The sequence below is a fragment of the Haliotis rubra genome, unplaced genomic scaffold (genome assembly GCF_003918875.1).
Source record: "Haliotis rubra isolate DU_JTF1 unplaced genomic scaffold, ASM391887v1 Scf10, whole genome shotgun sequence".
Lineage (NCBI taxonomy): Eukaryota > Metazoa > Mollusca > Gastropoda > Lepetellida > Haliotidae > Haliotis > Haliotis rubra.
Window position 1 is genome coordinate 897,568 of NW_025764892.1, and position 257,472 is coordinate 1,155,039.

Genomic DNA, 257,472 nt, shown 5'->3' on the forward strand with positions numbered 1-257,472 from the left:
ATTATGCAGATGTAACTGTTAATGGAACTGTGCAAATACAGGCCACTGGAACATCATTTTGCACATGTAATACTGCTTGTACGGGTCTTTAGGCAGCCAGGCCTTGTGATTCAGCAAATATGCCATCTGACTCCATTTCGTTGCATCTAATGATATGTTTCCATTTACAAGAATGATGAACTATATGTAAACATGCTCTGTATGTGTATGAGTGTACATTTACTGTGTACTGTTAACCCTCTTGTATAGTGCTGTCAGGTACGTTCAGAGAACAAAGCTTCCCTATGCGAATGTACGTGTGATGCTTTGTATGCGTTTTTGTAATGTGTATATGTGTTGATTTGAACATCTTTTTTATAGTTGTATGGCTATCTTGATTGTGTTAGCCACGGTTCGGTTTACAAATAAATACTTGGCCTCGTATCCACAGCATAGCTTACTTCTAACAGAACTATTACACACAGGTCACGGCGACACGGAATAGTACCGACTAGGTGTTTGTTTTGGTTTTGGTTGTATCCAAGAAGACATATGCTATCATAAGACTGTCCTGTGTTGATGGGTTTTTTATTTACCATTTTGTTAACGCAGTTTTAGGTACAGTACATGTTGATAGGTACAATGGTGCTGATATACAAGGTATACAAAACAATCAATGATATTTCTACAGAAAACGTCTGCAAATGCCATTAGATGGCACCATAATTTCACTTATGTATAGGTACAGTACATACCTTAGTAGTTAATGTGACGTTGATAGGTACGGTTGTGCTGATATACAAGTATATCTCAACTGTGTTGAGTTTTCTTTTACTTGACTTTCTGTAGACGTCTCTGTGCTTAACAAAGCGTCTCTGTGCTATACAATCAAACATCAATGCATTTATTAATTGCAATATGTGTGTAAACTTGTCAAGCTTTGATTAATGGATGTTGATAACAACGCATATCGCGTGTTTCATTGTTCATTGCGAGTATATGGGCTTGTCAAGCTTGGATTTGCTCAGATGATGTACAGGGGTAGGTTTGCTAGCTTGCTTAGATTTTGTTTAGACTCGTAGTTCCTTTCATCAGTAATTTTTTCACAGTTATTTGTATTCAATTGTGTAGATTTAGACACATAGTTGCTGGATTGTCTCGTCAGGACTCAACTGTAATCTGTGCTACAAATAATCAAGACCGTCGCGGCATTATATAATTGAAACACAGCTACGTTAGTTTACCTTCTGTCAGTGAAGTAGCGTGGTGTTTCATGATTCTGAATTATAACCAGAAACAATATGAATCAAGATCAACGTGTCATTGTAAAGGAGCATTATGGTGGAGCGTTAGTAGGTGATGATGTATTAGGTATATGGAATGCATCCTATATATGGTTGATGTGGTGGTGTGTGGTCCTGTGCATAGAGCTCAGGTCACATATCAGTTGAGCGGAGAGTCTTTGGATGGTGAGCCTGTTTGGCAGCTTGACTCCTGAGAGTTTCTAGGACTTAAGTACTGCCCCCACAACAAAGCACACGTGATGCATGTGGTCTCACCTTAGACAAGTGAGTTTGTTCAGAATTGATTCTGTTCATCCAGCAGAAAATGGGTAACCGGTGGGATAAGTTATTAAACAATTAATGTTTTAGCGCGTCACAGGCCGCTTGGGCTATACGGGCTAATAATGACCAGATTGTTAGCGCTTTGAACGTGCCTCTTCATGGTGCGAAATTCAGCGCATTATTGCATGTAACCTTTTATAAATTGAAGATGTAAAAGTTTGTATATTCCATGATGCTATTAAGAACTTGTGAGACTGATGACAGTACACGTCAAGGTGACATAATCGACGAGTGGCATCCCTTGAGACAGATGCTGCCTCATGAAACAATGCCATAACTCTTTGCATATATTTTTTTGATATGATATACACTGGTGAGAACATTGATTTTAGGAGGCTACTAGTTCAGACAAAGATATGACAAACATACGTATAACAGAAATAACCTAAAAAGTTGTTATATTTAAATGTTGTATCATATCTGTATATCCCATTTTAATTGTAGATGGAAACAACATTAGCCCTGATTTATTTGAAAAAATGAGGTGTGAGCGATGTATTGTGAACTGGTTACACTCACAGTTGTCAGATTATCTCTGACTGATGAACATTGTATAGTAGTTAGAAACAGTATATTATCCTGCATTGTCACATTTCACCTCAGAAAATTACAAATCTTGGTATTTCCTGAACACCACACTTTACAAACGCTATAAGTGCGACCATGCCCTATTAATGCCCTCCCAATTTGTTGGAGGTAAATATAAAAATATAAACCTGGTTTGTCCACCTTTATGACGTTATTGAGATAACGAGATGCTGATTGATCTATATAAATATACCTTGTATAATTTGAAATGTATGGCTAAAATGGTTTTGGAAGTTGTATGTTTCGCACATAAAATACGCTATTACACCATCGAATAACTATAGCATATACAATATCATGTCAGATTCTCAGTCTGTGATTCTGTACACATTGTTTCTAACTGAGGTGGGGTGTGTTATTCACGTGCTTTCTTCAAATAAACCATTGACTTGATTATGACGGATGCCACTGGTTGGGCAGGATACTCTCACCTTTTCGTGAACGCCTGAGAGGGATTTATACTCGTGCTCGCCCACGCTCTGGGGAAATATTTCTGTAGAAGTAGAACGAGTCCTATCTCCTTTTGTGTATATTGCTGTTACAAATAAAACTCATGCAAGCAGACACCCTTGAAAAGAAACGCTTTTTTCAAATATCCGAATATATATGCTACCAAGCGGAAAGACCTGTTACCCCTTTGCTTTGTGTATATTCATATTCAATTTGTATATGAATATGTATTACTAAGGAAATGGAATCCCAAACACACATTAAAAACGTTAATAAAATCAGTGTATGTTATCGTTTTATGCCATGCGTCAATGCATGACGCTGTCTGGCGTGTCAACTAAACTAGTCGTAAACTTTGAATAGCATACTGTGAAATTCCACAAACTTATGACGATTAACAAGGAATCGCCAATAGATATGCTTTCTTTAATGGTTATAGTCGATTAAATGCACATGTCTTTGTTCCAGCTTACAACTGTTGACATGTCAGTATATCAGCTGCTTTCATTAGCCCTATGCCTACAAGGTGAGTGTGTTTGTAAGCGTGCATTTGGACAAAATAAAATAATAATAACACTTCAGCTTTCCTGAATATTTACATAATTTGAACGAAAAATAGGGAAGAATATATGTTAGTCCGTAACGTTTTGACTTCAAAGTCACTGCTCCATAGAAGCAATTGACTGGCTTATATTCTGTCGATAAGCATTCATTCACACAGACGACATTTCGATTTGCAGAGTGATGACAAAATCGTAAGAGGGGACGTAAAAGTACATGATGTTTAACGTATCAGGTCATAACATGGTATCAAGACTGATCGGACTTGCGAGGTGAGTTCAAAGGTGATTCGTGAATTTATTGTCATATATGATGTACATCACTAGAAGAATATCAGTGTAGAATACATTGTTATTCGTAAGATATCTAATACGACTTTTCCATTACATCTCTTAAGCAACTTCATCGTTGATTGTGTGGGGAATCATTGTCTGCTGATATCGCCGTCCGGGTATTGTGAGGAATGTCATCTTGGCTGGTATGGAGCCTACTGTGACAAGGTGTGACAAAACTGTGACCCGGGAGGATGTAACAGAGTGACAGGTGTTTGTCTCCAATGTCCAGCTGGATATTACTCCACAAACTGTTCACTGACATGTCCACCTCAGTGCAGAGAGAGCTACGGTGACAGTGTCTTCTGTGAACGTACAACAGGAAACTGTCTGGAAGGCTGTAAACGGACATGGATTGGGGGATAAGTGTGAACATAAATGTGGAGAACAGTGTAGAGATTCAATTTGTTTCTTCTATGATGGTTCTTGTGCCTCTGGTTGCAAGGATGGTCTCTCCGGAACCTATTGTAACAAATCCTGTTCCATTGGATGTTTGGGCGGCAGCTGCGGTGAGCTGAGTGGCGTTTGCCTTCGTGGATGTAAAACTGGCTTCTATGGGCGCTCCTGTGACAGACAATGCTCTGGTAAATGCTTTGGCAGTGATTGCAGTACATTGGTTGACGGAGACAAACCAACCTGTACTCGTGGCTGTGTACCTGGTTGGAAGCCTCCTTTCTGTGATACCCCGTGTCTACCTAGCTGTTTATCCTGCACTGAAGCTGCGGTGTGTACATCATGCAAAAAAAGGCTTCACAGGAACCAGATGTGAGAAGAGATGCAACTGTCGTTCCGGTTGTGGCAATAGCAAACTGTGTGATGGCTGTAATGATGGGTGGCGGGGACAAAACTGTGAATTGCAATGCTCTGAAAACTGTCTCAGATGTCAACAGGAACGTGGAAACTGCACAGCATGTCGCCAAGGGTTCGAGTATGATGGACGAAGTCAATGCACGCCTATGATCCATGGTAAATGAATTTATTAATGTTACATGCTCGTTATCAATAGTTATATTTTCGTAGTAATGATAGGAAATGCTGGCCAAAACATTTTTCTAGGTTACACCAGAACTGTTCCATTATTAAAGGCCTGCTGATAACCGTTTGCATGTATTTACTAGACTCAAGTTACTAAATTTGATTATTGTGTTGGGATCTAGTATGGGTTTTTTTCAATATAGGTGTTTGTTTTTTACTAGGTGTTTTCAAAATGAGCCAGGCATGAGTACCATGAAAGAATTGTTTGATTAATGTTTGAAAGATCAAATATATTCCTAATTCAACTAGGAATGTCTCATACATTTTACATTTTTGCACACATAAATGCGTTTTACTTTCTCTGAAACTGCCTCGAGAATACAACACCCACGACGTGTATCTGGTCGGGAAAGAAAAGCATTATGTGTTTGGGATTGTATAACTATGAACTAATGTATTTGTAGAATAGAAGACTATCCTCTTTCGCAGACACTCAATTGAGACATATTTCCTGGAATGTTGCTTTTTGGCATACAGTCACTACCAGCGAGTTCCCGATTCCAGAGCAAGGTTCCAAAGTTCCTGGTGTGATTATTCCCATCATAGTTGCTCTCATCATAGTTGCAGCAGTCTTTATTGGGATCTATATCAGGTACGTTTATGATCATTTTGACTCTATATATTTCAGTAATCTCTAATGCCATAACGATGAAGTGTTTCAACATACTAAGCGTGTGTTAGATGCCTGAAAATGTCCTTTGAAAACAACAGGTGAGACAAGAAATAAGTTCATATCATATATGACTGTCCCCCCTTCAAAAACACAGATGAATAGTGTGTATATTCCAGGGGGGTATCTGAAAGATGCGCATAATAATACCTAATAAATCATCCTGACAGTTAAGGGACTGCTTCTTTCAGTTTTTGACCCCATGAAGATCCGGGTTAGAATTGAACGTCAGCAACCCATGCTTGTCGTAAAAGATGGTCAGGCTCGCTGACATTGTTGACACTGGCCATCGTATCCCAAATGCGTAGATCGATGCTCACAGTCATCACTGGATTGTCTTCTCCAACGAACGAAAAACCATGAGAGTAGCCATAATCAATCACTCTTCTTTTTTTCTTTATTAGAAGCAGAGGAAAGCGTGGTCAGGCGACTTGCTGGGACAAGTGGATGCATAGATGGGTAAAGTGCTAAATACTTTCAGCAGCACACGCAAAAATATGTCTAGTAAGGCTATACATAGTTTAGGGTTTAGGTTAACCATATGTGGTTGACTATTGCAATAGCCTCCACGCTGGATTGAACTCTATGCAAGTACAGAAACTCAAAACAATTCAAAACACGGCTGCCCGTATTGTATGTCTGAAATCTAAGCGAGATCACATCACTCCATCACTCATTTTCCTACATTGGCTCCCTGTTAAGTATCGTGTCAACTTCAAAATCCTGTGCCTTGTATATAAATGTCTCCACAGTCAAGCTCCAGAGTATCTATCTGAACTTCTTACACTGTACATCCCTGCAAAATGTCTAAGATCTCAGAATCAGCACTTACTCACAGTCCCTAAAGTCAGACTTGTCTTCCTATGGTCAGAGGACCTTTGCCTACACTGCAGCATTGCTTTGGAATTCACTGCCAGCTGACATCAAATGTGCGGAATCACTGAACTCTTTCAAGTCCCTTCTAAAAACCTATTACTTCTCCAGAGCCTTCTCTTAGATCTTTTCTTCCTTTTTAACTTCAACTATTTGTACTCTCCTGTCTACATTGTTCATAGATTTACCCTTTTTTTGTAGCGCCTTGAGCGAGCATTGAGAATGCACTGATATAGGTGCAGTTACACATACACACTATTATTATTTTATTATTTATTAACTTACTCGAAACACAAGTTATATTTGCAATGCAAACCATAGGTTTAGCTATACACCATCCCCAAAACGTTCTAATTTTATTAGATATATTTATGCTATAATTAGTCAGACTCCTTATTCATTGGTAGAAGCTATATATTTTCATGAGGATACTCATAATCATACCTGATATTAATCATCCTGACAGTAAAGAACTTGCGAATTTTGAACCACAAGCGTTTAGTCTATGAGTCATGACGACAGGCTATTGGCGTTATAAATCAGATATAAATCACTCACTGAAGACAGTCAGTTGCGCTGTGGACGAAAAACATGCCAGAAACCAACTGACAATATCCCTTTTTTCCCTCTTATTTGTAGGAGGCGAATCAGACTTGTTGGGTAAATTGCTAAATAGTTTCAGCAATAATATGTCTAGTGTATATGTGTTGTATTAAATGTAGGCATGTTGAAGAGGTTCCTGTTGAGTAGCCTAGGACAGTCCCTTTTGATAAATGTATTCTAGTCATCAACACATATTTGCTGTAAAGTTGTAGGTTAACCACTTGTAGTTATTAACTTTCTCGAAACACAAGTTATATATTAGGCTATATAGACTGATTTATTAATAGTCTGTTTTGCTTAAAACCAGTATGGCTTGTTAACTCCAAATTCTATATTTGTTCATGCCAAATCTATGTATTTCATATTTCCCATCGTTCCGTTATATATTGTTTGTTTTAAACTTTTTAGAAACAGCAAAATGATGTCCAAAAATGCATGTTGGGGGACCAGTAAGAATTACGGATGCACAGATCTTGCAGTACAGAAGAATGATTCCAAATCCGCCATCTCTGAGCAAACATCCAAGTCCATACAGACCACAACAAGTTTTGCATCCAAACAATTTCGACCAGAAAGCATACCAGCCAAGGAAACTCCTCAAAGCCATCAACATCAAAAGACTCCAACCTGCCACCAACAGAATCGTGGTTATTACCTTCCAATGTACCCACCTTCATACCTTCCACTATAGTACATAAATACATTATATGTACTCTCCAAATATGTAGGGGAACTTCATTTATAATTGAGTCAATCAATGTTGATATGATAATAATGAATGTTTTGAGAGTGCATCACCACTTGCACTTCCTTATGACCATTGTTGTGTGTACAGTGATCGCTCTTGAAAGATGACTGGTGTATGATGTGAAATTTGCATGTGTACGATTTTCATCTTCAAACAAGAAACGGCTGGAAACAAACACTAACAATTGTGAGATGCAAGATGACTGTCAAAATTAATGTGTGCGCGTGCGTGCGTGCGTGTGTGTGTGTGTTTGTCTTTAAATTCCCTCTTCACATTTCTGTACATCACATGCTTCATAATCACGTTTGTATCAACACACAGACATCTCATGTCATGTAAGTTGCATAATCTCAGGATTATCTCCCTTTTTCGTCACATCATCATGGCCTCAGTTGTGTGTGTGTTGCATGCACTCTTACTGTCTAGATTGGTGCGAAGACAACTTCTTAATCCTCGATACAAAGACAACCAAAGGATGGTGATAGAGTTAAAAACTTATCGATAGTAAACTGTAATTTATTAGCTTTGCTCGCTAGTTCTATATTCATATCTGTGATTCTCTAGTATTTTTATTGTCCATCGTCGACATGTTTTACTCTTTAAAATGTTTTCACTTTTTATTGTATAAATTGTTTTTGTCACGATATGGCTGAAGTATTGCCGATGTGACGTTAAATATTAACTCACTCACCCAAACTGAAATTTACAGCAAACGCCAATAGAATTTACAATACATTCTAACAAACACTGTACCATTTGCGTAAAATAAGGTCAATTAATGTTAGCAGGTTTACTGCTGTTTTGTTTTATTCAAAACATCCCGTGTTTCTGACTCAGTATACATTGTTATTGCATATGCATCTTTAAATCTTCATGTTTAATTGCTAAATGTGCTTTTCCAATGTACAACAATCTTGTGCTACATTATCTTATCACAGCATCTGATGTACAGTTTTCCCAGAAATTATTGAGAAGGTTTTTGTTTCCTAATACTCATAATAGAATGTTAAAATAGGTGTTACATTATGTAATAAGGTACTCAATATGGGAGGCAACTCTTGTAGGCTTCAAAACTGACCCTACTACATCAAGAGTTTTCTTCCAGACGGTAGCAGACGGCTTCCTTTAAATTGTTGACATGGCAGATTTCACAGCAGAAGAGCATAGAAAGCTGGTTCTAGATGATTTCGAGAGGGTTGTGACTAATGTAAAAGTGGAAATTTGAAAAGCGTTGAGAATATCAGAAATGAGATGTTTAAAATAGAGGAAGTCCTCAGGTATGTAATGAAACCCTAAGACAATAATTACAAATACTTAACTGAGTGAAAAAGCGTGGACTTCCTTCACCATTGATGAAATATAACACATAAAGGAAGACGTTCAAACAGATGAAAAAAAAGAATGGGAATGCTTTCTTTTCTGATGAAAGTTCTGTCTGGCTTTTTACGAACTGTGTGAAAATTGGAACAAAAGATGCCGTGAAACCTATCTACCAACACCCAAAACATAGCCCAAATTTCACATGTGGGGTGGGATATCATTACGTGGAGTGATGTCGTTTTACTTTTCACTGGAGTGAGGGAGTGAGTGTGGTTTTACGCCGCTTTTTTGCAATATTCCAGCAATATCACGGCGAGGGAAACCACAAATGGGCATCACACATAGTGCCCATGTGGGGAATCGAAAACGGGTCTTCTTTAACCACTAGGCTACCCCACCGCCCCTATTTTCAATGGAAATTTGACAAAGGAACGATATATTGACATCTTAAATGATCACGTCCTTCCAACGGTCTGAACACTGTATGAAGATAATTGCATTTTCCAGCATGATAACGACCCAAAAACACGCTGCGGGCTACACAAAACAATGGTTGTAGGACGAAATGTTCAAATTATCGGTAGTGTACTTAGGCGCATTCAGTCGTGTATTGCAGGGCAAGGAGGTCTCACAAAGTATTGAAAATACTCTAAAGCAGAGAGAGAATCATCATTACGTAAAACTTCTATAATAGTATACATACATTTATTAGATATTTTCCGAAACTTTCTCAATCATTTCTGGGAATACTATAAAACAAATTCCCTCTCGGACGATTTAGTTTTATTATTTTATCATTTTATTATAAGAATCCTTTTTTATGCTGTTTTCGTTCTGTTTTATTGATATAGCCTTAAAAGAGGGAGAATCTTAATACTTATGTTTTCGATGAAAAGTAACATATGAGCTCTGGGCAAATAAACACTAAAGCTGTTCTGTCCAGTTTTGTTCATGAATATGGTCAAGCTGGTCATCAGCAATCGCTTGTGCCATTCAAGTAGCACTTGTTTGATTTGTTCAAATAAACAGTTGGTACCCTCCAGAAATAATAACTGACACATCTGGTAGACTTTGTTATGTGATTTAGGTGTTTTTTCGTTGTTTTTGTTTGTTTGTAGTTTATTTTCTTTTTCTTTTTTTCCTTTTGGATATATAGATATACAAACGTTCACACATAACTTATGCTATATCATGTATATGTTATATCATCTATTCAACAGTCCCACCTGTGTGTCGAAGATTGTACTTCACTTTGCAAATAAGTTAAAGTGGATGGGTATGTAAAATAAACATTCAGAGACGAATGCAGTTACACAAATATGTAAGTCGTTATAATTATTAACACAGTCTATTTTTCACATGAATTAACAATGTGGGTTGTCTATGCTGTGCAGGATCGATTTTCGAAGGAAACATCCGGAATATTCTTCTGAAACCAGTTGCAAAACAGTACAATACGAATATCATAGTTCCAAAATACGTCCTATTTTCCTCTATCTTATGTAAGTAAATGTGACTTTATGAAATAGGACTACACAACACCTTGTGTGGATATTACCAAATGTTGCAGTACTAAATGTCTATCTCAGCGTTATGTCCAATAGTCGGCACTGTAGATTAGCAGCATTGTGATATTTAAATAAATGACAATTGAACGTGCGACCATATCATAACCCCTGGGAGCATAGGTGGTAAAAATGACGGCCTATATTCGGGGTATGTTCACTGATGAGAAACGCCGAATAAAGCCTGGTCATTAATAAATGCTTCTCTTGGTTATTTAATGAAAGTCATGTTAATTTCATTCATTGTATGTTTTTGAATTATGTGCCTATGTTCCTGTTTTCTTTCTTATCAAACGTACTCAACAGTTTACATTTGCAGTACTGATTAAGTACAGTAGTGAATTTGTAATTATATAATATATTATAGTGTAAAAAAGCGTATACAATAGAATATACATGTATTTACGGCACCCGTGAAGAGCCACCTCCTCGTGGTGGGTGCTGGGTAACGCTAAGCGCTCTTCGACCCCCCGTTGTGGACCCGGGGGTATATTTGGTCCACAGCACCCCATTGCTGGTCCTAGGACCGAATTGGGCAACCTGTTTGCCGTGGGTTGCGCCCCCTGTGTCGGTGGAGGACGGGATTCTGGTGGTTGAGGGCACAGGAGCCGGGAACAGTGTTCCTTTTGCCCAACACACCACTTCGACCCTTACTTAACCTAGACGGGTGGTAGAACGGGCCCGGTTCTACCAATCGGCTGGTCATGTCATGCCCTGTGCATGGTCAACTTCACATTATGTATATCTCTGTATCTTCTCCTCGAAATAATGTTGTGATACTCTCACGTTGAAAAATCGTTACTCTGCCTAGAGTCCTATGCCAGAAGGCGGTGGCTCATGGGCCAATCTGGCATTACTGACCTCCAGGTTCTATGTGTCTTCAGATAATAACCATGGGCGGAACCAGCCTGACCTTTATTCTGTTTGACAATTTTAGCTACCTGTGTCTGTATTGCTCGAGTATGACAACCCTGTAGCCCTGGTGTTTCGGAGTCGGTTTCCACTTCGACACCGTTCTTGTTGACACTCCATGGTGGGTGGGGAGCAGGGTTGTCGAATATCCGTTTTTCATTATGGCTACCTAAATTCTAACTGGTTCTCGATCAAAAACTAAAAGACGACATGTTGAAACAGATGCTTTATCATCTTCTGATGATGATTCTACCGCAGTCAGTATTGATTCCTGGCCACGCTTTCTGGTTGTGGAGGGAATTGATGGACAACCTTTGAAGCTTAACCCCTTTGCCATATCAAAAGCCATTGCTGGAATATGTGGTGAAGTGAAAAATGTCACACGTCTCAGGACAGGTTCTCTGTTAGTTGAATGTGCAAAGAGACAGCAATCTGTCAATTTGCTCGAAGCTCGTCAATTTGCGAATACTGGGATTACTGTCTCAATACATAAAACACTAAATTCCTGCAGAGGCATAATCAGTGATCGAGCTAAATGTCTCGCTGACATGTCAGAGGAAGAAATTGCTTCTGAACTGAAGGCCCAAGGTGTCACCTCTGTAAATAGATTCACTAGGAAAAACGGTGATGATATCATTCAGACCAATACCTACCTGTTTACCTTCTGTCTCACGTCACTACCAAAATCAATAAAAGCTGGGTATTTTAACATCGATGTGGAAGTGTATATCCCGAATCCGCTTCGATGTTTCAAATGTCAAGAGTGTGGACACGGAGCTAAGTCATGTCGCAGCTCCCCAGTTTGTTCCCGTTGTGGTTGGACACATGAAAACGTCAACTGCACAAATGAAATCAAATGTGCAAACTGCAACTGTGACCATATGTCATTTTCCAAATTATGTCCAGCATATGAAAGGCAAACACAAATTTTGAAACTGAAGCACACCAACAATATATCCTTCAATGAAGCAAAAAATTACGTACCAGTTAATAGTCGCATGTCTTCTACAAAACGTACGCAGCAGCCGTTTCTACTCCTTGCACAAAGGTTGATCAGGCTGTCAAACTGCAATCACCTGGGTCTCAGACGACCCAACTGTTTTGTACAGTGTTTCTGGTACCAGAAATGGTGCTGCCACTCAGACAGATACTGATATTGAAGCTGACCATCCGCTTCCAGCATTGTCTGACACTCCATCAGACTCCAAGAATTTGCCAGCACCTCAAATTCTTTCAGACCCTGAAACCCAGACAGCACCGGTAACCAAACCGAAACGTCTCACGAACAAAGAACGGAAACAACTCAAAAAAAAGAAATTAGGGCACTTAAACACTTAGAAGTGGCTCCTCCTTTTTCCGTCCCTATAGAGGTTCACAACACCTTTGAACCTCTGGACATGGAGGTCACTCCATCGCTGCCAGATCAGCGAAGAGGACCTTCTCCCCGTGCTCGATCTCCCATTGAACCACCATGACTTCCTCCCTTAATGTAATTCAATGGAATTGTAGAGGACTTCGCAATAACTTTAATGATTTTCAGCTATTAATACAAGATCTAAAACCATCAGCCTTTTTTTCTTACAGGAAACTTTCCTTAAAGTTACAGATAATTTTGACTTGAGATATTATAACTCATACCATCACTTCTCTCCTCCAGGTGATAAAGCTTCTGGTGGATCTTCTGTTATGGTGAGGCAGGGCGTCATTCCTCTAAATACCCCTCTCCAAGCTGTCGCTGTACGAGTAACCCTAAATATCGTTTTTACCCTGTGTTCTTTATATATTCCACCTTCGTTTTGCCTCCGACAGGTTGATCTTCAAACATTATATGACCAGCTACCAAAGCCATGTGTCATCATGGGAGATTTAAATGGCCATAACCCGCTTTGGGGTAGTAATAACATCAATACAAAGGGTAAAATCTTAGAGGAGTTTTTCTCAAACAACGATTTATGCATATTTAATGATGGTTCTCATACATATCTACATCCAGGAACTGGAACTTACTCTTGTCTGGATTTATTCATTGTTGACTCTAGTTTACTGAGTGAATTTGAATGGTCAGTTCGATGACCTCTGTGGAAGTGACCATTTTCCGACCATATTGAAATCTGTGACACCTTCTGATGTTCCTCCATCATCACGATGGAACTTTGCTAAAGCTAACTGGGATTTGTATGAAATTCGTTGTTCTACTAAACTAACACCTGGTGCTTTTCTTGATGTTCCCGACCCTGTAACACTCTTCTCTAACGAACTTCTTAAAATAGCTGATGAATGTGTTCCGAAGTCCTCTTCCAATCCACACATACGTAAACCATGGTTTACCGCTGACTGCAAACAAGCTAGGAAGGCCCGGAAGAAAGCTGAACTGTATTTCCGTCGCCATCCTATGGTCCACAATTTAAATAGGTTCAAAATTTTAAATGCTAAAGCAAGGCGTACTTTTAAACAAAACAAACGCCATTCTTGCCAAAATTATGTTTCAAAAATATATTCACGTACGCCAATGTCGAAGGTATGGAACATGATCCAGAAAATCAAAGGTAAGGGTTCTAAATCTAGCATTCACCATCTGAAAGATGGGAATCAATTATTGACTAATAAATCGGATATTGCTAACAAACTTGGTGCGACTTTGGCCAAACATTCTTCCTCATCTAATTATGTGTTTGCATTCCAAAAATATCAAAAAACAGCAAGAAAAGAAATCTATTAATTTTACTTCAGATAATGGGGAAGATTATAACGAAACCTTTTCGATACATGAACTTCACACTGCTCTTGACCAGGCTCACGATACTGCTTCAGGAGCTGATGGTATACATTATCAACTACTGAAGCACTTACCAGATTCATGTTTAGAGACACTTTTACATATTTTGGATGACATTTGGACATCTGGAAATTTTCCTTCCTCGTGGCGCGATGCCATAATTGTGCCCATCCCTAAACCTGGACGTGATCATACTGATCCCTCGAATTATAGACCAATTTCACTAACTAGCTGTGTTTGCAAGACCATGGAACGCATGATAAATAATCGACTTGTTTGGTACTTGGAAACCAATAACCTCATAACAGATATACAATGTGGTTTCCGTAAAAACAGAAGTACAATCGATCATTTAGTGCGTTTAGAATCTTTTGTGAAGGATGCCATAATTAATAGACAACATGCAGTGTCTATCTTTTTCGATTTGGAAAAGGCATACGACACAACATGGAAACATGGGATTTTAAAAGATTTACATGACTTTGGATTACGAGGCCGTTTGCCTCAATTTATATCCAACTTTTTAAATGACAGACAATTTCAAGTCCGAGTGGGTTCTACCCTGTCTGAGCATTACAATCAGGATCAGGGTGTTCCACAAGGCAGTATTTTGTCTGTCAAACTGTTTAGTATTAAGATTAACAGTTTATCAAAGGTTTTAAATGATTCAATTGATGGATCACTTTTTGTAGATGATTTTAATATTTCTTGTCGTGGTAAAAATATGCATACTATTGAACGGAAATTGCAGTTGTGTTTAAATAAAATAAATAAATGGTGTCTTGAAAACGGCTTTAAATTTTCCAAGTCCAAAACTAATTGTCTACACTTTTGTAGAAAATATAAGACGCATAAAAACCCAGAACTATCTTTAAATGGCACCCCGATCAAAGTTGTCAAGGAGGCCAAGTTCTTGGGTCAAATTTTCGACTCCCATTTAACTTTTTTGCCGCATATTAAAACCCTTAAAACTAAATGCCTGAAGGCGCTCGATTTGTTGAAAGTCGTTTCCAACTCGAAGTGGGGAGGGCATCAAGCTACCCTCCTCCACCTATATCGATCATTGGTCCGCTCGAAACTTGATTATGGCTCCATCGTATATGGTGGAGCCTGCAAAAGCAACCTAAAACTACTTGATTCTGCCCACCACCAAGGCCTAAGACTTTGTCTTGGGTCCTTTAGAACCTCTCCTATTGATAGTCTCTATGTTGAAGCAGATGATCCTTCTCTTACACAGCGCCGTATAAAATTATCTTTACAATACATTACTAAACTATATTCTCTAGCGAGTCTAACCCTGCATTTAACTGTGTCTTTAATCCCCTCTATGAGGATTTATACAACAAAAGTCTTCTCTTGTTCCGCCTCTTGGGCACAGAATTAAGCCATTTTATTTCTGCTGCCGGCATTGAGCTGGAAAATACAGCTCCTTCCCGTCTTCTTTCTTCTCCTCCTTGGCAACTGGTGAGGCCTGAAGTTGACCTAACTCTGACAAAGTTTAAGAAATCTGTAACTAATGAATTACAATATAAACAAGAATATAATCAATTAAAAAATAAATATAATACATACAAATCCTTATTTACAGATGGGTCCAAGGATGGTGGCGCGGTGGCATGTGCCACTGTCATTGGATCCCGAACAATATCTTCTCGACTACCAAATAACAGCTCTATTTTCACAGCAGAAGCTAACGCCATATTAACAGCTCTTCAATATATTAATAAACACCGTAAATATAAACAATACATAATATTTTCCGATTCTCTTTCGTGTCTTCAGGCTATTAAAAATCTTTCTTGTAAACATCCACTTTTATTAGAAATTATTGAATTGTATAATGAGCTTGCTACTGGCCAATGCGACATCGTCTTTTGTTGGTTACCCAGCCACGTTGGCATTTCTGGTAACACAATGGCTGATCTTGCTGCTAAGGCAGCACTCAACAAATCTGTGACACCACTTCTGATCCCATACTCTGATTACAAAGCTGCTATAAGATCTTATATCCGTGATCTGATGCAAAAGAAGTGGGACACCCAAGTAGGTATCAATAAATTACATGCAATAAAACCAACTATTGGCTACACTTACTTGGGTTGTCAGTCCAGATTTGAAGAGGTCATCATACGACGATGTCGTATTGGCCATACAAGATACACTCACAAATATTTGTTAAAAGGTGAAGATCCTCCGTTTTGTATCCCTTGTGATGAAAGAATCACGGTCAAGCAATCCTGCTTGACTGTGTTGAATATTCCATCATAAGGGATAAATATTTCAATGTTAAAACTATGAAGGATCTTTTTTAGTAATATTCATTCTCATTTAATAATTGCCTTTTTAAAAGAAATTTCATTAATGAATTTTGATAAATATTTTAAATAGATAGATATTTTATTATTGGTAGTTTAGATTAGTAACTTAGATTGTTAGTGGCTGTACCCTCAAGGGGTTGAAGTAGTGTAAAATTATTGTCCTCCTGAGAGGGTACGTGTCCCAAAACTTTCAAAGTGAAAGTTTCACGCCTGGATTTTTCAACGTAGTATTCTTGTCATTTTAATTTTGGCTAACATTTCTTACAATCGCCAGCAGCTGAAGGGATGGTGTAAATCCAACTAGGGTCCATGCAGGTAGCCAAGGTACTGTAAGTCCCCATGGTCCCTGGTATGGTGATCTACCTTCTGGTGTTGGCGATCTATAGCTTGTTTTTATATTGTATTGTCCAAATAGTGCTATCAATTTTAACTCTCCATACTAGTTTTAGTTGTAATTGTGATATTCTAGTTGTTTTACTGTCCTTCGTCGACAGGTTTTTACAGTTTACCATTACTTACTATGTATAAAATTAATTGTTCTCGTCACGATATGGCTGAAATATTGCCGATGTGACGTTAAAATTTAACTCACTCACTCACATTAAATAACATGCCGTTCTGTATATAGCCTTTGGCAAGTTACTGTAGTCTACATATAAAAGAAATTGTCATTATTATTCAACCTGCAATGTAATTTTTTTAATTAAGATTTGAAAGCGTATTATTATTATGTCATGTTGGCTTTACTGAAGCAAAGCCTATCAGTTACATTTTTTCATAAATATCAAAGATCATATGAAATTGTTTTAATAATTGGTAACATATATGCTAATACATGTGTACTCCTATTATTCGGTTTTAAGATGTATCCTGCTTGGTTGTAAAGCTTATATCCTTACGTTCTTCATAAATATACAACATTATGTAAGATTATGTTAGTAATTGGTTGCACAGATAGTGCGTTTCTTACTGAAGATAAATTTGCTTTCAATGCATTGTCCTCTGTTGCTCTGTATCAAAAGTATTTTATTTTCAGCATAGTGTAAGGTGCTATCCAAGGTTGTAATTTTGCTGATATTTTATCATGACATGTTAAGACCGATGAGATTCATCGAATATAGACTGGCCATCAATAGATGCTTCTCTTGGTTATGTTAACGTGTGCGGTCCCAAGCTAACTGCCCGACTCACTATAATTAGCCTTAGCCAAACATAGACCTTGAAAATGAATGCATAGGTTGATATGTGACATTTCAAATAATTATTCAAAATTAATGTTTGATTGTTATATTTTTTTCCATTATAATGCTGGTGTGTGTTCATGGAAGAAATGCACAGAGTAAATACGCATCTTAATGCGAAGCTTTAATGCACGTTTACGTTGGAAAGTGTCAACTTGCATGAAAATGTCATGGAGAGAAAGTGGTTCTCAATATGCACTTACAGTTCTGAGGAATCGGGAGCAGGAACATTGCTTGTATAAGGCCGTTTTGCTTTTATACAGTTATATAGTCAGCTAAATGAAAGAATATCGTTAAGCCGCGACTCACTGCTGTAAATCGAAACATTGCCATTGGACGTATGGAGGCTGGGGAGTCTCGATCTGCCGTTGCATGTCACCTCAATGTTCACCAGAGTACCACCAGCCGTTAATGGGACTAATATCAGCAAATAAATTGAACGCAAGGTCGGCCTGGAAGTGGTAGACATCTGATTACCCCTGCAGCGCAAGATAGGTAAATCTATGTACTTTATTTGCGGAATCGAACTATGACAGCAACTGCAAATGCAGTGCCTGGTTTGAGGAAAGTGCCGGTGCAAACCATTTTAGAAGCTGGACCTCGACCTTTGACCCTGTGCTGCGACGACTACACCGACGTCAAGGAGTCCAGGGTGCAAAAACGTTCGATTCTGGAATCTACAAGACTGGAGACGGGTATGGTTCAGTGACGAGTCACTTATTTTTAATCCTGTACACTGACAGAAGAGTACGTGTCTGGTCCCAGTGGTGGCCCAAGTGAGAACGGAGGCCATCACTTATTGAACTTTTCATAAGCTATACATGTTAACAGATATTTTATCTTTTATACCGTGAAATGTGGCTGCAACTGATCAGGAATAACATGTGTTATCTCATAGATTGAATTCATGAAAATACACTATGGCGATTCTTATTGGGGGAGAGTACATGTCAAAGATGTATATAAACAAAAGCGAAAAATATGCCAAACAAATGCTAAATGATGTCGTGTCTTCAGTATGGCCATCATATTCAGTAATATCTACAGCGAGTCCAATAATCAATGACCTCTAACATTCCACCGATCTGAATTAGGAGATAAACCTAGTGTGTTTGAAAATCAGAGACATGCTTTACTGAATTGATGGCGACTAAATTTCAATTGGAACCGAACGCGTAACACACTAGGGTTATCTCCATTCTACCATGAACCATTTAAAATCGAACTTCCTCGCTCTGCGGAAGACACTGCGTAATCCAGCATGGGACGAGAGGCGAATTGAACTCGTCTGTGAAGGGAGCGGTAGGTGCCGTTCGTATTTTTTAAACATTACAACATAACAATATTCTGTCCAAAGAAATCAAACTACTGTTTATTCAATGCAATTATGTAATACCCGAGATCTTGGGGTTTTTCATCCCAACTCCACACGACTAAAACCAGCCTATTGTTTTGTGTGCCGTGAAACTGTACCCCCCTGGCCACACTATAATGGAATCGTCTGACCTACTTATTTTCTTCGAAGTAGACAGTTACGCAACAGTTTGAAATGGCGGACGAGCCAGTGTTTACATTTTGCGAAAGGTTGAAATTTGAAGTGACAGTGGGCAATACTTGTCTGACTGTCGAATCTGAACCCTGCAGAATCGAAGAATAGATCCTTTCCTGATCAACCTACGACCTGTAACTCATCAAAGACTGTTGATTTTTATGACCGGCCGATCATGATTTCACGTACTGCCTCCACCCCGGCATGCGACAAAAGGGTGACAGTGCTGCTGCTTAGTGTACATGCGACTAACTTGTGATTCCTTGGAACTTTTCTTCGTTTGGGACTGGACTGTGTCCAAGTGTTTTTCAAAGTACATGAACATAACAATGACAACCTTGAGGGGAAGCTGGCAGAGAGCAGAATTATTTTGTGAACGATGCAACGGGGTATGATGGAGTATGACTATGAGTGGCATAAATGTGGTGTTTCGCCAGACCGTTAGATCTATCTTGCAAATTTCCCATTCTAAACGGAATTAAATATACCATTTACCAGGTAGGTAAATGTTTACTAATGTTTTGCTGCATATTTTGTATAGATAGGGATGTATTTTTACAAGGCTTTCTGATTTATATGTTAGATATTGTTTTGTTTTCGAGTTTAAATAAATGTTTTATCAACATTTCCATCACGTCTGTTGTGTTGATATTAGTCATGTTGGTGGTCAAGCTGAAGTAGTGCGGCAGTGTTCTATACGTGCGCAGTGAAGCGCAATGAAATCAAACGCATTTTTTAATCCAAAAATTTCCAATTGCCTATGTGGAATATTCGAAAGTCAGCGTCAAAATGCATGGAGTTGTTGTTATGATCCGCCATCATTGTGGTCAAACGGAAGTAGTTCTCACAATAAGATTTGTCAATGCGCGGTGAAGCGGCCTTACAATCAGATGAGCGTCAATCCACAATTGATGCCGTCTGATTTTTCTGAACAACCAATCAGAATCTAGTATTTTCTTGATTCATGGTAGAATCACACATAAAAGTACATGGATATAAATCGTGAATAATGTAGATCACGTAACCTGTGATACATATGTGATCACTCTAACCGCATTTTCAAAAAAACACACATTGTAGTTTTAATATGCACGCGAAATAGAAACATAATTAAATAGAGGTTTTCTCGAAAGCATTCCATTTGATCATCCAGAATATGGTCAGTCGGGAGATTTTTCATAATAAACCAGTGCGTTTTGAGAAGACCCAACATACCATTACTATTTAAGTTAGTGATAAATGAATATTAAGGTTTCCCGCGCGATATCTAACCTCCATAGGCGCATAAATATATACCCTAACGGTATATCATAACTTCTTTGAGTGGCATTTGAGAAGCTGGGAAGTACAATATAGACAAGCTTTATGGACAACAGCTTCTCCATTTCGTGAGTGCGACCTTCGATTCCTGCTTGACAAACTCGAAAACTCGCACTCACAAAATAAAGAAGACTGAAGTTTGTCTATATTGTACTTTCCAACTTCTAAAATGCCACTCAAAGAGTTGAAACGGCATTAATTTTTCTTTTGACCTAGTTTCAAGGCTGGAATTGAAAATACAAAACAAGAAACATGTCAATTTCAGACTGATTATGGCTCTTTTATGCGATCCCTGAATCAGGAAAATTCTACTCAGACGTATCGGGGTAGTTGAGTAGCCCAGTGATTCAAGTGTTCGCTCGTCAAGCAAAAATAGCGGAGTTCGATTCCTCAAATGGGTGCCACGTGTGGATCCCATTTCTGGTGTTCCCCGTGATATTGATGGAATATTGCTAAAACCGGTGTAAAACTAAACTCCGACCTTAGAACACTATTCAGAACGCGCACTATTATCCGTGAACACGTTGCCCTGCTTGTGAGGGAAGGTTACGGGAAGTGATGTAAAACTCGTCAATATCCTACATGTTTGGTTGTTGTTAAATGCGGCTGAATAAGTACACAACAGTTCAGTTTCATTCTTGAATTGTAATTTCAATCTCCACTCATTAACTGTCACTACTTCAATACAGGTAATTCAGCTTGTTACACATTTGTGTATTATAGTTGGATGTGAAAGCCTGGGTATAAAACAACACTATCTGTGTGGTAAACATATGGGCTACACATAACAATATGCAATACTTTGCTGTATAATTATTATACAGTGGCAAGATGTCACCGCGAATACGGGGCAGCAAGCGCTTACATTTAAGCGTCAAGGAGTTATCCCCCTTTGCCACGTACACGTACAGTGATATTTCCACTGCGATGTTACCGTGTGTTTTTGACAAGATCGAGGTTGCTGTTGGCATAATGATAACGTACTGTTCCTTACAGGCTATGATTTGTTAGTATAATTGTTTTGTAATAATCATTTGTCACTGTTTTACTTTACTCGAAAAGTCGGGGACTCTTCACGTCATGTATAACATTGAAATACAGCCAAGTGCCATTTACATATAATCAGTCAACAATTAAAATATTTACAATCAGTTCTTAGATGATGTTTACAATCAGTAGTAGAGAAACGTATATGAGAAGAACGTGATATAGATTCGTCAGACAAGATACATACAGCATTAATTACGATACATATAGTAAAGTGCACAACAGACAAGAATGTAATTCAACAATCTGCATATGGTTGAATAAAGCATATCCGACACAGCCTTACTAATACACTACCCGGGCTGTGGTGTAGCCTAGTGGTTAAAACGTTCACTAGTCACACAGAAGACCCGGTTTCAATTCCAAACATGGGTATAATGTGTGATTTCCGTTGTCCCCCCGTCGTGATATGGCTGGAATATTGATAAACGTGACGTAAAGCTAACCCAAATAACTCACTCACTCACTCACACTATATTACCTGAGTGGGTATTCACACAAGATATATTCTAGTTCAGACACAACACATTCTCCAAACATAATCAAGTTTACAGAATTGGCATACGGTATTTGCAGCAGTGGAACAGTGGGGATGTCACAAGAATGATATTTTCATTTACCAAATGAACTTGAAGGTATGTAAAAGCATATAGTACACGTGTAAACGGTGTTTTAAAACTAAGCTAAATATTTTATCGAAAATGTATTTCTTTTAGTGGTAACTGCATGCCAGCAGTTATGTCCTTCAGATATGCAGCACGTGTTGACAGGTACGCATGAGCACTTGAATTCGTTCCATGCAACCTGCGTTAAAACTATGCTTTTCTTGTATATTCAGGCATGGCAGAGCATCCAACCTCAAAAACCATCAGTAACCCTGATGTAGCTGGGAAGGAATGACCACACTAAATAAAACAGACAAGAATTAATCAATATGTTTAAAGCTGTTACATACGATAGTACGGAAGCGCTGAAGGGACATGATGAAAAATATTTTATCCTGTTCTATGTACTGTCTATTGCTGATTACTGCAGTCGTTATCTCTAGTTTTACTTGTCAGGCTTTTGCATGCGTTTTTTTATAAGTGTTAAATATAAAAAAAACCTGAGGCACATTAACTCTTGGTCTGGCGCCCGCTGCGTGTCTCAATTCAAACAGAACCCTTCCAAAATGCACCATGGCGGTAGGGCCGACGGAAACATGTACCCGTCGTTCTTGAGTGTTGTGTTGCGTTACGTTTACTTCCTGTATTATGACATGTTTGACAACGATACAAGAATCTGTATCTGAACGTTGCACTCTAAAAAGTAGTGATTGAGTGAGTTAATATTTAACGTCACATCGGCAATATCTCAGCCATGTCGTGACGAGAACATATTTGACATTGAACTCTAAAAAGGAGGGTTTTATCCATAAATATGTCAGTATTGTAATATACAACTTCTAAAGTGCCAGTAAAAGGCGTTTATGCGCACACCAGTTGTTGACAAGACACAGAAAACCCGAGCGCCACCTGGACTGTCGATTAATTTTATGACACGGGGGCAGGGGTCTTTAGAACATTCTTCATGCTTTGGAACATAAGTGACTGACAGTGTGTACATTCGGTGTACGAAGTCAGTCTGGTTTCTACAACTTTGGAAACGTTTGGACATTTGAGCACATGGGTAGGTTTACTAATTACTCGCATGAATTTTGTTTAAACTCGTAGGTTCTGATATCGATAAGATTTCTCACAATGTTTTGTAATCGATTGCGTACGTTTAAACATTAAGTTACTCCATTGTCTGGACTTGACTGTTTACAGGCTGCTGTTGTATGGCAAGACATAGGCATAACGGAAATTTGGATAATTTAAATGTTTTTCTCTGAAATATGATTATTTTATCTAAGATCTACCTTTTGTCCTCTCTACCTCGTTATAAAGATATATTAGAGTAAAACGTGTAATCATTTATCATTGTTGAGTTTTAGTTTGCAGCATTTATATAATCCTGCATGATCACATTTCCAAATTATAGTTCTCGGTATTTTGCGAACACCACTTCAATGTAAAAAAGACTCTAAACGCTGTAAGTATAATTGTTACCGCGTTGCCGTTTTAGATTTACGAAGGGCGTTCAAACAGTAGTCAGCCTCACAAAGAAATCATACAAATGCAGCTGTTTTTATGTTTTATTTTTCTACATATTATCTGTCCGCCCCAAGCAAGTTGGTTTTGCTATGTTCCAGCCTCATGATCCCCATTTTGTTTGCATTTTTATCTTGGTAACACACACACACACACACACACACACACACACACACACACACACACACACACACACACACACACACACACACACACACACACACACACACACACACACACCTAGGGTTTATATTGTTTATTTACTATTATTATGGAAACAACCTCTCAGCAGTAGACATCCTTGAATTGAAAGTAAACGATGTTTACAAATATCGGAATCCATATGCAACCAATCGGGAATACCTATATAACAGATAATAACAGATTTCTGGTGTGAAAGGATATCCTTATCAAAAAAGGCATGTATTATTCCTTGAGACATATTTATCCTGTGTTAATGTTAAAAAGTTTAGAATAGCACTGGCACGATTTTGGTTTTCTTTTCATGATTTGTTGATTGAAAGAGGCAGATGTATGAATGTAAAAAGAGACAATAGATTATGTACACTTTGTAATGTAAACGAAATAGAAGATGAATTACCTTTCCTCCTAATAAGTCCAATTTCATGGCCGGTTGCGAACCAAATATATTAAAAGATATTACTATGTCCATCCAAATGTGATAAAATTCTCCTCACTGTTAAGTAGTAAAAATCCAGTTCTTCTACAAAATATTTCAATGTTCATTCACTATGCTATGATTACCCGATCTAAATTCCTCTCTAATGTAACATAAAGGTGAGGACCCTCCGTTTTGTATCCCTTGTGAGGAGGGAATCACGGTCAAGCATGTCTAGCTTGACTGTTGATTTTTAAAATCACAAGGGATAAATATTTCAGCGTGAAAACACTAAAGGACCTATTTAATAATGTTAATTATCATTTAATTATTGAGTTTTTAAAAGAAATTGAACTGATTGGAACATTTTGAATAATTTGTGATGTAAATAAATAAATGTCATTTTAGACTTGGTAGATTAAATTAGCATCCAAGATTGTTAGTGGCTGTACCCTCAAAGGGGGTTTAAGTCTTGTAAAAATATTGTCCTCCCGAGAGTATGGTGGCTGATGAGGGTGCTTAAGTCCCAAACCTTTGGAAGTAAATTCCAGTCAGCCAAACCTTTAACCTCAGTATCTTTGTTGTTTTATGCAATGGCTAAATCTCAGTACAATCGTCAGTAGCCGAAGGGATGGTATAAATCCAGTTAGGGTCCATGCAGGTAGCAGAAGTCCCCATGGTCTCTGGCATGATGATCTACCTTCAGTTGCTGTCGATCTCTAGCCCATTTTTACGATGTGTTGTTGTTTATTATCTGTTCTTTTAAATACTATCAACTAGTTGTAACCTATAACTGTGATAATCTAGTTTTTCTACTGTCCATCGATGGTAGTTTTTTATTCCTTAGGTATTTAGTCTTAAGATTCAAATTCTCGTCACGATATGGCTGAACTATTGCCGATGTGACGTTCAATTTTAACTCACTAACTCACTATGGGTGACTATATTTTCAATACGATAAAACTCGGAATAAATTCCGATGATCGAGGCATGGGTGCATGATAGCGAATGCCAACAATGAATGTTTTCCCCACAACTGCATTCTCAGTTACATAGTATCATTAATATTGTATCATAGTTACAATGTTACACAATACTAACACATGGCAGTCGTAGTTTCACCTTGAGAGCCGAAGAAGGAAAGGACAGGAAATAATCCCCGTGTCAATTACGAATGTCACTACAGTTTTTATTCATTTCCTTATCTCAAGTCTCCCCCGTACAAACATCTGGTAGTGTAATATACAACCACTTTATGGTCACCCGAAGTGGGGTGCTGGTGTGAGCTGATCATACATTCCAATTTATCTGCTCTATAGTGTAACATCCTTACAACATCTACATAGAAGATACCTATAGTTAAGCATATTCTATAATTATAAAGTATTTAGGAGAAGGTTTAATCTGGTATCGACGTTTCGACATGGTAATCACATTTTTTCTGTCTGAATAAATATAATGATTTCTTTCATTTTCAACCTTGATGAGTCCTTATTTACGTATTATCAGAACTTTAAAAAGGTAACACTAAAAAATGGCAAAGGTCTAACAGACCAACATGCTCCCAGACATGGAGTGTGTAGCATATACCGAACCGACACAGTCATATACCGACACAGTAAAGAGCCGTTGGGGGCTTCGTATGCGACTAGTAGGAGGGTCGCCGAGAAAAGCGTTTGTTTAAACCATATCCAGCTAGGGTCGTAAATTCACAGCACACTCTCACGTTCTCAGTGACAATACGCACGATTACGATCTTAGTTGATACGATTTCTGTCAGTTGATCTGATTATCATTTCTTATTATTGATCTATCAGTTATATGTAACTGATTCAAGTGTGGGTATATACCTGTTGTATTGCCGCAATATTGTTACCTGCTGTATTTCCGCAATAATGTAGTTTCACATGTTTCTAACAACCTTACAGGCATACACAGTGGAAAAAAAGGTCTTTTTTACTCATGATCAGCAAGTCATTATGAGACATACACCCATATGTTAGGCAACTTGAGTGTTGAAGTATCAGCTACTTGTAAATTTGTGTACACATGTAGGTGGATGTTGTGAACAATTTCGTTATTCAGTCAGGCATTGTATTGTGCTTGACTAACGGATACATGTTTTGTTTTGGAAACAGGACATAACCTTTGACATTTCGGGTAATTGAATCTTCACACATCACGTGCAACTGAGAACAGGAAACCTGGACGAAAACCGTATACGTCTGAAATCGCAAAAGATGTTTCATTAAAGGTCAAGCAACCATATCATGCCTTAATCTTGAATAAATATTTTGATAGTCCGTCAGGCAACAAGCTGCTAACATATGGAAATTATCAAGACTTGATTAGTTGTTTACGTGACGAATGGGTTTGGGCAAATTATTGCTCAACAGTTAATATATAGTGAGTTTAGTTTTACGCCGCACTCAGCAATATTCCAGTTATATGGCGGTGGTCTGTAAATAGTCGAGTCTGGACCAGACAGTCCAGTGATCAGTTGCATGAGCATCGATCTGTGCATTTCGGAACCGATGACATGTGTCAACCAAGTCAGCGAGCCTGACCACCCGATCCCGTTAGTCGCCTCTTAAGACAAGAATGGGTTACTGAAGATCAATTCTAACCAGGACCTTCATGGATCAACAGTGCATAAAGGAGTAAGTCGCAGGGCACAATTAAGCAGTAGGAAGGTATTGAAGCAATACTTCCTGGTGTAGTGAGATCTCGCGAGATACCACACCTGTACAATCCTAACCAACATATCCAACAAGTTGTTTGCTCTCTCGAGTTGGGATCTAAATCAAACATATATAAGTCACTGCAGTTTATATTTATTGCCTCTGAAATCAATCGTTAACAGGCACCCATGAAGGGCCACCTCCTCGTGGTGGGTGCTGGGTAACGCTAAGCGCCCTTCAAACCCCCGTTGTGGACCCGGGGGGATATTTGGTCCACCAACCCGTTTGCCGTGGGTTGCGCCCCTGTGTCGGTGGAGGAAGGGATTCTGGTGGTTGAGGGCACTGGTTCCAGGAACAGTGTTCCTTTGCCCAACACACCACTTCGGCCCTGACTTCACCTAGACGGGTGGTTGAATTGGCCCGGTTCAACCAATCGGCTGGTCATGCCGAGCCCTGAGCACTAAATTTCATTGCTCTAATATTATTTGGCTTGGTCTTATTTGGTAACAAAATTGACATGTTTTGTTTTTGTATATCTACTATGTGTGTATGGATTTTCATATTTGTGAAAATTTGCCTAGATGCTGGTGCCAGAAGGCGGTGGCTCATGGGCCAATCTGGTGGAAAAATTACTTTTTGGTTTTTCTGCTTGAGTATATCATCCGAGTATCCTTGGTGCTGCAAGTCGGAGACCCGCTTGTTTTTAGCATTGTCCTTTGTGATACTCCGTGGTGGGTGGGGAGCTCGGATGATGAATTCTAAACACTTACCATGGCTTATGAAACCCCAACCAAAAAAAGCAAACGTCCTCTTGAAACTGATCCTGATGACAACGACCTCAGACTATCCAAACAAATTGATTACTGGCCCCGTTTTGTTGTCATTGACACCAAAGATAGCACACCCTTAAAGTTAAACCCTTTTGCTGTGTCTAAGGGTATTCAAGGCATTGCTGGCGAGGTAAAGCACATTAAACGATTACGTTCTGGTGCACTGTTGATAGAGTGCAGCAAAAAAGCACAGTCTACCAACCTGTTGAACACTGACACTTTTGTTGGCCTTCCACAGCCCACAAAACACTTAACACGAGCAAGGGAATCGTGTGAGACCGCGATAGATTGCTGGCTGACATGTCAGAACTTGATATCGTCTCCGAGATGAAGGATCAGGGTGTACTGTATGTCAAACGTTTCTCAACACGTAAAAATGATACAACCATTAAAACCAACACTTATCTGTTTTCCTTTTCTCTACTAAATGCTCCAAAATCACTGAAGGCAGGTTATTGTAACCTCAATGTTGAGACATATGTTCCAAACCCTCTTAGGTGCTTCAAGTGTCAAAAGTTTGGCCACGGCGTGAATATTTCAGACATTGTCTGTTGTGTGTGCTCACTGTAGTGAAAAGACACACACAACTGAAGATTGTGTCAGTAATATCAAAAAGTGCACCAACTGCGCAGGGAATCACCCATCTTACTCTAAGGACTGCCCCGTATGGAAAGAACAAATGGCAATTAATAGAATAAAATTCACACAAAACATTAGTTTTGCGGATGCCAAGAAGCTAGTCCACAGCTCAGAACAAACAGAAAGTTATGCTTCTATTGCCAGACCAACGGCTGAGGTACCATCAAGGGTAACTAAAGTGTCTACAAGTTGTCAGACAAACTTAACTTGGGTAAATACAGAATCTCCTAAACCTTTCTCGACTGCTACAACTACACAAACTGGAAACTCACCTCCTGGTCCATCTCGAATCCAGTCAGAGATGTGCTCCCGTGATCATGAACCATCTTCTCAGTCGTCAACAAAGTCTCAACAAGATATCACTAAACCCAAAAGTAACAAGCCAGATTTATCTAAAAGGCTAAGTGGCAGAGCCCCAAAAGGGTCGCAAAACAAAATCAAATATACAACAAATATGGATCTCTTGAGGCCATGGACGTATCTGAAAACGTCCATTCTAGGGCACATAGCTTGTCGCCCTCCAAACAAGTGCGGGGTAGATCCCCAATAAATCCCCCCAAAAGATAATGTCTTTTAATAATCTTGTACAGTGGAACTGCAGAGGGCTAAGGCATAATTTCAATGATTTGCAGCTATTAGTCCAGGACTTCACACCATCAGCCATTTGTCTCCAGGAGACATATTTAAAACAGACGGATACATTTGACCTACGCTATTTCAATGCATACCATTGTTTTTCACCTCCGGGTGATCGGGCAACTGGAGGATCTTCGATCCTTATCAAACAGAATATTATCCATAGCCCTGTTATACTTAATACTGGTCTCCAGGCGGTTGCAGTACGACTGACGTTACATGTTGCTTTCACATTATGCTCATTGTACACCTCACCGTCTTCAACTCTTCGGAAGACTGACCTTCAAAATTTATATGACCAACTCCCAAAACCTTGTATCATTATGGGAGATTTAAATGGCCACAACCCGCTCTGGGGTGGTACAACAACTAATGCTAAAGGTAAACTATTAGAAGACTTTTGTTCAGATAATGATGTATGCATATATAATGACGGTTCTAGCATATATTTACATCCTGGCACAGGAACTTATTCAGCTCTTGATTTATCGATTACTACCTCAGACTTATTGAGTGAATTCGAGTGGTCAGTCCACGACGACCTGTGTGGAAGTGACCATTTCCCAACAATTCTCAAACCCGTGAATCCATCTGATGTTCCTCCATCATCAAGATGGAACTTTAGGAAGGCTAACTGGCTTTTATATGAAACTTTCTGTGCTGACATACTCAAACCAGAACTTTTTCATGATCTTCCTGATGCCATCAACTGTTTTTCAGATGAGCTCAGACACATAGCTGACAAGTGTATCCCCAAATCCTCTGCAGTTCCTCATGTACGTAAACCATGGTTTAACGCTGAATGCAAACAAGCTCGCAAGGCACGAAAGAAAGCTGAACATTATTTCCGTCGCCATCCTATGGTCCACAATTTAAACAAATTTAGAATTTTAAACGCCAAAGCACGGCGTACTTTTAAACATAATAAACGCCAATCTTGGCGAAACTATGTCTCAAACACATACGCAAGAATTGTGACCATTTCAAGGGCGGTAATTTGTGGTAATTAATGAAGCATGGATAAAATAATTAGAGCATTTTCAAGGGAGGTAAATCCGTATGGTCTATTAAAGAAATTGGGTCAGTTCACTCATGCATGTGATTAACCACAATAAGTAAGAAGAACATCTGCACCTCTGTTCTTACAGTATGTATGTGTATATGTCAGTGTGCGTGTACCTGTGTATAATACATAGATAACAAAGAACAAAACTGGCACTTTAAATTTTAATATGTAACATAGGTAAATTGGTGTTTTGGGATGTAACAAAAATATCTTTCAACCAGAGCTGAGATTCAACAAACACGTACATACACATAAACGTCCAATGCCTTTTCTAAACATGAAAATACAATGTATGACAAAAAGCGCATATGTGTGCACCACATTTAACTTATCTAATAAAAATCTACAATACGTTTTTGACTTTTTCCAACAAAACCTTTCTATTCTTTGATTTGGAATGAATTCCATGCGACTTTAACATGTCCCGTAACTCAGCTAGAGGCATTAGCTCAGGATCAACCTGTGTTGACGGTTGATCGTGTATCTCTGTCACGATCTTAGCCCTTTTGGCCTGTCTTGCCTCTGCAAGTTCCTCCGTCCAATACTCAAGGCGCCTTTTGCAGTAAGGTCGCTTTTCTCTAGCTAAATGGCTGTTGTCTTCCATTCTCTTCCGAATGGTTAGGGCGTCAACTGTGGCATCCCATTTCTGAGATTTTCTCTGGTGAATCTTTTTTATTTCATCATTAGTTTTCTCCACAACTTGGCAGCTGAATGGCCTAAGGGATCCAAATCTGTCAATCATGTTGGGAACGTGGTAGGCCATACAGTGTATGTAGGGAGTAATATTCCTCCTCTGATAGCCGCCAGATTGAGGAGCCAAGGAGAGAAAAGTCTCGATCCAAGACTTGGCAGTTTCAAACACTACATGGCCAGATATTGATGTATCGTCACAAGTGATGAGGTCATGGTACTCGCTAAACAGTGTCCACAGAGTACATACTGTAGATTCAGTCTCGGGGCTAAGGATCCCATCAAGTCGTTCTGGTAGTTTAACGAGAAGTTTTTTCTTGTCACGACCTGACAGGGTTGTCCATTTTAGCAGTTTGGAGTCTTTGTCCTCCCACACCTTGAATGGTACCCCACAACTACAGATACAACGTATTAGGTCGTCTAGGTGTCTCTTGGGTTTCTTTTGAAAGGACATAGACTCGTCCAGCCTGATTGCCTCATTGATGAGATTTCTCTCAAGGACATCTGTTACTCTGAGAAGAAGATGGAGCTCATCAATGACATAATTCTCGACTGGAATGTCCAACAGTGGGTAATGGTGGGCGCCATACATCATTTTGTCGGCATGTTCCTGGATCGTTTGAAGAGTCCTTTTCATTTCTTCTTGAGAATAATATTCCATCGCAAAAGATGTGTCGTGCCTGTTATCCTTGTGCACGAGACATAAAGGACATGCATAATTCCCTGTTGCGCTTCCTAAGCCCAATATGGTCAGTATCATTTTCATATCGGAACAAAACACAACATCTGTTGCAATGGAATGTTCACCAATAGAAATACATCCAGCGTTAATTACATCGTTTATCTCTTCTATCAGTGGCTGAAGACTTGCTTTCAGAGCACCATAATCCTCTTTACAATTCACAATCGCTAATGTGCTCAGAGTTAACGAGGCTATTGTCTCTTCACTGCCCACCAGCTGAAACGACACAACAACAAAGTTTGTTACCCTGCTCACTTGGGTGCCGTCGCCTGTCAGCTGGACCGTGACGCGCTTCAGATCAGGATCGCCTTTTAGCTTCTGTGCCACTTTCTTCTGCAGCTCATGCTTGAAGCTTAGCATGGCCCCTGGCACATTCCCTGGAACTCGCTTCACTTCTGTCGTTGATGTCATGTCATTCTTCATGTTGATGACTGAATGAGATCGTGGAAGTGTTGGAAACAGTTGGGCAATTTCGTGATAGGCCGATGAACTCACTCCAAACCTGTCCAGCACAACAACTAAGGAGCGAAGGGTCTCCTTCTCAGCCTCTGGTAGCTTGGAGTAGCTACTTTTGCTATATGAAATGTTGATGTCCGCAGCATGACCATTCGACAATGTTAGCCGTTTGGGTGTTAACCCATATTCTTTTAAAAAAATCAGTGTTTTCTCAGACTTATCTCGAATATGCGTGAGTCGTCGTCTAGACTGTCGCTGGGTGAGATCATCACTATCTCCTGGGATGTTTACGGCGTCTTCAGCTAAAGAACACCATATTTCCTCACACTGAGCTTCCACTTCCACTCTCTTTGAGTCAAATTGTGACACACGTTCATCATTATTCATTTCCGAGGATTTCACCAACTCCCTTTCAAATACGGCCATAGTGTATATGTCTTTCTCACATTTGATTTTCTGTTTCCCTCCTTTCATTTTCTTCAATTTGCGACACACGTTTCCACATTGTGTAGCTAGCCTGTTTTCGATTCTATCATTCTGGTGAATCTTGATGTATGCAAGCTGAGAGTTGAGGATGTCAACCATTGTCAAATTGCCATACTCTTCTTTTGCTTTGTTTAAATTTTTAAGGAAGAGATTTGTCATTTGCAAAGACACTGCGAATTTATCATCTTTCCTTAGGTATTTTGAGTTGATACATGGGCTTGGTTCCCCTTTCAGAGAAACAGTGTCCTTGAACTTACTCAGTTGTAAGTTACTCAGGTTGTCTGACATTGTGTATGTTTCAAGAGCTTAAAAATAGTATGAAAATGACAAAGAAACAAACAACTCAACAAGGTGAATGTTCAAAACATTGTACATATATCAGAATGATTATTGTTTAATGATGGATCATGTCCAAGGTGCAAGCTCGTGTGCGAGCCTGAAACACAACTGTCTCCACAGGGATGCTTATCTTGGCGATTCGGCCGTCATGCACGGTGTACTTGGTCCTTTGTCTCAGGCAGGGTTTGGCCCTGACCGGAAACTCAACACATGTGCCTTCGCCGTGTTTGTCAATGTTATACCACCAGTAGGGTGGGAGACACAGATGTTCTAGCTCTTCTCTACCAAGAAGAGTTTCTCTGTCAGCCCTAAATAAGGCCCTAAACACGTTTAAATGACAGGGGACTGAAAACTTTAGGCCCCGAGTCTTCAGTCTTGACTGAAACGACTGCCCAACGTCACGGGAAAAGGTCTCTCGTTGACTATCTGATATCTCGGGTTGGTCGTACGAGCGTCGGATGCTGGCTGGAATGTGCTGATCCGGTTCCCAGGTCGACTGCTCAATAGGATACCCCTGCCACTTGACAAGATATTCTGTACCCTAAACAGAGGAGGAAAAACATGTATTAACACACGCTCCTTATACATTTACGACATGACGTTTTCAAATCGACGAGTGGGTTCACTTTGTTCAACGTAAAAACAACACTACACGGTGCTAATTGATTCCAAATTATATTAGATAGATCTGTAATTGTTATTCTATCTATTTGATAATTAACCACCTGACACACAATGAACTAAACGAACCTCAATCAACGATGTTAAGGCAAATACCGGAGTTAATCCTGCTTTTGTAAGGGAACCGTATTAACGTAATTAAGTATTAACTGTTTTGTTGCGGTAATGAAAACAGTTGCTACAATGACCGTATGTTCTGTCTTCATTTCCGCCCATTTCGATGTATTGTTCACTCACATTCTGACTATATCACACTTGACTGACAAAACACAAGGACAGAATTAACATGCTCTCACGTGTGGCAACATGCAAATGCAGTCAGCCGAATAAGACATTGATTTACCGAATTCATTTTGTTCTTGGTCTTAATTTTGTGTGTCTTGTTTTATTGACACCTGTGTGTCTGCCTGCCTGTCTGCTAGTGACAATATTCAATACACAACTGCGATCACTGACCACATGCAATTTGAACTTAACACCAATCAGGCTATACACCATAAACAAAACGCATTGATTTATGGCCCGAGTTCAGTCTCTGTCACATTATGTAATTACACAGACAGGCAGGTGTGATACTTGAACACATGACATGTTATGATGTCTGTTGATTGCAAAATGTTATACACAAAAAATGAGCATGTATTTACAAAACCCAACATCTCTATATAAACACACACAATTAGCCGTGAAGGCGGCATCTGCAAATGAACCAGCCGTTACACTTGAGTGCACACCCACCCGCTCTGACTGGGTTCGGTATCCCGGCTGCTTCGTTTCGAGGGAGGTAAACCGAAGTACAAAATATTGCACTTTTGATTTCCTATTATACGCTAATAATTTTGTTCATTTGTTTTTTCATAATCAGCAATGCATATTATATGTCATGAAGAAGTGATAATTGTGTTTTAATTATGTTTGATTTTTTGGTTGCATGTGACCTTTAAAGAACAGGCAATTCCAAGTCCGAGTGGGTTCAACCCTGTCTGAGCATTATAATCAGGATCAGGGAGTCCCGCAAGGCAGTATTTTGTCTGTAGCAGTCTTTAGCATCAATATTAACAGTTTATCAAAGGTTTTAAATGATTCAATTGATGGATCACTTTTTGTGGATGATTTTAATATATCTTGTCGCGGTAAGAATATGCATACTATTGAACGGCAAATGCAGCTGTGTTTAAATAAAATACATAAATGGTGTCTTGAAAACGGCTTTAAATTTTCTAAATCCAAAACTAACTGTATACATTTTTGTAGAAAATATAAGCCGCATAAAGACCCGGAACTGTTTCTCAATGGCACTCCCATCAAAGTTGTAAAGGAGGCCAAGTTCTTGGGTTTAATTTTTGACTCGCATCTAACTTTTCTTCCCCATATCAAGTCCCTAAAGACTAAATGCTTGAAAGCACTTGACTTGTTGAAAGTCGTTTCCAATTCTAAATGGGGAGGGGATCATGCTACCCTCCTACACCTATATCGATCATTGGTACGTTCCAAACTTGATTATGGCTCCATCGCTTATGGTGGAGCCTGCAACAGTAATCTAAAACTTTTAGATTCTGTCCACCACCAAGGTCTAAGACTATGTCTTGGTTCCTTTAGAACTTCACCTGTTGACAGCCTTTACGTCGAGGCTGATGAGCCATCTCTTACACAACGCCGTATAAAATTAACTTTACAGTATATAACAAAACTTTATTCCAATGAGTCAAACCCTGCATATAACTGTGTCTTTAATCCACTATATGAAGATCTGTATAACAAGAAGCCTTCTCTTGTTCCGCCTCTTGGTATAAGAGTGAAACCTTTCCTTTCTGCTGCTGGCATTGAGCTAGAACATATAGCTCCTTCCCGTTTTCTTTCTTCTCCTCCTTGGCAATTGGTACGGCCACAAGTTGATCTAACATTAACTACATTTAAAAAATCAGAAACAAACGAATTACAGTATAAACAAGAATTAGTCAATTAAGAAATAAATATAATACATACAAATCCTTATTTACAGATGGGTCCAAGGATGGTGGCGCAGTGGCATGTGCACCACTGTCATTGGATCCCGAACAATATCTTCTAGAATACCGGATAACACCTCTATATTTACAGCAGAAGCAAACGCCATCTTAACAGCTCTTAAATATATTAATAAACACCGTAAATATAAACAATATATCATCTTTTCAGATTCTCTTTCGTGTCTTCAGGCTATTAAAAATCTTTCTTGCAAACATCCACTTTTATTAGAAATTATTGAATTGTACAATGAACTTGCTACTGGCCAATGCGACATCGTCTTTTGTTGGTTACCCAGCCACGTTGGCATTTCTGGGAACACAATGGCTGATATTGCTGCTAAGGCAGCACTCAACAAATCTGTGACACCACTTCTGATCCCATACTCTGATTACAAAGCTGCTATAAGATCTTATATCCGTGATCTGATGCAAAAGAAGTGGGACACCCAAGTAGGTATCAATAAATTATATGCAATAAACCCCTATATCGGTTACACTTACTTGGGTTGTCAGTCCAGATTTGAAGAGGTCATTATGCGACGATGTCGTATTGGCCACACTAGATATACGCATGAGTACCTATTAATAGGTGAGGATCCTCCGTTTTGTATCCCTTGTGATGAACGAATCACGGTCAAGCATGTCTTGCTTGACTGTGTTGAGTACTCCATCACAAAGGATATCTATTTCAAATCCCGAACTATGAAGGATCTTTTTTACTAATGTAAGTCCTCATTTAATTATTGCTTTTTTAAAAGAATTAAATTTGTTAACAGATTTGTAAATAGCTAAATATTTTATGATTGGAAGTTTGAATTAGTAACATAGATTGTTAGTGGCTGTATCCTCGAGGGGGGGTAAAGCACTGTAAAATTATTGTCCTCCTGAGAGGGTACGTAAGTTCCAAAACATTCAAAGTAAATTTCAACTTTCCGTTTTTTAATCGTAGAATATTTGTAATTTTAATGTATGGCTAGATATGTCTTAATTGCTAACGGCTGAGGGGATGATATAAATCCAGCTAGGGCCCATGCAGGAAGCAAATGTACTGTAAGTCCCCATGGTCCCTAGTATGGTGATCTACCTTCAGTTGTTAGCGATCTATAGCCCATTTTTTAGATTGTGTTGTCCCCTATGGTTAAAATGTTTTAGATTCAATTACTAGTTTTACATATATATATCTGTGATATTCTAGTTGCTTTACTGTCCTTCGCTGACAGGTTTTATAATATATACATATTCCATTACAATGTAAAATGTTCTCGTCACGATATGGCTGAAATATTGCCGATGTGACGTTAAATATTAACTCACTCACTCACTCATCAATCGTTAACACAATCGGCAGATATATAACCTACATTTCACATGCTTGTAAATTATCTCGATTATCACTAGTCGTCTAAAGCGCCGCATGCCAGAAAATATTGGTCGCAATTTAGATCCCAAGTTAGCCCACATAGCATTTTTTTGTCCACGGGTTTCACCAACGTTGTAAACTTCTCTACTATGGGCTTTCCTCCAACTTTAAGCCTCAGACAGCACTGTTAACGCACTCACTTTCTGACTTTTATACACAAACAAGGCTAATGCAGTTTTCATTTGGTCTTTCTGTGTTAAATTTCATATCAAAGCATGGGATAGTTGATACATAAAGCTGTAAAATAATATGTAGGCTAAATAGACCAGTTAGAATGTTGATGAATGCAGCTTTAAACAACACGTTTTATTTTTACATTTGTCTAAAACATATGTCGATTTGACCTTCGTTTAATCTGAAATGAGCCCATAAAAGTTGACATTACTAAATAATGTCTATTAGAAACAACTAAGTCGATTCTACGATTCTGACTACAGCATTAGTTTCTGTGTATGAACCACAATGAAATAGTGATGATACTAGATGTGTTATTATATACCATTGGCACGCAAAGCTAGTCAATAGTTCACTTGGAAATATAAACACACACAAAAAAACACGGGAACATATAGTTCAAGTCAGAACAGGGCAATGCATCCGACATTTCTGGCCATGTTTTAACCTTGATCGAACAACTAAGCTTGAGTCGTTGAGCTATGTCGTTCTTTGAAACGTTGGGTAAAAGAACATTCTCGACTGTAACTCAAACGGTGCGAAATGTAAACACCAAGTCATTATGATTCTCGACACAAATGGGAGGTTGACATTGGAGAGTTGAACAGTCTTGCTGAGATGTATTTATTCTGAATCTTTCTGCCCAGGTTTAAATATGAGACAGACACGTTATCTCCCTGGCATTGGCTAGCTGATGGTTATCGAACGATGGTTACCATCGATTTACTGGACATTAAATGGGAACGTCTTTTCCTTATCATCTTGAATTGCCATTGCCAATACGAGCAGAAATTCCGATTCATATCAATATCAGAAAGAGATAAGCAAGAAGGGACCACACTTTGTGCCATTTGGATTCCATAGATGTTGGCAATAATGTTATCCAGCATTTCGCATACAGTTTCCTCAGAAAACTGCAGATAACACATGCTTTCGATTTGGATAAATTGTATTTAGCCCCTGACAATATATTTGTGACTGCATGTAACCACAGCAAGTAGTAACTAAATAACACGGATCAAAACACGAAGGTAAACTGCACAAATAAAAACACCATAACTGTAATAGAGTAAACATTTGACCTTGACTACATCACAACACGGTATTGTACATGCACCCCCGCTCACCTCCAAATATAGCATGACACACAAAACAGCGATAACCGTCCAAGGTAAAGAGTGCCTCGGTAATGATTCACACTTGCCGATCATCTGCCATTGAGTACAATATAGAGATTGTTGTGATACCAACCTGACATGTGTGATGGTATGATGTTTGTGCGATTCTGTGTGCAGATGTTTTCCTCTTTGAGATGTAGATCATGGCTCATATGACTGTTCAAAGTTTGATCCATTGCTGCCTTCAGTCTGGCTTATAGCAAAGTATACGGTGTTTGTTTGTGCATATTATATCTTTAGAATGACAACACTCTTGTTTGGTGGTGGAGTACATTTCCAAATTTGACACTTCAGTGACAGAAAGATAGGTGCGCAAACATCCATGACCTATTCTTACAAGACCTAAGTTACCTGCCGCTAATCCAGTGAGAGTAATGTATTTCTGTGTGGCGTGTGCTTGAAATTCTAAATATATGTTACTGTTGAAGCATCGCTTCATCCTTTGAACATCATATCTCAAGGGGAGGTGATATATCGACCAGCTTTGTTGGGTAGGAGCATTGTGACGCACATATTTACTCACTGTATAGATTGAGTTACACATTTTGAGTTGGGCCGAGACATACACCCAAGCCATTGTGACTCCACCTTGTTTCAGGTATGAGTACATTTAGGATCTGTTCTGGTTGCCATTTTATGGGTGCTAAATATCACAAAAACTATGGCTCGTGACTTAATTCTGCATACATGCTCGTATGTTTCCCCCACTGAGTGTGCATCTGAGTGTGTAGCTTATTTTGTGGTATGAATCCGAATGTTACGTGAAACAAATTTGTTTGAAGCTGATGACTGCTACACTTGTGTCGTTTCGGTCATTTGAACGTGTGTATTTTACTTTCATAAACGACAAACAATCGTTTCTGATATAACCTGTAATATAACAAATTACACAAGGACGTCTCGTTTTGGGTGCCTAATAGTACATGGACATTGTCACTTAAGTCGTTTCGGTCATTTTAACGTGTGTATTTTACTTTCATAAACGACAAAAATTCAAATATAAACGCCGCTTTAATAAAACAAATTACACAAGGACGTCTCGTTTTTTGGTACCTGATAGTAGCAGGACATTGTCGCATACAGATGATAAAGGTAGACTTAAGCAATAAGCTTTATTGAGTGTTGCAAGACATTTACATATCACGATTGCACTTTAATCACAAACGTTCAATTTCAATTTATTTCTCGAAATACCATCAACCGTGGTACATGAGAATACAAACTTAGAATATTCATATAAACTAGCATGTCAAGATGGCAAAAAAAAAAAAAAACAACAGAAGAAGAAGTTTATGTATCTTTGTGGACTTAAATATTACATTAATATGCTTAGATAGGGGTTTTAGACAGTTTGTTGACTTTCCATATAATGTAATTGAATTCAGGTAAGAAGACAAATATGCTTGTCTGTATGGTATTAAAGCTTCGCATTTGAACAGATAATGGAGTTCATCTCCCACTGCATAAATCACACACGCGATATTCTCTGGGAACATTTGCCCAAAGACAAACCTCTACAGGTAGGTGTTGATTACCTTTTCGGAATCTTAAAATAGGGAAATAGATATGTTTTAGCAGAAAGAGATATCTCTCAAATTCTATATAGGTTTTTAAGATACGGTAAAAAGAGGATTTGGTGCTTTGTATCATTGAGGTATGCCATTTCCGTAGAAATTGGTCTTTGAGGATCTGTTCGATCTTTAAAGAGAGAAACTTAGTTGCACAGAGAAATGGATTGTAAAATATTTCAGTTAAACTGCAGTCATACAATGTCTTTCTTACATATTCAATCAACGGAAATACATTATTTTCAGCACTAACTTGCAACATGATAGAATAAATATTATGTGATAGTTTGGTTTGGCAGGGGTTTGTTATCACAAACTAAAGTTGTCATGAATTGGTTGCAATGACAAAATCACCATTGGCGGAAGGTAGAGGATGCTTTCACCTGAGCAGAGTGTATGCTTTGTTATTTTAACAGGAAAATCTTGCTAAGTTGATCACAGATTTATTCACGACCAAGCCCTATTCTTTTCTGTGACCTCGCCGACCAGTAGAACAGAAATGCGTTCCGCATAAGCCATTGTCATTGCCTATAGATGGTTGTGTTCGTGAGCATTGCAGAAGCAAACCGACAAACTTATTCTCTATTCTCGGATGTGTATATTTTATTTGGAATTCAATACTGCAACACTCAAATTTATGTTTTAAACGCTACGAACTGGAATTCATGATTATGTCATAATATTGTAAATGTTTGATTGGAATTAACATGATTGTACCAATTGCTTCTAATCACAAACTGATTTTCAGAGAAATGTAAAATGTTTATATGTACTTGTATATGAGAAATTGCAATAATCATGTCAAAAATATTAATCCTTTTTACATGAACATTTAGCATATGAAATGTCTCATTCTGTATTCAAAAATAGCTGAAACATTTGCACTTTAGGTAAAACAACAGTTATACGTACACATTAAAAAGTACTCAAACATAAGCATTAGTTTGTATATCATAGATTAGATGGCTTTAGTATACAGATTAAATATCAAATACTGAATCCGTGAAACCCACGTCAGATGGCAAGTTGAAGCAAATAAGCATAAGTGAAAATACAAGTAAGCCTATTCCTATATCAAATAGGACTCTTCGCATAGGCCGAACACAACTTTCCGTTCAGAAGATGATAAACAATCATGGACCTGCTGGGTGTCACTGACACAAGTGGTACATGGAACACTATTACGCGCCAGCTTAACTAAGTATGTCAAACTGACGGATATTTGGAGGTCTTTAGGCTTGGGGGCATTAACGCATGTGAGTGAATCTGGTAGTAGTTCAACAATGAATGTTAGTTTTTATGTGGGCAAATTCTGACTTTCAAAATACGCTACTGCATCTCGCACGAGAAGCTTTGTCTACCTATTAACATGACCAAGTATGTGTCTGTTTTATATGATCTGGATTGAAATATTCCAAGTGCTAAGAGTGGCTGTCTATTTGAAAGGCCATTTTGTGGTGTTTTTCTTATAATTATTTCAGTTCTGAAAATATCCCGATGTTAACACCTCCAAACATTACCCACGGAATTAGAACTCGACATTGTGCTTTCATGAAAATGTCTATTAAGTCACGCACTGAAATAACCCCGTCAGCAGTATCGGTCACAACTGACAGATAATTGTTGGTTTCTTGAATGTTTTTCTATTCCTGTGATGACTCAGAGGTGTTGTCGTGAACCACACGTCCAAACCATGTTGGTATGATCAGGGAGTCATTGTCAGACGAAGATATGCTGCTTAATGTAGAGTCATTTACAGTTAAGTCGCTCTCCCGTCGTACAAGTGGACTGTAAAAACGCTGACCCGCAGAGGGATCCAACTGTTCCTCGTAGATTTCATTGTAAGTGTTCCTACTGTACAGAGGTTGAACAGTGTCCACCGATCGCTGTGGATTTTCCCTCGCTCTCGTCGACAGTTTCTGCAGTCTAAAGTAAAATCATGCAATTACTTACAACTTACAAGGCCAGTGGAAGGAGCTGTAAATTGTAAGCTGTTTCCAATGAAAGGTTTTGTTGTATAAAGACATCTACAAAACAATAACAAAGGTTTATAAGTACTACAATTACACGGTATTTATACATATACATCTTACGTACCCTCAAACAAAAATATTTTTTCCTATAGTTGTGTGTCCTCAGTCATAATATTAGCCATGAGGACATATGAGGACATATCATTAATCCTCAGTCGTGCCATTTTACCAGGTTTCCTAATTATAGTTAGACGTGTATATCACGTCTCAATCTTGCCACTCTTACTCACGATCTTACTATCTTTCGATAGTGAAACTAAAACTCTGCTCAATTAGAGGAAATCACACTTGAAACTAACTTTCTTTTCCGTGATAAGACAGATTAAACCTTTTGACCTGAATTTTGAACTTTAAAAGGTATTATCACTTTCAAATGTAATGACAGATTAATTCTGGTTAGAGTATGAACTATTGCGCATTCGACTTGTGAAGATCCGGGCTAGAATTGATCTTCAGTAACCCATGCTTGTCGTAAGAGGCGACTAACGGGATCGGGTGGTCAGGCTTGCTGGCTTGGTTGACACATGTCATCGGTTCCCAATTGCGTAGATCGATGCTCATGCTTTTGATCACTGGATTGTCTGGTCCAGACACGATTATTAACAGACCGCCGCCATATAGCTGGAATATTGCTGAGTACGGCGTAAAACTACTCTCACTCACTCATCATTGCGCATTCCCTTCGATTGTCGTAAAAAAACTGAGATCGGGTACCGACTCAGTTCTGAAGTTGTGATATGCCTGAAACGTAGCTCTGTCTACTCCAGTAACCAAACACACACACAGACACATACACGCACACACGTACGCACACACACACGCACGCACACACACACACACATATACACACTCATGTTGTTTGCTAAAAACTATTTATGGAGACTCATTTGCTCTAAAAAAAGGCTACACTTAATTATATACAGTATATTATTGAAACAATTCCATGATAAGATTTAATTACGTGGTGTAAACTGACAAATAGTAAACAATACTGTATTGTTCTGCAAATATTTTATCACGGAACACAGTAATGAATATACTCCTTGAGTTACGTGTATGAAGATTATGATGATCCTGACATAATTGAACAATGTGTTAAAAAAATACATGGCTGCAAAGACGATATGCATGGCATGTTCTGCCTGATATTGCAAGTACCGTTTGTTGACAAAAATAGCACAATGCTTCTCGTTTGATAGTAAATTATAGCGAACAGCTATTGACATTAGAAGATGAAAACGACTTGTCATACAAATGATTTTTCCGCTAAGTACATAACTCACCTGACAACATATCTGATGGAAAATGACAACATTTTATGAATGTATCTTGATATTACATATATTGCACGGAAGTACATTTTGTATATCGCCTCCACTAAAGACCTATAGCAAAGTGAAATAGCTAATACCATATCCTCCTTTTCAGTATATATACTCAAGAATGACCTTCCCCTCAACATAACACATCGTCATTACTAGCACATTCAATACTATAAATATGTCCACTTTATACTATCGGTAACTTTGGTCAAAATTAGACAAAGCCTTCCAACATATCCATTTGTAGTGGGCTGCTTTAAAATGGTCTGTGAACAAAGGTACATATTACTTGCCTTTCAAATGTTAAAACACTACAAATCATGAGCATATTAGTGTCTCCATTACTAAGAAAACCCAGTTGTGACTTCAACTTACCTATGGCTAAGTATGCAGATCAGAATAGCAGCAGTGGCCCCGAAGATGATTAATCCGATTACAAGTGGGTTCGTGGCGGACTGGGCAGATGGAACCTTGGAAGATGTTGCATCTGAAACATTACCATAGTGGTGCAAATGACAATGAACTGCGGCCTTTTAAAAAGAAATAAGAAGTTTACTGATACCATGTTTTAATTTCTATTTCCTTAACTTTTCAAACCGAGTCTCTGTCTTACATGTACAGTGATTCATGTATGTATCCATCTGATCTGTTCTGTGGAGGATAACATCACATCATGCAGTTAATATACACAACCGATCAGTATGCATTGAACGATACGTACCAAAGGTTGTCATTTGTATAATATCAATACAGTGTCCATCGTTGCGTTCACAAAGGCCTGACTGGCAGTTAGTGCAGGTCTGTTTGCAGTCCACTCCATAGTACCCGTCCTTACATTCAAAGCAGAAACCAGTTTTCATCTCACAAACATCATCTTTACAATTGTAGCATCGCAGATGACACGTTTCCTTATAGTAACCATTAACACACTTCATGCAATGGCCTGTGGTTTGATTACATCTCATGTCTTGGCATCTGGAACTACAGCCGTCTGTGCATTGTTGACCTCTGAAGCCATCCTTACACCCATTCATACATCTGCCTGTGTGTTGATCGCATACAGGTGAACATTCTCCGGTTGCACTTGATTTAGACTGACAAAATGGAATACAATTTTCAGAACATGGAGTGTCACATTTGTCCCCATGAAACCCATTGATGCATCCTTCAGGGCAGCCTGAACTTGAACACTTTCCCAAACAGTTGGTACAGTCAGTTTCACAGTTGTCTCCAGTGTAATGGGTGTCACATTTCTGACATACCCCAGAAGTGAAGTTACACTGTTTACATCTAGGCAGACATTTGTCACCACACACGTGGCTATCCGAGCAGTGTTTCCTGCAGACACCATTCCTGTAACATCCTTCAGCACAGGAAATCGGACATTCATTCTCACAAAATTCACCTACATGACGTTTTTTACATTTCATACAATCATTTGCTCTTCGTTGGCTACATTTTAAACAGTTTGGTAAACATGGAATGTTGCATAGTTTCCCCGAAAATCCATCTTTGCAGCCATGTTCACAGACAATGATTCCACCAGTAGTCACTCTGCATGTTCCCATGAGGCAGTTATTACCTGGTGAACAAGCATGAGTTGAACTCGTCGAAGTCGTTGCACAAGCTGGTTCCCTACACGTTTCACTCATGTTTAAGACTGAAACAGGACAAATGGGACAATCAGTATGTTGTATTGCCCATGGTAATAAGTGTTTCACATAACAACAAATATATTTAGGCCTAAACTCGCATATTCATTTATAATGATATCGCCACTCAACACAAGCAATACATGCTTGTGGTTGAGTTCCAAAACAATACGCCCTATGGTCTTATCTCTCTTTAGATACGCAAAATATTTCAAAGATTGTTGTAAAACATTGATGACTATCTCTGTTGGTCTAGGCACTGATCAAGAAGATAGGTTAGGTGTGCATGTTCTCACCATGACAGGTAAATTCGCATGCTTAATTTGTCATGGATTCTGATAAATCAATATAGAATTTGGACGGATGCTAGTACGTATTGGGTCGAGATCATTCCCTTAACCAGTTTAGTGATTGATGTGTCACCATGTTAGCAAAAAGACTTACAGTTATTTTCAGAGTGCCAAACATTATTGTTTCCTGTGTATCCGTATTCATTATAATGCATTTGTAAAATTATACACATGATGTAGTTTCACATTCTCATTTATAAGAAGATACATACCCGTGTTGCAGATAACTGCGAGGGCAATACATCTCCATATCCCTGAAGAATACCTGAAATAGTAATATTGTGTATATATTATAACAACTCGTGATCAGATTGCTCTATATTCATACCCAGTTACACACCTGAAGCAGGGTATGAGTGCTTCTGTACAATATCAAAATAGTTGCACGGCTACTTTCCAGTGAGAAGTGAAATAACTGCTGAATATAACATTATTTCCACAATAACGGGACTAATTGAAAACACTTACATTCTATACATCTGCTCCTTGTTTTAGACGAAAACGATCTGATGTTAAACAGGAAATATTCTCTCAACCGTCAATTTCCTTACAAATCAAAACGGAAAGTGGATCCGTGTGTTTGTTCTTTGCTTGTTCTTCCCCTTCGACGCCGCCATATAGCTGGAATATTGCTGAGTGCGGCGTAACTCACTCATTCATTCATTCTTCCCCTTTGACGGTTTTGTGTTTGTTTCTAAAACGTATTGAAATTACTCAAGACAGGAGGCAAACAGGAGCAAACAGTTTTATATAAATGTTCACTGACCTAACAATTATTTTCACACAACAACTTATAAGAATACAAACTACTGACTATGTCAAATAAATATCCAGTTTCGAAACTCTCTAAACGACCTACTGTTCTAACTATCACCATGCTGATTGACTCTAAAATATGAGACATGTACATTTCTTGCCTTGCAAGATCTACTGTGCAAAGTGCCAACATGTGTATTGACGACAAGATATGAAGCGCACATTTCTTGCTCACAGATGCTGACATGGCACTTTCGAATCTACTGAATCGAAGAATGATAATCATTGGACTCTGTAAGTATTGTATCCTTTGGAAAAAGAGGCAACTAAGCTGACGCGTTAGCTCACCTGACAAAATGTTTTGTGAATTTATAACATAGACGGCTTCAGCGCCTTACAATAGTCACTTTCCACCCATCCTCATACTTAATTCAGAGTGATGTTACATAGGTTATGGGTATTTTAATGTTTTGGGTGCAGGTGAGGAAAAGCCAGGCTTGCTTTTTTGAAGGCTTCAACATTACAGTTAGGGCTGGATGGAAGGGAAAATAGCATGGCTGAGGGTCTGTGAGGCATTCTAGTTAACACGCTACTAATCACTCATTGCATGCACAGTTTTGCATTCAAAGAATATTCAATAGTATTTTACTCTTTTCTGACAATCTTATATGGCCCAAACGTGCACATATGCGAAAATATCTATACGTCCGTGTTCAATAATTGTTCGTTTTTGGATAAATACGAAAACATTTCATCAAGACATGTCACAAAATGGGACATAATTCTGTTGATTTAATAACTTGCATAAAATGCTGTATCTGTGACATTGTGACATATAATCGGAAGAAGGAATTATATGATATCGACACAGTATTCTACTGGATGAAGGAATAAACTGCCTAATGTTACTAAATCATATATAACAGCACAAACCTTTAAGAATAAATGACACTGCCCATATTAAATGGCTACTTGCCAGTGGTAAATTAACTGCATATGAACTGTTCTGGTTATGACTTTGAATGCCACACTTGTACAAGTAAAATACCAGAGTGTAGTAGAATGGTTTATTCTTGCTTTATCATGTACTTCTTTCATATTTCATGCTTAGGTGTCTTCATTGTTGGTGGTTCCGAGTACAATTGCCTGTCGTTGTCGCCGTCCTTGACGTGTGGGGAATGTTATATTGGCTGGTATGGTGATTACTGTGACAAGGCATGTGACTGAAACCCTGGTGGATGTAACAAAGTAACAGGTGTTTGTATCCAGTGTCAAGCTGGCTATTACTCCACAAACTGTTCACTGACATGTCCACCTCAGTGCGGAGAGAGCTACGGTGACAATGTCTTCTGTGACCGTACAACAGGAAACTGTCTAGAAGGCTGTAAACAGACATGGTGGGGGGATAAATGCGAACACAGGTGTGGAACACAGTGTAGTGATTCAATTTGTTTCTTCCATGATGGTTCTTGTGCCTTTGGTTGCGAACACGGGCTTACAGGGACCCACTGTAACAAATCCTGTTCAGTTGGATGTTTGGGCGGCAACTGTCGTCAGTGCAATGGATGTTCCGATGGGTGGCGGGGACAGGCCTGTGAGTTGCACTGCTCTGAAAACTGTCTAAGATGTCAACAGAAAAGTGGAAACTGCACAGCATGTCGCCAAGGGTTCGAGTATGATGGACGAAGTCAATGTACCGCTATGATCCATGGTAAATGAATTTATCAATGTAACATATCACATGCTCGTTATTAATAGTTCGACTGTCCATGAATACACAATGCCCTAAATAGTTAATGCTGTTTAAATAGTGGTCAAGTGTAACAATTGTTGTATTTGAATATATACTCTCCCAAAAAAGAAACGCATCATGAAAATAGCAATTTCATGTAGCAATGAATTAAAACGTGATTCATTTTACAAAAGGTTTTGCTCTGTTTATGAGTCCTATGGTGTTTATGTTTTGAAACATCACAACAAAACGCACTATCTGTAAAATACCCGTATTTAACAGCATGATTTTCAATTTCGGCGGGTAGTGTCACAGAATACACAAATTCACATGCAATGCACGTGAAAGTTGGGGATCAGATAATCTCAATGATGGGTATAAAAGGTTGATTGCTGTCTGTCGATTATTCAATGTATTTGGAATATTGTTGACGAACGCAAAATGCCACGTCTAAGTGAAGCCAACCGTCATGTCGCCATTGGTTTGCTTGAAGCTGGCCAGTCTCAACGTGCCTTTAGTTGCCCGACGCATGAATGTTCACCAAAGCACCATTTCACGGCTCTGGGAGACTTATCGCCGTCAGAATGCGGGGTAGCAGATGCCCCTCGTAGTGGGCGACCTCGAGCGACCACTGCGGCGCCGGATCGCTACATCCGGGCACATCACCTGCGTCATCGAACAGCTGAGGCGACCAGTACCACTCGACAAATACCCAGATTGAGGAGGCTTTCTGCACAGACCGTCAGGAACAGGTTGAGAGAGGCTGGTTTACGTGCCAGAAGACCTTATTTTGGCCCTGTGCTTCGACAACAACATCGTCGACATCGAGTTCAATGGTGCACCAACGTTCAGGCCTGGAACCTAACGAATTGGCGTAGAATGTGGTTCAGTGATGAATCACGATTTCTATTGGAACGACGCGATGGAAGAATGCGGGTGTACAGACGTCGACGTGAACGTTTCGCCGACGCTTGCGTTTCCCAGGTGGACAGATTCGGCCGGGACAGTGTTATGATGTGGGGAGCGATCACCTGCCGTAGGAGAAGTGATTTGGTGATGATCCAGGGCACCCTGACAGCTCAACGATACTGTGACGAAACCCTACGCCCACACCTCCTTCCACTCATTGATCGCCAGAGGGAGTTGTTTCAACAGGACAATACCAGGCCGCACACAGCACGTCACACTAGAGACTTCCTCCAGAACCACAACATCAATGTGCTCCCCTGGCCCTCAAGATCACCGGCCTTAAACCCGATTAAATATCTGTGGGATGCCCTGGTAAGACGGGTGCGACGCCGTAACCCTCACCCCTAGACACTTCAGCAACTCGCACAGGCACTACAGGCAGAGTGGGCTGCGATTGGGCAACACGAGATTCTGAGACTTATTCGTTCGATACCGAGGCGATGCCGTGCAGTTCTCGATGCCCACGGTGGTCACACGAGGTATTGACTTCAGCGCTACCACACGTCTCCATGTGACACTCAAACTGACTTTCCTCGAGTTGGTGCCAAAGACGGATAAGTCTGCATTCCCAGTGTGCAATTTCGCTATATTTCATTGACTCATAAAGCCTACAAGATGTTTCAAAATAAACTTAAAATACAGTTGAAATTCCTATATGCGTTTCTTTTTTTGGGAGAGTATATATTACACTTTCCCAGTAAAGTACAGTTTCCAAGTACCTTGAGAGTTGACTGTTCATGTGTTTAATTACTAAACACGAGTCACTAAATTTGATTATTGTGTTGGGATCTAGTATGTTTTTGTTTTGTTTTTTATTTCCTAGGTGTTTGAAAAATGAGACAAGGCATGAGTACCATGAAAGAATTATTTGATTAATGTTTGAAGGGTCAAACATATTCCTAATTGAATTAGGAATGACTCATACATTTTACATTTCTGCAGCGTGGGCTGCGTTTTACTTTCACTGAAAGTGCCTCAAGAATACATCACCCACGACGTGTATCTGGTCGTGAAAGAGAAGCATCATGTGTTTGGGGTTGTAGAACTATAAACTAATGTACTTGTAGAATAGAAGACAATCCTTTTTCGCAGACACTCAATTGAAATATATTCCCTAGAATGTTGCTCTTTCATGCAGTCACTACCAGCGAGGTCCCGATTCCAGAGCAAGATTCCAAAGTTGCTATTGTGGTTATTTCCATCATAGTTGCTCTCACCATAGTTGCAGCAGTCTTTATTGGGATCTATATCAGGTACGCTCATGATTATTTTGACCATGTATATTTCAGTAATCTCTAATGCCATAACGATAAAGTGTTTCAACATATTAAGCGTTAGATGCCTGGAAATATGCTTTGAAAGCAACAGGTGAGACAAGAAAGTATGTACATCGAATAAATAACTGTCTCTGCATTTAAAATAAAATCTACGATTGAATACTATGTATGTTCAGTGGGGGTATCTGAAGGATGCTCATAATTATACCTAATCAATCATCCTGACAGTTAAGAAATCGCTTCTTTCAGTTTTGAACCAGATGAGTACCCGTGAAGATCTGGGTTAGAATTGGTCTTCGGCAACCTATGCTTGCCGTGAAGGGTGGCCAGGCTCGTTTATATCGTTGACATCAGTCAATCAATTGTGTAGATCGATGCTCATGATGATCACTGGATCAACGAAAAAACCATGTCAGTAGCCATAATCAATAATCCATTTTTTCATTAGTTGTAGGAGACGAATGCATCCTCAGGAGACTTGCAGGGACAAGTGGTGCATAAATTGGTAAATTGCTAAATACTATCAGCCGCACACGCAAGAATATGTCTACTAGGGCTATACACAGTTTAGGGTTTAGGTTAACCATTTGTGCTCATTAACATAATCTATTCTAAACACAAGTTACTCATATTTAGACATTAGTCATCCTGACAGTTAATATATTGCTTCATTTAGTTTTGGTGACTAAAAAACGTATTTTAGTCTATGAGTATTGACGACAGGCCTAACTGTATTGATTTTTCCATCACAAGGGATAAATATTTCAGTGTTAAAACTGTTGGAGATCTTTTTACATAATGTTAATTATCATTTTATTATCGAACTTTTATAAGAAATTGAATTGATTGATAAATTTGAGTCCTGTGTTTTGTAGATGGATTTGTTTTTTAGAACTGCAAGTTTCAATCAGTTACTGAGATTGTTAGTGGCTGTATCCTCAAAAGGGGTTGATGTAGCGTAAACTTATTGTCCTGCTGAGAGAATACAGTCCCAAAACATTAAGAGTCAATTTAATCTCCCCACTCTTTTTAATCGTAGAATATGTGACATTTTAATGTATGGCTTGATTGCTCCGAATTGCTAACAGCTGAAGGGATGGTGTAAATCCAGCTAGGGTCCATGCAGGAAGCAAATGTACTGTAAGTCCCCATGGTCCCTAGTATGGTGATCTACCTTCAGTTGTTGGCAATCTATAGCCTGATTTTATATTGTATTGTTCTCTTTAAAATATCGTTTTATGATAGCATGCTAGTTTTACTTTAATAATATCTGTGATACACTGGTAGTTTTACTGTTCTTCGTCAACAGGCTTTTAATTTGATTTTTATTGTTCTACAATACAATAATTATTGTTCTCGTCACGATATGGCTGAAATATTGCCGATGTGACCATAAATATTAACTCACTCACTCTTGACGACAGGGCTATTGGCGTTATGTTTATTTCAGATATAGATCGCTCATTACAGTCAGTTGCTTAGTGAATGAAAAACCATGCCAGAAGCCAACTGTCAATAATCCTTTTACCGCCCTTATTTGTAGGAGAGGAATGGCTTGCTGGGGTAAGAGGATACATGGGTGAGTAAATTGCTAAATAGTTTCAGCAATAATATTCTAGTGATGTTGTATTAAATGTAGGTTTTTTATGATATACAAATATTCCATTTCAATGTCAAATTTGTTCTCATCACGATATGGCTGAAATATTGTCGATGTGACGTTAAATATTAACTCACTCACTCACTCACTCACTCACTATTAAATGTAGGCAAGTTGAAGAGCTCCCTGTAGAATAGGGTAATCCTTTTGTTAAATGTATTCCATTCATCAGCACATAGTGGGTATTTTGTAGGTTAACCACGTGTGGCTATTAACTTACTCGAAACAAGTTCTAACTGCAATGCAAACCATACGTTTAGTTAATATGCATCATCCCAGAAACATTTTAAATTTTATGCATACATTTATATTTTATGTAGCCAGACTCTTTATCATTGGCACGCACTAATTTCATGAGAACTGTGATTGAAGCGTTAGAGCAGGAAATGTTTAGATAGCATTACGTTTATGGCATCTGTTGTAATCACTAATTTCCCGTGATGTATTCATATAACGTTAGTCACTAGTTTCCCTTTTAGGCTATATAAAATTTCGAAATATTTCAGACTGATTTATTACTTACTTTGTAAGAAGCGATTTTATTGGATAAAGATTGGTTTCAAACGACGCTTTTTCACTACGCTCTGCTTATAAGGGTCGTGATTGGTCAAAATCAGACACGTGACTTAAGCAGCCAATCATATTATGGAAATGGATACCGTCCTCGTAAACGAACACCTTTAGATTAAGACGAAAGGTTTTGGGTAAAATAATGCTATTCTGAACATATTAAGAAAGACATCGCTACCTATACGTAAATTATGGAACGTATTGGACATATCGTGCTAGGTTATGGCCCATGACAAAAATGCTTCATGCATATATTTTCACATTAAGCATCGTGTCCAGGCGTCAAGACGGAGGCGGTGAAAGCAGAGATGTAACTTATCAGTGACTTGACTTACATTGCATGATCGCACAAAAGTATGGAAATAGTAATTTTATATGTACGTTTGACAACTTTCATGAATGTTATTGTTGATTTCAATTTATTTAATGAATTCCTCGATGTTTGAAACATCGTTACTTTGCTATTTGACAATGCTATTGTAGACCCGCTGCCGAAGCATAAACACGAATCGTTGTTTTCAATAACATTGCGAAAAATAGTTTATAATTTTAATTCTGCCAAAATATATATTCAGTTGAAATTTAATAAGAGATTTCAGACATTTTTATTTGATTTAAACAACATGAATGTGCATTCAGACACTGCCTTGTTTCTTATTCAAACATCTTGTTAATGCTAAAGTGACAGTACGACAGCGAACTTCCGTGTGCGCAGGCGTCATAAGCGAACCTAGCTAAACCGGCACTCTGTCAAAACCGGCATTTTTATTTGGTCCCGACTGATGCCGGTATTGACAGAGTACACTGTAGTCTGTTTTGCTTAAACCCGGCATAGCTTGTTAACTCCGGTTGTTTTCATTTTTTAGATCCCGTCACAATGCCTCGCAAGTTGGAGGAACAGCAAGACTTACAGATGTCCCTTGCAGTACAGAAGAATGATTCCAAATCCGCCATCTCTGTGCAAACATCCAAGTCCATACAGACCACAACATGTATTGCATCCAAACAATTTCGACCAGAAAGCATACCAGCCAAGGAAACTTCTAAAAGCCATCCACGTCAAAAGACTCCAACCTGTCATGAACAGAGATCGTGGTTATTACCTTCCAACACCTTCCAACACCTTTCACTACATACATGCATTATATATACTCTTCAAAAAAGTAGGGGAACTCCATTTTTAATTCACCATTGATAATAATGAATGTTTTGAGAGTGCATCACCACTTGCACTTCCTTATAACCATAGGGAAACTAGTTGGTTGTACACAAATCGCTCTTGAAAGATGATTGGTGTATGACGTCAAATTTGTATGTGTACGATTTACATTTTCAAACCATAAAAACGGTTAGAACAATCACTAACAACTGTGCGATGCAAGATGATTGTCGAAAGTTAATGGTCTACGGTCATTTATCGACCTTCTTGAAAACCGTCAAAATCAAGAATGACACCCCATGCACGTGTATGGGGCTACTGCGCTGTGCACGTGCATCCCATGCGTTCTGTTTAGGGGTGGTGATAAAGAAAAGTGAAGGTGCGTTCATAAGATGTCTGTCTTTGAAAAGTTTGTTAACGCTTATAATTCCTATTCAAATTGAAATCTCAGATATCCTACTTTTTTAAGAATATATATATTTTTAATCTTCCCACTTCTGTACATCACATGCTTCATAATCGCGTTAGTATCTACACGCATATTTCTCATTCGTTTACATGTAAGTTGCACAATCTGAGAACAATCCCCCTTCTTCATCACACCATCATGGCTTCAGTTGTGTGTAGCGTGAACTGTTCCTAGATTGGCGCCAAAACAACTTTTATTCCTCGATACGAAGAAAACCAAACAGATGGTGATAGTCAAAAAAGAATATACAGCAAATACCAATAACTGTTACAAAATAATACCAACAAATACTGCACCGTTTACGTAAACTGAGGTCCTTTATTGTTAGCAGTTTTATTCTTGTTTTGTTTTATTCAAAAACATCCGAGTCAGCATACATTGTCAATGCCTATAACTCTTTAAATCAATAGGCTTAAATGCTAAATGTGTTTGCCCCATGTACAACAATCTCATGCTATGGTATCTCATCACAGCATCTGATGTCATATTTATTGCCATAGACTTAAATCAGGAATAATCTGTATAGTTATGTTTTCGTTGAAAAAGTAATATATGAGTTCTAACTAACTAAACACTAAAGCTGTCCTGTCATGTTTGGTTCATGGATATCGTCAAAATGATCTTCAGCAATCACGTGTGCCATTCAATAAACACTTGCTCGTTCACATACACAGTCAGTGCCCTCCAGAAATTATCACTTACACATCTGATTGACTTTGTTTTGTGATATATGTGACTTCGTTGTATTTCTTGTTGTTATTTCTTTGGTTTTTTATTGTTTCCCTTATGTTATATCATGTATGATATATAATCTATTTGGCAGTCCCATCTATTTGGTGTGTCGAAGATTATACATATACTTCACTTTCCAAATAAGTTAAAGTGATGGGTCATGTAAAATGCAATTTCAATGCGCTGTAATTATACAAAATATGTTAATCAGCATTTACACAGTCCATTTTTCACATATGCTGTGAAGGATCGAGTTTCGGAGGATACATCCAGAATATTTTTCTGAAACAGGTTGCAAAACAGTATCATATCATAGTTCCAAAATACGTCCTATTTTCCTCTATCTTATATAAGTAAATGTGACTTTATAAAATAGGACTACACAACACATTGTGTGGGTATTACCAAATGATGTGAGTACTAAAAGCCTATCTCAACGTTATGTCCAATAGGGGGCGGTGGGGTAGTCTAGTGGTTAAAGCGTTGGCTTGTCACGCCGACGACCCGGGTTCGAATCCCCACATGGGTACAATGTGTGAAACCCATTTCTGGTGTCCCCCCGCTATGTCCAATAGTCAGCACTGTAGATTAGCAGTATCGTAGGTATTATTTAAATAAATGGCAGTTGAACGAGAGACCGTATCATAACTTCTGTGAGCATCGGTGTTATAAATGACAGCCTTTATTCAGGGTATATTCACTGATGAGAAAGACCTAGGCTTTATTCGGCGTTTCTCATCAGTGAATATACAAATAAGTTTAGGGTTTTGTGAAAAATAGACTGTGAAAATATTTACATTAGGACGTCATTAGATAATGATACGCTAAAAAGGGTTTGATACAACCGTTTTTAATGATGCCATTAACTAATGATGCATTAAGATTTAATTACGGTTTAATGTTGACATTAGCTAATGAAGCAATAAAACAACCGGATCCAGGGTTCGATTCTCCACATGGGTACAATCTGTGAAGACCATTTACCCGACCGTGATATTGCTGGAATATTGCTAAAAGCAATGTAAACTAAACTCACTCACTCATTCACTCTAGATATTGGAGAGCATGATTTGAGCACTGTCTGTGAACAAATGAACCCGTCATATCAGAGCAGTGGGAACAGGCTGGAGATAAGCTTCAAATCCAACCGTATCAAGCAAACCAAAGGGTTTATGATTAAATACATACGGTTGGATTTGAAGCTTATCTACAGCCTGTTCAAACTGAAATATACAGCCCTAATTATCTTTTCTCACATTTGGTCGGTGGTGTTTTCATTCGGCGAGTTTTCCCCTGTCGGTATATAGGCAGTGAGTTGCATTGCATTTATCCTCAGTCTTTGGATTGTGAGACGTAATACCGTTTGAATAACATTCAAAAACTACTCGATGTTGTGTACATTCTAAGCCATATCCTTTTTACCTGATAGAACTTATATTTAACTGTCGTTTCGTCAGAGCTATTGCTTCGACAATGTTATCCATGGAGGCGGCCATATTTAAGAATTGAATGTCACTTTGTGTGTTTGCACTGAAAAATGAACGATGTCAAAGCGTTGTTCAAACTCGTGTGAACGAGCGAGTTTACGATGATAATAAAATTATCAAACAGAAACAAATATCAATAACAATATCATTTAACAAACTGTCATTGTACCTATAAAAATATGACGATTCGTTTGACCGCGTAATAATACACTGACCGACTTCGAAGTTGTGCGGTGTGGCGAATAGGAAGCAGATTCCGTTGGTGTATTCTTTTTATTTGTGATTGTTTATTGTGAAACTTAATGAGCAGTTTTTAAACAGATCACGGGGCAAAACCCCCAAACCGCGAGAGATTAAACTCTTGTGAAAAGGAACAATGCTCGGCAATTGGAAATCCGTTTGGTCGTGAAGAAGTGACATTGCCAAAATTGGGGTGACTTGAAACAGGATCGCTCGCTAAACTGGCATCACCAAATGCAACAAGATCATTGGGGGGTACACAGTTCGTTGACAAAATTACTTTTGCAAATTCTGTATTTTAAGCGTCAAAAGACATTTCCACATTCATAATGAGTCCAGTGACGCTCTACATGTAATAATTTTGCACCAATATAATAAATTAATATGTTTTGCTTGTTGATTGTAAACAAATTACGTCATGAGTATTGTGACGTAGTTCTTGGTCAGTTGACAGTTGACAGTTCTAGACTGATTGTGGTGGATGCGAGTCGCTGTTTTTCCGTATATATTTTCACCGGTGTCTACCGAGAACACCACAATATTATGTAAGTATACTATATCCAAGCTTTGCTTGAGACAGAACTTACTTAACCAGAAGTTTGTTCTGGTTTGTATAATATTTGACATTACTGACTTTGATAAATTTATATGTAATAACTCTGGTTCATTGTTTCAACTTCATGTTGTCAAGTTATTTTCTAATTGGTAAAAACTGTAATTAACAGGGTAAAAGTGAGAGTGGTCCACAGAACCGACATGCTCCCTAAATGAAATTTATTTTTCTCATGACATTTTTATCGTCATTGACGTCATAGAAGAAAATCCATTTTTAACACATATTTTTTAGTCACTTTTAAGATTGAGTGTATAAAGTTATGTATATGCACACAAACTAATTTAATATATACTTATATCGTTCAGATATCAGACAGGGCTGGATATTGCCCTGATTCTCATATCGCGATATATTGCAATAATTTAAGAGATATTGCAATGCATATTGTGATATATTGCCTGGAATGTTTCTGTCCAAGTGTGTACATCATAAATTCATAATAGCTCTCTGTGTGCGACATCATCTTCTTAGTTACACCATACTTTCAGGCCCCCATCCCCATTGTGTATGGCTTTACGTCAATGGTTTACAGATAAATAAAGTAATATAGAGCCTTAGTGTAGCATGTTTAACTGAAGTACTGTATTGCAACAAAGTTTTGCGAACATAATGATCAAGGTAAGATGATTTTCATTGTCAGTGTGTGCACTTCCATGCAGTATGTAATTATTGTTACTGTATGTCAGTGATTCATTCAGATTCAACTCCAACATAAACATGTGTTAACATGAACTATTGAAAAATGAAACAAAAACATGATTTAGGTGAACTACTTGAGCTTAAAATCTCATGTGACCTTCAGTAACTAAGATCCTTGACTAGAATGTCATTATACAGTCCTACAAAATGTATAAGACTTTGGCCTGATGACATATGTCCCATTATGAATCAAACGAAAATAACAAAATAAAGTGAAATGGTTTCTCAGATCCAGAGGCTCTACTAATAGGTCCAAATAAAGATTTGTCAAATCTTAGAAGGGCATTTAAAAGTGGAATGCATAGTTGTCAACTTCTTTATTGCGAATAACACAACGTTTCGGAGTGTATGCTTGATCCTTCACAACAAGAAGTTGCAATTCATAACTCGTGCTTCTCTCAATAGATTGGTGCATTTGAGGTCACTTAATTCCTCCAAAATGTCTCATATTAAATCATTCAAACCCACAAAACTTAAAGCATTTGGTAGAAAATAAGGCACTTTTGGAGCAACTTATAAAGACACTTCCACTTGGAAAATGTTACATGAAACCAACTGAAATAAAAGTATATTTGGCACTTTTAGAGCACATTTTGTTGCCGTTGAGGGCAAGGGCAGATAATTCAAAGGGAGCTAACTCAGGATGACCCAATATATTGCAGAATCTGAACTATATCTAGCTAAGATACATAGCGTTCACTGACATGTCTTAGCTAAACTATATCGCGATAATCATATCGCGAGATACTGTACCGGTATATACCGGTTTACCGGTAATATTGCACAGCCCTATCAGACAGTATTTCCGTAAAAATGCCAAATTATAAATATAGTAGCACAGTACTTTTATCAGTGCACGATAAAATGCGGAAAGATTTATTGATTTTAACGCATAACAAAATTCGGGATAACATATAGCAGTGTCTATTTTTCAAACAGCCTAAATATTTGCACTTGAGTTTACACTATGGGACAGGCGATTTATTATTCTAAATTTCTGTTTAATGTTTTAGCTGTAGGTAGATCCAATGCTGCGCAAACGAAATTCTGACGCAACGTTCACTTTTCAAGGAAGTTGTAACGACGCTCTAATGATACCCCAAAACCTTCATAAAGTTAATGACGCGCTAATGACAACACGACGTCATTAAAACCTTAGCACAACAGAATTTAATGACAGATCACTTAATGAACGTTTAATGGCACGTTAATGCTTCATTAAAGTTTCATACAACCGGGTCCTGATCATTAATAAATTATTCTCTTTGTATTTTAAGAAAATTCATATTCACTTCATTCATTGTATGTTCTCAAATTATGTTCCTATGTTTCTGTTTTCCTTTTTTATCTATATTAGTGTGGAAATCAAACGTACGCAACAGTTTAAATTAGTAGTACTGATGAAGTACAGCAGTGAATTTGTAATTATATAATATATTATAGTGTACAAAAGGGTAATATACGTAATTACGTTTATACATTTATACGTTCAGCAAATCACAATTACATAAAATTGGTCTCGATTCTTGCGTTGTATATGTTATTGCATGTTTGCAATCAAAGTGAATGTCGAAGAATGTGGTTCTTTTCAAATATATACTGTTGGTGTTTAATTCAATAGATCCAAACTACCCTTGACGAAATTAGTGTTCAAACAGTGTACACATTTATTTGGCGAGGTAACTATACTATACACGCAAAACCGTTAGCGCACATAGCACTTGTTTTATTCAGCTGCTCATATATTGCTACGTTCACAGTATTCTCATCAATAATAAGCTTTATTTGTATATACGTTGCACTCATTAAATAACATGCCGCTTGGTATATGGTGTTTGGCAATTTACCGTAGTCTACATCTAAAAGAAATTGTCATATAATTCAACCTGCAGTTTAAATTTTATATTAATATTGGAAAGTGCATTCTTATTTTTCTGATTAAGTCATGTTGGTTAAACTAAAAAAATGTCTATCAGTTACATTCTTCATAAATATCAAAGATCATATAAGATTGGAGAGAATCACAGTCAAGCATGTCCTGCTTGGCTGTATTCATTTTTTCCATCCTGTTTCAAAGTTTCATCAATGAAGGATCTTTTTAATGTAAGTTTGCTTTTAATTATTGGGGTTTATTTAAAAGAAATTGATTTACTAACCTTACACAAATTTTGATTGATATGTTTCGTATAGAATGTTTATATGGTTTTGTGCTGTTGACATATTGTTTTATGGTTACATGGTAGTTTTAAGTTTACATATGTGATACTCTAGGCATTTAATTGTCCTTCGTTGACAGATATTTATATTGCCTGAGTTTATTTTTGATATTCAACATTCATAGTCACGATATGGCTGAAATACTGCCGATGTGACTTTAAATTGTAACTCACTCACTCACTCATATAAGATTGCTTTAATAACTGGTAACATATATGTTAATATAAGTGTGGTCTTATTATTCGTATTAAGTTGTATCCTTCTTAGTCGTAAATCCTATATCATTACGTTCTTCATAAATATACAAAATTATGTAAGATTATGTAGGTAATTTGTAGCACAGGTAGTAGGTTTCTTATTGAAGATTAAACATGTTTTCAATCCATTGTCCTCAGTTGCTCTGTATCAAAAGTATTTTTATTTTCAGCATAGTGTAAGGTGCTATCCAAGGTTGTAATTTTGCTGATGTTTTATTATGAAATGTAAAGACATGAGATCCATCGAATAAAGACTGGCCATTAATAGATGCTTCTCTTGGTTATTTTAACGCGTGAGTTCCCATGCTAATTCCCCGAAACACCATGGCCATTACATTCAGTGATATCTACAGCGTGTCTAATAGTCAATGACCTCTCACATTCTACTGATCTGAATCACACATAAATCGTGAATACTGTAGATCATGCAATCTGTGATATGCGATCACTCTAACCGCATTTTCAAAAGACACACATCGTAGTGTTAATATGCATGCGAAATAGAAACAGAAATACATTATAGAGGTTTGCTCGAAACCATTCAATTTGATCATTCAGAAAATGGTCACTCGGGAATTTTTCCATAATTAACCAGTGCTTCTTGGGAATCCTTTTTTGAAGAACCCACATTCGATAGCTACTTAACTTAGCGATAAATGAATGAGGTTTCTCGAGAGATATCTAATCTCCAAAGTCACATAAATGCCATAGATGTTATAGAAATAAGTTCTTGCCCGTAAAGTTAATTACCGGAAATAAAGTACAAACTAAACCACATTAACAAAATGATGTCACATAAAATTATCATATTAAAAAAATGATAAAACTTTCATGATTGGTTTGTAAACAGAACTATGGACACATGAATGATCGGATTCTTTACAGCATAATATGCATGATACTCAGAAAAGTTCCATCTCATGTCAGTAGACGTCCTGGTCGATCGTCATGGAAAATGTACAGTAGCATTTTGTAGCAGGCGTGGAGTCATCCCTATCAGTTTGCTGACGGGGTTAACCTCTTTGGTCATGAGGGGGCGGTGGGGTAGCCTAGTGGTTAAAGCGTTGGCTCGTCACGCCGAAGACCCGGGTTCGAATCCCCACATGGGTACAATGTGTGAAGCCCATTTCTGGTGTCCCCTCCCTTGATGTTGCTGGAATATTGCTAAAAGTGGCGTAAAACCAAATCAGTCAGTCAGTCAGTCTTTGGTCATGAGCATAAGGCGGATTGTTCGAATTCCAGTACGAGACTCGGGTATTTTATGGCCGCTACAAGTTGAAAGGGAGACTACTCGGTGATGAATTATAGTGTACACGTATGACCACAAGATCTATCAGACAAAATATACGAATAGAGAGGACATTGAATCCATTTTCAATTACATGTACATATTTGGAGATTAATTGATAAAATATATTTTACGGGGAAAACGGGTTGATCGAATATTGAACAAAAGTTATGGATAACAACTTTTTATTCCATGAGTGCGACGTATCGATACAGAATCTTGTACCATAGTCATTCCTGTTCGACAACGGTACAAGAATATGTATCGAAACGTCGCACCCACGGAATGAAGAACTTTTTGTTATCCATAAAGTTTGTTCAGCATGATACGTCCCAACTTCTAAAATGCCACTCAGACAAAGATTGATAGAAAAATTGTTCTAAACTCCCTCCACTGACATGTATCCGTGAAATGCTAATTAATGGATTATTGCAGTATTTAGCCTATGGATAGGCCACGACTTCTTTGTTGATATGTAATAACTGCCATTATATCCCCTGTTGTCCACACACCTGCCGCGGCTAGCTTTGATATTTCTCTCTTGAGTGAATGCTCTGTGTTGATATACCAAATTGTACGGATGCAGCCAATCAAAATCCACATCAAAATTTGCACTTACATTGGTAAGCCAAAATGACGACTCCTACTCACGTCGGTAACTTCAACCTTTCGGTATCCAATCTGTCAATAATAACCATGGAACATTGCTACATAGAATAATCCTGTAATTGTGCGTTTTGACATTTCCATCGGTGTACGTCTCCACGTTAACGTTTTTCCGGTGATATTTGAAACGGTAGGTGACAGATGAATTTAGATGAGCTTACGTCCATTACTTACCTAAGAACACCATGCACACAAATACACTTCACAAGTTTGGATTCTGCGGGAAAGTATTTATGATGTAATGTCATGAACAGTTATTGTAAGCAAATCAAAAGTTAACGGAAAAAGAAACGGAAATCAACAAAATACACGCACTTGATAAAGGGTATTAATATGGAGTATTACATTTTAAGAATCTAGGAGTTATTCCTTTTCCGCGTGCAAATAAAGTGATATTACTGGATGTTATTTGACAAATCAAACAGCCGTAAAATGTATGAGACCCGTGCTGGGTGGGCGAACCTTCTATTCGAAGTCGGACGCCTTGTCCACATGACCAAAGAGGGCGTCTGCCGTCAAGCTGACAAGGTAAGGATGTCGATGGAATTAAACCCACCAAATGACGTCAATTTCTAACTGATTATGTCTCATGTGGGCGAATTTTCAGAATTGTCGGTGCGGTTTAGTAGCCTAGTGGTTAAGTCGTTGACTCGTCACGCCGAAAACCCGGGTTGGATTTCCCACATGGGTACAATGTGTGAAGCCCATTTCTGGTGTTTCCTGCCGTGATATTGCTGGAATATTGCTAAAAGCGGCGTAAAACTAAACTCAGAACTCAGAACACTTTTCAACACGCACACTGTTATCTGTGAACATGTTGTATTGCTTGACTTTAGGTTAGATGTAGTGGTTTCAAATTCGTCACTATCGTACATGTTTGATATATTGCTAAATGCGGCTGAGTAAATAAACAACAGTTCAGTTTCATCCTTCAGTTGTAATTTCAATCTCTGTTTTTATCCATTTAATGTCACTACATTTTGTTTATGATCGTTTGATGTGAAAGCCTGGGTATAAAAAGACAATAGCTTGTGTGGGAACATTTGGGCTACACATCAACAAAGTACAATACAGAATGTATTGTTATAAGCCATGGTACATGTTCAGCGGGAATATGGAGTAGCAAGCTCTTACATTTAGGAATCAAGGAGTTATCCCGCTTTTCCACGTGCAAGTGCTGTCATATTTCCACTGCGAGGTTACCGCCGGGTGTTATTTGGCAAGATTGAGGTTGCTGTTGCTGTAGTTATAGCGCAATGTTCCTCACAGGCGATGGTTTGTTAGTGTAATTGTTTTGTAATAACCATAGATCAGTGTTTTACTTCACTCGGAAAGCCGGGGCCCCTTCACATCATGTATAGTATTGAAATATATCGATATGTATTGAGTTTACCCGCGTACACAAAGCCACCTATTCAGACTGCCGTCATTGATGTGTAAGAATATACGCGGACGTCAGAGGAAACAGCTGTTAACGAAAGTATGGATAAACGATCTCCCTGAAGTACACCTTCCCGCAAGATTGCACACACCACGATGAGGTGGCTTTTCTTGTTGGTTTGTGTGTTAACATTAACTGTCCTTGCTTACGGAAACACGTCAACAGACACAGGTAAGCATTCTACAAACTACACCTGGGATCTAAGCTATTGGGTGGATCAGTTTTATCAATGCTATTGTAATTAAGTGATAACAAAAATCTACGATGTGTGCGCCCATTATTCACCTCACACCATCCCGTAGTTGTTGTTATTTATCAAATGTCTAATATTTCTTAGTTAATGTCTGATATTCTTTTGTATCTTGATAGTATTACCTGGACATTTTCATTTCGTAAAAGATCGCGTACGGCTTCTATTATTGTGTGATTTCGTCTGTCTGTGTAGCTGTAGCTGTTAAATAACAGGGGCGGTGGGGTAGCCTAGTGGTGAAAGCGTTGGCTCGTCACGCCAAAGACCCTGGTTCGAATCCCCACATGGGTACAATGTGTGAAGACCATTTCAGGTGTCCCCCCGCCGTGATGTTGCTGAAGTATTGCTAAAAGCGGCGTAAAACTAAACTCAGTCAGTCAGTCAGTTAAATAACAATGCTATTAAAACAAAAACTGTTCGTTGAAAATTATATTGTTCACGGTTAACGCTTTCAGTCACATTAATCTTGAAATAATGAAATTCCAATCCCTCACATATTCGCATAATATATACAGAACTACTTCACCTGTATTGATTGATCATAATCAAATTTCAATGTTCACTTCAGTACGGTGTTATATTTCTTAGCCCAGGACGTCTCTATTCGAAGTACGTAAACAACAGCTGGATTGAATGACTTATTAAGCTCTCGCGAAAACAAACAAGCTTATAAAGATTCCAATTCATTTATTTGGCTATAAATTCCCATTTAAAATCTAATCTGAAATTTGTTTTGATAATTGCTGTAACTGTTTACAGCCGTTCTCAAATGATCAGTTCTGTTTGATAGTCTATAGGGTGTTTATAACAACCTACTTATATGGACTAAGTTAAAGGCCACATTATAATGGGACGATCTTAGACCTTGTATTTACATAAAGTCGCAAGTAAATCTTACCTTTTATCGCCATGTGTGGTAACTTTGGGGCAGCTGAAGTATATGTCTTTAAATATTTTCTCCTGTTACAGCATTAAAATATGGTCTAAACGGGTACTGTATTAAGACTTAACAAATTAATTTGCCAGTTTGTGCAGTGCCTATTCGTGAGGATGTTTGCGTTCTAATGAAGTAAAGCTAACAGCTAAGCTAAGAGATGTTAAGATGTGTTCAAGCAATAAAATACCGTATTATTCCTTGCCCTGCAGTGTCTGCAGTATGTGGACAAGTTCTCTTGAGGAATAGTATATTATCATGCGTTAAATGTGAATACATAATATGCGACAACACCATTATACATTTGATTGTAACATTTATTCTGTTCACATCAGGTTGTCCTGAAGGCAAAAAAGAAGGCGATATATGGACAACCCATGGCGAAACGGAATGTGAGACATGCAGGTGTGAAGAAGCCCTCACGGTCTGCAAAGAGTAAGGTCATACATGTATATCAATGATCATCATTAAGATCCCAGCGATGGCTATAAGCTGGTTTTCCTATTACGTCAACGACGCGATCTCGTTTAGTCTTCACAGTAACAAACGAACCATCCCGTTTAGTCTTCACAGGAACAAACGAACCATCCCGTCTAGTCTTCACAGTAACAAATGGACCACCCCGTTTAGTCTTCACAGTAACAAACGAACCACCCCGTTAGTCTTCACAGTAACAAACGAACCACCCCGTTAGTCTTCACAGTAACAAACGAACCACCCCGTTTAGTCTTCACAGTAACAAACGAACCACCCCGTTTAGTCTTCACAGTAACAAACGAACGATCCCGCTTAGTCTTCATGGATACATTCGAACTGACATAGACGCGATCATGTTAAGTGTCCAAAGTAACAAACGACCTGACATAGACGCAATCATGTTAAGTATCCAAAGTAACAAACGACCTGACATAGACGCGATCATGTTAAGTGTCCAAAGTAACAAACGACCTGACATAGACGCGATCATGTCAAGTATCCAAAGTAACAAACGACCTGACATAGACGCGATCATGTTAAGTATCCAAAGTAACAAACGACCTGACATAGACGCGATCCACGAGAGGAACCACGGAAAGGAATACTGTGTACGGGGATAAGGAGTGAACCATGGACGGGTACACTGTGTACAGGGATAAGGAGTGAACCATGGACGGGTATACTGTGTACGGGGATAAGGAGTGAACCATGGACGGGTGTACTGTGTACGGGGGTAGGCAGTGAACCATGGACGGGTATACTGTGTACGGGGATAAGGAGTGAACCATGGACGGGTATACTGTGTACGGGGATAAGGAGTGAACCATGGTCGAGTATACTGTGTACGGGGATAGGGAGTGAACAATGGACGGGTGTACTGTGAACGGGGATAAGGAGTGAACCATGGACGGGTGTACTGTGTACGGGGATAAGGAGTGAACCATGGACGGGTATACTGTGTACGGGGATAAGGAGTGAACCATGGACGGGTGTACTGTGTACGGGGATAAGGTAGTGAACCATGGACGGGTATACTGTGTACGGGGTAGGTAGTGAACCATGGACGGGTATACTGTGTACGGGGGTAGGTAGTGAACCATGGACGGGTATACTGTGTACGGGGATAGGGAGTGAACCATGGACGGGTGTACTGTGTACGGGGATAAGAGTGAAGTGAACCATGGACGGGTGTACTGTGTACGGGGATAAGGAGTGAACCATGGACGGGTGTACATGGAAGGATATGTGTGACTATGGAGGGTAGAACCATGGAGGGAGGGTAGGAAGTGAACCATGGAAGGGGGTGTACTGTGTTAACCATGGAAAGGGTATGCTGTGTACAGGGGTAAGGAGTGAACCATGGACGGGTGTACTGTGTACGGGGATAGGGAGGTGAACCATGGAAGGGTATACTGTGTACGGGGATAGGGGAGTGAACCATGGAAGGGTGTACTGTGTACAGGGATAAGGAGTGAACCATGGAGGGTGTACTGTGTACGGGGTTAAGGAGTGAACCATGGACGGGTGTACTGTGTACAGGGGTAGGAGTGAACCATGGAGGGTGTACTGTGTGCGGGTGTAGGGAGTGAACCATGGACGGGTATACTGTGTACAGGGGTAGGGAGTGAACCATGGAAGGGTGTACTGTGTGCGGTAGTAGGGAATACTCCATGGAAGGGTGTACTGTGTACGGGGGTAGGGAGTGAACCTCTGAAGGGTGTGTTGTGTACGATGGTGTACTGTGTACAGGGGGTAGGGAGTGAACCATGGAAGGGTGTACTGTGTACGGGGGTAGGGAGTGAACCTCTGAAGGGTGTACTGTCTGCGGGGGTAGGGAGTTCTCCATGGAAGGGTGTACTGTGTACGGGGGTAGGGAGTGAACCTCTGAAGGGTGTACTGTGTACGATGGGGGAGGGGAACCATTTACAGGGGTATACTCCATGGAAGGGTGTGTGTGTGTACGGGGTAGGAGTGAACCGCTGAAGGGTGTACTGTGGACGGGAGTAGGGAGTTCTCCATGGAAGGGTGTACTGTGTAGGGGGGAGGGAGTGAAGGGAGTTCTCCATGGAAGGGTGTACTGTGTACGGGGTAGGGAGTGAACCTCGGAAGGGTGTACTGTCTGCGGGGGTAGGGAGTTCTCCATGGAAGGGTGTACTGTGTGCGGGGGTAGGGAGTGAACCTCTGAAGGGTGTACTGTCTGCGGGGGTAGGGAGTTCTCCATGGAAGGGTGTACTGTGTACGGGGGTAGGGAGTGAACCTCTGAAGGGTGTACTGTCTCCATACAGGGTGGTGGTAGGGAGTGAACCTCTGAAGGGTGTACTGTGTGCGGGGATAGGGGAGTTCTCCATGGGAAGGGTGTACTGTGTACAGGGGTAGGGTGTGAACCATGGCAGGGGTAGTATACTGGGCACAGGGGTAGGGAGTGAACCATGGAAGGGTGTACTGTGTACAGGGGTAGGAAGTGAACCTCTGAAGGGTGTACTGTGTACGGGGGTAGGGAGTTGAACCATGGAAGGGTGTACTGTGTACGGGGGTAGGAAGTGAACCTCTGAAGGGTGAACTGTGTACAGGGGTAGGGAGTTCTCCATGGAAGGGTGTGAACCTCTGAAGGGTGTGTTGTGTACGATGGGGGAGGGGTGTTTACAGGGGAGGGAGTTCTCCATGGAAGGGGGTGTGTTGTGTACAGGGTAGGGGGTGAAGGGTGTACTGGTAGGGAGTTCTCCATGGAAGGGTGTGTTGTGTACAGGGGTAGGGAGTGAACCTCTGAAGGGTGTACTGTCTGCGGGAGTAGGGAATTCTCCATGGAAGGGTGTACTGTGTACGGGGATAGGGAGTTCTCCATGGAAGGGTGTACTATCTGAAGGGTGTCTGCGGGGGTAGGGAGTTCTCCACAGAAAGGTGTGCTGTGTACGGGGGATAGGAGGTGAACCACAAAAGGGTGTACTGTAGTGTAGTGTGTACAATGGCTGGGAGTGAACCACCTAAGGTTGTTCTTTGTTCGGAGGCTGGGACTGCTCCGCTTTGTCGTCATCAAGACTATGACACTGGATCAGGTAAACCAGCGATCGATAGCACGATCATCACCGGGCCTAATAAACGGCAATCACTGGGTACCGGAAACATGTTCGTTCCAGTTCGCTATATGTAGGTTTACATCCATCTTAATCTGTTACATTTTAACAAAGCCGCATTGTTGTTGTATAAAAATCTGCAGACATTATGAAACCTAAATGGGTATTAAAGGTTCAAGAATACAACACGTATGCTTTCAATGATGAGGAACAAATAGACTCTTATCCAATGTATTATTTGTTCTTCGGATTATTTTATTATACTTCAGTTTGAGAACTGCAAAGATGGTCCTGCTTACCAACAAATTCAAATGACTTAAAGGGAGAGGTTGTCCCATCTGTTCCACGGTTATGAAAACAAACGAGTCAAACTGCATAAACCCTGAAAATACTTGCCTTTCATTGTCTGCATTATAGATCACGACCTGGATCTGTCAGATGTATTGTTTCACTTGCATGTGTATATGACGGATGCCCCCGGTGGAGCAGGATACGCTCACCTTTTCGCGAAGACCTGTTATCATTACTTGTATATAATGAATCATAAACACTTGTCCATGATGTAGTCGGAAAAGAAAATCGACCCTGCTTTTGACAGAGATTTCTTGTGGATCTGGGAATGTTTTGTATTTATAATTGTTTTTAATTTCTGTTTTGTCACGGCCGAAACCTCTCAAACAAATCAAACCGAATGTCTTTCTATTCCTGTATTTCTCAACAGTTGTCTGGAAATGCTAGACCCCTACAGTTTGATCCCAGGGTGCTACCTCAAGGAGACCCAAGTCAAAGATGGCGAATACCCCTCGTGCTGTAAGATGGACCGAAACATCTGTCCCGACGACAAGGACTTCAAGCAGTCTGAACTGGAGGCGTTTCAGAGCCAGCAGATGGTAGACATTGCCCAACAGGAGGAAGAAGAAGTAGACGGTGACTTGCTGGGGACAATGCAGCGTGACTTGTAATTGAAACCTTCAAGAAAAGTTAACTTGATTGAATTCATGTATTGATTTTTATAGAAGTGAATATTAAAACGCAGTGGCAATGTACTCTTGTTATTTGATCTTGATCTTGATCATGTGCATCCACTAATATTACTACAAACAAGATCCTTTATAGGATTTGTTCTCCGCTTTCTCCGATCTTACTCTGACAATACGAGTAAGTGAATCAGATAGTCAGATTCGATGACAAGGTTGATGAATGTCATATCTCGGACGCTGTTGAGAAACTTATATCATAACATTTTAGGTTTGAAATTTCGAAGATATTTAAATATCTTAATTTCCCATTTACAATGCGTGTCACTGATATTTGTATACGTATAATTAACATCAACATTTCCCCCGCAAGCACATTACCTAAACATCAACAAACCACTGTGGTGTATGGTCCTCTTTGGTTTTCATCGGAACAATAACATCTTCATCTATTGCTGGTCTGGAAAGGATTAGACACATTGAAATGGATGACAACTAGGCAACCAAAGCGACTCCTCATAGATTCATGCTCTACTGGGAGACGGCCTTTTCTGTAGACAAACTGAAGTCCGGACAGATCTCTAAATGAATGTGTATAGAGTTTGGACAAACAATCGTACTGGAGTTTACAGCTAATATCACATTTATACGATTTCGTACAAAGTAAGAAGGCACAATTTTCAAATGTCTTCCGCTTTAATGCCATACCCTGTCCCCGGCCTGGTACACTTTGCTGCTAGAAGGATGATGTAAGTCCCCATGGCCCCTAGTACAGTGATCTCCATTTATAAGTTTGAAATTATGAATAATGATCTATTTACTAATTGACACACTGATAAGTTATCAATCATAAAAATACCAATATCCCTAACTTATTTTGTCCAGCATAGTTGCTGGCGATCTATAGCCCGGTGTTATATTGTATTGTTCAATATGACGGTATATTTGTTTCTGGTTACATGCTAGTTTTAAATAACATCTGTGACATTATAGTTATTTCACAATCCTTTGATGACTGGATTTATAAAAATTGAATTCATTATGTATGCAGAATATTTCTGGTCACTGAAATATCACCGATGTGACACTAAATTTAACCTCACTCACTCACTGGAATACTTTGAGGTCCTTCTGGAAGAGAGTTTGAATAGCTTGTATACAGTTAAAGCAAGCACTCACTCACAGAAAGCTGGTGTGCGTTTTTCGACATGCTTCTCTTTCGATTTTGTCAACGTTAAGTTGACAAGGGCCGGTAAGGTAGCCTAGTGGTTCAAGTGTTCGCTCGTCAAACCGATTTCCAAAAAATGGGTAAAATGTGTCAATCCCAGTTCTGGTATCTCCCCGCCTTGATATTGCTCGAATATTGCTAAAAGCGGCGGAAACATATACTCATTCACCCACTATGTGTAAATCTCACAACTAAATATAAAGTGTGGCAGAAGGTATATCACACATGCATCATGTCATTCAGAATTCAGAATCATTGTACCGATATCGTGAAGTCAGCATGACACACTCCGAGTGACGAGCTCTATATATGTACATTAATGCATGTCAATCTACCATCCGATATACATTCATTGTCAGGTAGGAATTATGTGCATAGAACGGCGAGTCGGCGATGAACAGCGGTGAAACATTGTAAGGCATGCACTACATAGCACACTGTACAAGCAACATGGCCTTGAAGCGTACAGCAAAGTTTTAGTGTTAACGTTCATTGGATCATTGATGTATCCGAGACTCCCCTCCGAGAAGATGAATTAATATTTCCATATGGACATACACCCTCACTTCTACCAGTTACAGTTACAGCTCACTTCACCGTGTCCTAAATGTTGTGCATAAACAAGCTCGACTATGGCTACTTGGGAAAATTGGTAGGTCAAGGGTCACGTGTTCTCCACGATTTCACCTAACAGACGAGGTGAAGGATACCGAGACTGACACTTGTGCCTCCTAACAGCTGATCATATCATCTCAAGTTTCACCATCGTTGCAGTGGGAGATATACTATAGGTAGGTGTTGTAAGGTGACATTCTGCAAAACGTTGAAACTGCACAGTGTTCGACGTTTGATTGGCATTTTAGAAGATGATATTTGATGAACATAGGGATTTTTTTTCTGGGTTACATCTTCTATGGTAGAGTTGCTGTTCAATATTCTTACTGCTTCATCTCCCATGTAGATGGCGAATTAGATGCTTGATTGGCATTTTAGAAGATGATATTTGATGAAGATGTAACCCAGAAAAAATCTCTATGTTCATGTACAGTGTTCGTTGTATATAATTGTTGACGATTTCGTTAGGTTAAGGGTTGTGTCTACTGGGGGAGAAAGTATATTATATTTTAGGAAAATGTATATTTAATCATATATCTAAATTTCCTTGCTATTACAAATTAGTTCATGCCTGGAGCTTGTAGATTCACGATTTTCTAGCACACATTGTCAGGAACTCAATAGGGTCAGTACTATAGATGTCGCAGTAAATGTTCATCAAATATTCCACAACTGTTGATCAGCGCATCGATCGGTACATTCCCTGAAGTGACACAATACTGAAACCTATTTCTGTTTACAACATTATAACTGCTATTATGTGTACCTATATATTCAGGGAGTCTATATATTGGGGATGGACCCCCCATGTGTGTCCCTTGCGATGAGGTTTTCACCATCAAGCATATTCTGCTTGAATGCGTGGACTTATCGTCTGCAAGGGACTAACATTATGATGCAACAAGTCTGAAAGATCTGTTCTCCTGCGTGAGCGCTCATCTCATAGTGAACTACCTTAGGGAAGTTGATCTGTATCATAAACTGTAATTGTGAAATGTGACTATCATAAATTGTAACTGTGAAATGTCACTAACAAATTGCCTACCTTTAAATTTGGTGCTATGACTTTTTCTGCTTTTAAATGACAACGTAATGAATATATGTTTTGGAAATAAAACTCATTCCGAGTATGTACTTACAATGTTTATTTATGCAAACTTGTTCTCGTCACTATATGGCTGGAATAATGCCGATGTGACGCAAAACCCATCTCAACAACTCAACACGGAGTCTATACGTGGTTACATCTTGTGCAGAAAAGAATGTCATTTGAATAATATTTTCATTATTTTAACATAAACGGTATTTGTTTTTAAATTTAATACAGTAGTATTACATGGTTTTAGATGATCGTGTTTAGACATAGCAAGTTTTCATTTTTCAGGTAAAATACCTTTATAACGAACTCCAAGGAACCACTGAAATTAGTTCGTTATATCCGTAGTTCGCTATTCACTTTTTTAAATGATAATACTACTATAAGGTTTAATCGGGACTTTTAAAACAGTTCGCTATAGCCGTCAGTTCGTTATATGTAATTGTTTGAATACATTGGCTAGTACACGTCAATATAGAACAAACTTTGTGGATAAAAACTTCTTTTTATTCGTGAGTGCGACGTTTCGATACAGATTCTTGTGAACATGAAGAAGGGGGAAGTATATATATACTGGATGCAACAATGTAACAAAGAAAACAACATAATTAACATAATTGGCTAGGCAGAAAGCTGATGAAGCCAGAGAGTAGACAAAGGACAGGCGTGGAAGCCAATGCTGTACAAATAATAATTAGATGTTTATACAGCAGAGTTTATACAGTAGATTGGGCTTGGTGAATGAGTGCATCTTCATGTTCCATTATGCTTGACAACGGTACAAGAATCTGTATCGAAACGTCGCACTCACGAATAAAAAGAAGTTGTTATCCATAAAGTTTGTTCTATATTGTACTTCCCAACTTCTGAAATGCCACTCAAAGAAGTTAGTACACGTCAAACATGTATGGAATGCACGAAATGCATGACTGGTGTATAAACTCGATAACATTGTCATTGATAACGTTTTACAATACACAGAACGCTGTAACATGTTACACCGGCAACAGCCCAGCCATACTGCAAAGACATTACTAAATACATATATGACACGGCAAAACAATTATATCTTCAGTGCAACGAACGTCAATGACAAACTGTCAATTTGACTCTAAAGAATGTTAATTACACCGTGACGATTGTCTATTTCAAGTTATTAAAGGCCACGATGTATCATGCTGACTCAGCAAGTGTTCCACCTAAACACAGGATCAGTGTCGCTATCAGAGCGGGGATAATCTATTGCCTGTAACTTATGTTTAGTCCCCAATCAACTGTGTTCCTCTCTGATCGAGAATGTACAATCAAGGACATTGGAAGTCAATTTTCGTATGTCAGCATTTATGATCCTCTGAGTCATACGATACAATCATGCTTGACTGCATCAAACAATGCAAGTCGGTTTCACACGCTCTGTATCAGATATCTTTTGTGCAATCGAATGAAGAAATATCGTTTATGAGCATGTAATTGCTTTCTATTTCCGTCATATATATACATCCGTGCCTGAAATATGTACACCATTTACTCAGATACCTTTTATATACGCATATTGTATTGAGTATTGAAGTGTTTGTCAAGGCATGTGATACTGACAATTAAACGTATCTTAAACAATCTCTATCGTCTATGCTCAAAGCATCTCTTTGATAATAGTGTCTGCACTTTAATGCCACCAGTTACTGGTAAACACAGGTTCGACTTCAGTTAAAGTTTTTATATATATATTTCGTCGTATCTTATAGAATCTTTTACAATAGTATAGCATCTTAGTATAGTATCTCATTAATGTGTGCATCTTTCCATGAGGTACCATACAAGCGAAGGCAGCCGTTTTTCTAAGCTTGCCGGAAGTTTATTCTTTCGTTTGTTCGTTACAAGCATCGATTCATGTAATTCGGGTTCCATGGACACAATCAGGGACTGAGCAAATGGGTTTAGTTTTACGCCGCACTCTGGAAGATGTAAGCTATGTGGCAGAGGTCTGTAAATAATAGAGTCTGGACCAGACAATCCAGTCATCCACAGCATGAGCATCGATCTACGCAATTGGTAACGGATGACAATCAACTAAGTCATTCAGCTTGACCACATTGGTTACCTCTCATGACCAGCCTATGATGCAATGGTCCCGTATTCTGAATCAAAATCCTTACCGATGAGCGCGGGATGAAGTGTAATTTTTGCGTTCATATCATGGCATTATTGCCATCACGCTTGCGGGGGTCAGCACTTCTGATTATGACTGCATACAACAGACTTTACTCGCCAATGATATATATTGATTTGAAATAAAGCAATAGTGGCCACAACTATTATCTGTACTCCTTCTTACATATCGTGCTTAAGTGGATACATGTAGAGTGAGTGAGCACGGTTTTACGCTACTTTTAGAAATATTCAGCAACGTTACGGCGAGGGACACCAGAAACGGGCTTCGCACATTGTACCCATGTGGGGAATCGAACCAAGAACCGGTCTTGAGCGTGTCGAGCGAACGCTTTAACCACTAGGCTACTCCACCGCCCAGGGTAAATGTGAAGATATTTTGAAACATAATGAAACATGAGTATAATTCTGTGTTGCTTGAGAAATAGCAATATACCATCATACAATGGCGATTTTCTCCTCAACTGTTCTTTACGCCTTGCCACCTTATGGGTTATCCACTGCAGGCATTCAGCGTGACATATTTTAATGACTAAGCTGCCTCAGCCCCCTCTGTGATACTAACCAGTTACATATATTCATTTTTTTTCGTTGCAGCTTTATCTATGGAGGTGCTTGTGCTCGGTATACTCCTCGGTGTGGTAGCTCTGGCTCTCATTGTATTGTTAAGGAGGAAATCAAGCGCACAGAGAGAGGACCAGGTAAACAGGCCCTACAGTGTTGTTCCGGTTCACTGAAGGCCAAGAATGCCAATACATTAATCGACTTAGTCAAGAGTATATCTGGTAACAGAGTTTGGTAACAGCCTTACTGGTAACATTTGTTGAAGAGGATTCAGTATACAATCTAAACCCAAGCAATATTCTGACCATGTGTTGACACTAATAGCTCACTGCATGTATAAGGATTTTGTGATCAACCGTAGTCTGTCTCACAGTCCCTGAACCGCATTATTGTCTCTTGTGCCCAGCCAATTCTACAGTGCTAAAGCAGTAAATGGAGCAAGTCTATATTTCCCCAGGATAAGGAATCTTCCATCTCACTGGGGCTCCTTTTCAATTTAAAAGGAATTGTTTGTTTAAGAGACTAAGCGCCAGCCTAGATCAACTGCTATGTGGGTACTGGATGCTGACAATGATTTGAGGGATGATTATTTGTCTTGGTCTATTTCAAATTTGATTTGGTTACATTTTTCACGACGACGTGTCCTCTTGAGTTCCTCAAATTGAAATGATACCCCGTTCGTCTTGTCTTTTAATAAATATTCCTAAATTATTCGTCCATCTTCAGGGAATGTTCAGGACATTCTTTGAAGCATGTACTGTATGCATAAGGGCCGTGTCATAAAAATAGCTCAAGGTTTACTCAAGAAGTCTTTGGACTTTGAACATGAATGACAATCTTGTTAGTTCAATGATTGGATATTATTGAACGAGACTTATTAGTTCACAGGGTTACTAGTCCTTGTCATTTGTGTTACCATTAACTTGTGGTTAAGGTTATATTTTATATAATAGTGGTCATATTTCAGATATAGACAAATACATTCTTGCAGTAAGATATGTTTCAGTCCATCTACTTTCATATGATTACTTGCAGTGTAAGCAGATGCGTTTAAACTTTTGTTCTAGGATGTACAATCACCCAAGAGACAAGGTTCCGTCGAGGTAAAGAAAGGATCAGTTTCGGAGATGGCCAAAGCGTTTGACCGAGCCAGTGGGGGCAGCTCTCCGATCATTACTGGCCGACAACAGGTCAAGCAGCGGATCAGGGACGAGGTCTTTGAATGAACATCCTGCATTTAGCTCAGTTAGTGTAAGCGTATGAATTCCAATTCCATCGTGTATGACTGCCGCAGCTTGAATAAATGTATATTTTGTATTTATTCCTTTTCAGTTTATCTTTAGAGAGTTCAGGAAATGGATATTTATATACAGACCCAATGATCGGACACCGCACATGAAATGCAAACACAAAGCTATGAGCCTCCGTGTCTTAACGTGTCTTTAAGCAGAGTCAAGCCTGGTTTGAGTGAGTGAGTGTGTGAGTTTAGTTCTACGCCACCTTTAGCCATATAACAGCAAAATCACGGTTGAGAACACCACAAATGGGCTTTATATACTCGGCAGCAAAAAAATCCGTCAGTACGAATTCAAAATTAGATAAGCACTGTAATCAAATCATTACAGAAATGGACACAATAAGCGGATCAAAAAAATTTTTGTGTACAATATCCTGACACATCAATGAATAACTCAGCAATTTCAAGACATTACGTGAACGTTTGCAGTCCATTCCGACCCTTGACTTCAGTATCTAGTGTGACCACCACGAGCGGCAATAACTGCAACACAGCGTCTATGCATGGAGTGCACCAATCGATTGATGAAAGCCATTGGCACATGGAACCACACTCTGAGAAAGGCCTGGGGCAATAAATCGGCTGTGTTCGGCCTTGGTATGACATTATTCAGTCTCCTCTGAATTTCATCCCAAAGATATTCAATTGGGTTTAAATCAGGACTAAGGGCTGACCACTGCATAATGTTGACACCGTTCTGCTGTAGGAAGTCCCGTGTAGCTCTGGCAGTATGGGCCCGGGCGTTATCATGCTGGAAAATGTTATTCCGGTGACGTGCGAAATGTGGTATGACATGGGGTCTGAGAGCTTGGTCGATTTAGCCCACCGCTGTGATACAGCCTCCTCTCCCTGGACCAAGGTTCTGGAACACCACAGGACCCACTCTCTGGTTCAGGCCTATTCAACCCAATGATGCTTGCACCTCCCCATGAGTCTTTTTCCATAACACTTTGGTCTGAGTAACGCTGGCCACGTCGTCGCTTTATTCTTGTTCTGCCATCTGCAGTTGATACGCAGTACCGACTCTCATCTGTGAACAGAACAGTTCTCCATTGCCTGTATCGCCAGTTTTGGTGTTGTAGGGCAAACTGTAGACGTTCACGCCGATGACGAGGAGCGAGGATATGTCCACGGTCAGGTCTACGGCAAGGGAGGTTCCCGCTGTTAAGACGTCGGCGTACTGTATCAGTACTGATTGGTCTTCCGTGCGTTCCCACTGTCTGGCGTGCTGTTTCGGATGCCTGCATGAAGGGATTCTGTACATGCTGTCGCACAACATGGCGGTCTTGTCGTCTTGTGGTCCCCCTTGGTCTGCCAGTACGGGTGCGATCATTTGTGGTGTTAGTGGCCCGGAAACGTTGCTGCAGCCTGTAGATGGTCTGAACGTTGACCTTGAAGTTATTGGCAATGGCTTGTGCAGTGTGGCCAGCTTCAAGTCTTCCTAGCGCCTGGTTCCTCTGAGCTGTCGTGAGAAGGGGCATCCTGCTGACGTTGTAATGTGAATTTTTCAACCAGGTTTGGGGGTGCATTTTATAGGGCTGGTCCTTGTGAACAGCACGTGCAGCATGAGTTGCATGAAAAACATGGAGAACACCGTACCATCTCCGAGATCAGGTTGCGTTTTTGAGACCATTTCCTGGGTTCCATTCTGAGTTTGGGAAGGAATGTCTTTGCGCAGGTAAAGTTGGAGATGTTGTCAAAATTATACAATCAAGACATGAAATGAGTTTACAGTTATCCGTTTCTGCGAAGGAAAATTCCAAACAGACGTTTCTTTTGCGGCTCAGTATATATTGTACTCATGTGTAAAATCGAACGCTTCAACCACCAGGCTACCCAACCGTCCCAAACCAGATTTATTTTGGGTTCGAAGTCATTCGCCGCTTTCCACCTTGTAGGGTGAATAGGTCAATGAATGCTTATTTGTTACCTCTAAGAACCGATTGACCTGCAGAAAGAAAGGTTCGGGTTAAACGACTAATTGAAAAGTGCTAGTAAACTGATGTACTAAAGAAACTACACACTCGGTGCTTTAAGGTTATTTCCCCCAAATCGGCGTAAATATTTTGACAGGTGTTTTGATTGTGACTTACAATCACAAACACTGTGTACGACCACAGATATCGTACCCAAATACAATGTTGCCAGGGTCTTAAGTTCACGCCAAACGTAGACGATTCATCGCATACCCCGAAATGGACGATATGCCCGGATGCAGCCAAAACACACAATCTGTCACAATCTGTGTTCCTGCTGAAACTCAACGCTATTGATGCTGATGACGTCACTGTGAAGCATCCGGTTGTGCAAATGGAGAAAGCTCAAATGATGGTCATCTTGTTGGGTGGTCACTCTCGGTCCTCCAGCTCAGAGACTGTCAGGGGCGGTGGAGTAGCCTAGTGGTTTAAGCGTTCGCTCGTCACGCCGAAGACCCGGGTTCTAATGCCCACATGGGTACAATGTGTGAAGCCCATTTCTGGTGTCCCCCGCCGTGATGTTGCTGGAATATTGCTAAAAGCGGCGTAAAACCAAACTCAGTCAGTCAGTCAGGGACTGTCAGTTGTTTGGCCCGTCTGGTTGACCTGTCTCATTAGTCGGCCCTGTACAGCCATACGTTCTGGCAATATGACTGTTCAAAGCCCCATCCTGCGACACTCCAGTGGCTCGTCCTGGCTCCGCTGCTGATAATCTTGGCGTATATATATGTACCTTTAACAAGTTTGTCACTAACTAATTTATCTTAATCGACTGTGTTTTACACTGATGGCGCGTAACATGAACATGCAATTCAACAAAATCATGATTTTCATGATATCCCATGCGAAACACTTTTGTAAAAGATATATAAAACAATAATGTTTGTGACTTGTCAGTCATACTTTCAAAATATATTCGTCGTTTACAGAAAAATAATCTTAAACCACCAGGTGTATATTTTATCTGGTACGTCAGATTAACAGCTTGCCGACCATCTACCAGCCCCACCCACACAAGGCAGCCATTCACAACACAAGTATATATATACTCCAAAGTATACCCGTACCCTTGTCTATGAATACATTGCAAACAGATGGGTGTACGCAAAACACCAGGCGTGAACTGTCCTTGTTATGTCAGTTTGTTTCATCAGTAACAGAAAGTTTGGATTCCACTCGATGACTATCGGATCCTGCCACGTGTACGGACAAGAAATCTATTCCCTATTTGCTATTCACTAGGAAAATATTTTAGAAAAACTGAATGGACTGGAATGGGAAATGAGCATGTTGGAGATATTATATTCCACACATACTGTCGAAGGTTCGACGAAAGAAGAAACACCCTGTCGGTTTTCCAATGTACAAAATCAACTGGCCTTAATTATTTCATCGTTTATGTAAGTTAAACTAAATCAAGCAAAAACTCCATATCCTACTTTTACGAGATCATAATCCAAGCTGTGGATCCAATCCTCCTTTATCTTTCCTTCACAAAACATTCTACAGTATTGTCCATGTTATATAAAAACATGGGATAGTGCTAACATACGTTTGTCTTTCTTCATGATGATATACTTTTGGGGGGATTACAAATGAATGAATTCATCACTTGCAGAATTACTTTGGAGGTATCTATCAAAACATAAAGTATGGGTTTGTATCCTAAATTGAACATATGATTTAGACGTTTATTATTGAGTGGGATATCGATGATTTATTTAGCATTCCTGTAATTGTCCGTGAGACAAGCGTTCCATGATTATAGGTGTTTGTTTGTTGTTTAACGCTGCATTCAGCAATATTCCAGCTATATGACGGCGGCCTGTAAATAATCGAGTCTGGACCAGACAATCCAGTGATTGACATCATGAGCATCGATCCACGCACTTGGGATACGATGACATGCTTTTACAGGAGCCTGACTACCGTATCCCGTTAATTGACTCTTACGACAAGCATGGGTTGCTGAAGACAATTCGAACCAGGATATTTACGGGTATGTTTCACCTTTAAGAGGTAAAAAATATATATGAACAATTTGAACCAGTACAGTTAAATATTATCACCTGGTAGTCAATATCGTAAAAGTTATATGATGGAGTTACGTGGGATAATATGCGATGTTACTTTTGAATCTGTTCGCACATAGGGTTAGCGTTAGGTTAGGAGCTAATATATATATATATATATATATGGGTTCCAAATATACCACAGCGACAAAGGTAGCGTTTCGTTGATCAGACCAGGAAACCCTGAATATCGAGCTGCTACGGAAAGTAAACAGCTCTATATCGTGGCAAACCGAAGGAAAATATGAACGTGTTTACAACAATGTACTAGAGTTAAATCTGAATGTTTGAAATAACTTGACATTTCACATACTCTGAATATCGATCGTCACTTAAGTTATTCATTAAATACTATGCGTAAGGCAGTTCCGGATCACTAACGAAACAACGACTGCATGCGCCTTCGCGAAAAGATGTCTTAAGCGCCTAAGGACAATTTCTGTATTAGCAATGTTTCATGTTACTCACGTCAAAATATGAAATCGATACGATCCTGACTTATTCGAGAAAACTAGCTAAAGAAACACTGCGCCAAACTACGGCAGTTGCGAATCATTTCAGGGTATTCCAGATCACGTGACAAAACGAGGCAGTGTTTGGTTATTGATGCACGTTTGGGGCATCAAGGGGCTGTGTCAAAAAGTAACGCGTGTTTAATTGAACAGATGCATGAACAATATTTATAATGGTGTCTCATTTACGAATAACAAACATTTCAGTAGATAACATCATCTGCTAGGTAGATATAGCTGTAACACTTGGTGCTCATAACAACACACACCTATTCCAGTATCAGGATTCCAGGTACCATCGTGAGCTGAAAAATATTCTCTTGTGGTTTATACATACGTGGTTTAAGGTACTCATCTCTTCTATATCGAAATTTAGTCATATTCATACTACGGGGTCTTGCTGTTTGTGGCTGATGAATTAGGTGAAATTCACTAGACGCTGATCTGTTGTGAACCTAATGTACTATTTTAATATTTTGACGTGACTTTGACATGCGACTTTGACTTGTAAATTAGAACTGTCAACACAAAATAATCCATTTTTCACGAACTTTAACGCTTTTATTCAGTCAATATAAGACATTTATCATCATCAGTCACTGAAAGTAAAGCTAACGAAAATAATAAATTAATACTAACATATTTGAACTCTGTATGTGTGTGTATCTTCATATGTCCAAAAGAGAAACAAACTAGTGTCTATTCCAGCCTCATTGATTCCACCTCTGGCATAAGTAACAGGGCATTCTTAATTGTCACAAAAGCCATGTCTCTGTTGCCGTGGTTAATCACGCAATGACAAGGTATGACCACGCCTCCTCCTTTCTCTGCTGGTGCAGGCCAAGGGGGGAAACTTGGAACAGGTTCTCCAGCTGCTCAGCGAACACACTGCCACCCACATCAAGAATTCGCCTGAATGACCCTCAAGACCTCTTGTCACATGACCAATGGGTAGACCAGCTACATCCTTAAGTACAAGATTACGCTTCACATCTGTAACCAAATTATGCAAAATTATATCAAAGGATGTAGCGGCACTAGCAGAGAGTTCCAGTCCAGATATGTCCGCAGTGGTTGAGGTTGCATCACGGATACTGGTAGTCTTCATGCATGACTTATCATAAAGTTTCTCGTAAGTGTCAAAACATGGAGACAGCCCAACTACATCATATCCCTTGTGGATACGTTTCTGGTACTTCTCTCTTACTGGTGTTGACAAAGCATCTTCCAGAGATGTTAAGGTCATAGCAGCACCTGTGTTCTCACCCGAGATGCTGTGTGTTTGGGTAAAACTAGGTACTGCCGTTCCCTGTAATAGATCTCCAAACTCCAAACGTTAGCCCATCTCAGTATTTACTCATGGAGACTTAAAAAGGTTTGGTTGCTGATTTACCTTTCAGCCATTAAAAATTAGAGGTAAGCCCTTTACCCACAACGAACATTATATTTATGAACGTAAATTACGACTTCACCAATACGTATCATATAGATAAATACATCATGTTTAAAATGTGACTATTCTAAAATCAAATACTGGTCAATATGTCACTGACTATTCAAGTAAACAATTGCGAAAGTTTTCATTCTTTCCTGTTGAACGCTCAAATAATTATTTTTTGAATTGTAAAAATGATGCTAGTTTAGTGGCTGTTGCACATTGAACTATACTGTATCTGTACTGTATATGTATCTGTACCTCTGTTTGTACGATACAAGTTTACATGAAGTTATTAAAACAAAAGAATTATATGAGTTGGAAAGAACAATCTTTTCAACCTCTAAGCTTGTCAAGTTAGTTATTTCCAGTATTGATAACCCTTTACCTGGCATACTCTTCTGTACAGCAAATTACAAAACAGATTAAATGAAGATGAACAAGTTTTACGTATCTACTTTGTGCAAATCACGTCCTCCACAGACCCAAAAGTAAGTATATGTTTTAAATAAAGGGAACCGACGTAACATCGTAAAATATTTACTTTATTTCAACAGTTATTAATAGTTTTCGGCAGTTGAAAGTTTTGAGATGATCCCTATATTCTGGCTATCCGGAACTGACTTAACCACGTGGTCCCATAAATTGCTTATTTCTCCAAAAATATGGCAGATGTAAAAAAAAAAAGGTGAAATGTATATGCATGCAATGGATTGCTAACATTTAGCAAGTTGATTCTATTGTTGTTTCACACGGGCCGTCCCGAATGAGTTTTCCTGATGTGCCAACGACAGATGACGCGATGATTGGTGTCCTCGTTACAGGGCGCGCAAGTACACTTCTGGTTCAGATCAAGTGAAACAAAATATATCATCTTAAAATAACACATTGAGTGTAGAAATCCATCGAGGTTTACAGTTTCTAGGTGTTAATGTGTGTGGAAGTGATCCGGATTACCCGTGATCCGGAATACCCTTACCCACTGTACATGTAGATGGCTTGATGATGTTACCCACTTACTCAAGAAATCGCTCACGAGATGATCAAAGGGAGATCACTCTCATTTGCATTATTAAGGTCAAGACCATTGCAGGTTTGGACGGCCATGTTGTTTCTACATTGTATGTTTAATATGGTAATAACTCGATTGTTGTATGTTGGCCTTTGCAAAACGAAACCTCAACAAAACAAAATGTACCGTAGATAATGCATGTCGATGTCACAATATGGCAAATGAGTTTAAATCACTAAATCTAATCGTACTCGTTGTTTTGGTCTATTCTTCTATTTAATTCCAATATACCATAGAAATTATCATTAGAAAGCTAAGCGTGTATTTTCCACGGTTCTATCACGTATCAAAAGCGTGATCTAAGGAGACTTTACTGTTTTCAATGTAGCGGTTTCGAAAGAAGATTCGATACCTGCAAATTAACATTCGAAACCAGATGGAAATCTGGAATTTTACTCTATTTTGACCAATCCATGACAAGCGTACTTGTCTGTCTTATGATGTAGCTTATACGAAGCGGATCCTAACCATTATGTCGTGTACAACAGATCATGCCTCAACACATTAAATACTTTATACTACCAGATTGTACTGGTTTGAAAAGGTATCATGAATATTTCAGCTTCACCTATGGAGAAGATTATTCAACAGTACGCTGTGCCTGTTGGTGTATTCACCCTATTGATGGTTATCACTTTACTTGTGGCTGTAATCAGGAAAACATGCTCATGGGTAAGAATAGAATCCAATCTGTACACAGGCATAAGTTGGCTGTTATGTTTGATGATGAAAACAGGGACTTAAAATTGATTCACACCTATTTCTCACCAACATAAAAAACATGCAAACATGCTATCTGTCATAATTGCATAAATTGGCCTCTGTTAATGCCATTAACTCAACTGCATACCACAATGAGAGGATTATCCTCCTATGGCCAGACAGGTAGCATATGGGTACATTGCCCAGGGAGCTGAGTGAGTGAGTTCTGTTTTACACTGCTTTAAGCATTATTCCAGCAATATCATGGAGGGGGCTTCAAACAGTTTTCCCATGTGGTGAGGAAGCCGGTGACCACAAACACTTTAACTACTAGGCTATCCCCTGGGAACTGAGAAAGAAATCGAGTACACACTGATCTACTGACCCAGTGTATAATATGGTGCTTTAAACATGCCAACTGGTGTGCCTGTGAAGATACAGGTTAGAATTCATCTTCAGTAACCCATGCTTGTTGTAAGAGGCGACTAACCGGATTGAGTGGTCAGACTGGCTGACGTGGTTGACACATGTCATCGTCTCACAATTTAGATCGATGCTAATGCAGTCGATCACAAGATTTTGTGGTCCAGACTCCATTATTTACAGACTGCCGCCATATAGCTGAAATATTACGTAGTGCCTCATTAAACAACAACCAAACAACCAATGGGTGTGGATTGTGCGCATTATGCAAGTATGCTGATTATGTCAATATTTCATTCTAACAGTACTGTTAAAACAAATAATCCGTGAATTATTATGACAGTTCTCTTATTGCTAAAGATGTAATTTGTAAAGGGTTTCCTTTTGTTGTGTCTAAAGACATGTGACCAAATATGGTTCTTTTCTTTGTATTTTGCATCTATTAATGTGATTTGTATCTGTTTTTCGGCTTTTCTGAAAATGCAATATTTCCAAAATATTTGTTCACAGTATGTGACGAAATGTAGTTTTACAGAATGTTGTCATTTTAGATTTCAAAGAAAAGGGAGAAGAAACCCCTACTAGTGAAGATAGGACCAGTTTTAGAGATGGCTAAAGCGTTTGACAGGGCAAGCAAGGACAAATCACCAGTCATCACAGGAAGACTACAGGGGATGAAGCAGCGCATACCGACAAGAACCTGATGTAAAATCTAGTGAATCATGAAATATTATATTCACTGGAAATGTCCATGTGTGTTGGATACAGACAGGAAATCATTGGTAAAAATGTGGCTCAAATGTTAAAAAGGCCTAGTTGCCTTTCAAGTCATGATCTCTGCTGCTTAGTTATTAACTTATCCAAATTGCAGAATTTAAGAATTTTCTATCAGAAAAGGCTCTCCTCACTTGCTAAGGAGCTTAATACACATTTGAATGATCTGAGATAACAATTTGACACAATATTAAGAGCAGTTTCTAAACAAACAATTTGTAAATTGATAAGGCAGCATCATTGGTAAGAATCAGTCAAAAAAAAGTCGCTTGACAATGACATGAAATTACCTAGAACCTTTCTGCAGACAACAAAAACTGATTGGGGTTAAAGGACACTCATCAGAGGCCTTACAACTAGTAGCTCAGAAACATCCCTTACTCAATACTCCATTTAGTATTGATTTCAGTTTGAGATACAGTGTACAGTCAAATATGTGTTCAAGGCACATATTCTATTTGGAAAAATGTTGACAAGAAAAGAGTGCCAATCAAAGAAGAAAAGAGTGTTGGTATATAAAAAAGTCATCTTTAAACATTCGAAAGACATCAAAACTGAATTCATGACATGTCTTTACTTATGAATTCACAAATATAACATACATGTCTGTAAAAAATAACAACAATTTGCTCCAAAACAATAAGATTTTCAAGCAAGTTGAAAATGGACTCTCATTTTGCAGCACTGTACAAACTGTCATATTATCACTATACATGTACATTTCACCCTACTGATTGCCTTACATTCAAGTGCAAAATTTGACTGACTGAGTTTGGTTTTACTCCGCTTTTAGCAATATTCCAGCAACATCACGGCGGGGACACCAGAAATGGGCTTCACACATTGTACCCATGTGGGGATTCGAACCCGGATCTTCGGCATGACGAGCCAACGCTTTAACCACTAGGCTACCCCACCGCCTCTGCAAAATTTAAGAAATTATGATGATGGTATTGTTTGATTACCTGATTTTCACTGATAACTATTGAAATAGAGAGACAGTAAACAGTCTTCAAAAACATATAAATATATATTGTATTATGAGCATTCTAGAAGTTGGCGAGTCAATAACAAGGAATATGACTCTATAGATAACAACTTCTTTATTGCACAGAGAGATGCTTTGATGTACATTCTTACTCCCTTATCAAGTTCTTTACATTTTCAACTTGATAACTGTGCTAGAATCTACTCTATGCAATTAAACAAGAAGTTGTTATTCATAAACAAACCTGTCATATCATGAACAAAAATAAATATGTATTAAAGAGAGGCTACGATACAGAGTGTTCTCTGTCTAGATACAATTCCTGAGGATTGCACTCCTCGTAAAACCGTAATGCCTTAACTCGGTCATCATGTAAACAGACAGCCATTGACAGTAAACTTTTCATGTATAACACAGTATGAATTAACAAAGAATTGTCTTGTACGCACTTTGCTTGGACAAACATTTTGCCTTAGCCTCGTCTCCCTTTAAAGGTTCGTCCAGAATTGTACGTACATGCTATTCAGCTCATTAAAATTTGGCACAGGAGCTATGCCTCCATTTTCCCCTGATTAAGCATTTAATGATGAAATATGACCATGCGCTGCTGTTTTAGGCTCTCTGTCGACGTTGTAGGCAAAGAAGAAAAATAACAAAGAGGCCATTTTTTCGTGAACTTTAGGCCAATGAGTGAACCACTTGACTGTGTTAACGTCATATGTTTACATTAATTTCCCGCTGCATTTACTATTGCATGAGGGCCAAAGTCATGACCCTTATTAGGGACTTGAAGGTAGTCGGAACGTGGGCAATGAACAGTGATATTAGACAGTGGTATGCATTCCGATGGCACTTTTTCATAAAATGTGACAACTTCCTGGTTGTATGTTAATGATATCACAATGATCATGTTATGAATAGGCAATTTCATTTACCATAACAGGATTCCGGTTTAATTTGTAAATTATACTTACTGATTCTCCCAAACCAGATATTGGATAACATTTAGGGACGAAATACAGTCTGTCAAATAACTGTGTAACAATGAATGTTACAAAATATAATAACTGAATTAATATTACCATTTATGTTAAAACAAATCCTCTGATATGGTTTTATGCTATTATCTCATTCATAAAATATACATATGCCCTGAAAGATCCAGGTTAGAACTGGTCTTCATCAACCTATACTTGATATAAGAGGTGACTAACAGCATCAAATGCCCAGCTTTTCTGATTTGGTTGATGTATGTCGTTGTCACCCAACTGCATGAATCAATGGATCAATGCCTTAAGGTCAAGCAGGGGATTGTCTGGTCAGGATTCAATTATTTACAGACTGTCACATGTATGGAGGACTGAATGCAGCAACAAAGACACTATCAAACATAACATACAGTCTATTTTTAGTTTAAACATATTTTATTCACAATGTGAAAATGATCGGGGACAAGTTCTTTCAACTTATTAAACCCCTCTCCACAGTCTATGTGGAAGAAGGTCCAGGTTAGAATGAGCCATCAGTAACCCATGCTTGTCGTAAGAGGCGACTAATGGGATCGGGTGGTTAGGCTCGCTGGCCAGAGTCTGGTCCATTATTTACAGACCGCCGCCATATAGCTGGAATATTGCTGAGTGTGGCGTAAAACTAAACTCACTCACTCACTATGTGGAAGATTACAGTATTAATGTACATATTAGATTTCCTGAGCCTAACACAACATTATATTACCAAGGCCATACACCCAAATAAAGCCAACAAGTCCTCTGCTAAAGCATCGTACAATTCACAACATATCATGAGCCTGTATGTACCAATCATCATGCCAGGTGTTCTAGAAATGTTGAGGGCGGTGAGGTAGCCTAGTGGTTAAAGCGTCCACTCGTCACGCTGAAGACCCGGGCTCGATTCCCCACATGGGTACAATGTATGAAGCCCGTTTCTGGTGTCCCCCGCTGTGATATTCCTGGAATATTGCTAAAAGTGGCGTAAAACTTAACTCACTTACTCATTCGAAAAGCTGAGCTTATTCTACCAATTACAAACACATGCAAATGCAAGTCAATTGATCACATTAAGATACAGTTTTTCAAGTCTAAGGGACCATTCATAATTTTTGGCTTAGGGGGTGATGACAGTGTATGAAATAAGCCAAAAATCAAGCCAGACATCAGGGATGGTAACTTCAAAATGTTACCAGCCCAAAATAGATTTAACCAGCAAATATGGTGAATTTACTCAGCTGTATGGAACATCTAAAAAATTTGCCAGACCATCAGGCTGGCAAGCTGTAAATTTAGACTGTCCATCAGAAATCTAGACCGTTTCGGGCGGTCGGACGGGCCTTTTTCATACAATAGCGATCACGGGTGTCTTCCACATAGACTGTATGTTATGTTTGATAGGGTCTTTCCCATAATTTTTAAGCATAAATTTTTTATGTTAATCTGAACAAAATTGCTGACCCTACTCCACGCCAAACACCCCACTCCACCACTACAAGTACACGTGTACAAAATTGATGGCCCCCTAGCTATCCAGAACCAAATGGATGACTGCCCCCTCCCCTTTAAAATCATCATTCCCAATTCATCCCCCTTCCCCTCACACACACAAAGACACACACGCACCATTATAAATTAGTATGAATGGTCACTAACAGTAACATGCATTTTGTCCATCGGATCTACATTTTGTTCAGCTCTCATGTGCAGAAGTACAGTTAAGTCCAGTTGATACTTCAAATCATATCACAAACTGCTCATCGCTGATGGTCTCAGATTCACCAAATTTCTGTTTCCTATTATTCAGGGATTGTTCTGTTGTGGCTGAAACATAAAAATAAATGCAAGGATAGATACAGATAGAGACCAGGGACTAGTTGTTTTACATAAATTACATACAACATAAAAACATCACTTCACTGACATTTCTGTGACCTCTTTTAAATTATTTACCAAACATATTCATTACAAAAACATAGGGTTTGTTAGAGGTAAAAGAATTTAGAGGTAGATGAAAGAAGCATGATGCTCAGAGTGTTTCACTGAATTATAAACGACTGAGATTTTCTCTATATTACTGAAATTTGTTGACAGACTTAACAAAAGGAAAAAGTGAATTTAAGTTTTATTCTTTTGCACTTTAGTCAAATTTGGCAAAAATAAAGTTTCCAAATGGCATGCCTATGTATTGACATAATCTCCATGAAGTGGATGTGCCTGCCATGATGAATGATAATAATTATTCCTGCTTGAAATGATTTGTGGAAGCGCAAAGAAAGGATCCATTCTGTTATGATTAGCTTAGGGATTCAGAGCTTGATTCCTTTATCTGAACCCCTTGAAAATCCTGGTTAGAATTGGTCTTCAGCAACCCATGCTTGTCGTAAGAGGTGACTTACGGGATCGGGTGGTCAGGCTCGCTGACTTGGTTGACATGTCATCATATCTCAACTGTGCAGATCAATACTCATGCTGGCGATCACTGTATTGTCTGGTCCAGACTCGATTATTTACAGACGCCGCCATATAATTGGAATAGTGAGGAGCACGATGTTAAACAACAAACCAACCAAAAACCATTTATCTGATGACAATCTGAAATTTCAGTTGAACACACTGGATTTTGATTCAACTAAATTCAATGATATCACAGCTCAAAATTATCTAAAAGCATTGTGACTTGCATACATGCATTTAACAAAATACATCACATTTACCTTCATCCTCCATCAGTTCTAGCTGTACTTGTTGTTCTGTAGCCTCTTTTGCTAAAACAAATTCAATCATATTAGCAATTATATGAGTCAAAATTTACATTTGTAAACTGTTAAGAGATATGCCTTCAAGTTAAGAAATGCTTTCGTAATCATTACCTGCTCAAACCTTTAACTACCTGCATTTACTTTATGGTATCTGGATTAAAAAATATATGTGGTGATCATTTAATACTTGATAAATGGTAATTTTCACTTTGTATCAGTTGTTCACCATTTGGTCGGGATGATTGTTGTGGTTGCTGCTCCTGTTGTTGCTGCTGTTGTCCCTGCTGTGATAGTTGCTGGTTGCTGCTGTGTCCCTTGACCTGCTTGTGGTTGCTGCTGTTGTCCCTGCTGTGATAGTTGCTGTCCTTCCTGCTGTGGTTGCTGCTGTTGTCCCTGCTGTGAATTCGCTGACAAAGAAAAACCAAGTATTTCAAGACCCAATAAAGAATCTGTATTTTTTGTATTTAGGCCAAAAATGTGCATGTATGTTGTTGATCAAATTAATGTCAATTTTATCAAAGTCATCATGTTCATAAGCTTTATTTATGCCTTTTCACACTGACTGGCCATAACCTTCAATCTCATCATATTGCATGCATGTAAATGTCTAGTAGCAAACATAGATGTAGACAAGATGAAATAATGAAATATGAACCAAATATGAAGACTCCACACTAAAACAGGCCAAAACTTCCATGTACTAAACTGTCTACATGCTGCTACCCAAGTGAAAGATCATGAAAGCCACTTTTACTTTCATCACAACTGAGTTGTCATTCTCACTGATAGAACAATTTTATTTTTCTTAAAAAAGATATCACATCACACTTCTGTAGCAATAAATAATCTCTCAATAATACTATCAGCCCTCAGGGAAGCTACCATATAATTTCTTCCCGAAAAATTACATATTTAGATTACAATATTAAAATAAAAAAGTTCGAATGAATTAATGCAACATTGCATTAAATGGACTCTCACACCCTCTACTGATTGAGCGACCCCTATAGAGTTATGTCCCTTGGAGCACTCTTTATGAATATTCTACGCACAACTTGTGATTGAAACCAGTTTGGCAAACACGGACAACACCACGTGTGACAGTTTTCGATGTACGGAGCAATTGTTTATATTCCATATATGGAAGTGTTCTCTGTTTGGAAGTTCTTCGGCTCCAAGTTTCAGTTATTTATTTCAGGAAAGTTGTAAGGGATAATAAGTCTTTTAATGCATCAATAGGAAGCTAAAGTGAGTGCATATGCCCGAACATGTATAATATAGGCCAAAATATTGTTGAAAATGTGTGACATTGTGCCTTTAAACATGAATTTCTTCAGTCAGGTTTCATGTGACCTATAATAACCTTGACCTTGGACTGATGCATGCATCCCACAGATCATGCATGTAATACTAACCAGTGGCATTTGGAAGTTGTACATAGATGTCCAAGACATTTTTATGGATTAAACTTCATTTTTATTTCCCTCATGACGTTTCGGGACCATTCCAGGTCCCTTCATCGGGTGACCTGACAGTTGAGACTATGATGTCGTCACTATTGTTCATGTCAATAACAAAAGTGAATATTAAATTCTTCAGTCAATAAATGTTTTAAACACCTATCAGTGATATTAAAACTACCCAATAGCCTATAAATATCTGAAATATGCCAAGTCAGCAGTATTCCAGCTGTATGAGGCAGCAACTCCAGGTAAGCAATACTGAAGCTATGTCTTATTTGTTTTTAATGCTGCACTCAGCATTTTCCAGCTATGTGTGGCATCTTCAAGGGTCCTCACAGTATGCAGTCATATGGAGACAAAAACATAACATACTTACCATCTGTAATGCTCAGGTTTCCAAAATGAACAGGAGGTCTTTTATACAGCTTATCCTGTAAAGGTTTACAAGAGTGTTTCACAAGTTTTGCAGCACAGTAAAAAGGAAATGATTGAAGCATAAAGATATGACCAATAGCAATGACACAAGCAGTTCCAAGGATGAGGACTCAGTGAAGACATGAACTTGTCAGATTGTGAATAGAATTATCATGAGACGGCTAGAGAGGCCTCTTAAGATGCCTATGTAGCATGTGCATGTTTGCACTGTTCCTCTAACAGTTGTACCCCTATCCCTTGTCAAAGATGTGAACTTGGATGCTTAACTTCATAACAGATTCTTCAACAACTTCTTCTGTTTGTTTTTAAACAACAACCAGGGATTTACAGGACGCGAATTCCTGCGTCCTATATGCATAAAAATTGACAATGGACATAACAAAATTTATTAGCTCATCCACAGGGACGCAGAAAAAGTCCTAATACTTTTTGTAAAAATTCCAATCAAGTGACAATAAGCTATCACTGAGTTTGCTACTAGCTGGGTGATGGTATTATTTGCAATTTAATTACTGTAACAATGTGATGATCATGATGCACAATACAATAACAGTATTAATAATAATATTCAAGTGTCTGGGACCCCCATTTTGTTGTCCAGGACCCCTGAAAATTAAGAGTATGAGTCCAAGGCACCCACAAATACTGACTTCACAAATCCCTGCAACAACTATTGTTGTAAGTTTGTTAAACAACAAAATTTAAAATTTTGAATCTTTAATGTTTTTAAGTTTCCAAATTGACATCTTAAACAAGGGGTGGGAGATGTCTAGAGATAGGTATGTAAATAAAATGAGTTGTTCCACAATTCATAATTCTCGTTTGATGACAAACAGACTGTAACTTGACAAATACACACCTGTTTTGCTGCCACGGCAATACGTTTCCGTATATCCCCATCCCTCAGCATTGCTTTTGTTGCATCTTCATTCAAAGCTGTCAATATCTGAAACAACATCAACAAGATGTTTACAAGAGTTTATCATATAGATCTAAGGATGATGATTTTTTTTAAAACTAAGAATATGTCAGTGAGAATCCTTGTAACTCTGGATTTATACTAATCTTTTAAAGCAACATTAGTACAAAGACTCCTGCCATGACATGTGTATTTCGCAGATGGACCTGCCTGGCTACTGCATGTTTGATCAAAAGGTTATGATTGTAATTATGACCAAAAGATATATAATCTGAAAGGGATGTTAGGGTTGTTTTTCTACTGTTTTGAAATTTGGTGGAAAGATAATTTTGTGTTACCTGTTTGAAATTATTTTTAGCACCCTGTCAATATTTTTAGAATTATGATATGTTTTCAATTTCTTGAGTGATTTTTGGAGTAAATTTTATAGTTTAGAATTTGAATTTTGGTAGTTACTTTGCCACTTTTGGATGTATTCCTGTTTTTATAGGCTTTTGTTTTCATTCTTAGATAATGGTAGTGCAGTTTTGGCAACTTGGTTAGCATGTTTGGCAGGGATCTATATGAACTCTACTACTTTGCCGAAGGATTCAAGATCCTGAGTGCTTTGAAGTATTGGAACTATTAGATTAGGTTGGTTTTTGGTGTTTTGAGTTTTTATTGCTTGGAGCCTGCCGGGTGAGTCTGTTAGAATTAAGATTTTATTGTGTTCTTTTACAATGGGTCATTGAGTGCTGTTACTATGCCTATTAGTTTCATAACAATTCTATCTCTTTGACTAAAGTTTAAACAATAAAGAGATGGTGATTGGCTTTGGTACATAATGGAGCATGTCTGTTATAAATGAAATCAGCAGAAGATTATGATATTACAATAAACGTACTTGCATATATGAGGCTAAATCTTAAAGGAGAATACGAGTGAATTGCAATAATTTGATGGGTGAAAGATAAAGTCATCAGAAACATTCCCATATTTTCTATTAAAAATTATGTATAATTATGTTTTAATCGCGAAAACAGTTTCTGTAAATCTCAGCTTCAGCCATTATGCATATTTCGCTGGAACCCATGTGACCTTTCCGCTCGTGACGTCAAATGTGTCTGGAGTCCGCCATATTGCCAAAGACCAAGCGCTACAGTAGTACAAATCGTGTTGTTTCTGTCGTTTTTTTAAATGGTACGATGGTGTATTGCGTAGCCTGGGATGCACGGCATCATCGAACATGGGAATGAACCACCATTTCTTCCGTTTTCAAAGTGAAATGACAGATTTCGGCAGGAGAAGTGCGCCGATCATTCCGAGTCGGACGCATATGAAAGAGACATGCACGCATGGGGTATGGAAATCCCCAAGCTAGGCTGAAGAAGGAAAAAGTACCCACTAGATTCATTAATTATACTCCATCATTCCCTGTAACAACTTACTGTCAGTGGTATTTTTAACATAAATTAAATCAAGTCCAATTGCCAGTCGAATTGCCCCCGCTACAAAATGACCCAGAAAATTTGGTCAAATTACCCCAGTGGGATAGTCAAAATGCCCCAATTTATTTAAAATGAATAAACATAGGCCATAAATGCATAGTTTTGTCAACGTTGATATTATGTTCTTCAAATATAAGTATATACATAGTAATGAGTTTACTGATGAAACATTCATCAGAAATATTACTTCCTAATAACTTTTATATAAAGAACATAATATCATAATAAGTTGACAAAAACTATGCATTTACGGCATATATTCAATCATTATAAATAAATTTGAACAAATTAGAATGAATGACCAAATTTGCTGGGGCATTTTGTAGCTGGGGCAGTTCGACTGGTACACATGAGATATATATTATCAAAATCAGTAAGAGATTTCACATGAGCTTGAAAATGTTTCGCTATAACGTTCTTTTCGGTTTGGAGCCCTAAATGATGCAGTCAACTTGAAACATTGCCGAATACAATGGCAAATCATGAAGTACTTGTTGCTTTCATTGTTTTCCATTTTGTCCAATTACGCACGTCGGCATCAGACTCGCTGTTTGTCAGTAGTGTGTGCCGTGAAAGTTGTTCTGTATTCGCATTGGCTGACAGGATGTCATTCTAAGGCTATGACCGAGTACCATAACTATTTCCGTAACAAAACAATGGGGAAACATGTCCTGACTAGTATTTTATAATTCACCAGTTTTCGGGGAATAACTTATCTGCGTCGCGAATATTATCTCTGCTCGACCAGGCTGGGATCTTGTATCGAGACTTGATACGTTATTAATGAGAACTAGGATCCTAAATTTTTTCAACAAAATAATTCCAGTGTAATTTTTGAAGCAGATAATTTTTATTTTCCTCGTCTGAAGCATAATTATTTTGTTTTTAAATCCCAGACACCCTACAGTCACCCATTGGACACAAAATGAATTGTAATCACATTTTTTTTTAAATAATTCTTAGTGACTGGTCATATATTTATAGGGGTGAGTTTGCTGGCTGGAACTGTATGACATTTTGCTGACAAATAGTAATCTTGTTAAATGATATGGTCTATTTTAAAATTTATTTTGACCTCAAGCGGTGCCTCCGTTTTGCTTGATTCTTCTTCTTCATCTTCAGTGGAAGATTGTGTTGCAAGATGTAAAATCGGATCGTATTGATACGGCAAGTTCTTGAAAGGCATTGATTTAGATGTTGGACGAACATGAATACATGACACATTTTATGGAAAACAACTCTTTTGTTCTTTATCATGACGCACTAGCTAATTCTTGCACCTCCTTGCAGGCAATTTCTTAAACTTTGTAGACAGAACTTATATCTTATTGAAAGTGTGTCCAGGAGATGAATCCTTGTCACCTTAGGCTAAGATTTATCTAATAAACTATGTAACTTATACTTTTTATAATATATTTTCTATGAGATGGGTTTTTATTAACATTGACTTGTGTCTTTCTCTAAGCTGTTACATATCCTGAAGACACTAATACTTTACATTCATATTTTCCTAATACCTGACTCCTAAAATATCAATTGTTGTGGTAATCAAAACTAAAATCTTGTATAAGTCTGTTATTCCATGATAATAGTTTTGGGGTGAGAGCACATGAATAATATCATTTGCCATATGAACAAACTGAACTTTCACTGTTTGACATTGAATCAAAGGCAATAGATTAAACAGTTGATTGACCTAGACTGTACTTTACCGTAAATCCAAAAGGACAAACTGAACGCAAATGAAAGGGTGACCATGGGTTTTCGCCCTCAATGAAATGGTCACATTGTAGGTGATTCAATATTCGTAAGTCAATAGATTATCTGACAAGTTATAAGGAGTGTTGGTTACACTTGATGTGGAACTTGCTGAGGAGAACTCTGAAGTTTGAAGCCAGAACTCGACTGCAATCTTTGTCATGTATGTCATTGTTTCTGCCATGTTCAGTGAAATTGGCACGACTATTTCACCACCAATAAATTAGGAATTTCCACATAAAAATGCCTCATTTTATTATTGTGAGCAGAGGACACTCATTTTTGTATATTAAATTCCACTCACATTAATTTCATGATTTACAGTATGTCACATCAGATCAATTGCTACAGCAACTGAGTGAATGACATTGACATGATCTTCATATATGGCAGGTATTCTTCATATTGGCATATAAAAATAAATTCTCGGAAAAATAATATCATGTTATCTTACCTTCAAAAAGGGAAAGTTGGAAGGAAAATCTGAAAATAAGTAATTCAGTAAGTAACTTAACCATGTCAACTGAATGTAAAAGATGATATAGAGTGAGAGTGCTTCTTTGAACTGTATATATCACTCAGCAGAAAATCCCTAAGTGATTAAGTTTATGGTTGTTTAACGCTGCACTCAGCAATAATCCAGCTATATAGTCTGTAAATAATCGAGTCCAAACAATCACCAAACAATCCAGTGATCAACAGCATGAGCATCAATCTAAGGAATTGAGTGAATGAGTGAGTATGGTTTAACACCGCTTTAAGACAAATTCTAACATGGATCTTTATGGCTATTAAGTTTATGTGTTTCAGACCTAATAGGGAGACTTTGTCATTCGAACCCATAATCATGAGTTTCTGGGGTGGCTAAAGCTGGAACTCTTGACAGTGCCCCCTAACAACTTATTTCTGGATTGGAGTGAGTGAGTATAGTTTTACGCTGCACTCTGCAATATTCCAGCTATATGGCGGCGGTCTGTAAATAATTGAGTCTAAACCAGGCAATCCAGTGATCAACAGCATGAGCATTGATCTAAGCAATTGAGAACCGATGACATGTGTCAACCAAGTCAGCAAGCCTGACCACCCAATTCCGGTAGTCTCTTGATTGGACAGTGGGCTGTGATTAATGGATAAAGAACAGTGTTGTAACATGGTCATCTATTCTGAAACTTGTCCTAGCTCAGCCCTCTGGCATACACAGTCAACAGTTGAACATGTCAACAATGACAGAAAACGTTTATGTCCGTATGTTTATTTGCAGCATACATAATCTGAGGAGTCATATCACACAGAGCTCCAGATAAGATTTAGCTCATGTGGGTACTGTACCCACTGTATTTTTTTGGAGTGGGTATTATGAATGTTGAGTGGGTATTTCATTTTCCGTTACCCACTGCTTTCAAATATGTGCATATTTCAGTCATTTTACTCACCTAAGTATATGTCATTGAGTAAGTTTACTAAGCAGGTATGTTCTGCCTTATGTCATACCTAATCAAAACCAACTTTAATATAATGGAAATGATTTCATAAAAAATCACTCATCCTATACTGACAGTACAACACTTGTCCTATACTAACAGTACAACTTGATAGCAATCGATGTCTTTTTCATTACGCAAGTGATTATTATAAATATATTCTGTATGCATTTGTTTTAACTTTTTGCGTATCTAACATTTTAAATGCGTAATTGGTACGCAACAATTATTTTTTCAATGCGTAATTGGAAATTTTCTATCCATATTTTACCCGGATACGCAGCTTATCTGGGCCTCTGTCACACATAAACCAGTGAAATAATTGAAGATATTACCTGTTATTGCTGGCTTGTGTCCTCGTCCATAGATAAAGAATATAATGTTATAAACTGTTGATTGTATTTTTGTTTCCACTCAATTGAATCTGTGAAAAGAATAGATCATAATTTTTCTCTGGAAACAGAAATGCAATATATCTACAAAATAAATAAACATTAGTTTTTTTCCCTACTTACAAACACTGCAAATCTGCGGACGTAACATTCAGCAATTTTAACTCACTTCTACATAGAAAAACCTCAAGGCTACAAGTACTGAGACATTTGTAAATTTTATAATAAATTGTATACTACTCAAAACAAGTTAAGGGTCAAAACTATTAATGGCCATAACTACAAATATAAATAACAGTAAAATGTAGCGATCATATTACAACTCAAGCCAACATTTCATGATAACCATAACGGGAGACAAAAACAGCAGGAATGTCAGTGATTGCTGATCAATAAGGTCAAAGTGACCTACTGTCAGAAGTGAAAATTCAAACGCCAACATTGGACTAATAACGTATGTAACCACCTCGAGCATTAAGACAAGCAGTACACCTCTGTCTCATACTGTTCACCAGATCGTTGGAAGAAGGCTTGGGGTATTGTCTGCCATTCTGCAATGAGATACTGGGCCAGTTCTGCACGGTTGTTTGGAGGCGTGGTTGTTCACCGGCCGACGCCCTTACTCGCCCCAAGCATGTTCCATAGGGGCTAAATCTGCTGAATATGCCGGGCATTCCATGTGCTGAACATTGTTCTGTCTACAGAAGTCCGTCACAACACAGACGCGGTGTGGTTCTGGCATTGCCACCGCCGAATATGGATCCGGACGCCGTATGCGCTACAAACATTGCAAAACAAGGGGTCTGATAATCTCCCGTAGATAGCGATTTCTCGTCAGGGTACCATTAATGACATAGAGAGGTGTCCTTTGATGAACGGAAAACGCACCCAAACCATGACACCCCGCCCAAATGGCAAACGTTGGTTGACGTTAACGCCAGCAAACCTCCCTCCTGACGCCAATACACCATGAAGTTCTACCATCATTGAACTGTAGAGTAAACCTAGACTCGCCGGAGAAAAGAACTGATGCCAACTGAGCACGCTGCTTAGCTAACATGGCGCCTACACTATATTTATATACTTAGCCTATCTCACATGGTATGCACTTGTTTTGAGTAGTATATATTTCTATTCTTCTTCTATGACCATGTGTGGAAATGTGCTGTAGGCTAAGTTGAATCAAATCTTACTGGCCTCTGACCCGCCCTGACCTCTTCCCCACTCAGACATCAGCACCTGTCAATCATCTCCGTAAGCGTGCAGCTCGCTCAGATGATCATGTGACTACCTGTGCCTGTCATTCTCGTCTTGGAGCTTCCAGTAATCTGTGATGTGGGGCAGGTCGGGTGGGTATCCATCGCGTGAGATAGGATAAGTATATAAATATACAATTTATTATAAAATTTACAAATTTTTAAACTTATCCTATCTCACGGTATGCACAATCCCACAGTTGGTAGGAGGGCCACAGATTACCCCGTCAATACGTACAACCGGGAAGACGCATAACCCCAAGGAGGCCAGGAGAAAGCACCAACTCCCGATATGCAGACTCCAAACTTGAGATGGGTTTCTTGTAACCCCTTGGCTTACACAACACAAAAACTCTAGGGAGTGGGCGCTCCCGAATTAATGTGGTTTTCAGGCGCAACTTTTGACAAGCACAATGACGCAGTTTGGCAAGTAGGCCCCGCCGCCCTGCGATTTATCAGGTGACCCCAGTGAATTAAAGTTGAAGACCTTAATCTGGCCAGTCCCTGCTTCGAAACTACCCCCCACAGAGACACGCTGGAAGGCGGTGAAAGAGGGAATAGCTCGGTTGCTCAACTAGTTTAACGTTCAGTTAATCGGAAATCAACACTTTACTGACGCAATTGCTCGGAGAGTAGAGGTCAGTAAGCGGAGTGTCGATCATCTCTATGGCCTCACAGTCTATTAAGTCATAACTTATGACAGTGCAGACACGCCCTATTCCCATAGGTGAGAATAATCTAATCCCAATAGAAAAAAGTGCCAAGACATGGATAACATCGATATATTTTATTATGTACAGAGCAACACCGACCAAGAAGGATAGCTTTATCTGCGAACACGGGCCGATGACAATTGCTGCGCCAGGTCCAAGGGGCCGAATTGATGTAGACCTTCCACGTCTGTAACCGATAGGTCCCTCAGGTAGTGTGAAGCAAACACCGTATCGGATCTCCAAAAACAGCCCTCCATGATGGACTGCAAGGAACAATTTCTATGAAGAGCCATGGTGGAGGCAAGAGTTCGAGTCTCATGAGGCTTCGCCGTCGACGGTGGAGGTAGGTCAGCAAAGGCATAAGCACGCAGGATCGTAGTTCGCATCCAAAATGCCAAGGTAGTACGGGAGACTTCCGAGGTGGAGGCAGTAGACAATGGAATGAACAATCTCTTACGCAGTCTGCGGCGATCCTGTGAGGCAGCTAGGTAAATCCTTAATGCACGCACCAGGCATAAGGACAGATCCTCTGTGTCATCTGGGCCCAAGATAGTGGACAACGGCGGAATCGTGAATGTGCGATCCGGCTGTCCTGGTAACTGATTCTTGGCGAGAAAATCCCATCGCAAACCAAGGAAAACTTTCGCATGTCTAGACCTTTCAAACCGCACCCGAGAAACATCAAGAGCATGCAACATCCGAAAGAGCATGCCAAGGCCAAGAGAAAGAAGGTCTTAAAGGAGACATGTTCAAAATCTTTCTCCTCCAAAGGTTCGTAATCAGCTGACGTGAGATGAGCAAGTACAATGGAAAGATCCCAAGCTGGAGGCCGGAACTTCCGAGATTGGTCAGCCAGTTTGTAAGACCAAATGAGAGACTGGAGTTCAGGGACAGTGGACATCTTCACACCCGAGGCCGCTGCAATAACGGTGTTAAGAGCAGCCAGGTAGGTAGATAGTGTAGAACCTCTGAGTTTTCTGGAGGTTCGTAGATGTTGAAGGTACTCTGCCACCATCTGCGGGGAGGCCATAGTTGGGGATGAGACGCCCTTCTTCCTGCAATACGCTTCAAAATTCTTCCATTTGTCATCGTAGAGTGACCTCGTAGAAGTACGATGCGCTGTAGAAATGGCAGTAGCAACCCGTTTAGAATAGCCCTTCGCCGTTAACGACCGATGTAGATGCGCCAAGCGTGCAGATGGAGCGTCAACGGGGACCAATGTAGCTGGTCGGAGTGCGGATGTATCAGGAGATCGGGTCGAACGGGAAGTGGTACGGGATCTGGTTCGGCTAGGTCTTGAAGGTTTACAACCAACTTCTGGCCGGCCAATAGGGCGCGACCAAAAGCAGAGTCATCCTCTGAGTTGCGCGCAGTTTCACTAATATGCGAGGAAGAAGGGCCACTGGCAAAACGCTTAAGCGTTCAGGTCCTCCCACGGAATGGCTAGAGCATCGAGGTCCCAAGCCAGAGGGTCCGGAATCGGTGACACAAACCGAGGCAGCTGATGGTTGAATCGGATGGCAAAGAGATGTCAATGGAAGACAAGGGGTCTGGAACACCTGAGGATGTAATCTCCATTCTGTTGGAGAGGGACGACTCGGCCGGGACAGAGAATCTGCAATGACATTCTTCACCCCCGGAATGTGGTTGGCTCGGACTAAGATGTTGAGAGAGTCCACCAGATCGAAGAACTGTTGGGTCCACTGCAGCAGTTGAGTAGACCCCGTAGACCCCATCCTGTTGATATGCCAAACCACCGCTGCGTTGTCCGATCGGATCATGAGGGAAGTTGCTCTGAGGACATCCTGCCAGTGACTGATTGCAAGAATCACCGCCCTGAACTCCAGAACGTTGATGTGACAGGCGCGATCGACGAGAGACCACAGCCCTGCCACTTGTTGATTGAGAAGATGAGCTCCCCACCCGTGTTGAGATGCATCCACATACAGGTGGTGAGACGGAACAAACGGCCCTAAACAAACTCCGTCGCAAACATTCAATTCTTCCATCCACCACAGGAGATGGGGATGGAGCTCCAGAGGTAGAGTGATCAAGGCAACGGGATCTCCCACTCTGATGTAAGGCGCTAGAAAGAACTGCAAGGGACGAAGTTGTAGTTGACCCCTGAGGGTCAACGCCTGAGCCGACGTCAAGAGGCCCAGGAGCTCCTGCCACTGATGAAGCGTCCTGGGGTGCGCCAGTGCCAGAGAGACCAATCGCTGTATCTTGCAGAAACGATCCCTCGGGACAAAGAGTTTGTTGACCCTGTGTCGAACACTGCTCCAATGAATTGAAGACGGCGCATAGGGACTAGTTCTGATTTCTGCAGATTGATTAACCAGCCTAATTGGCGAAGAAGCTGTATCGCAAACTGCATGTGATGAAGCAGAAGGGCATGATTGGTCTGTGCCTGAATGCAGTCGTCGATGTAAGCCTCGAACACTATTCCCTTGCGGTGAAGGAAACTGGTGATAGGCTTCATTACCCGTGTAAACAGCCACGGGGCCGAAGAAATTCCAAACGGGAGGACATGCCACTGATAGTGGGTGCCCTCGAAGACAAACCGAAGGAACTTGCGATGAGCCGGGAAGATCGGGATGTGCAGGTAAGCATCCTGGAGATCCAAACTGACCATGTAGTCTCCTGGCTTGATAATGGTCTTGAGGAGTGCCACCGATACCATGCGAAAATGGGGCAGAGGCTGCAGAAACCTCTCGTTGAATATCTTCATGTTGAAGATTAACCTCAGTTTGTCCGAATCCTTCTTGGGGACCAGAAAGATTGGAGAATAGAACCCCGGGACGGTCGGAGCCTGACCCAGGGATTCGATCGCAAGTTTCTTGAGTAAGGTGTCTATTGTGGATCGAAGAACAGCCGTCTGTTGAGCAGGATACGTTCTGCGATCCGGAAGTAAAGTGAGAGGAGGATCCCGATGATTGGCAGCTGAAACCCCATGGATAACATGGAGAGGACGTAAGGGTCTCCCAAGATGATCCAGTTGGGAGCATAGGTCCCAAGCCGGCCGCCTACTGGGGAAGTCAGAAAGGGCACGACTGGAGATGGAAGAACCCAGTCGCGTTCTAATGTCATCAAGTCACTGTTTGTCAGGCCTTTGCGAAGTGGACTGGTCGGCAGTGGAAGCTGGTCGTGAAGCAGAGAACGCCCAGAGAACTGTCTTCTGCCAAAGGATCCCTTTCCACGAAAGGAAGCAGTAGAACCCGCACGCAGGTCCGGATTGACAGGAACATAACGGGCTGGTCGTCGCCGACGCAACGATTCCTCCACCTGCAAACATTGGAATTTCAACAATTCCACTGACACTTGTAAATGAGCATCTTGACCAACTCTGTTGGCGACATCTCTAAATCGCCCGTTGAAAAGAGACCTGCCAGACCACGTCTGCCAAAAGAGATCAGTACGGAACCTATCCTCCCATGAGGATAAGTGCAAAGGCCCCCTGCGACGCACAGCTGTGATATACGAAAAGAAGTGAGCCAACTGATCCAGAATGGTCTGAAATTGCTCTTGCAATAAGACCATAGCCTCTCTAATATACGCTTGTTGATGGGACGTAGCATGTGCAACCGACATAGCCACCGCTCCGGTAGTTGTCAACACCATGTTGAGTGGCGCCATAATCTTCCTTATGACACCATCCAGATGCAAAAGCTCACGATCCTCCACCAGGAACGGCGAGTAGGCTTTCTGTTAGTTCCCAGCAACGTAATATCATCATCCACCGGACGGGGAGACGATCAGTGTAGAGAAACAAGGCACATGAGCAGATGCCAAATTCAAGCGAGGAGCCGTGAACCCATCCTTAACCTTTCTCAGGTTACCACAAGCCTCATCCAGAGATGCTGCCAATTGAGTAATACACAGTCGAGGCGGGAACGTGATGGAACCGAAATCAGCTGGCTTCATATCAAAACAGGATAATAAATCCGCCAACGAACTACTACGCTGTAAATGGAGGCTATCGGCAATCCAGATGAGTAGTTGAGGTGTGTCAACAGCATCCACGCTACCATCCGACAGTGCCGTACCATCAGAAGAAGGAGATGGCGTCGTCGAACAACGAACCTCTAAAAGTGGAACTGGATTGGTCGAAGGACCCGATGACTGAACAGTAGTGGAAGTTGCTGGTGCCTGATGCCGTAATGCTGACGCTACCACTAGCACAATGGCATCAAAATCCACGGGTTGAGAAGTCGAAACCTGTAACATATGCTATATTTGGGATTACACTTTCTTAGTAAAGTACAGATTCTAGTACTCCATCCGGGATTCGAACCCACACCCTCAGGGTCAGGCACCAAATCGCCAGCACACAAAGTCAGATGCCTAGACCGCTCAGCCACTGTGGCTTCCACAAAAATGGAAGTCGGACAACTGGTAGTCTAGACTGTGGACTTTGTGTAACCCTTTGTGTTGAGATGTCACTTGAGATGTAATGCTAGTAATCAAGCACCACACAAGAAAACCCCCACCTCAGGAACAGAAGTACACTGAGGAATAGGTATCACCGAAAAGGGATGGGTTTGAAGAGGAGACGTAGACAACACGACAACCCTAGGTGTTGAAGAGCCTTCTAAAGTGATGGGGCTAGACGCATGCGGCCGGAAAAGTTGACGTAAATTTTCACTGAGGTAAGAATCCAACGCCTCCCCTAGGAAATCTTCAGCAGTCTACAAGCTACCCGGCGATATTCAGAAAAAGCATCATCATTGAGGTCTGCACAAAAAGTGCAAATTTGAGACCACTCACAACGTCCTAAACAATCAACACATAAAGCATGTGGGTCTGCCGCCGAGAAGTTGCTGTTGCATTTATCGTACATACACATAGCCACATACTTCAGACAACTGTTCTAAACTAAATTTTGCAAAATATTCCTTACTGTTTTAATGTACTGTTTACACATGAACTGATGTATTGTAAAACAAATTCGTAACATTGAAAAGATTATTGTCATGAGTTCACTAAATTATTAAAATCAGTGAAAATTGGTGAATTCTTAACAAAACTTACATTAAAACGCAGCACGACATTTGCACATGCTTTTCAGCAATTTGATGCATGATCCTGGTGCAATTCATCTGCATAAGGTTTACAGTTGGTTCCCCCATGTTGGTGGAGAAACCAACATATAGTGAATGTTTTAAGTGAGTCTGAACTTTTGATGGGAAGTATATATACAATGGTCCAGATGGGTACATTGACACATCCACACAATGACACACATGGTACACTGACAGATTCACAGAACGAAACACATGGTACACTGACACATCCACACAATGATACACATGGTACACTGACACATCCACACAATGATACACATGGTACACTGACACATCCACACAATGGTACACTGACACATCCACACAATGACACACATGGTACATTGACACATCCACACATTATGACACATGGTACAATGATAAACTGACACACATACATACAATGGTACAGATGGGTACACTGACACACATATAATGCTGCAGGAGGTCCTTTAAATCTTTCCTTGGATATGGAATGATTTTACCCAAGATTTTCATCAGCACTGAGTAGCCTCATCAAGGCAATGTGCCCAGCCATCAATGCCACCATTGTGTAACATTGTTTCAAGGTGTGTCACCATTGTGTAACATTGTTTCAAGGTGTGTCACCATTGTGTAACATTGTTTCAAGGTGTGTCACCATAGTGTGGCATTGTTTCATGGTATATGACTAAATAGAGAATCTCACCCAAGTGTCTACTGATATCAATTATATCAACGAGAGTTGATAAAGTTACAAATATCCGAGGCTTGTCGAGGATATTTTTACCTTTATCAACGAGTATTGATATAATTGATATCAGTATACACGAGGGTGAGATTCTATTTATCATCAAAAATCATTCGTTGTGTAGTTTTCAATGAAAAATGCACATCTTTCCACATTGTACTTCCATTAGACTTGCAGTTCAGCGATGTCATAGCATTGTGATGTCACCAAGTTCATGACGTCATAGCATTGTCTGGGCATTGTACAAAACCTGCTGTCAAAACGATATCTCCTAGGAGATATCATATGATCTCAAACAAGCGATATCTCCTGTGGAATACAGTTTTGGATGATAAAGTTGTATATCACTACTGTAAACAAATGGCCATAAAACTGCAACATTGATCTAAGAAGAAGCATTTACATATCTACAATTTTCGGGATCCAGATTTCACATGACATTCAACATGACATAATTGCATTTACCCTTAATATCACCAAAGAGCACCAAGACAAATCTTTTATTTGTTGCATCATATATGAGTGCCAGAACTTTATCGTGCCCTTGAACTGATGCAGCAAAACTTCCATCTTCTGGAGAACATTCAACAAGTATCTGAAATAAAAAACAAACTGTAAATGTCACATTCATCAAGGTTAAAACATTTCTACAAGGACATGGGAGGTGACATGAGTTCAACATCACATTTAAGTTTATATAAATCATATCATAGAGTGCACTTACATGTATGGATGGCTTTTTGTACCATTCCGGGTAAACAGACTTGGAGGACCCCACTTCTTGTTGCATCCCCTTAATATCGAGTGCTAGGTATCATAACAACAAATACCTCCTCTGAGCAGTTACCCTATCCTCTGAACCATAGATGTCTTTGACATTTTGATTGTAGGACAAAAAAAAATCCTGTGGACAAAAACTCACAAGGACAAAAACCCCTTGGACAAAAAACCCTTAGGTCAAAAACCCATAAGGAAAAAAAAAACAAATGAGGACCTCTGGACAAAACCCCCAAACATGTTTTACCTACTCAGTGATTGACTTAAGTGACATGTTTTGATTGAATCAGTAATAGAGATTTTCAGTGATAGGCATTAACAGGCTTCATTAATTAACTTCGTATTTCGTTTGCAAACATTAGTAAGGATGAAGCTGACTTCAAGAGTATTAAAAGTTTAATTAGTCAACTTAGTATTTAGATATGTACACATTATTAAGTATTTCAACTCACTGTCATATTACAACTGGCATAAATATATGCTCCACAAACTAAGCAGACAGTAGCATTCCAGCATGGAGGTATTGAAGAATAACATTGACTTTCTGATCGGTGTGGGACATAACATCAGGTTGTGTTGATGGTTGGTGCTCAAGTTGTGATGTACCCAGTTTGTGCTAGTGCTCATTATGTATGTGATGTCGGCTAAACAAAATAGTTGAATGATAAACAATCTTCATTATTCATTTGGAGCTTCTTCTTTTTTTTGTCCTACATGGTGGGGGAGTTTGTCCCAAGGGTTTTTTGTCCTGGAGGGCTTTTGTCCACAGGGGGTTTTGTCTGCACACCGGGATTTTGATGGATAATAATGGAAGCTTGTTCCAAGTGAGTGCACAGCTTTCTTAACCCATTCATCATGACAATAACAACATGTCAGCCATCTTGTTCAGATTTGAGTTTACAAGTTGAGATTACAACAGCATTGCAGATATTTAGCAATATATAAGGTACCATCTTTTTTAAGATTAGATCCCAGTTGAGATTACAATACCATTGCAAATCATATTTTATCAAAATATAAGGTGATGAAGGCTGGAATTTCTGGGGTATAGGTAATCAACAGTCAGGTAGTAAAACTGGGAGTGAGTGTTTAATGACCGAAGAGCACAGTCAACAATATTTAAGCTACCAAGCCAATCAGGCACCATGGAAATAATGGATCCACAGCAAGTCCGGTTTTGATGCGACACACTTTGACAGAACTCACAATTAGTGAAACAATACAGCAAGTCATGATACAATGCATATCAAGATCTGACATGCATCATAGTATGCATTGTTAGTTCCAAAGCAAAAACTAGCTGCAGACATATGGTTGTAGAGGCTGCTTTCAAAGGCCATATTGCAAACTTTAACAATCTTTATACTGTATCTTAATACCATCATGACCCAGTATGTCAATTTGGTGATATTTCATGGAATATACTTGAATAATGCTTTGCTTTGCATCGAAAGAGAGCTTTGACAAGGCAACGTAGACACGCACAATTTGTGTATAGGTTTGAAGCCCGACTTGAAATGATAATTGCTACTCATTTTGCAACTTCTGATTAACAAAAATACTGGGGGTAGAGAGTCTCAGAAAACAAGTAGTAAGTATTTAAACAAGTGTATAATCTTGTCCTGATACAAACAAAAAAAATTTTGGAAAACTCACAATGCACTAGTACACAAGTGTATCATTTCTCCCCAACAGTTAACCAAGGGCAATTTATGCAACAAGAATCGGGATCAGGGAACCTACTCCATCCTAGAACACCCAAGGTTCAGGAGGAGGAACAATGTTAAAGAAACAAACTGTACTAGCGGTTATGCTGAGATCATCCTTTAAATTTCACAAAAAAACAGGAACATAAACTGGTCATTAATAATTATTATAAGCATTATATTGTTTTTCAGAAAGATGAGTGGAATGGGCCAAAATGTGTACTAGATGAGCTAAATGTCAGACGCTGGGTGTCAATACTTACAAACACATATGTCACACTGTTGACATGGAAAACAGAGCAAACACTTTCAGGATGAGTAACAATTTTCTGGAAAATCCTGAGCGTTTCTTCCTTTGCAGGAGGTGAACTTTTCTCATTCTGAAAATGATAAAAAACAATATATTGAAATATGAAATACAGATACATATCTTCTTCTCACCAGAATATTTTTGACAACACATTTGAGTTGATAGACACCCACCCAACCCAGTTACCGATGTAATAGGCTTCTCTGCCCAGTGACAGTTGAAGTTGGCTATAATAGGGTTTAGGACCGTGTGTTGTGTACTGTTTTATGTGGTGATGGTAAAGTAGCCAACTTCCAAATAGGCTCTATGAATCAGGCCTCATTGCTGGTAAAACATAACAAATAGAAAAGAGAAACTCAATAATTTATTTACAAAGACCTAAACCTATCCTAACCCAACAACCTAACCTAATCTACACCTAACAATCTAACCTAACCCCAAACCCTAACGAGACATGGCTCTGATTTCAGAGCCTATGTCCAAAACAAATAAATATCTTAAGTTCTTATGTAACCAAAAACACCTATATACATGTACTTGGTCTGCATAACCAGGACTCAAGCAACTGAAATACATGTCCTCACCTCTGGTGAACCAGCAGACTAAAGACCAGGAGTGTTGTGAAGCTACTCCCTTTATAGGGCTAGAGGCAGGCAGTGCATGTGCTGAACATGCCAAGCAGACCACACCAACCTGTGGCTATGCATATGAGCATAGCCGAGAACACACTAATAACCCATGTTATTTTAACCCAACCCCAAATAGAACTCAAACCTTATATAACCAGGATATATATCTGACACCCTCAGGTAACATTTACCCCAAATATCCTAAACTACCACACTGATAACAACATATTTGATAACCCCCTGGTTATAGATAATGACATATTTCATAGCCATGGGCCCAAAATGTCAAAAAACAACCAAATAAGAGTCATGAAATAAGTTCACTTAAGTGTTTGTCATGGTTCCTTAGAGGAGATGTAGTTTTAGTGAGAAGAAAGGCATTTGATTAAATTTGTGAGCATGGTTAATATGGCAGTGTCAGCTTGCAGTTTCCTAACTGAACATCAGATTTTGAACTTCTTGTACAATGGGAGTGGCATCTCTGATGGGAACAAGTCATAGGCAGGATCCAGTGTGTGTGTGGGGGTGGGGTTTGTAGGTGTTTGCAGAGGTGCGCACCCTCCTTTTGTCCTGAAATTTTATTAAATGACCATTGAAACTTTCGTGAAAATGAAGTGTTATGGTGATGTCTCAGGAGAAAATACTTTAAAATGGCAGTGCACAGTGAAAAACATGCCATGATGCTAGCTCACTAGATCTTTGTGTCTTCTTAGGTATGACTTCTTTAACAATTAGTACAACAATCCCTGAAATATAATATTTAAATACTTGCCTCTATTTCTTCAAGAAACTGCTTCACACTAGGATAAATCTCTTTTCTGGGCACAAGCTCATACTGGCGTCTGTCAGATGTGTCATCTATGTTAATGCCAATTAAAACAGGTTTGAACCGAGGATGGAAACTGTTTGTATTCTGAATGTCCTTCTCTCCAACGACCACATCCCCTTCATATGCAGTATGTGTTTCACCTTCTTCTTGTACTAAACAACAAGGCATACTATGCAGCAAAATTGTACCGATGAAAAGGCAAATAAATATACAATCGAAAGCATGAAGTCATCTTAAATGGCATGGCAGTTAGTCATTTGTACATACCCAATTATCACTATAATTTCAGACATAAAGAAGGGGAACAGTTGTTTACAAATGATCGAAGACAAACACACTTTTTTAGACCATTTTAAATTACAGTGCCCATTTTCTGTGTTAAATATGTTTTTGTCAGTTTCAAATAAACATAAAGCAGTTCTTTGTATACATACCTTGTCTGGCCTGTCTTTTCTGGTTGGACAGAGTGCCATCCTCTCCAGGAAGAGCATACTCTTTCTTTGTTCTTGAGTGCCCTGCTCTTAATTCTTCCTCTGTAGGCATCTATAGGATTTAGCAAAAATAAATGTGATGAATTATGAACAAATGGCTTTGTTAGTACATTGCAAAAACTTAAAGTTACATTTTCATAAGTAGACTAGGCTCTTTTATTTTGGAATATTACACTTTACAATGACATCAGGGACCAAGCTAATAATTGGGCCTCTTGTACAATGAAAAGCAGGTCAAGAATGAATGACGTATATGTTGAGTTTTTAAAGTATTCCTTGATCTGGAGTCACAAACTGATTAAAGGTGATGTATAATGGACAAAACCACTTATAGAAGCCGTCACTCATACGCTTTACAGCATACAGCATACGCTTTAAGTCACAATTATAGAATATTCATTCCCTGTGGATGATGATTTTGTTTGGATCTAGTAGGTACGTTGTAGTATTTAAGAATTTACAAACCTCGATTTTGGTGTGACCGCACTAAAAATATAATGTTGATAAGACTGTTATGTATGAACAACTCCTTGTGCAATATCGGTTTTGGGAAGTGTTTGTGGATAAGCTGGGCCCCGTCTCGCATATCGCAATACATATTACCGTGCGCAAAGGGAGCCGGGAACTAGTTTGTGATGGGGGAATTCCCCTGAAGATGCAAACTCCGTTCAGTATCATTGTCGGTATCGCTAGCAACGTGTCGAGAGTAAACTAGTTTCCGGACGTTCTTTCTGAATTGTTTGTAAGGAAACAAACAGTGTAGCGCAGCAGATCCCGGAAACCAGGCCGGGCAGTAAACCAGTCGAAGAAACCCGAGCGTTCTCGGCATCGCTGTAGGGAGCTTACGTGACTTTCCTAAAATTCTTTATTCTCTGCTGAATCACTCCAGGAACGGTAACCAACCAATGTTAGATTTCGCTATTATTTCTAAAACTCGTGCCCATATGAGCATGATTCGACAACTTAACCTTTGAACTGCCTGTGGTATACAAGGACGGGTTGTTCACAATCACATATCGACACAATTATTCATAGGCACCCGACTCTGATATATTTGGAATATCGGGCGCCTATAGAGAATACTACACGAGGTCTCATTACATACGAATTATACGAAACGAGTGTCCTTCCTTTGGTATCTGACCGAGCGAAAGCGAGGTCAGATAACATAGGAAGGTCACGAGTTTCGTATAATTCGTATGTAATGAGACCGAGTGTGGAATTTTATTTATTACCCACGTCTTACATGCATTAAATTGACAAAATAGCGTATTTTTGTTAATATCTTGGTTTCAAACCGAAACCGGTTTCATAAAGAGGTTGCGGAAGAGTTTTGCACTGTAGTACAATATTTGCATGACGTCACTGTAATGACGTCACTGTAACCGACGTCACGATGCATGTCTGTTGTCATCGCCTCGTACAGCCTCCTTTCTTGGTTTGCAGTTGCTTCATTCGGCTAACATTACTGGTGGAAACATTGCGTTTACGTTTTTCTACGGGTATAATGTCTCAGTTCGGCTCACAATTAAACAGCGACAAGACAACGTTCGCGATGTTTACATTCCCACAATGCATTTAAGTTGTAGAATGAATGGATTCACATGTTTGTTATGAATGAAAAAATAGTTACGTCAGAATGTGACCTAATTGAGAGGTCATCGGTTATCCAATCAAATCGTTAGAATCTCAGGTCAAGTCGTTACGACACAGGTCAACGCGATACGACACTCGTGTGACGTACGAGATTAGTATGCAACTACCCATACGTTGACCACGTGGGTAATAAATGCAATTATTCTATGCCCTGTTTTTACAACACTGAGTTGGACTATGTTTTTATGATTAAATCGTCCAAAGTATTTTCAAACCTCAGAGCATGCTAAACATTGACTATGTAAGATTTTCACAGGCGCAAACGTTGTCCTTGTCAGACCACAAGATGAAATCCATGTAAGTTATTAGTTACTAGAAGCAGCTAGGGTCTGCATTCATGACATTTAATAATATACATTTTGTGAAATGACCATCTGTTTACAGCTGGAAACTGTGCCTTGTATTTTATTGTGACAAAGGAATGCTGTTAGTGGTTGTACTTGCTTATGTCGTTGTTCTCTACTCACAGATTAAGGAGTGAGTCTCTGTGATGGCTGCCCAACAGGAAAAGCAGATACGTCATCGGGTGGCAAGTGAAGAGAAGGCATTCCATGTTGTGTTGCGCCTCCTAGAAAACCCCATATCAGAGGACTACCTCAAGGATGCTGTATGTATTTAGTGATGTTTGTCTATCACTAAAAGAGACACGTTATCACCTCAGTCATCAGACATGTAGATCCGGGTTAGAATTGATCTTGTTGTAATGGGAGCTGATCCCAATGATGGATGCTGATCACTGGATTGTGGTCAGACTCAATTATTTACAGACCGCTGCCATATAGCTTGATATTGCTGAGGAGGGTGTTGAACAATGCCCAGAGAGGAGCCTGCTGTAACCAACTGTAATTTTCTGGTCCAGACATCAAGGAAAGACATTTAAAATTTTACTGAAACAAAAATGTAATATTGAAATATCTGCCTGATATTGCTCGTATGTCAATAGTGCTTGCGAAATGTTAAACATTACTCAGACAAGATTTTGCAAATGTGAATATTCTCATTCCTGTACCAGACTCTTATTGAATTGCCTGAATACACTGTTTCTTTGATATATACTGGATATTTTACATAAATACACACCTCGTATACAGTAAATTCACATTAAATCCAAAAATATAATTAAACAACTTGACTATGCATGTATTTACCCATAATGCCATAGTGCAAAGTGATCAATGTGAAAAACACTAGTCACTCACCTCGGGCAGCTGGAGAACTGGAATGGTATTTTATGGATAGACAACTTCTTTATTGAAATGGATGCGACACCGAAACGTTTCATCCATTGCAATAAAGAAGTTGTCTATCCCTAAAAAAAATTTATTCATGTTCATTATACCATCTTCTTAATGCCACTCAAAGAAGCAGGAGAATTATACTTGACCTGTGTCCCCTCAAATTTGAGAACATCTTAACCTGTTTGTATAAGGATATATACTATACTGTCATTAAGTCATTTCCTGTTGTGTCAGTCGATGGTGAAGTAGTGGGCATGAGTTTGTTCAGTTGTCTTTGTATATAAAGCATACATTAGCTAAAAGATATCTTCTTATAAAGCGGATTGTATACCCTTAAATATATATGTAAATATCCAAAATATTATTTTATCACTGTAACTCTCATGTATATGGGCCGGAGGCCTTTCATACAATAAACATCTTTTGACTTTGAGCCTTGAATTTCTTGTGATATTCACATTTATTATTATACTGTGTATTGCTGTATATAGACTCCCAACAGAAGCCTTTTCCATATCACTGCTATCTATGATATACCTTCTCTATATAACATTATGGTCGGTGGGCCAGCCCAGAGGCTAACGCATTCAGTCGTCATGCCAAAGACCCAGGTTCCATTTCCCACATAGGTACATTGTGTTAAGTCCATTTCTGGTGTTTCCTGCCATGATATATGCTGAAATATTGCTAAAACGGTGAAAGCGGAGTAAAAGCAAACTCACTCTCTCACCATAACATTATGACTGTGACGTTTCAGGGTCAGCTGATCTCTCCCAGTCACTATGCCGATGTGGTTGAGGAACGGTCCATTGCCAAGGACTGTGGCTACCCTGTCTGTAGCAACAAGCTGTCCAAAGTAGGTAGATCTATTATACACATAGTTTAATTTACTGTTATTGCCCATGTAGAATTCTATGTAGATGGAGCTTTTTTTATTGAATTTGTTGGAATTTTACCTCCATGTTTTGTGTTTGAAAATGCAAAGAGCTAAGACCTCTGACATGGTGTAAGATCATGTATCTCTCTTTATTGTGCTGTGGATTGATAAAGTGTTTCACAGGGGAAATTAAACTAAACTACCCATGGTTCACAGTGGAAACTAAACTAACTTACATAAATTTTGACTTTAATCCTTTAATCAACTAAACATGAAATCCCCTTTTAATCAATTTAAACATGAAATCCCCTTTTAATCAACTAAATGTGAAATCCCCTTTTCTTATCAACTAAACATGAAATCCTCTGTTAATCAACTAAACATGAAATCCCCTTTTAACGTAATGAGAAATGTGAAATATACTAATAAATAATGAAGGCTAAACTTAATTTGAAGAAGCTGTTTATCTAGCAAATGTTCAGTGTTCATGGATAATTCTCTAACTATTTCTATTTGATCTGTACTATTCTGGTTGAATATCTATCACATGGACAGAGCTATCCATTAACTGTCACTGGCACCTAAAACTGAAAACTCTAAATTACTGTTAATCATGTGCAGCACAGAGTCTCGTGCAGCATGAAACTTTTTTCCTTTCCACAAAGCAGTGGTATTTGTGCTATCAAACACTGTCTGCGAACATAACATAAAGTATGCTTGTCTTTTCAGTCTTTTATACTTTCTTCCTGCAGATATTTTGAAATCATTCATGTCAGTCTCAATAAAGTAAGATCCTTTACTCCAATAGTAAACAGTCAGACTTCGTTGATACGAACACTTTGGTTTTTTAAAAAAAACGTTCGGATAGTGAAACGTTCGTACTGCTGAAACCACAGTATATGCACCGAGTTACTTCCCCTTGATATCTTTCCTTACTATCGATACGTGAAGAAATCAAAACAAAACATCAAAGACAATCACTGGCTTTATTACACATTGTTTCACTCACACATTTTACTTACAAAAGTAGTCTTTAATGGTGGGCTGCTGCAAAGGTTGTTTTAAAGAATTGAGCATGTCCATTGCTTTATCTGCATTTTCGATGTCACCCTGGCACTCGTAGTACGTAATGGACCAGTCAGCAGCACGGTCAAGTTCAATCGTTCGGATTAACGCAGCTGTTTACAACTTAATTAGTCCAATCCGTTCCGACTGACCAGCGTTCGGAGGCGGAAACTGAATCATCGGACTCACGAGGTGTCAATTATATACAATATATAGGGAGATGATTTGGTGCCCAGTGAGTAACATTCGGAAGTCGGTGGATTCGGATTAATGAGGACCGGATTACCGCGGCCTGACTGTAGTTCTCTGTGTCAAGATCTAAGAACACCTCCATAGAAGTTTATGTCAGTTAAGGGATGGTGGGTAGTCTTGTGGTTAAAGCGTTCATCCGTCACGCCAAATACCCAAATTCGATTCCAAACATGGGTACAATGTGTGAAGCCCATTTCTGGTGTCCCTTACCATGATATTGGTGGAATATTGCTGAAACTGACATAAACCATACTCACTCATTCATGTCAGTTGAACTCTGAAGGAACGAAAATTAGTGATGCATCCAACTTTATTGATTCTAAATTCTTGTCATATGTAATATAAGACTCCCTGATCAAAAAGAAGGATGTGTTAAGCAATCAGATGCTTGTTCTGTCAAATATGCTTCTTTACTACCTCTGGAAATTTCAATCTTAGTCTCTGAAAACTGCAGTGAAACAAATGATTTGATTGTACACCATTTTGGGCGTCAATACCACGAAAAAGTTTTGTCACTGATAATTACCCATTTAGATTCATTTTTGAGCTGCAATAATTAGATATTTCTGTGAGTGATATTAGATGTTTTTGTGAGTAGTTTGTTTGCTGGATGCAGATTGGATGGATGGAAAGTTCACATACTGTTATCTTCAGGCAACAGGTATTGTATAGAACAGAATAGAACATCATGTTTTATTGAGATTAATTTTTTTGATGTAAATGGATGCATAACTTACCAATGACAAGGAATGCTGAATTCTACTGGTGTTGTTTCAGGTTCCTAAACAGCAGTACAAAATATGCACCAAGTCCAACATGGTGTATGATATCACAGAGAGAAAGGTAGGTATTAGCAGGTAGTGGTTACCTCCCTTTGTAGCTTGTTGACCAGTCACTTGTGTGCATGATGGTACCAGTCGTTTCAAGGAATGTAAACCTATTAAAGTGTGGTGGGAAACAGGTGATCATTGGTGTGATGCTGAATAGCATATACCAGTACACTACAGTGAATTAGCTTTTAAATGGTAGTAATTTAAAGTTTCTGAAAGATGTGCACATGGGAGAAATTCACTGTCAAAAGCAGAATGGTAATTTCCAACCCTGTACAATTTAGCCCACTGAAGAGTACATGGCCTAGATTTTCAAAGCTCTCTTAGAGCTAAGATAGTCATAAGTTAATGTTAATGTATGGCACTTACAGCTATCTTACCGCAGAGAGAGCCTCGAAAATCTAGGCCCTGATTGATATTATTCATTAAAGTTCTTCAAAACCTGGACCATACTCAGTGTTTTCAAGTTCTCACTGTCCTTGACAAGTCCTATTTTCATCATGTGTACAATGTGTGAAACCATTTCTGGTAATCCCTGGTAAAGCTATTTCTGAAATATTGCTTAAAGTAGCATGAGAACGTTATAAATACCCCTGATATTGACTGGTCATTTTTAATCCAATCATCCAATAATACAGCAGCCATTGCCCAGAGTTTGTGTTAGACAAACATCGTGACAATATAAGTTGTATGCTTTTCTCAAGGGTAATACAGTCTGATGTACGCCTCTTTGTAGCAGTGTTACCCAAGTCGGTAGGCGAGGGATGACACTGCTACAAACAGGCGTACATCAGGCCGTATTACCCGAGGGAGAAGCATACAACGTATTTATCTTACCGCCATGTTCAATGTACAAAATATCATTTTATTTTATTTTAAGGATCGCTACCGACTATATGACATGTAAACAAAATGGCGTCTGCCCCTCGACAGGATTTTTTAAATCAGTGAAACATATGCTGACAAGGTTAACACTGCTATAAAAATGGTTAATTATGTTTTAAGTTGAGTGTGCAAACGATTCAATGTATAAAATAGTTTAAATAAAGCAGTGAAAGTCAGTAAAATAAATCTGTACATAGTGAACTCAAAAACAGCTGATCGAACGGTTTTCGAACTCCGGGCACGGCATGCGTCATATTATGATGTCATACAATTGTTAGTGCTTCAGCTTCTCTGCGGAGAGCTTGGCGGTTACCGTGGCAGCGGGTAATATTTTTTCCAGTTGTCACCCTCCTGGGAGGGGTGACATGGAAACTTGTTAAAGCATCATTGACCAATGAAATTAAAGTATTGTACATGAAGGTATGATAAGACTCTGTGCCAGTGATATCACATCTGTATTAGCTACAGCAGGATCCATAGTAATATTGTAGGTGTTCCTTCCTTCTGATGCCATTTCTGATAGAGTATCTAAGGTAGCAAATTCTTCAAATTTGTTTTCAGAAATTTTGCAGTAACTTCTGCTTTAAGGCCTCGCAGTTCTTTGAGAAGCAAATATCAACATCTCCAGTATGGTCGAGGGAACTTGAACCCAAGGTTGACTTTGAGTTCCTGGCTGTACAAGCCAAGAGGTTCGTAATCTTCTGTATATCTTGTGCCTCAAAGTTGACTAGACTCTTTGACTGTGGGCACCAATACCATTAAGGCAAGAAATGAGTATGTCATACTGTCTGTTCCTTGTGTTTGTGGAACACATAACTGGAAACACTGAAAGGCAAGTGGTCAATTCTGTTACAAATGTATGAAACCTGTAGATATCAGTACAAGTGAGTGACTTTAGTTTTACGCTGCACTCAGCAATATTGCAGCTATATGGCAGCAGTCTGTATATAATCAAGTCTGGACCAGACAATCCAGTGATCAACAGCATGAGCATCGATCTACACAATTGGGAAACGGTGACATATGTCAACCAAGTCAGCGAGCCTGACCACCCGATCCCATTAATCGCCTCTTACAACAAGTATGGGTTACTGAAGATCAAATCTAACCCGGATCTTCATGGGTCTATCAGTACACGTGTCATGGCTGTGTCAGAATGGTGGTCAAAGCTAACACAAGTTGCTACATTGTGTCTATTATCTATGCCAGGATCATTGTTTATCAGTAACATATATCCTAAGCAACATGATAAACTGAATTACTGTTTCTAGTGTCATTAAAGCCCATGTTGCTCATTCCTCTTGCTACTGGGGTGGTAGCCTAATGGTTTAAGTATCCGCTTGTCGTGCTGAAGACCCAGGTTTGATTCCCCACATGGGTACAATGTGTGAAGCCCATTCCTTATATGCCCTGCTGTGATATTGCTGGAAAATTGCTAAAAGCGGTGTTAAACCATACTCACTCATTCCGCTCTTGGTACAGGTTGTCTCCTAGGTTGCAGGCACCTTTCACCTGTAATCAGGTTGTAAGTTGTTTGTTCAGAGCAGTAACAACTGTTCAATTGCTTATAAAGGAGGTGTTATTTGGCCTTGTCAAGTCCTGGCTGCTCTGGAATTATCATGCTGATTCTATAATAAACATCCTGTTTGTCCTTTGGGACTGTTCATATGATTGGTTGATTTCTTGTTCTCACCTAAATATTTTCACAACATATTTGAGTTGATAGACACTCACCCAACCCGGTTACTGATAGCAACACATTTTATAGTTAGTGAGTTAAGTTTTACGCCATACTCAGCAATATTCCAGCTATATGGTGGTTGTCTGTAAATAATTGAGTCTGAGTTTATCCATCATATCCAGGTGTACTATTGGGGATGAGGTATTGCTCAGCCTGCCTCAGACAGACTTGAAGAAGGAGGTAATGAAACTTGAAAAACAGGATCAGATCAGCTCTTCTAAACAGCAGCAACCTGACAGAGCTGAAAGTCCTGTGTCAGACACAGTAACTACCCAGTCCCAAACAGATGAAGATTCAAATATAATCTCCAACATTGTAGAACACATGGCTGGCATGACTGTGGCTGACCTCCATCAGGTTCATGGAATTGATGTGGACTTCTCAGAGCCTCAAGGGGAGGCAACTCTTGTGAAAGATATTGTAGAACAAAAAGAGAGGGCTAGTAATGTTGAAGGTGCTGTGGAAACAAATACGATTGAAGATAAAAGTTTAAAACCTGAAGGTGAAAAAGGTCAAGGTGAGTCAGAAGGTGATGCAAGGTCAGAGATTAAAGGTCAGCGTAATGGAGAGTCAAAAGAAGACTACTTGATGAGGCTGCTGAGTAGGAAGAAGCATCTGCTGGGTCAGCTGGCTGATATTCAGGAAGCAGGAAGGAGGCAAGAAAAATGATGAGGTTGAATTCAGTTCCACGGTCAAAGAGAGTGGTTGTGAAGTGATTGACTCTGATGAAGAGGATGATGCATGTACTAACGATGCTGATAAAGGACAGAAAAGCATTATTACAGATCAATCAGAGAAAATATCTTTTGAGAAGGAAACAAAAGTTGTTCGTCAAGCCACTGGACTGATTACAGACCTGTCAGCCTGCTCACTGATTACCACTACAGACCTGTCAGCCTCTGCTACAGCATCACCATCGTCAACCTCTGCTAACGCATCACCATCACGAGTACACACACCAACTAAAAGAACAAGGGCAGCTTCAAAATCGCCAGTTTCCATATTACGGCCTCTTGATGCAGTTTCCAAGGTGATGGAAGAGTGGGTTACGAGAGACTCTCTGAAGTTTCTGGGCATTGGTGAGAAAGATTCCACAGCTGTGAACCAGCCTGAGTTTGACAAGAAATATGGTGAACTGTGCAAAATGGTTGCAGATCAGGAAAAAGATTTTGACCGCCTGCTTGGGGAAGTGCAAGTGGAGGATGATAAGCAGGCGTCAAGTCCATTACCGGACTTCAAGCAGATACAAGCTGAGACTAGAGACTATGAGCTGAGAGTGAGGGAGTTCTACAGAGGGTCTATCGGGGGACGGAAGAAAGGGATGAAGGACACAGATGATACCATACAGGTGGGTTCTCTATCAGCTCCTGGGGTTGCGGGTGGTGGGGAAGTGTAGTGGTTAAAGCGTTTGCTCGTCACACAGAAGACCCGTGTTCGATTCCCCTCATGGGTACAATATGTGAAGCCAATTTGTGGTGTCCCCTGTCATGATGTTGCAGTAGTATTGCTAAAAGAGGCGTAAAACTAAACTCACTCACTCCTGGGGTTGGTGTTTGGATTGTTACACCTTCAGCAATATTCCAGCTGTATGGCAGCGGTCTGTAAATAATCAAGTCTGGATCAAACAATCCGGTGATCAATATCATCAATCTATGCATTTGGGATACAATGACATGCGTCAACCAGGTAGATATAGAGAGTAAATATATGTCCTGGGGTCTTTGAAGTCTGCTGGAGTGTAATATATGGTTTCCCCTTAACTTTTAACTCTTGACAAAGGCCTTTGACTTTCTTGTTCAAACACTCAATTTTTGTTTTTTCTTTGATTTACTCCTTTGTATGTATTTTGGTCCTAGTGTTGAGTTCCTGACTTTCTGTGTACAGCAGTCTGCCGAGAAGTCCCGCCAGAAGGTGCAGCTTCCCACTGTGGACTCCCACGACCAGATGGTGATACGGAGGAAGATAGTGCTGGATAGACTGGACAAAGTGTAGGTTTCCTTTGCTAGGGGTGACTGTTGAGGGGGAAACAACTATTGCAATACTATTGCAACAGTTTTTTCTCCTTGAATTGTCTCGTTTGAAGTCATTTTCCAAATGAATGTATAGTTTATATGAAATAAAAACAAGTTGAAATAGTTTCAGTCTCTTTCAAGAACTGACAAGAAACCCAGTCATCCTGTATTTTGTGCTGTGCATTTATCAACAGAAATCAGTTACTAAATTGTCGATAGTCACACATACTATCGATGCATCGACAGTTTTTTGTTTCTACCATTGCTATAGTATAAGAGACTCAACAATTGCAATCCATTGATAGTTCAGTGCATCGTTACAGCCCTACCTGTTACATTCACCTGTCACTTTAGGTCTGTAGGTTACATGTGTAGGACAGATTTGATGTGTACGTAACCCTAATACTTCTGATTCACAATGTAGTTGCCTGACGACATGTTAATTCCTGGGGGTCACATTTGACAAAGAGTTTGAAAGCCTCCCATCTGTTTCAGAATTCCTGATCTCCTGCCTCCCCTGCATCTCTCCCTTGAAGATGTGGCGCAGCACCTCCGAGAACTTGTCTACACATTCAGGTAGAACAAAGGCGAATCCAGAGGATGGGTGCACACGCATACACACACACACACACACACCTTTTGTCCTGAAAGTTTATTAAATGTTTAATACTCACAAAATTCCAAGCCATACAGCCGGACTGGTTACTTTAAAAAATCACCAGTCCGGATACAAACTGACCTGTCCGGTTTTCAACAGTGAAAAAAATCAGGTTTCTGAATACTTAACTGTTTGTAGGCATCGCAATGAACAACATGGTTCTAACAGGCAATGCACCGAGTTTAGGTAAACTGAAAGTACATGTATTGTGATTGGTTATTGTAAAATGAACTGTCCAATCGTATATAGTTTAACATAATTATCATAATACCTTAAACACTTCAAACTGACGACCAGAGAACCTGTCTGATATTATGAAATATTTACTGTTAAGGGTAAAAACATCTATCAGACCACCAGACAGGCTACTTTTGAAATTTGACCGGCCGAGATGAAAATAGAACGTTCCGGACGGTCGGGCTGGCGGGAATTTTAAATACTGTGTTAATACATTATGCCCAGTAAGTTGCAGTATTTCAAATAATGTCACAAAACACAAAATAACTTAAAATTAAATAAATCAATACCAAGGTATGAAACATGTGTTTTTGCGAGAAATGACAGCTGACAACTATGTAAGTCGACTGTGTTACAGTATTTTGAAAGTCCAAGTTCAGTTAGATCCTAGAATTTGTGTTTGAAATTGTTAATGTGATCAACACCAACATGTATCGATATCTGTCAAGTTAGTACCTGTCAATATGCCATATTGCATGAATTGTTGTAGCAATCATGGCAATAATTTGCCATTGTAACATTCAAAGTGTAAGTTCAAATTGAGAAATACTTCCTGTGTAAACAATAATCGTAATAATGTTGTTGATTATGAACTTCCTCAGAAGGATCAGGATCATTTAATTTAGTGATCCAGAAAAGTGGGTTTGATTAAAACAATAAAACTTGATGGTTGAATGCATCAAATATGGGTTCTTTTCAGCTTCACAAGTCACAACATTCTCTTCAAGCCTGGACAGTGGAGTCTGGTAGCATTCATCCTGATGAAAATGTAAGTCCAGTGTACATCTTCTGGTGTTTTGCTTACTGCAATGATTTATGTAGATTCTTTCTTGTCAGCTGAATGGCAAGTGAACCTGTGAAGATCCATGTTAGATTTTGTCATCAGCAACCCATGCTTGTCGTAAGAGGCGACTAACATGATCGGGTGGTCAGGCTCGCTGACTTGGTTGCCATGTCATCGTATTCCAATTGCGTAGATCAGCGCTCATGCTGTTGATCACTGGATAGTCTAGTCCAGATTCAAATATTTACAGACCAGCGCATACAGCTGGAATGTTGTTTAGTGTGGCATTATGTAACAAACAAACAAGCAAGTGATGAGAGGTGTATATTCATTGTATTATTATCATTATGATATGTTGTGATAAAGAGCATAAGAAGCATTGCAGGGGCGGTGGGGTAGCCTAGTGGTTAAAGCGTTGGCTCGTCACGCCGAAGACCGGGGTTCGAATCCCCACATGGGTACAATGTGTGAAGCCCATTTCTGGTGTCCCCCGCCGTGATGTTGCTGGAATATTGCTCAAAGCAGCGTAAAACTAAACTCAGTCAGTAAGAAGCATTGCCACAAGGTGTCATCTGTCACTGGGTGGTAGTCCCTCCAGCTTGATCACTGTAAGAAGCTACAACGTCTCATCACTATAGGCAATAAACCAGATGTTATTGTTCTGAAAAGAGAAAATGCAAAATACCCTGTTATTATAAACTGTGTCTTTTTATTCATGGATTATGTGTATTATAATTTATGACCCTCTCCAAGAAACTCGTATTTTTGTGACCCCCCTGATTCCCTATGTTATGGGTTATTTTTATATGACATAACATGACAACGGCACAATCACACATTGACATGCACTGATGCAATGCCATATATATAGTTATCCCCATTCTCTCTGTAGACTGGCGTTGAAGTCGAAGAAGATCCAGACATCCTTCAAGGAACAGTCTGCCATGAAGTACTTCAGCAATATTCTGGCTGGCATCGGCCACACACTCTCTGATCTGGATGAAGTTGTGGAATGGTTGGCATGCCTGAAGATGGACACTTGACGACTCAGCTTGTAGTACATAGTCCTCACTTCACAGATTACATACAAAATCAGGAACTGATTATTGAAGTACCGCTTGACTTGCAATAAGCATATAAAGAAACTGATAGAAATATATTCATTATGTCCAGTGTATAATATGATGTTTTGTCCAGATCTTGGTTGAGGTGACACATGAATTTAGGTAATGACTGTACAGGGTTATGTCCCTTTGGTGCCAGGATCTGCTGATCAATGGTTTGAATCCAGCCTTTGCCCAGATTATGAACACTGGATACTGTACCCACATTATTAGCTGCACCAGTGTTGTTTATAACCAACCTTTGTCATTAGTAGACTTTCCACGCATGTAATGAACCGTGAGAACCGTGAAGTAACTTATATACTGTTTCATACAGTGTCAATTCTGACTCACTTATTCCATATTAGGACAGTGGGTGGCCTAGTCATAAATATGTTGGTTCATACGTGCAGGATCAGTAATGTTACTAGGAGAATAAAATGCAGGTTTGGTACATGATCATATGGCTATGACAACAACTGATTCAACTCATGCCAAGGGACCCATGAAGGTCCGGGTTAGAATGAACCTACAGTAACCCATGCTTGTCGTAAGAGGCGACTAACAGGATCTGGTGGTCAGGTTCGCTGGCTTGGTTGACACATGTCATCGGTTCCCAATTGCGCAGATAGATGCTCATGCTGTTGATCACTGGATTGTCTGGTCAGACTAAATTATTTACAGACCGCCGCCATAAAGCTGGAATATTGCTGAGTGCTGCGTAAAACTAAACTCACTCACTCACTCATGCCAAAGGTTCCTCTCGGTGTAGTTGATGAAAGAAAGTAAATACCATGTACCATCATTGTGCACTCAGGTAATAATTTTTCATACTCTTGCCTTGGTAAAAAAACACAAATGTGGACTGAACGTGAGTTAGTGTCAGCTCCCAGCTGACTCCATTGTTCACCTGTAGTGGTCTCAGCAGTGATCTGACTCCTATATAAATCATTATTCCATATCACATCATATGATATAAGTCCCTGTTCCCTCCTGGCGGTGTCCAGGTTTCACCTGTTTACTTGCCCCTGTTATGCTTGCTGATTTTCCAACCCGTCTTGATATCTTGTAGGAACAACAACCATAAAGTTGTATACACTACAGTGTACCATAACCCATGTGCTTGAAACCTTGTTACAGTGTCGAGTTTGTGGAATTCTTGTTATAATGGGTCCAAGAGTTGCCTCCCTTTGAGTGTTGGAACCTGAAGAGAGCTGCTACTTTACAAACGCATGAAGGTGATGAATGCGAAGATTTCACTGTTTTAGTCTGATGTCGGATTCCTGTTGTGAGAGGAAATAAATGTACATACTTGTATGTAATTATGAAACGATGTTGAAATTGTACAGCTTTTTGTAAAATGATTAAAAATTGTAACATATTAATGTTGTTTTTTCATATTGACCTTCACAGCCACACACACCCATCCTCTGGATACAGGGGACATAGAGAATTGTGCCACCGGACAGCTAGTGGGTGTGTCAAGGGAAACTGCCAACCGGCCAACAAACACCATGCTTACTAGCATCCGCATTTGTCATCAGTCTTTTGCATCATGATAGTCTGTCTTATCCTGATATACATGTATATAACATGTAGTGCCTCATATCAACTAACGATTGTAGTAGTCAGAAGTTTTTATACACCAACCTTCAGTTTGTTAAGCCACTTGAGCGTGTGTGTGGAGGTGCGTATATTTGTTAACACTGCTCTCGCAGGGGCGGATACAGCTTTTTGAGAAAGGGGGGGTCCACAATATTGAGAAAAGGAGGGGTGCACACTTCATTTTCACCCGAGTTTCAATGGTCATTTAACAAACTTTCACCACAAAAGGGGGGTGCGCACCCCTGCACACACACCCCACCCCCACCCCTGGATCCGCCTATGTCTCGGCTATATGACGGAGTGTAAATAATCGAATTTGGATCATACAATACAGGTACATAAAGTGTGGGTAGTTATCGTTCCAACCGGCTATAGTAGGGTACGTTTGTTTATCGCCGCTCAAAGCAATGTTCTATCTATATGGCTAAATAATCGAGTCTGGACCAGACAATTCCTGCCGTGGCCAACAGCATGAGCTTCGAACTGCAGTTGGGATACGATGACATGTGTCCACCCGATCCCGATAGTGCCCTCTTAAGACAAGCAGAGGACATGCATACGTTTTGTACCTACTCGTGGAAACCCCAACAATGGTGGGGGATATGAACTACATGCCCTGCAACCAAATTTGACAAAAGGATCTCTATTAGAAAATGTCAGTCATGTTGATTTACCTCCCTTTGACTGTTGCCGGATGTTATGTCATAGCGTCGTTTTCGATGCCTGTTATTATTATTTAAGTTATGATACAGATGCATGAACATGACCAGTGATCGACATTTTGGCAGCTATGTATATAGTCAACGCTGTGTTAAGTGAAAAACAATCACTTCACGATCAACTCTCCCACCATGCGCAGTAATAATAATAGTGTCGGTTGATAGCCTTACATCTTGATGTAGTATCAATATCTGGAAGAAAGGCACGAGAAAAACAAGGATATATTTTTCAACGATTTAATCACAATATATTCAACATCAGACATTATACATACTCAAAAAATTAAATAACAAATCGAATGCAACACAGTTCATACATTTAGCTCACCTGACCAATGCCTTCCGTTTAGACTTAGTTCAATTAGTCGGACGGACTCTTTATCATAGTGCTAATCCCTGATCAACTGTGGCAGTTTGACATGATTTCCTTAGCTAACACAACGCTATGTACGTTCGAAGACAAAGACGTAAGTGCGCTTTCGAATTTCAAAAAAGCTTTCTTCATATTTTACAGTATGTAAAGTCACGTTGATATTTCGTGTGTATTTCACATAATGTATGGCCATGTTTTACCATTGTTACACGTTTTATCATTTTTAGCATTTCAATAATAATGACGTCAGGTGAGCTACAGAGCTATTTCACTGCCTTCTCTAACACAAAGGTAATATCTCTGGCGCGGATGGTTCACACACGGATGTCACACAGATATGTGAAAGTCTAATGATGGTACTGTAAGTCACTTTCAACTTCACCCAACCTTTGATATATTATTTCATATATTATCGAGCAATAGACGATTACAATTTGATTCTTGAGGGCAATGTTTAGGCTTATGTACGTTGAAAGGATTCAGCACTAATTCGGATAAACCGAACTAAACGAACCGTGCTGTATGTTTAGTCATTCGAAACAAGGGTACCGTTCGCATGGGTTTGTACCTGGAAAAGGCGTCCCTGTTACATTATGAGGTGGGGGTACCGTCACTTATTGTATGTACTTGAGAGAAGGATGGCTGTCACGTAATATGTACTTCCAGACAAGTGTACCCGTCACGTAGTGAATCTACTTCAAAATAAGGATACCCGTCACGTATTGAATCTACTTCAAGATAAGGGTATCCGTCACGTATTGAATCTACTTCAAGATAAGGGTATCCATCACGTATTGAATCTACTTCAAGATAAGGGTACCCGTCACGTAGTGAATCTACTTCAAGATAAGGATACCCGTCACGTAGTGAATCTACTTCAAGATAAGGATACCCGTCACGTATTGAATCTATTTCAAGATAAGGATACCCGTCACGTAGTGAATCTACTTCAAGATAAGGGTACCCGTCACATATTGACTTTACGAACAGATAAGTCTACCCGTCACGTATTGAATCTACTTCAAGATAAGGGTATCCATCACGTAGTGAATCTACTTCAAGATAAGGGTATCCATCACGTATTGAATCTACTTCAAGATAAGGGTATCCGTCACGTATTGATCTACTTCAAGATAAGGGTACCCGTCATGTATTGAATCTACTTCAAGATAAGGGTATCCGTCACGTATTGAATCTACTTCAAGATAAGGATATCCATCACGTATTGAATCTACTTCAAGATAAGGGTATCCGTCACGTATTGAATCTACTTCAAGATAAGGGTACCCGTCACGTATTGAATCTACTTCAAGATAAGGATATCCATCACGTATTGAATCTACTTCAAGATAAGGGTATCCATCACGTATTGAATCTACTTCAAGATAAGGGTACCCGTCACGTATTTAATCTACTTCAAGATAAGGGTACCCGTCACGTAGTGAATCTACTTCAAGATAAGGGTACCCGTCACGTATTGAATCTATTTCAAGATAAGGATACCCGTCACATATTGAATCTACTTCAAGATAAGGGTATCCATCACGTATTGAATGTACTTCAAGATAAGGGTATCCATCACGTATTGAATCTACTTCAAGATAAGGTTAACCGTCACGTATTGAATCTACTTCAAGCTAAGGATAACCGTCACGTATTGAATCTACTTCAAGATAAGGTTAACCGTCACGTATTGAATCTACTTCAAGATAAGGGTACCCGTCACGTATTGATTGTACTTTGAGTAAGGTTAGGAATGTACTTCCTAAAAAGTAAATTGTATCTCAGCTCAATTAACACGTCCCGAGCATCCACTAGATTTCTGTTCATACCGGGCACCTAACCCCTATACCATGAGTCGCTAATGCTATATATCTTCAGCTGACCAATGGTTCTTTATGTATTTTAGCGAAACATCCAGTACCCACTGGTGTCGTCTCTGTAGTAGAACAATCAACGGTTTAGCACAGTATTTCAGTTACACTGAGTTATGCAAGCTTAATGTGGGAGAAAAGCTCGAAATGACGCAGATCTCATGCGTTTAGGGGCGGTGGGTCAGCCCGGTGGTTAAAGCGTCCGCTCGTCACGCCGAAGATCCGAGTTTGAATACCCACATGGGTAGTTCTGATGCCCATTTGTGGTTTCCCCCGCCGTGGTGCTGCTGGAATATTGCTAAAAGCGGCGTTAAACCATACTCACTCTTAGACGTTTACCATGAGCAGGTTGCTAACAAGTATAGACGAATTGTCCGAGCAAACCGGGATTCCAACCTATGTTTCTGGGATACATCTCTCAAGCGATCATCGTATAACCCCGAATACAGATTGGAAAAGATACAAATATTTCCTTCGAAGTTATATAGAACCGCAGGTAATTTGGGTTTTTTTATGCCCCGTGCCCTGACTGGTCCCAGAATCGATCGGTTACCGTTATTATTTATGTGATCATCGATTAAACATGATTTTCACATGAATAGATACTACAAATGTCTCTATTTTATTTCCTCTACGGCTTTGCTTTCACTAAACTTTACGTAATGCCGTTTTATCAACCCAACGTCCACTTTTAAACTGACCGTTATAATTAAGAGCACAAAAATTGTTATAACACAAACTGTCACATCTTAACGAAATGGATCCATATGATATGCAATATATAAAAGTATAAATATTTAACTTACAAAACCTTGGATTACAGCTGTACACATACATCTAGAAGAAATATAGACACTCTGAAATTTACAACACCTACCATATACAATAACATTATGTATCCTGCATGGGCCTTCAGGCCAATTGTTCGTTACCGCTCATTTCCAACATATCTTTGTTCTTTTCAATCATAATCATTATAGGCTACTGAAAAAAAATGTTTCGCTAACAACGACTGTTTATTGTTTGCCGAGCTTTTATATATAATGTGAATGTATTGCTTTTGTGTTTGAATGTTTCATTTTATTGAACGTAAATGCCATGGATGCCATTTAAAATATTGACCTTTACCAAAAAGATATATATCTGTACGCGTTGTTTCTCTACAGTTGATAGCTGATGTGTAAAAGATAAAAAACATGTCCCTTATTTCTTTCTACCTTGATTCGACTACCCAAAACACATTTTGTAATCACTGGGGCCCATATTTATATTCAAATATACAACCCAGTTCTTTCAAGAACACCTTCCATGCAATCTTTCTTCAATGAAAATAAATACATGTATATTTTACTTCATTATATCGAACCGAATTTCACAAACAATGCACATAAAATGTATCTGAAATATACTTGATATTGACAAGGTAATGATATGTACATTCCTTAACAACAATCAACAAACAATGTGCTATGTACATATGTCCATATCCAATCTGTATCATCTTTCGCACCCACATACCGCTCGTCGATGAACACATCGGAAATATCACCCTGGAATGAACCATGTGCGAACACACGTGTGGATATGTATGTGTAAAAAATTGGGAATGGATACAGAGATCCGAAATTAACATCACAGACTCCAGAATATTAGGCTCCGGGGGTAATTAGGTCCGAATAAAAAGCTTCATCACACAGGTCAAACGTGAACAAAGGCGTTGACAACTTCTTATGATAATAGGCGTTGCACGGCAAATCCTGTCAATAGCGTTGTATATTTCATGTCAATATCAAGGAGGTGTATATAGATACCTATATCCCTGTTCAGATGTTAACACAGTTTGCTACGACCAAGATACATTTGACTATATCATGCGTTTGACAGCTTTTTTGTCACCGAAGTAAAAATATAATCATCTTCATGGGTGACGGTAGCCGGTATTATGTATCTGTGGACATAGAGCAACTACAGCTTTCTCGCCAAACATATTTTCATGGACATTTCTCCTTCTCAGACGCTTGACATTACATCTTGGGATGAGGATTACACCAGTCTCTATGACATATATGGTTTTGGGCATTGCCCTGAATTGCAATCCTGCAGCCATGCGGCAGTCTGCAATGAAAGAACATGTTGAATTTAAACTCTGTTCTCGACTAATGTTCCTTCTTCCTCTTTGTTCACGTCCCCCGGTGTCCTTCATCATAGTATTGTCCTACTACAGCATCCTCTTTCCGCTGGAGACACTGTTCTGCCTTATGAGGATGCTGACTTGTCGTCTCATCTGGCAGTAACACACAGACAGCAGGACGGTAAGAACAGACAGTCCAATACATGCGGCTATCAGAATCCAGTTATTGGAGGTATGGGTAATGATGTAGTCTCCGGGGCGGACGAGGTTCTCGCCGTCCACGTGGTAGTTTCTGTACTGCTGTCTGTACAGCTCTTGCACGCCATTGTTCCAGAAGGACAGCTTCTCGGTCTTGAAGTGGTGGTCGACGATGACTGTCGGACCATCGTCGTAGGACACGAAGCGGGTGAAGAGTGGTTGGTCTTCAGTGAAGCGGGCCATGTGAAACTCCTTCAGTGGGACCAGGGATGGTAGTCTATGACACAAGAAAAAAGGAGGGTTAGCTTACTACAAACTGGTTGTTTGTTAATGGACTTTAAGGCAAAATGTCTGGTGGATGTCACCTTGTTGTCATTGTATTGAACACTGTACTTCTCATTAAGTCGAATGTATACTCAATCACGTTTTCTTACGGCATTTGAAAGGAAAGTTATGTTTATCCGACTGTATTTCTTAATCAGCTAAAACAGTCAGTGATTTCATCGACATCGCTGTTTACAACGGACTACAAACGGGCACCGCTGATGCAATTTCAGCAGCATTTCCATTCACACGATGCCCACCTAGAGTAGCCTACTTTAAATTAAGCGCAAAATATTTCATCTGCTCGATGTCATGTGTGCATGGAATTTTCTCCGAATAAAGGTACCAGTTAACTTGCAGAAACACCTAGAGGACGAGTCATGCTCCAAAGCCATAAGAACCAGAACATATATCGGTGAGAAGAGCAGTTGTACTGTTTTCGTCCTAAGCCGGGATTAGAGCAGACGATCATCTAATCTTGGTAAGGGAGGCAAAGATGAGTGGCAAAAGGTCCTCTAAGACAGGGTAATCGTATAAATCTAACGATAACGTGTTGCCACTTAGAGTTGGTTTAAAGTTCTCACCCATTTTTGACAAAGTTGGCCCAAAACATCAGAAGCATCCTTGCCATTGTCTTGTCGGACTCGTCATACCGGAAGTTCGGGTGCTTTACGAGGGGGTATCCTGACAGGTAGAACAGCTCAGCGCCATGGATCACACCTGTTGAATATGCAGCTATGACAATATTGGAGATTAAGAAAACGTGAAACTCAAAGGTCATAAAATGGCAACGAAACAAAGTACAATCACAAAACAAAAGATTACAAAATAAATATGCATCTTAAAAGAACCATATTAATAAGAAAAAACATAACAAAGGGTGTATGTTAATATCATAAACTGATTATATGTTACAAGAAAAATTATTAATCATTACGTAATAAGATATCACCATAATCAATAATTATTAGCAAAGGCATATACAACGAGTAGATCTGCGTTAATTGCTATACACAGAAGATATCGTTATACGCTTATAACCACGACTAAGTGGATCTATATGCTACATGCTTATACCAGGTGTGCATCTACCCTCCACCACATACGAGTAGGTCTATGCTGTGTCTTCAACAACCCATGCTTGCCACAAAAGGCGACTATGCTTGTGGTAAGAGGCGACTAACGGGATCGGGTGGTCAGGCTCACTGACTTGGTTGACACATGTCATCGGTTCCCAATTGCGCAGATCGATGCTCATGCTGTTGATCACTGGATTGTCTGGTCCAGACTCGATTATTTACAGACCGCCGCCATATAGCTGGAATATTGCTGAGTGCGGCGTAAAACTAAAGTCACTCACTCACTATGCTGTGGGCTTATACCAGGTGTTAATCTACGCTTATACCACGAGGTGTAAATCTACGTTATACCACAAGGTGTAAAATCTACGCCACGTAAATTAGGTGTAAATCTACGCTTATTACCGCATGGTGTAAATCTACGCTTATACTATACGGTGTAAATCTACGTTTATACTACAAGGTGTAAATCTACGCTTATACCACGCTGGGTGTAAATCTACGCTTATACTACAGGGTATTTAAATCTACGCTTATACTACACGGTGTAAATCTACGCTTATACCACACGGTGTAAATCTACGCTTATACCACAAGGTGTAAATCTACGCTTATACTACACGGTGTAAATCTACGCTTATACCACAAGGTGTAAATCTACGCTTATACCACATGGTGTAAATCTACGCTTATACCACATGGTGTAAATCTACGCTTATACCACAGGGTGGAAATCTTTGCTTATACAAGAACGTGTGGATTTACGAAAATAACACAATGTTGATGTCTGCCTCTACCAGAAAGTGAGTGGAAACTGATTGTTTCACAGTGCTCCTTACATAGAACGTGGAATCATGGACAATGCCTGACGCCCTGCTCTTTGTCCTGACTAGATGCTGAAAGCAGCACATGACCCACCCATAAACTCCTCCACGTAACTGTTTCAACATCACTTCAAATGAGACTATACCTACAAGAACGTTCTGGCTTACCCTCAGGTAATCCCAACAAAAGACGGGTCTTTACCCTCCGGCTTATTTGTGTTACGATTCTCAAAGCAGTTCCCATATGTTCCTGGTTTCGTATTGGTGTAAACATATATAGAGTGGTTTTAACGTATCCCTATTCAGTTTTACACAGGGAAATGCCCGGCCGATGTACTTGCTGCATATAGAACGGGTTAAGTCCCCTTATGTACACAGTTCGGGTGACTACGTGACACTGGGTAGTAATACATTTCTAACATGCAAGAGAGACAGGAACAACGGCTGTTGTTCTGTATGGGTCTGTACCTTGCCATTTGTCGAAGACGGATTTGTACTCGTAGTTGTAGACGAAGACGGTGAGGTTGTGTCGAGAGAGGACGCTAGCTGCTTTGTGTATCGGCGCCACGATGAAATAGTCGCCAACAATCTGAAGAGAAAAAAACAACTAAATTAGAAGCTTAAAAAAAATCAATGGTTTTGTTTCGAAATTACTAACTTGGCGTACCATATCGTCATCAGTCGAAGAGTATGTCAACACGAGAATGACTGGAATATCTCCTATGGTTAGCACTTAAAGAATTTATATATCTTGATTGAGCCGTACGCAAGGAGTCAGTTTACCAATGTCCCATCCGTGTCTTGGCGAGGGACACCAGAACTGGTCTTCACACATTCTACTCTATTCTCTGAGGAATCCAACCACGTCCAAAACTCGCTTTATTCTGTAGTATTATTATAAATGTTTTTAAGAATCGTCGGTAAGAATACTCCATGTAAATACTCCTACATGTAGATATATGAATTATACATTCACTTCTTTCGTAATGCAATGTATTTGCATATATGTATATGTGTGTGTATGTATGTATGTGTATGTATATGTATGTGTATGTGTATATGTGTGTGTGTGTGTGTGTATATATATATATATATATATATATATATATATATATATATATATACATACATACATATATATATATAATGTATTGTCTATTACTTTTGTATATGTATGTATGTATGTATGTATGTATGTATGTATGTATGTATGTATGTATGTATGTATGTATGTATGTATGTATTTGTAACACAGATGTAACTTCATATGCCGCTGTCTGCGGCCTGAGTTGAAATAAATATTCAGTTCAGTTCAGTTCAGTTCAGTTCGGAGTCTGCTGTGATATTTGTGGAGAAAGTGACATAAAAAATATTCATTCACTCACGTCTTGGGAGTAATGGGGAATATTTAACACCTTCTCTACATACCACACCAAGATTCAACGAGAGCAACCAAACTACATGAATACAATGGCGTATACACGATCTACGTATCCTCATCCCTATAATTATGAATCTCCCAATAGAAATCCCCTTGGGGAATATGCTCCAGATATGACACTATACATCATTCCATCGTTAAGGCTAATTGAAATCGGCTTTGTGTATTTCTTGGGTGGGTGACCTCTTCATCAGAGGCTGTATTGAAGGAAACACTAAAACTAAACTCGCTCACTCACTCATTCAATTCATAGTGTTGGCCGTTGCTCACATTATCAATCATTAGTTTGTTAGGAGCAGGCAGGTGTCGAAACAGCTGTAAACTTGTTGTAACATCTACCACCTGAGGTCCATTCACGTACTCCATTATTACTTACTTACACTTTAATCGATGCAATAACACGGTGATGTTGGGAGGTATAGCCTTACCCACCACACACGTGGGCTTTATCAATGGACGTCTTAGGTGTTTGATAACACACAGACTGAGCCCAGATGGAGCGACAACTCAGCTCATTCCCATGCATTAACCAAATCATTAATTAAACAGCTCCGGAGGTAGATGTCTGCCAAAGCAAATTTAGATAGAACACCCCTGTAATGCACAGATACCCTAAACATTTGGTATTTTAGTTCCATGTTTTCCTGCTATTTCCAGACGAAAGGAATTGTGCAAAAACCGTTTAAAAGATCGTAAATGATGCTACGTAAATGATATATGGGTCACCTGAGATGTTTAGGGTATCGGTACAAACTCTTACATAGATATATATGGGGCGGTGGGGTAGCCTAATGGTTAATTAAAGCGTTCGCTCGTCACGCTGAAGACCCGGGTTCGAGTCCCAGCATAGGCACAATGTGTGAAACCCATGTGTCCCCCGCCTTTATATTGCTGGAATATTGCTAAAAGCGGCGTTAAACCATACTACTAACTCATTCACATAGATATATGCCAATAACTACAAATGGAGGACCATGTCTTGGTCCTTCATTAAACAACTTCAAATTTAATGCCGCAATTACGTTCAACAGGGTCAAAAACATAATAAGATCCTTCACGATTTAACCCACATTACCCGAGCGTAATGCTTTTTTTTCATTTCCACATTCGAATGCTCAATTTTCAGGAGTTTATTAAGATTATCATCGCGAGAAAATCAGAAAAAACGAAAGACACGTGAAAGTGGAAAAGCCAAAATCCGGAGATCATGCTCCAGCCTGAGTGAGGAGACTCGCACGTGATGCTGACTGACTTATAATCAATATTCACGTGCAAGACATATGATAACTGCTTCATCGTTGACGGCAAATGCTGGTTCACCCATGAGGAAGAGATCGATAGAGTGATTTGTGACAGGTGTTTTCGAGACGGTGATTGGCATGCATGACAACGTAAGTCATGTGGTCATAGAGATATTGCACGAGTGTTGGTGAGATACCATTTATCTTACAGCGAGTTCTTTCAAAACGTATCTAACGAGCGAAAAGATAAGTTTCAAGGTAAATAGTATCCGATGGCCCCCGTGCAATAGTACTGATTCTCACACATCCTAAGAGCGCATCGTTTTAGCATCGAAGCGACATATATTTCGTCTATTCTAATGATTACAATAGCGCATTAATACATAACACAACAGTCATTTATGAAGTCATCTAACGTACTGCTTACTACTCATTGCTGGTGTGACCCTCCAGACAAAATGAATCCGTCAAACCCGTGGAATATCCAAATGATAATGAAAACTGAATATGACCAACGAGCATGTATTCACACTCTAAAATAAAAAAATGTCGACACAGACGTAACGAGTTGGACCCATTCGTCACCATTCGCCCCTTTCCGTAACCTCGGCTTGTCCCGGAATAGCACGAGTTGGTCACGAATGAGTTGGACCGAAGCAAGGAGAAAAGTAGTCCGCCAAAATCTGGCCTTGATCTTCATGTAGGAACTATTATACATACCTCTGCAAATCGTTGTCTGATGTATTCTTCTCCCCTGTCAAACGGCCACCGGGTGTAGTGCTCCATTACGGAATCTAGCAAATAACAGTCAAAAATATACTTTCCAGGTAATAGGACCGTTGTGTCGAACACACGGTTATCTCGATGCAAAAGCTTGGTGTCTACGTATTTCTTTTTTAGTCATTTTACGGTTGTGTAGAACCTCGGATAACTATTTACGTAGGTCCCTTTAACTTCGAGATAATGGTTGTATTAATTTTATTTGAAATACAACTTATTCAAACTGCAAGATCAGGTATGTAAAGAAAAGCTACAAAACAATTTCCACAAAAACTAGCAATATTCTGGACATGTGATTAGTATTGTACCACAATAAATACAAACTGAGATTTTCAGATCACGTTTGTGTGAAAAAATGGACAAAGACACTCTTTACAATAATAAGAAATCCTCGAGTCCATGGTACGATTCATACTATATCATGTTTGGTGCTTAACGCCGTACGGGGCGGTGGGGTAGCCTAGTGGTTAAAGCGTTCGCTCGTCACGCCGAAGATCCGAGTTTGAATACCCACATGGGTGGTTCTGTGATGCCCATTTGTGGTGTCCCCCGCAAATATTTCCTTCGAAGTTATATAGAACCGAAGGGAATTTCGAAGACACAGGCTCGATCCCTCACATGGGTACAATGTGTGAAGCCTATTTATGGTGTTTACGCCTTGATATTGCTGGATTATTGCTAAATGCGGCGTAAAACCATACTCACTCACTCACGTTAACGCCGTACGACAACTCTATATGACGGCTGTGTGTAGATAATCAAGTCTAAATCCGACAATCGAGTGATTGGTATCATCGGCATCGATCAACGTTATTGGGACACGATGACACGCTTTAACCGAGTCAGCGAGTCGTTACTCGCCTTTTACGACACGCATTGTTTGCTGAAGACCAATTCTAACCCGGATAATGAGCATTTGTTATTAATCACTATATCAGATAACGCTGATGCCTGATAGTGGTCATTTCTACCAAACATCTGTTGCGATATGTGTTGTAGCGATGCAATTGCTATATCGATATATAGGCGCGACGTGGGAGACTACAGCGGTAAAATCAAATTTGCTCTTCGTAGCATCCATGGTATAGTGGACTATTGATAATCAAACTGATGAAGACATGACAAACCTCATCACACCTTCCTTAACATCATTACATACCGGGGCGGTGGGGTAGCTCAGTGGTTAAAGCGTTCACTCGTCACGCCGAAGACCCGCGTTCGATTACCCACATGGGTACAATGTGTGAAGTCCATTTCTGGTGTTCCCTGCCGTGATATTGCTGGAATATTGCTGTGATCGGCGTAAAACTAAATCCACTCACTCATTATATACCATATAACATGTCCCAATCGTATCATTTCATATCAATACATGATATCACTACGCGATATTGTATCAGGAGCGGAGTCGTATCGGGGCACAACAATTGTAACAACCCAATCTATAAAGAGATAAATAAAGTGTACTTCGAGAAACTGAAATGTAAACTTGAAATACGTGCACGTGGTGAAAGAGAAATGAGGACAATTGCCATTACCGAGAAACACTAAGTTAACAATCATGTAACCTATATTTTAGCAAGTCATTCACATGCGCGTACAAACCTATTTTCTTCCATAATCACACTTCAACCTACACCTGGTGAACTGTAGTCGCTTAATCATAACATAACCAAAATCAATATCCAATAAAACCAACATTTTTCCATTACTTTTGACATTTAACAGATCAGATATAATTATTTCTCGTTGAAAATGGGAAAATAAAGACCCCACGCCAAGTCTCTTAAAGAAAACATAATTCAGAATTTACGCTTCAATGGAACTTGACTTCGCCTATTGGCCCAAACCGTAATATAATGCACATTCACACTTTTCGAAAACCCAGGACCCCCCGTGGTCTTCCTCTTTGCGTAATCTTTCTACAATAACTACTGTTGACGTCGTCTTTGTTGACGACATGGACTTCCGGCTTTGTCACTTCCATGACCTTTACCAGAGAGACAATCTTAAGCTCCTGGTAGATCAAGACCCATTTAGGATTGAATCTTGGTTGATTTCTATATAGTAATCGATGTCACTGAAGAGATATCGATCTGTGAGATCAATGGTGCTGAGAGGAAGGGGTCTGAAGGTTAGAGGCCTCGGGTGACAAGGCAAAGACAGGGTTATACTCTTACGCCGCATTTATTAACGCCGACCGTTTTGAACTTCATACTAATGACTTTAAAGTTTGGATATGTCTCCGCTACAGACGAAATGTATATACTTGTACGTTTCAATATCTTCCATTAGGTTAAAAACAAATCTATTTAGTCTGGATTAAGTACGGTTACTTTCGTTTGACGAGGTCATCCGCATTGTGTCAAGGCTTGAACTGTTTAATAGTGAATTGGATTACCTTTGGACATAAGCTTCGGATATAAGCTCGTCAATCCCATCAAAGCTGCCGCTGTCTATTATAGAGAGACATACTTAGGAAAACCTTGCCCTATATAATCTCAGTGTGTGAATTCTCTCGCGGTTCCTTTAGTGTATTACTTATATTTAAGGAATACATATATATCATACTCATACATATATATACTCATGCCAGTAATGGTTGTCGACCCCCTCCCCACCCAAACCCCACACACACCTCACACCCCCACCTCACACACACTCTCCAATAAAAAAAAAATGAAAGGGGTGACAACCATTATTGGCATGAGTATATTACGGTGTCTCTCTCTTTCAAACATTAGTGCTCGACGAAAATGACTTTGAATACATGCTTTAAAAACTGTTCTACATACCCACAATTCCTTCTACTTCCGGTAGATCACCCCGGAAGCAGTTCATGACTGCCAATAACTTTTGGGAGCCATGTTTGCCTGTTCCGTGTTCCTCTACGAACGGTATTGCTGTAACAAAGTCAGTTTGTTTCTTAAAGATTATCAAAGAGAACAAAGGTAAAAAAACATTAAAGACGCGATAATCAGTACTGATCTTCTTGCAGAGAAATACCTGCATATAACGTAGTTTCCTTTTTATTCCTTTGCATATTCCTTTCTACGAGATATCACAGTATTGGCATGATTCTATATATTCAAAATAAGTCGATTTACAAATTACCCGCATACTTTTATCCTCTTTTAGAATGTGATGGCAAAGCTATACATAACGTCCAAGTTGAAAAGAAACATTTCTTTAAATTACGTCTGGATGAAATACAAATATTTACATAAACTGGATGAAGATGCTATTTAAATCAAACCAATTTCGTAACATTTTCAAATTCATGTTGCATAAAAGCATGAAATTATTTAACATGATTTCCTTGATGATTGGTTTTTTTTATTAACATACCTAAACATCAGTTTCATGTTTTACAGTTAAAACAGATGCTACCTTTCATGAAATGAAAATGTCACTGTACGAGGATAATCAATCTTCTGACTGATTCCATTTGGCGTAAAGGGCAAAATAGACAAATTATTTGAATGAACCATTGGAACTTTGTGATGACACTTGGTATAAGCATGTCCTGCCCAAATTGTCAAATTAAGGTGTTCCTACTACTGAAATATAATATTTTATATTCACTGTATGGGTTAAAGCTGTTGTAAACCTACCCGCAATGACACCCTCATCTTGTGTGGCGCCCGTCAGGAAGTACTTAGCGTTCACTGGACCTTTGACCGCTAGTCTTTCTGGCGTGTCTGGCAGGAAGTAACCATCGACAACCGGTCGGAACTGGGGGGACAAGAGACAAAGGCATCTACAACACAAGAAAATATATTGATTATTGATCACTGTAAAGCATAGTTAGTCGGGATAGGAAGAAATTACAGATAAATGAATTTCAAATATGGCAGGTTATATAGAATGTAACGATCGGACATGGTGATGTGATTGTCGCCAGCAATAATTACAGGGAGTGCATGAACCACTCGCCTCTGACCACAGATGGGGTACAGTCGTATCTACGTTTGCACTGATCACATAAGCCATGTACCGTTTTGTTCTTCAGTCCAACGTTTAAGGGTAGTGGATTCCTACAGTATTAGGAATCTATGAGGAAACCATCGAGAAAGAAATATGGCTTCAATGGATAAAACAGGCTTCCTAAAAGATATCCATGTTTGTTTATATTATGTGGCGTTGCGAAGTGATTTTTAAGAATCTAATAAATGGATATTCCCCAAAACACTATTTTGTGTTCCTTAAAATCACCTATTAATTACTGGGTCATTTATTTGACATCTTAATAGTGGAGGAAAATCCACTTTCAGTTAGTAAACTAGACTAACATTTAGTCTCTGAAATGAACATATTTTACAGAAACAACTGTTTTACAAATATTAATCAGAAAATATAAAGAAAAGGAGCCTAGTGGACTCTCTTCATTTTCATTTTCTGAAACTGTGGTAATCTAGACTTGCCACATATTCTAGACTTGCTTGGGCTTTCTTGGATATATTTGTTTCCGGGTCTGTATGACAGACTATTTGTAAACCAACGAGCACTTGTATGGTGCTGACAAAGTATGGCTCATATTCCCGTCAAATATGTGATTCATATCCATCTGCGTGGATTACTTGGATACTTGGGTACGCAACTTGGCGTGGCGAGATTCATCGCCTCAGACAAATGGCCCACGCTTACAATCCACATAATGGATATTACCGATTCCATATAATTGCACACTGGTAACACTATGGTTTCTGTGTTTCTTTAATGTTGGTGAGGTATAAAACTCACAGCTTGTCTCACAAATGATTATAGTAGTGCAAAAAAGTCAGAATTTATATTACAACCGACCATAGCGCCGACTATTATAACAGTAGGTTTTTATTCAAGAAAATTTAACTACTGGCAGAAGGACCACATTTCCCAATGGGTGCGGATATACGACTGTAGTTCTTACGTAGAGGAGAAGTGATATCAAACTAAATCATATGAACGATAACTTATAACAATACCGCTGTAATCAAGATTGCAAGGTAACCGGCTACGTATGAATACGGTTGGTTAAGATTATATCACGCAGTGCTTTACATCGGCACCAACTGTTTTGTTGCCTCGGCCGGGAATGTCAGGATCTTTCTTTGATATTTGATAAAACGTCTCAGTTTAGAACCATCCACGCCTGTCATTGTTCATCAGACGCCCAGGTAATGTATCCGTGCAAATATCAATGCAGCTTTTTTCATCTCTGTATGCGGTCGTGCCGTGGATGGAGGAACTAGACCCAATCTGATGAGGAAGCTCGCCGGGTGTAAGTGTAAATCAAGGGAGATAACTCTCACACCGAACCCCCTTCCTCACCCTTTATCACGGTTGATCTAGCAAATAAATCCAAGCTATCTTGTTGGTTGTCTTGACAACGCATCATAATAGCCGCAGGCGTAGACGTATATTTCTGCATGCATATGATAAATCTTTATACGAATGAAACACAAGTTAACTCCCCTGCAGAGGAGAGTCGCTCGATGAGAGAGGCCCGCAGTGAATTTGATCATATATCACAATGGCGGAGGAAAATGGTTGGTCGTGAAAGGTCTAAAGAGAGTTATAGAAGCATTTGATATAGCAATGCTGACGTAAACGTGGGAGATAACAAACAGCGTCAAACCGTAACCCATACAGAGATAATAGCGATAACTGATATGAAGCATATGATTTATTACTTTGTGTCAAAAAGTAATATCAGTTATGTTACGTAAGTTGCATAAAGTTATGTTTTCGCCTCTTGTGTTTTGCCAAAACACAACGTGTCAGAACGTAAATTTGACACTTCACGGTAACGCCATGCTTAAGTATAAGGATATAAATCCATAGCCTTAATGGAACATAGACTCGGCAATAAAAGAAATAGAAAACTTTTCAAAGAGCTTTGATCACAAACTATACATTTACTTCAACAACCGTCACTACAAAGTCCTTTCCGTCCCGAAACCCGAAAATCGACATTCAAGGTTCAAGAAAAATTAGAACGCTAGTACACCTAATCTAAAATCTATCGAAGCCTATCGTGTTTTATCGTATCCCCATCTTGAAAATATCCGCCGGACTACGATGAGCTGTTGATCAATCTGCGATGCTTTTATTTGGGGCAGTGTGCCAAATACGTTAGGTAAGAGTATGATCATTTTCTGAATAGAGACTCAGCGATGGTACCTTCAGGCAGAACATTCCAGCCTACAGTCCGTTTGATTTCATTTGAGACCGATGAATTGGTCACTAACACAAAATCTGATCGTTGCAACAAACCTAAAGTTTGCACAGTCACATGAAATAGACAGACCAACTCTGATAATTTTGGTCATAGGAATACAAAGGTTGTTTAACAAACGATCATCATTATGATGTCACTTTTCGCTAATTTTACGAGGCTGGGGGTGTGTGTGTGTGGGGGCTCTTGCTGGTAGAACTGCCAGGTAATCAATCAACAGACAACGTGTAGTAAAATTTCAATTTCACAAGTGCAACTCGAACACCTGGCTGTCCAACCAGCAAGTTGCCCCCCCGTAACTTAGAGCGAACAGTGACAACAAATTAATGTTCGTTTGTTAAACAACTTTTTCATGTGACTACAACATTTGGTTTTGTTGCAACTATTAGATTTTGTGTTAGTGAGCAATTCGTCGGTCTCAAATTAAATCAAACAGACTGTACATGAAATTATGGGATCCAAAATATAAATTTCATATTACATTGTTATGGATGGTCCTTCTAGAGTGAGTAAGATGTAATTCCACAAAGCACCGGCATCGTACGTTTTATTCACGCTGGAAATCGAGCAGATACTTCGACGTGATAAACCAGTGCGTGAACAAGTTTGCTAACCTGCTTCTTTGTTCTTCGAAAGATTACAAGTACATAGTGAAAGATAGCGCTAGACACGATGGGACTGTATAATGCTGGCAATCGAAGATAACGACAAGCTCACGTTGTTGTAAGCGTCGTGACAAAACCCGCGTAAAAACGCAAACTGTGATTGTGTTACGCGATAAAAATGCATTGATCTGAAATTAACTAAATGGAAAAGGTGGATGATGGACGAAAAACATTATTGATAAAAGCATTGCATAGTGTATATGATGCAATTCTTGATGATCCAAGTATGAATAAAATATGAAAAGAACCACAGACTGAAAAAATGGAAATCCGAGAAAAAAAATGAATAGTAAATAATGAATAAATGAATGAGATTATGAATGAATGGTATATTTAACATCCAACATCATGATCAGTCTAAACTGATTGTTCTTAAATTCTTTAAGCTCAGATGAAAATCTCTTCACTTAAACGGTATAAAAGACAAAATCATTATATCAAGCTGTAGAACATAACAGTACAACTGGGTCTGTAGTCCTCTATTGACGAACGAGAAATATGTGTCAGTATGCTAGCCTATCCGGGCCCAGGCCGACATTCTATACTATGTAAAGTTTGGCGCAAATCTCCCGGCATTGATTGTTCCCGGCGGCATGATTCGGAATAAAACAAATCCCGCCGAGTATTTGACACATTTGAAAGGTGTCTGTCTTTGGTGTGGACTGGGTTTGTAATAAATGCTTAAGCTCATCGATTTATTTCAGTTGTGGGAATGTGTATCAATGACATGCGTGAGTGAGTGAATGGATGTTGTTTTCACGCCACATTAATACTTCAGATAGTTGTAGTCTTTAAATAATCGGGTTTGGGTCAGGAAACCAGTGGCTGAAAACACGAGCAACGATCCAATCAGTTACAGCAAACCAGAGACCCCAGACCGCAGCCCGGCTCTCACAACACGCAATGGTAAGCTGGGTATTGCGTGACAATAATCACGTAGCGTAATGCAAAGCATTCAAATACAGTACACCTTCTATTGTACGGACATGTTTAAATGGTTAATCGATGATGCTGATACACTATTATTCAGGGGCGGTGGGGTAGCCCAGTGGTTCCAGCGTCCGCCCGTCACGCTGAAGACCTGGGTTCGATTCCCCAAACGGGTACAATTTCTGGTGTCCCCCTCCGGGATGTTGTTGGAACATTGCTAAAAGCGACGTAACACCATACTCACTCACTCACACACTATTATTCCACTCCCATTTTTGTAAATCGTAAACCCATTATTTGGATTACATTTTCTCGGAATAACAAGGTTCAATTGTACTGAGGACTATTATTGTGGGTACCTTTAGTAGTATTGAATGTATACCAGTATGCATAGAAGAATAGAACTGACATTAGAACAAGCATTGTCACTAAGGTGACATAATCCCCCGCCGCAAATTATCAAATCAAACTTAAAAAGTAATGAAAGTTTGAGATGAAGTTAAATGTCAACAAAAACATGACCAGTCAACCACTCTTTATATATTGCTCTTTAGTTGTTCAAACACACAAATATCTTCAAGACTGACTTTGACCTTGACATAAATGTCATAGTGTATGAAATACGCAAAAGTGCTTCTAAAGAAATTGCTTATTGAAAAACATTCAAGGGAAGTCTTGAAAGTCTATGAAGAAAATCCAGTGAATTCAGGTTAACATGCTGAAATCTTCTAAGTGTCTCTGTGACCTTGAAAATTAAGTGAAGGTCACCATAATCGACTGGGCCCCGCGCCTTCCCTGGATGAAGCTTAGCGTCAAATATGAAGACAATCCAGGGAATGGTTCTTGAGGTATCTCGCTGACAAGCATAACATGCAGGTTAATTTGCTGAAATCTTCAAAGTGTCGCCATGACCTTGAAAATTATGTGAAGGTCACCAAAACCAACTGGGCCCTGCGCCTTCCCTAGATACAGCTTGGTGTTGAATATGAAGAAAATCTAGTAAACTATTCGTGAGATATCTCGCTGACAAGAGTAGAACGTTAAAGTCCCCTTGTGACCTTGAAATGAAGGTCAAGGTCACCAAACCTGACTGGGACCTTTCTTATACTGTGATGAACCTAGGTACCAAATATGAAAAGAATCTAGTCAACGGAACTTAAGATATTCCAACTCGTACGGACGGACGGATGGAGCCTAATACTATATCCCCCGCTTCACGCTAAACGCGCGGCGGAGGATAATTAGCCACTTGCATAGTTTAAAGTGATCAGGCATTGCAAAAAGACATCATTCGTGTGTCATTTTGTAAGTAAAGCCGTCTGTTAGGAGATCTGCAGAGTATGTCTATATATACTGGCTATGGCATAAACCAGCATAAGTAAAACAATCATAACAGTAATGTCTGGTAGTGAACCAAACGGGGTGTTCTATAAATACTGGCTATACTATAAACTGTCGGTGATTCTTGTCTGATGCCTCTATTATTTATATTCATTAATCACCTTGTTGTATGAGACCAACCGTAACAAAAGTAACAATTAAATGTGACCTTCACTTCTTCATGACGTCCACTGCACTGGTTCCGTAAAACATGCTACCTTTTCCGAACAGATAAGAACGTTCAAGTAGACAATATCAAATAAAACGTCAGTGCAAAAAGAATATCCAGTTTTGAGTACCTCAGATATTCATTCCATTGATGTAGAGGGCAAAAAGGTCATAAGAATGGACCACTGAAAATCAGTGATGACACCCGGTGTTCACGAAAAGAGTAACAAAGGTATAAAAAAACACGTTTCAAGGAAAATACCACGATTTAAAAAAAAGCATATGAAAATGTATGTACTTGCCTCAATCTTCTCATATATCATTCTCTCTATCTCTTCGGACGGTAGGCTTTTGAGGCACTTTTTGATCACTTTCGTGCTATTCGCTGCACACCCTAATGCAGCTGAAAAAAACTTGAAGTAAAAGTCAGGTCCTCTCCTGTGTCTCGTCAAAGCCCAGTGAGCAAAGGGGGAGCCGCTTTGCTGAATTACTCCTTGAAACAGACCTGCAAGAAGGTAAACGAAACATGGTGATGGGAGATAATAAGTAAATATAACACATTTTTAGCCATCAGAAAATATGTGATGGGAAAAGTTATGGAGCAGATGTACATAGAATAGAACATTGAATAAAACTTAGCTATAATTTTTCACTGGTGGACAAGAAATATTTAATTTTGAACAATTCACGTAAATAATATCATAATGACATTATAGATGTGTCATGATTCATATGTGACAACTATTATCATATGCATTCTCTGTAAATTGTACTGCACAATATCAGTAAAATCTTATAGACATAGCCAATACGTGTTCATTTTAGATCCATTTCTGGTCAATTGAAACCGCTTCAGTATTTCATAAGGACAATGTTCATGCATCCCAATTCCAATTCACTCGGATGTATACAGGGTATACTGTATTCCGAAGCATCTATTTCATAGGGATCATTTAGTTAAAGGGGCTTTCAGGTTAGAAATGTTGACTATGATGGTTCTTCAGAATCAAGTCACTGTACCTCTTGCTAAAGGAGAAAACATCAGTAGACCAACACTGCAGCCTCCGGCACTGTGGCCATCTATAGTAACTCGCTCTGGATCACCACCAAATCCGGCTATATTCTCCTTTATCCACTTCAAAGCTTGTATTTGGTCAAGCATTCCGAAATTTCCAGGTATTTCAGAATCCGCAGCAGACAGGAAACCTTTATAGCAAAATTGGAAGTGCAAGTCAAATGTTCATAAAATGTTAATTAGAAGAAAAAGCTACTCTGTTTTCAATTTTGCGGTCCTTTATCGTTGATTTAAGACCGCTAAATGTAATTTTAAAACCGATCACGGTACAAGAATGAATCGTGTCAATTTGTAACTTCTACAAACCAAACCACATGCCCATCCTATGAATGGGTAAATACTTGGACTATATGACTACTCAGTGAGATCATCAGATATATACTGAGGGAAACAAATAAAGGAACACGGGAAAATTCAAGTTTTCCTTTAATATTTTCCAGGTTTCATCACCAGCTTTGAATAACGCGCTGTGGGAGGAAATCTGAGAATAAATAGAGGAACACTGCCATGAAGAGGTGTTCTCTTATTTGTTTCCCTTAGGTTTTACTTTTTGTTAATATACTGTTTAAAAGGATAGCTTGACCATAGAGTCAAGAAGGAAGGATTAAGTAAGGCACCTTGCCAAGGTCAACCTCTGATAAAATAAACGCTGAACGAAAAACACTTCCCCACATATTTGTCCTAAGGCAAACATTAGAAGTGAGACCACCTGACCAAACCAGCACATGTGACATTGCTAATTCAACCCTGCAATCTACATCTGGATCCGATAGCTTAGTTTGTGCACATCAACACTTGGTAATTGGGGAATGTGAAACATTCGACGTTGTCATGACAACACGTTAAACACATTCCGGGACGGTTTGAAGAATAAACAATTGAGGTCATCAGGGTACTAAGACAATCATACCCTTTGTTATCATTTCAATTTGCTTAAATTGAAACAAACGTTTACAGGCATGTTTTTGAGTAAACGTGTGAATGGCATTTCGTGTCCAGGAGTGTGTACCTGCATATTCACCGTTCACATATCCCCTCAAATGATCGACAAAATGCTAAATCATTTTCTAGTAAATCATAACTGTGTACAGTATGTTGTCATGAACAATGCCATTTCTGACAAATGTTTTGGGATTCCTTTTACAATCCGCTGTAAAATCAGGACAATGTTCACGAGAACAGGATACTGTCCTGGGGCGTCCACAAAGCGTTCGTAGCACAACGCCATTCGTAATCCTATGATAAGCTATATACTTACGATTGCTCGTAACACTAGGAACGCTTTTAGTCTGTCTCACAGTCCCCGAACCACATTATTTTCCCTAATGCCAAGCCCTCCCTGCAATGCTAAAGCGCTAAATGAAGCCAGTCTAGATTTCCCCAGGTTCAACTCACTGGGGCTCCGTTTCAATTTAAATGGATCTATTTGTTACTATAAAAATTATATATATTCAAGGACTAAGCGTTAGTCTCGGAACGCTTTGTGGATCGGGACCCTGAACACGTTCTACTTATCATTCCAAAGACCCTTGTCCTGAACACACAATGACGCTTTGTCAATATGCGTTTCCTGCACAAATCCAATTTCCTTTGATAATATGAAAATAAATTACATTGGACAAAGGATCCCGACCTATGACCATTAAAGGTTGAACATTTACCGAGAGGTCCCAGTCTGTAGTTTATCGTGACGACGATGACTTCATGTGTGGCCAACGGTGCACCGTCTAGCATTGACCCCATGCCGGTCTGGTAGGACCCTCCGTGGATGTACACCATGATGGGGTAGGGCTTCCTGTTCTTCTGGTGGTGGCTGTGCTATAAGAGAAAGAATGTCACGTCAGAAATTGACACATCCGTTGTAAATTAAACAGGTGGTTTTTAAAGGTCGTGTTCGCATTCGTTCTTGAGCCACCACTGTATGAATTGAAATTAAAATACGTTAGACAGGTTTCTCCACACAAATCAGTTCCAGATTGACATGTTTCAAATTCCCATGGACCTTTCGCTGAAGGTATCTGGAACAAATGCTTTATATTGAACTATGCAAAAAATAAAAGCTACGAAATTCATTTCAATAATCATAAGAAATTTCTACTGAAAGCAAAATCCATAGTGCGATTACATCTCCATCATATGCATGTGTTTATGCGTCATTATAAGATATGCTTGATACCATTAGTTCCCGAAAAGATAAGTGCAGTGTATCCTGCCCCACCACGGATCCTGCCCAGGTTGCATATACCGTTATTTAAGAAGTTTTAATACTCTAATCCTCTCTGCTTGCCTCTGTTGGGGGGGTGGGATAGCCTAGTAGTTAAAGCCTTCGCACATCACGCCGAAGACCCGGGTTCGATTCTAAACATGCGTACATGTGAAGCCCATCTGGTGTCCCCGCCGTGACATTGCTGTAATACTGCTAAAAGCGGCGTAAAAATAAACTCACTTATTCACTAGTCTCTGTTGCTTTACTTTAAGATCTATATTTTAGAATTAAAATGTCTTATAAGTCTGAAAACAGTCTCTCAAAAACAATGTATTGGTAAGTTGTCGTGCTGTTCTTTATAACGGCATTCTGATGACGAATCACCTGGCGATGGCACTTTGATTATTCACACAAAGTTTCCTATACAGGGCTTTTCATAATATCGCTTCATCAATTTAAGAAGCAAGTACAATACTTTCAACTGACAAATACCTCGGGCGTAAGGACCAACGTGTAGATTCAAATAAGACAATACGGATTTAGAGCTAATCCTAAAATAGGTACTTATACGCCTTGAAGGGCGAGAGGTTGATTTCCAGTTTAGTGACAAAAATAATATCTCCCCTCTGATCCGTGTTAGAGGGATTACCTAACTGAGCTGACAGTGTAATGTTACAGAACAGGTCTTGTACGAGTACAGCTAGTTGTCAGGATGCTCGTATATCATCTTACGTGCTTTAATCCATTTGGAGACACAACATCTTATTATAGACTAATTTGTCAAGTGTCATCTTGATAGGATAATCCATGCAAATGATAATGTTTCCCACCATAGTGTGTGAAAGAATGGTTGCATAAATACAACCATACAACTTTGGTTCAACAAATGATATTGTCAGATATTGTATACTACATGTCATTTTTTTTCTCATGCACGTTTTCACATAATTGATATGGGTATAGTATTTGTTACACGTGAAACTAGTGGAGATCTGATACCTGGAGTTCATTTGAACTAATGTATTTCCTCAACACAGCAATGATACTTAAGCTAGATTATATGTCCGTGTGTACTGTTAAGGATATGCTACTGCACAACAAAAGAATGGTAGGTTGTTTCATATCGATATTGACAACATGTTTGTTTGACTGAACATTAGGCAAATCACAAAAACAAGTATTCGGAGTTTTCTTCTTTCTCTTTCTCGTTGCAAACATATTTTGAAAAGTTATGAAATCTTTTTTTTCGTGTGTCATGCCCACGGCCACCTTCTAATTTGTTCCAGTGAAGTGTGGAGACTGTTCATCTTAAATATTTAGGTCTCAGAAAAAGCATACAATACACCATTTTTTAGAAATTGGAAATTATCTTTTCGTAAACTAAAACCATACTCTGAAGGTGAGCGTTTAATTGATTAAATGGATCGCCAAGTTTCTTTATCGTGTCAGCCTGGTTCCTTCAGAGAAGCAGATATTGAGAATATTTTATCTAATTTAGAACATTCAACATTGAGTGTAAGTTTATTTACTAATCTCGCACATTGTATACACGGTGCAACGCCGTATCTCGTAGGATGAGTAAATTCTTTTTTCATAAATCAAACAGGAGTTTCAAATTTTCGGAAATCAGTTGATTGCATACATGGAAAGTGTTTTACACTTCTTTAGCTTTTATCGTGTCAGAGCCTTCACAGAACTCAGTTTGCGATAAGCAACCAACATTTTGACAGTCATGATTTTACGATATTGTTATCTTTGAAGGCAAGTCGGTGGCATTATCTAACCATTCTCTCCACGACACCGGGCCGGTTCTGCCACCGCCAAGATATGGACTGGCATAGTTTAGATTTATGGTCATTCGAATAACCATCATAATTCTTGACTGTGTCGTAATCTTGACGAAAATGTCATAGGAATAAGACAAAACGTTCCTCATTTTTGTACGAGGACCGGAATCTGACATGTACAACTCAGACAGTGTAAAGATTAGATTCGAAGTGAAAGCAGGTTTCAACATTTTTTCATAAACATATCAAAACGCTAATGGTCCAAATTTCCTCACATGTAATATATGTATTGTATTATTTCAATGCTAAAACAACCTAAGACACATATTAGGAGAGCCCTTGGATTTGGAGGTACTTATACCTGTTGTACCTTTCTGCACATGTCTGTATAAATATATATACTTGGGCTTTACAATGTGGCGCCACACTCCCGTTCACACAACCAGATTAAAAGTGACTTCATAATACTTTATATTATCTTTTCGCAAGAAGGATCTGAACTTGTTTTACTTTGCTCCTCCTTAACTTGATCAAATGGTATAATTGTGAAAGTTCTAGTGTAATAGTGTACACGCCGTGCGTTTTACCTCAGTGTAAGTCCAATGTGATGACGGGGGCGGAGAACCGTCAGAGAAACAGTTAAACACTTCACAGTCAAGACATCGGGGTTATGTTTCTAACTACAAAGTAAGTAAATTCTTTTGTTGTAGAAAACATACTGAATTTTGCGTTAAACGTTCTGTTTCTATAATCTTTCATCAAACAGATGTTAAATGCAATTAATTCATGTATGACATTTTGAAACCCCAGATCAGCAAGATCGTGCCAATGGACACATTCCCAAATCATGTTAGCTCCAGGAATATATCCTGCCATGCTGTCTCAATATCCCACACATCTCAAATGCTATACAAATACTATAATCCTGTTTGAGAGTGATATTCCCCTGACTACATTTAAATCCTACATGGAAGCACTAGGAGCACGAGTTAAACGTTGCGTGAAATACGTGTCTTTGAAAGGTGTGAAAGGATTGATAGAGTACAAATCTAATGTCATCATATCACAGAATCTATCAATGGACACAAGATACCTTGTTAGTCTAAATGGCTGAACAAGCCGAGACGATATATATTTTTCCCTGTCCCAATAACCTTTAGCAATTTGTTCCCGTGTTTAAGTTCACAGACATTCCATCTAAAAAATGCACATTTTTATTCTGAATGGAACTCATTCCCCTATTTCTTGTTTGGATTTAAGTTCATACATTTTTAATAAATTTTACCTTCGGCTGAAAACTCCCTGAAAGCCGAAACTTGAGGCTGAAAAAGCCAGCAACACAATCAGATCGAATCTACAATTTGAACCCACCTGTGCAACTCCCTGGACAACTGAGCCAGCAGTTTTTTCGTTTTGATTTGAATGTACTGAAGCACATTCACCTTCTCCAAAAGTGCGAACATATTTTCGAGATTCAAAATATGTACTATAATTAATACCATCATTAGTTGGTACCAAGATAACCAAATGGCTGAGTAAATGGAATTACTGTGATAGAAATCATTTGGATACTATACACTAATATCTAACTAAATTATAGCAGGTACCGAGATAGGAAGAAATTCGAGACACATAAGCATTCGAGATAGCTGAAATCATATAATGATATAAAGTTCATTGAGACAATGACATATGGTCGATTTACCAACTTTAATTCACTATTAAAAGAAAATGCGATTTTTATAATGTATGTTGGTTACAATGTTAATGTGCTCACGTGAGCGTTTTCAGCTAATCCGTCATAACGGTATATGTCTGTACATACATTTTGGTGTGCCAGCTATTTCAGCTGTAATTTCATATCCAAATATTTTAGACGCTATGTCTTCAACATAGAAGTACCCAATCTTGACTATCCTCAGAAACATTTACGTTCGGTACAAACGGAACAAAATAGCTGTGACATATGTATGAATGGATCATTAAAAATCAGTGATGACACCAGGTGTTCGCGACAAAGGTAAGCATGTCCTGACTGCCGGCAGCACCCGCCATTCACAAAACTGCCTAACAATGGAAGTATTTTTGCCTGGTGATGTGCAGTTATTCGAATGAACCATAATATGTACACGTTGCATTATTAAAATTATCATACACATGTCTGTAAAACTTCTTAATTATCTGAATATTGCACATACCAGACATGCGAGTTGGACACCAAAGAATTAATTTCTAGGACTACACATGTCGTTAGCACGCTGCAGTGAAATACAATACGGAAGTATACCTTGAAACTCGCAAGAAAACATTGCAAAAACATGTGTAGTCCCAAATCAATTTCAGGAATGAGGCACGTGGACACAGCGATATGTGAATGCCCATATTGTACAGGCACTTGTGAAAACAGGAGTTTAGATTCAACCGGAGGCTATGTGGGAGTGAGAATGTTGGACCTGCATACTCGGTGTAGGTGAATTACAATCTTCGTGGCTTATGGTTTAACTTCATAATCAAACAATAGGGGCAAACAATAGGAGATATGTTCTCGTGACAAAAACTGATAAAGACAATGGTGTCAAATAATATCTTGACATGTCCTACAGCCCTTTACAGTATGGTGTTTCATTTTTTTTTTATCCAGAATGGAAGATATTCACATTGACCAACTGAAGATCTTCCTAAAAGATTATAACGTCAATCTGTCTGTGTTATATAACGTAAATGCATATGCAATATATTATAGACATCAAGTGAGTTTTCATTTGCCTCCAATTAACGCATTGGGCTATATTAATAATCCATGAAAGCATAATTATTTTCTATACATTCCTGTTTAAAAAACAGTCAGAATTTATTACATAAAATCATATTCTTATTAAATTCTCTTATTCTTTACTAATAAAAATATAATATGTCAACATATTGAAACTGAATCTAATCAAACTCTATCACCAAGTATTTCGATTGCACCGAATGTTAGTTATACATTAAAGTAAAAGCGACAACCCTTTCCACATCCATAAGAAATCTCTGCTAAAAGCAGAGTCGATTGTACAATTGTGACTATATCATGAGCATATATTTGTTTCAGCAGTATTACATCTGTACGATGTTGTCTGAACACACTGTGTAATTCATCAAGGGAACATATACCCCTCGAATACCTCAGATGATGAAGAAGAAAAAGTTAGGTGCGTTCATCTGGATTGATATGAAACAGGATTTTGAGATACTGGCAGTTGTATTGAATGAGCAACACAGAGAAGATCAAGGCTGTTTCATTTCATTGACACATTCCCTCGCAGATCAGACACCCATGTCGAGTGACTGCACACGTGTTGAGCAGCGCAGTTTCTACATGGTGCATATTAACAACAAACATAACACGTGTGTTTATATCAACAGTGATATACAAAGTGTGACACTTACACATGCTCGCGGAAGACCCCGGATGGAAACCGTGCCCTGTTGCATTCGCGTAAATATCATCGGAAATATTACCATAAACACTCGAAAAGTGTGCTTATACATAACACATTAGGAGGGGTGGAAACGTTCTTATAAAGATATAGGATAGGACGGGATAAAGGATATTAAAAATCAAATATTCTCTTGTTTCGGAAAACAGCAAGATGGGATAGAGTTAAGATTGGGAATACACGGGCATTTACATATGTTGAAATGTCTGTCAATAAAGGACGCCATATGATATCAATGTTGAGGAATTCGGTTTAAATGTCATCGGAAATAACACATAAACATCTGCCAATGATGCTTATCCTGTTTCGTCGATCCAAGAAGAAGCAATATTTGACGGTTTTGGAAAAATGTCTTATGTTCATTTTTCCTTCTTGTGGGAAAGCTTCAGCAAAGAAGCCTTGTGTGTTTGGGTTTACTGTAACATGGCCATATCATGTCAGTCTATGGAAACGTTTGAATCAGATATGGTATTCTTCCTTTGTTGTGTGGCATTGTTTCGATGTCATACAGAAACACGGCATTACCGTCTATAGACGGTTCCCAGTATACTGAAAAAGTTCATGCTCTGTTTGGGGACGTAATACTGTTTATCGTTAATGTACCTGAACGATTATGACATGCTTGACATTAACACCTCACTAACTCTAACTTCTGAGATAATCGAATTACACCAAATGTATACTAGCATAACACAAGGACAGAATACCAAGGTACCGTTCATTTGGTACCTTAATTAAAGTTCCACCGTCTTACCGATATATCGACTAAACGGAATTCGAGTTAATGAGGTTTTTTGGTGTCTACCACTGGAAAACATAGGTTTTGTTCCATACATTGGCACAATGTGTGAAACCGCTTTCCGGTATTCTCTGGTATTGCAGAAATATTGCTAAAGTCGGCGTAAAACCCTTCTCACTCACTCGAGTTAACCGAATTCGAGTTAATGAGGTTTTGCGGTATATACCACCAGAAATCCTAGGTTTGGTTCCTTACGTGAGCACAATGTGGTATGCTGGTATGTTGTTACAGAGTAAATTCATTCTCACTCGCTCGTACACTCCAGGTGGTTCCTGAACCGTCCATTGTCCATACGGAATGACAACAGGCATATCTTACAATGACTCTTAAGAATAAGAATATAAACAATCATTTTCATTTTACATCAGTAACAGATTTTCGTACATCACCTGTATAATATAAAAGCGACATATTATTATACTTCCGTTCATATTTCTCCCTTATGCAAATAGTTGTCTTCACATTACCGAGACAAGACTCCACTACCGTTAATATGACCTCATGTAATAAATATTTTTCTTCAAAAGCAATAATATTTTCAGAAGGTATTACTTTATTCGCGGAAATATAAATAGTTATCAAAACAACCCGCATGGTATGTCAATCTTGGAATATTACAGAGTTTCCTTGGCGTAACAAAGTATCGTGTCAGCACTCACTGCTCTCGTATCAAAATCTCAACCGTCGCATTCGATGGCAAAACGGCAGGAAATATACAACGTCTGAAATTGACATCTATTTCCTTGAGATACATACACACAAGTCAATATATACCAGATTTCTCACACTTTGAAATAAATACAGAATGGCCTTTCATCGGGGAACACCCCCCATGCGGTGGCCAGATTTAGAAAACACCAGGCCCCGTATAGGATCCGGTGGCACTAGAAATGGTACAGATATATACTGTATGTTTGTAGTATGTGTGAAATGCACATTGTTTTAATTACGTCAATAGCTTTCTGATGACTGCTGATTGCTCACGTGTTGGGAATACCGCCATCTTTGATAGACTAAAGCTGAAGTTCACACTCAAATGGAACATGCGGTTTGCATGCGGGCTTCTACTTCCCAGACTATTCAGCCATTTACTGCAGAATGAAATGCGTATATGTGCTTGGTTAATACTGGTACACGTGAATAAATAACACGTGTAAACACCACACTCATTGAATATTTTCCGCAATCCGGTATTGGTCCACATGAAGTGATAATAACCTAAAACTGTTCATGTTAACTATCCTAATATTTGTATTTTTTTACATTTTCATAACGCTGTCATTTAATAATCAATCAATGCTCAAATGTGTTCCGACGTTAAATTGCACGATTCATTCCTTAAATTATGTAAAGAAAACTTCACATATTCTTTCTCAAAAATGGTAGATTACTAATATGCGCTTCGGGATAGTAGGGTGTCTTTGACAGGCATTCATTACAAAGACGAAGTTGACTATCCATAGAACTTGGCTTTCCTATAAAAGGGGATGTTTGGAAATATATTTTTTTAATTTAAAAAATATAAGAAATGCTAGTTATTAGTGATGATCGTATGATAATAATGAACGAACTGGTAACATATTTCAACTGGAAGTGCAGAATAACAGCAGAGGTTATGACCTCCAGTGACATTGCAGGACGAAGAGGGTAGGAAAACATGCATTCACTTGATGAGAATTACTGCTTAGGAGTCTCATAATGGCGATTTCGGAGAGTCTGACCAATTCCTCTTTCAGCCCACTAATACAGCCAACGTTGCCTGAGGCCTAAGTCGTTGACGCACACTTTTCACCCGTCATGTCACAGACGTGTTCAATGACGGCGGTGGAGAAGGTCTGGGCTAATTTCTGGTCATGTCATTTATTCATATTGTGCTGCTGGTGACGAGCAATGAAATGCTTCTGAAATACAAACCTTCGACCCACACGCCTCGCAAACGGGACATAGGGTATCAGTATATTTTCCAAGAGTAATGACCAGGGACCCTACCCTTCGATCAGTAATGATGACAATGCAGCTCTCTACCATAGCAACCTTTGAAGATCCGGGTTTATAATTGGCCTGTAATTGCCCATGTTTATTGTAAGAAGTGACTAACATGATCGGGTAGTCAGGCTCTCTGACTGGGTTGAGACATGTCATCGTATCCCATTTGCGTAGAACGATGCTCATGCTGTTGATCTCTGGATTGTCTGGTCAAGACACGATTATTTACAGACTGCCGCCATATAGCTGGAGTGCGGCGTTAAACAACAAACCAACCAACTCTACCATAGCCCATCTATTGCCAAATCCGCCATGAGGTTTCCGGTTGGCATTGGCTTAACGTATATCTCGACGTGGGCGGTGGGGTAGCCTTGTGGTTAAAGCGTTTGCCCGTCACACCAAGGACACGGGTTCGAATCCCCACATGGGTACACTGTGTGAAGCCCATTTCTGGTGTCCCCCGCCGTAATATTGCTGGAATATTGCTAAAAGCGGCGTAAAACTAAACTCACTCACTCATCTGGACGTCGCCAGACACGACCACCATAACAAGAAAGTGCAAAATGAATCAGGACACGTGACTAGCGACGATTACCCCAGTTTCGACGTTAAGTACGCCATTGACGTCTGTTTGCAATATGACGATTTGCATGGGGAGAACAACACATGGCTGTCACGAATGGAAATGAGCTACAAGTACACGGTTTCATCAATTTGATTCGCCGTTTGAGCTCGATCGAGTATGCAGAGAGCCTGGTTCGGGTCGATTGAACATGTACTTTTCTCGTTGACCTGGGACGCCCTGAACGGGGTCGATCGTCATGATTTTGGGCCTGTTGGTTCATGCTCAATAATATGCTGTTAACTGACTGTAAAACATTGTACGTAATGGCAAATGCCTGCTGACTTCTTCTAGTTTGCAACATGCCAATAGACCTTTGACGTTCCGCTTGTTCTAGTTCATTCACAAAAAATGAATGGATCTAGTCAACTACAGCTATATGTTTAGCAATGAAATGGACAGAAATAATGGTTCCCAGAGATGTGAATGTGTCAAAGTCTGAAATGAAACCCGACCCACGTATGTACAAGCCTCTACGTGCGACACGTGCAAACTATCGGATGTGTTTTTCGTGTTACGTTTTACAAACATGAACGTTCTTGCGTAGGCTGTTAGTCAACACTTATATTTGTTCTAGTACCTGGCATTAACATCTACAATGTATATTTCATGATATATGATATACATAAAAGATTTCCAGGTGAGAGGATAAGTCGAACATCCTGTTGACGTTTTTACCCTAAGAACAAAGAGAGTTATTCATTTAGAATTATTGTTGAATGTTTATTTTACGTTTTTGCGTTTTATTATGGATTTGGCTCAAATTAAAACCATAATTGAATAGGATGCACTTGGGTATACAAAATAACTCCCTTCTGTCGAACTTCCATTAATAAATACCTTCCTTGGTATGTTATGTTAAAGTGTTCTTTTTTCAATCATTAAATAACCATTACATCAAAAACAACGCGTTCGCGGTTGCATTACTACCCACAGGCGAATAAGTGAAACTAGGGGCAACGTTTGGGTCCCTTATACAGCAGTGGATCCTACTCTACGCTGAACGGTATACAACGGTGATTATATTGGGTCTACCACGTACACTGTTGGTTTAACCGAGTCAACAGGAATATACATTGTTGTGAACTTGATTGCGATCTCGGTGTTTATATTCATAATGTTGTTTGTTATAACAAATGATCACGTACTGATACAATTTGTCAGTCCATGTTTGTGTACATCGTTGGTCTGTGTGTGCCTGAAACCTGCTGTTGTTCTTTGTAGGCCCAGTATCGTGTGTCTGCAGGTTGAATATCATTTACCAGAACCACATTATTTTCCCTACAGCCTAGTCCTCCCTGCAATGCTAAAGCCCTAAATGAAGCAAGCCTAAATTTCCCCAGGTCTTAATCTCTGGTCTCCCTGGGGCTCCTTTTCAATTTAAATGGGTTTATTTGTTACAATCAAAATTACATATATTCAGAGACTAAGCTTTAGTGTAAATGGATACATGTACTGACAGTTTGTATCTCGCTGCTGCAGTAGTGATCAATTTCAACGTATATCATTATCTGTAGTTGGTTTTCATCAACACGAAACTACACATCTTTACAAACATGATTAATTTTTATGTAAACTTTTCATTAAAATGTAAAGTATTGGATGAAAAGTCAATAGGTTTTTCATCAAAATTAGTTCTACGTTTAGAAACGAAAAAGACCGCATTGCAAGGTTTGTGTGTTGGTTGGTTAGTTGGCTGGCTGATTGGTTGGTTGGTTGATTAATTATTTTTACTCGGCTGCTTGAAATATTAAAGCTATATTATGCCAGTTTGGACATAACCGAATCTGAACCAGGAATACATGAGGAACTTTCTATATCGCTCATGATGACAACGGGGCATTGGTTCCCTAACACTATCACAAGTGGGTAATGGGTAGATCAGGTAACAAGGGATGGTTGAAATTTGAGAAGTATACCCGCAATGACGGTGACTTAATGACCCATTGTGTGAATAATTGTATGATTACACGGGCAAAGACAGGTTCATAACTAAATCAACCCAAAGCAAATACTATCAAAATAAACATGAGGGTATATTCTAACCCCCATTTTACAATATTATTCGGGCGTTCAAATTCACGAAGCTTGCAAAAAATATTAAACACGCCTCCACTCAAAATTCAATAAAGCTCGAATCATATTTCGACCCGCCCAAGGCTGAGTTATCATTTTAACATAAACCATCTCCCAGAAGCTAAACAAAATGTCCGTATGGTCTCGGTTCATTCGTACCTTCCGGCGAACAAATATTTTTGTTTTCAGTCTAGCGGAGATTTGGGAGGTAAACTGATCCCTCAGTTGTGAAGAATTTCGCAGACTGGTCGTCTCTCTTCTTCATTCGATACCCGTCAAGTGTCTGTTTAATTAACGATCGTGGCTTGTGCATCGTGATTTGAAGCTGATGCACTCTCCCTTTGTTCCCGTGGGTAGCCCCATCTAAACCCATAGCCAATTAGTGCCGCTTGGCTGTCAGAGCACGGGCTTATACTGTGACAACGAAAACCAGAATTGTCAGGTGAACACTGATTTTAACATGCCTTTGCACCAAGTCATTTAATAAATATTTTTAAAAACACAGTCATATGGTAGAGTCATGAAGGAAATATGTCTGTATGTAAATCATATCACGCATGCGTGTCTGTAAATCATGTTGACAAGCCTTCTGTGAATATGCTCTTTCAGAATAGCGATCGTTAGAGAAAATATAATTTACAGAATTTCCAAGAATTATTTCATTGTAAAGATTCTCACAGTAGTTATATTGAATAAGACTAATAAACAAATTGAAGGTTTTACAGTATTTACAAAATTAACCTAAGGTAAATAGTTGAAAGCATTATGAAACGGAATGCAATGTGTATATTCTAAAGAGGGAAGGAACACAATATATACATTGTCACGTCACCTTAATTTGACATGGAAGCTACCAAATCATATAACGAGTGTGAAAATAAAAGACAATAAAAAGTCAAATTGCAAATATAATAATTTAGATATAATCTAGATTCTTTCCTAATTTAAAATGAAGTCGCTTCAGACATTTTCAAAATCCTGCTTTCTGACCTTTGTCTGGTAACTATGACGACAACACATCGGCAGAACGTTCGCCTTGTCTTCATAGGACCAACACCAAGACCATCAGAAAGCACGCACGCTGCCCTAGGGTAGACACTAAGCATGGCGAGGCCATGAACACTGTATGTGTGAACGTCCAACTAACAAGGAACAACAAAGTCCTTTCATCTCAGTCTTCGCCTGAAGCAGGCTGTAGAAGTGTGTCTTTGAGTGTTTGCCAACGGGAAGAAGCATAGCTCTTGGAAATAATGCTACCGCAAATGATCATAAAGCAGGAACTTTGTCAATGGTGTCCTGATAATCTCTGAATCAGGAAATGTGTATTATTGCGTTTTTCCTCCAGAATATTATGTAAATGATTCTAAATGAATTTGACGAATCTAGCGCTTTCTTGCATGTTTCAAAATGACGCACATGTTTTGTATGATGTGTATGATATGCATGTGGACTAGGTAGATACATTTGATTTACACAGAGATTGGAGGGTGTAATCTATTTTTCCCCTGTTGTATCCAAAAATCTCATTTTTCACTGAGGACAGTCAAACAAGCTATTCATTTCCACTGTTTACACAATATATGGTGTTCGGGTATTTTCTTTTTTGTCATCACTGCAGACAAACTATATTCATTCATTTCTGAAGGAACTATTCAATTTTCAAACAGATATCACACCAACTTCTATAGACATGAAACGATTGCTTCACACTGGCCCCGTTATCTTCATACGTGATTTCCATATCATATGAATCTCACGGATGGTAAATTCAATATCCCTCACAAGGTCCTTGTGGGTAGTACCAGTATGGATGTCTTCTTGCCCATAGCAAACCTGGCTGTTTTAGTATGGCATCGTACTTCGACAGCTCGTGTTGTTCGTGTTTGCTGTTTAACACCACACTCAGCAATATTCCAGCTATATGACGGCGGTCTGTAAATAATTGAGTCTGGATCAGACAATCCAGTGATCAACATCATGAGCATTGATCGACGCAATTGGGATATAATGACATGTGTCAACCAAGTCAGCGTGCCTGACCACCAGATCCCGTTAGTCGGCTCTTACGACAAGCATGGGTTGCTGAAGATCAATTCTAACCCGGATCTTCACGGGTATGTGTTGAGTTGTACTGCAATTGGCGTTCAACTTTTTTCTACTACTGCACGCCACATCTACTTCAAAACAGCAGATGGCTCCTCCAGTCACTTGTATGATTAAGTATGTGAGATGGAGGACCTTCATTTATCAGAGCGTTACACGCCATGAATGTCTTTCCGGAATTACACATGTAATTGTACAGTAGTAAACCACAGTTCTAGCGAACTGTAAGGGGTTTTAATATTTACTTCGTCATACCCGTAGTTCGTCATACCCGTCCGACTAAAATAGAGTAGTGGTCGAGAATAAAAAACCCAGTTCGTTATACCCGTCAGTTCGTCATAAGTCCGTTCGTTATAAACGTAGTTTACTACATCCCTCCCATTACTGATGAAGAACACATCACATTAACTGCAGGAAAAAGGAACGTATCTTCCAACAATCTTCAAGGACCTAACTACGATGGTGGTCTTTTGGAAGTTGATAAACACCTATCAGTCTCCGTGTAAGATGATGCAATTGATGGATAAGACCCCCTTAATTGTTGTTATTTTTACCTTTGTACCTGTGATGAATACCGTCATGTAATCCTTCATAACACATTGCTACAGAGAATTTGCTAAATAAAGTGTATGGCGGCACGAGTAACAATCGGGCGATGTGGGTATAAGGGATCTCTCTCTCTCTCTCTCTCTCTCTCTCTCTCTCTCTCTCTCTCTCTCTCTCTCTCTCTCTCTCTCTCTCTCTCTCTCTCTCTCTCTCTCGCAGAAAAAAACAGTTCGCAACTAATAACCATCAAATATAGTGAAAAGAGACTGAGACTTTATTTTCAGAAACTGTATTTTCACTCACTCACTCTATTAGTTATGGAAAGGTGTGTGTAACGACTTTCTAATTTGTTACGGCCTTAGTACTCCACCCCTCTCCCTCCTGCTGAAATATTGCTGACATTGCTCATTTTGATAGGAGCAAGGCTTTACGGAATATGAGTACGACTTGTTAATGATGCAGATACGTCGTTTTATGCTTTCTAAAAAGCCTTTAATCTCTATAAGTGTTTCCCTAATCTTTAAGTGGACATAAATTTGTAGATATGCGTTTGTGTGACATTCATGTGCGCTGTGGTGTTGATTTAACGAAGGATTTTGGTCGTATAACCGCTAGATTTCTTATCTTGGATTTATCAAGGCCAAGTGTTTGCTTTATTCAAGTAACAGTTAAATGTCGTTTTGCGTTTAACTGCCACTGTGGCGACGAAATCATACACATTATTTAACTTTCTGTGAATAAAGCGAAAAATATGTATATCGGTCATTTTCAAAAGACTGGTTTGCTGTGTACGTTGCGCTCGCGCTACTCCATTCGTAAATACTCGCCTCTTTCCGTGACCTACAAGAAGACTCGTACCGATATCGTACGCCATTATTGCCAAGAATCGTGGCAAACCAATCAAAACGCGCGTAGTAAAACGCATTTCGAAGCATGAAGATGGCAGCACCGTTAAACTTTGAAACTTCGCTAACTATACAAAGCACAATTTTAAACATAAACTTTGAGCTAAAGGATCAGCAAATTTCAACACTGAAACATACAGACAAAGGGAATGACTGTATACTTGTTTTGTCCACGGGATTTAGTTATAGGATATTCTTGGAGTAGCCATGTTTGAAAATACAGAGTTATCTTTCCTTGGTACTAGTACTAAATCGTTTTCATTTCCGTGCCCGTTGCGCTTAGACAGGGCCTAGTCGTAAACATGGCCACGAGAGGGGTACGAGACGTCATCAGGCTTGCCGGAATGACACGAGTAGTTACGAATAGCGCCAGAGCGACATACCCAGAGAACCAGTCTGCCATGTTCATAATCTCTGCATGTAGTCTCGGGTCTCGCGGGAGACTATGGGATTTGGAACAGAGACGATTCCCTTTATCATGTGTAAAACCTGTCAACCAAAGAACGTCATATGTTTCAGTGTTGTGGCACGGTTTCCTAATATAAAGTATTGATACCTCGCGACCCGTAGTGACAACGAACAGATCCGCAGAAACCCAAAGCCTGTCTTACAGGGCAATGAACTCGGAACTTATGGCAATCAAAGGAAATCAAAACATTGGTGTGTCATGGAAGAGTTTTGACGTTTTTATGTTTTTGTCCGCTTAATCTAATCATCTCAATCAATCTGGCCATAATAATTACCAAACTAACCTCGTTACAATTTTTCAATTCCACACATGAAGCCATTTCCAAAGTCGTGTCCTGGTTGTGTGGGTCGGTTGTCACAATGTCATTGATCGTTTGATCAACTCATGATCAATAAACAGAAGCCCACGTGATGTACCTAGAATATCGCTCGTGTAAATAAACATCCACTGCTACGAACGTCTAGTGGGATTTTGCTTAATGATGAATGATGAATTGACATAATAATTCAGGCAATTCAGTTTAGTAGGGATTTCTGAAATAGCGAGGAAGGTCGCGGTTCGATCCCCGACCGCGTCATACCAAAAGACGTTAAAATATGGTACTTGTTGCCTGGTGCTCGGCATTATTGGGTACAACAAGGACTGGTCTGCTCGGAGTCAGTATACTGTGTCTGAGTGGGGTATTCATGCTTCACTGCGGCATGGTATCTCAGTGGGCTAGCACTATAAAACCAGCTTAAGTCTGGGCTAGTACAAGCAGCCGCACATACACATACACACGCATGCACGTCGTCATATGAGCGAAATATTCTCAAGCACGACGTTAAACCCAATTTCACCTCACCTCACCTCACCTCACCTGAAATAGCGCTGAGAGGTATATTGTGAAGTCATTATTCCCGGGTTTATTCAAGTTACAATTGCTCTGAATTAACATAAGAGCAAAGAAGTAACTTATATCAACAGTGGTCAAGTGGTGGCACGTGGTCCTTTGCATTGAGCTGTTGAAGTTAAGCAACGTTAGGCCGGAGAGTACTTGGATGGATGACCGTGTGTGACAGCTTGACTCCTGAGAGTTTCTAGGATTGAGTCCTGCCCCACAACGAAGCACATGCGATACATGTGGTCTCACCTTAGGCAAATGAGTTTGTTCAAAATTGCCTCTGTTCGCCCAGCAGAAAATGGGTACCCGGTGAAATAAGTCGTGAAACTATTAACCTTCTATAGCTAGCGCCTAACAGGCAACTTGGGGTTTCCGGGATAAAAATCATCGGACTGTGCGCTTTCAGCAAGATATCCTGACTGGAAAAGGCGCGTTATAAACATTCTCATTATTTACATGTAATAGTTAAAAATGATAAGAGTGAATGGATATTTTGCATGCATTAAAATAGCTAAAGCAGGATGATCAATCCCTTTACTCTATCAACTGTTTACGTACTAGACAAAACATGTTCATTACACAGCGGCAACTATTACAATATTAGAGGTATCATGCTGGTACAACAAACACACCTCAGCTGCCAACACCCTTCAAAGCAGTGATAATTACACAAACATATTACAATCAACAAGATACACGTTGCGATCCCAGGTAGTTATCGCAGCAATAGTGATACGCGGCACTTTGATGTCTTCAGGTGTTACCTCCGACACTTAACTGAGACTCAGGTGAGACAGGTAAATGAGAGATCTCTTGGGGGTAGGTAATTGTGTTTCACAACGTTATTAACACTCTAAGTACTGAAGGTGGCGAGTGTAAGAAAAATTCAACTGTCTCTTTGTGTTAATGGAGAGATAAAAATAATCCATGAGCAGATAGTAGAGACTGACCCTGCGGCTAGCACCTTGGTAGGGATACAAGGTGGGATTTCAACTTGAGCTCTGAACTTTTAACCTCAAATAAATCAAACTGAAGTGTTTGGTATTCAACAGCCAGCCTTTGGCTGTTATATAGGTATAACACATCACTCCATGTTGAAATCATTATTTAGTTATGTAACTAAACTCACAAACGATTGCATTAGCTTAAGAAACATTACATTTATATTACTAAACGTCTCCTAAACTATTGTATTTAAATTAAAAAATATTCTACTAAGTAACATAGAATATACAAATATAAATAACGGTAACGTGGGTGTCGGAATTAATGGCAGGACACCTAAAGAGTAAAATCGCCCTAACTTGTATCGGAGGAATTCCTGGGACAGGAATAGGATATGAATTAATTACCCCAACTCCACCTTTGAGCTGCGGACATTGTTTTGAAAGCTAAGTCCATTTTAACATCAGCAAAGTCATCAGAGGACTCTTTTAACCACACCTACATTTTACGGAGCAAGATATAAGCTTTCCTAGCAGGAGAGATCGTATGGCAGTCACCGACTTCTCAGAAGACAAATTATAGCGTCTCCTATTCTAGCCAGGACCACATGAGGAGGTTTCAGCCACTGTCGGTAAGTGAGGGCTGAAGAAACCAGATCCTTGGCTTCCCCCATTGACGTAAGAGGAGCTCGCGAGTGCTGATAAATACCCATAGCGTGTACTTAAAGCGAAACCAGTGGTTATTTTGTTGTGGTTAAGCGGTCCCGCATCGTCCCCCTTTCTGCTCACATTAAGGGAAAATTACACGAAAACAAATAACGTGAAAATCTTGTGGATTTGTGGTTAGGGTTTCTGGATTGTATATTTACGAATGGGATTCGAAGTCGGTACCAATTTCGTCTGACCCCAGCACGTCTTGTTTTCCTTCTTGCTTGACAAGATAACGATGAATCTCGGACGAGAATTGATGTCATTTGGATTTTTTGAATATTTTTCCAGTGACTAGATATTTCTCCTGTGTTCAGACACATTTGTCATGCATGTAATCAACGTGAACGTCAGCATGACGTGATATGTCTGGCCATATATATTGCCACAATATAATATTAATATGTTTCCAAATATATTGTGACATTTCCCATTATTTCATATTTAAATGTTTCGTGATTAGATCATATGATTTAAGACGTTATAAACTGAGAGTCAAGAAGTATACTGACCCCTTAAACTTTAATAAACAGGTATTGCAGACCACGAGAAAACTGTTTATTATATTTTTGGCTGGATTTGCCATTAATCTCGTGAAGTGATAGTAGTAATAGTAGTAGTAGTAATAGTAGTAGTAGTAGCTAAACGCGAGGTAACGATCCTGTGGATTAAGTAACGATCGATAATTTTTATCTGAAAACCAACATGTCAAAAAAACAATCGATTTTCAATCACTTTCATTTGAAGACAGGAGAACATAACATATATCCAAATTCATCAATCAATGTCTAGGCAAATATGGCTGCCAAGGTCATCCGGTCGAAGCTCATAACAGTCCCTTAGAACATTGATCATGCCGCTTACAACAATGATAATCGCCTCGTTCATCCAGCTAATCTCTTTAATCCAGTGCGCCCCAGTTGCTACACGAACTTCGCGAAAAGACAGCGAGATTGATCTCTGTTTGACAAATTACATAAATTAATTAAGAGTGATGGGGAAGCCTCATCCCATCTGCTTTAACGGACATATCGAGTGAATGACGGATGGGCGGAGAGGGTTGACTGGGTCCCTAAATCGCTTTGTTTACAGAGAGGGATTGTGAAGGTATTCGCACGTCAGCTGGTCGTCGGACACCTCTGAGAAATGTGGAAAAGATGAGCTGGAAATTGACCGTCTTTTCACGTAGGGAGGAGGGGAGGGGTTCGGGCGGTCGATGTGAGATAGTAGGGGGCCGTATATAAGGAGAGTGCATGCGGTGTCTGAGACACTAATTGTTATGTCTAGGGGGCTGATTCATTACTGAAGATTTGTGTCACCGATAAGTTTCCTGTTCGCTTATTATGTAATAGAGACTTTCTCCCATCTATGTGAAACGACGAAAAAAGACCGATTCGCCATCTCCCTATCAATAAAATATTGTGCAAGATGACAACATATTTCTTTTGGGGTGTAAATTACGTGTAACTTAAGCACGGGTAAACAACTGTACAAGTAAGAACTCGTTTACTTCTTGTGATGTAGGGTAGAGGCTTTCACGCCACTGAAGGATCTCAACATTTCTCACTTCCGAATACAGGAGTGACTGAATATCATTTAACGCCGCTTTGAATGGTATCACGGCGTCTCAGCTTAATGATGGAGGAAAGTGAGTGAGTGAGTGAGTGAGTTTGGTTTTACGCCGCACTCGGCAATATTCCAGCTATATGGCGGTGGTCTGTAAATAATCGAGTCTGGACCAGACAATCCAGTGATCAACAGCATGAGCATCGATCTACGCAATTGGGAACCGATGATATGTGTCAACCAAGTCAGCGAGCCTGACCACCCGATCCCGTTAGTCGCCTCTTACGACAAGCATGGGTTACTGAAGATCAATATTCTAACCCGGACCTGTACGGGTGTTGGAGGAAAGTCCGAAGTGATGCTGTCCTCAGACCGTTTCCATTTTGTTGAAACTCAGAACCACGAGCATGGTGCTGACAGACCTAGGAACGTAATCAGGGAGTGAGTGAGTGAGTATGGTTTTACACAATGACAATATTCCAGCAATATCACGGCGGGGGACACAAGAAATGGGCTTCACACATTGTACCCATGTAGGGGGTCGAACTCGCGTCTTTGGTGTGACGAGCGAACGCTTTAACCACTATGCTACCCCACCGCCACGACGCTGTCAGGACGAAACGGGATTCGAACCTATGATGATAGATTTCCGGCGCGACCAGCGATTTGGCACGGTTGTTGTTGTTGGTTGGTAGTTTAACGCCGCACTCGGCAATATTCCTGCAATATGGCGGCGGTCTGTAAATAATCGAGTCTGGACCAGACAATCCAGAGATCAGCAGCATGAGCATCGATCTACACAATTGGGATACGATAACAAGTGTCAACCAAGTCAGCGAGCCTGACCACCCGATCCCGTTAGTCGCCTCTTACGACTAGCATGGGTTACTGAAGACCAATTCTAACCCGGATCTTCATGGGTTTGATTGGCACGGCTTGTACGACTGTGTAACACGTGCCCAGTACACAAGTGTCATCTAAGTCATCAACATTAATATATTGTTGGGGAGATAATCTGTAAGACAAAAGTGGCATACAAAACCAACCATAGCAGAATGAACAAAGGGCTGACGTATATATTTCAACTCCTGTATTCTATCAAAGCGAGGTTTCCTGTAGATGAAGGTGCTAGCATCGTTATCAATCTGATGATGAAGGTACTGGAATGCGTACTGCATCTAGTTCCTTTATCAAAGTAGTGATTAAGATAAGAGCATCGGCACCGAAACATCTATTTGAAAACGCACATTGTAATCAATAAGTCATCTTCAGAGACACTACAGCTTCTAAAATGCCACTTAAAGATACCACACTTGCACAATAACTGAACTCACAAGAAGGCGATGTTCTGTGTGTGGGGTAGAGTGGTGAAGGTGACCGAGAACACGTGACTAATTTAAAATTTCCACAGGAGTGGTTCGAGATGAAAGACAATCCCACAAAACTATCCCCGTTCCACAGTGATATCTGGGGCATGAAATGAGATAGGCACCCCTTTCAGGTAATTTAATTACAATTGGACGAGCATTTAAACCAGGCGATGGGAAGACCTGTCTGTTGCACGTCAAACAAAAGACATGGAACTAAGCAGGTTTTCGTCCAATAACATTGTCATGGGACCAACGCTACAGGAATCACTGGTCGCATCTCACGGTTAGTTTCACCCGTTATTTATGCTCACGTGATTTCAAAACACACAACACAGATGAAATGATGCGATCCCTTTTCTGATTGACAGCTGTCACAATCAAAGACTGGTGACAAAGATTACAGAAGCGATACAACAAACTATTTTGTTCTCTGCGAACACTTGAATAGTTTTAGTGAAATCGGTGATCAGATGGGAACGCTGACACTTCTAAGAGCAGCTGCGATTATAATTATAACACCCATCATACATATTATTGATAAGAGTAGATTACATATTGTTCAGGTTGGCCATGAAATTCACTCATGTTCATTTCATGTTCATTTCATGTTCATTTCATTGTCATCACATGCTGTCGTGTTAATTTCCATCAACATTGTAGGATTCACATTGTGAATACAATTCCAAACTTGACAGGATGTCAATTTCTGTGTTTTCCTACAACCATGATTACTGATATTTAGTCAGTAAACATCGACACAAGAGACATGAAGAGGCACTTCCTTGTCAATTTCCTCCCCGTTGAGCGCAGATAGCGAAACATTTCATATCAAAGGAGACAGGTATACCATTCTTACAACAGCAGGTACAGATTAACTACCGAACTGCCTTGCGGAATACGTCCAGACTGAATGTAAACCAAGGAAGCAACCACTTGTTTTTCGGCTGTATGTTTATATGTGTTTGATGGAGTGATTTTAGTTTGAGATCAACATAAACAGGGGCAGAATCAATATTTTCTTTAAATAGATAAAGATACAGAAACTGTTTTCTTTTAGCATTATGCCTTCAAAAATGGGAACATTACGTTTTGAAGAGGCATTTGTTGTTTTCAGCGTAAAGGTGGCTTGATCACTTTTTTAAACTGAAACATTTTTTAGGTAAGTATAGCTGTGCTTCACAGATATATGAAAAGATACGACAGAAAAGATTGTTTGCGGTCTTGATGCATGAAATTATTCGAACGACTTTACAGATTCTACAGCTATAAAGTTAATGTTTGATAGCTTTATCAGCGTCCCTCGTTTGGTAAATAACCACACTCACAGCTCAGTGGCAAAATACTTGTAAAAATAAGAAACAATTTATCTCTTGTTATCTATTATTATTTATAGTGTTCCTCCGCACGTACCTCTGACTTTATTTTAATTTGTCTATATTCTCACGAGAAACCAACATACCAATCCATTCAAACGTCTTTCCACCTTTTCTGTCCAGGTATAGCTTCCACCTTTAGTTTCACACCGCTCTATATCTGACAATAATCGAATCTGGACCAAACAATCCAGTGATCGACATCTTGGGCATCGATCTAGACATCTGGGATACGATGACATGTGTCAGCGAGCCTGACCACTCGATCCCGTTCGACGCCTCTTGCGATAAGCATGGGCTGCTGAAGACCGGTTCTAACTTCGATCTCATTATCAGAAAGAAATCTCACAATATAAGACTCAGATATAATTATGGTTCAGTCGGTTACATCCCGATATGATTAGTTACCAAATGAGAACTATAGGTTTGTTTAACATTTAAATACTTGGTATATCCATAGTTTGATTACATAAAGTAAAGCCATAATACCCTACTTGATCATGAATCAACCATATTGCCCATTAACATACAACGTGCCACGGAAACCATATGCAAAATTTCCACCTCCAAGCCAAATAACCCTACATGTGGCCTGTCAGCGTGACTCCACCAAACACTCTTAATTCTATTCCTTGAACCCTTTCAAACCCTCCTCTCTAAACACGAACCACGATCATCTTAGCAACAAATGATAACCTCTCTTCCTTTCTCGATGCCAAGTGCTTACGAGACAAAGTATATCCACGTGTATAGCCGATAGCATGTGGATACAGACACAACTCTCTGCAGCCAAGGTAGGAAACCTGCAGACATTCTCGGATCCCTCTTGATTATATCAGAAGCACGCAATGCAATGATAACCAGGTCTGTCAATACTACAAATAAACTTTAAAATACCAGATCTAATCACGAACTCACATTAAAGTTCATTCTTTACACAAGTAAGCAGTTTCATATTCATAACAGGAACACCTGGTTTATGGTATTTGAAAATTAAAAATGAAATATTGATGATGTGTAATACACCTAAGATAACTTATTGGAGATCACGTGAACCTTAAATTAAACATTTCTGAGTGTACTTTGCAGTCATGTGGACAAGTGGATGTTTAAGTACATGGACAAAACACTGATACATGTACTTGTAATGAGAAATTAGAAATTCCTGAGTGAACTTTGCAGTCAGATGCTTGAGTGGCATTTTAGAAGATGATATTTGATGAACATAGACATTTGTTTTCTGGGTTACATAACAATTTTTACACATCGAGAATAAAAGAAGATGACCAGAAAAAAATCTCCCTGAAACTGGAACAATGCAGCAATTGTTTAATGATGACATGCCCTGAAACTTAACAATGCAGCAATTGTTCCATGAATCACTAATCACTGAGCAGGACGCTAGACATTTTAAAAAGGGTTGGGTATATTACAGGACCACTAACAAAGAAGGCTTTCTGTTGGTTTTTTTAATTGGGAGAAAACAAAGACAATAAACCTGCATTATTTAAAAACACTGGATAAGAAGATGTGGCCGACGGCATGTTCGGTATGTTTGTGGGATGTGATACGTGTTGGGTCAAGCAAGAGACAATGCTAGCTGCCGTCACACGACGAACCTGTTTCTCTTTTCGTATCTTATGAGTACAGATTTCCATACCCCAAGTGATCCCCAACAGTGAAATGTAACCAAAGGATAACATCGATATTGTAATACGCCCAAGGCTACAAATTGTTAACTTGACCAGTCAAAGGATAAACCGTGTCAGTGAAATGCCCCCAAACAGATGTTCTGTGACTGTAACGTGCCAAACGATTACAAAGAGTCACTGTAAAGTGCCAATTGCTTACAAAGAGTTACTGCAATGTGCCCAAAAAATTAAACAATGTCACTGCCATGTGCTGAAAAGGCAATATACCCTGCTAATGCGTCAATGTAATAAACAGCTACAGCAATGTATTCAAAGAATAAACCGAGTGACTGTAATATGCCCCCAGAAAATATAGTGTCACTGTATTGTGCCCACAGAACAGTGCAGCTGATATGTGCCCAAAGAATAATCAACGTAACGGTTAAGTACATAACGAGTAAATAATGTAACTGTAATATACATAAAGAATACGATGATTACAAAAAGTAAATAATGTTACCGTAATGTGCCCAAAAATATATGCTACACTAATGCGCCCAGAAATATACAACGTTACTGAAATGTGCCTCAAAATAAACGTTACTGAAATGTGCCCAAAGAATAAACAACGTTACTGTAATGTGCACAAAGAATAAACAACGTTACCATAATTTGCCCAAAGAATAAGCAATATACCCAATAAATAACATGCAGTTCATGAAGTTCGTCCATCCTGCTGCTTCTAGTTTAATATTGCAACAATGCTAAATATGTTAATTTACTCTGCACTCTGCCGAAAACCATAAACATATGTATAGTTAAATGCATTTCTGTTATAATGTTTACCTATGGACCTGTTATATACACGATATGAAACTTGAAGAAATCAGCCTAGAAACAGAATAGTGATGCACGTGCGACCCTTATATTACATGACAGTGGTGATTCTATATTCTCTCACCATATGATGGGGACGAGTAATATCTATATAATAAATATAATTATAATCTACATTAATAAGATCACAAGGACCAGCAGAGACACAACGTTGTATAGAGATAACTAGATTCATACGATTGCTGTGTTTTGATACGTAGTTACTGTAGCATAAAACAAAACAGAGCTTACAACTTTTACGATACCACTAAACGGGCAACACATGCTATTTATGCATTTTATTACAGATGCATGCAGATATAATGCATGTTATAAAATAAACCAGGACTGCGAATGGTGTAAGATTCTGTTATGTTAGTTATTTTTCAAGATTATTGACACAATATATTTAATACGACACCCTCCGACATTAACATTTAACAAGACATAACAACTGACCCGCTATCGTCTATTGCCATATTAGCCGTACACGAGAGCAAATGTGTTTAGGTAAGTAAAAAATCGAACGAAGATCAAAGATTAAATAACTTCGTCAGAATGGGATTTTGTTCCAATCCGACGTCAAGCTTATTTCTTTTAATATAAAAACCACAGTCACATTCAGCTCTGGAAACCAATATCCCAACTAATTATCATTCCTCAGAGGCGCTTTTGCCGAACAGCGAGACTATGTATACATACAAAGCGTGTTCCTTTCAGCTCCTGGGGAACACTGTTTCATATTAATTTACCGATGTAAGAACTCGTTTCTTTCAAGTCGAAGAGATCAAAACTCACGCTCGGGTATAGGTTCCCAAACAATAACACAACTAGCCTTGCAACCGTAGCATCTTAGAACTGCGCATGTACGGAAGTGCCAGCTAGGATCGCCATAATCACGCCAGGCGAAAAAAGGGGAATTAATTTTCTGTTGGGTTGAAATAGTGTTAACAAGGGCGGCTTTGAAATGAAAACCCGTGCTGTGTTCTAAAACATTTCGTTAAGATGTGGATCTGATGTATGTGATATCACACATATGGATTCTAACTTCGGAGAAACTATGCGCTTTCGCCAGTTATGCAGAGCAATTAATTGTCCCCAGAGATACTACACTCATGAGTAGTGATGCGACGCACCTTCCTGCTTTAATGCTAGCATTATCGCGAAAATGGTATAACCCTCGACGAATGTGTTTTAAAAACCACAAAACCACTTTGTAATCAAAAGATTACTTTTCAAAGACACTTTTGCTCTTCTTGAGATTTATATCACAAGTTTGATTATAGTTTAAGATATCGAAGTAGCATGTTAAAGTTAGTTTCTTTGAACATATTATGCTATATTTGATATGCTGAATGCACCAGTGAAATATTTCAGGGATCTCCGTCCAAGTGTAGGTTGGCTTTGATCATTTAATGAGCATGAAGATTTGAAAACAGTGCAAAAACATTAAGGTGTAAATGATCACATCCTCATTTTAAGCCAATAAGTATTCATGAGAACATTATCCAAGATGTATCGTTTCAAATAAAACTGAAATTTAAGTTGATCAATAATGATAATAAGCATAACTGAAAGTAGATTATCATAGTGCAAAGACATTTTCTGAACACGCCCATAATCACTGAATCACATTTCATTTCAAAAGTCCTATAATAAGGCACAATTATCTACATTCTGATGTTATGTCGACATTTACAAATTGGAAAATAGTATATATGGTTACTCACAGATGTTTAGGGTGTGCAAGGAACATACTGAGATCATGTACCTGTATTGGATGTTTAGTGCTAGAAACATACTGAGATCACGACCCTGTTTGGATGTTTAGTGCTAGAAACATACTGAGATCATGACCCTGTTTTGGGTGTTTAGTGCAAGAAACATACTGAGATCATGACCCTGTTTTGGGTGTTTAGTGCAAGAAATCTTCTGAGATCATGACCCTGTATTGGGTGTTTAGTGCAAGAAACATACTGAGATCATGACCCTGTATTGGGTGTTTAGTGCAAGAAACCTTCTGAGATCATGACCCTGTATTGGGTGTTTAGTGCAAGAAACATACTGAGATCATGACCCTGTATTGGGTGTTTAGTGCAAGAAACATACTGAGATCATGTACTGTTGTAGGTCTTTAATCCAAGGAAATGTAATGAATCAATGTACTGAGAAATCTGCAGGGAATCTGACAACAGAAAAATAACATTAAAGGCACTGGTTTTTGACGAAACAGAGGACAATACCCGTCCGTTTACCATATACTGTAATGTCCTACTATTCGGGTTGCTGCTATATACTACGGTAATTTAAGCAAAACTCACTTAATGCCAACATTTAGTGTAGAGCAGCTCTGGACAAATGTGCACTTACCTTAGGTACATAAATGTTTAGGTATAAGCAGTCCTCGTTTGTCCTGTTGAAACCAGGGACGAGGTACTCGATGTAGCTAACTCCGACTTTTGGTTGAGGACAAGCCGGGGGAAACTCCAGTGCGTTGATTTCTCCCCAGTGTGGAGGGGGAATCGGAAACTGAAACAATACAATACCCTTTAAGACAAATTATATAACAATAGCAAGTGATTTAAGTTTAGGCCTCTTTTAGCAATATTCCAGCAATATCACGGCGGGGAACACCAGAAATGGGCTTCACACATTGTACCCATGTGAGGAATTGAACCCGGGTCTTCGGCGTGACGAGCGAACGCCTTAACCACTAGGCTACCCCACCGCCCCTCTATATAACAGTAACAACGTCAAACTTCAAACCATCATTGTAGGAAATCTGTGATGAAAGCAGAGTTTATAGCTCGATGCCGATTATATCAGAACATATTTTCATGAATCACTAACAAATATGGCTACAGGGGAAATGGTTGTGTCATGTCCCATCGGCGGCAGTCGTCACTAAAACACATGCAAAGGCAAGGAAACTTTTCACCTAAACAAATACACGGGAAGATATGGAAATACATACACACTGATCAATTTCCTTTTAATTTTGTACGAAAATGTCTTCCTGATAATAAGGACAGACTCAAACAAACTGTGGAGCTGAGGATACATATGCGTGAGACTAAATCAAAGTTGGGGTAGAAACTGTCAAATTTCAGATTTCATTCCTATGTCAATAATGATTATATACTACTGCTATATTGTTTGTTTTAAAACGTGGCCTAGTTGTAATACAAATGTGTTTTAACATCAAAACAGGTTTTGGTGTAATGGATAAATGTCTTTGTATTTCGGCTATGTTCGTGTATTTCCGTCAGAGAATTCTCGCCAAACATCGTTGCTTAATGATCAGGGTATCAGTATTTATGGATGATCTATGTAAGGAATAAAATACGTGTTAAACGTCCTAATATTTGTTTATTTTAATCAGCTGCCCGAGATCTGTATCAATGGTTTTAAGTGTTTATGTACACGCATGTACCCAAATCTCTCCTTTGTTATTTTATTTCGCCCCGAGATCTTTGTCTTTTATTCGTCTTAACATTTATTACAGCTGAACAAATCCACCAATGTTAAGAGGGCAATAAAGAGTCGTATTTCACATTGTAATTGGGATCAAACAGCCAACATAACAAGTTGCATCGCTATCTTCAAGTATGGCCCTTACGGTTAACCATACATTTTCACAGCCTTATGCTCAAAGGCCGATAACGTAAGGAAGTGGATAAAATACTTAATTACAACAAGTTTATGTATGTATTTGCGTCACTCAAAGCCTTGTTATTGCTCCTTTATGCTCTCGTTCGCGTTGTTTTATGGGTCCTATAGCAGATTACGGCAATCAGATAGGCAGGAGTTGAGCTACAATCCCGAAGGAAAACATTATAAATGCCATTTTTCTTGAGACCTGCAACCCGGTCTTCTGTACCAGCTTATTGGGACAAACTTATTGAGAGACAGGAAGACATTTTGACCTAAGACCAAAAAGAACAATGATATTATACGGAATTCCCTTCCATTGTTCTTGCAGTTTTAATGAGGTGCATGTGCATGTAGGTAAGCAGTATGCACGATAACGATTAATGAGTTATGGCCTTTCTTATCTCAATATGTCGGTTTTTTACTTGACTGGTATCGCCATTGGAATGCGCGACCGTCTAGGCGCATTTAGCACCAATATATGTGCAGGAAGCCAGTCAATGCTTCAGTTCTAGCAAATGGTTCAGTTAAGCCTCCTTCAATGTATTTACGAATTCGCAATCCAAAATAACTAATTTGACTGTTGATAAAAAATATTCTATCTGAAGAGGACAAATTAGCTGTGATAAGAAATATCTGTACATGCCGTTCCTTAAAAATGAAATGTCAGAAATTAGGAAAAATATCATATTTCTACAAAACAGAGAGAGAATAATGTTGCATGGTTAGGCCCACTGACTCGCTGAATGAATATCATCGTATCTAAAGCTGACTAGATCTATATTCTTGATATTAATTAGTCACTGGACTGTCTGGTTGGTTGGTTGGTTGGTTGTTAAACGCCGCACTCATCAATACTCCAGCTGTATGGCGGCGGCCTGTAAATAATAGTCCGCCAATTCTAACCCGGATCTTCACGGAAGGGACTGTCTGGTTCAGACTCGAATATTTTCAGACCAAGGTCATACTTAGAAAGGAATGCGGCACAAAACAACAAACAAACGTCAGAACAGATTCGAAAAGAATATGTCTTAAACAATCAGTTTTTCCACGATGACATGCAGTATTTGTTTTCAAGAAGAGCTCCTATACCACGTGTGACAACATATGTTGCAATCCGACAAGAAACTATATGGTATAAAAAGGTTGGGATAGGATCTGCCAAACAAATTTGGCATTGCTACATTATATTACTGTCTGGTTTTAATGACCGATACCATCACTGAAAGAACATAATGTAATTCATTGCAACGAGCACTTTCATCCAGATGCCAAACAAACTGGTAAAATTGTATGAGAAAATATTTACCAGTAACCTTTCGTGTGGTATTAAGCATTTTTCCGAAACTGTGCCCATGGATCCAACGGTTGTCGTTAAGTAGATTGCTTCTGAATGAATCATTGTATTTTGAGAACGTGCATGCATCATGTCATTCGGGTACCTCGTTACATGGTTAACATACACGCGAACTTGGCCTTACATCATACTGTCAGATGAAAGCCAGACTATCAAGACCGTTATGTTTCGACTTAAAAAATCACTAACCCCTGATGCCCAAAAGAAAAGCATGTGGGCAGGTTTGCTATGTGGGACTTGATACACAGCGGCTATGTTTACATTCATGTGTCTCTTTTCGATAACAATCTTGAAATGTACCTCCTAGGAACAAAGTGAAAATTGTTTGAAGTTTTTTTAAGCTTTGTTTTTAATGTAGATGTTTTAAATGGGTGTTTAAACAGTGAAGCTATTTTGGCCAATCTGGAAACCCACATGACAAATTATCTACCATATACGTGTGTTGATCCCAAAAGTCATGCACGAATTACTACTCGTATATGACAATGTTTCCCTTGCAGTGCTGGTGATGATAAGGCCACACAAACAGAGTCCTTCCTTCTGGTACCGCCCAACACGAATATCCCTGCTTGATGGAATCAGTTTCTGTTTTTCTTTTGCGACGTATTTCATAACCCTGACCGATTCGCAGTAAATTCTTGGTGAGGACAACATTACAGGACGAAACAGTAAGCAAAGAAAACACATACTGGAATAGTTTTATTAAAGTCACGAGTTTTAATGGTTTATCATGCTTCAAAACATAAACTTATGAAATAACATTGTGTGACACTTGACATATTTTTCGGATACGGAAGACGAAATGAGGACTACCAAATTTGACGCATCAGTGAGATGAAGTATTTCCAATGCAATTTCCTATTGTACCAGATGTTCCGGTGTTGTTTATTCAGTGGAACAATTCATTGGTGTTTGTGATGGTGCAGGATACACTCAAGCGTTCGACACCTGGTGACGGCGCTATTCATATGGATTCATGGTAAAGTCGGAATGGTATAATGAACCTCGTCTTGTGAATGTGAAATGAGTTTTGTCGTATTTATGTTTATGCATTTATCAATGGATTATATGGGCAAGTTGAATTCATATTACTGTATCGTCGGTAGAAAGAAATATATTTCATAGATGTCAAATGTTCATAGAGACAGGTTCACATAGAAGTGTGCACTTTAAGAACCCACGAATCCGTTGGTAAATGAGCAGATGGTGGTCACATGGACACGTGCAAACACCTAGTTGCGGGTACAGCAACGTGCAGTAACACTTGGACAAAGTACTGTGACTATGTGTCCCAGTCCTCCCAGCTGTGAATGTGTACCTCGTACGGATTGGAAAGCCACATTAACTTGGTGCGCCTAGTGGCTGCAAGAGTCGTATGATTCTCAAGGGAGTTGAGGTTGATAATACGATGTGCCGTTTGAGTTTGACATCCAATGATCGAGGGAAAATCGAAGCGCCTTTGAGCAGCTAAGCTGGATATTGGCGCTATACAAATGTTAGAATAAAAATAATATCTGTTTTTGTTTGTTGTACTTTGTGTAGTTAGTAATTAGACGTAATTGTATATTCGTAAGAAAATACTGTCATACCTTCAAATATGTATTAAAATTGTTTTCCTTGTCAGTGAAATCAACACAGTTCTTCAACTAAGGTTGGCATGGTGATGTGACATCTTACTCATAGAACAGCTTTAAACATGTCGTTGTCATGTAAACAAGGACGCTGACTGATACGGGCTTTACACAAAACATGATATACGTCCAAAGGAATTGCTTCTTCTGTTACTCGTCGTACCCATGGCTGCCTACGTGCGTAACAAAGCGTTTAAGACGATTCAGATGAAGTTCGTATTTATAACGTGATTCATACTTTTAACAAATTACCTAGTTGGACGTATTTACAAATAGCTTCCTTCTTCCATTCCCACGAGAATTTTTTTTAATCCCATGAGAACTGTTTTATAAATATATAGGATATGTCTCTTTCAAATGCAGTTTTCAAGGAAGGGTAACAACGGGTAACAGTGTTCACCTCTCTTTATTTATTAATAAACACTTATTTCGACTGCATGAAATACCAGACACAGAATACATGGAGATATTGTTTTGAAAATTATTCCATATGTTCAAATGACTGACAGCAACTCTTGTGTTTTCATACACTTAAATAATGACGATTGCTTCATAAACTTTACGAGTATTAGTCAACTGTATAGAAAGAGAACGAAGAAATGTCTTAAAAATCGCTAATGAATAGAAGCAGCATAATTTGTAAAATCGTAAGAATCTACAGTTCTGTATACGATTTTGACTATGTCATATATGTTTATGAGTCACTTTGAACTAGAGATGATACCAATTGTTCATTAAATGATGGGTGTATCCGCTGCTATAGATGACATCCGTCACAAACACATGCAAGTACATGTCAATTGTTAGCCAGAAAAACATAGAGACATGTGGCAAGTCAAACTAGTGAACCGAAAGTGTACTAAAGTCAGACTCATTTTTTAGAAGATTTTTTTTTTTGCACAGCCTTTTGAGATCCCCTTGGCAAAATGCGCCCCAGTACCTTATTCATTGTGCCGTGTAAAATGGGGATCAGGTGGCTGTCAAATGTGGCCTGATTGACAACGTGTCGTCGTAATCGCCACGCCTTAAGTCATTGCTCATACGATTCATCACTTAATTGTTTGGAATTTTGAAGCATTCTTTCATTGTAAAAAGTGTACCACAAGTATCATGATGAGATTTAGGAATACCGGATAAGGGTTAGGAGTGCCATTAGCAAATGAACACATCCAGTAAAAAGCAATTACATGCATTCGTGTTAAAAACTTATTAATGATGCGTGATGAAAATTTAAATCCTAAAAATAGATAAACTAATCATTATCACTATATTCCAGAGCTGCGACTAACTATAAGAGCTCACAGAAAATCGCTTCATTTCAAATCTTGCTGATAAACAGGTTCAAAACATTAAAACTGAATATACATTCAGAGCAAAATGGCAATGGATAAATCTACTCTTCAAGGCTTTACATGTTATCTTGAACCCTGCATGTGAATAAACATGTTTACAATGGTACATGAAATATAAAACATGAAACATTTCTATTCATTCTCGGTCCGGTAATGTGATATGTCAGTTTTATGTCGATGATCTTCAGAATATATGCGCCTTGAAGAGCACTTGCCATTAACTTTGGCATCACGACCACAAACCACCTTGGTAGAAAACCTTTATTGCATCTTATGAACCTGAAAAGCTCTTTCTTATCCCAGCTGCTGAATCTAACTCTCCGCTAGAGGTTGTAAAAGGCCAGTATCGATTTGTCCCGTAGCGGAAGTGGAACTCTCTAATCCACAAGGCAATAATAGCCGCCTAGTTTTGATTATCCTATCATATCGACTGTCATTTGATCGGCACTTGGGGCGACGGCGGAAGAGACAGGCTCGTGATCATTGTCATTATCAATCGATCTCTGGCTGTCTGATTGATTGGACAGCCTCATCGATACTTGTCAGAGTGACTGCGTGTATGTTATTGTTCGACATAGTGTGTATATGTCCTTTGCCACGTGGTTTGCTGTAGCCATGGCTATACTACAACAACCCCTCTTACAACCGCGACGACAACATAGTATTATTTATATAGCCACCACGACTACTGCTGCAGCAAATACTACGGTGATAGCTCTCTTTATCGTCATCAGCTACTACTACTGCTACTACTGCTGCTATTACTACTACTACTGCTGCTACTTCTACTACTACTGCTGCTACTACTGCTGCTGCCATCACTGTTACTACTGCTACTCCTACTACTGCTACTACTACTGCTGCTACTACCACTTCTATTACTACTACTTCTACTCTTCAGATACAATATGTACTACTTCTCGCACTAATACCACCACCAAAAATACTACTAGTATCATTACTACCTCTACTGTCACACTACATCGACACAAAATAGTAGTAGGAGTACTAGTATTAGCAGCAACAGTAGCGGTAGTAATCGTAGTACCTTCAGCTGTAGTAGTAGTAGTAGTAATTGTAGTAGTAACAGTAGCTGCAGCAGCAATAGCAGTAGTAATGGTAGCAATAGTAATGAAAGTAGTAGTAGTAGCAGCAGCAGCAACAGCAGTAGTAGTAGCAATAGTAATGGGAGTAGTAGTAGTAGTAGTAGAAGTAGTAACAGTAGTAATGGGTGTAGTAGTAGCTACCGTAGCGGTAGTAGTCGTAGTGGCAGCAGCGGTAGTAGTAGTAATTGTATCAGTAGCTGCAGCAGCAATAGCAGCAGTAATAATAGAAGTAGCAGTAGTAATAGTATAAGTAGCAGCAACATCAGCAGCTGTAGTTGTAGTAGTAGCAGCAGTAGTAGTAGTTGTCCTTTTCACCTTTCTTTTAAAACAGTGACCGAATACCTATCACCTGTCCCCATCAAAACCACTTCTTATCACAATACCACCTTTCCCCATCAATATTATATGTTCGTTCTCCAAAGCAGGTTACTTACTCAAAGGCTGGACTAGCCAACATACGGGATTGTACTCCCAAAATCATCTTACCATTTCAAAGTAAATTGATATTCAAATATACATGCTTATATTACATATGTTTACATCACGTGACTGGATAGTTCATGAATATACTTGGCATTTTCTATAGTAGCATCATTTGACCTTTGGTTTCACTCTGAACAAATAAATAACCACTCGGCTTAGACATAACCTTGAATCTCCATCCTCATCAGACAAAATTATTATCCAACACTTCATAACAGTCTTCTAAAGTTTCAAGGTTGTTTGTCACATACTTCTGTCAACAAAGTAAAACATAATAGCCTCTTCGCAAAATGACCCAGAAAAACAAGGAAACCATTATTGAAATAAACATCTCCAAATCAGCTGTGGTCATCGAATGATCAGCGGGGACCATCATTAAGGGCCTTAATATGTGTTTATAAAGCAACAATGTATGTCATCCAGGACAGCGGGTATCCTTATGACATATAAATCATCCATGTCGATTATTTCTTTCCGAAGCAGGCTTATAATCGATGATCATTAGGAATTTGATACGAACTTTGTGTCTAGACACCGAACCTTGAAACAAGCGATTATGCCATTATCATATTTGGGTCGAAGATGGCTGTTTACCTGAGAAGGTATGTAATTATTGCTGGAGATATAAAACGTAATTAGGGCTATGTGGATGACACAGTGAACCTACTCCAAAACGTGATATGTCAGAGTGTTATCTATATGAAATATTCATAGTGAAATAACATGTGTAACCCAAGTACAGGTGGCATTTACATCAAAGGTAACTTACATCGAAGTACAGTACTCTACGGTTATAACGAACTCAAAGGGACGACTAATTTCAGTTCGTTTTAACCGTAGTTCAAACGTTTTACAAATGTCGACCAAATATAGAGCATGTGTGCGGGACCGAAAGGGAGAGTTCGACATATCCGTCAATTCGTTACAAGCGTAGTATTTTGTATATGGTATACCACCGTTCTGTCTGACGAGGGCTAATACGCGCAAATGAAACCGAGATCAAATCAAATGTTCACCTTCGCGATCGAAATAAGAAGCAATTGTTCAGTTGAACATATCTTATTTCATTTTTTTTCATAGTTAATCTTATCCTTTATTAGATACAGGTTATTGCTATGAATGCACAATGCCATTTAGAAAGTGGTCAAATGTAACACATGTTATATTTGGGATTACACTTTCTCAGTGAAGTACAGATTCTAGTACTTTTTGGGTTGAGTCCCATCCGGGATTCGAACTCACACCCTCAGAGTCAGGCACCTAATCGCCAGCACACAAAGTCAGACGTTTAGACCGCTCAGCCACCGCGGCTTCCACAAAATGGAAGTCGGACAACTGCGGACTTTATGTACCCCTCTGATAAGTATTAATTGGCACGGCTCCCACGGCCGAAAGCTATGAAGTACACAATGCCGTTTTAGAAAGTGGTCAGATGTAACATATGTTATATTTTGGATTACACTTTCTTAGTAAAGTACAGATTCTAGTATTTTGGGGGTTGAGTCCCATCCGGGATTCGAACCCACACCCTCAGAGTCAGGCACCTAATCGCCAGCACACAAAGTCAGACGTTTAGACCGCTCAGCCACCGCGGCTTCCACAAAATGGAAGTCGGACAACTGCGGACTTTATGTACCCTCTGATAAGTATTAATTGGCACGGCTCCCACGGCCGAAAGCTATGAAGTACACAATGCCGTTTTAGAAAGTGGTCAGATGTAACATATGTTATATTTTGGATTACACTTTCTTAGTAAAGTACAGATTCTAGTATTTTTGGGGTTGAGTCCCATCCGGGATTCGAACCCACACCCTCAGAGTCAGGCACCTAATCGCCAGCACACAAAGTCAGACGTTTAGACCGCTCAGCCACCGCGGCTTCCACAAAATGGAAGTCGGACAACTGCGGACTTTATGTACCCCTCTGATAAGTATTAATTGGCACGGCTCCCACGGCCGAAAGCTATGAAGTACACAATGCCGTTTTAGAAAGTGGTCAGATGTAACATATGTTATATTTTGGATTACACTTTCTTAGTAAAGTACAGATTCTAGTATTTTTGGGGTTGAGTCCCATCCGGGATTCGAACCCACACCCTCAGAGTCAGGCACCTAATCGCCAGCACACAATGTACGAATCCCGGTAGGGACTCAATCAAACAAAAGTACTAGAATCGTCACTTTACTGAGAAAGTGTAATTCTAAATATAACATATGTTAGGTTATTGCTACTTAAAAATGGCCCCTCCATAATATATGAACAAGGAATTACTGGTTAGAAACAACTTGTATTGACACTACACAAGTCGTCCTGTCCGTTTCATGTCAATTTCGTATTGCCATAGAAACTCAAATCCATATCAGTAACTATTTTCGTCTTGTTAAATTGTTCATCAAGCAGAACATTTCTACCCCGCGTCTATTAAGTTCACGTTGCGTAAAGTAATTATGCTAGTTTTTGCATGTATTACATGTATAGACGAGAAAACGTGTTAGCCCTGCCTGTGTTTATTACCCTTTCATGTTCATCATAATCAAAACTGGATCCAACATGTACATTTGGTTTTTATAAACTCAATATACATAATGATGATAATGTAATATGACGTTAAAGGGAACCATTCCATCTTCGAAAACGTGGTCTGGAGTACTGTTTGGTCAGACTTTGCACATTTGTAAAGAAATGACCACTTCACGTAAGTCCTGTAACTCTTGGGCGCTTACAATTATCAAAAGATGTATAGAAGTAAAAATGTTTAATCGTGCATTTTTATAGTTTGGATTAAGCCCAAATGTCTTTATTGAAACGAGTGCATAACAAATATACTTTCTGCTTTCTAAATCTAATGCAAATGACCCTTTAACCGTTTGGAATAGGGTTTTGCTCTCCAGATATTTACAACCCGTTACTTCCCCAGCAGAATGAAAGTGACATTTCCACGCTATATTAGATACAGTATTTTGCAGCATGAAATCAAATAACCAGGACAAATACAACATGACACTGTGTAGAAGGAACAAAGATCTAATATAGAGCAAGAAGTAATCATCCCGGGATAAAGCAACAAGCTGATTTGAAGTGGAATTCCTCTTGCAACATGGATTGGCGTTTTAACAGTGTCAATTTCATTATTTGATTGACGAGGCCGCGTGCAAAGCTCGCGCAGAGCAATTTACAACGTAAATAAACGTGGTGCCTGCACATTCTGTGTGATCGCTGAGCGAATCTATGTAGAATCACCTCTTAAACTTTTAACCTTTCAATTTTTTTGTCTACTTTCCTAAACGTTTACGGCTGGAGTATATGCAACTGTGCCTGCTTCATTGACGTGTATATCCCCCGCTTCGGCACTGCAGCAATAACGTGTCCGACGGCGCTATGATTCAGTCAGTCTGTTTGTGTAAGACAAAGAAACATAGACGTACATACATCATGCTTCTTTCAAGTTTTTAAAATCCATAGCGTGTGACCATTAAAGAAACATCAGACGTTTTAAGTCATTCAAAATCCATCTTAGAATTCATTAAACGTAGCCAAATATTGATTATATATCACAAGTATTTTTCAAGAATCAGACACTTTTCAAAGAAGTAACGTCAGATCATTCAGATATATGTTTTCTATACACACATTTTGCATTTGGTTGCCACTCAGATACGAAAGAACATCCTTGTGTTGATGTGTAATGCCTACTAGACCATTAATATTTAGTATTTTATAAAACACTTTCAAGAAAAAAATCTTATCTTAATAAACAAAGCACCTGCCAACCAGAAATGCGTTTATAATATTTGTTTCGCAAATATTTGTTCTATGGTTTGCATGACAAACAAAGAGAGTCCTGCAAGCTGCTATACTCTCCATACATTTTGAAGTTGCTTTTACTGACAGCAATGGTTCTCCATGGACAAATATATCTCTGTTCACGTTGTATACGCCGAGGTTGTAATTAACTTGACTTACGCACGCTCTCGTTTATTTAATTTGTTAATGAGTCTCTGCACTCATGACGTAAGTTTGCGTGCACACACACAAAAAAGCAATTAATTTGATATTTCCCAACACAAGGAAACGATTATGAATGTCTCATATACATCCTTTTCGTGGTGTTACAGTACTATATTTTCCCTACACTGTTATAACTGATTAGTTTCCGGGTTCTGTCTGATGAATCTGTTTAACGCTGTGCGCTGTAATACGTGTCATATTGTCAACAAATATAAATATGTATTAAAGAGAGGCTACGCTTCAGAGTGTTCTCTGTCTAGAGGGTTGCACTCCTCGTAAAACCGTAATACCTTGACTCGGTCATCATGTGAGTGAGTGAGTTTAGTTTTACGCCGCACTCAGCAATATTCCAGCTATATGGCGGCGGTCTGTAAATTATCGATTCTGGACCTGACAATCCAGTAATCAACAACATGAGTATCGATCTGTGCAATTGGGAACCAATGACATGTGTCAACCAAGTCAGCGAGCCTGACCACCCGATTCCGTTAGTCGCCTCTTACGACAAGCATGGGTTACTGAAGGCCAACATTCTAACCCGGACCTTCACGGATTTCGGTCATCATGTAAACAGACAGCCATTTGTAGTAAAATGTTCATGTATAACACAGTATGAATTAACAAAGAATTGTCTTATACGCACTTTGCTTAGACGAACATTTTGCCTCAGCCTCGTCTCCCTTTAAAGGTTCGTCCAGAATTTACGTACATGCTATTCAGCTCATTAAACTTTGGCACAGGAGCTATGCCTCCATTTTCCCCTGATTAGGCATTTAAGGATGAAATATGACCATGCGCTGCTGTTTTAGGCTGTCTGTCTATGTTGTAGGCAAAGAAGAAAAATAACAAGGAGGCCATTTCTCGTGGGCTTCAGGCGAATGATTGAACAACTTGTATGACCGTGTTAACGTCATACGTTTAACGTTAATTTCCATTTACTATTGCACGGGGGCCAAAGTCGAGACCCTTGTAAAGAATTTGAAGGTAGATGCTTGATTGGCATTTTAGAAGATGATATTTGATGAACATAGAGATTTTTCTGGGTTACATCTTCTTTTTATTCTCGAGTACAACGTTTCAGGGCTTGTTCTGGCCCCATCATCAGGTAAACTCAGTCCAGAACATGGAGCCAGAACAAGCCCTGAAACGTTGTACTCGAGAATAAAAAGAAGATGTTACCCAGAAAAATCTCTATGTTCAATTTGAAGGTAGTTGAAACGTGGGCAATAGACACTGATATTAGTCAGTAAAAATGTTTCGTAAAATGTGACAACTTCCTGGTTGTATGTTAATGATATCACAATGATCATGTTATGAATAGGCAATTTCATTTACCATAACGGGATTACAGTTCAATTTGTAAATTATACATACTGATTCTCCCAAACCAGACAATTCCTGAATTACAAAATCAGGACCAATCAGTTTTTCTGTCATTTCTACGGTTTCTTGTTAATTCAGTCCCATACTGTATTGCGTTGTTATAAACATGGTTCCATACATTTCTCGTCTCGGGCCTAATTTAGTGATATACGTGTAGCTAAAAGCCCCATATCGGACTGTTATTAAAGATGCAAGGTAAGATGGTCCTATCAAATATTTTGAGACTACATTTCATGGTCTGGTGCCCGTTTCCAATCTAGGTCTAGACGTTGTAATTAATCCGCTATGTGAAACTAAGACGTTGCGTTGTGTAACTAGGTACTCATTAAATGCTATATTGATATACCTGTGATTTGAACCAGAAGACTAAGCGATGCTTGAGGGTCTTGAATGGGGACCGTTAGTCTGTCTCACAGTCCCTGAACCTCATTATTTCCCCTACTGCCTTGCCTCCCTGCAATGCTTAAGCCTAAAATGAAGCAAGTCTAGATTTCCTCTCGAATCTCCCAACTCACTCGTACTCCTTTTAAATTTAAATGGGTTTATTTGTTACCGTCAAAATTATATTTATTCAGGGACTAAGCGTTAGTCTGGAGAACCATCTGACCTTGCACATATAATAGCAGCTAGAAAAGGGTCTGTTTTATCTAATATAACTGCAGATAACCATCAGATTAGTAAAGAGTATGGAAAGCAATACAGTGTTGAAGTGAATTTATAGGAAAGCGTAGAAGAACAAGGACGCCACTAGTCTTGATTGGGCGACCAAGCTGACGAATTAGGCAATTGAGATATTGTCTTGCGGGAAAAGGCTACAAAATGTGTAAATTTGACTGGATTCCTGTTATCTTAGAATGAAAATGAAGTTACCTGTGTGTTACATCAGCATAAGGATATGTATTGACATGCAACAATAGCGCTGTCACATTTAACCAAGTGTGCCCCAGGACACCAATATCTAATTTTCCATATCGCGTCCCACTTTTCGTTACCTTCAGAACCTTAACAAGGATGCCGACGTTGGCTCCCTTGGGATGGTAACACAAAATAAATCAATTCACAAGCTTTGCTGATATATACGTGCAGCGGGAAATTAACGTTAAACGTATGACGTTAACACGGTCATACAAGTGGTTCAATCATTCGCCTAAAGCTCACGAGAAAATGGCCTCTTTGTTATTTTTCTTCTTTGCCTACAACATCGACAGACAGCCTAAAACAGCAGCGCATGGTCATATTTCATCCTTAAATGCCTAATCAGGGGGAAATGGAGGCATAGCTCCGTTATGCCACTGATAAAGTGAAGGTCTTCATAACTGTCTGGCGAAAGAATGAATTGTTTTATCATCTTGTCATTTTCCTAATCGAATTTTCTTGTACAGCCACTTTGTTTGATAAGATTTAACTGGTTTAATAGCATGTAAGTAAACAGTAGACGAACCTGCCGACATTCCTGACAAACTATCTCAATAACCTATTCTTATTCTACTTAAGACACAAAATCCAACAATAAAATAACGCTGTGCAATCTCATCCAGGTTTCTGCGAGATTTTGCTAAAATGGAATTGGTGTTTAACACTATTAAAAAAAATATTGAAATATCGTGAGATCACCCTTACGAGTGCAATCTCTCTCCCTCTGTTGTTGTATCTCTTTCCCTCTGTCTCTGTCTCTCTCTGTCTCTCTTTCTCTCTCTCTCTCTCTCTCTCTCTCTCTCTCTCTCTCTCTCTCTCTCTCTCTCTCTCTCTCTCTCTCTCTCTCTCTCTCTCTCTCTCTCTCTCTCTCTCTCTCTCTCTCCACTATGTTGCTTGCTCCATTGAACGCCCATTTTACCCTCTTTTTTTAGTTTCTCTCTTTTTTCGAATTCGCGCTCTTTATCTCTCTCGCTTCCTCTCTCATTCCCTTGCTGACATCCTCAGTGCTAAATATATCACGGCAACGAGAGTCTATTTAATATACAGCATCCAAATACTAGACATGTTACCTACAAAAAATTGCAACCATCTAGCTAAAATTAACACAGTTGTAACTGCTACGCAATGCTCAGTTTGTCCGTATTATTCCCAAAACCATTGCCACCTCTCATAACTAATACATACTCGAAACCTAAACACTTAACAAGAGGAATTCAGACATGTAGTCGATGTTCTAACTACCGCCCTACCGGGGGGCTATACATCAACTGCCTCCCCCGACCGTTGGGCATGTGGCTTTGGGGGGACGGGGGAAGTGTGAAATCGTGTTTTCCATACCACTAGTCATGGTTAATTTGCGGTGTCGAGGAAGGTTAGCAAATTGAGTTAACGGGCCATGTTGGCAAAGGAAACGTCGTTGGACTGAATTTCTATGACCAGTGAATTTGTGATACTAATGTTAGAACTGTGTACTCTGTGACCTTCCGTTTTATAAAGGATTTTGACCTTTTGAAGTTTTGTGTCTTAAAAGTGCATGATGTAATTTCATAGGTCGCGAAGCGTTGTTGTTTTCTGAATAGAGGTCTGTCCGAGTATCTTACCATTCCTTAAAACTACTGGAACCGAGGACCAGGAGGGGCCGATGCCCTGTATTTTAAGGAATGGCGATTTGCAAGGATATCAACTACTTTGACACACCGATAAACCATTTTCATATGAAAAATGTTTCGAAAATAAATCAGATCTCTTTGGAGTCTGCACTGTTACTGTGTGAGTCGTTTTGTATGAAACAGGTGAAATGCGTTCTTTGCCGCTGCAAATTCCGTCTGACCTGATCGTACAGGACTCGGTTCCAAAACATTTATTTTTATAAATCGCTTGATCATTCCAAATTATGATAACGGGAATAATAATAAATAGGACCTTAACAAGGGTACATAAGGGTATCAAATTTCTAGTTTTTCTCGTCAAGTTTTCTAATTGCATGAAAGCTGTTACAGGTGACATGGTGTTACGCACAAGCATACTCAATTGTCTAAGTTTTTGAGACAATGTTTAATGCTATAATTAACATCGTGTCGTCACGGAAGTAGCCAAGGTCGACTATTACAGATCTTGAAAATATACGATGCGGTCCGAACACATGTTTCCCAAATCATTCACTTGCGTGTCAAAATGAAAATTTGTTCCGTCTATTCAAAGTGTAAATTAACTGAAATTTTGTTCAAGAAAAGCTGTCCATTCCCGGAAAATCACAGATCGTTAAACAATAAACACATATGTTTTTATTTCATATTAGTGGTTAATGATTATGCTATTTCATGCACGTTCTATAATTCTGATGATAACCGTTTAAACTCCATCCCCATTGTTCGCGATGCGCTTTATCATATCTGGGTGTATGTTGTAAGGTGGTTTTCCTGAACACCTAAATTTCATGATATCCAAGGACTATCTGATGCAATAGTTCCATTTGTGACTCATCATTAGTTATGGAGCTGGCTAAAGGCAAGCTCAAAAGCGAGCAACAAGAAAATAAACACATCTTTCACATTACACGTGAGACTAAGGTCCTTTGTATCCTCATTGCATACAACATGTTGCTAAACCATCCTAGTACTTGATGATAAATACTGATCTCAAAATCGCGCCAATCAAAAATACCTACAACTGAGAATCGTTTATATCGTACACCAGATCTAGACAACTTTGATCTTCTGTGAACCTATTTCCGGACCCACTAGATATTATCAGATATTTTGAAAGATTGAACCTCCCAGTCAATGGGCAAGGAGATCGGTCGCATTTTAAATCTCAGCCAGAAACAAAAGTCTTCCCAGGACCATACCATCGAGATGCGGAGACTAGCCTCAGACAACTATTCCCATATGACTTGACAAGCGCTCATGTTTTTCTTATCAACTAAGTGAGTTCCTTGACCTTCGACCCACAGCGTGTCGTCTGCTCCCTCTCGTGGAGGTCAGACACCGTCTGGACCTAGGTCAATAGCTGGCCATACTTTCAGGATCGCCTTCTATTACACTGTATATATCCCATGTCTATTTCACTTGTGATGGAAATTCGATAACTCGCTGTTTCTATTCAAGCCTGCCCGAATATAACACGAATGGTTCCCGGAGCTTATTTGCCATCACAAACGAGTTATCCTTTAAATCGATGAGAAGAGTGAAAATACATCATACATAGAGCGTGATGACTACTCGACGATGTAGACATGCTGACTCTAGTAAATGAAAGTTCATGTTCATTTCGGAACCCAAAATGTACACCTCTCAAGCATGTGATCTTATGACAGTCCGACCAAACAGTCACGAACATTTAATGGGTGTTAATGACCCCTGTAATCAAACAGCAGTCACTTAGAGATTGGATTAATGCCACTGGATAGGAACGCCTTGGTTCGAACGTAGAGAGGTTTCGGTCAACTAATTATCTATCCTGACCACACTGCAGGGAAAGTCGTACAGGGAAAGACACTGCAGGGAAAGACCAACACTCACACATCACTGTACGATCTGCAGCGAGGTACAGTCACAGAATACCGGATACCTACCTGCCATATTCTTTAGTGTCACGTGCACTTCTATAAAATTCGAAAAAAATAAGGAAGCATCAAAATATAAAATAACCATAAAATAGGATTTAGGACTTCCGGTTAGTAAAACTAACCAACGATTTTGAAAATGAAAGGTACGTTATCACAAATTGAACATATATGCGTTTTTGAAACAACGGAGCTGCGGAATTCTGGGAGTTGGAGCGAATGAATGTGGGAAAGTTGCCTAACGCTAACCCTAAACCTAACCTAACCTAACCTAACCACACTTGTTAAACAAACCCTACATAAGATAGTAACGGGTATCCAAGGGCCAAAATAGTAAGTACACTAAGATAGCGAAGTTCTAAAACCTCGAGTCGAGTTGCGCACATTTTTTGCGCAGTTCTACAGTTTTCAAAGATGGCGGAAGGTATTCTGTATTCTGTCAGCGAAGACACCGGGTGTTCGAGAAAAGGTGATTACCTTTCTGGTATCCCCCATCGTTACTAAACGTCTAGGCCACAAAAAACTGTTGCTTTTTAGGAAACACGCTAATAATCAAAATCCCGGAAACATATGCCGGCGAGATCGTGGTCAATTAGTGAAGTTATATTCCACAGACACCAGGCCTTGGTCAGTTATAAATAATAATTTGGACAAACCCTTTGTTTCAGTGGTTCAACTGTTTACCTCTGATCCGGCATTTGACCTGAGGCAATGTCAAAAAGATACTGATACCAAAATTGACTGTTTAATACCTACCACATGTACAGAACCAGAAGCAACTTCCTCGAAAGTCGAATCGGTCAGTCTGTTACTCGGTCAATGCTTTTATCCCCGATCTCCAGTTTGGTTAAACATGCATTTGCTTGGATTTCTTCGCAAATTTGATTCGGTTATTAAAAGAGATGAAGATACAATATTTCACAATACAATGAATGTTTTCAATGGCAAACTAACTTTAGTGATATGAAAGAATCGGGTGTTACTTAACTTTATTGGGGAAGCATTCTGTTAACGGTTGTCGCAATTTCAATACAGTGTTGAAATGTCCACAACACACGAATTGCAGACCATCATCACATACGAAACAGTGGAACATTGTGGGTCCTTTATTATGTTTTGAAATACATTTATCTTAAAATTTTATTTGTTGTATTCCTTTGATTATAGAGACATGGCCCTTATTTGATCAAGTCAACAAATGAATGAAATCAGTAATGATCTGTCTACGTATATCCACATTTCAGGGGCATTTCAGTGAGTGAGGCAAGTCTTACGCCGCTTTCAGGAATATTCGAGCAATATCCTGGGACACCAGGAATGGGATTGACATATTGTACCCATGTGGGGAATCGAACCCGTGTTGGCGAGCGAACGCTGTAACCACTAGGCTACCCACCAACCCTGGGTATGTATGAATACATGCATATTGTTCCACAAAGGCATGTGGACCACCGACACAAAAGAATAATAAAGCCTTGTAAAGTATTCGGCATTTAGAACTGACATTGAATCGAGATGGTGGCGATGTCCTTGGCAGCAGCTTCTAACTAAAGTACATTTACATTTTTTTCACATTTGCCTATCACATTCCTATCAGTAAAAGATCTTAAATTGATCAAAGTCTCCATGTGTTATCTGAAACGAGGTAAATAGGTGATAAACTAGCTCGGTAATCGCTTAATAGTACAGACTTTGCTCTCCGGATTCAGGTTTCAAGATGGTCACGATATTGGTCAAGGAACTGGAAAAGGGGTTGTAAGTTTAACATCAAAGAAAGACATGTTTGGGCGAAGAAAGGTTGGTCCATATATGTTCCCCCTTGTGAAAGCGGCTACCAATGGTGCAATTTGTCTTAAATCCTTAGACTATGGTACTGAAGGAGCTACTAAAACAGAATTGTCATCCGTTCAAATGAACATGCACATGGTAGTAAACTAAGGGTTTGACGTAATGGGTTGAACCTATGAAAAGGTATCTCAAACATTTTGTGATGATTTTGCTTTCATCAAGCCATTTTATGGTGTTGAATAGCCAAAAGGATGAGGTTGAATAGTTCTCAGTCAACTAAAGTACATGTTTGAGGCTCAATCACTGTTTTTCCTGTTTTCACCCACTCACTCACGAGAGTATTTCAAATGTCTGCCAAAGGCAAAAGGTTTCGAAAAATATATGAATATACTGAAAATAGACTATGATGACACTAGGTGCTCGCGAAAAATATAAGCGTGGTCTACAGTTAAAAAACAAATTCAGGTGAATTATCTCCTGACGAAAATTAGGCGAATCACTCAAATGATATATTCTATATTACAAACATACTCTGTCTACTAACAATAAGTTTTGATATTAAACATATAATTTTCAAAAAACATTTTAGGCCTTGTCTACCTAGGATCTTAGAATATAAAAGGTATAACGGTACGTACGTTATTATTACATAAAATATGTTCATATCACATTCATGTTGAATTATACTCATAATTCAACACAACAGGTATTTGTTGGGGGAGGGGTGTCTTCTTATGATGTGTAACACATAACAGCTGTGGGACACATCTTAACACCTTACGGTAATCTGTCAACAAAAGAAAGTGTGATTTATACCGTCTTTTCTGGACACTTAATGTATTTTAATCACTCAGCGTTACATTCTCCCATGTTTTCCATGGCAACGCGTCTATGTTCATTAAGTGAAACCTCGGAGTTCATTCCGACAGTTTTTTAATGTCCAATTTCGAGCATGTGCTTTATCAGTTGTTCTTAGGAAAACAGAAAATGCGAAAAGAAGTGGCCATTATCGTATAAAATGCCTCCTCACGGTAGGTACAATATACTTTGTAATTCTTCCGTCATTTCAATTTGTAACTTGTAACTGTAACGCGTGAGGCATGTGGTCTCACTGGAATTCCATAGTTTTTGCGATGAGTGTTAACTCGAGATAATCTTTATTGTCGTGAGCAAATTATATCTAAAAAAATGAATCAACCAAGCTGATTCTGTTTTAGAGAATCACATATGTGTATGAAAAACTGCCGCTCTGGACACATCTGCCATGAGGTATTGCATAAGAAAGTACTACGGACACAAAGTTAAATCATTCTCAGAAAGAAAGCTTTGTATGTTGTTTCAAGGAGTAGTGTTCTTACTGCACATATTCATGCACAATACGGCTTGCAGGCAGGCATTTCTGCTGGCACAGATGTACTTGGAATCTTTCTGAGCGTGTCCTTTGTTAAAGCTTGAAGACAATCGGCGTTAGAAGCCACACTCCAAATAGAATTCAAACAAAGAACAAAAACCAGCACAGTCTTTCATTTGTTGTATTAGTGATACCCAACAACTCGCCCCATTGGTGAAGGTTTGATTGCAAGTTAAAACGGACTGAATGTAAAAATATACACTCCAAATTGCATTGTCCTTGCTTTTTCAAATCAAAACACGTGAGAATAGCTGAATAGATGTTATCACAATCTTGCTAAAGGATTACACAATTAGCCAAATCAGGCTAATTCCCCTTAGATCCTATTCCGTTTCAAAACTGTTCCGTAATGTAGAAGAACCAACTACTATACGTCATCAAAATGGCCACCCACACGGCAGATGTTATCAACCCATTTTCACCATCGGATAGGCCAAAAGATTCCTTCTTCTGCAACCAGAGCAAGCCGAGGCCACCTCTTGGACCCGTATTTATTTATCAGTGAGCGTTTTGCCAGATTTATTGGGTGATAATCGGCAAATCGCCCATTTTCACTTCAGTGGTGAGCCATATCTCCCACGCTTGGAAATTCCGAATGAAATGTACATTTTTGGCATGAATTTACAGAAACAAAACGTTGTCAGTATTTTTGTGACAGTGGATTGCTTCTCTTCCTCAAGTACTAGGGTGGTCCGCGACGTTATCAGCTTACGCTGTCACTTAGGAGACGTACATTAGTTGTACACTAAAACGTCCCAACTGAACGTGCAGAATTCGTTATCATGATAGTTGCACTGTTTCGTTTCAGGTTACGTGGTTTTGTAGACAACCTACGGAGGTCATTGTAACCATCACACACAGCACTTAATGAGTTTAGTTGTACGCCGCACTCATCATTATCACACAGCACTGAGATTAGTCTGTCTGTCTCACAGTCCCTGAACCACATTATTTTCCCTTCCACCCATCCCTCCCTGCAATGCTAAAGCCCCAAATTAAGCAAGTCTAGATTTCCTCAGGTTCAGGAATCTTCCAACTAAATGGGACTCCTTTTCAATTTAAATGAGTTTATTTGTTACTATCAATATAATATATATTCAGGGACTAAGCGTTAGTCTACACTGATATGTGTGAACGGTTTGCATATTTTAACTCTGGATACAAACTCAGATATGCAGTGTTTCATGGCTGACATGTAAACTTACAACTGTGTTTATATCATTATTACACCTTCTAGGCATCAGTCACAACCCCAGAAACATTATCCTAATGAAACGCCATTTAATGCACATCACCTCAGTGCACGTAACAACGCATCTTCGAATAAATGGAACGTTACATCTGGAGGCTGCATGAAGTCATACACAACGCCTTCTTACAAACGCTGGCTGTTCTTAATGGCCTATAATTGTCGTGGTATTGTTGGGTAGCAGTTGAGCGCTCATAAATCTCAAGCTATGTCTATCAGGAGATAATTTATTTCAATTATCACCAGAACATTTAGATTAGGCGTTCAACAATCAACACTCTCAAGCATAAATCCCACCGTTGTGTTATCTTGAAAATAGGTCTGAGTGAGGAACGCCGATCTTCCTCTACGGCGACGATAATCCCTCTGTATGTGTTCAAAAGCCCTTTGGCCTACTACCGACCCCTGTCTGTTGTCGAACGTGCGGTCAAGTCAAGATTTTAACGATTAATACAATTCCGAGTCCCAAGAGGTGACCAAAAGACCAAATCGGGGTTATCAGTTTTGACCTCGAAATTAAGACTACTTGTATCATTCATTCATTATTCCGCCTTTATTTTCATTCATTCATTCCGCCTTTATATTCGTTCATTCATTCCGCCTTTACATTAATTCATTCCGCCTTTATATTCATTCATTCCGCATTTATATTCATTCATTCATCCCGCCTTTATATTAATTCTTTCGTTCATTCCGCCTTATGTTCATTCATTCATCCTTACTTTACATTCATTCATTCCGCCTTTATACTCATTCATTCATCCCCCTTTATATTAATTCTTTCATTCATTCTGCCTTATGTTCATTCATCCATTCCGCCTTTGTATTCATCCATTCCGCCTTTATATTCATTTATTCATTCCGCATTTATATTCATTCATTCCGCTTTATGTTCATTCATTCATTCCGCCTATATGTTCATCATTCCGCCTTTATATTCATTCATTCATTCTGCCTTTATATTACTTATATTCATTCATTCTCCCTTTATATTAATTCTTTCATTCATTCCGCCTTTATATTCCTTATATTCATTCATTCCGTCTTTATATTAATTCTTTCATTCATTCCGCCTTTATGTTCATTCATTCATTCCGCCTTCGTATTCATCCATTCCGCCTTTATATTCATTTATTCTCCCTTTATATTCATTCATTCATTCCGCCTTTATATTCATTCATTCATTCCGCCTTTATATTCATTCATTCATTCCACCTTTATATTCATTCATCCATTCCGCCTTTATATTCATGGATTCATTCCGCCTTTATATTCATGCATTCCGCTTTATGTTCATTTATTCATTTATTCCGCCTTTATGTTCATTCATTCCACCTTTATATTCCTTCATTCCGCCTTTATATTCATTCATCCATTCCGCCTTTATATTCCTTATATTCATTTATTCTCCCTTTATATTCATGGATTCATTCCGCCTTTATATTCATTCATTCCGCTTTATGTTCATTCATGCATTCCGCCTATATGTTCATCATTCCGCCTTTATATTCATTCATTCCGCCTTTATATTCATTCATCCATTCCGCCTTTATATTCCTTATATTCATTCATTCCACCTTTATATTCATGGATTCATTCCGCCTTTATATTCATTCATTCCGCTTTATGTTCATTCATTCATTCCGCCTATATGTTCATCATTCCGCCTTTATATTCATTTATTCCGCCTTTATATTCATTCATTCATCCACTCATTCATTCAAAACATGTCTTCCCGCCTTCATATTTTTAACAAACATAAACTATCACAAATCCATGTATCAATCTTCACATATATCATGTGTGTTTCTCCAAGTACATGTTCGTATTTATCTACTGCGGTTGAACATTCCTCGCGTTGCCTTTGGAGTGTACGGTACTAGTGCAACAGTGGACTGAAGGTTGACGTCAAAGACTGTATTCACATTCAAACTCTTACCAACACTCTACTAATGTTATACGGAAGTGTTTCAGTGCCCTTATTCCCAATGAAAGACATGGCAGTTGGAAGGAAACGTATGGACTTTCCTCTGATCCAGATAAACATTAAAATATCAATGTGCTTTGAATTGTGATTTGTTGGGCACCGTTAGAGGACCGATTTCTTTCTAAAGTCATACAGTCATATCGTTATTAATTTTCAACTATCAACTAATTCCTCTCATCACAGGTACTTTGGCCTTTGAGAAAAGTTGACAACATAACACGAGTACTTTAAAACCCTGCTGGAAATATGTGTTTGGGGACAGGATATTGACCCAACCGTAAATAATGAGCAAAGTGAAGTATCAAGAAGCCCTCACAGAAACAGAAATATGGGTGAATGGATAACTCAGGTCTGACATCTCTACCTTGACGTATTCCCAACTTTTAATTTACCACGAAGCAATATTTTGTCTGGTGCAAACAACGTGTTGAGCTCTTTCAAGCTGCTGTATACCTGTGATGTAAGACAGCAACATTTTGTATATTTAGCCTTCAGGGTATTTATCTTCATTTAGATGCGTCCGTTGTTGGAATGCCGTTGCCGCCGAAGTTCATTAGTAACGTGTAAAAAGCGCTAACCAACTCGGGCGTTAGAATCTACACGTACCGCTGTGTTTATTTTGTTTTGAAATATTTCGAGGGCTTGACCGCTAGCCGGTGCTTCATGTTGATGCAACACCTCCTATCTAAATGGGTGAATAAGGTCTCCCTTATCGCTTTATTTATTGACCATGGTGACCACAGGTCAAGCTGGATACATACTGAAGTAGCATCTATCTGACAAAAACCTGAGTGATGGGCTGAAACATCCTCACCACGCGAGGGTTCATGGTTATTGTGATGACATTGTTAATGGTGTTAGTTATCTCATAGCTCATCGGCACAGGGTGTTATATCTTCAGATATCATGAAGGATATGCACAACGTGGTGAAAATGGGCTCCGATATAGTCTTCTAAACGTCAAGATAGCTTCTGATGACGGTTGGGAGTTATATATTTATAGCTATTTTATATGTAGGTGTTGAACTGATTAAGTAGGTGCTGCTCACCTACACTCTTCTGTGTTAAGACACAGGTGTCCCTGAATTTACTGTATTTTTCACATGGAAAGGGCCAAGGAATGGAATTTAAAGCTATTCTGAATTTATATCCCCCAAATAATTAACACACGTGATTTAAAACAGTACTACCTGGTCATTGTCTTGTACATATGTATGATGCTAGTTTTCTGTCGTTCCTAGTTGAGTCACACACTGTTTCCCCGTGTGTTCTTCATTATTTCTCTGTCGGATTCTTCAGCGTCCGATTATGGAACAGGTACACAGTGTAACGTAGGTTCGTAATTACAAATTTGTAGACAGGCATTACCTTAGTCTGCCATAAAGACCCTGGAACAAATATATCAAGGAAAGCCCATGCAAGTCTAAAATATGTGGCTAGTCTAGATTACCACTGAAAATGAAGAAACTCTCAGGGCTCCTTTTTATTACATTTGATGATTATTATTTAGGAACTATTTTTTTCTGTAAGATATGTTCATTTCAGAGACAAGATGTTAGTCTAGCATTACCCCTTCACCGGTAAACTCATTTAAGTTTCCATCACTCAAAATGAATTTTTTATCTTACAAACTTGTACTTTGGTAATTTTAAATGGTATTAAGCAAAACTCAAGACACAGCAGGGTCAAATACATATATTTTGTGCTCAATGTTTATGTAGGTTTATTCCAATGATGATATATGGGGTAGGGTTATATACAGTTATATACATTTATGTACTTCCCCCCACCTACCTTTACTGCTGTAGTAAATATGGGTCATTCTATTTACTATTGTTTTATAATTGTATTTATATCCCAACTATGTGATCCAGATATCAGCAATTCACATGTTCTTCGAAATAAATATGTATTACCTTTGCAACACAGCACAACCATTTGTAGACTCTCAAGTCAGGCAGGAAGAATACCCAATACCAAATCTTCAAATCTACAGCCCAATTAAAGTGCACAGACCTCCATACTGTTGTCATCAAATACCCGACCTTTATAATTCAACAAAATGCTAAGTGTTACGAATACGAATCCAGCCTTAAGGAATCTAAAAACTACATAAATCAAAATAAATATCCCGGCAACATCACACAGCGATGGCCGCCAGCAACGTGTATCGGACAACGTCGAGACACGCTTAACGTCAAAATGACGGTACACCAGACCGCGCCGTACAGATATGTTACTGGATGATCAGGAGCTACACGTGGTAGAGATAGTTTACACAAGCTAAGTACATGTCGAGGGGTTTTCGATAGCCACTGCTTAGGTATATAGACAAGGTTTTGACATTTGGAAGGCAGCACATGAGAGCTGTATGCGAAATATAAACAGCCCAGCGTTACGGAATGGCGTAAGCCGTGATATGTGTTGTGAATGCATACTGTATACTTTGTAAGATAAGCATTAAATCATTCCGATTTTGACATTTGCAAGTTTGGCCCTAAGTGGGTGATTACAAAACGAACGAGGGCTGTGTATACGAATGAGGAACGTTTAAACACAGGGCCGACCAGGTTCGGGTTGTGGCAATTTTACCCCGCATGTTTGAAAAGAACGCAGGATGGTTAAGTTCATAGAATTATCCTAACCCCTTATAAATCGCTTTCTGTTTATATACACTATCTATGTATAGATGTATCCGCGGCAGTTTAACTTGGTACAGGTGATTACAAAACATGCAATGATAAACTTAAGTAACAAAAAACGGATTGTGAAGAAGAAGAGTTTATTTAAGTCGATTGCTTTAAATGCAGTTGCTACCTCTGGCTAAAGTGGAAAACAGTTATTCCGGAAAAGTAATTTTGAGAAATAGACTATTTTACGCTGAAATGCCCATTACATTAGTAAAGGTGCATTACGGAACGTTAATGAGAACGTTCCACGATTATCTGTCTTAGTTCTCAGCCAATAATAAGAAACAAAGTGCCCTTTCGATATTATTTAAAATATTATTCTATTATTAATGTCCATGGTAACAAGGGCAAAAGATACTTTGAACTTCACTTTCAAACTCTCTGTCATCTAATAAACGTGCATCTAGTGAATAAGGTTTCCAAACAAACATTTTCAGTCAAAATACGTTTCGTCGGAAATGTATGTTTGCTTATGGATCTCGAGGCTTTTTCATTAGGAATTAGGATGAGGTGTATTATATGTGATCAATAACGGTACAATATTTGTAAAAATCAAAGGAAATTTCACAAGGCTACCTGACAATGGTCAGCAATAACAATATTTGATATTTAAATAAAGCCCACCTATATTGGAAACCGGTCTAAACACATCGGGAATAAACCATACAACGACTTAGTTGTTGAATCAAAGCATAAAAGAAATCGTTAGGAATATGGAACAAAATGTGAGCGGAAATTACTAGTGTGAACGTACATCAAGGTCAAAATTGGCAAAGAAAATTCGCATCATGTAATCTGCACTAAAAGTTAAATTGACCATGCTCTGATTGATTCGAAAACGGATTTCTGTCTAATGTCACTCCGACATGATTGATCAGCTGTTTCAAGGTTGATTCGATTTAAATATGCATTTATTTCATTCCCTAAGAAAAACTCGTAAAGCTCTCAAGGATTGGCGATGTGGGGTGCACTGGGCTTCAACGTCAAAGTTCAAGGGCATGTAGTGACGAGACATTTTAACATTGAGTGACTGAGTGAATGGTGTTTTATAACCCAATCAGTAGTCTGTCTCACAGTCCCTGAACCTCATTATTTTCCCTACTGCTTTGCCCTCCCTGCAATGCTAAAGCCCTAAATGAAGCAAGTCTTGCTTTCCTCGGGAGGTTTTATCTCCCAACTCACTGGGTATCCTTTTCAATTTAAAGGGGATTATTTAGTACTATCAAAATTATATATATTCAGAGACTAAGCGTTAGCCTACCCAATCAGCAACGTCCCGGTTATGCCAGGGAGGACTCTTTCAACTCCTGGCACTGCAGGCTAGGGGTTGAAAGTATGAACGTAAATAAACGTCGTTAGGAAACCGTAACAAAAATCAGTCCGACCACGCCTTGTTACAGTTAAATTAAGTGCCACTCGATCCTCTAATCTTCCTATCTAATAGTGAGCTGGGTTTTACGCCGCTTTTAGCAATATTTCGGCAATAGCACGTCGAGGGACTCCAGCAATAGGCTTCACACAACGTAGCCATGTGGGGAATCGAACCCGGGTCTTCGGCGTGACGAGCGATCGCTTTAACCATGGGACTACCAACCGTACCTAACAATAAGACATCGGACACTAAAAAGCTGTTCTCCACATAAAGAACAATCACATCTTAGTTCGTATGCCTTTGAATTAAGTTTGCCTAATAAGTTATTTGCCCCAAGGTACTGTTATTGTTAAGTAAGCGTATTTCACGTTCCGTTTCCAGGTTCATCTCAACGACCTTGAGTCTCTGTACGACCATCACCTTGGAGGTAGAACACGTTCAACACAGTAACAGACTCCTCAAAATAATAGCTCCGGACCACAATTCTAATCAATCAGAGAAAATAATGACTTTTGTCATGTTGAACTTCCTAAAATAATGCTTTCTGAAAATCCATACTCCCTATGAGGTCAACACACGATACAATAGTCTAGACACTTGTCATCCCTCAGAAGGTTGCGTATGTTCTGGGAGAACCCTATTAGTAATAATTGTACATATTATATCGAGACGCCACGTTCGAGCGTGCTCCCGTTTCTTATAGAATGACAAATTCAACCAGGCCATCGCTGTAACTCATATCGAAGTTGTCAGGGAGGATTCATTAATCTTTTGATTGTGAACTATACACTGAGAGATCTCGTTAGTCGTCTCTTGCCAAACCTCGTTATCCTGGAAGCCACACATTCAGACTTAAGTCAGCTGATTTACTTGGAAAGGTATCATACTTTATGGATGACAACTTCTTTATTATATTATGATGAGACGTTTCTGTATAGATTCCTATACAGCTGGCGTCCTCCTGTTGTTACTTAGTCTGTCATACAGATCCTGAAGCAAATATATCCAAGAAAGCCCACGAAATTCTAGAAAATGTGCCAAGTCTAGATTTCCACAGCTTCAGGAGAAAGTCTCAGGGCTCCTTTTCATTATATATATATTTATTTAATATGAGCTTTTTTTTCTGTAAAATATGTTCATTTCAGAGACTAATTGTTAGTCTAGTTGTTACTGTGTTATTACCTCTATCCTCTATTGTTGTTTTTGTTGTTAATCCTCTTGATGCATACCTTCATGTCTTAAATTATCCCTGAGAATATACAATACCATTTAGAAATGGCAAATGTAACACGTGTTGTATTGGGATTGGACTTTCTCAGTAAAGTTTGGATTTTAGTACTTTTGTTGGGTTGAGTCCCATTCGGGATCCCGAACCCACACCCTCAGAGTCAGGCACCCAATCGCCAGCACACAAGGTCAGCCGTCTAATCACTCGGTGAAAGCCACGATGGCCGAGTGGGTTAGACGGCTGTGTGCTGGCGATTAGGTGCAGGCTTCTGAGGGTGTGGGTTCGAATCCTGGACGAACGTGTTATCACAAATATAACATGTGTTGTGTATATAGATGTATATTAGTCTGTGTTGCAGTATTTCACTCAAGGCTTGCTTGACTACGATGCCGAAACATCGCTTTATAATAAAATAAAGGTGTTGTCATTCGTAAAGTGTCATGCCTTTCTTATTTTCATCAACTTCTCAAATGCCAATCAAACAGATGATTTACTTTACTACGGTTTTTGTAGCCGGAAACAGTTACTCCGTTGATTTATGCAAGACAAAAAGACCCCAGATTAAGCTCACATTACACACTTGAGTTAAAGTTTGAGGAGTTCAGGCAGTGTCTTATGCATGTAAATATCACAAAAATGAGGAATAGATGGATGGAAGTTCCATTAGGAATGCCCTCTAGTACAACTAAGATATTAAACATATGTATGGAAAGTAACGTTACACTTCTCTTAGGACTACATTTCGGTATACTGTTTCATACTTTTTAAAGGGCAAAAAGATCAAAAGGTTGGAATTTCTATTTGTAGTATGTTACTTAGATTTCCAGTTGTATGAAGAAGGTCTGTATGTACTGTGTATTCTGAATATTGAAATATTGTACCGCTCATGCACTTGGAACGGTACTGAACTAGAACCCCTGCCTGATATATCGAGAAGTTGAAGAAAACAGAAGCTCGAGAAGCATCAGAAGGGTGATAAGAACACACACGTGTTGGTCTCCTTCCATTTGTAGACGTCTGTCTATGGTTCTATCTGATGCCTCCCTCCAATAACAACAATATCGAAGGGCGCACAATAACTGATGTAATTAACGAGTGACTTAACACAAAGTGTTTGCTGAGAGAGACACTTAAAGTGAGTCAGTGTCATCTTATCGACAGAACACTTCAGCTTTAAATGCCAATCTTGCTGACAAGTACACTACAGGCAGACCAGCATCGCATGGCTTCAGATTTTACTTTGAACCAATGGTGAAAGACACATCTGAAACAGGAGGAAGGTTTTCGATGGTTCTCCGCTTGTCCTATCCTAGCGATTGCATCCAATGGTTCACCCTTGGCCTAAGTTCTCGCACATCAAAGAGTCCACCAGCTCTAAGGTTCCTTACTAGATAGATTTCTATTTGTTTTAGTCCGTAAAATCAATTTCGCTTGAATAACTAGGCGCAAGAAGCTAAATATTGTCGCAGGTCCTTTCATTTATTGAAAAGGAAGACTAGGTAAATACATCTTGGGTGCAAATTAATCAGGCAACATGCATTGTGATGATAGGCTCAAACAGTAGAAATCGGTTAGCTTTTGGTGAAAAGAAACACGGGAAAGTAGGTCGTACTGGCCCCTGTTCTTTGAATCTTTCCCTTCATTACAACGTTTCATGTTTATTCAGACACGCGTTATAATAAAAACGTTTTAACGGTATTTTTATATTATCACTATATACACTACTCAACAGGAACACCCAATTCGTCGTCATCATCATCATCATCATCATCATCATCATAGTATATAGCGCACATATCCACGCAACTAATACATGCTCGAGTCGCTCCTTTTCTCCCCTCGATCACTGGATGTCAGTCTCAACGACACATCGTATTATCAATCTCGACTCCCTGGGGTGTATAACTCTTGCGGCCACTACGCGCACCAAGTTATTGCAGCTTTCCCATCCTTACGAGGTATTCTGTCATGCCACAACAGATTAACTGAAGTCATTTGAACGAATCCAGTGGTTTGTAACATCTTTTGACTAGTGTAGCGTGCTTGCTTAAACTTTTTAAAAACATAAATAAATGAAATATAAGGAAATTGACGAAAATTGTTGAACACAATTTGTTGTTTGAAATATCTTAGTAAATGTTTAAGTTTAAAACTTAGTTGAAACAACTTACACACAAACAACTTACACACAATTTATTGTTTGAAATATTTTAGTAACTTTTTAAGTTCAAACTGGCAATGTATTATTGTGGCGCTAGTTTCTCTCTCGGTCAGTATTAAGGTAATATCCTTGTCGAATTGCAAATTAAAGTAAAGGTGAAAATCTCCGAAAACCTGAGCTTAGTTTTGTTTGAAAAATTGCCAGATTTTATCGACTGTAGAGGAAAAATGTCTTCTCGAGGATTTATTAATGATATTTTGGACCGTGTTGGAAATCCTCCGTTATCTGTTTAAGACAAGTGCCAAAATTAGATCAAGCTTTTTATACCACCATTTCCCCTACCCGAGTGCAGGAATGTGGTTAGGGAGCTTGTAACAAGAGCAATGATAACTAACGCGAAACTGTATAGGGAAGATAGAGGTGGAAGCATAGCCTGTGTTCATTTGCAAAAGTTCAAATCCTAGTGTTAATTTCGGGGAAGGGTTCCGTTTCACAAAGCGATCTTAGCCGTTACGGGAATCGTAAGACCTCGATGAAGTTGGGTGTTACTGTCTCAATACTAAGATTGTTGGATAAGGGAGACTGTGCCTTCAACAAAATCATTTTGGCTTGATTTCTACACTGCATCGACCATAGGCTCTCATTTCTACACTGCATCGACCACAGGCTCTCATTTCTACACTTCACCGACCACACTCTCTCATTTCTACACTTTATCGACCACACTCTCTCATTTCTACACTGCATCGACCGCAGGCTTGATTTCTACACTGCAGAGACCATAGGCTCTCATTTCTACGCTGCATCAACCACAGACTTGATTTCTACACTTCATCGACCACAGGCTCTCATTTCTACACTGCATCTACCACAGGCTTGATTTCTACACTTCATCGACCACAGGCTCTCATTTCTACACTGCATCTACCACAGGCTTGAGTTATACACTTCATCGACCACAGGCTCTCATTTCTACACTTCACCGACCACACGCTCTCATTTCTACACTTCATCGACCACAGGCTCTCATTTCTACACTTCATCGACCACAGGCTCTCATTTCTACACTGCATCTACCACAGGCTTGATTTATACACTTCATCGACCACACTCTCTTATTTCTACACTGTACCAACCACACTCTCTCATTTCTACACTTCACCGACCACACTCTCTCATTTCTACACTTCATCGACCACAGGCTCTCATTTCTACACTTCACTGACCACAGGCTCTCATTTCTACACTGTACCAACCACACTCTCTCATTTCTACACTGCATCGACCACAGGCTCTCATTTCTATGCTTCATCGACCACAGGCTCTCATTTCTATGCTTCACCGACCACAGGTTGTCATTTCTACACTGTACCAACCACACTCTCTCATTTCTACACTGCATCGACCACAGGCTCTCATTTCTATGCTTCATCGACCACAGGCTCTCATTTCTATGCTTCATCGACCACAGGCTCTCATTTCTATACTGCATCGACCACAGGCTCTCATTTCTACACTTCATCGACCACAGGCTCTCATTTCTACACTGCATCGACCACAGGCTCTCATTTCTATGCTTCATCGACCACAGGCTCTCATTTCTATGCTTCATCGACCACAGGCTCTCATTTCTACACTGCAACGACCACAGGCTCTCATTTCTATACTGCACCGACCACATGTTCTAGTTTCTACACAGCACCGACCACAAACTTCTCAACCTCATGAACAAAGCCGACGGTGAATACGTTGGTGTTCTGACGTGGACACGACAGCTGCCTTAGTGAGCAGCCTTCTTTGCATGTGTTTTTGATATATTTCAACTGTGAAAATTGATGTAGAATCTGGAAAACGGAGAAGGGCGTGTTCTTATAAAGTACCGAGTAGTCCAACGCCAACTCTCGATACGAATCTTGCGAGATAACGAGCTACCAAGATATATCACCCATGGTTATTAATTGGAACAACCTGGCAATGCGTAGTATGAACATCTAGATGATCAGTGAATACGGGATTTTTTTACCGAGGTCAGACTAGCATAGTGTGGGTGTGAGATTTCCTTGGCTGCATCCATACCCACAGTCCTATGGGCTTTGTACGTTCACAGCTGATAGTCGAGATTGATAATGTTTAGATTTATAGCAAACGTTTTACTGAACGACCCTAAATCACTTAAACCTGGTACACAGGCATGTCTATTTCAGAGCAGTGACTGATTCACATACTGTCAAACCTGAGTCGTACTTTCATTCGTGTAAGTTACGATTGTCTCGAAGTAAAAGCTTAGTCCCTTCGTATTCTTGCTTTATTTATTTATTTCATTATTTTTCGGTTGTATCGAACCTTGACTAACTCGAATCATTTACGTAGATCCCTTCAACATCGACATAGTAGTGTTTGTATTTACTAAATCAGAATGTTTCTCATGTTACTTGTGAATTCAAAGTGGTAGTCTAGTGTTACAGGCACGTGTGTCATTTCAAGACAAGGCATTCGCATCACTGCTGCACATTGTTTAAATGCAAGGCCTCTTTATGGTTAAGAAAAACATTTCGCTCATAATAACACATAGCAATAATCGAATTATGAAATGCTGAAAAGTTCAAAGAACACATATAAATGTAAAATTTCACGCACTCTGTTAATTTAAAACGAAGTATATTAAGTGTTACATATTTCTTTATTTCAATTTAAGCATATAATGATTCTTTTTAACCATATATTTGTGTTAAATGGGCTTTGGGAAAGACGCCACGTGGTCCGTGGATTTTAGTGTATCAGAGCTTTCTTACCGCTTTAAATGACGCTCATGCCCTACCATCTCAGCTATTTATTGAAACTAAACTGTGTTACATTTCATCCAATCTATCTTCACTCCTCGTTCCCCAGGTTGTCTAGACCTACAAAAAAACTGACTCAGCTTGTTAAATAAACACATCATGCTCCCACCTGTCCGTATCTCCGTTGCTGCGTAGCCCCCCTATTTGTTATTTACACACCTTCGGTGCAACCGACACGACTTTGCTTCATGTGTGATGGTTGACAGGTAGAAGGAGCTTATATGACTTCCAAACACAATGGAAATCGACATGCAATTGACAAACGCTGGATGAAATCGACACAGGAGGAGGGATAGGTCTTATCAACAAGTTAATATCGTTTCGAATTGTGTTTCAAGGTGTAAAAGAGCTTGTTTGTGGGATCTTCTTTGTGACGATAGGGACATGATCCTTACAATTTTAGAGAGGGTTTAAGCTAATCTCGTTCCTCTTATCAATGGATGTTAACGTAGCCAAGAAGTTAATAAACATTTACATTCAAGTTTGAAAAAAATAATCCGGATATTTACATTGGATTGTTCTTTTACAAGAGTAACGTCCTCTCTGTACAAATATTTATGTACAAGAAAACGAATTGTACATTAAGGAGCATACAAGGAGCAATTTACCCACACGCAGTTGATAATGAAACCATTTAATCATGATTTAAAATTTAAAGTGTCTATATTAATATGAAAGCCTCGCGTAAGGAGCAACCAGAGTCGTGGATAGGAATTAGAATCTGAAGACATGAAACACGATGGATCATTTACTGCATGAATGGTTAATGATCAAACACGTTTCAATGCAGAAATGTCAGGTTTCCATGTGTTTTAGGGGATTCTTTATGAATCTGATACCAATGGAAACATGAAAACTCATTTTCCATTTTACGATATACTTAATCCGGATACACTATCTTCCTCTGACTTTGGTACAGAAGATTGGAAAAAAGATGAAAGCATGATTCATATATTCCCATGGTACTCGTCCACAGTCTTTGATTCGTCTCCCCCCGGTGTGTAATAGCAGCCACGGGTCATTCCATGAAAACCACTCATATTTTCTGGTATGTGCCACCTGAGTAGTATGTGTTTCGCTCGTACAGCTTAACCAACATAACACGACCTTGTCCTCGACCGGGGCTCATATGTCCAAAAGTGTAGTTCTAAAACTGGATGGGGTAATTGTGTTCGTGAAAGATCTTCAGATTATTAAAGGTTACAACAGGCCTAAGAGATGATTTGAGCCCGGAAATATGGCCACCCATGTTAGCAATTACACAATGAACCCTGTTGATATGCACCAGTTGTCTATACGGTGGAGCTTTGCATGTGTGAAATTTGCTTATGTGGCACCTTGCAAGCTACGAAAATATCAATGTATGTACCTACACAGATGTTGCATTGTTTGGATATAATCAGCAATATATCACGTGAACGGACAATATATTTAGTTAATATGCTCCTATGCAATAAAATCAAAATAAATTCACGTGTGTAAAAAATCTTGCAACATCGGTTGCATTAATATTCCGTGTATGTAAGTAGTATTATAAAATCAAAATGAATCCAGGTGTACTAAAAAAATCTTGAAACCAACAGCTGTTGCTTTAATATTCTGTGATGCAGGTAGTATTAAATAATCGTAAATACGGTGATTTCGTTCTTAGTCAAGTAGAAAAATGCTGGGTTGGTAAAAAATCCATTTGCTAGCGACAGTCTAGTTCCAGTAAGTTGTAACAGTACAACAGAAGGAGTAGTGGTAGTAGTAGAAGGAGTAGTAGTAGTAGTAGTAGTAGTACGTAGTAGTAGTAGCAGTAGTAGCAGTAGTAGCAGTAGTAGCAGTAGCAGTAGCAGTTTTATAGTAGCAGCAGCAGCAGCGGCGGCAGCAGCAGCAGTAGTAGTAGTAGTACAAGTAGTAGTAGTAGTAGCAGTAGTAGCCGCAGCAGTAGTAGTAGTAGTAGTAGTAGCAGCAGTAGTAGTAGTAGTAGTAGCAGCAGTAGTAGTAGTTGTAGTAGTAGTAGTAGTAGTAGTAGCAGCAACAGCGCTTTTATTTGCTATAGTATCAGTAATAGTTTTGTTTATTACAATGTTTGTTGTTTATCGCCTCACTCAGCAAATAAAAATTCCATTTGCTAGAGACAGTCTAGTTCCAGTAAGTTGTAACAGTACAACAGAAGGAGTAGTGGTAGTAGTAGAAGTAGTAGTACGTAGTACGTAGTAGTAGTAGCAGCAGTAGTAGTAGTAGCAGTAGCAGTAGCAGTAGCAGTAGTAGTAGTAGTAGTAGTAGTAGCAGTAGCAGTAGCAGTAGCAGTAGCAGTAGTAGCAGTAGCAGCAGCAGCAGCAGCAGTAGTAGTAGTAGAAGTAGTAGTAGTAGTAGTAGCAGTAGTAGCCGCAGCAGTAGTAGTAGCAGCAGCAGTAGTAGTAGTAGTAGTAGTAGTAGTAGTAGTAGTAGTAGTAGCAGCAGTAGTAGTAGTTGTAGTAGTAGTAGTAGCAGCAACAGCGCTATTATTTGCTATAGTATCAGTAATAGTTTTGTTTATTACAATGTTTGTTGTTTATCGCCTCACTCAGCAAATATTCTATCTATATAACGTGGTTTGTAAATCATAGGGTCTGGACCAGACAACCCAGTGATTGGCATCACAAGCATCGAGATACGCAATCGAGATACGATGGCATTCACCGATTAATTCGGGCACACTTTAGGTTACAGAAGGAAAGCCTCTTTGTTAGGTTGTCATTGGCAGTACCCTTGACGCGGACAACGGCAAATATCTAGAAAGACGAATTACATCCTACTGATAGCAAATTGCTACTCGGACGAAATCTCTGGGAGCAATTATTCTCCCACGCGTTAAATGTGCATCCTGTTATCCCAGGCTATCAGCACTAAAGAGAGATAGATGGCACCAAATACAAAAAGCTACAAACACGACAGACTGAAATAACAGTCCACGTATATGGCGACCATCAGAGGAAACTTTCGAAGTTTGAAGCCCGCGTAATGAAGTTGTATCCTGATTCACATTAACCAGTATCTCATTATTTCAGGAACGATGATCTAGAATTTCACACATGAAATCAGGAGCCTAAGAAGAAGAAAACATCATTCTATTAGCAGTCAAAAACGTCTCCTTTGAGTGCACAGAATCATCGTAAACGCTACACCAACAGACCATTAACAAGGTATAAAACAAACACTGAAATACGTGTCAAATCAATTAATTCCAACCAGATGGATCTAATGACCCAGGCTGTGAACCGAGCCTCAGGTTCTAGCCATAGAAGCAATCACGTCTTTCGTGAAGGAAACGAGAACTCTGTGAGTGGAATAAGTTCATCTCTGTGGAAACGCTTCATACCGTGCCACGACCGACCATTATATAATACACGAAGTCCCCTGGGCCAAATTTGTTCGAGCTGAAAATAGCCGTCACGTAGGTATTACTTTTAACATGGTGGCCGGATGACGGGGAGCCAATTAAGACGGTACCGATAGGTATGGTGAAGAACTCACGAGCACTAAATGACTCGTGATCGTGTAAGATTATCGGGATGTGTATGCGTAATAATCGTTATCATTTACATGACACCAAGCAACCAGTGTTAGGCACAAACAGAAATCATTAAGAACAGGTTTGTTGTAAGCTTAATTTCATTTACAACTTTCTGCATTGTCATGCGAACCATTTGTACATGGTTTAACGAGCTCATATAAGCAGGATAACTTGCATGAACTATCTGTAGGCCCACTGTCTGAAGGCTCTGAACGTAGTTCAAGGTTTTCAAGGAACATATATCTTGAGGTGACACATGGATTGTCATTAAATTGATGATATCACCCACACGCGCACACACACACACACACACACACACACACACACACACACACACACACACACACACACACACACACACACACATACATACATACATACATACATACATACATACATACATACATACATACATACATACATACATACATACATACATACATACATACATACATACATACATACATACTCGATCCCAAGAATATTTCAATTCAGTAAATGAGTCGAAGCGTGCGTGTTTGTTTGTTCACGAAGCTACTGCATGTTTCTGTATGGAGAAGCATTGTTTCACATACACCTTGTCTGGTGTTGAATCAAATAGCTACAGCCAACATGATCCGTTTTCACCAAGTGTGGCATCTAACAACTTTAAGTCTTCTTGATCCAGACTGTCCATTGTGAGGTGAGAATTCAAGACGCCCTCCATGCATGTACTTGACGCGTGTCGCTGTGCTAGTACCGACAGGGCGTATCACCTGCTTACTGTACAATAGAATACATGAAGTATTAAAGATAGATCGTTCCACTAATCGCCTCACTGACGGAATATATGGTCTTGTTGGACAGACTTGTGAGCGCCAGGCGCTTTTCCTGTCGAGGTGATGTCATTTCTTATATTCCCTGCAAGCGACAACAGACTATTAAAGGATTACCTGACAACCTTTGACCTTGTGATATAGGTGACACATATTTACTTACAACCTGTTGTCTGGCAAAGATAGATATTTGGTTACGTTGTTTGGGTGATACCCTACATCGGAACACGCGGGTGAGCTGGAGACCGTCACATGTCAAATTAGTGCTTAAAACTTTAGTAATGCGAATACATTCAAACTAAGCATAGACACATTAACACATTCCTCAAAGAACGTAATATTGCAGTACAATATAACTCATTCACTCACTTACAGAGGTAGAATTCACTGTGAGTAAGTGAGTTTACATTTTCGCCACACTCAGCAATATTCCACTGTAAATGATCGAGTCGGGACCAGACAATCCAGTGATCAACAGCATGAGCATCGATCTGCGCAATTGGGAACCGATGACATGTGTCAACCAAGTCAGCGAGCCTGACCACCCGATCCCGTTAGTCGCCTTTTACAGCAAGCAATGGTTACTGAAAATCAATTCTAACCCGGACCTTCACACGGGTGAAATTCACTGTGACACTGACATGTATCAAATTCGATCGGTAGCTGTGTTACTCACTTCACCGTATAATATTCAAATGAATATCTCAAATGAAATCAATACTGGCTACATACAACCGGTCTTTCATGAATGAGTGAATATAGTTTTACGCCGCTTTTAGCAATATTCCAGTAATATCACGGCGGGGGACACCAGAAATGGGTTTCATAATGTACCCATGTGGGGAATTGAACCCGGGTCTTCAGTGTGACGAGCGGACGTTTTAACCACTAGACTACCCGTCTTTCATGAAGGTACGAGTATTCGCTATTCATATGTCTGTTACAAATTTTAGGGAATTTTTATCGTTTACTCATTCTGGACAGCTTTATGACGGTGGCATGTAAATACATTAGACAATCCAGAGATTGAGAGTATGAACAACGTTCTACGTCATTGTGGTTTCATGACACAACAATCGGCGGAGCCACTGATGGGTGACCTCTAGTGTCTGGATTGAACAACTCGTTAGGTACATGCTCCTTCTACGAAGACGTCAAAGAACGTCATACGTCTCTTAGTCAATTGTTGTTAGATATTGATTACAGAATTCAAAATCTTCAGATAGTTCAATGGTAGAGATGTGAAGGCCATCTTTAAATTACATAACAATTAGTCATTTGTACTCCTTTTTGTTCATGAAGGTGGATAGGCTTTACATTTTTTACTCATCAATTTCTAAGGACGGCAATAAACTGACCTCAGTACTTCTTTAAACATCAAACACTATTTGAACTATTCACATTCAGTTCATTTCTAGTGGCCCAGTTCTTGTAAGATGCAAACTGTCCGGCTGGTAAAATTACATCAGACCACTGACTTTAAGCTAATATGTCCTGCTGTTTGAACGTTGGGGATTAACAGAAAACACATATTGGCTGACCCCTCCGTCACAATGGTATCAGATGACACACGCCAAAGACAATGAAGAGTTTCTATTATGAAGCAATCAGCATGTCTTTTGAAAGACTTTCCCATAAACGCATAACATCTTTACATTAATTCTTCAAGAAAGATAACCTCGCGACACAGGACACCTTTAATTCCCTCCATCTAGGACCTAATCATACACGTTATAAGACGTTAACTCGATATTAACGGCATACAAAGAACCAGGTATAGGTTGTCAATATCATAATTATTTACACAATTAACTCGTTTATGTAAGCTGATACTATATAATAGAAGAGTAAAGTCAATATTTCGTGTTCTACATTGTCATGGTACACGAGTACATGTTGTTTTAAGCCTTTTCACGTGTATGGCGACCTGTTAAGCCTTAATCATGGAACCTGTTGATGCTTGGCGGACGTTCCTGCCAGCCATAATCCGAAGATGAGAGCTGATGGATGACAATGTGGAATGACCTATTGCACAGTAGTACAGACAATACGGTCATTCTCTTAATTTTCAGGGACAAAAGATGGATTAAAGGTGGTCGTGATTACATTTATCGATTCTAATTATCCTCGATGTACATAATAAACAGCCCCATTTAACGAACATGATGAACTTCTTTCGGTTTTCGACAACACTGCTTTGAAATATATAGTCTTGAACTTTCTTTCATGTCTTTTGTCATATATGTGTGTTAATATGTGATAACAGATCGCATTCATATGTATTTCCTCACATATTTGGACAAATTAATTTTCGAAAGTTAAGTAAACATCATACAAATTTCCAAAATCAAATGTAGACATTTGGAAATCTGTTAAAAGACAAGTTAACAAACTGTATTTTCACTAAAGGATTAACGTTCACATTTTAGTAAAATAATGATCACAATCTGCTAGCGGTTATCGTTCAATCTGACTTAAATCGCTCAAATACATTTAAATCTATCAGGTCAGCTTTAAATAAAGGTTTTAACATCAAATCAGATGTTGCATAGGTTTGGCAGTTAACTGCCAATAACGTATCCTTTCATTAATGTGACGGACGATGGTGAAGCGTAGTGATTAAAACGTTCGCTTGTCACGCCGAAAACCCGGGTACAATGTGTGAAGCCAATTTCTGGTGTCCCCGCCGTGATGTTGCTGGAATATTGCTAAAAGCGGCGTAAAACTAAACTCACTCACTCACTCAATAATGTCATATAATTTACCCAGTTGTCCATTGTTAAAGTATGACACTAAAATGCATTTCGTGAAACATGTATTATGGTTGAAAACAAGAATTAAAGTTTTCTGAATGGAGACTTGAGTTTTAATGCCTCATTTGGTCACTGAGGTTGTTGATGGAAGAGAGACCAGGTGATTAATTTCAAACGCGATAAAACAGAACTCTTAAACCGAAGAGCATTTGAGTGCAGAGGATTTGTGACCTTCTGAGAAAAAAATTTGAAAAAACATTCACATTTGATAAAATGTGGCGCTGGACTGATTATACGTAATTATCAGTCGAATAACAAACATTACAGCCTTATTTGTCCCTCTAGAATGTCACTACAAGATGAAATTAATATCATTACAGACCAGTCGACAACGCTGTCATACAATATACAAATTTATGCAGTCTCAAAGAGCAGGTGTTTCACGCCTGAAGGACAATCGTAAAAAACACATCCAACATCATTTGGTACTGTGTAATCGCATGGCCCTTGCTGTCACCGCTTTTATGATACACACAGCATTGATAAAAGATGTTTAAATATAAACTTACTTTGGGGTTTATCGGAGCTCACACGTGCCGTTACTTTCACCGGCAAGCAATCTTTATGAAAGAAAGTGTTTAAAGACAACATTGTTAGCAAGCTAAATATTTGTCAGGAGTGATTGAATTTCTGTTTTGTATGCCATAACGATGGATGTCCTTGATAAACTTCGCTCTGCATGTTCCAAACAAATAAAACTGCGGTTCTGCTTCTTAAGTAACCTGATTTGGAGTTGAAGGATCGGAACGTGGTGACACATTACATGTTATCATTATTATAACAATTTCTTTATAATGTGAAGTAGTGTCGGTGGATTAGACTATAGCTTAGTCTCTGAATATATATAATTTTGATAGTAACAAACAAGCCCATTTAAATTGAAAAGGAGCCCCAGGGAGACCAGAGATTCAGCCTGAACCTGAGGAAATCCAGACTTGCTTTATTCAGGGCTTTAGCACTGCAGAGATGGCTAGGCAGTAGGGAAATTAATGTGGTTCAGAGACTGTGAGACACACTATAAAGCTACTAGCAGAATCAAGAGAATGTAATCTTCAAATCTGGAATATAGTTAAAACTTGGAGGCAACAAACCAATGTGGGCAAATTGAGGCTCGATCCTTGCCATTAGTTCGATAGGGAGTGCATCAGTCATAGCAAATGATCCACCCATGCTCAATAGTAATGAAAGGATCTACTTCAGCGATTCGTAATTTGAACATTTTTGACATACACTTGTTGAATTCCATGTCTTCTGAGTTTAAAGATGATATCGGTATAATCTGTTATAATAAATTAGGTACACAGGGAGCTCATCGTGAGCGTATTTATCGAGAATGGAAAAATGCATCCTTAACAGACATATGATTATAATGAAGTGTCGGGTTCATGGTATCCATATACTAAGGAAATGAAGAATTAGATTTGTACCATCTCGTCTTTAAACATTTATAATAACACATCCTTAGTTTAACAGAATGTAAACATTATTACTTAACAGCTTTTGATTTTTCGCTGAAAAAGGTATGGTGATTATTTTCCATTGTTTTAGAATATCATTTATGACCATAATACAGGCAGAAACGGTTCAAACATCACAAAACATTACACTGCCAACTAAGCTACTGTAAGCAGCATCTGTTAGGATGATGTACAAGATATCTTTTCAAAACATTTTTATTGCCAGCTAAGTATAGAGTTAGTCAAAAGACAAAAGAACTACATATTCTCCATGTCACATGGAAGCGATTTCCGAAATAGACAAATCTGAGGTCTTGTCCATGTCTTGTTAATTACGTAATGAGCTCTATTTCATAACACTTAGTCTTGCATCAAAGCCCTCCACGGCTACGCTATATGAAGTGTAAATTACATCATTACAGAAATCAGCAACCAGATGGCTCGAAACCATCTGCAAATTACGCCTGTTAATCAGATCCTTTTTGCCTAAACCTCATTCCGCTTGCTCCAACCCAGACTCCGTGATGAAGGAAAGCGTGGGATGGGACGTGGGAGGATATTTCATTTAATATCAAAGCCAGCACTGCGCATCTGCCGGGATTGCTGCAGTCTTGTGGTACCCCTCGGGCTTGTGCCGAGCAGGTGGCTCTCACAGGGAAAAGACGTACAATTTTGACAAGTGATTGACAGCAATCTACAGAGATTTTTGGGATGCAGATCTCCCTGCAGTTTCATCCGCAATGATGAGGAAGTAACACTAAATAACGGATAGACACATATATTCAAGTGATAGCTGGACTGCCATGCCCCTGAGGGTATTCTTAGACAATAGAGGGGGCGATTTAGATGAAGGTGTCATCCATTTCTGTGTTTAGCTGGTGGTATGTAGTTCTTTTATTGCCTAATGGCTTCGGACGTAAAAGCTAAAGGTGAAGAATGACAAGAGAAGTTGCCGGTTGTGACAATTTGGAAGACATCTCGGAATAATGTTCTTTAAATGAAGGTGATTGCATTTTGTGTGATCCATCGCCTTAATAAGTGGCTCGTCGTTTTAAAGGTTACAGAGGAAAAACGTAAATGTGAAAGCTGTCCAATTGGCTGTTTTGTCTGTGCTAAGCCATTCCAGTAATTACGGCTTAAAGGTTATGTTTTTAAGAAATACATCATGGATGCCTCAATATTTGACATTCCTGGAGACATGTAGTTGTGTGTTATTTAGCACGCCCCCGCAGACAGGAAATATGGATCATATCAAATTCGTGGCATTTAATTTCTATAATAAGAAAATGCTAAAACGGCAAAAGTTTAGCCTTTTTTATTGACACTTTAGTGCTTTGATATTTTCACGTTCGTGTTATATGTCAGGTGAATGTTTTTTCAGAAACACGGAGGATGAAAAAAATGTATCCTTGATGTAAACCGCAGACTGTGATGCTTGTGCACAGTTAGAAAACGTCAGTTCGATTTCTACTTCTTCAAAATGAAACATTTTAGTGTGAAAGATCTAAAAGCGTTCTTCAATGTGATCATTTTTAATTAGTGTATCATTACTCCTTAGTATGCATCTATGCTAATTCTGCTTTTGTAAGGTATGCCATATGTATATATTATATGTTCATATGATGTGTTGTTGTGTACGTTGTTATGTATCTATGTGTATGTCTGAAAATGTGTACGAAGAAGATATATCAGTAGAAAGATATACAATGTATATGAATATTATAGAAGGATAGGTACATGCTTGACATTCAGGTAGGTAGGATTAATAAGAAAACTTATCAGTTTATACATTCATTGAAGTAAGGTAAAATGAAAAATGAGAAAATATCTAAACAAATAGTTTACTGAACTAAAGGTAATGCAATATTATAGAAGGATAGGTACATATTTGACATTCGGGTAGGTAGGATTGATAAGAAAGGAATGTGAAGGCAAGGACAGACATGGAAGAATATTATGGAAAGATAGAGGTATAGGTACAAATTATAGGAGGCTAGAGGTATAGGTACCTCAGCTTGGTAGGACTGATAAGAAAACTGATAAGTTGATAAATACATTAAAGTAAGGTAAAATGTAAGCGGATGAGAAAATATCTAGATTAATAGTATACTGGACTAAAGGTGTGTACATGGGCAAAACTATATGGCCAATCTAGGTATGAGGGCAAACACTTGGGAAAGCATTCAGTGGGTGTACTGGCGGCTAAGCCAGTAGGAAAGCACCCAGAAAGGTAGAAAGGAATGTGAAGGACGTCTCGATCTGTAATTAATTCTGAGTATGCTTCAAAAATCGTTATTGAAATAATTCAGGCATTATGCACCTGACCGTGGGTTCACTGATTAACCCTCATAAATCACTACAGATATGCATCGACGTGTCAGGATGTCACCTTGGCGTGTTCAGGACAATCAGTTTCAGAAAGACCAAGTATTAAAGGATCACTCGTATAAAGAACAGCTTGTCAATATACGTGACAAAAGCTTTCACGTTTTCTTTTTGATCTCTGCAAGGTTTTTTGACGAAAATAGAACAAATTCTCTATTCATTTCAAAACCGAATTATTATCCTAAGAATAATTCGATTAATTCGTGAAAGGATCGAATCCAGGACGGATTTTCACATTCACTGACGGCTTTAACTAAAACGACATTTCCTAGTAAATACACTCCAATTCTATCCGAGCTAATCAGGCACATAAATATGATAAAACACACGTCGCTTTGACTAAAGGCTATATCATTCACGACACCCCGGCTTATGGTCAATAAAGGCGTATTCATTTTTGAACAGTTGCCTGGAAATATGGGCCATCTTTACTATCCACTTCGATTTTTTGTCGCAAGTATCTATGAATTACTTCTAACACGCAACTGCCTTGGTTGTGTCTCGCCCCAGGGATATAGTAACATTTAGCACCATGTTTATCAAACGTGACGACTCAGAACTCTGATGATCTAGTTCCCAATGTCAAATGTCATACGTCAAATATCAAAAATGAAGCTCCACGTGTAACCGGATTTGACATTATTTCTGAGGAATTATCTGATGAATACCAGAGGCGCCAAATTATTTGACTGTCTGGCTACAATACTAGATTGTTTGAATCAAAAATAGTAAATCCTATTTGCAATTATGCTTATTTCTAAAAGTGCTGCGAACACATTATACCATTGTATTCTCTTAAAATTAAACCCTTCTTTCTGTAACTTACATTACATACATACATACATACATACATACATACATACATACATACATACATACATACATACATACATACATACATACATACATACATACATACATACATACATACATACATACATACATACATACATACATACATACATACATACATACATACATACATACATACATACATGTACATACATACATACATACATACATACATACATACATACATACATACATACATACATACATATACATACATACATACATACATACATACATACATACATACATACATACATACATACATACATACATACATACATACATACATACATACATACATACATACATTTATTACTGTGTGTTTAAAACTTTAATCTTTTAACTGTCTACTGCTGAGTCCCTTTGGCATGTTTACAATGAGTGAGTTAAGTTTTACGCCGCTTTTAGCACTATTCTAGCAATATCATGACGGGAGACACCGTAAATGGTCATCACACATTGTATCCATGTGTGAATCTAACCCGGGTCTTTGGTGTGACGAGCGAATGCTTTAACCACTAGGCTATCTTACCATCCCTACATGTTTAGAAACAAAATATCAATGCAAACTAACAACAGCACGATTCCACCCATTCTGATGAAGAATGTATTTCCAGTATACTATTAACTTGATATCTGTCAATGTTTTTGGCATTTTCAAAATTACACTTCACATAAGAAACTCGAAAATGTGTTTTTGTTTGTTTGTTTGTTCAGAAACAAAAGAAGTAGTGTTGGAGCAGTGGAACCAGACATTTGTACCATGTATATGAAGTCCAAACTTTTATAACCTTACATACACTTCAAATTTAGATATTGGGTGTACACCTTTTGCATACATTAAAAATCAAATTCTTAAACAAGACAGACAAACAAACAGTGAAAGAGAACAGAGAAGGCTGCACAGTATTTTAAACGAAACATAATGTACTCTTTTAACCTCTACTTCATCTGCTGAAAACATGTTAAGATATGTCAAAAAAACTGACAACAAACCTATTAGAATCTGATAGTCACTTACATATTTAATGCATGTGTTTAGACTTTGATTAACTGTTCTTGAATTGGCATGTGCCTATTCAAACGTTTCAAATGTAGAATGTCTGTTGTATTCACATTCTATTTAGATAAAAGAGAAACTCTGGCAAAAGTCGTGCTCCTTGATTAAACGTAATGGGTTTATCATACCAGTTTACGATAAGACTGAGAAAAGGTAATTGAAGCTATGTTAACTGTTGGCAAAGTATCACATCTTTACACTCAAAACAAGCTGCTACATGCATCAACATTTTTATGATACCATTGTAACAGCAACAACCCATTTAGTGTACAGAATTAAACGCTTTTAATGATCTTTAAAATAAAAATGTCAGGCATTTCATTTAAGTCGCCAAGTTATCTTTTTTTCAATGCTACACCTATGTGTAAATATCATTTGGTTTTATTGTTTATGAATTCCCTTTTGGGGAAATAACATAAGGACGACAGCGGTGATTAAGCATCAGGCTCAGTATATGACTACTTTGCTATTTAACTCCCATATTTGAAGTGAGGTGCTTGATACTGACGATTTTGAGTGTCTATTTGTACGTGTTTGTAGTGAGTGAGTTAAGATTTACTGTCACAAATGTTGTAAGTATGTCTGTGTGTGTATGTGTGTGTGAGTGAGGGGGTGAGAGAGAGAGTGTGTGTGTGTGTGTGTGTGTGTGTGCTCGCGCTGCGTGCGTGCGTGTGTGTGTGTGTGTGTGTGTGTGTGTGCGTGCGTGCGTGCGTGTATGTATCCCTGTGTGGACGTATATGTGTGAATTATCCACTATGTGCCATGGTGCAGTTGGAGGGTAATGTTTAGAAGTAGTTAAAGGTACATTTCAGAAATGTATGTTTTAGTTGCATTGTTTAATGGGCTGTTGAATATACTAGTATGATTTAAAGTATGAGCAAGTAACAATCAAACACATCCCCCTAAGACAGAAAAATATGAACAGGTGAAATGACAAATTTAATCCACGATGATATGTAGGTGTGAGCAGGTGAAGCTCGACATTGATTCTGGAACTAGAACTAGAGATGATTGCAGATCATAGCAGATTTACTGGGAGATGTCCCACAGCAGGTATAAGCCCCTTACAAAACTGATCATGGCGTTCATTAATGATTCGCAATCACACATTGACCTCAATATATAAATAAAGTAAGTTGGACGTTATATCACCAGGCCCGGACTCGTGGTATGTTGTCTTGATCTGAATTTGAAGGAAATGACTGTAGGGCCAGTAGTGATCATGATCAGATTCGTCACGCTATGTCAGAGTGTATCATATAAAATAGCTAATCCATGAAGTTAATCAAAGCTTAATATAAACATAAAGCTGATAGATCCATAAGGGTATCACTGTACTCCAATTATTTTCAAGTCACGACAAAACTGCATTACTTCTATACCAACCATAATCTAGCCACAACATACATGACATTACTTTTATGACAACTATATCTAGCCACAACATATATGACATTACTGTCACACCACCCATAATCTAGCCACAACATACATGACATTACTTTTATGACAACTTTATCTGGTCACAACATATATGCCAGTACTGTCACACCACCCATAATCTAGCTACAACACACATGACATTATTTTTATGATTAGAAATATCTAGCCACAACATATATGACATTACTGTTATACCAACCATTATCTACCAAAAACATACATAACATTACTTTTGTGGCTACAAATATCTAGTCACAACATTAATGACACCCCTGTCACACCAACCATAATCTTGCTGCTACAACATACATGACTTTACTTTTATGACAACTATATCTAGTCACAACATGTATGACATTACTGTCACATCAACCATAATCTACCTGCTACAACATACATGACTTTACTTTTATGACAACTATATCTAGTCACAACATGTATGACATTACTGTCACATCAACCATAATCTAGCTGCTACAACATACATAACATTACTTTTATGACAACTATATCTAGTCACAACATGTATGACATTACTGTCACAACAACCATGATCTAGCTACAACATACATGACATTACTTTTATGGTAACAGATATCTAGTCAGAACATGTTTGACATCACTGTTATAACAAACCTTACCCAGCCACTATATATATGACAGCACTGTCACAAGCCATATTCTAGCCACAACACGCATGGCATTACGTTTATATCAGCAAATATCTAGTCACACCATGTATTACATCACTTTCATGCCAACCGTTATCTAGCCACTATATATATGGTACAACTGATTTATCACATCTGACAAATCTCACTAAAAAGGCATATTTTACATTTCGTCTATAACTGACACAATAACAAGTTACTCTCAGAATTGTATTATTGTTCCTTGTTACAAGCCTCTACTAAATACGGACAGTTAGTCTCCAGCCCATTCAATTACCAACCTTTCCTGGTGTCTGGATAATCAGTACACATGATATTATGACTGCCGGTTTCATAATATTATAACTGTTAATGGTTAAATAGCTAATGGTGAAAGACATTGCTGTTGATTGTGACACAATGTATGCGTAACGTTATCAGTATGTTGTGTCTATTCGAGGCTATTAATGTAAAATACCACACACTGTTATCGCTTTGATAACAACATGCAAGAGGTTACATGGACAGATAGCAATCGTTGTAGACACAACTATCAGTATAATATCATTAATGTATTGTCCTGCTATGGCTTAAAAGATTAAGTTATACGGAAATAACACTGAAACCATATACTAACGTTCAACAACAATACATTATGCATACCTCATGGTAAATATAGCATAAAGTAAATTAACATCAAACGTATTTTAAAGAGTAAATTGGTACATAGGCACTTATGATATACTACTCAAGTGTGAGATAGGAGGTGGTAATGGTTTTTAATAAGAAAATAATTTCTCTTAATTCTGTATGAAGATGTCACACTTTATCTTCTGACAGTGTTACTGTCTACATTGAAACGTTCTCTATGCAATAAACACGAAGTTGTTATCCATAAAGTTGTATGCTTCGTTAATTTTTCATTAACACTGTAGCATAGATGTAGCTTGTTTTCTGAAGAAAGAATGAGTTCAACCATTCTACAACGTATTCAGGTAAATATTTGTATGCATGAAACGTGTTATAAAGTAACGTCACAAAACCCTAGAATTAATAATACCATCTTCGTAGACGTTCATTTCAGTTATTATGACGCATGTCACTTTGTTGGCTGTGCAAGTCCTGTAATGAGATTCTATACTTTCGTTTCCATGTGGATACATCACAGCAAGCATAGTCGACATATCGACCAGGCATTGTGAAAGAGTCAAATTAACACTTACCTCAAATCTAAGCTTTCCAACCGGAGGAGATGCATAGGGAATCCCGAGATATTTTTCAACTTTGTGGTTTGAGTGTACATGATCAACAAAGCCACGAACTGTTCCATATTTTGTCTCCCTGACAACAAATTGTCTACTTTGGCGACCACATTTCACACACGCTAAAACAGTAGCGTAAACCAAAAAGTTTAAAATCCTTGAAAAATCGGACATTTTGGCCTTACGCTTGAGTGCAACTTCACAAAAAGCCAACTTGAAAAGTTTGATGTTCCAGCTCGCGAAACAGGAGCTCTGAGCAAAACCCGTGTAATTGATGTGATTAGAGCCAATCTTGACTCATCCGGGGAGCTCTCAGTAACCCTGGAATCGAAAACAAATCCTTTATATACAAGCAGCATAAAGATTAGAGTCGATTCGCTTCATGTCTTCTCTCACTCCCACTATCTCTCTATCTGCCTGACCAGGGGTGCTAGGCTCGCTATGACCCTAGAGCAGGGATTCGCTCTAATTTAGCGAGTGATATCACCTCAAGACGAGGGGTAGCGCACCGACAAGCATATGGGCCGAGGGGTCCTAGGTTGGCAGTATCGCTCTCAGTAACAGATGCTCAGAGTAATGTACTAGACAATGCATCAATCGGGGCGGGACTTGTATTTAATGGGTGGAGCTCTCTGTGACAGAAAAGTGTAAGTTTTGCTGCCCATCAAGTGACTAAAACTTTGCCTAACTGTCCCCTCCACGTGCTATTGTAATACGCTATTAACGAGACTCTAGCGTAGTGTTAACCGGCCTTACGCGAGCCCGAGTTGTAAAGCAAGCCACGGCACGTAGTATGATAGTAAGACGAATATCGACATGGGGAGTTCTGTGCTCGACGTATATGATTTCTCATGCTGTATAGATCTGTCTCTTCATCGTCATGTCTTATAGGCCTACTACAAGAAGCTAAATTTTGCCACTCTCACTAGTTTATTATGACTTGGACTGAATCGATAAAGACTATGCATTCTCTGGGCAGAAAGTCGACAACACAACGTAGAAGCAATGGATTATTGCACTACTCACGGCTCCAGTTAATTGGTGTTATGTAAAGGTCATTTTCTAGTATTGACTTCATTCTCATAACATTCGATCCGTGGAATTATCTGTATTATAGCTGGTTAAGTTACACAGTGCGGTACCAACTCAATACATTGATGTTTAGATAGTTTCTCACAACAACTCGTGCCCATGGCGTCTTTTGAGTGACTGGGCATCCTTAAAATGTAAGCTTTATTGGATGCCTTGATTTACCTCCTCATAAACCATATTGTAAACCATGAAATAGCGTGAGTACATTTTACCTCAATATAAACCATCAATTGAGTTCTTCATTGTAAACCATCAAGCAGCGTGTGTTAAGATCAACTGTGTGAAAATGTGTTGAATTGTGTGTTTATATGTGTGTTTATATGTGTAGTGGCTGTTTTTACAAAAGTGTGACACAATAATTATACTCATGCCTATATGACCAGAGCGCGTGGAATTAATGTGGGTATGTTGTGTTTATAACTGACTATAAGAGCGAGGTGCTTGATAATGACGATTTTAAGTGTCTATCTGACCGTGTTGTTAATATGTGTGTGTGTCTCTCTGACTTATAGAAATAAGATAAGATGGATGACGATTGACGGCACAAGGTAAAGGTGGTTGATGTATTGATTGACATAACTATGGATTGTTGATGGATGGACTGATTGCTATGGTTGTGGGTGGTGCACGTATGGATTGAGGGAAGAAGGTAAGGTGAACTTATAAATGATCTGTATGGTGCACGGATAGCTGAGGGAAGAAGGTAAGGTGGACTTATAAATGATCTGTATGGTGCACGGATGGCTGAGGGAAGAAGGCAAGGTGGACTTATAAATGATCTGTATGGTGCACGGATGGCTGAGGGAAGAAGGTAAGATGGACTTATAAATGATCTGTATGGTGCACGGATTGATGAGGGAAGAAGGTAAGATGGACTTATAAATGATCTGTATGGTGCACGGATGGCTGAGGGAAGAAGGTAAGATGGACTTATAAATGATCTGTATGGTGCACGGATTGATGAGGGAAGAAGGTAAGGTGGACTTATAAATGATCTGTATGGTGCACGGATGGCTGAGGGAAGAAGGTAAGATGGACTTATAAATGATATGTATGGTGCACGGATTGATGAGGGAAGAAGGTAAGGTGGACTTATAAATGATCTGTATGGTGCACGGATTGATGAGGGAAGAAGGTCAGGTGGACTTATAAATGATCTGTATGATGCACGGATGGCTGAGGGAAGAAGGTAAGGTGGACTTATAAATGATCTGTATGGTGCACGGATTGATGAGGGAAGAAGTGGACTTATAAAAGGTGGACTTATAAATGATGACGGATGATGAGGGAAGAAGGTAAGGTGGACTTATAAATGATCTGTATGGTGCACGGATGGCTGAGGGAAGAAGGTAAGATGGACTTATAAATGATCTGTATGGTGCACGGATAGCTGAGGGAAGAAGGCAAGGTGGACTTATAAATGATCTGTATGGTGCACGGAATGATGAGGGAAGAAGGTAAGGTGGACTTATAAATGATCTGTATGATGCACGGATGGCTGAGGGAAGAAGGTAAGGTGGACTTATAAATGATCTGTATGGTGCACGGACTGATGAGGGAAGAAGGTAAGATGGACTTATAAATGATCTGTATGGTGCACGGATTGATGAGGGAAGAAGGTAAGGTGGACTTATAAATGATCTGTATGGTGCACGGATTGATGAGGGAAGAAGGTAAGGTGGTAAGGTGATCTGTAACTTATAAATGATCTGTACTGGTAAACGATCTGTATGGTGCGGATTGATTGAGGAAGAAGAAGGTAAAGGGACTTATAAATGATCTGTATGGTGCACGGATGGCTGAGGGAAGAAGGCAAGGTGGACTTATAAATGATCTGTATGGTGCAGGGGAGGCAAGGTGGCTGAGGGAAGAAGGAAGAAAGGTGGACTTATAAATGATCTGTATGGTGCACGGATTGACTGAGGGAAGAAGGCAAGGTGGACTTATAAATGATCTGTATGGTGCACGGATGGCTGAGGGAAGAAGGTAAGGTGGACTTATAAATGATCTGTATGGTGCACGGATGGATTGAGGGAAGAAGGTAAGGTGGACTTATAAATGATCTGTATGGATGCAGGTGGACTTATAAATGATCTGTATGGTGCACGGATGGATTGAGGGAAGAAGGTAAGGTGGACTTATAAATGATCTGTATGGTGCACGGATGGCTGAGGGAAGAAGGTAAGGTGGACTTATAAATGATCTGTATGGTGCACGGATGGCTGAGGGAAGAAGGTAAGGTGGACTTATAAATGATCTGTATGGTGCACGGATGGATTGAGGGAAGAAGGTAAGGTGGACTTATAAATGATCTGTATGATGCACGGATGGATTGAGGGAAGAAGGCAAGGTGGACTTGTATGGTGCACGGATGGCTGAGGGAAGAAGGTAAGGTGGACTTATAAATGAATGATCTGTATGGTAAATGATCTGTATGGTGCACGGATGGATTGAGGGAAGAAGGTAAGGTGGACTTATAAATGATCTGTATGGTGCACGGATGGATTGAGGGTAAGATGGACTTATAAATGAAGACGGATGGTGAGGGAAGAAGGTAAGGTGGAAGGTGGACTTATAAATGATAAATGATCTGTATGGTGCACGGATGGATTGAGGGAAGAAGGTAAGGTGGACTTATAAATGATCTGTATGGTGCACGGATGGATTGAGGGAAGAAGGTAAGGTGGACTTATAAATGATCTGTATGGTGCACGGATGGAAGAGGTAAGGTGGACTTATAAATGATCTGTATGGTGCACGGATGGATTGAGGGAAGAAGGTAAGGTGGACTTATAAATGATCTGTATGGTGCACGGATGGATTGAGGGAAGAAGGTAAGGTGGACTTATAAATGATCTGTATGGTGCACGGATGGCTGATTGAGGGGAAGTAAGGTGGACTTATAAATGGTGCACGGATGGCTGAGGGAAGAAGGCAAGGTGGACTTATAAATGATCTGTATGGTGCACGGATGGATTGAGGGAAGAAGGTAAGGTGGACTTATAAATGATCTGTATGGTGCACGGATGGATTGAGGGAAGAAGGTAAGATGGACTTATAAATGATCTGTATGGTGGAATAATGCCCAATATGTATTCTTTGTGGGTAGTGTTTGTGACAATGAATTTGCTTTCAAGAAAACACCAAAACGACAAAATTTGGGTATTAAAGGTGAAAATGAATGATGGGGTTGTAATGTGGATGCAGTTACCTTTTACCCAGTGGAAGTGACGTTAACTGGCAGCACACTGATTGAAGCGCTTGTATAATATCGAGTTTTAGCAAGATTAGAGTTACCTTCCCATCTCACTTCTTGGGGAATTTCATGATTCGCATCGCTTCCTGGAAAACTTATGTGCCTGAATTCAACACAGTTTCCTGGATTCACGAGTGAAGCATGTGTCTCATACAAGACATTCCACTGTTACAAATCCAGGACATTCTTGAATGCAGCGATTTGTGTATGGAACATCTTATCTACTGCTGGAGCCACGTATTTAACCAACTGCATTGCCTACTGAAATTGTAAATCTAAAACTCAGTGTTTCAATATAACTCATTATCATTCATGGTGTTATGTGGTTCTTCGTTGATTTGATTTTGTATTTATGTACGTACCGATCTTTGGGGTAATGTTAGCTTCTCAGTTTAGTAATAAATATTCATTTAAATATACATTAATTTCAATAATGGTCAGGGTTAAAATTTGACAAGAACACTATTAGAGTATAAAGTCTCCATTGTGCTATGACCCTTATCACGATTTACCTCTTGAAAGCAACATTCTTAACATTCCTATAATTATAAAAGACCTCAGTATGATCTACGATCGGTCATTGGCTCTGTGCAGATCAAGGTAAGAGCTGATCTTCAGCAACCCACGCTCGTCGTAACGGGAAAGGTTGCTTAGTCTCGCTGACCGTTCATGTCATCGTAGCCCAGTTGTGTAGATCGATGTTCATTGTTTTACTCAGTGGAATGGCGATACTCGATTTTTTACATTTACATGTAAGTAAATTGCTGCTGAGTGCGATGTAATTAACATTTAAATGACACCCATACATATCTGGCAATGCTAATTATGACAGCAATAATACATATCTGACAATGCTACTTATGACAGCAATAATACATATCTGACAATGCTTATTATGACAGCAATAATACTCAGGCATATTAACATTACTGCTTGTACATTTCATCAACAAGAACGACCCGTGAAGATCTGGGTTAGAATTAATCTTCAGTAACCAATGTTTGTCTCAAGAGGCAACTAACGGGATCGGGTGATCAAGCTCGCTGACTTGGTTGACACATGTCATCGTATCCCAGTTGCATAGGTCGATGCTCATGCTTTTGATCACTGGATTGACTCTATTTTTACAGACCGCCGACATATAGCTGGAATACTGCTGAGTACAGCGTAAAATAACAAACAAACACGTGTGCACATGCTTCTGTACAAATCAAGGTACGAATAGTGATGATTAGAGTTAAAGTGGTTTGCTTGAAACGCTCCTTTGAACATTATTTCACACATTCCATAACGTGTTTATTTCAAACCAACGACAACGGGAGCCAGCATCCTGCTGACGGGCAATGTTTCATAACCAAGACTGATCACACGTTCCACTGATGTCACTGGTGACGTCCTTCAGACTCAAGAAATAACCAGGAAAATGAATTGGTACTACCACTAAATGAATTGTAAATGGCTGGTGTGCATTTGTGAGTGAGTGAGTTGGGCTTTAAGCGGCTTCGAACAACATTGTCAGCTACATTATGAAGAATCAGGGAGCTCTGGGATACGAACCCAGCAGATTATTGAAAGCAAGGAACAGCACTTACAGAGCCTACGGTACCCACTGAGGTACCCGTGCATCGTTGTTGTATATGTCGTGAAAGATGAGTGAGTGAGTGAGTTTAGATTTACGCCACTTTTAGCAATAGTGAGTGAGTGAGTGAGTTAAAATCTAACGTCACATCGGCAATATTTCAGCCATATCGTGACGAACTTTTAGCAATAATCCAGCAATATCACAGCGAGGGACACCAGAAATGGGCTCCACACAGTTACCTATTTGGGGATTCGAACCCGGGTCTTCGGCGTGCTTAGCTAACGCGTTAACCACTAGGCTACCTTACCACCCCGTGCGATGCAAGAAAAATTATGTTTTGGGAGACTCGACACTCCGATTGGTACTCGTTATAGCGGACCCGTGAAGATCCTGGATAGAACTGATCTTCAGTAACCAATGTTTGTCGTAAAGGCAATTTAACTAACGGGATGGGTTGGTCACGCTCGCTGACTTGGTTGACACAGTCATCGTATCCCAACTGCGTAGATCGATGTTCATGATGTTGATCACTGGATTATCTGGTCCAGACTCGATTATTTACAGACCGCCGCCATATAGCTGGAATATTGCTGAGTGTGGCGTAAAACCAAACGCACTGACTCATTATAGCGGTCCTCCAGGTCCGCCACGGCATAACCGAAAACACCATTACAAGCGTCACCGAGCAGACAGGGCATAACCGAAACACCATTACAACCGTCAGACAGGGCATAACCGAAACACCATTACAACCGTCAGACAGGGGATAACCGAAAACACCATTACAACCGTCAGACAGGGGATAACCGAAAACACCATTACAACCGTCAGACAGGGGATAACCGAAACACCATTACAACCGTCAGACAGGGGATAACCGAAACACCATTACAACCGTCAGACAGGGGATAACCGAAACACCATTACAACCGTCAGACGGGGATAACACCATAACCGAAACACCATTACAACCGTCAGACAGGGGATAACCGGAAACACCATTACAACCGTCAGACAGGGCATAACCGAAAACACCATTACAACCGTCAGACAGGGCATAACCGAAACACCGCTTATTAATGGAAGCGACAACACCCTGTACACATTCATAAGTAATCTCTTCTAAAGGCAGAGTCGATTGAACAATTGTGACTATATCATGAGCAGATATTTGTTTCAGCAGCATTACAGCTGTATTGTGTTGTTTGTAAACGTCTGGACCAGACAATCTACTGATTGTCACCATGCGATACGACGACAGAGCATGTGTTTATGAATCACTATATAACACTGATGATACCAACTGTTCGCGAAAAGGTTCGCCACACCGGTAACACCCGTCATAAAACATGTGCTCAATCTAGTCAGTTGTTCACCTGAAATAAATCGGGAATGTATGGTTTAAGTCAAAATAGGGAATTGTATCTGACGCAAAGCAACGCAGAGTCTGTAACAGTGATACTAGCGACACTTTGTCTATAAACGTGATATAACGGCAACACCAATAAAAGGACATTTATATCAATTGCCGTGATATAACCGAAACATTGCTAACAGGAACTAAATATCTATTACTGTGATATAACCGAAACACCGTTAAGCGATGACATGTCTATAACAGTGATATAGCCGAAATGAAGCTATAAGGAACTTTATATCTATTGCCGTGATATAACCGAACCTCTGCTGAAGGCGACATGTCTATAAGTGCTCAATATAGAGGTGTGACGTGACGGTAAAACCAGTAATAGTTATGTTTATAACCTTATTAAAACGGAAACATCATTAAAAAGGACTGTTATCTATAACCGTGACAAAACCAAGACACCGCTAAAAGCGCCGCAAGGTCTATAATCGCGATATAACCGAAATATCGCTGTTGCGACGTTCACTCCAAAAACGCGATATACCCGAAATATCACTGTAGCGACGTGTAGTCCAAAACCACGATAAAGCCCAAACAGCATTGGAATGTAAATAGTGCTCACTGACGAAGCCACCTCTTGCAGCGTTGGATGTGCACGTGGTAATAAGCTTGTTTGAAAGTGATAAATATGATAATGATGAGGGTCATCATAACAACCATCATGATAATGGCAGGAGAAATAAGAACTTATAGTTAATCGGAATCAGTAGCAGAGATACACTTTAGCTTTCCGCCATTCTGATAGTTGCTCTTGTTAATATTAGCTCCGGTTATTTCCAAATTCCATGCTCTGCGTGTGTGGCGCCAATGCTGATCTACGTCAGTGCCTTACAGGATACAGGCAACAGTCGAGGGATCGCAATTAGTCCAATCACTCACGGGAGAAAGACTGGACGCCAATTCCTATTGATCTCTGTAATTACCGTAAGACCCCACTTATTGGCCATCATGCAATACCGTCGTCTTGCAGTTCGTTATTAACAGGCGGGTTCCATTTAACATGTTATATGCTTCGTCCAGAAGGGACTGAACTTCTTCTATCTGGCATCGACTGATTTAACATGGGAAGATATGGATTTTGGCATGGCCATTAGGTGAAGTACGTTGGGTTTACGTCAGTACTAAAGGTACATCATTTATATCGTGACATGTTAGCTTGGCATCGAACGAAATCAAAATTGACGTACGTCACAGACATTTCAAACTTTTTATGCCGATGAGGACGGGTGTAGGTTGTAGCAAATTAAGAATCATTATCAGAACACTACCCGTGTACGAACCACACTAATGCAGGAACAGAAGATCGTGGCAGGTCCAAGGGGCACAACTCTGCACATAGCGAGTTATAGGTTTTTATACCACAGAGTCTTATAGCTATTGATCATAAGCGATATCCAGCAATAAGGTAACATGAGAAATAGATCATAACGTACAGGTAGGAATTATTATATTTTGAAAATGGCTGAATATTTTAGCATGCGTTCCTGCTCGGATAAATACCAATGGAAGAAATCTTAATACAATCATTCTCGTTCTTGATGGTGAGATAAAGGATTACCCTGACCACATCTAAACTGTTAAGCACTACCACAGCCAATCCCAACTTCATTTAACAACATGTAGCATCTTTTGAACAGTTAATTCAATCAATGACGTTTGAAATAACGCATGTTTCGGAAAAGCTGAAGTAATCAATATTATTCAGTGGTTTACCGAAGTGTAATTATTAACAATTACTGCTTCCAGGAAACAGTTAAAACATTTTTACATAACTTACGGTAACTTTCATGCACTCTGTTTAAAAAATCTATCAGCCCTTGCTTTGAAGCTAATTTAGTGAGACATATTCGAGATCCCTAACAAGAAGTCAAAGTGACCATTCTTCGAAGAGACAATAAGATAACTATACACATTTATATGTTAATTTCTTGGTATCCACCACTTGCTGTAGCCTGTATTATGGTATGCCAAACAGCTAACCCTTGACTTGAATGTATGACACACAATATAGGTTACCAATATGATGATAGCTTACAAAATAGGAAATGATGGAAAATGAAGTCGATTATTGGAAAACTCTGACCTCAGAATTGCGTCTGGATTATTCCAGTGTTGATGACCTTACATTGAGATATTGTGTGACAAAACATCGCATTCGAAGTAACCGTAACTTCTAAGTATTCCGTAATTTTACATAACCTGATAATGGATGCCAACATACAGTTTGAACTCACGTCGCCTTGGATTTTATTCCAAAAAGATATGACATCTCAGAGAATCCGCCTCATTTGTTTTGCCCAATATCTTCTTGGAGCACACAGACATATCTTCCCGTTCATGACATTAACCAACTTTTCCGTAATCCTTCATATTAACTTAGGAGAGAATTGTAACATCTCTGACATTGCGTATACAACGCCTTGATCATCATCAACAAGGTCTACAGGAATAAAGTCTCATTTTTTAATAGAACGCAAGAATTCCCCAGTTTGTGGTCGTTGGCCACAGAGAGTCGGTAATCCGGTGAATTTGAATGGCTTTACATGTCTAACATATGTTATATCTGGGATTACTCTTTCTCAGTAAAGTACAGATTCTAGTACTTTTTGGGTTGAGTTCCATCCGGGATTCGAACCCACACCCTCAGAGTCAGGCACCTAACCGACAGCACACAAAGTCAGACGCGTTGGCTGAGCGGTCTAGGCGTCTGACTGTGTGCTGGCGATTAGGTGCCTGACTCTGAGGGTGTGGGCTCGAATCCCGGATGGAACTCAACCCAAAAAAGTACTAGAATCTGTACTTTACTGAGAAAGAGTAATCCCAAATATAACATATGTTACATTTGACCACTTTCTAAAATGGGATTGTTTATTACCAGGCACCACATGTCCTCATATGTAAACGTTGTCAGATGATTTTAAGCAAATTGTTGTATTAGTTTATTAGTAATCAGCCCCGGATATGCCGGATTCATATTTGAGTAGAAACAGTTTATAAAATCCATTTTATAATGCAAACCGTGTTGGTGGCATGTGGTGCCGATAGAATAGAACATTTTTGCGACACCTGGTGTCATCGCCTATTCATATACTTCTCGCCTTTTACTCCCGTTTGAACATGTTTCAGCAAGATATTCCCTGGTTTTACCTTTAATATATAATAATAAATTCGATGCAAAACCCAACTTCACGATTTCAAATGTCATTTATTTGATTTAACACAATTTAAAATTACTCTTGAATCGTATTTCATATTTATTCTAAATTCAACAAATTGCAGAAATCACGACTTATGAAGTCGTCATAATCTTCCAATTTGTACTGACCTGGGCCCACTTGCCCAAAGCGATCTTAGCGCTACGACTATCTTAAGCAGATGTTGGAGAATGGGAGTTACAATCATTGTAGCGCTAAGATCGCTTTGCGCAAGTGAGGCCGGTGTGTTCAAATCCCTACTAGAATGCATCCCTTGTAACCCATATATCACTCACAGTAAGTTAAAACATTGTATATGTGAAATCAACCGTTAACTGTCAGACAGGTATTACACAGCACACACTGACAAGTAAAGTGGTTCTTGATTTATATAAACTTAACTAGGCAGGACTGCCATTTAGACTGATGCCATCCCTCCTTTAAGACATCATCGGCGGCAAAAGAAACGTAAATCTCAGCAACAGCAACATAGCTTCTCGAACTATTTCCGTGTGATTGAAACAACACTTCTCCAGATTTTTGCCCTTTCTGATTCCCGTATTTCCCAGATGACCGTCAGAACGTTCCCAACCACATGAGTTACGTCAACAGAAGCCTCTGTGGTGGGAGGGACAACACCCTAGTTTTGTTGTATGTTGGTTTAACCTCCAGTATACACATTTACAGCCCAACCAAGCAGACATGGGTAATGTATGTGAAAGGAAAATACTTTGGTCAACTGAGATAGCAAAATAGGATGTTGTAAGCTTCGTGTTTCAACACGGCCACACTCTTCTTAGCTCTGGTCTGCGTCGAAGACCCTTTGAAAGAGAATTACCTGGATGTTGTTTATCTTGAATAATTGGCTAACACGCTTAATGTGGTCTGGTTAGTAATGGAACTTATGGTATTGGTCGACATCTATACACAGAAGTGAGAAACAGGTTTTCACCTACCACTGAGGAAAATTAAGTGCAAAATTGTTTATGTCTTTAATGCTTAAAGATGCAATTTGTTCAGACACGTTTTAAATGAAAGAATGTTTCGTTAACCTTCCGCACAAGCGCAAACGCTTTAGTTTACATAGCTGTTTCTAACATTAGCTTACATACTGAGCGCTTGCAGCTATCTATACATCGATATTTATGTGGTATTTGAAATAACATGGCATCCGGTCGGAAGATATCCATTTGTTACAAGGAACCCAACAATGTGAGTGTTAAGAGTTTAAGCTTCGACCTTCACCTTCAGTTGGGCTCCTCAGTAACACTGCCATTTTACTACGCTTGTGAAATATCGGGCGTAGTAACCTCCAACAACCTAATAATAGGCACGTCTCGGGTATCAGAGGAAATCGACGATATCAAATTAAGGCTAAATAAAGTCTGAACTCGAGAGAAATGTCGCTAAATTGAAGAGCGTGGACGAGCAAGTGAGCTTCCTATTATGCGTTGAGCGTTCCTAGAGTGTTTGTTGATTCAGAGTCCTGGTGCCAGCGGAAGTTACTGGAGAGCGATTTGGACACGATTTATGCGTGTAAAGTATCATTTACTGTGGTTGATCTCAGGTTTTTAGTCTGCCTGAGCAAAGAATGACCAAACTATAAACTGCTACTGACGGGAAATCCAGAGAGAACACTTGCCGGCCTTTAAGGTCAGAGTTGACAATCTGAGCAAGATAATACCAATTCCGACAGGAAAATCACGGGTTTCCAATAGTCCTTGAAACGTTCGCTCTGTATAAACTATGTCCGGTATGGCCCTTTGACCTATCACAAGCAAAATCAAAGTTAATAAGTCCCAAGCAAATTCCGCTCATTTTACGGAAACGTAATTACTCAGGAACTTATGCCGTTTCAAACTTGTTTTACTTTAATTCATTTGTAAATTCAATATGAATATGTCTACAAATTGTAAAGGACACTTAACGTGCATTAGGTATTCACAAAGTATTTATGTGTTAAGAGTAAATGAATCACGTAAGGTCAGTTTTCTACTGTTAGTGAGTATGGTCTTACGCCGGTTTTAGCAATATTCCAGCAATATCACGGCGGGGAACACCTGAAATGGGCTTCACACATTGTACCCATATTGGGAATCGGACCCGGGGCTTCAGTATGTAAATGGTAAATATCGTTATATCAAACCTTTTATAAAAGTATTGATTGCATTCCGAGTTACTTGTATAAGGAATGTTGTAATACATTCTTCTCAACTATTTCACATTTCATTTTTTAATACAGTAACTGCTTGTATTTCTCACCTCAAAACGACCCGTGAAGATCCGGGTTAGAATTGATCTTCAGTAACCCATGTTTGTCGTAAGAGGCAACTAACGGGATCGGGTGGTCAGGCTTGCTGACTGGGTTGACACATGCTATCGTATCCCATTTGTGTAGATCAATGCTCGGGCTGTTGATCACTGGATTGTCTGGTACAGACTCGATTATTTACAGACCGCAGTCATATAGCTGCAATATTGCTGAGTACGGCGTAAAACTAAACTCACTCACTCATCTACACCAGCATTCAATAGGCGCAAGACATTCCTTCTTGTTTAATATGTACGTACATTGTTTTGTGAATGTGTACAGTCAATTACAGATTTGTAAAAGTAATTCATATTTTTTAATTTATTTTTTGCACCTCTGAAGGGCTTTGCATTCTAAACAAAATAAAGATTTCACAAGCAGGTGCTAACAGCACTATGATTAGTTGTGTGAGGATGTTGTGTGAAAAACACCGAAGAAGAATCACTGTTTACGTTTATAATTACTGTCCTTCCATACGAATTTACAAGCCATTTTATCAAAATATTTTACTTCCTAAATTTAAACGCACAGCGCCGATATCGCACAGTCGATCTAATGGAAACGGAAGTCAGAGAGAAGCGCTGACAATTCCACTTGAGTTTACTTTCTTATCATTAGTGATAAAATCGAGGTTTTTCACATGTATAATTAAATCTGTGATTAATTAATTACAATATATCTTCAACATATGCTTTAGGTCTCTCAACGTTGTACTCAGACACAAACCTACATCTGTAATTTTCCCAATTGATAAGCTCAATATTTTCTGTTTGGATAGCATATAATGTTATTCGATACGTTCAACACAAACCCAAAGGCTTTAAAGGCTGTACTTATTTGGAGCGTATCACTTGGAAGATTATATGAGGTTTGAGGTGTACGCTGTTGGGTTGATTTCGCAAAATTAGCTCATTGTGTTTGTGAGGATTGGGTGTGTACAATATTTTCTTAAATGTCTAACTGGCCAATGGTCATTACCGGACGCTAACACGTGTCTGTCTCTTAGCTGATTACATAGGGACACTTTCGATACAGTATGAAGTGAGTGAGTGATATGGTTTTACGCCGCTTTTAGCAATATATTCCAGCAATATCACTTCGGGGACACCAGCAACGGGCTTCACACATTGTACCCATGTGAGGAATTAAACCCAGGTCTTCGGCGAACGCTTTAACCACTAAGCTAGCCCACCGCCCCGATACAGTATGAATGTTGATAACGGCATAAAATAGCAATACCGTTTGTCGTTCTTAACCTACGATAACCCATGCTTGTCGTAAGAGGCGACTAACGGGATCGGGTGGTCAGGCTCGCTGACTTGGTTGACACATGTCATCGGTTCCCAATTGCGCAGATCGATGCTCATGCTGTTGATAACTGGCTTGTCTGGTCCAGACTCGATTACTAGTATTTACAGACCGGTGCTCATGATGTCGATCACTGGATTGTTTGGTTTAGAATCGGGTATTTACAGACTGCCGTCATATAGCTGGACAACTGAGAGCGGCATTAAACACCAAACAAACAAGATGTGACGACAATGACGGTTTTATACATACAGTCAAACACCGCTGGCTCAATGTCGACTGGACCTACGTAAATTCTTCGACTAATGACTAAACTAATGACGAAACTAATGACGAAAGTAGGAATACGCAAGGACCAAGCGGCGTTAAACAACAAACAAACAAAATGTACGTTTCTACGATAGAGTTATAATGAAATATATATACGAGATTTGTGTAGATATTCCCATGGTCTGGTTAAGGGCGGTGGGGGTTGCCTAGTGGTTAAAGCGTTCGCTCGTCACGCCGAAGCCCCGGGTTTGATTCCAATCATGGGCACAATGTGTGAAGCCCATTTCTGGTGACCCCCGCCGTTATATTGCTGGAATATTGCTATAAGCGGCGTAATACTCACTCACTCACTCACTCACTCACTCACTCACTCCACACACTCACTCACTCACTCCCATAGTCTGATTAGGGTGTTGGAGAATTCATCTTAATCACATTTAGCGCTGATCGACTTTCATTCCTAATTAGACATCAGGAAATCTCCGGCAACTTTGAAACCTTTCCAACAAACCAGGCGAAGTACATTGCCCAAAAGAAAGGTCAAGTCAATTGGCTGACCTTTGGCTGACAAGCTCTTGACCTTTCAGTTCAACTTTAGTAATGGTTAAGGCAAGACTTCGGGTTGTCAAGTCAAGCTGGGACCATCGCCAGTTTAGGAAATAAGCCCGACATAATGTTGGCATTCAACAATGTATGATTTTGTCATATTTAAAACGAGAAACAGAAACCACAAACAAGTAAGAGAGTAATGAGGTTTAGAGTGGTAATGTGATGTTTTGGGGTGGTTTTTTATCACAGTAATATATGTAAAATGTATTTCAGGTTCAGCAGATAGAGATGCACATGCAGTGTGTTTAAAGATTGAAGCATGAGCATCGGTTCAGGTTAAAATCGGATACAACGGAAAACCCTCACTCACTCAAACTCCATTAATTCAAGATTGTATATCAACTCCCCGCTTGTCTCGAACTATAATTCAACATTGTCTCGAACTATGGGTAACCCCATATCGTTGTGTATATCAACAGGCCGCTTGTCTGGATCTTTATTGACTCAGCATTGGCATATATATTGTACACTGCTTCTCTGGAACTCCATTAACTCAAAATCGTATACCACCTCTCCGCTTGTCTCGAACTATAATTCAACATTGTCTCGAACTATGGGTAATCCAGCATCGTTGTTATATCAACAGCCCGCTTGTCTTGATCTTTATTAACTTTTGACATCTACATTCTACTCTGCTTCTCTCGAACTCAATTAACTCAACAGTGTAATCTGGCCTTGAATGTCGATTGAAGAAAGCTCGGTACATTGTATATACTTATTGGCTACATGTACAAACATAGTCCAGGGCCCCGTTGCACGAAGCGATCTTAGCGCTAACACCGTATTAAGTCTATGTTACAATAAGGAGTTAAGATCATCTTTGCGCTAAGATTACTTTGTGAGGTAGGTCCAGAGTCTGTTACCAAATACGCTCAGAACAGATCTTCAATACACACTGAAACACCAAACAACATTCACTCAGTTCACCATACAACACGGCACGGTATTAGAGCTGTTATATATTCACTCGATGTATGCAGTGACTTTAACCCTAAATATATTAAACACGCCATAAAGGAATTCATTATATACGATCGGCCTTTGACCCCTTGAAGATCCGTGTCAACATTTGTCTTGAGCAACCCATGCATGCCACAAGGAGCAACTAACGAGATCGGGTGGCCAGGTTCGCAGACTTGGTTCATACTTGTCTTTGTATCACAATTGTGTAGATCGATGTTTATGATGTCAATCACTGGATCGATTGGCATAAACCCGATTATTTTCAGACCTCCGTCATTTGGCTTCCATATTGCGAAGTTGAAAAACAAAACAAAACGATCTGGTATTGTGACAAAAACTGACTGCCTCACCTCCAAAATGTTTTATTCAGGGGTGGATCCAGAGGTGGGGTGCGGGGGTACGATCTATAGTTCATGTTTAACGCGATGTTCGAAAAGAAGAGTTATGCAAACAATGTATAAACGAACGACATGACCAGCACTAATAACAATGATTATACTGAAGTAACCATTGACTAGAAAATCAGCTATCGACTACAGGTAATTACAAAACACCAACCCATTAGACTATTTCCCTGGTCAGTCCGTCCACACGATGACACGGGAAGCATCATTAATTATCATTAAGAGATAAATATTTTGTGTTTCTAATTTAGAATTTGTTAACTGCAGAATGGTAGCGATGGATTTTACTTGACACGTTAATATGCGTGTGTTGGTAACATAGCTCTAAATACACAACATGTATACATTGTGAAGCTTTAGTTGGAACTATTTCACGAAGAGCATATTTGGCCGTGTAATTGCTTGGAAAGGATTCTTCACTTGACGTGGAAGTGAAGGATGACTTGATACTGTCTCGACAGTCCCGAACTTACTGCTTTCACTGCATTAAATTACTCTACTCGCGACCTACTCTCACAAATAGATCAGCTGTCGAGCTCACAAAGCATGGCATGTTTGCGTGAGTGAGTGGGTTTAGTTTTACGCCGCGTTTAGCAATATTCCAGCAATATCACGGCGGGAGACACCAGAAATGGGCTTCACACAATTGCACCCATCTTGGGGATCGAACCCGGGTCTTCGGCGTGACGAACGAACGCTTTAACCACCGCCACGGCATAAGTGAGACAAGCCTGTAAAGAGTAGTGTTGTTTTGCATACAATCTTATTTATATTTCTGAGCTGACAGTTTGCCACAAACGGATCGTTATCACATTGCCACCGTCCAATCATCATTTGAAGCATGTTGTTGTGATTACATTTTTGCAAAGAAAAAATGTTAATCTTCATTATTTCTTATAAATTCATATCTGAACCAAATACATGACCTTCCCCGGTTATTATTGATAGTAAGTTCACATGTACCTAACATAATTCACTTCATTGCAAAACAAATCTAAACAACGCTGCGGTGTGGTTGAGATTGTTGAAGATATTTTTTCAAACAGCCATACATCACAGTGAAAACAGCAATTAAATGAAATGATGTGCCACGCTTGTTTCTCGTGTGGATTTATAACAGTCAGTAAACAAAGACGTCAATTACCTCTACTAAAACGATAACGATCAATACCCTTTACTTTCACTAATTAGTTCGTGATCGAGCAATAACCGTATTCTCACATTGATTTCTTCTTAACAGTCCAGTTAAATTGGTGATTAGGAAAATAAGAAAGTACAGAGCGCTAATATGGCTACCTCCATACTAAGATAATAAATTATGACTTGCAAATATATATCGAAAACATAAATGCCTCCTTTCTGTTAAAAGAAATGATGTTTTTGTTTTTGTTTCCAGAACCAAATTATTCGGCCAATAACAATAATCTACCTTCTGCTTAATTACATATATGGTTCAATATTGAGGCCATTCTCTGATCTATAATAGAGAAAAGCAGCATAATATATTGATATATTTGAACTTGTATCCATGCGTAGTTGAAATGTTTACTTAATATCATCAGGAACGGAGCATGAAATGTTCTTTCCAAGTAAAAGAATTCCCTATTGTAATAGTGCCTCAAGGTTTGGACAGCAGGTGTCAATAGGAATCAAGTGCAGTCCTGACGAGATTTATTAGATTCACAAAACCTAAACACTACTGACCTGTTTACTGTGAATCGCAAAGTAAGCCACGAGCAAATTCCTCTCTTGACTTTTCTTAGACCTCAGACGAAGGATGGGCTGTTTTGGTTTTGTTTATGCGATCCACGAGCGACCTCCTCATGTTGGGTAACACCCTCCTTAAACTACTGCCTCGTAACTTTGGTTCCGACATCTGCATCGAAAGACAGGAATTAAGGATCAGAGGAGATGTAGTTTATTGACCATCTCGTGTTGCTGTGCCGAGAAGTGGTCGTGATAATTTATTTGGAAGATGCTAGTAGTTGCAGCCGTTTTCTTGTTAGAGTGTACAAGATCATAAAACATTGTTGAAAAGGATTTACTTTTCTTTGGTTGAATACCAACGAATTCACACCGCCAGAATGTGTTTTCTATATTTCCTGTATAATATGGTTCACGCACTATAATACTGGTGACTTGGAGCGGTGTCAGCACAGCACAGCACAGCACAGCACAACACAAACACAGCATATCAGAGCATCACTCATCACACATAAACGCACAGCTCTTTGATACTTCGTAAGGCACCCCTTCACTGCACACCATAGGGAGATATACAAGGGAGATATACTTCTATGGATATACACGTACTTTACGCCAGGTAGTACATGACAGGAATGGAGGAATGCACTAAGCTATAGCGTCTCTTTCGGAATCCTTTATCTTGAGTTTCAGGTTCCATCTTCCAAAATGTATGGTTTTTGAGCACCAGAGCTTATGAACGTCATTTAAGTGATAAACGTCCAAGATCTACTTCAATTCCAGCTTTCTGCTTACATTGAGCTAAACCGCCTTGATATAGCATTAATTGCTCAAAGCGGCATAAAACCCGACTCACTCACACATGACTATTTGGGCATGTATTAAGGAACACGATATTCGATCATATATTATGATCGTTTTCTTTGAAAATAGAACAAAACGTATTCAACGTATTCAACATGCGTTCAAAACTTTGAACATTTAGTTCTACCCTCACAATGTGCTGTTTGTATCTGCAAATGTGATTAATTACCATAGCCTCTTTATTTAATACAGTCGAGACATTCCCTTCGACTCAAGTGTTTAGTCTGGCTGGAGATCTTAAATAATCCCACATATGTAAGTTAATCGTCACCCAGCCTCTTTGACTGAGTCAGTGCCCAGGCCATGCTCATGTTAACTTGTATAAACACACAGATTGTATATGCTTTGATGTTGACTGGGTTATCAACGGCGTCTATTGTGATACTTGAGGACATGGTCCCAATCTTTGTGGTAATATACACGATTTATTTAAAATCAACCAGCATTTGTCCTTTGAAAGTATGTTACCGGCCTTGGCATAGTTTAACACGTGATAGTGATAGTAAATATCCTAAATATTGGAGTTACGACAATCGTATCGCTAAGACAGATTTTTTTAAGATGAGCCCGGTCAATATGCTCATTGGTTTCATATTGAAATACATGGTGCTTGGCCAATGTAATTACATCTGAGTGATTCTAAATTGGGGTTGCAATTCTTGGAGAGAACTGTTCTTGGTCATGTCTGGATTTTCTTATTTTAGTGTCATGATATTTTAATGACATGCAGCTTCGTTTAAGTACTTGTTTGGATGATGTAGGTAAACGTGTTGATGAATTGAAATTTCCCACACGACTTCTCTCTCTTGTAGATCCGGGTCAGAATAGGTCTTCAGCAGCCCATGCTTGTCGTAAAAGGGATCCGGTGGGCAGGCTCGCGCGGATCGCTGACTTAGTTGATACATGTCATCGTATCCCAATTGCGTAGATCGATGACCATGATGCTGATCACTGGATTGTCTGGTCCAGACTCGATCATTTACAGACCACCGCCATATGGCTGGAATATTGCTGAGTGCGGCGTACAACAACAACCCAACCTCAACTCTCTCTTTTAGGGAACCAAGTCGTCTAAAGCAAAGCCATTCGCTGCGCACAGTTATGTCCCTTTGATGTGTAATAACCCTGTGAACGTTGGTTTGAATCCCATATGCTCTCTGATAATGTTTCTGGATGTTAACACCATACCCAGGGTTTCAAGAAAGTTGTAAACGTCTTGCACATGAAACTGACAAGCAACTACAGTCCGTTTGATTTCATTTGAGACCGATGAATTACTCACTAACACAAAATCTAATAATTGCAACAAAACCAACTTGTGCACAGTCACATGAAATCGACAGACCAAGTCTGATGATTTGTATCATAACTTTGGATACATCAACTACTAATTTCCGAAAACTCACTTTTTCCACAGAGACAGTTGATACCATGTTCATGAAAATCAGATGATGTTATTGCTTTGTGTTTCTTCTTCTCTTTTTTGAAAGTATTAATAATTTTAAACAACATTCCTTATTTGGATTACTGGTTTAAAAAGTAAGTATACTTGTCGTTTTGTTTCTCACGTCTACTTGAACTATGAGTGTCAGCGAACTTTAATCATGGCTTAAAGACGACCATGACCAACACAATGACCACCTTACCCATTATAACAGCTCATAAACATTTCAGCAAAATCAACAGCGGGTATTAGGAAAGTGTATCCACTCAATCTTCACTCAGTGTCTTCTAACCAAAAGCACACAAGCATTCAAATCCGTATGCCTCTAGATATCTTCTTCTGCTTTGGCTAGATGCTCAGCAAGGCGAGAGATCTCATTACGTATAATTGGCACTCTGTATGATACTGCTATGTGCCTCGTGGACGTTTCATCATGGTCAACACACAGTTGTAAACAGTGCTAATTGTCTCCAGAACGACCCTGGGAGGGATCACAGACCTGCTTTCTCGAGACTTAAAAGGGTCATGAGATCGGTTTTGCACTGTTCATACTGAATATCCTATCACCGAAGGATCTCGCACACCTGGCAGACTTTATCCCTAGTTGTATATTACTCATATGAAACCAAAGGAGGCCTTTATTCCGTAACCTTGACCTTGCTCCGTAAGATGTACGTCTCCCCTTCCAAACGAGCCCTTTCTACTATTTCAATCGTTCAGTTGTGTGATGGGTGAGTGTGATTTTGTGTTGCCCTTAGCAATATTCCTGTAATATTAGGACGGTAGTCAGCAGAAATGGTCATCATGCGTTGTGCCCACGTGCGGAATCGAATCCGGGTTTTCGGCGTGACGAACAAACGCTTTGACCTCTACACTACCCCATTGAACGTGTAATGGCTGCAAGGATGTATAAAAAGAACATTCTGAAAGAATATTGTCAATCAGAATGTCATTATCAGTTGCAATTCTTTGAGATTATACCGAAGAAACTATTTAATCGTCGTTGTTTTGTTTTTTTGTTGGTGTTTATTTTTGTTTGTTTTCTGTTGTTGTTGTCGTTGTTGTTTGGGTTGTTGTTTTTGTTTTTTGTTGTTGTTATTTTTGTTTGTTTGTTTGTTTGGGTTTTGGGGGTGGGGTGTGTTTGGGGTTTTTGGGTGTGTGGGTGGTTTTGTTTGTTTCTTGTTTTGTTGCTTTTCTTTTCTTCTTCTTTTTTTCGTGGGGGGCTCTTTCAAAACTAAACTCACTCACTCACTCACTCATAAAACATTTATACAGATAAAAGTGAGTTTAGTTATACGCCGCTTTTAGCAACATTCCAGCAATATCACGGCAGGGGACACCAGAAATAGGGTTCACACATTGCACCCATGCGAGGAATCAAACCTTGCGTGACGAGCGAACGCTTTCACCACTCGACATCTCCACTATTTGCTATGGACACGTTTAGAGCACGAAATTATGTTGGTGAAATATCCGGGCATTAGGCTTGTCACGGAATGAGACTAGTGGTCAAGGAAGCGATCATTGCCAGTGCGAAAACTCAATGAATACAAGCACATCCTTCACGTTTAAGAGACGCCATTGCAAGGATCATATTCAACTTCTCGTTTTGCAAGCTCGCGACAAAAGACAAACCGGATCGTTTGATTGCTCATAATTATTGTTTGAAATGACTATCTGGCGTCTACACGTCTCACGTCATTTCACCTCAATACTATCTTAATGGTGTGAATAGTGTTTTTTGTTCAAAGACGTATAAACTACAGGTCACCAGTGTGGTCAGTGTTTGATTAACCACTCGTTCGTATCACGACACTCTTTCACATGGATACATTTGAAACTGATCTCCTTCAACCAGACTTTAACTGTTTGGATAAGTAAATCGGATCCAACATGACCAAACATGGAGGGCATTCGGTTCACCCAATCGCCTTTAACATGGAATATTGCACCTGCCTTTTCGGCTATTCAAACACTTAATTGCCGTAAACCAATCTTAATTACCGTAAACCGATCTGTTTAGTTGTTGCGAAGAAGCAACGTTTCTTTTAACTGTTTGGATATGGCGACAGATACAAGAGAGGTTGCTCTTGGGTGATTCCACGACCATGAGCGAAGGAGACGTTTAAACAGGAACACAATAACACCTAGTTAGGGAGCGGATGCCTTAAGGGAATACGTTATAGACACCAATTTTGTGGTGTTCAGGTAGAATATCCTTCTTTTATGATTCCGGAAGAAAAACGGAGGTATTGGATGGAAGGTTCGCGGGGCTATTCAGCTGATAGGAAACGCTGATAGGGGAACGTTTACAATTTAACGTCAGGTACTGAGCTATTTTCAGTTAGGGTTTGTAGCCAGTTTGTTCATGGAGCGTAAAACTGCAGTTCGTATCGCCATAATATGAGCCCGTGAATCCTGGATAAGTTAGAATTTAATTCAGGCTATTGCTATCGTGTTTCGTTGAACATATTTACCACCCATGTTGTGAAATAGCGCCTTAGAACGCGTTACGTGTGGCGGCGAGGGAGCGAGATGAGATACCGTACTATCTAATAAAATTGTATTAGTGTACCTTTAGACTGAGTACATATATGAATGCTAGTGCATGTTCTATATACTATATCGAGGATAATATATGTGTGCCCATGTCATACTATGTTTACGACAGCAGTGCCTACATGTTGATATTTCCCGAGCGAGACCGATATTTAGGCACAAGTGTTGTGAACATAGTATGATATAGGCACTAATATAATATTCTATGTATTACTGAAGTCGTCAAATTGAGGAAAATAAACCCAAATCTACTTTCAGACATAGGCTGGCTACCTGCCGTCGCTGCATCCAGAACGCAACGTCATAGAAGAAACGTGACGTCATAGCATTGTTCATTATGGCCGGGTTTAAAAATATTAACCCAGATATTTTCGCCCTCGTAGATAATAAATATAAAGCATGACATAGGTTTCAACAGTATTACCCCAAGGAAGACACAAGAAAGCCTTTACACACAATATGGAAGTTGCTTTGATCCATTAAACGTTTCACCTCTTAATGTAGCACGAACATATTTTCGATGCTCCAATACACAATGTTTACTTTTCCTGGAAGACTGGTGTGGTATATGTTTCTGTCATGTAGCTGTGCATAAAGAACATTTCTAAATTTGGTTTAATCGTACAGATTACTCACAGAAGTTGGGTTCAAGTAAACCTGATTAATGGGGGAACTACGGTAATAACAAGAGGTGTCTGTGGACGCAGTAATTGTTTTTATGTTCATTTCATGCAATAGTGCTTGAACAAATATCCGTTTAAATTAATTAGGAGTGCTCTTAACAAGAGGAAATGTCAACTCGAAATTTTACAGTAAGTATTCCCAATTGAGCATGACATGAAAATGCTTTTACACAGCAGGTTTTGGCCTTGATAGAATTTAGAAAAATGAACAAACAGATGAACATGTTGATAAACTTTACTGACAGTTACAATAAAATGTATGACACAGATCTAACTAGACATTGAGAATTACATTTTTGGTAAGTATGATATTGTACGTGGTTTACATTGAAAACACCTTTTATTTCGTGCAATATCCCAACGGATACAACTTTGATGTCGACATTTAAAAAAAGGTATATCTAACGCTCTTTCCGAGATTTATAAGGGCTTAGTGCTACTGCTGAAAAATTGGTGCTGAAGGTTAACACCTTTCAACTGAATGACTGACTGAGTTTGGTTTTACGCCGCTTTTAGCCATATTCCAGCAACATCACGGCGGAGTACACCAGAAATTGGTTTCACACATTGTGCCCATGTGGGGATTCGAACCCGGGTCTTCGGCGTGACGAGCCAACGCTTAAACCACTAGGCTACCCCACCGCCCCCTAATACCTTTCAAGGTCTCAGAAAGGTTTCAAAAACATGGTGTGGTCATGAAGATGGCATATCCATATCTGATGCATCAGGGGCTAACATAATGTCCGATAAAATGACCGATTTTGACTAATGACTTATGTTCTCATGTATGTGGGGTTTTTTCAGGTTTACAATTGACTTTGCACGTTTTTGGTACCGGTGCCAAGGCTGGGGCAGGATCTGGTGACTGAGGGTGAGTAACAAATAGTGCAGAGTGACATTTTTACCTACACGTGGAGTAAAACGATGAATTGAGATTCATGACAATGTACAATGACATAACTATTTTAGCTGAAAAAATAATCAGGTTCGTCGTCTTTTCACTGCGATCGTTGGAAGTTTCTTTAAGAAAGTTTTTGTGAGAAGAAGAGTAGCACACAAACATATAAAGACCATCGCACTGTAAACAAAGTGTATTATCGACAGTACAAATTGAAAAATGACGCAGAGGAAAATACGCTAACCTTGACACAAACTTGAGATCATTAGAAGGTGAAGGAAAATCGATATTCCCTGAGTCGATGTCTTAGAGTTTGCCTTGGTACTAGGTCAGTTTCGTTGAGTGCTTGTGAAAGTTGTCACGATGAATATATTCATGTGTTATGCATTATAACTTGCATTTAAATATAACACATATAATAGCAATGTGCCGAGCTGACAGTTTGACTGTTGGAATTTACAATGAAGTCTGTAAAGAAACAAAAGTATTCGATAACCCAAAAGTATTTGATCTGACCTCAAACCTCTTTCAACTGAGATTTCTATACTTCACTGTGTATGTATATCTACTTTCTTCAAGATAAGGGTCGGTGGGGTAGCCGAGTAGTTGAAGCGTTCGCTTGTCACGCCGGGTTCGATTTCCCACATGGGTACAATGTGTGAGGCCCATTTCTGGTGTTCCACGCTGCGATATTGCTGGAATATTGCTAAAAGTGGCGTAAAACTAAAACTCACTCACTCACTCTTCAAGATACGGTTTCCTATCTCCAGATTCGATCTGTGCTCAATGACAACTGTAACTTTCATCATTTAACACAGATTTGAGATAATCGTAGCCCCACGATCGCTCCGAGAAGCATTAGGATTAAGATCTGTAAGCATACGTGTGTGCACTGCACTCATTTAGCAGATCGTGAAAGCAGGAACCAGTGTCGATGTGTCTTTTTATTATTTTTTGTTAATAGAAATATTGCATGGTATATTACTGTCTACGAAGACAAATCGTGTTACATATTCTCAACTACCGTGTAGACTGTAACGAGATGAGGAAATGGATACTGTTGATATTTACGCTTGACTTGGGCCGCTCAATTATAGCCATGACTGGCAGTGACGCGGTTGATCAACACTTAATATCTCTTCAGAAACCCATGACTGCCTCATGGAAAAAGATGACTATTGTTAGAGCTGACACCACGATCTTTATCGCTATACTCCAACTCCGTCCCTGTCATAGACGTGACGCTTTGTCGACAAGAGACCCTATTTATGCCGTCTCAAATGTGCCCCATTTTGACGTTTTACGCCGTATTGGTGACCAAAAAAGCCTTAACTGCCAAGATAATCTGGCCGATCTAGCATATAATTTACGTCAGATTACTCAAGGAAACCCATTAAACGCAGTACTGAGATTAAAATCTTCACGAAACTAGAGAAATGAGCTTACTTTCGTGGTAAAACATCGTGTGAATGATAACGTCTATTGACAGTCTATGATATGAGACGATTGCACTTACACACACCAATGAATACATTATTCATATACTCCATACTTCCAATTTGCAGGCATAAATCAGGATGTATATAAAAAGGGAGGTAATGTATCTCGACAAACGTGAGAACAGTTTTCATTTCGGCGGTCTGCATTATTCAGCAAAATCTGCACGTTGATACACGTGTGTGCGTGTGTATGTGTACGTGCGGCGTGTGTGTGTGTGTGGGGGGGGTATGCATGCATGCGTGCGCGCGTGCTTGTGATGGTGAAATGTGTGTGTGTGAGTGCCTTATGTTTGTGGGTTGTTGAGTGTGTGCGCGTGGTCGCGTGAGCGTGTGTGTCTGTTTAAGGGCATTCGAGTACAAGCGGTTCTCTGCGTATCTGTGCGTGTTTGCGTCTGTGCGTGCGCGTTTGTGTCTGTCTGTCTGCATGACGTTCTGGCTGGCACAGAAACGAAGGATTACACTTTTTCAGGTAATTGATTGCGCTGGATATAATCTCTGTGTTCGAACGATTCATCATACATGTTATTAACACAGGCTACAGTACCAGGTTGTAACGCACTGGGCGTGTGTAGTTCGAACCCCCAAGAAGGAACACGATGGTACTTGTTGTTACTCTGCCTGGTGAGCGGTTTGAAGGAGATAGATGACGTAGTGGGAGTGTTCTGTGTCTGAGTTGAATATGAATATTCATTTGGCATGTAAATGTCAGTTGGAGAGCAGTATAAGGCCGGGTTCAATCTGCTACCTTGTACATGCGCGCATGCGCACACACGCATGTTTTAACGCCAGTGGTTTAGCTCTTAATTGTTTGTAACCTTAACAATGACTTTCAACACTCACAGCGCTAAAGCCGTTTTGTACAATTTTACTAAGGCCAATTTCACCTCATCTTACACCTAGACATCGCACGCTGTGTGTAGAAAACAATGAAGAACGTGTAGTTTATTGGTGGAATATGTTTTGTCAAGAAGATATAGATTGTTGAAAAAAGGATTTTCATTTCTTTCTATAAAAAGCTACACTAACAATACTATGTATTTATAAAACGCAATTCTCACCTCACCTCACCTCACCTCACCTCACCTCACCTCACCCCACCCCCCCACCCCACCCAACCTCACCTCACCTCACCTCACCACCTCCTCTCCAATCGAAACACGCGTGCTATAATGCATTTGGATTATTCCATTTTCTCCTAAGGGCTACTTAATCACAATCAGCAATACGTGTAGGCATTTTATTTCAACCCAAAACGTTAAAACTAAGTATTAGCACTGCACGAAAGGGGTTTGTCAGGCACATGGAGTTTTAGGTATGTTAACAGTCCAGCATCCCCGTCCATTGCCACACGTTGAAGAACGTGTATCCCATGTACTCTTATTGTCACTGTAACACATCATGACCTTTAACTAAATACCAGAATGTTCAGTCCGGTGACACAGACCTGGAGACAAGGTGGACTTCGTGATTCCTCTCCTATCATTAGTCCAGATCACTGGTCCGGATTTTATTGTAGCTCACGTTCAAGCAATCAGCTGGAAACTGGACACCTACGCACCAGGCCAAACCAGCTCTACTTAGGCAATTACGTTGTGAGTTTCCCCTAGACTGTAGCCGCCCACGTATGGTCAAAGGTTAAGTGCAATTCAGTTGTTTGGAAATGAATGTCTAAGGAACCGTTGACCTTTTTTCCCTGATTTAAATTTGCGACCAGATACATGTGATCCACACTCGGTAAACGAGTGGAACTAATTGGATGTAAGTTAGTTGGTATAAATGACTAGGTATTATGGTGCTTAATGATGCTTTCGAGAGAAGAGCGCAGTTAATGAGCTAGAATTACTCTCATTGCAAGCCTGGGGTAAAACATGACTACTCTCTGGAGTATATGGTCAGTTCCAGTTGACTGTTTGTATTTACGTGTGTACACGCACCACGTAGTAACACTTACAGCTGAAAATATTTGATAGTATTACACTGAAATGTCATTAGTGCTCACCTTTTTACACTGGAAACCTTTTTATTACGATCGATAAAATGGATATGTCACGTTGTGTGTAGGAGGCCACACTGGACAGATCACGTTTTTTCAGTTCCCTTAAACCATGGAAGATGATGAACACATAACTTCTTTGAGTGGCATTTTTGAAGTTGGAAGTATATATGGATGACAACATCGTCGTGCTCTAGAATTTAAGAAGCTGTCATCATATATTCTGGTCCTATGATGAACGCATTTCTTTCTATTTTTATTGATAATGTCTTACATCGATAAATACATATATTTATACAAATCAAAGTTTGCTAAGATCATCATTGTAAGGGAGTATGTCTGTTTGCATCTGTTGAAATAGCCAAAGGCAATATTGTGTGAAAACATGTTTAATCAGCAAAATTCGGTTGCAATGTGCAATCAAACAACATTTCAAAAATTATCAGTCACATCACCCGTCGAAATGAGACCATCCGACCAAAACTGAAGTGTCAAAATGTCACAAATTCTTAGTTTAAAGCTACTCTCTGTAGCGCGTTTGGGATACAGGTGATGTCATCACAGCCTCACATCCTTGCCACTTGACCCCTGAAGTATTTGGATGGTTGCCAAGGGAAATGGTTTCACACCACAGTAAGAGCATTGCCGAGTTCCTGCGTTGTCGGGTTGCCGGAACAGGGCGTTATGGAGACATAAAATGTGCTCGACATAAAATGCACATAGCTGATGCAGTCCTCAGCAACCAGACGCTGATCATTTCCACTGAGTGCAGTCTTAAGAAGTGCAAAAGTCCCCTGTCCATGGTTCTGGAACAGGTCTTGTAGGTTGGAGGCGTTATGTTCTGGGTTGGAATAACATCTGCAGCAAGGACTTCAGTAAAAAGAACCCACGAATCCGTTGGTATATGACCAGATGGTGGCCACATGAATACGTGCAAACACCAAGTTGCGGGGTACAGCAACGTGCATTAAACTTGGGCAAAGTACTGTGACTATGTGTCCCAGTCCACCCAGCTGTGAATGGGTACCTTGTAAGGATGAGAAAGCCGCAATAACACGGTGCGCCTAGTGGCTGCAAGATTTGTATGATCCCCAGGGAGTTGAGATTGATAATACGATGTGCCGTTGAGATTGAGACATCCAATGATCGAGGGAAAAATACCAGCGCCTTCCGCATGTACAAGTTCCATGGATATGTGCGCTATATAAATTGATTGAGGGGAACTTCAGTACTAAGATCCCTCATTGGTGACCACGGCTGGAATAAAATGGAGCGACGTTTACGTCATCCGAATCTTCCAACACCGATGTTGGAACTCCCCAATTGCTTCCACGGATAGAGAATATACTTCTCTATGACATTCATCGTAATTTAGTAACCAGGCTGCAGCAATACACAAGGTGGACACACTCGCTACTGACCGTGTCAACTTGCTTGTGAACCGCCTCTTAACTTGTGGCTCATTTGCATATGCCATAAGCTGGTCTTGGATTGTTATCGTTACCATGCTATGAAACATTTGTCTTTACGTGTAAGACATTTCATTTCGTAAAGGTTTAACACTTCTTCTGTTTGCTGTTTCCATGTCACAATAATTTTTGCCTTTAAGTATATAATCAAGAAAGGACGTTCTATATATTCGCAGAAAGTAGTTGAGACAGGGGAAATGATCACCATGTTGATTTTCAAAAGCTTAAATGACTTGCTGGACTTTTTGCAGTCTCAGGAAAGGCTTACGTTTAATGCTTTGAAAGCATTTCATTTTTCAACTTTGAATACCACTCTCCCACATGACAAACTAAAGTAAAAGCTTCATTGATTGATACATGGTTCAGGTTTTGTTACATGGTGACAATAGTGAGTGAGTATGGTTTTACGCCGCTTTTAGCAATATTTCAGCAATATCACGGCGGGGGGCACCAGAAGTGGGGCACCAGAAGTGGGCTTCACACATTGTACCCATGTAGGGGTCTTCGGCGTGACGAGCAAACACTTTAACCACTAGGCTGCCCCACCGCCCCTGGTGACCATGGACATATTCACATGAACTGACGGCTGAAAGAAACTTATAAATCAATCTAGTTTAGAAAACACAAAAGATATATGCATGAAGTAAAATGCATTGAAAACATCAACATCTCAACGAAATCAGTGCATAAAATAACTGTCATACAGCAACCGATGACAGTTGGATGAAATCAGATGGGGAAGCAAACACAAGCTTTCAACGTAATGGTCCACACATCTAAAATCTAAAGTGCACTGACACGTTACATTGATAGCGTGTATAGCCACCCTCTGTTATAAAACACGCAAAAACTCTCCGGCGCTCAGAAAAGTCAGTCAGTCGTTTGATGACGTTACGTGGGACACGTCGCGACTCATGTCGAAGAGCCTGTATCAGTTCTTGTCGGTTGGCTTGAGGATGTGGTTGCTGTCTAAGACGACGATTCATGACATCCCGGAGGTGTTCTGTCGGTGTCAACGTGCCTTGGGAGGGTGCAGGACACGGTAACACGGTGACGTTGTTGACTGCAAGGAAGTCCTGAACATCGGACTATAATGGGTCTGGCGTTGTTACCACGGGGTAGCTGCTGCGGAAATGGTAGGACAATTAAACAATTTAAAGAATGTCATCCATGTAACGCAGAGCTGTTAAATTTCCGTTAAGGATGACCTACTACTACTACTACTACTACTACTACTACTACTACTACTACTACTACTACTTGGTCAGGCTCGCTGACTTGGTTGACATATGTCATCGGTTCCCAATTGCCCAGTCGATGCTCATGTTGATCACTGAATTGTCTGGTCCAGACTTGATTATTTACAAACCGCCGCCATATAGCTGGAATATTGCTGAGTGCGGCGTAAAACTAAACTCACTTAGTCACTCTCTACTACTACTACCACCACCACCACACTACAAGTGTGTGTGAGCCAATTTTATCCTAAGATATACGAGTCACCAACGGTTTGAAGGGTTTGAAGACCTTGCTGGAGAACCATATAACCATGTGCGTCTATAGTCAGTGATCCACAGAGTCTTCATGTATTTCATCGAAATTTAAGACATATTAACTCACTAAAATAGTAACCGGGGTACATCGTAGAAGTCTGAAACGTAATGCGACCTAATGCTGAAATCTGCAATTTTTATGAGTAGAGGTAACTTTTTGGGTTTCAGTCATATTCTGATTGTATGATGCTTCTACATCCTATGATGCTTCTTTATTGAAGGCAACCGACTCCTTGACAAACGTCTGAAAAACACTGATGTAATGTTGGATTCTTGGAAGGATAGTTACAGAAATACTGCTTGTAACTGCCACTAAATGAAATTTCGCTGTGGCACATAACTGAATTTAAAGAGCTCTAAATATTTAAACCTAGCCAGATTCATGCACAGAAAACGTTTTCATTCAGTTTTATACATTATATAGGAATGCATGCTGTATATAACTAAGAACGTCTTGAAAAGTTGACACACTGAAGACAAACTGTGGTTTAGTTTTGGACACTCAGAATATCCAGAATGTACACAAGAGACAAAAGAGAGTAGACAAGTAATAATCCCAGAATGTACACAAAATTGGACAAGAATGGATGAAGGGTAGACACTGGAGAAGGGTAGACAAGAGAAATAAAATAATGGACAAAATGTGGACACATAATTGACAAAGACAACATTGGACAAACAGAGAAGAATAGTGGACAAACAATGGATGAAAAGAGGAAAAACAGGGAACATGAGTTGGCGTAGAATGGAAACATAGCGGACAAATACCTGATCAAGAGTTGTCCCTCTCACAGGTACACCAATTTGTAGTCATGGCCTCCCTGTCATACTCATATAGACGAAAGGTTAGTCTCTGAATATATATATATAATTTAGATAGAACATTTTAAATTGAAAAGGACCCCCAGTGAGATGAGAGATTCAGAACATGAGGAAAAAAGACTTGCTTCATTTA

The 257,472-nt window shown here is 39.3% G+C and overlaps 8 protein-coding genes and 2 long non-coding RNA genes across 15 annotated transcripts in view; 5 read left to right on the top strand and 5 right to left on the bottom strand.

Moving 5' to 3' along the window:
• Positions 1 to 7,508, top strand: part of LOC124291559 (multiple epidermal growth factor-like domains protein 10) — a 25,240-nt gene extending 17,732 nt beyond the window's left edge. Inside the window, exons 1-4 of one of the 2 annotated variants that reach the window (XR_006902264.1) lie at positions 4,305 to 4,501; positions 5,048 to 5,162; positions 5,645 to 5,699; positions 7,125 to 7,508. The gene's annotated coding sequence lies outside the window, so the exon portion shown is untranslated. Of the gene's footprint in view, positions 4,502 to 5,047; positions 5,163 to 5,644; positions 5,700 to 7,124 lie in introns of those variants that run through there. The other variant, XR_006902270.1, reaches the window with a different exon arrangement.
• A 32,625-nt stretch (positions 7,509 to 40,133) lies between these two features.
• Positions 40,134 to 44,896, bottom strand: LOC124265942 (cell death abnormality protein 1-like). The gene is made up of 2 exons (XM_046700766.1): positions 43,959 to 44,896; positions 40,134 to 40,198 (listed from the first exon to the last, which is right to left on the bottom strand). The coding sequence occupies exons 1-2, from the start codon at positions 44,863 to 44,865 to the stop codon at positions 40,134 to 40,136; spliced, it is 972 nt and encodes a 323-aa protein (XP_046556722.1). The 5' UTR covers positions 44,866 to 44,896.
• Positions 44,897 to 47,529: 2,633 nt separating this feature from the next.
• Positions 47,530 to 54,733, top strand: LOC124292254. Of its 2 annotated transcripts, XR_006902405.1 has the most exons (5): positions 47,530 to 47,682; positions 49,811 to 49,925; positions 50,398 to 50,454; positions 51,493 to 51,528; positions 53,046 to 54,733. It is a non-coding gene; the product is annotated as an uncharacterized LOC124292254 (long non-coding RNA). The 2 variants fall into 2 exon arrangements; XR_006902416.1 differs by lacking the exons at positions 50,398 to 50,454; positions 51,493 to 51,528.
• Positions 54,734 to 63,468: 8,735 nt separating this feature from the next.
• LOC124266200 lies at positions 63,469 to 69,228 on the top strand. The gene is made up of 3 exons (XM_046701008.1): positions 63,469 to 63,621; positions 64,970 to 65,069; positions 68,904 to 69,228. Exons 1-3 carry the CDS (start codon positions 63,546 to 63,548, stop codon positions 69,142 to 69,144), a joined length of 417 nt encoding a protein of 138 aa, XP_046556964.1. The 5' UTR covers positions 63,469 to 63,545; the 3' UTR covers positions 69,145 to 69,228.
• A 12,034-nt stretch (positions 69,229 to 81,262) lies between these two features.
• On the bottom strand, positions 81,263 to 82,363 carry LOC124266217. Its single transcript, XM_046701031.1, is given in 3 exon segments — positions 81,263 to 81,566; positions 81,569 to 81,613; positions 81,616 to 82,363. Coding segments are annotated over 3 exon segments (543 nt in total). The 5' UTR covers positions 81,935 to 82,363; the 3' UTR covers positions 81,263 to 81,387.
• An 831-nt stretch (positions 82,364 to 83,194) lies between these two features.
• On the top strand, positions 83,195 to 85,129 carry LOC124292523. 2 transcript variants are annotated; one of them, XR_006891992.1, is made up of 3 exons: positions 83,203 to 83,258; positions 83,758 to 83,867; positions 84,872 to 85,129. It is a non-coding gene; the product is annotated as an uncharacterized LOC124292523 (long non-coding RNA). The 2 variants fall into 2 exon arrangements; XR_006902476.1 differs by having other exon boundaries at positions 83,195 to 83,867.
• Positions 85,130 to 88,762: 3,633 nt separating this feature from the next.
• LOC124252681 (putative uncharacterized protein DDB_G0294196) lies at positions 88,763 to 110,863 on the bottom strand. 3 transcript variants are annotated; one of them, XM_046686436.1, is made up of 10 exons: positions 108,295 to 108,411; positions 106,014 to 106,143; positions 97,730 to 97,818; positions 96,368 to 96,396; positions 92,609 to 92,695; positions 91,691 to 91,745; positions 90,197 to 90,258; positions 90,078 to 90,132; positions 89,807 to 89,857; positions 88,763 to 88,913 (listed from the first exon to the last, which is right to left on the bottom strand). In XM_046686436.1, exons 5-10 carry the CDS (start codon positions 92,657 to 92,659, stop codon positions 88,831 to 88,833), a joined length of 357 nt encoding a protein of 118 aa, XP_046542392.1. In that variant the 5' UTR covers positions 92,660 to 92,695; positions 96,368 to 96,396; positions 97,730 to 97,818; positions 106,014 to 106,143; positions 108,295 to 108,411; the 3' UTR covers positions 88,763 to 88,830. The 3 variants fall into 3 exon arrangements, with proteins under 3 accessions (XP_046542392.1, XP_046542463.1, XP_046542329.1); XM_046686507.1 differs by having other exon boundaries at positions 90,078 to 90,110; positions 90,190 to 90,258; XM_046686373.1 differs by lacking the exons at positions 88,763 to 88,913; positions 89,807 to 89,857; positions 90,078 to 90,132; positions 90,197 to 90,258; positions 91,691 to 91,745 and adding exons at positions 109,743 to 109,951; positions 110,234 to 110,342; positions 110,756 to 110,863.
• Positions 110,864 to 111,096: 233 nt separating this feature from the next.
• LOC124252898 (putative RNA polymerase II subunit B1 CTD phosphatase RPAP2) lies at positions 111,097 to 124,212 on the top strand. The gene is given in 12 exon segments (XM_046686610.1): positions 111,097 to 111,197; positions 112,416 to 112,553; positions 113,942 to 114,040; positions 116,156 to 116,221; positions 117,655 to 117,782; positions 118,957 to 119,504; positions 119,506 to 119,697; positions 119,758 to 120,182; positions 120,719 to 120,822; positions 121,342 to 121,422; positions 122,442 to 122,510; positions 123,418 to 124,212. Coding segments are annotated over 11 exon segments (1,980 nt in total). The 5' UTR covers positions 111,097 to 111,197; positions 112,416 to 112,436; the 3' UTR covers positions 123,569 to 124,212.
• A 5,896-nt stretch (positions 124,213 to 130,108) lies between these two features.
• Positions 130,109 to 141,355, bottom strand: LOC124265952 (acetylcholinesterase-like). Its single transcript, XM_046700777.1, has 7 exons — positions 141,258 to 141,355; positions 139,832 to 139,977; positions 139,013 to 139,120; positions 136,158 to 136,231; positions 133,224 to 133,344; positions 131,437 to 131,572; positions 130,109 to 130,805 (listed from the first exon to the last, which is right to left on the bottom strand). The coding sequence occupies exons 1-7, from the start codon at positions 141,353 to 141,355 to the stop codon at positions 130,418 to 130,420; spliced, it is 1,071 nt and encodes a 356-aa protein (XP_046556733.1). The 3' UTR covers positions 130,109 to 130,417.
• Positions 141,356 to 145,580: 4,225 nt separating this feature from the next.
• On the bottom strand, positions 145,581 to 225,959 carry LOC124265963 (neuroligin-4, X-linked-like). Its single transcript, XM_046700785.1, has 6 exons — positions 225,398 to 225,959; positions 175,352 to 175,510; positions 148,314 to 148,470; positions 146,598 to 146,783; positions 145,876 to 146,082; positions 145,581 to 145,627 (listed from the first exon to the last, which is right to left on the bottom strand). The coding sequence occupies exons 1-6, from the start codon at positions 225,608 to 225,610 to the stop codon at positions 145,581 to 145,583; spliced, it is 969 nt and encodes a 322-aa protein (XP_046556741.1). The 5' UTR covers positions 225,611 to 225,959.
• Positions 225,960 to 257,472: the final 31,513 nt, after the last annotated feature.

Excerpts from the sequence above, each read along its gene's own strand:
- LOC124265942 (XM_046700766.1), bottom strand. The coding sequence starts at position 44,865 with ATGAGTGAAACGTGTAGGGAACCAGCTTGTGCAACGACTTCGACGAGT. Across the intron at positions 40,199-43,958 it reads CAACGATGGACACTGTATTG|GCAACCAATTCATGACAACT; the intron begins ATATTATACAAA and ends GATTTTGTCATT.
- LOC124266200 (XM_046701008.1), top strand. The coding sequence starts at position 63,546 with ATGAGGTGGCTTTTCTTGTTGGTTTGTGTGTTAACATTAACTGTCCTT. Across the intron at positions 63,622-64,969 it reads AAACACGTCAACAGACACAG|GTTGTCCTGAAGGCAAAAAA; the intron begins GTAAGCATTCTA and ends TGTTCACATCAG. Across the intron at positions 65,070-68,903 it reads GCCCTCACGGTCTGCAAAGA|TTGTCTGGAAATGCTAGACC; the intron begins GTAAGGTCATAC and ends ATTTCTCAACAG.
- LOC124252681 (XM_046686373.1), bottom strand. The coding sequence starts at position 110,342 with ATGCCTACAGAGGAAGAATTAAGAGCAGGGCACTCAAGAACAAAGAAA. Across the intron at positions 109,952-110,233 it reads GAAAAGACAGGCCAGACAAG|TACAAGAAGAAGGTGAAACA; the intron begins GTATGTATACAA and ends CTTGTTGTTTAG. Across the intron at positions 106,144-108,294 it reads ACAGTGTGACATATGTGTTT|ATACTTGTTGAATGTTCTCC; the intron begins GTAAGTATTGAC and ends TTTTTATTTCAG.
- LOC124265952 (XM_046700777.1), bottom strand. The coding sequence starts at position 141,355 with ATGACAGGCGTGGATGGTTCTAAACTGAGACGTTTTATCAAATATCAA. Across the intron at positions 136,232-139,012 it reads GGAAGTAGAAGGAATTGTGG|ATTCCGTAATGGAGCACTAC; the intron begins GTATGTAGAACA and ends GTTATTTGCTAG. Across the intron at positions 131,573-133,223 it reads CGTCTTCGACAAATGGCAAG|GTGTGATCCATGGCGCTGAG; the intron begins GTACAGACCCAT and ends CATATTCAACAG.
- LOC124265963 (XM_046700785.1), bottom strand. The coding sequence starts at position 225,610 with ATGTCCGATTTTTCAAGGATTTTAAACTTTTTGGTTTACGCTACTGTT. Across the intron at positions 148,471-175,351 it reads TAAACATTTATGTACCTAAG|CACAGCCACCACCAGAAGAA; the intron begins GTAAGTGCACAT and ends TTTCTCTTATAG. Across the intron at positions 145,628-145,875 it reads ATATGAGAAGATTGAGGCAA|GTAGCATGTTTTACGGAACC; the intron begins GTACATACATTT and ends TGTTCGGAAAAG.